This window comes from Candoia aspera, chromosome 2 (assembly GCF_035149785.1).
Source record: "Candoia aspera isolate rCanAsp1 chromosome 2, rCanAsp1.hap2, whole genome shotgun sequence".
NCBI lineage: Eukaryota > Metazoa > Chordata > Lepidosauria > Squamata > Boidae > Candoia > Candoia aspera.
The window spans coordinates 177325217-177613574 of record NC_086154.1 but is presented as its reverse complement, the minus strand read 5'-3'; the positions used below and the strand labels follow the sequence as shown (position 1 = coordinate 177613574).

Here is a 288358-nt window from a genome sequence, read left to right as displayed (position 1 = left end):
ATGAATTAAGAGATGGGAAAAGAACATCTCTCACAGCTTCCTCTGTGATTTAGCCATCTAAATGGGAATGACCACATCACTATAATATCAATAAAGTCTCTGTCTAGTTTAAATAGTATATACTTTTCTCAAATAATATCTGCAAAGATGAAGATATTTTTCCATTTGTGGAAAAAAAAAATTGGATACTATGAAAGAGAACCAAAAAAAGATTTCTACTTGAAATACACAGTAACAAAATAACAAAAATGGGGTGATTTTTGCCATTTAATATTTTCTCTGCATTCTAAATATTGTTGGGGTCTCCCATCTAAAATCCACTATGCTTTCTGCAACACATCTGCTACTGACTCAGTCATGAAAGTTAACAGTTACCTGCATTATTGTCTTATTTCATTCTATTCACGTTCTGGTTTTTTATGCCCCCAAATTTTGATTCTGCCATCCCCAAAATGGCAGAATCAAAACATCAGTGTTTCCAAGATTTCTATGGCTGTATTTGCACAACATATTATTAGTGTATTAGACAAGCAAGCCAACCACATTTTTCCCTAGCATGTAGTACCCAAAGCCTGGCCATGTAGTTAGCTGATGGTTCAGTGTGGCACACAAAGCCAGAAAATTAGGTTAATTGAAAAATCTGTGAGTCAATTAGCCATGGACAAGTATGTTGTGAATATAGCCAGTATATGAAAAACTGAAATTAATCCCTGCCTCTCCCCAGTTCTACAGGAGAATTGTTTGAGAATTTGGAAGGGATGCTTTTGTCTCTTCTATCTTACATGAGATGAGAAAACCCCACTGATGTTGGAACCTTGGAAGGTCTCAAGTTCAATGTTTTGTATCTCTACTATATAGATTCAGAAAGAATTCTGTCTCAAATACTGGAGCGTTACAGCCAATCAGTCAAAAGTTAACCAAAAACACCAGTGTTATGGTTTAATATAAGGCAGCTTTCTATGTTTCTAACTAGAAAAGAGGAAAGGAATTATTTTATGTGAACAATTAGGTAATTGCCAGAAGGAGATCTGTGATTGACCTGGGCATCTAAGAACCATATTTGTGGATTGCCAATGCAGCTGAAATAGGAACATAAAATGTTTTAAAACACAAATATTTTTACTATATATTTCTACATAATTCACACCACAAAGTCTGTTCTATAGCTCAACTACAAGAAGATATAAAACATAAAAACATTATGACCCCCCAAACACCCTGCCAAAGCCAATGTTGATAAAATTGAAGTGCAGCTGGAACTGACTAACAAGCCAGTTTTCCCAAAGAAATCTACAACTCATGATCAGAAAGTGGGTTTTACATGAGCTAATTCAAAAGATTATTTTATATAGATTGAACTGCTCATTAACATCATTGATTTCACACCCACAGAAAATATGAAGATACTGCCATAAAGACTGCTGTAAGTTTATGAAGTTCTGTGAAGGACAGAATTTATTCAGAAAGAACAGAAGCAACAGAAAAGGAGAAGTTTCACTGTAGGTGAAAAATATCAATTTCTGTTTAGAAATCCACATGAATGAACTTGGATTCATTCATTCCCTTGCCGAGAGCATCTGGATTAAAATAACTGGAGGAACAAATGAGATCAATACCTTTGGTGTCTGCTATCCACTGCCCAACCAAAAGGATGTGGATGCTGCCTTCCAAAAGCATACTGCAAATCTTTCAAAGAGGCATGAAGTTATAGTGATGGAAGATTTTAATTACCACACCAACTGTTCAGGAACACATTCATGATCCTTCCAGGAAATTCTTGACTTGTCTTGCTGACAATTTTCTTCTTTAAGGGATGAAGAAGGGCACGTGAGGATCAGATGAGGATCAGCTATCCTGTCAGCCCTTCAAGGTAGACCAGACTAGGAAACCGAAGTCACGCCTCTTTAGATATGTTCAAAATAAAGGTAAACTAAATACGCTGATCAGTATATGAGTTGCTCAGTGATGATGGCAAAAAAGGCAGCTTCTAGTATGGTTAGGAATAGCATGTATTCCACCAGGAAACTGAAAAAACAGGAGGACAAATCAGAGTTGAAACTTGAGATTGATAGAAACATGATCAGGAAATGCCTTTTCACTTAGAATGAGTTTAAATCTAGTAAATGATCTACGTATTCCACAGAAGGAAAGTCATCTCAATTCTTATTCTTTTTCTTGTGCAGTCAGTTCAGCTAACAGTTCATACCCTGATTCTCTATTACCCAGTTTATGGCAGGTGGGGAAGAGAACTAAATGTATGTCTAGTTAACATTGTGCTTCAATTAAGGACCAGGAGTAGTCTAACTGCATTTCATTTTGCAAGGTCTTGCCGTTTTGTGTAGATGGTAGTATCATTGTGACATGTTTGCCCACCCAGCTCTTTCCGAAAATATTAACTGAGATAAACCATAACACTATACCATTTGTGCAAAACAATTGAAGTGTAGGCCAAGTGATTTGCAAATTGTACAGCTAAATTCTGACTTATTTGTATCTAGGAAGCTTGTCAAGGAATTAAATTGAAGTCTCAAAGAACTTGGCTTGAGTCCAACTCTTGAGCTTAATTTTTTAAAACTGTGTATGGTGAACAAACGGACTTTCCAAGGTTTATATCCTGCTGCTGTCATAGGATTATTTCTTCCACATCTTTATTAGCTACATTGAGAGCCCCAGCTCTCCAGGATCTTAGAGAGATCTATTTCCATCATCTGTTCCTTTAGCTTTTCAGTTAGAGAATGAAACTAGAAACTCTACAGGCTAAACATATATTCCATCGTATTACCATATGAAGCTTCTCTGACACTACCAAAAGATAAATATCCAAAAAATTCCTGGGTTTCATATAAAAATCATTGTAATGAACATTGGCACCAGCTGTATCACTGAAATATCATAAAATATGGTGTGGGATGCAAAAGCAAGAAGTATATGTGGGAGGGAGATTCAGACTATCAATCCTTCTGGAAGGAGTTTCACTCCCCTAAAAGAATACGTTCATAAGTAGGGGGGTAAATCAATCTTTCTCATTAGAGGCACAAGTATTGTCAGTAGCATGTAATGTTCTTTATCAGGTTAGGTACACCAATTTCAGTCCCTTTTGCTGGTTCTCTTCCTTCCCAAGGGGCTGATAGCAGTCAGTGGAGAGATCCCACCTCAGCCCCGACTATGTGGGGTGCCTCAGGGTTCAGGGTTCTCTCCACTCCTGTTTAACATCTACATGAATCTGCTGGGTGAGATCATCTGTCACCATGGGGTGGGGTATCATCAGTATGCTGACGATACTCAATTATATCTATCTGTCCCTGGTGAAGGAAATAATGCTGTGGATGTCCTGCCCTGGTGCCTGGAGGCTGTGGAGGCCTGGATGGGGAACAACAGGCTACAACTGAACCCTGGCAAGGCTGAGTGGCTCTGAATTAACGCCCTTTGAATTTGGGACTTTACCATCTTTGGTACTGGATGGGGTGGCACTGCCCTAAACAGACCCAGTGTGCAATCTGGGGGTCTTTCTGGATTCACAATTCCTGTTTGAGGAGCAAGTGGCAGTGGCAGTCGTGGCCAGGAGGGCCTTTGCACAACTTTGCATTGTGCACCAGTTGCACCTATTCCTGGATTGTGTGGTGCTGCTCACAGTTACTCATGCCCTGGTCACCTCCTGAATGGACTACTGTAATACACTGTACATGGGGCTGCCCTTGAAGAGTATCTGGAAGCTTCAACTGGCTTCATCAGGTCTGGCAGGAATGGTGTGTTGCAGGTTCCCATCTGTGAGGGAATGTCATCTGATGGGACTTAGGAGGCAAGCCTTTTCTTTTGTGGCACCCACCTTCCGGAACATCATCCCTCCCGAGGTGAGGTTAGCCCCAACCCTCATGGCCTTGTGGAGAGCTTTTAAAGGCCTTGTGGAGAGCTTTTAAAACCTATTTTTCTCAGCAAGCTTGAGGATCCCATGGTAATAGGTAGCCTGCACACTGGCTATATTGTATGTAATATCTCCCCTCTTGTGATCTTGCTTTATTTAGTTTGCTTTTTTATGTTTATTGTTTTAACTGGTTTTATTGAATGTTTTAATTCTTGGTTTTATTGCATGCTGCCCAGAATCACTTTGCATGAGATGGGCGGTCATATAAATTTGACGAATGAATGAATGAACAAACAAACAAACAAACAAATAAATAAAATCTCAGTAGCCAAGATTATTGTCATGCATTGAATGAGGGGCTGGCCTTGAAGACAGTTCAGAGACTAACATTAGTGCAATATGTGCCAGCAATAGTGGACATTATGATCATATTGTGCTAATACTACATTTTGTTTCCAACCTCAATGCAAAGTGCTACTTTTAACTGCTGCAACTCTCTATAACTTAGGAACACAACATCCAAAGGATGTTTTTTCTGCAAGTTCCTGTTCAAACCTTGGATTCCTCTTCTGATGCCTTGCATCAGTTACTCTCACATGTTCACATGTAGCCAGGATTCACCTAGGAACTGGACTTTTTAGTGGTGACCTCCTCAGTTCTGCAATGTTCTTCCCACTGAGGCACACTTGATGCTGATTTTATTACCCTTTCAGCATCAGATCAAGACATTTTTATCCTTCCAAATCTTCTAATATGAAATACTTTACTATTTTAGCAATGGAGCTCTTCAAATTAATGCTGTTGTTCTGCTTGTACATACTGTTGCTGCTTTAGTTTTAATTGTGATTTTAGATCTGTGTGTGGGTTTTTTTGTATTCATTATAAATGTAACAATACAAAGTAAATAAATTCTTTGCTCTCTCCCCTTCCAACTTTCTCCCAATATTGGTGTCCTCTCAGTTCTATAAATACTATTCACCAATGTCAAGTCATCCACTAAGAAGGTACATGTCATCTCTGCTCTTATTCCAGAAAAGTCTGGTTGGTGTTACTGACATCTATTTGGACAAAGAAATATGTGTAAACTGGGACAGGAAGTGTCCAAAAGATTAAGTGGTATAAAGGGCAGGTGGGTGGTGGCCTTGATCCATCTTGATGGGTAGATAGGTTTATTCCATGGAAATAAATAATAAAATGTTTTAGGTGTCTTATTCAATAGTTCATCATTTTTTCATAGTTATTAGAAGAGTTGTAAATATAAAACCAGATATTATGAATAGTGTATATTATCAAGCCACTCCCCAATTGTCTTCCTTCTCAAGTTATTGATTTCAGAGCTACCTCAAGCTGAAGATGGCTATATATTACACAGTACCTCTCTAATCTAGCAAATCCGAGAGAAATCATATCTTAGTTTTCAAGGCTTTTGAGCATGTATTCAAAGAACAAAGATTAAATGAACTCCTCCAGCACTAGATGTAAGTAGGCTATCAACTTTAATGAAATGATCATTGCAAAAGCTGGATACAGACCTAGGATATTAGCCCATCAGATCTTTTTCCACCTACATCTGAACATCAAATTAAAGACAAAGGATCCTATACTGAACAATTTGATGTTATAACCTTGGGCTTTAAACTCTCCAGAGCACTGGCTTCATAGCTTTGTCACTGAAGCAGTTTAAATGGCTTGCTTAGTTCTTACTGCTCTGAAAGTAGCACATGCAAATGAATTATGATATTTTCTCTTTGAAAGTTAACTATGGTACATATTCGAAAAGGTTTTGATTTGATCATTTCACCATGCCAACTTCTTTATGTGTTCAGCTTAGCTTCTAACTAAACTGAAAAATAGTGCCTTATATTGTTTCAGAAAGCTTCTGTGTCGTTCCATGTGAAGTTGTGCTAGGAAAAATGGTGTGCCGCCTTCCCTTCCTTGATTCTTCAGTTCTACTTTTGAAGTTTTGTCCCATTGTTTTGAAATATAGTTGTCAAGTCTTTGAAGCAAGGCCTGTCAGCAAAACTCAACCATAAAAAAAGATGTTTTGGGAAGCTGAGGTTTGGTGCGTGCTTGGTTCAATTATAAGATAAAAAGATATGTAGACTCTTCTCTTCTACTGCTCTGAACCCCCAGTTACAGATGCTGTTACCCAAATAAGAAGTTATAGAAATATGAGAAGCACTGCATGAAACACAGTGAGAACATACCTGCTTCTTCCAGGCTCTGAAAAAAGGGTTTTGGAACAGATTACTCCTATTCTGTAAAAAAAAGTCTTAAACACTTTAATTCTGTGCTCATAAAATTCTCGAGTCTTCTTAACTGACTATGTCTCAATATACAATATTGTCAAGACACCACATCTATCTTCATAAAGAGTGTGTGCAAGAAAACCTTTATCCACCTTTGAGGATAAAGAAGGAATGCCCCTGGGTGTGTTAAGGGCTATATTAACATCTATGCATTGGTTACTTGGCAACCATATATATTTATTTTGCACTTTTGTTTTTAATTATTTTAATTGTTTTGTGATTTTTATGATTGTAAGCTGCCCAGAGTCACTTACTGAGATGGGTGGCTATAGAAATTAATTAATTAAATAAATAAAGAGCAACCTAAATGATGATGAGGATTTTTATCAATGTCACTGTCTGTTCTAAGTTTGCATCCATATGGTACTTGAAAAACTAGGTGGAGAAGTTTTCCCACCCTTAAAATCCCAACCCCCCAAATCTACCCTCCACAAAAGAGCTGAAATCTCCACCTCTTCCATTGATGATGCTGTGTTTTCCTCCTCCAGCCACCTGGAAGGTTGGGAATTTGAACTTTTGCTCAAGACTCTCTTGTTGTATAGGATAGATATGTGTGTGTGTGTTTGTGTGTGTGTGTGCATGGCTTCAGGTCAATATTGACTCCTGGCAACTGCCTGGACAAGTCCCTGCAGTTTCTTGGCAAGATTTCAACAGTGGTTTGCCATTTCCTTCTTCTTAGGGCTGAGAGAGAGGGTCTGGCCCAAGGTGACCCAGCTGACTTTGTGCCCAAGGTGGGAGTAGAGCTCACCATCTCCCAGGTTCTAGCCTGGTGCCTTAGCCACTACACCAAACTGGCTCTCTATAGGATGGATAGTTGTCTATCCTCTTCCGCTATTGGATAGGTTTACGCAGCTCTGTTTTTGAAATCTCTGGTTAGGTGCAGACAGAAATTGCTCTGTACCTGTGTTGTACTGGTAAATGCAAGGATTTCTTTTCCCTGTGCACTGATGCTGTCACAAATTTCTTATGCAATTTGATACTAATTCTCTCTCTCTCTTCTTCTCTCATTCTCAGTTGAGAGAACTGGTGGCCCTCAGAGAGAACTTTAATCACCTCATTGTGGCAGATGCAGCGACTGGCAGAATTGACAGTGGCAAATCTGTGGCCTGGGCAGTGTTGCTGGGTACAAGACCCAACAGCCCAGATCATTGGCCATACTGACGAGAGCACCTGGGGTTGTTTAGCAACATATGCTAGGCTAGAGGTTCCACATCCTTGCTACACAAAATGTAAACAAGAGCACTGTTCTGGGTAACAGAAACAAAACATATGGGATTTTGTAGGAGCTTCTATACAAGGACACTGCAGTCTAGACCTCTGTAATTCAGTGACACTGGCTGAATTCAGTGGTAGTGCCCATTTATTTCTGTAGTATTTCTTTTTGCAACAACATCACCTTCATAATACTATTTATTTATTTAAAAATACTGTAGGCTTAGAATAATCCAAAACACAATCTAATACTAATAATTTAAGATGCATCTGGACCAACTTGTGACTAATCTGTTAGCTTACAGAATAAATATTTGATGTGGATTTTATTAATAAACTTCTTGATCGACAATGTGATGGCAAATTCCTCACTTAAAATTTGAATGATTAATACTAAACTCCAATCTTTGAGGAATCTGGCCATAGTATATAATGAAGCAAAAATAGAAGCCCACCAATCTGTACTTCCTTGGCTCCTTGTAAGATTTAAATTTACCAGTTATTTTGGAAATCTCAGATGCTGAGATTTGAGTCTGAAATCTCTTTCAGAGAAGGAATTCTGTCTGAATTCTCCAGCATAAACATTATGGAAAACCCTTCACACACTGCCTTCAAGATATGAGTCTCCAAACAAAAAATGCAGTGTACTGAACGGGCAGGTGCTAGTCTCTGGAAGAAGGAAAGAAATAATTACACTGCAACTAGGAAATGATTGTGTTTCTCCTTTACAGTGCTTTCTCTAAAAAAACACAAAACTTTGTGATCTGCACTGCTTGCCACCGTTCTGGCATTGAAATACCATCTGCTATCACAAACATGGGAGGATAAGTCTTTTTTTCTCTTTTTTCAACATTTTAATTAATCATAGATATATATAGGCAAGCAAAAAAAAGAAAAGGAAAATCTTGATCAAATTATCTCTATAATTTGCTAGCCCTCCTGAAAAGTGATTTATTTGAAGCAGGTTCTGAGAAGACTGCAAGCAGGTTCATAAAAGACCGCAATGTTTGAACTGAACCTGAACCAATATGGCTACCTGTAGTGGTGGGGAGGAGTGCTGTCATGTGGTCTTAAGACTGCACGCTCCAGGGGTGTCAATAGTGAAGATGATTGGCAGCTTTAGAGGGACATATTAGCCTCCTATTGAGCTAACAAACTCTGATGCTGTTAATTTCTGCCTCTTTTCAAATATCACACTCCGATGTAGAATGCATAGTATTTGTGGGACAATATTTATTTTTTTATTAGATTTATTGATTTGTTTATTATATTTATATGCTGCTTTTCATGGTGCTCCTGCCCTCATTTTTCCCCACCCAAACAATCCAGTGAGGTAGGTTGGGCTAACAGAGGGCGACTGGCCAAAGTCACTCAGTGAGTTTCCATGACTGAGAGTGGACTTGAACTTGGGTCTCTCTACCTCAACCACTACATCACACTGACTCAAAACTGGAAGACTTCTTGTTACCTCTCAATAGTATTCCTTTTTATACTTCACTCTCAAAAAATGAAAGGAACTCAGAATGATACCAAAACATTAAATCCTCTTACTTCCTTGATGTAGGGTGCTGTCTGTTATACGTTGAATGAGTTTTGAATCTCGGACTTCTAAATTACATTTAATATAAAACCATGATTTTTAGTTATATAACTTTATTTATTAAAAGGAGGGGGTAAAATGGCTTAGCATACCACACTCTGAACTGACCCAGTTCACTCAGCTATCAGACAATTTTTCAAAACTATTCTTGTTCCATCTTCCTGGGAAAATTGCCTCCCTCTTCTCAATCTGTGCCACAATAATTGTTTTCCATTTCTGGAACAGTGGGGTTCTCTTGAAAATGACAGTATACAAGGCAAGGCAAAATAACAAATGCAGTTGTCACCAAAGGACAAGTAAAGTATATACAAGTATCAAGTGTGCCCTGAGGACAACCAGCATTTTCTGGAATGGCATTCATCTATTCCTCCACAGGACATGGAGATTGGATGTTGGACGTAACTAGTTGAAGGGGAAGCCTCACATGTAAGACCTGTTGTTAACCTTTAACAGCTCCCCTGGCTGTCATGAAGTTATTAAATTAAGTGGGAAGGAACTATTCATGGTCCTCAAAATATACAATTCACTGAGGGTGAAGTAGCTGCAGAAGACTATGATCTGAACAGAAATAAATCTGTGGCTGAAGGCTCAAGACTTCAAGATTGCCTTGAAAAGGAGAGTTTTGCTGGGGGTTCTGGAGAAAAGCTTATTAATGTTGGTAGGTTGATGTGTCTAATGACACTTGCTTGGAACAGAAACTCAGCTCACAGACCTTGGCAGAGGACATCTTGTTCATAAAATCACCTCATATGGGAAGGAGAGAACTTGCTACCATATACAGTAGTGCTTAAAAGTTTTTGAACCTTTTGAATTTTCAGTATTTCTGTCCTAACAGTCAGGAAACCACGCTGAGACGAGGAATAGGCCTCTAGTGTTTATTACTGCTACATTAGACAGAAAATCCTAACAAACTGAAGAAGCGTGGGGAAAACCCAGACAGATAAACCCCAAAAGTCAAGGCGGGTCTGTTCTGTGTCTCTTTGAATGGCTGCTCAACTCCTCACTACTCCGCATGCATTTCCCACCCTGGATAGGGACCCCCTCCTGCTCACCATCAGTGCTCATGACAATTTCTGCATAAATATGGCCTAAAATGTGATCTGTTCCCCCTCCTCTGTTTTGAGGGCTGATAGACCCAGCTGGAATTTTAAGATCATGTTGTGGGTACTCTCACAAGATGTCTGCAGGGTGGTTTGACTATATCTATGGTGCCACAGGGAACAAAACATTTGCAAAGCATGGATTTACAAGAAGGCTGCCTACCAGTTCCTCTAACTACTCTTTTCCACAGAATACTCTTTATATATCCTCTTCTTTGTACCTTTTCTGGGCAGAATGGCACACTGGTTTGCAGACACCCATCATTTTTATTTTCTAAGAAAGCTTATGGGACCCATCTATGATGCAGAGGCATTCTTGGAAATAAAGATGATGTTGGAGTCTGTTATTTTGTTTTGCATAATCTCAGTGGATTTTTTTCCCATAAAAATATTTTCAAAAGGAAAAAGACAGGAGTGGAGAATGTAGTATGTGACAAGAGAAATGCCCCAAAGGACATTAAAAATTCCATGTATGTCAAATTGGGAAACAAAATTAAAATTTTAGCTTACTACTGAACAGCTTGAGATCACCTAATTTTAGAAACAGATAGAAGTTACTGCAGGGGGTGTCTTTTTCTTCAGATTCTCAAAAATAACTTATGAGCACCAAGCTACATTTATCAGCTTGCCATGATAACATGGAATAGTGTTGCTGTTTTGATGGAGTGATGATGGAGGGAGGGATTTCTCTATCTTTTCTCTTACTTCCTCCCTTGAAGGCCATTGGTAGTTGATGAGTTGTTAATAGCACATGAGATACTAGGAAGCAGAATATTTCTAGGCATATAAAGTTATTACAGTAACATTATAAATCTGGGTTCATACATTACATTAATCCATAATGTGGTTTGTCTGATTTTGGGTTATCATGTATTAATCCAGTCCTCAGGTGAGGGTATCATGATTTATAGCTATTGTACTAGTAGTACTAACATTGCATTATTATTTATTTCATCTAAAAAAGTGGATTATGATCTAAGCAAAAGAGAAATAATTAATAGTGAGGATGGTGCAATCAGTAGATTATAATTTGGCCTATGATGATTCAGAGGCAACTTCATAGTCAGAATAAGTACAGGATGAGTTAGAATAAAAAAGTTCTAATTGAGGAGCAAAGGAGGAAATCTTGGCTGGATGTTCTCAGCATTTAGCCTGGTATGGCTTTAGAAACATGTCACTGAGAGATTATCTCAGATGTTGATGAGAATGCATAAATGAGAGCTTAAATTATGCACACCCTGCCCACTTGTTAAATTATGGTTCAGTGTCTTGGGCAAATCTCAGAAAATGACTTAGTTCAATGACCAACTTAACTCTGTTGTGCAAATCACATCTTTGTATATAATCAGGGTGCTTTTTATAACTGCAAGTTAAATATTTGAGTCTCTCTTTTTATAGAATCTGGAAATGACTAAATGCAAAATATTCTAAGTTTGTTTCTTTTTTTAAATATAATTTTTATTAAGAATTTTACTTACAGTAGTAAAAATTACTACAAACTAAACTTAGAGAAAGAAAATAGAATGGAAAGAAAGGATAGAAAGTGCAGGAAAAAAGAAAAAGAATGAAAGAAGAAAAAGAAAAGAAAGGACATAATAAAGAAAAAGAAAAGAAATATAGTGATTTCCAACCTTCATTGCAACAAGTATAAACAAATTTAGAAACTCTTCACCCCCTATAAGATTAAACAGGTATCTCTTCCTCCCATATCCCATCCCTTATCTATAAGCAAATCCATCAACTTTTCAGTCCTAGTATCATATCTTAACCTTGATTGAATAAACCAACTTTATATTCCTTCCTTTTACTTCTAACAGTCTTAATCTTTAATTCTATCAAATATTGCCATAGGATTTGATTTCTCTTCAATTCTTCTTTACCCCATTGCACAGATTTCTTCAAGGCTTTAACAAGCCTCTTTTGTAGATCCAGTAAGAAGACATTTTCCAGGCCATTTTCTTGGTTTATTTATCATTTGTATTTCCCTTTTAATTTGTAAAACTTCAGCCAGTTTCTTTTGTATATCCAGTAAAGCATCCTTTTCCAAATCATTCTCTTGGCCTGTAATTTGTAGTTCCACTTTCAGTACTTTATCTTATCAGATAAAATTTGCTCCACATCTGTCATTCCTTCATCATTTATGAAGATGTCATTCCTTCATTCCACATAATCTATCCATAAAAGCAGACATCATTACAGACAGTGTTGAAATTGTAGTCATTAACTTCTGGTTCCATTCTTCAAAGATCTCCTTTCATATTTCCAATATAATGTTTTGTGCCATTTTGTAAGTCCCAATATTAACTTACATCAAGAACAGGCTTGTATTTGTCCCTCTTCTGCTTAGAATCTTCAGTCCCCTCTAGTGTCCAGTTTCTACAATCATCACTTATCTTTTGTTATAAATTGCAATAACTAGGAGAGCCAAAATAAGTGTTTCCCACAAGAAGTTGTTTATTTTATATTGTCATGTTCATCGTTCCGATGGTCTGGATACATCGTAACGTTTCGCATGTCAGTTTCCTGATCCGTGTCTGTCATTTGCTGGGAGAGGAATTTCAGCCGTGCCAGGCTGTACTCTCCTTCATGTTACTGAGGAATGTGTGTTTGGGTTATGGCATGTGTTCAAGGTTACTTTCCCAGGCCGATCTGTGCGGTTACCAACACCTGGGAGGGGGTGGTTGCTATGGTGGGGCGAGGGGCAGGATCGGGTTTGAAGTGAGGGTTTTAGTTTGTATTTGGCGTGCTTTTGGTCATTCTCAGCTTTCTTTGTATTTGCACACTATTCTTTCAATAAATCAGTTTTCATTAAGAACCTGCTTGTGAGGCTGAGTATGTCAGAATAAGGCAACCATTACATATATAGTTAATTCCAAAATCTTAGAGTAAAGTTCAATGTTCCAAATTTATCTGGACTCTTAATCCATTTAAACTTTCTTAGATCAAAATCTTATTTAGCCTTTTGCTGTTTATTTCAAATTCTTTAAGTTGTTAAGCTCATAATTAATTTTTATTTTGTTCAAAGTTGAAGATAAGCTCACCCAATGAAGACTTTTCAAACTTGTTCTGAAGGTCTCTAATGGCTTTAAGATAGTTAATAGACAATTTCTGAAAGGGATTAGAAATTGAGGTTTGCAAACTTGGCTTATCCCTTCATCTCCGGCACTCAAACCCATGGAAAAACACTGTCCTGCAGTCTCCTCATGCTGTCTGGAGCACATGTGGGCAATCTCGTGTCCTCTCGTTATCTGGAGAGGCTCCAAGGAACTGGTCTACTCACTGGTTTCTCATTTGCCATACCTTCCCAGAAGTCCTAAGCTTGTTTCAAATACACCAGCTCAATACTTACAATTTTAGAATACATTCACAGTATTTTTATTTCCTTATTAAAATAACTCAGGCTTGTTCCTGACATCTTCAGTACAAGAAAAGATGGATATTTATTTCTGCTGTCCTCTACTGCATGATAAAATAGAATGGAGAAAGGGAACTTTGAAAAGAGGCCTTAAAAAACCTGTGTTTATTTCCTTAAACTGCTTGGCAGGTAAAGACAGATGTGCAGACAATTCAGCTATGGGTTATTTGACTGGGGAAGCAGGTTTCCAATATGTGTGTATTCCTGACCCAGATGAAAAAAAAAGTATTAATGATCCTAATTCAACATTAAGAACTGTGTGAATAGCCACCTCCTAAACTGTCTTGGAAGAGGAACAGAGACCTGAGTTCCTTTTCCTGTACTCCCTCTTCCTTAAAGAATGAACATTTGGCAGAATTTCAGGTGCATTAACAACTAATAATACCCTGTATTACCCTGACAATTCTGTATGCACACCCTCTTTTGGCAAAGCTAATTGTTCCCTTTCAGAGCTACTTTTCCTCTAAATTGTATGTTCAGACCTTCCAAAGTGCGTTTTAACTTGAGCCATCCTAATGTATGGAAAGTGTTATGTATGGTCATCTGAAGGAGCTACACTTATAAACATTTACTTATGTTTATGACCTGCTGGATCATACCAAAGACTTCTTGGGTCTAACATCCTGTGTTCTCCCAAATGGCCTGCTAGATGCCTGGGGAAACCACAAGCAGGATATAAGGGCAATAGTACCTTCCCGTTGTTACTCTCTAAACACTGGCATTCAGAGCTATGAACCTTGCAATCCCAGTGTACTTGGGATTTCATGAGAAATAGCTACTGATAGCCTCTACTGATACCCTTATCCTCCATAGGTTTATCTAGTCCCCTTTTAAAGCCTCCACATCTCATTCCTCCCCCTTTTAAAACCCTCTCTCCACGTTCTCCAGATGATGTACCATTTTATAAATGTCTGTCACGATTCCCCACCCCATTATTCACTGACTAGACTAACTAGACTAAAATGGTGGTGGGCAGTTTGTGAAGCAGCACATTGTAGGATCCTGTTCATTTGGTGCTATTATTAAATGTGGCAATGGAAATATAATGCCAAATGAGCATCTTATTCCTTTATTCTTTTATCTAGCAATTTCAGCTTTCAGCTTAAACAAAGACCATTTTGCATTAGATGTTCATCAGAAGATGTCATCTCATTGCCTATTGTTCAAGCACGTGGTTGCTATAACTCATTGCCTCTTTCAGAAATGCCTTCTCTCTCTCTGCATCTTCCTCAGAATGCAAAGAACAGTGAAAATGATTCAGAATTTTACCTTCACACAACTACAATCTTAAAACAGATATATGTTTTGTCATAATGTTTTCTATTTCTCATCCCACATTTGAATCTTTTCTCTTCTTGATTACATACAATATATGGCACAATCCCAGATCCTGACAACACTCCCATGAGGGAGGTAATGGTAAAACACAATAGGACCATTCCGTTCATTTACTGCTTAATTTAATGTATTCTTCAGAGATGAATATATAAATGAATCAGCTAGATTAATTCCAGTTCATTTTTGCTATATATACTATGCAGTAGGTCTTGCACTGAAGGGCATACAGAAAATTTCCAGTGATGTTTGTTTGTTTGTTTAGAAACGTTATATGCCATTGTACAGGGCAAGACTGGTTGGTTGCCATACATAAAACTTGATTGGATTTGACCCCAGCTGTGATTGTGTGACACCTGATTCATATTTTTAAATCTCTATAATTATAAATGATGTCATTTTTCTCATTTTAATTTGAAGATCTGGAAAGCATAAAAATGTTTATCCCCCTCTAGACCAAGCTAGAGGGCACTGGTCATTTCCAGACTAATGATTTACGGCAACTTATAGCATCATCCAGCCATTACTATGGCAATGCATCACTAAAGAAGGTAGGCTTTGTATTGCTTTAATAATGGCTGGGTAACTGTGGAACATGCTGCCCCCGGAGGTGAGACTGGCCCCATCTCTCCTGGCCTTTCGGAGGAGTCTGAAGACCTGGTTATGCCGCCTCGCTTGGGGCGGACAGGGGAATAGAGCTACATGGGGATGGTTGTTATAGACCACTCCTCCCACACTTGGACTGTTTTAGATTCTTGTGCCACTTGGACTCTTTATTTTTACTTTTATTTATATTATTTATTATTGTATTTTTATATTGTATATTTGTGATCGTTGTTTTAATTGATTTTTGTAAACCACCCAGAGTCCCCCAATGGGAGGAGAAGGGTGGGGAAAAATTGGATAAATAAACAAATAAACAAATAAATATTGTGTTTAAATTATCTGTACTATCAAGCGTTTCAAGTACATACAGGGCATGCTGCAGACCCTGTCTCTAAGACAACTTCATTTGGCGGGGTCCAGGAAGCGGGCCTTCTCTGCAGTGGTGCCCGCCCTGTGGAACATGCTGCCCCCAGAGGTGAGACTGGCCCCATCACTCCTGGCCTTTCAGAGGAGTCTGAAGACCTGGTTCTGCCACCTCGCTTGGGGCAGAGAGGGGAATAGATCTAGTGGGGATGGCTGCTATAGACCACTCCTCCCACACTTGGACTGCTTTAGCTTCTTGTGCCACTTGGACTTTTTTTTTTTTTTTTTTACTTTATTTATATTATTTATTGCTGTAATGTTATATTGTATATTTTATTCATTGTATGATTGTTGTTTTAACTGATTATTGTAAACCGCCCAGAGTCCCCCAAGGGGAGGAGATGGGCGGGGACAAAATGGATAAATAAATAAATTAAATAAATAATGCATCATGAGTACTGATGGTGAGCAGGAGGGGGCCCCTATCCAGGGGGGAAAATGCATGCGGAGTAGTGAGGAGTTGAGCAGCCATTCAAAGAGACACAGAACAGACCCACCTTGACTTTTGGGGTTTATCTGTCTGGGTTTTTCCCATGCTTCTTCAGTTTGTTAGGATTTTCTGTCTAATGTAGCAGTAATAAAACACTAGAGACCTATTCCTTGTCTCAGCATGGTTCCTGCCTGTTAGGACATAATGTGTGGGAACAAGTGTCTCAGACCTTCACTGAGCTTCATTACTGAACAGAAATTCACCTACAATCTTCTCAGTCATGATCTGACAGGAATTGCTACACTCACTCTGATTAATGAATCAAAGTTTTTTCCCAGGCATAAGAATATTTTTTTGGATAAGAATGGATATTGTGTTGTCTGTTTAGTAAATAAGATGTAATGGATGCCCATAATTATCCTTGAATTTATCTTCTTGTCTGACTTTGCATGTGCTATTAACACCATCTAAGCCTCAAAATTTAGAGATATTAACACAGATTATTCAGGATACATATCCTGTTTTGAGGCTTGTCTTTTGTTTTGTTTTAAATATGCTGTAAATTGTTAGGACAATCTCAGAAGAGTGATGCAGAAGAAAATCATCCTAGAAACTACCACTTTTACAGAATGCTATGGCGTCAAATTATTAAACAAGAGTTAGGTGAAGCTGTGTTTTATGGTGTGATATCAAATATTTTGTTGTTTCTTGCTCCCACATAGATTTGCCCAGTAATTAAGATCAATATCAGGGGACTTTTTCTCAGAACAATGAGTGAGCATGAATTGAAGGCCTTCTATATAGCAGACCTATCTGAGCCATATGCAATAAAGAACTTAGCTATCCATTTTGGATAGCTGAGGTGGCTTCAGCATGTTCTCCTTTTATATGTACTTCATAGGCCAATATTTAATTAATCATTCCTAGCTCATATCTGACAGATATTTATGAGCACATAATTCAAGATAGCACCATCTCTAAAATATTTTTGTGTCAACCACTTTATCATTGTATCTTTTCCTGAGATACATTTACATAGCAAGATGATAATCACAGTATCTAGAATATTTGTGAACTATCTTCTCTAATATTTTTTTCTGTCACTTCTAAAGGTCTGCCTTTCTAAGAATAAAACATGTAATTTATGACTTTAACATCTTTTATTGTATTGTCTTTCCTGCCTCTGAGTTCCATTGACACGGTGCCACCAGATATTAGATGTAAAGCTAGGATAAGAAATGTAGTTTGCTTTCTATCACATTAGCTGTTAGCATCTTCTTCCAAGAATCTGTTTCATTCAAATTCTTTTGCTTAGAAATCTTCAATATTTTATTTATTAATATTCTGGTCCAAATTAATATTGGATGAGATATTTCCTCTGCCATGATATATCTCTTCATATAATAATTGTGTTGATAAAAAAGGTAAAGGTTTCCCTTGACGTAAAGTCCAGTCGAGTCCGACTCTAGGGGGCGGTGCTCATCTCCGTTTCAAAGCCTTGGAGCCGGCGTTGTCCCTAGGGACACTTCCGGGTCATGTGGCCAGCATGACGACACGGAACGCCGTTACCTTCCCGCCGAAGCGGTACCAATTAATCTACTCACATTTGCATGTTTTCGAACTGCTTGGTGTGCAGGAGCTGGGACGAGCAACGGGAGCTCACCCCGCCGCGCGGTTTCGAACCGCCGACCTTCCGATCGACAGCTCAGTGGTTTAACCCGCAGCGCCACCGCGTCAATTGTGTTGATAAATCAATGCAAATCTCCATGTACTTGTGTTACAAGTACAATCTCCCCGCTTACAGCAGAATAACACAGAGCCAGGGTCCAAATTCAGGGTGCCAAAGGGATATTTTATCCAAGGCCAGAGGTCAGGGACTGGGACTTGATAAGTTTCATACTCATTCATATGGGCAAGGAACTGAAATAAAATCATCCTGGAGGATGTTTATACAAATCATTATCTACATAGTATATTCAGATTGTGAAGAATTTTGCATTATTTGCTGAATGATAGAGAAGCCAGCAACATTCTTAAGAGTGACGTGATAATCCACGCAGTTTATGTTTTCCTAAAGGACATGTTTCTCTAGAACTATTAAGTCCTGAATTCTTCAGTTCCAGCCAGTTATTTACTATGTAGATTAAGGAGGAGCCAGCATACGAACTAGGGTAACAGGCACTATCAATTGAAAATCAAGGAGAGAGAATGTCTGTGCCACAAATAGCATTTATAAGCTCCAGCAAATAATTTATAAAAAGGTTAGGCCAATGGTTCAATGGACCACTGGGAATTCATGGGGATACTAAAGATGAACCTGGAAAAGGTGAAAAAATAATGTTTAAAAAATGGCCCAAAGCTCTGGTCATCAAGAAAAATCTTGCAAAACGTTGGCTTTTTCAGCCAGAAGCTTGCAAGATTTCATATGAGAACCACAAAATCTGATGAGATTTGGCAATCGCATAAATTCATAGGAAATTAATAAACAAATATATTTTTATTTAATTCTGAACTCCAACAGATACAGTCTAGGGGCTTTCACATCTCTCATCATGCCCACAAATGCCATGCCACTAATCTATGGTGATTTTCTATAGCAAGGGGAAAGAAGAGAAAAGAAATCTTCTAACATTCTCATCCAGGAAGGCCTAGGTTAAGATAATGGACTGTACAACAGAATGGGGAAAAGAAGTTGGAATTGCTGGTTAGGGTTCTTGTATACAGAGCAGTGTAGGCACTAGAAAGATAAGAAGCCTACATGAAATGAACTAATCCAAGCAAAACGACAGCAATTTCCATCCCCAGTTTTTCAAACAAGGTCTTCTGTGGGGAAGAATAGGGGACAGGATAGGTTCTGCTTTCCATGAGGTGATCAGGGAATTAGGAAAATGCAGGGTTGCTCTTCTTCTTTTTCCCTGAAAGGGTATTATTAAGAGAGAGGTAGTTAACATTGGTTTAAAGTGTCAGAGACTTTGAATTCACAGAGACGTTCCTTCATGCACCAAACAAACTTTGGTTTAGTGACGAAGTGTTTTAATCCCATGTATCAGACACTGGATTATTGACAGAGAGTTAGGATTTCATATAGCAAATAGTGATTTAAATGCCAGAGGCCTGGGGTTTCATAGTAAAAACACTGGTTTCAGATGAAACCGGTGTTAGTGATTTCATAAAGAAAGCTTTGATTTAGTGACACAGACTTGCAATTTCATACAGAAAATCTTGATTTCGCACACAGAGACTTTTGATTCAGAAGCACTGTGTCAGGCTCCGTTAACTCTTAGCAGAAGTGCTAACAGAGCCTAAAGGAACCGTACTAAATATTCAATGTGTCATTCTGAGTTTCACTTTGTTAGAGCAGCAGAAGTAAATAAATATGTTTTGTGCATCTTGAGACATGTAGCGCTTTCTATAAATCCTCTCCAGGGCATCCTCTTTTTCCTAACCTGGAAAATGAGAAGTCTAAATATGTCGCAAGTAGCCACCTGTGTGAAGAAGGCCGATAGCAATGCTAACAGTGTCAGAAGAAGATTGCGGCTTACTTCCAGCTCTTGCACAAAGCACTGTCATTTTGCACAGGTAGATAACAGTTGCATTTCCAGGTGGTAATTGATTTTTCATCACCACTTCTGATCTTCTGACTTTCTATCCTTCTGGCACTCAAGGTGAATGCTTTCGGTAAAGAAGTCGACTCCTGACATCATCATCTTATGCTTTCAGATATCTAGTTGTCCTTGGTTATTCGTAACTAATGTCAAGTAGCCGACAGTTAACAATCTCAGGAGAATCAATCTTTGTAACTAATACCCATTGACTAGAACCTGTCAGAAGAATTTCCAGATTACCCTGTATTTCATTTGCAGGATGTCCATGTCAGAAGAAGATTTGCAGAATGTACCACTTATATCACTCCATAAAGGAATATGCCATGAATAGAAGACAATTTTCCCTTTATTAGTACTAACATTAATATTTATATCCTGTCTTTCACTACTAGGTTCCCCAGTTCAACTACTAATACAATTATTAGTATCAGTAATACTAGCAAAGCAACACAGATTTGCTTCAATGAAGCAATTCATAGAATCATGAGTTGGAAGGGACATAAAAAATTATCAAGTTCAACTCCCGGCACACTGCAGGATTCACTACACCACCCCCACTTGATGACTATCCAGCCTCTGTCTGAAAACCTCCCATGAAGGGGAAGAAACCATTCCATGCAGTAATCTATTTCACTGATTGACAGCTCTTGGTGTCAAGTTCTTCCAAATGTCTAATCTGTATCTACACCATTTAAGTTTCATCCCGCTAGTTCTAGTTTTGCCCTCTGGAACAAGTGAGGTAAGTCTGGACCCTGTACAATATGACAGCCCTTCAGATACTTAAAGATAGTCATGATGTCCCCTCTCAACCATCTCTTCTGCAAGCTAAACAAACCTACTGTAGGTCTTCTAGCCATTCCTCATAGGACTTGATTTCCAATCCTTTCACGCCCTTCTCTGGACTTGCTCCAGCTTATCAATGTCTTTTTTAAACTAGGGTGTGCAGAACTGAATGCAATGCTTCAAGTGATGCTGTGGAATTGATTCCATCTGCTAAAGAAGCCACCCAACCAGGTTCAACTAGGTCACTGAACCGAATCATCTGTTCAATGCAAAAATCTAAATTGCCATAGTTTGCTTTGCTCATTTTATATCTTTAAAGATGCAACAAGACTCTGTCTATCCATTTTGTAGTTTTGTCTTGACATCATGAAAGTAGACTTGTTCTGTAGATAGGTCTAGGTTTAGGCTGTTGGTGGGATGGTAGTTTTTGAGGTCTGAAGGTATTTGATGAGGGGTCCAGAAGATAAAAATATAATCAGTGAATCTCAAGTACCAGAGGGGTTTCAGGAGGTAAGAGTCAAGGAGGTATTGTTCTACATCTGTGTCCTATCTTAGAACAAAGAACCACGCTGAGACAGTAGCTTGAGTCTTTAGTGTTTACTGTTCTACTCTTGTTGCTGTTTATTCGTTCAGTCGCTTCCGACTCTTCGTGACTTCATGGACCAGCCCATGCCAGAGCTTCCTGTCGGTCGTCAACACCCCCAGCTCCCCCAGGGACGAATCCATCACTTCTAGAATATCATCCATCCATCTTGCCCTTGGTCGGCCTCTCTTCCTTTTGCCTTCCACTCTCCCTAGCATCAGCATCTTCTCCAGGGTGTCCTCTCTTCTCATTATGTGGCCAAAGTACTTCAGTTTGGCCTTTAATATCATTCCCTCAAGTGAGCAGTCTGGCTTTATTTCCTGGAGGATGGACTGGTTTGATCTTCTTGCAGTCCAAGGCACTCTCAGAATTTTCCTCCAACACCACAGTTCAAAAGCATCTATCTTCCTTCTCTCAGCCTTCCTTATGGTCCAGCTCTCGCAGCCATATGTTACTACAGGGAACACCATTGCTTTAACTATGCGGGCCTTTGTTGTCAGTGTGATGTCTCTGCTCTTAACTATTTTATCGAGATTTGTCATTGCTCTTCTCCCAAGGATTAAGCGTCTTCTGATTTCCTGACTGCAGTCAGCATCTGCAGTAATCTTTGCACCTAGGAATACAAAGTCTTTCACTGCTTCTACATTTTCTCCCTCTATTTGCCAGTTATCAATCAAGCTGGTTGCCATAATCTTGGTTTTTTTGAGGTTTAGCTGCAAACCAGCTTTTGCACTTTCTTCTTTCACCTTCATCATAAGGCTCCTCAGTTCGTCTTCGCTTTCAGCCATCAAAGTGGTATCATCTGCATATCTGAGATTGTTAATGTTTCTTCCAGAGATTTTAACTCCAGCCTTGGATTCCTCAAGGCCAGCTTGTCGCATGATGTGTTCTGCATACAAGTTGAATAGGTAGGGTGAGAGTATACAGCCCTGCCGTACTCCTTTCCCAATCTTAAACCAGTCTGTTGTTCCGTGGTCTGTTCTTACTGTTGCTACTTGGTCGTTATACAGATTCTTCAGGAGGCATACAAGATGACTTGGTATCCCCATACCACTAAGAACGTGCCACAATTTGTTATGGTCCACACAGTCAAAGGCTTTAGAATAGTCAATAAAACAGAAATAGATGTTTTTCTGAAACTCCCTGGCTTTTTCCATTATCCAGCGGATATTGGCAATTTGGTCTCTAGTTCCTCTGCCTTTTCTAAACCCAGCTTGTACATCTGGCAATTCTCGCTCCATGAACTGCTGAAGTCTACCTTGCAGGATCTTGAGCATTACCTTACTGGCATGTGAAATGAGTGCCACTGTTCGATAGTTTGAACATTCTTTAGTGTTTCCCTTTTTTGGTATGGGGATATAAGTTGATTTTTTCCAGTCTGATGGCCATTCTTGTGTTTTCCAAATTTGCTGGCATATAGCATGCATTACCTTGACAGCATCATCTTGCAAGATTTTGAACAGTTCAGCTGGGATGCCGTCGTCTCCTGTTGCCTTGTTATTAGCAATGCTTCTTAAGGCCCACTCAACCTCACTCTTCAGGATGTCTGGCTCTAGCTCACCGACCACACTGTCAAAGCTATCCCCGATATTGTTATCCTTCCTATACAGGTCTTCTGTATATTCTTGCCACCTTTTCTTGATCTCTTCTTCTTCTGTTAGGTCCTTGCCATCTTTGTTTTTGATCATACCCATTTTGGCCTGGAATTTGCCTCCAATGTTTCTAATTTTCTGGAAGAGGTCTCTTGTCCTTCCTATTCTATTGTCTTCTTCCACTTCCATGCATTGCTTGTTTAAAAATAATTCCTTATCTCTTCTGGCTAACTTCTGGAATTTTGCATTTAATTGGGCATATCTCCCCCTATCACTGTTGCCTTTTGCTTTCCTTCTTTCTTGGGCTACTTCTCGTGTCTCAGCAGACAGCCATTTTGCCTTCTTGGTTTTCTCTTTCTTTGGGATGTATTTTGTTGCCGCCTCCTGAACAATGCTGCCAACTTCTGTCCAGAGTTCTTCCGGGACCCTATCTACTAAGTCCAGTCCCTTAAAGCGATTCTTCACCTCCACTGCATATTCCTTAGGAATCTTAGTGAGCTCATATCTAGCTGATCTGTGGGTCTTCCCTAATCTCTTTAGTCTGATCCTAAATTGTGCAAGAAGAAGTTCGTGATCTGAACTACAGTCAGCTCCAGGCCTTGTTTTTACCGACTGTACAGATGTCCGCCACCTTTGGCTGCAAAGGATGTAATCAATCTGATTTTGGTGTTGTCCATCTGGTGAAGTCCATGTATAAAGCCGTCTCTTAGGTTGTTGGAAGAGAGTGTTTGTTATGCAGAGTGAGTTGTCTTGGCAAAATTCTATCAGCCTGTGTCCTGCTTCGTTTTGTTCTCCCAGGCCATACTTACCTGTAATTCGAGGTGTCATTTGACTGCCCACCTTAGCATTCCAGTCTCCTGTGATGAAAATAACATCTCTTTTAGGCGTGTTGTCCAGTAGGTGCTGCAGATCCTCATAGAACTGCTCTACTTCAGCTTCTTCAGCATCTGTGGTTGGGGCGTATATTTGGATCACTGTGATGTTAGATGGCTTGCCCTGAATTCGAATTGAGATCATTCTGTCGTTTTTTGGGTTGTATCCAAGCACTGCTTTAGCCACTTTACTATTAATTATGAAGGCTACTCCATTTCTTCTGTGGTCCTCTTGTCCACAGTAGTAGATCTGGTGGTCATTTGATGTGAAGTGGCCCATTCCAGTCCATTTCAGTTCACTGACGCCCAGAATGTCTATCTTTAATCTTGACATCTCACCAATAACCACATCCAATTTGCCCTGGCTCATAGATCTTACATTCCAGGTTCCGATGGTGTGTTGATCCTTAGAACATCGGATTCGCCGTTCACCACCAGCACCGTCGGCCGCTAGCCGTCCTTTCGGCTTTGAGCTAGCTGCGTCATCACGTCTGGGGCTAGTTGAGCTCATCCTCTGTTCCTCCCCAGTAGCATTTTGACCATCTTCCGACCTGGGGGTCTCATCTTCCGATGGTATACCGACATATCTCTGGTTGTACTGATCCATTTAGTTTTCACGGCAAGAATACTGAGGTGGGTTGCCATTACCTTCCCCAGGGATCGCATTTAGTCTGACCTCTCTGTCATGACCTTCCCGTCTTGGGTGGCCCTTCACGGTTTAGCTCATGGCATCATTGAGGTGCTCAAGCTCCAGCACCACGACAAGGTAACGATCCTTTGCTGAAGGTGTTGATCCTTAGAACATCGGATTCGCCGTTCACCACCAGCACCGTCAGGTGCTAGCCATACTTTCAGCTTTGAGCTAGCTGCGTCATCACGTCTGGGGCTAGTTGAACTCCTCCTCTGTTCCTCCCCAGTAGCATTTTGACCATCTTCCAACCTGGGGGTCTCATCTTCCAATGGTATACCAACATATCTCTGGTTGTACTGATCCATTTAGTTTTCATGGCAAGAATACTGGGGTGGGTTGCCATTACCTTCCCCAGGGATCACATTTAGTCTGACCTCTCTGTCATGACCTTCCCGTCTTGGGTGGCCCTTCACAGTTTAGCTCATGGCATCATTGAGATGCTCAAGCTCCAGCACCACGACAAGGTAACAATCCTTTGCTGAAGCTGTTCTACTCTGCTAGACAGAAAATCCTGCCAAACTGAAAGGCCGTGGGAAAACCCTCACAAATTAAACCCAAAAATCAAGGCAGGTCTGCTCTGAGTTTCTTTGAAGGGAAATTCAAAGCTTCTAAACTACACATGCGTTTTTCCCCCTGGATAGGGGCCCCTCCTGCTCACCATCAGTACTCATGACAATTTGCCATGAAAACATTGGCATATTGTAGAGCTATACATGCACCCATAGCTGTGCCACTGATTTGTAGGTATACTGTATGTTGTTGGCAAAGGTAAAGTAAAGTTATGGGTGAGTATAAAGTCACAAAGTCTGCTAACAATGTGTGTTGTGTTGACATCAGTGATGATGCTTCTGGTGGCTTTATGTGTTTACGAGTGATGTTGGTATATAGTGTTTCAATATCCATGGCAGCTAAAATGGCATTGTCAAGGAGATTGCCAAAGGATTTCAGTTTTCTTAGGAAGTCTGTGGGGTCTCTTATGTAGCCAGTGCTGATGGTATAAGGTCTGAGTCCATAAAACCTGATGTTCCAGCTGTTATAGTTCCAGGCTTGAAACAATGGGATTATCTGAATTGCCTGATTTGTGTATTTTCAGAAGGAAGAAGTCCTGGAATAATTCCATATAGATATGGTCTTTTATGTCCTTTGGAATTTATTTCATAAGACTGTGTAGTTCTTTCTGATATATTGCTGTGGGATCTGAGAATAGAAGTTAGTAGAATTTAGCATTGGAAATGCAGCTTTTCAGCTTCTTTAACATAATCAATCTTATTCAGAATGACAATTCTCTCTCCTTTTACAGCTTGTTTGATATGATATTATTGTTCTTCAGGGCCTGAATTGCATCTTGTTCTGCCCTCCTGAGAATGTTGCCTAAGGGAAGTTTTTTATTGATAAATGTGGCTTGACTTTGTTGACAAAAGTTCAATGTAAAAACCCAGTTCAGTGTTACATCCATCTTGGGGTATCCATTAGGGTTTTGTTTTTTTTAATGCATTGGGGGTTTGGTGTGATCTCTATTTGTATGTTCTCCCAGGATGTGTTGGGATAGTGATGGCTGCATGTCTGTGTCCTGCTTCTTGTCTTAAGAGTATTCTTTAAGTCTCAAGTAACAAAAAATGTTTCAAGGTTCCTATCGGGTTGTATAATTCATGTGGGTTTCATGGTGTAATTGTACTATTTTCTGATTTAAAGTATTAAGTCTTTGCTTCAGTTCCAAAAATGGTTGGTTCATACACTAAAAATATATACGTTTTGGGGAAGAGTTTTTAAAGTAATAAGTAAGTTCACAAAACTTTGTCTGTTATTTCTCTTTCTGTATTACTTTCTCACCTGGCTTTGGAACAACATTTTCAGCCCAGGGACATCTGCAAAATGTGGGGGGTGAGGGGAGGACAATGACATCAAAATGTCAGCACAACCAGGCAATCAAAGCCCCATCTATTTTTGATGTGAGTCGCATGCATAATATAATCATAAAAAGGAGTGGGGCTTTGGTCACCTGGTCATACTCTCCATTTTGACCTTCCAGTCTCTGGAGGATTGTCCTGATCCCATTTCTGTAAAAATGGGATCTGGGCAACTTGTCTGCAGAGGGTTAGTGGCGGTAAAGGGCTTGTGCCTTGTGCAGAGGGACTGCTGATCCCTCTGCAGGGGCTGAGTAGCCATTTTGTCCTCCTCTCCATACTACTTTGGAAAAGGACAGTGTGACCCAGGAGGAGAGTCTTTTCTGCTGCACTACCGCCCTTTGGAACATCATCCCCCCTGAGGTTAGACTAGCCCTGACCTTGCTGGCCTTTCAGAAGGCTCTGAAGACGTGGTTTTGTCATTGTGCCTGGGGATCCTGTGGACACCCTTGTTTCAACCTTACTTGAGAAGCTCTTGGCCTTCTGAGGAAGGGGTAGAATCCTGTTTTCTCTGTAACTTTTGGACTCATAATTAATCAAGTGAGAAACACCATAAGACAGTAATTCAAACAGAAAGATATGGAGTACAACAGTCAGAATATCAGAAGACAGCCATTAGCTTGGGAGAGAACCAAGTTTGCAAATCAGTCTATTACTATACAACCAGAAGCCCCATATGCTATAAATTCTGATTGATTATTTTAACAACATGAGCTGACAAAGGAAGTTTTTCCAGCTGTTACCTCCAAATATGACCTATTGCACTACAGTATATCACACGTAGGGTGGTCATTGAATATTTTTCTGGTCTTAATAGTCTTTTATTTTGACAGATTAATGGGCATATCACTGTCCAGTAATGTGTTATTTCCCCCCTCATATTTCAATATGATACGTCTTTGCTAGGATTATTTACATCATGCATTAATTACTTTCTTGCCCATATGTAAAGGAAAATTACACCATGGACTGACAGAAGAATTAAAACATCTCACAGCACTGCCTTTCTGTTCATTGCTTGATGTAATATCATGGGAATGTCTTCATAGACATATTATGTAAATTACTTATACGTACATGTACTATTTACCACCCTCATTTCCATAACATTTCACACGCCACTTTTTTAAATTTATCGATACTCATAGTCTTGATCCTGTTGTAGTTTGAGCGCAAGTATACAAAACAGCTAAGGAGGGACATATATCATCGCATACAGATGTGGTATTGAGTTCAACATTGTGATGCAATGCCAAAAGAATAGGCATATTTGCATCAGCCTAAATTTGGTCTTGACAGCCAGTTTGGTCTAGTGGTTAAGGTTCTGGGCTAGAAACCAGGAGTCTGTGAGTTCTAGTCCCGCCTTAAACATGAAAGCTGACTGGGTGACTTTGGGCCAGTCCCTCTCTCTCAGCCCTAGGAAGGAGGCAATGGCAAAGCACTTCCGAAATCTTGCCAAGAAAACTGCAGGGATTTATCCAGGCAGTCGCTGAGGATCAGACACAATTGAAAGGCCAACCCCCCCCCAACCCTATATTAGTTTTGCTTGTAAGATTGTTTCATCAAACATCAACATTAAAGTGTGATTTTTTTAAAGAGGGGCATTTATTTTCATACACATTGCCTGTTGTACATGTCTTTGTATGCTACTTCTCCTAATATATTTATTTACATACTTCACTATACAACTTTCCCTAATATACAGTACACTTTATTGTACATAATAATTGAGCTGACAACTACATTGCAAAATTCAGAGAAATGCAAAAACCACCCAGAGTCCCTCTTTTGGGGGAGATTGGCAGTGATGACATTTGATAAATAAATAAATAAAAATAAAAAAGGCAAACAATTGTTATTTTCTTTGTGGAAATATGGTTGTCTGTTGAGTCTGTGGAGTCATGCAAATTAGGCTATTTTGCTTAAGAATGGAAGCCAGGTGAAATTATTGGACCTTTCTACATAAGAACTTGAGCAGGGACATTTGCATAATGGTCTGAAAGACCTGAAGACCTAAAGCTTTCAAAAAATTGGAAGAACAGTTTATCCCAAATATAAGCAGAACTACAGTATAGATAAATCTGTGTTGCAGCAATGACAAATACATAGATCACCCTTCCGAGATTAAAGAAAACATGCTTGCACAGAAAAGGCATCCTGTTTTGTTTTGTTTTACTTGTCCTTTCCTGTTGATTGCGAATTATTAAATCACTTCACAAAATAGATCCTTTCTTGTATTCTTCCTATATATCAAGCACTGGTTGCTCAGAGAGATATACGTACTTTCCTTGATATGTGACAAATGATACTATATATTGGCACTAATTATAAAGTCCAAATTGGGTTTATAAAACTAATGATATGTGCACACAGACTGCCAAATTGTGAAATAATAAATGTGGAGGAAGTGCTGTGATATATTACTAACTGGCAAATGGGGATGGCCTTGTCTAAATCAACAGCAAACTGTGCTTGCTAATATTTCTGGTTGCTGACTTGTTCTATTGTAATGAGATAAAGATCTGTTCTTCTATTCTTCATAGTACTTTGTCATTTCTTTATTAGTTCTTTATTTGAAAAAGCTAATCGTTGATATGTTTTCACATTCTTAAAACATGTATTCACACCACGAATGGATCCTTCCATTCTCTTTGAAAGGATCTCCTTTTTTGTTAGGAAAACTTTTCACTTAAAAAGAAAACGTATGTTTAACAGTTCTGCTTCACTACATTTAAGCCAGAGAAGCTAACTACTGGGTTTAATTTGATTGTGAGCCATCAAACCAGTGTTGACTCCTAGTGACCACATAGATACAGTACATCTTCTTCAGAATGATCTATTCCCAACCTTCAGGTCTTCCAATGAAGGTTCCATCAGTGCTGTAAGGTGACATCCAACTTGCTGCTGGTTGTCTCTTTCTTTTTTTTCCTTCCAAGATTCCCAGCATTATGGACTTCTCAAGGCAGCTGGGTCTTCTCATAATTTTCCAAAATTTGAGCCTGGTCATTTGTGCCTTGAGTGAAAACTATAGATTTATTTGTTTGTTTTCTTGGCTATCCACTGTAATCTCAGGAATCTTCTCCAAACCAAAGTTCAAAACCATCAATACTCTTTGTAACCTGCTTCTTCAAAGTCCAACTTTTGCTTCCGTAGAGTGCCTCAGGGAAAATCATTGCCTTCATGATTCTGATTTTTGTAGGTGTTTACACATCACAGTACCTGAAGATCTTTTCCAGAGCTTTCACTGCTATCCTACTAGTCTCTGGTGTATTTCTGGACTATTGATTTCTTCACTGTTGATAGTCAATCCTAAAAGGGAGAAGGTATCAATATCTTCATTGTTAGTGCAATCAGCAGAGCATGGGTTACTGATGTTTCTTCCTTCAGTTTTAAAACCATGCTCATCTTCTTCCCATCCAGCCTCCATCAATATAAAGTATCATATAGGTTGAATAAAGAAAGAGTATACAGCCTTGTCTCCCTCTTTTGCCAACCTGGAGCCAGTATATTTCACTATGTTCTGCCTGGACTGTGATTTTCTGTTCTTTGTATAAATTTCACATGAGAACAATGAGATGTTATGGGATTGCCATTTTTCCAAGGACTTTCCACAGCTTGATATAGTCAGCACAATCAAAGGCCTATAATTGACGAAGTACACATTGACTGCTTTTGGGTATTCCTTTACTTTCTCAATTATCCAGTGTGCATCAGCCATAATGTCTCTTGTTCTTCAGCTTTTTCTAAAGCTAGCTTTAACAACTGGCATTTCCCTTTCCATGTAAGGCTCTAATCTGCATTGGATGATCCTAAGCCTTATTTTGCTAGCACATGAAATTTAGGATACTGTATGATAGTTTGCACACCCTGTTAACTCCCCTGTTGTTAGTATTGATACATAGACTGATCTCTTCCAATCTGTTGGTCCAATGTGTCATTCTGTAGATTTACTGGCATAGTTTGGTTAAAAGAGTTACTTCTTCTTCTGTTGCTTGCCATAGTTCTGTAAATATTCCATCAGTTCCTGTAGCCTTTCAACTTTGCAATGACCCAAGTTTCACATTCTAGTAATAGGAGTTCTTGTAAATAGGGAATATCTTCTAAGGTACCTTGGGTGTTGACATCTCTATTGTACAGAATTTCAGTACTATCCTTTCATCTTTGTTTGATCTTCTTTGGATAAATTATTATCTGTCCATTAGCATCCTTTAGCATATCAGTTCAAAACTGAAACCTCTTTCTGAGTTTAGAGATATTTTAGAAGACTTCCCTAATTTTTCCATGTCTGTTTCCATCTTTGATGTCTTTCAAGAAGTTGTTGCAATGCTGCTTCTGGTATGTTCTAACAGCAGTCTGAAATGCTTTGTTAAGTTTCTTCCTGAGATCTTTGTCTTTCTTGGCTTTGGCTTCTCTACTCTGTTTAACAAGTTTCATCGTTCATTCCTCCGGATCCGTATCAATGAGATTCAGGATTTCAAAACAATTCCTGATGTTCTTGAAACTGATTGGTATATGCCCAAGATGGAATCATGGAAAGCACATTGTTGTTCTGCTTTAACTTCAGTTGGAACTTGCAGACAAGCAGCAGTTGGTGGTCTGTTCCACAATCAGCATCTGGCCACATCTTTGCTGTTATAATTGTGCTTTTCCAATAATGTAGACAATTTGATTTCTGTGTACTCCATCTTGTGATGTCCATGTATGTGGTATCATTTTGGTTGTTTGAAGATTGTGTTAGCAGTGAAAAAACTATTGGATTGGCACAAACTGACATGTAATTCTCTTGTTTTATTTTTATTTCCTAGACATACGCATTCTGTTTTATTTTGTACATTTGTTTATGCTTCTTATTTCTATTTCCTAAACATACATTTGTTTATGCTTCTTATGTTCCATGTTTCCACTGTTATTCTGTCTTAGCAGCTTTTGATTTTCTTTTCCTGCATGGCAACATCAGCAACTAGACATCCCAAAGGCTTTAATCTAGCTGCATCATAAACACTATTAGTACTCTGAAAAAAATCTGAGCTCTTCCTCAGTAGTTTGTTGAGTGCCATCCAACCTGAGGGACCCTTATCAAGCACTTAACGTCAATCACTATATTATGTTATAATGATTATATTATATATTAATATGTAATATATTGTAATATATTATAGTATACTATATCCATTAGTTTTCTTGATAAAAACAAAAGTGGCTTACAGTTGTCTTCTCCTGTGCAGTATGAAATTATGCTTTTGCCATTGTACTATAGTGATCATCCACCTCCAGCATTATCACTTCCTATATCGCTGCTGCCTTATAAAGGTGGCTGCTTGCTTTAGCTGAGCAGCTGGGATGACCTTCAAGTCTTGGTTACCTGCTGAGAGTATATACTCTTGGCACACCTGGCTCATCCCTTCTTGAAACACCCTTGCCCTCTGCCCTGCCACAATGAGGGAGCACAGCAGGACTTGAAGGGCCTGGGTTTAATTGCATGCCTTAAAAATAAAGTTTAATAATTGATTATATCATTACCCAGTCTTCTTATCATATAGTGTTATCAGTTCATATATATATTTATATGAAATTACACTCTTTTAAGCAAAACAAACAACCCCCCCTTCAAATGTATAAGTTATCTCATCATTACATCACTTATTATTAGGCTGACCATACGTCCCGTTTTCAATGGGACAGTCCCATTTTTTTAACATTTCCAGACCATCCTGTTGTTTTAATATAAATGTCCATTTTGTCCCGTTTTCTTAAAAACCTTACTTAAAAATTTGAAAGTTCCCACGAACCTGTCAGAATGCAGTCTGACTTTGAGTGGAAGGAGGGGGAGCTCAGCAGAAATGGCGGGGAAAAAGCCGCAGAGCTCAACCTGGCGGGAAACCTAAAAAGAAAAAAACAGGATCAGCTGATAGGTGGTGATCAAAGGGCAAACTGATTGGCTCCTGCCTTGAAATGGTGGGAAGAAAAGAACGTAAAAGCATAGCCAGAGGAGGAACGGCTTGTTGGGGACAACCGTTCACTAGACTCTCCAGCCCAGCCTTGCCTCTCACAAACAAAGGAATCCAAAGATTCCCAGCCCGAGAAAACTGGAGAACTTCTTGCCTGCCAATCCGCCCATTGCCCAGCCCTGCCCTGTTTTGCCATCCCAATGTCTCATTTTTAACCCCATCCCGTTTTCCCATCCCAATGTCCTGTTTTTGTCTCAAGGAGATATGGTCAGCCTAATTATTATGGGATGGAGACAGACTTGAGGCTTTTAACCTTTTTTGTTCAGCTCCTTTTTCTTTCTGTTCACTATGTTCAGGTCCCAGGAATAAGTAGATTTCTCCCCCTTTAATAGCAGATACTAATGAAAGTAAGCAATTTATTTATGTCTTGAAAAGTGTTCCTCTCTAAAATACACAGAGTGATATTTTCAAAAGAATACCCACATGCAGATGCTATTTCTTAAAAGACATGTCTAGCCATTAGACAATGGTCAATACATTCCTCATTTAATGGATTATTAAACATGACCAGTTTCCCAACTGGAGATAAACTCCCAATCTACTGTTCTGAGAGTTAAGTTCTAAGTTATTTATGAAGTTACTTTCAACCATATGAAGCCAACACAATGGGACAATGGGTACCCATCAGTCAAAGTATTTCACTTGAAAGGCCAACATTCTATCGAAAAATCTCCTTCTCCTTCTAGAAGTCTATTCCAATTGACATCTGCTATGTATTATCATCACAATCATTCAACTGGACCAAAGACTTAGTCTATTCAAATTTGCCTTGAATTAACAACTTATGAGGTGCTGCTATATTTGTAATATTACTGGATTTCACTTTATAATTTTTATTTTCTCGTATGCTAGCTGAAGACAAATTGTCTTTAAAAAGTAGCTGATAAACCTTTCAGATAGACAGATGTTTATCACACAATAGAAATCATTGAAGAAAAAGAAAAGCATACTGGATCCTGGAGTTGACTTAGCCAATTCATTTGCAGGAACCCATCATTATTGAATATTGTAATTTTCTTTTAACCGTTTACACTGCCACAGTATACATTATAAATTATACTTGTTTTTAAAAAAAGCTATTTCCTTTCCATATATTTCTAATGATGGGTTGAAGTTACTATAATCATAACTATTTCATGAGATATTAATATATAAAACACACACAATCATTAAACATTTCATGTGGATAAGTATTTCAGTGTGAGTCAGATCTAACAGATGCTTGAATTGAAAGCAAGGTATTCAAATATTGTACATGACTGTTTAAATTCATAGCATAACAAAATTCTGTCATACCCATTGCAAATTGTACCCCAGTCACATCATAGGCCTAACAGGCAGTTATTAAGTGGAAGATATAAGAAGATTTTGCCCTAATGATCCCCAATTTTGATCAACTTACTGCTAAAATAACAATAATTTTAGTATAGAACTTATTTCCCTTGCTCCCCTATGAGTAATTTCTGTGACACACTAATGGCTTTTAATTTTCCCACAATGACTTCCTGAGCTACAGAAGACCCTTTTCAAATTGTCTATTATAAATGTTGTAACCTAGTTCTGCTTGTCCTATTCACCACAAGGCAGAGGCATCAAATTGAACATACGGGAAGTCATAGATCTCCCCTTCGAGACACATTGCTCAAGGAGACCCAGACTAGTTAGAACTTTTAGTCTAACCCTACTGGCTGCAGCACAGAATCAATCCACTTAGTAAGTAATAAGTGGCTCGATTCTGTGCTGCATCCAGTAGGGTTAGACTAAAAGGCAATACACTAACATTATTTAATTGATTATGATCTATACTTTTGCTATTCTCTTGTATGATTTAATCTTATGGCATCATGGAAAAGTTTTATTTGTTTGGCATTTATTTGCAAGTTTGTGTATATTTTGGTGCTTTTAGGATTTATATTGTTGATGCACAAACTGTTATTGGGTATGCTTATTCATTTTATGAATGAATTTTATGGAATGCGTGGGAGAATTCACCTTTTTAGGATCACAAAATGGTGAATGCAGCCAAGAAATTAAACGCCAAATCATGCTGGGTCGCACAGCAATGATGAGTATGAATCAAATCTGGAAAAACAAGGATGTCAGCTTGACGACTAAGTGTAGACTAGTCCACACTATCGTGTTCCCTATAACTACATATGGCTGTGAAAGTTGGACAATGAAAAAGTTGGATAGAAGGAAAATGGATTTGTTTGAAATACGGTGTTGGAGGAGGCTCTTGCGCATCCCTTGGACTGCAAAGATAACAAATAAAGAAGTGTTGAAGCGCATTAAAAAGCATCATGTCACTAGAAGGAAAAATAACAAAACTTAGACTTAGTTACTTCGGTCATGTCTTGAGAAACATCGTTGGAGAAAGACGTTATGTTTGGAATGGTCAGTGGCAAAAGACGTCAAGAATGCCAAAGAACGCGCTGGTTGGATGTAATCAAAGCAGACACAGGTCAAAATATAAAGCAACTGAAAGAAACTGTACAAGATCGGATATCATGGAGAGAGCTGGCTTATGGAGTCGCCACGGGTCAGATACGACTGAATGGATAATTCGATTGGATTCATTTTATAATGTTGGTCTACCACCATAATAAACCTTAACTAACTAGCCACTGCTCAGAGGCCAATGCTTGGTGTCAGTTGAGACGTAACCTGGGTAGAACAAGAATATGTACAGCAAATAGTATATGAAACACAGTGCAACCAGATAATATTATGCAGTGAATCTGAACCTAGCAAGTACATCTTTGTGCTGCAGCAAGTAGATGATTAAATGTATGTAGAAGACTAACATATTAGAGTCAAGGAGTCTATTCTCTCCTAGATTTCTTTTTGACATCCAAATATTCTTCCAAGAGAGGTGTAGATATGTATGTATAGATGGAGGGGAGGGGGGGGGGGGAAGAAGAAGGATTGGATAAATCTTAATCAACAGCCTAAAGGCACAGGCTAATAGCCTTATTAAAATGCTACCTATCAGTACTTCAGCCAATGGAAAATTTTCTGCCCCTAATGTTGAGCACCATTCTGTCATAATAATAAGGCCAGCAACTAGTATTATCCTTTTGGGACAAGTTAAGGGATTGGCGAATTACCCAGCTTCATTTCCCCCCCATCAAGTGTCATCTGCTGGCAGAAAAACAGCAATCATTCTTCCTAATGTGAGGTAGGGTAGGATTGGTTAAGAGCTTCCACATTAGGAAGAGTGAGTGGTGGATATTTTCTCACTAGAAGGTGATCCTACTAGAAGCATGAACTGTAGGATGGGCTGTTTCTGAACGTGGATCTAGCATTCTTCTGAAAGAGTGCAAAGCCTACGTCCAAAAATATCCTGAGTGACAGGCGTGGTATGAGATTCAACAGAAGAGAGTGGCCAGTAAACAAGGGACCTCCATGTTCACCGAGTGCTGCAACAGCAAATCCAGTTCTTTCCTCATGGTTGGTAGCACCTAGAGGTAGCCCACGGACAGCAATGGAGCCAAAACAGAGTAGGCAAAATGGCACTGCTCCATTCCCCATCAAAGTTAAAACAAAAACTAGACCAAAAAGGAGTATGGTCACATAAAACCCTTTATTGGCAGAAGCAGTGGGAAAACTGTAATGCACCAATGGTGAGAGATTCAGCAGCACATACTGTACCTGGTAGAACCTGGCTCTTTTCTGGTACAAATCCATCTTTTGTAAAAGCATTAAGCCTGTGATAGCAAGGACCCAATGTAAGAAATAACCAATGCTTTGGAAAATGCCAGCCAGGCATTGCACATGGAGATTCCTCTATAGAAGCCAAGTGTCTGGTCTCTTCTGCAACCCAAGCCAAAATGGCCATCGAGGCCAGTAACCAAAGGGGAGGGACAATACCCACAATAGCTTGAAGTGGTCAACAGGAGCTGGGAAAATCATACCCTTAACTACATCAGCAGCCACAAATACAGAATGAGGAAAAGGTTGCCAAGTATAGGGCCGCAACTATGGGGGGGCAAGTGGGGCATGTGCCCCGCACACCGTGCTGGGGGGCGCCAAAATGAGCACTGGGAGGGCACCAAAATGGGCATGGAATCCATGTTTGCCTCGGGTGACACAGACCCCAGTTGCGGCCCTGGCCAAGTATTTCTTTGCAGTCATGCAGAACAGAAGATGTAAGCAGGTTGCCGCGCCATGTGTTAGTGAGTGAACAGCTGATAAGAATGACCTGTTTCAGTTTAAGCTGGACTGGGCTTTTCTGACTGAAGGAATATTCCACTTGAAAAAGTGGTAATGATGAGATTATCACTATGGTTCAGAGATCTGTCTGGGAGTGTATTTGTGTTTTTGTATGCAGTAAATGCTTATGAAGAACTACGGGGAAGAAATAATAGGTGAAACACTGTCTTAGCTTATAGCAGAAGTAGAAAGCCTACTTTGCTTTTTATTAGAACTGTGAAGTCACTACAGCCAGAGGCCAATCATGGCTAGGAAAAAGAGCGGAACCTGTTTTCTACTGTAGGCCATCTATTTGATCATCTCCTTCAGACACAAATTTCCATTTGGAATTTCCATGCAGTAGATTCATTGTGCTACCAGTCAAAGCAGATTACATTTTTCTTCCATGGTACAATGGAAACAAATGAAAGTGATAGCAAAAGATAGGAGCTTTACAAAATGATATCAAACAGGACTTTTGCAAAATACTTTGAATGGGACAGGATGATGGGAGAATAAAATTCTGATCTGGAGCACTTGGTTGTTTTCTTTGTTTTTACTTGCAGCTGTTTAATTATTGGAAGTCAGAGATGATACCAGATCCACCAAAATCATTTCGAGATCTGTCAGTAGATCTCAAGCTCTCTTCTGCCTTTCCTGGCCTATAGAACAAAGATAAATCTGTGGTGCTTCTTTTTGGCAAGAGAGAGAGAAAAAGAAAGAAAGAAATATGCTATGATTCTGTAAACAGCTGCTAAAGCAGTCATAGCACAACAGTGGAAATTAAGATTTATACTGTCAAAAGAAGCATGGGCAAGAAAAGTGTAACATACTAAAGAAATTATACTTACTAACCAATGCAAGTTATTCATACTGTTAGTTATTCAAACAGGTATTACCTTTGAATTAAGTAATTCAGTAACTGAACTATATAATACAGTAATAAAAAAACTGTCTGTGTTTTCCATAAAAGACAGCCCTTCCACAATTCCACAATTGGTAGTTTACACTCCAAATATGTCTGTTTTAGCACAGATCGCCCAATATGACTAATAGGCACAAGTCAATGCTTCGCTCTTCAATCAAGCCTCTGTATATTACATTATTCCACATCATATATACAACTAACAACCTCAGCAATATTTCATCCATTTAAGAGAATGTGGAAAGTTGCTGGCTCAATTTATCACCATCCTTCAACTAGGGAGAAATTTGATTTCAGATTAGAGGCACGCCCCACCTTTCCCAGTCTGTAATGGTACAAATCTTAAAAAGCTTAACTCAAAATTCAATGAAAGGAAGGTACAGTTGATTCTTTGACATTTTGTAGAGAAACAGTGTGACAAAAATGCATTTTCTAGCAAAGAAAGATGACAGGAACTGGATCGTTCAGGTTTACCTATTATTTCACACACCTATTCTTTCATATTTTCAGTAATATACCTATTATTTCATATTTTCAACTACTTCACATAAAATATATTGGTTACTCCCCGGCTGAGTTGTTTCAGGTGTATGAGGCGATGTGGGTCAGGTTCTTGGCACAGAAGAAACCACTGATGCAATAGTTTGTTGTATATTTAAATATAGTTTGTGGGGGGGCAGAGCAAGATTGCCACTGATTGACAGCTTTTTAGTGAGCTCCCAATCCTCTTATTTTATTTATCCCCTATATGTAGTTTTAAGTTAGTTTATTTTATTTAATATCAATCAGTGATCTTAGTAATTTTAGTTTTTCCTACTAGGATTAGCAATTTTAGGTTTTTAGATTCAGGATTAGATAGGATTAGGATTTTAGATTTTGGACTCTGGAACTCATCAGCTGCAGACACCTGTCAATGAGAGTAGGACTTACAATCCTGAATTACCACTCAAGGATGCAAAATCAGAAAGCAAGAATAAAAACAAAAAAGAACTTGAAAAGAAAGTTCAAAAGGAGTCACAAATTGGAGACACAGCTGAGAGGAAATCCAAAACAAGACAAGCCTGCAATGACTCTAAAGCAACCAAAGATAAAGGATTTATTTCAATCAATAGACACTGCAAGTAAGTCTCCTTTTCCTTTTTCCTCTCCCCTTGTAACCTCCGTCAACAATTCTTATTCCCTACTGGACTGGGATGTGGACAATTGTTTTTCCATTGAAAATGAGGTTTTAGCAGGAGATAGAGGGGAGGACATGGTTAATACTAAGAGCAATTTTAAAGGAGACTTGGACCTGGTTGCCAAGAACTGTCTTTTAACTGCTCGGACAGTCATTGCTATATATGATCGACTCTCAGAAGACAATAAAAAGATAGATGAACTAAAGACTCTAATGGGAAATTACATCTCCAAAATAGATAAGAAAGCAAACAGTAACTCCCATGCTCCAAAACCTACCCCTAATCCACGGACACCATGGGTGGCATGGGGGTTCTCAGAAGGAGAAGACATGGAGGAGAGGCTAGTCTTACAGAGACACAGGATTTTGCTCCAAGTTGCTGATACACCTCTGAATAAGGCTAGGTGACATAACAGAAGAGTAATACTGAACTCTCTTTCTCAACTTTTACATTGCAGGGTATATTCTAATGAATTAATAGAGATCTCTTGGCTCCCTAGTAGGCATGGATGTAAAAGAATATTGTTAACTTTTGGGCAGATTATTTATCTATCGATGCTCTTTAGGCTTGAAAATTCTTTAAGGAAATATCATATCTGGCCAATTTGTGTGTTTTATAATACACAAACTCAGTCCCTGCTAAAGTCTGGGCGGAGAGCCAAGTCAGCAAGGGAGGACGACATGAACCTTGAAAATCCTAAATGTAACTGTTCACTATCAGTAAAACAAAATACTCCTCTATTAACAAAGACAGAACAAGATAAGGTTAACGGAAAAAAGATCCCAGATTCACTTAAAGGGAAGATACAGTTTTTGGATGATGAGGATGAACTAAACAATCAGTTTGCCACCCTTCCCCCAGGAGAACAACAACTGATTATACATAACATTGAATTAGTAAGGTCAATGTTGAAATGGGTAACTAACGCGACAGAAACTCTTAACACCCTGCTCCCCTCCAGCAGCTCCTCTGTGGAAATGTTACTAAGTCCGGTTTCTGAAAGCATAAAATCTCCAATAAAAAAAAAAGAGAAAGTGTGCCAGCCCAAAGCAAAAACACACAAAGGAAAAGGACTCTCAGCAGGATAATATAGTACAAGTCCTAATTAACCATCCAGAGGATAAAACTGTAGCTGATGACCTAACATCACTGGCAGTAGAGAATCAGATAGAGCAATCTCAAGAGTCACTTTACCCAGCTGAACTCAGTGTGGACTCTAATTCTGATTCCGTTCAGCAAGGGGGTATTCCGCCTATATCCTGTCATTCTATATCAGTACAAGTTAATACCATCAAGGGAAATTCTGAATCGGAGCGATTTTCTGAAAACAGCCACCAACTTGACCCTAGTCACTTTCAAGTACAGCAATTAGAAAATGAGAGGGATGGATTGAGTCCTCTACCATTTGCAGAAATGCTAGCAGCAGACCAAAATCTGTGGAATATTGGCCCCCAAGACAAAGAAGAGCAGCAATTACAACCTATGATGAGAAAAGCTGAATCCTATAATAACTGCATCTACATGGGAAGTATTGACAACATAGTCCCAGCATCAGAACCAAATTGACTGTATCTATCCTCACTTGTTAGTCAACCACCCCATCTAGAATATTCTCTTTCTGGGAGACCTGTACAAGATAAATTTTCTTGCAACCATCATGAAGCAACTCAAGTTTCGACCATCTCCCAGGAGTCACCTTTAAAAACAGTCACATTTGGGAACTCAGATTGACATATGGACGCTCTTAAATCCCTATCTATCCTCTCATGGAATATTGCAGGTTGGAACGCCAAATCCAAAGACTGTGCTTTCATAAACTACATTGCTGAATTCGACCTACTCTTACTCCAAGAAACTTGGCTTGACAGCAACTTGTTTATAAATGGGTATACATCCCTCTCACTACCCGCAGCTCCTGGAGCAGGATGAGGCAGAATGTGTGGTTGGCTAAGTATAAAAATCTCAACCAAACGACGTACAAATATTATACAGTTAGACCCAATAGAGTGCTATGCAATGACTGTGCTGTTAAAATTTAATAATGCTTTATTATTATTGGTGAATGTCTATCTTCCACCTCTCCAGAATAGGTCCCATTTTAACAACGTATGGACTAAACTGGAAGTATATGTAAGTACTCTTATGCTAAATAATCCTTCAGTTTATGTAATAGTTTCTGGTGACCTAAATGCCAGGGTGGGGGTGAACGATAAGGCACTTTTTACTCAGTTCCACCAGTATCCCCCAGAACCAGTTATAATTCCCCCCACCTGTTAATCCAGCAATCTAAAGACTCAAAAGGGGACTATAAGGGGCTGTGTCTATTACTAACAATTAACAAATTAAATTTATATGTATTGAATGGATCTATCAGTAGTGATTTCCCTGGTGAATTCTCCCACTGGGTTGGCTCAAGACCTTCCCTGATTGACTATACTTTAATCTCACGGAATTTGATTACTTTTGTACAAAAAATTTATTTAGGAAATCGACCCGATAGTGATCATCTTCCAAGAATTACAGTTTTAAAAGCATTTGACAATTGCTTTCTGGAAACAGAACCCATCCCATTTCAGGATTCAGACTCAGAGCTGAGGTTGGTTCGTGTCAAATGGACTCAGCAATTTAGTGAGCAAATTGCTCAGCTGCTTCTATCCGAAGCAGCACTGCAACTCCGCTCCACCATAGTCAGAGAGAGGTCTGGGGATTCTCCCTTGCAGACATTTACACAACTGATTCAGTTGCTCCAGCCTGTGATTTCCACCCAGATATCAAGGAGGAGAGATAATCTAGGGGGCAAGATCTATCCTTCCCAGCCCTGGTTTGATGCAGAATGTTTTGAGGCCAAAGGTAAACTGATCAGGGGATTTAAGCTATATAAAGAGAACCCAGCTGAGCACCCCATCCAAGATTTTATGCTCCAGAAGAAACAATATAAACATCTTCTACAAAACAAGAAAAGAGAATTCACTAAGGTTTCCTGGCAGCAACTGATAACAGCTTCTCAAGCCAGAAACTCCACTCTGTTCTGGCACCTTATAGCTCTCCATTCAATTGACAGGCCCCTTTTACTCCCTCACCTCATACCAGCATCTGTGTGGGAAGACCACTTTGGAGCATTATACTCACAAGAAGAGGCCCATATAGTTGACTTATATCTTAATATTAACCTGCTCCCAAACTGGGCCCCTGTCACAAACTCTGAAATAAAGAGGCTCATAACACAGTTAAAGCCTGGTAAAGCTCCAGGCAATGACTTTATTACACCTGAAATATTACAAAACAACCTGGATTGGTGGACTCCTGTTCTTGCTTCCCTGTTCACCTATATTGACCGCACTGCACCAATTCCAGAGGACTGGGACCTAGCTATTATCATCCCTATTTATAAAAAGGGCACTCGAGACCTGCCTGCTAACAACAGGCCCGTTAGCTTGTTAAGTATAATAAGTAAGCTCTATGCCAGACACTTATACAATAAGCTAGATGACTGGACTGACTCAGAGCACATATTGGCAGATGAGCAAGCAGCTTTTAGGTCCGGACATTCTATTTCTGGACATGCCCTTATACTTCAACATCTGGCCGAAAAATATACATCTAAAACAGGCTCGACATTATATACCGCTTTTATTGATTTTAGGTCTGCATTTGATCTGGTTCCCAGAGCAAGGCTTTGGTCTAAGCTTATCCATACTACAATTGATAGAAGGCTACTGCTGCTCATGCATAATCTTTATAAGAACTCCAGAATCAAAGTTCGATGCAGTACGCAAGGCCATCGCACAAGTGAGATTCCAACTCACAGAGGAGTGAGGCAGGGTTGTATTTTAGCTCCTCTGCTGTTTAATCTGTATATAAATTCACTTGTGGCCAAAATGAATCAATTAGAATATCACCCTCCAAAATTGGCAGACAAGCATATCGTAACTTTGTTGTATGCAGATGACATAGTACTCCTATCACAAACACGAACTGGACTCAAACGAGCCATGAGCGCTCTGGCCAGTTACTGCTCTGAAGAAGCTTTTGAAATCAACTATAGCAAGACTAAAATTTTGGTCTTTGCAAAGAGACATAAACTGCACAACTGGAGGATAAACAGCCAGAACATTGAACAAGTTAAATCCTTTAAATATCTGGGCATGGTTTTTCATAGCTCCACTAAACGCAGTGCACACCAAAGCTAAGTTATACAAAATGCTCAAAAAACACTGGCAGCAATCCAATCCTTTCATTTTACCAAGGGAGCACAGCACATTCCGGCAGCACTGAAGTTATACTCAGCTCAGGCCGGCACACAATTACTCTTCAGTGCTCAGCTAGGACCCTATCCTTCTTTCACACCATTGGAAAGGGTTCAATCCAAATTCTTAAGGGCCATATTTCAGGTACCTCCCTGTACCCCAAATGTAGTATTAAGGAGGGAAGCTGGGTTGCCTAAAGTTGAAACAGGTGCATGGACTTGTATTATAGCACATTGGCTGAAACTACTGTTTTTCCCTACGGGTTTGGGTTCTTTCCTTTCTAAGGATAATTATAAATCAGTATGGTTCAGGACCATCTCACAAAAACTACAACATCTTGGCTTTTCTAGTGAGGCACTCCTAATGATGGGCTATGAGCGTGCACTTAGCGAATTCAAGCAGCGTATCAAAGACCTGGAAATCCAGCAGGACCAGTCAGCTTTGCCTAAGAGTGTTTTTTGGGGTGATCAAGCCTTTTCTTATAAGCCAGCGAGATACCTAAATCATATAACTGTCTCCAAATTTTGGAGGGCACTTTCTTTGGCACACTGTAATGTGCTTCCCACAGCAGTTTTGGAGGGCAGCTACAAAAAAGTCGAGTTGAGACTGTACCCCTGTGGACAAGGGGCTATTGAAACTATAGAACATGTCCTGCTATACTGTATTCTTTATAAGGATTCACGAACCCATTTCATAACCCCTCATTTGATAAAATATCCAGGAAATTCTGACCTCTTTTATGTTCAGTTGTTGCTATCTGATCAGAATGACTTAGTTTCCCTGAACGTAGCTAAACTTTGCTATACTGTCTGTAAATTAGGCAGACCTCAACTGCCCATTGATGACTCTGTTAATCTGTAAATATATTATCATGTTTTATTCATTTCAATTAATGTATTTTTAATGTATTTTAACGTATTTCAATTTATTTCTTTTTTTTTTTTAATTTGTAATTCTGGTCTGTTAAAGATTGATTGAATATAGTTTGTTTTATTTACACTTATGAAACCAGCCTGGAGCAGACATGATCACAAACAGGCGGAGCAACTCAGCATGAAAGCCAGATGGCCAGGTACCTTCATGAATTGGCCCTGTCTAAACAAGTAATAGGGAAATGTGTAACAGAGCTGAATTATCTGACAGTAAAAAGGGCCTATGCTCCATGACACCAGCTCTTGCACTGTATGACAATAAAGTTCAAAAACTGGTGTAATGATAAAAGGGTCAAAACTTCAACAGGCAAGAACTCCTTCAGGTTGCTGCACAGTCCTAGGCTGAACAAGAGTAACTTAGGACCATGTAGCAATTTGACTTGTCTGATTCAAGAAAGGACAATAATCTCCTTTATTAGTGACTGGAAACCCTTATGGACTTTTTCCTGAAGAAAGCAAAAAAAATGAACTTGTGATTTATGGGTTTGACGATTAGAAAGGATAGATTATGGAAAGAAGGAAATCATGATGTACAGTAATCTTAAAGAGGGCAAAATATAAATGTATATTTTCTTTTCTTTCTATTCTCTTCTTTTTCTGATTTTCTTTCTTACTCATTCACCATTCTTCTTTATTTTCCTTATTTTTTTCTCTAAAATTTGTATTGTTTTTATCTTGTTAAACATTTCTTTAATAAAAATTATTATATAAAAAAGATCATGTAGCAATTTGAAGGAAACCTCAATTGCTGAGGTTCTGATTCTTTTAAGTTTTCTCAAAGGATTGCTGGCAGAATAAATCAAGAGGGACTTGCAAGCTAATGTTTTTTTTCTGCATTTGTTAAGGTTCAACCAAATTGGAAAACTGTGGTTTAACAGCTGACCGGACATCAGAATATGAAACTGTGATTGGATCAGTGTTGTCTGAATTCAGCTTAACTCAATTGTCTGCAAGCATTCTTTCTTTGGAAAATGTTTTCTGTAGTAACTTAGCTGACTTGGAATCCTGATGCCACAGACACTTGGTTTAGTGAGATAAATGTCAGGGTGACGGCTTATTGTAGCTAGGTAATGGAACAGTGAGAATACTGAGAAACAAGAGCCGCAGGTAATGGCGTCTTTGAGGGAACCATGAATGGAATCTCAGTTAACATACAGACATTGCATATAACATAGTGCTGGTTTTTACTTATTTGTGTTTCATGGTCTTTTAGATCAGCATTAAAGGTTACTGAAGAAAGAAATATGCATAAAGTGCTGAACACATTATTGCCTATTTTTAAATGCACTGTAGTGGTAAATATTTTTGTATCTCAACATGTAGATGGAACTATTGTGTGTTTACCCTAAGAGAAAAGGAAATGATGGAAGGCTACAATTTACTTCTAAAGCTCATTTTATGCAGAATATGGCATTATTGCATACCAAATGTCAGCAGTTTTTTTGTCTCTCCTATCTTCTTGAACACTCTGTGGGATTAAAGATTTCACATCATTTAATGTCATACTGCTTTGTGCTCCCACTTCTCTGGAACACGATAACCAGCTTCAAGCATAGGGCAATAAGGATATCACCTAACGATGCAATTTTATTTGTTCCTTGATCCAATATCAGAGCCTCTGTCAAAGAATTTATTAACATTTGTTAACTGAGATTGGACTTTGGAGCTAAATTTTTTATGTTAGGATGCTCTCAAGAGTCAATTACATAGACTCCAAACCTAATCTGATATCAAACTAGATCCTTGCTATAATACAGTTTGTAATAGAAATGTTTAGAATGTCACAGAATTATACTTCAGGCATTTGCACAAGGATGAATGCATTTTTTTTTTAGTTTCAGACAACCTCTTATGTTTAAAAGTAATTCTTGTCAAATGTTTAAGGTGCTCACAAAATGAGGTACTATTTTGAGAGGGGAGGAAAAAATGGGGACAATTCCACATTTTTATGGATCCTGGTCCAGGAGAGATATACTTAATGAATCTTCCTTCATTTTTTTCTTTAGATGGTTTTTTTCATTGTTTTTTCCCAAAACAAGTCACAGCAGTCCTACTAGCATGTGAGCTAGTGCAATTGTTTGACAACTGAAGCATGCTTTATCATTATCCTCTTGGTAGGTTTCCCTTGACATTAAGTCCAGGTGTGTCCGACTCTAGGGGGCGGTGCTCATCTCCATTTCAAAGCCGAAGAGCCGGCATTTGTCCATAGACACTTCCCTGGTCATGTGGCCGGCATGACTAAACGGAACGCCGTTGCCTGCCCGCCGAAGCGGTACCTATTAATCTACTCACATTGGCATGTTTTCAAACTGCTAGGTTGGCAGGAGCTGGGACTAGCAACGGGAGCTCACCCCGTCACGTCACGGTTTAACCCGCAGTGCCACCGCATTCCTCTTGGTACTGGAATATAAATTTAATTTTTCCCCAATTCCTTGGTCACTGCTGTCTTTTCCATGCCTGATTGCAAATTGCAAGTAACACTTTAACTGAATCATCTTGAAAGATTTGCAACATTTTTGCTAGTACTTCATCAACTTAAGGAGCTTTGCTGTTAGCAGTATTTTCTAGGGCATGTTTAACTTCATTTGCTAGAACGTCTGGCTCCAGTTCAGTTATGAAACTTTTACACATGTTATCTATTTTGGAATTATTTTGTATAGTTCTTCCATATATTTGCACCATCTTTCTTTATCTTTTCATTGTCAGATAGACATTTGCCTTCCTTGTCAGCCCTTCTTTTCATAAATGACTGCCTTGATTTCTGCAAGATATATCTTATTCTACTCCATTATTATCCTCAATTTCTTTGCACTAGTTATTTAGACAGCCCTTTCTCTCTTCTTGCTCTTCTCTTGAGCAAAATTTCCCGTGTTTCCGCTGCCTTTTGCATGCTGCCTAGTTTCCACAGTTTTCAATGTATCAGTGAACAGCCATTTCACCTTCTTTGAATGATGTCACAATTTCCACTCCAGAGTTCTTCAGGCACTGTTTATCAAATCTCATATACTAATCTATTTTTGCCCTTCACTGTATAATCACATGAAATATTGCTGAGGTCATATCTTGATGGCCCAATTATTTTATTTGTGTTGTTTAGCTGAAGTTGTAATTTTGCAAGAAGAAGTTTATTATTGGAGCTGGGGTCAGCAACACATCTTGTTTTTGCTGACAAATAGTTTTCCATCTCTGCTTGCAAAGTGAGTAGTCAATTTTGCTGTTGTGCATTGGTGATGCTGATGTGTATAGCAACTTTTAGACTGTTAGAAGATGGTATTTCTGACAAACATTGAATTTTCTTGATAGATCTCTGTAAATCTATTTCCTGCATTACTCCAGATGCTTTTTAATCCCAAACTTTAGTGTTCCATTCTCCTGTACTTAGTATGATTAGTACAAAACAGCAAATCCCATCAATATTCTAGGATGCAGCTCATCTGTTATGGAGATTTGAACTTCGTCAAGTTCATTAGGTATTCCCTTGTCAAGTTCAAGGGTCAAGAATACTCCCCACCCCAACACAGAGTATTTAGGGCACAGAGTATTTTGTGGATTAGCCTCACAGCATGATAATTTACTTCATGTGAGAAGCTTGCTCTGGAGGTCTGATGAGCTGGCTCCTAATTTTTTTCAGAATGGGGATTATTCACTATTTCTATTTAAGAATGTCCATGAAACAAAGTTAATTAGAAAACAAAAGGGAACATTTACTTTTTCAGAGAGAATGTAACCAAAAGGATGAAAAACACTTCAAAAAAGAGATAGTACAAGAATTATTATATGAAGGTTTTGATACCTCATGCCAACCTATAAATCCTAAACCTTTAAACTTTGAGACTAATCCCACGCTAATATGCATTTAGGCATTACCTAAATGAGCACAGCTGTGGACCCTGAAGAGGGGGAGCCGTTACATTTTTGTGTGCTTCTCTCTTTCTGTGTCTCTCCTAGAGTGTGCACATGTGTGTGCACAGGAGTTCCTTTTGTCTTTTTGGAGTTTGACTGATGTGTCATTAGCAAGATCTGCACGTTGAGGTAATGAGGGGACGATGTCTTCTGGGCGGGTGTTTACCCATAATGGCTTCAGAGACATTCTGAAGGCTTCTGGAGGCTCAAGAAGCATGTAAGGGCACTCAGTTGTAAACAGGCATACTCAGAGGTGTAGTTTCTTCTAAGAAACTGTGACATCTCCATTATGGCTGATGCAACCAAGATGGCTTATGAGTATGGTGACCATATTTTCCTGGAAAAAATAAAGGGGCAAATCTGAAATAAGTTCATAAGGAAAAGAAAATGTAATTGTTCATGTTTATAACTTTGCTTAACAAAAGAAAATTCAAGAACAAAGCCACAAAAAACTTTACAAAAATGCGTATTCTAATAAAAATATCTAAAATTAAACAGTCTATGTAAATTTGTTTTAAAAACAAATTTTCAATTTCCATATTTTCCGCATGAATGTAAAGACTGTATGGTAAAAGTTAAATGACCAAAATAAAGGACAAAAGTGAGTTTTTGAAAAATGAATAAATCAAAAGGACAGCTTTTTGAAATAAAGGACTCGTCACTGTACTTATGGGCTGCCCTGTTAGTGTGCATCATGTGTGTTCAACTAAGGTGGACTGATCAATTGTCTTTTTCTAATATGTACTATATCTTGATACCCTATGTTTCTGCCAAACCTGAGCTGGAACCCCACTTTTTCTTGTTTTCCTGTTCTTAACTACCCAGTGGAATACATATTCTCTTCTCAAAGAAAACTGAAGCAAAACAGTTCAGGAGTTATAAATTGTCTCTATTAATTATCATTCTACCATCAATTTTACTGAGCAGCTGGTACACTACAGCCACTCGTTTAGTGACTACCTCAATTAGTGACCATTCACAAATACAACGGTAATAAACAGTAATAAAAAATCATTTTCTGACCAATGCATGCATTTATGACCAAATTTCATGTGTCTGGCAACAATGCATGCCACAATAAGAGTAACACTGGCATAGCTGTATAACAGAGCTTTATCTGAATGAGACAGCAGCAACCAGTGATCTTTGTAGCATCCATCTGTCTCTCTGTCATGTGTTCAGTTAGTGACCATTTTGCTTAATGACCTGGTCATTGAAATGGAACTCAGTCACTAAACAAGGAGTGGGTGTATTTCTTATACCCAGGCACTTTTTTAAATGCTTTCAAATTAGTCTTGACTCCTGGTGACTACATGGACAAATTCATGAAGTTTTCTTGGCATCATTTTTTGAAGTGGTTTGCAGTTGCCTACTTAGTAGGGCTAAAACAGAGTGACTGGCCCACATTTGCCTAGCTATCTTATTGCTTAAGACAGGACTAGAATTCATGGTCCTCCGGTTTCTAGTCTGGTATCTTTAACCACTACAGAAAACTGGCTCTCATACCCAAACTTAGTTTCTCTTAATAACAAGAATTCCAGGATCACTTTTTTTTCAAATTTCATATTATTTCCACTTGTCTGTTGGTTAGTATCAAATCAAGAATTGCTGATCCTCTTGTGCCTTCCTCTATCCTCTGATAGAGAAAGTCGACAGCAGTTAGATCAGGGGTTTTTCTAGAAGGAACATATTTAGCAGAGTCTGTCTTCCCACCAATGTCACTGTTACTCTTACTTCATGCTTCTTTGAAATATTTGCAATTTGCTTTTGGAAATATCACCCCATCTTTCTTTTACCTGAAGAGTTGATAAGAGGCAAGAATATACTGCTGTTATCCCTTCTTCCATTTATGCTATCTAAAATATTCTGAACAGCACCATCATGTTTTTTCCCTTGGATTTCTGTACAGATGTAGATATTTTAAAATTATCTAATGTTTCTGTTTCTTTTGAATAAATTATGTCTTTTAATTGCTATAGTGCAGTAATCAAAATAATCTCAACAGGTCTCAATTATACTAATTAAATAATTGATGCATTCCTGTCCTCAGTTTATTTCCCTTACCCTTACTTAGTATACAGGCAGTGAAGGTATGAGCATCAGTGAATAGACCCAATTATTGTTAACTCCCAAATTACTCCTGCAGTGCACATCCTTATTTAAACATACACTCACAGACATATAATTTTTATTGAAGATTTTTAAAAAGGAAGATAAAAATGAATACAAACTAATATAAAGTAAGAAAAAGAAAAGAAAAAGAAAGAAAGAAAGAAAGAAAGAAATCAAAGAGAAAGCTAAAAGTGCTAAAAAAGAAAAAAAAAGAAAAATAGAAAAGAAAGAAAAAAGATATGAAGAAGAAACTTCTGATCTTCACAGCAGTTACAAGTATAATTATAAATTTACCTCATACTCTGTGATTACAACATAACTCTCTTCAATCTATAAACTATCCTGTCTAATCATCAAAACCATAAATCATAAGTTTATTTTTTAAACTTTATTGCAAAAAGTCCATAAGGGGTTTCCAGTCAGCAATAAATGTAGGTGTTATCTTTTCTCTGATCAAAGAAGTCAATTTAGCCATCTCAGCAAGTTCCATCATCTTCACAAACCAATCATCCAAATCCTTCCATCTTTATGCATTCAATAATCTCACTGCAGTTATCATGTACAAAAACAAAGTTCCATGACTCTTTTCCAACTGTTTGTCCATCAATCCCAAAAGAAAAACCTCTGGTCTCAATTTTATATTAATCTTTAAAATCCTGTGAATCAGTGTGTGTATTTGAATCCAGACTTTTCTTGCTTTTTTACATGTCCACCAAATATGATAAAATGTCCCTTCCTCTTGTTCACATTTCCAACATAAATTTGAAGTGCCTTTATACATTCTAGACAATTTCTCTGGTGACATATACCAACAGTACATCATTTTACAAAAATTCTGTTTAAGATTATAACGTAGCGTAAATTTCAATCCTTTTAATCACATATTTTCCCATTGTTCCATCTGAATATTATAATCAAATTTTAGCCTACTTTATCATACATTCTTTCACTTGTTCTATTTCAAATTTCAATGAAAGTGTATATATTTTAGCAATTACATATTCATCATTTGTACACAATTCTATTTCAAACTCAGTCTTACAGTGTTCAAAACCATAAACTCTTTTGTCTACTTTAAATATTTCTAATAACTGTAAATAAGAGAACCATTAACAACTATATCCCTCTGCCACCAGTTCTTCTATTGATTTTATTTTATATTCCCCTTGACAAAATTCTAGTATCTCGTGATATGTTAGCCATTTGTGTTTGACTGTTATTTTTTGTCTATAAAATGCTTCTTGTGCTGAGAGCCACAAAGGTGTTTTCAGGCACAACCTGGGTTTATATCTATTCCATATTCTCAATATGGCATGTCTAACATACTGATTTTTAAAACCTACATATAAAACACTGGTGGGTGTTGCTGAGAAATAAAAATGTTAGAATAAGAAGAACACAACCTGAGATTTGATTGGCATAGGTTTCTATGGTACAACAAAGTTAAAATTAATGTAGATTTTAAAAATCATTATGTGAGAAGTGCCATACTAAGAATATGGAATAAATACAAACCCAGGTTGTGCCTGAAGATACCCTTATTGGTTTCAGCACAGGAAGCATTTTATAGAAAAGTAACAGCAGACATAGAGAAATAGTTAACATATCAAAATTTATTAATACAGGAAGATGGAAAACTTAAGATGAAGTCAAGAAAACTGTCCTAACAGTCAGAAATCACGCTGAGACGAGGAGTAGGTCTCTAGTGTTTATTACTGCTACATAAAACAGTATCCTAACAAACTAAAGAAGCGTGGGAAAAACCCAGACATATAAACCCCAAAGGTTGAGGCGGGTCTGATCTGTATCTCTTTGAATGGCTGCTTAATTCCTCAGTACTATGCATGCGTTTTCCACCCTGGATCGAGGCCCCCTCCTGCTCGCCATCAGTACTCATGACAAAAACAACTGACCACAGAGGTACACAGTTTTCAGTGGTTTCATATGCACAGTTAAGGGAAAGATTCAATATAGACAAAAAGGTAACTGGAATTGAGCAACGTAAGATGGAATTTGACAATGAGCTATGTATAACATGTCTAAACTTTTGTTAAGATTTGAAACTGAAGAGGAACAAGTTAAGGATTGCTTGATAAAATGGGCTATGAATTTTGGTTATAACACACAGATGCATAAATGGGAGAGAATGTGAGTAAATGGGATGAAATTCACATTAACACAATTTAAGAGAGAATATCTATAAAATGATGCACCGTTGGTATATGACACCAGAGAAATTATCAGAGAGGTATGAAGGTACCTCAAGCCAATACTGGAAATGTGAAAAACATGAAGAGACATGTTACCATGCATAGTGGGCTTGCAAAAAAGCTAGAAAGTTTTGGATCCAAATACATACAATGATACAAAGAATTTTAAAGTTTAATATTGAGAAAAAGCCAGAACTTTTTTACTAGGACTTATGGACAGTCAATTAGAAAAGACTCACGGAAGACTGATTTTATATATGATAACCACAGCAAGCTTACTATATGCACAACAATGGAGGAATACTGAGGTTCCCACAATGAAGGAATGGATTGTGAAGATGTCATAATTGGCAGAAATGGCAAAACTGATTTGCTTGGTAAGGGACAAAACAATAAGTACTTTTTTAAAGGACTGGAAACCTTTTACGGTTTGCTAAAAATAGAAAAAAGTGAAGTGATGATTTATAGATTTGATAATTGAAAAAAGATTGAACAAGGGGCTGAAGGGATTTCTGTAGTGCCAAAGAGGGAGGAGAGACAATGAGTTTGTTAATACCTATTGAAAAGAAGGTTGGAAGCCATTTAATTTTTCTTGATTTCTGTTTCTTTTGTTACATTTCTCTCTCTCTCTCTCTCTCTTTCTTTCTTTCTCATTTTTCTTTTAGATTAGCTTTTTACGTATGGAAAAATTTTCAATACTAATACTAATACTAATACTAATAACAAATGGATTCAGTTTAAAGCCCTCCGGATCAAGTTCAACATACTTAGCCAAATACAATCTTCCCAGTCTTTGTGCTTTATTAAACTTCAAAGCATAATTAAAGCATGGATCTTTCTGAGTGAAGAGTTACACTTAGCTTTGAGTTGCTTGCTAAAAGCCACAGCTCCAAAGGTAACGGTGGGGCAGCGGGCAGGCAGAATAAACTAGATTTGATTCTTAATCCTATATCAATTTTTATAATTTACATGTGAAAAGAGACACATTCTCCCTTTATATACCAAGGTATAGATCTGTCTGTGAGGAAATCTATATTTTCCCTCAGCAAAAGAAGTAGGGCAAGGAGAAGAAAACTGACATTTAAAAAAGCACTGACCAATGAATTGATTAATAGAAAGTAGGGGATAATCAAAACTAGCAATTACAGATTGAAGGTGACAAATCAGAAAGTCTAATAGCACCTTTTCCAACTAACAAGTTTTATTAAAAGGCATTAAACATGGTGAGCTATAGCTACAGTGACCATATGTCCTGTATTATAAAGGACAGTCCTTTATTTCAGAAAGCTGTCCTTAATTAGAATATGCATTTTTGTAAAGTTTTTCTTGGTTTTGCTCCTGAATTTTCCTTTGTAAAGTAAAGTTATAAACACAAACTTTTTTTTTTAATCCTTATGAACCTCTTTCAGATTTGCCCCCTTTTCAGGTCTGTTGTTTATTTTTTCCAAGAAAATATGGTCACCGTAGCTATAGCTCACTTCATTAAATACCTGGAGCGATTAAACTAAGATAGAATTGTAAAAGGGATGAGGTGGTGGCAGGTGGGAGAAAAGATGGTTATTCAGATGCAGATTACAAATACCTCATCAATTAGCTATCATAAAGTGTTAAAAAAAACTATACAGGTAGTCCTTGCTTAATGACAATTCATTTAACAATGGTCCAAAGTTACAATGGCCTCAGAAAAAGCGCTTTATGACTTGTACTCACAATTATGACTGTCACAAACCATTGCACCATCTCCCTTGTTACATGATTGCAATTCAGACACTTGGTAGCCAGCTTGCATTTATGACCAGTTGCAACATCCTGCGGTCACGTGATCACAATTTGTAACCTTTTTTGCCAGTTTCCAGCAAAAGATGTACATTGGGAAGCTGAATTTGCTTAATGACTGCAGTAATTTGCTTAATGACTGTCATAAAACTGGTCGTAAAATTGGGTCTGGTTACATGGTGACTCACATAATGACTGCACCACTTAACAACCAAATTTCCGGTCCCAGTTGTGGTCACTAAGTGAGGACTACATGTATGCGTTTTAAGGCCTTCTGAGATAGCTTGAAACCGTTTGATGTTCAGCAGGCTCCTGCTCTATAATGTTGGTGGAGTTTTGTTGTTCTCAATAAGCCACCTTGAAAACTGCAATCAAGTATGAAGTGTAATCAAGGAGGTTAAAATGCTCTAAGATTACTTTGTCCTGATGTCACACTTATGTCCATTAATTCTTTTGCACAAAATCTGAGCTGTTTGTCTGACATAGAATCCTGAAGAACATTGCTGGCAGAGGCCATATACAGGTAGTGCCCAGGTTACGACCCTAATTGGGACTAGAATTTGCATTGCTATGTGAAACTGTTGTTAGGCAAAATATCATGTGACTGCACCACTTAGCAATGGCAGTTCTGGTAGTCCCAGTTGTGGTAGTTAGGCGAGAACTGCACCCTTGTTAGGTGAGGACCTCACATTTCTCCTGCCCTGCTGCGCTTGCCTCCACTTCAACTCCCCCACCTGCCTATCTCGCCCCATCTCTGCCCTTGCAGCCGCCCTGCACTCTACTGCCACTGCCTATCCCCACCACCCCCTGCTGCCCCCAGCTGACCTTCACCATCTTTTTCCTCCCACTGCTGATGAGGTGTGCCTGGCCGAAGCAGCTGCTGGCCCTTCACAAGGGCTTGCAAGGCATCATGAAGGGCCTATAAGCCTTGCTGGTTCTTTCAGAGGTCTTTGATACCATCAACCACAATATTCTTTTGGACCATCTGTGAAAGATGTGACACAGGTGGTTCTACTTTCCAAGTGGACAATTCCAGTCTGCCCTCCCACCACATTTTCAACAAACGTCTCTAAGAAACAGAACGTTGAAGACAGGGAAAGAGAGTAGCCCACAGATGACAGAGATAATCTCTCCAAGGGTTCTGTCCATTTTCTCAGGATCAACAGATTTAAACCCTTTCCACATGACATAAATAACAGCCTATCAGAGAGATCAACGTTTTCCCTGTCTACATCATTTGCAAATCTTTGTTTATGTGGGTGTAGGTGTGTGAATTCTCATTTAAATTCCCAGTTTTTACTTGTAATGGGGAAAGGATGCCATATGATGCTTTTTATCAGATGGGCTAATCTTGGTCATATCATTTTTGTACTTGGGTTAAATAAAATAAAATAGGGCATACATTAAATAAAGTTCATATTATAAATTATGTTACCAATATGCCTAAGTCTCTGTGTCATGAGTGCCGTTGAGCTGAAGACATCAGCGCAATGGCACACATGACAGTAACGAGGAAGCAGGGGAAGGGGCTCAAGATAAGCAGCCATCAGCTCACAAAGAAGAAAGAAGAAGAGACAAAGGCTAAGCGGATCGCGAGGCACACCCAAGCTGTTAGCACCAGCGCAACGGAGATCGCCCAGCTGACAGCAATCACCGGCTGAATAAGGAAACCGATGATGGGCGATCCCGGGGCACCAGCGGGGCCTCGCAACCCTTCACCTACCGGCAAGACAGCATGCAGGACAAAGGGGGGATGACGTAACCCTGAGTGAGGGGGCGCTGACCGGCGCGGGGTATTTAAACCCCGCACCGGCACGCTCCTGTCACTCTCAGCTTTTTTCAGAACTGTTACTATGTAAAGAATAAAACTGAACCTGCTCTCGCACGAATCAGTGTCAGTGCTTTACTCTGCATAGACAGGGCATGACACTCTGTGTCTTCTGTGTGTCTCCTTTGACCTGGGTTTCTAATTAGAGACATTCACATATCTGTGGATTGCCTCATTATGAGTTCCAAAACAGTTCTTACTTTTCTGGCTCATCAAAAGTATCAATATAACTGAAGCATACATAGTAGCATACCGTAAGCATGTGTTTTTGAGAGCAAAGTGGACTGCATTTCCTTTTTCAGAAGAGAATAGGAAACCCAAGTTGCCTGGCAATCAATGCAACATTACAGTTAAACATTAGGCCAAGCCAATGAGGCTTTATTCACATACCAGATCTATTTAATGAAGGGTGGCCTAAAAGATATGAGTTCATCCTTCCACCTTCTGATCACTTATTTTCCTAACTGCCAGGCTTGGCGTGCCTTGCTTACACTTGGCAAGGTACATCTTTATGGGAATGACACAGATGGATGGCTTTACTTGGTTATTTTGTGTCTCATTCTCAATCTTAGTTTTAAAACCCTGGAAGTTACATCTTCCTAAAACATGATGCCAAGAAGAAACCAGCAATCTTAGAGTGCCAATCCTGGGTTTGTCACACCATAATTCTTGCCAGATAGTCCCAGAAGCAAACACCCTTTCCCAGCAAGTAGTGCCAAGGAACTGGCCTGCCCACAGGTGTCAGTGGTCTCAGAATCCCAACCCAGGGCTTGTCACATTGGCATTCTCTTTGCCGGATAATTGGAGGCTCTGTGTTCTTAGCTCATATAGACTTTATCTCTGTTGTGAAAGAGGCCAAATGCTTTCAAATGTCAAAGAAAGATAACTTTGGGGCATTTTTATACAAGGCTGATCAGAATGCACTCTTGTGTCAAATCATTTCCTGCTTGTCTGGGGCAGTTTTAAATCTCAATACTGAGTAAATGGCCCAAACATATCAATATGTCACAGACTGAACTATATATTGTTATTAGGGATAGGGAGTAAGGCTGTGGATGGCTTTTATCTCCAAATGTACTGCTTTGGTTTTGTTTGTTTTTTAAAAACTGTGTGAATAAGTCTTGATTTTCAAGTACATATTACTTTTAAGAAACAACCCTGCAAATAATGGGGGAGAGGCAAAGGTAACACTGGATTGGGCATGTTTCATGTTTTTAAGAACTTTTTGCCTAATTAATTTGCCATGAGGCATCACTCTGCAGGGCTCTACCTGTTGATACATTGAAGATCATCTAATCCAACAGCCTGCCAGTGTCAGAATCCACTACTAGATCATTACCAAAAAATGGCCATGTTCCTGATGTCCAACTGAAATTATTTTTCTTCTACTGTCTTCTACAACAACACTGAAAAAGTCTATCCCATCTTCTATATTACAGCCCTTCAGTTATTTAAAGACAGCTATCATGTTACCCCTGCCCCCGCCCCGCAGTCTTCTCTTTTCCAGATTAAACATATTCAGGGCTTCCAACTAGTCCTCATTGTTTTTTCCTTCTGGCCCTTTATTATCTTGGATGTTCTCATCTGAATATGCTCCCATTTTTCAATGCCCTTCCTAAAACAATTTCCCAAGACAGCCAGATACTTTCTGCATGTGCAGATTCCTAACAGGGTTCCTATCCTATACTCATGCCTTTAATTTTTCCTGTCCCAATGTACAAGTTTGCATTTGTCCCAAATTTGGAATTGTTGAAATCAGTCTTGCTGCTTACAGTCCATTGTTCCAGCTTGTCAAGTTCCTTCTAAATCCTGATATTGTCCTCTAAGATGTGTGCTATCCTCCCTATCTTTGTGTCATCAGCAGATCTGATAATCATATTTTCTAATCCTCATCCAAGTCATTTATAAATATGCTAAACAATACAGGGCTTAGCACTGAGCTCTGCAGCACACCATTTAACACTTTCTTACAGCTTGATATGGAGGTACTGAGATACCCTCACTGGATATGATTGTTCAACCAACTCTGTAACCAACTAATGCCAGCAGAGTCCAACTCCTATTTTGCCATATTGTTTACTAGAAGTTCATAGAAGACTTTGTGAAATACTTTGCTGAATTCAAGATAAACTAAATCCATTCCATTCCCATGATCAATTACTGGTTATTCTATTTTTTAAAAAAAGGAGATCAGGTTAGTTTGGCATGAGTTGTTGTTGATGAAGCCATGCTTCCTTCTTCATTATTTTTAAATGTTTGCATACTGACTGTTTAATTTTGCTCAGTATCGACGCTAAGCTCACCTGTTTGTAGTTACCCGAGTCTCTTTTTACCCCCCTTTTTGAAGAAAGGAACAACATTTCTCCATCTCTGTCCCTTTGCTTGTAGTTCATGATTTCTCCAAGATCATATAAAGGGCCTCCAAGATAATGTCTACAAGCTTTTAAAAATTCTCAGATGTAATTAGTCTGGTCCTAGAGACTTAAACTCAATCATGCCAAGTGTTCCTATCCATCTCTTTGTTCAGTCATCAACTTTTCAGTCCAGCTCTCAGCAAAAAGTCCATAAAGGGTTACCAGAGCTTTATAAAAACATGTCTTGGTTAAACAAACCAACTTTCTATTCCTTCTTTTTACTTCTGACAATCTTGATATTTAATTCATTCAGATGTTATCATAGGATTTGGTCTCTCTTCAATTTTTCTTTTTCCCATCCCCAAGGCTTCTTCAAGGCTTTAACAAATCTCTTTTGTAAATCCAGTAAAAAGTCATTATCTAGATCATTCTCTTGGTTTATCATTTGTATTTCCACTTTGATTTTCAAAGCTTTAACCAACTTCTTTTGTATGTCCAGCAGAAACTCCTTATCCAGGTCATTCTCCTGTCATTTGTGTTTCCACTTTACTTGCCTTCTCTGTCTTATAATCCACACTTTTTTTATTATTATTATCCAATATTTCTGGTGCTAATATTTCTGCATCAGGCAACATTTGTTTCACATCATTGACATTTTTTGGACATAGCCTATCCATAGAAGCAGACATCATTGCTGACATTGCTGACATTGTAGCTACTAATTTCTGGCCCCATTCTTCAAAAATCTCCTGGAGTATTTCAAATGTTGTAACATTTTGTATCATTTTGTAAGTCCCCATACTAACCAAAAACCAAAGGCAACTTTACACTTTTTCCCCCTTTTGCTTTTCTGTCTGGAGTCTTAATCCCTTCTGGTGTTCAATTTCTGAAATCATAAAGTTTCTAATCTCTGTTGTGATTTAAGATAGACAAAACAATTTGGTTCCCACAAAAAGCTGTTTATTTTATGATTATTTCCAAAATCTTATAGTAAAAGTTTCAATATTCAAAATTTATCTGGACCCTTAATTCATTTATAAATAAAACTTTCTTAGATCAAAGACTTATTTGGCTTTTTGCTGTTTATTTCCAATTCTTCAAATTTTTTAAACTTACGGTTAATTTTTCTTTTGTTCAATAATAAAGGTAAACTCACCAGGTGGCTTTTCAAATTTGTCATTCAGAAGGTCTCCAATAGCCTTAAGATAGTTAAATAGGCAATTACCAAAAGTAATTAGGAAATGAGGTTGGCAAACCCAGCATCCTTTAAAAGGCTCTGCTGCAGTTGTGAGCATGATAACTGATGCTTTTGTCTCCTGGCACTCAAACCCATGGGAGACCACTGTCCTGTGGTCTCACAAGGAGCAGCTGTCTGGAGCACATGTGGGCTATCTCCTGTCCTCTCCTTGTCCAGAGAAGTTCCAAAGAACCAGTCTACTCACCGGTTCTTTGGTCTTTGCCACAGTCACTGTCTCTACTTTTTTGGAGATGCTTAGTTTGCCATGCCTCCCCCAGAAGCTGTTCAACGAAAGCTGCAGAACTAGGTGATTCCTTAACTATACTCTGTTTGTATCTGACCCTATATTTAAAGAACCCTTGATGCTTTCTGAAGTCTGAAACTCCTGGATGGCTGCAAAATTTCAGAAACCATAGAAGAATCTGAATACAATCTTTCAGTTCATTATCCTTTGGCTGGGAAAACATAGAAGAGGATTCCTCCAACTCCAAGTTACATTACAACCCTGCTGGCTCCTGACCATAGGACACAATAATGTCATTGTTACACATTCTGTGCTATTCCTGCCAAGTTCTTTTCTCTGCCAACTACTTGTTTTTTCTGCCAGCTTGCCCAATTGTGCCAGCTGCTTTCCTGACAGCTGTACCCCTTGGCTTGGTCTCTCATCTCCACATGGCATTTACTTGCCAGCCTGCCCTCCTTGGTCAGCTCTGCCAACTTGCCTGACGCTTTTCTCTGTCTGGCACAGTCCTTCCACTGTGAAAGCTTCTGTAGTAACACACATCTGCAGTAATCCTAGCATCTATCTGCAGTATCATTGCTTATAGCTGGAGGGAAAGTCCTTTGAAAGACAGTCCTTAAAAGGGCTAATATTTGTGTGTCATCCTTGTCCTAGAGCATTCTAATCTTCTCTGCATCATGTGCTGCTGAAGCAAGCACAATGCTTATTATAGCTAGATTCATGTCATTAATCCGCAGGTTTGATCTGTATTAATTAATTATATGGCCTTCTATCTCATATAGTGATCCTTAAGGGCAGGCTAAACTTCAGTAGAATACTGTACTCAGCTAATCTAGCATGAGGGTATCATAGGGTCAGTGTAACGTGTCTGGCAGTTCAATAGGCAGATTTTCTGCATGTCTGTAATTCTTTTCTTTTCTGTCATAATGTGACTTATATAGCCATAGTGAATCTCTGAAGCTTTCGTAGTTACTGAATGTAGCGTTGAGTTTCCAGAGAGTCAATATTTATCACTCTGCCCAGCGAAGTCTGACAAAATTGAATATTAGAAAATAATAAAGGTGAAAAAACTTACCATGCATAGAAAAAAAGGGAAATGTATCCACATGAAGGATTAATGGAAGACTAAACATTCACTACATGAAATCTACACATATAAAAAACGTGCTTAAAATCAGTACTTCCAGATCTGCAGGAGTTAGAATCCTTGACACCACTCATGCACATGAATAAAATGATTGTTAGGGTGTGGTAGGGGGTTATTACTACAGTAGGCTCTCAGTTAACTGGAACTCAGGCAACCGGCACTCTCAAGCAACCGGCAAAAAAAATCGGTGTCTCTCTGCTGCCATCTAGTGGGTATTAGGGTTTAATAGTAACTCTCAAGCAACTGGAAACTACATTTATCCAGCATCTACCAATTCCCATGGGTGCCGGTTAACTGAGTCTACTGTACTACTACTACTACTACTACAACTAGGAAGGAAGGAAGGAAGGAAGGAAGCCCTAACCCTAACCTGACACACTCCAGGTCCCTTCCCTTAAATGTTGCCATCTGGTGGGACCTCAGAGATGTGATGTGCCTTTTCTGTGGCTTCTCCCATCCTTTGGAACAGCCTCTCCCCTGAGATTTGGAGGGCCTCCATCCTATTAGCCTTCCAAGGAGCTGTGAAGATCTGGCTCTTTGCCCAGGCATTGGGCAAGGGTACAAGTGAGCCTAGCAAATGCAAATGTACATGTAGAATTAGTGGGATGTTGTGGCACAGGGATTGGGGTATATGGAGTTGTTGTGGGGTTTGGTTTGTCATATTTATTCTGTTTTTACTGAATGTCATTGTAAGCTGCCTAGGATTATCATGTATAAAATAGGCAGCCATATAAGTTTTCTAAATAAATAAATACATTAGAAAGTAGATGTAAAACATTTGGCAGCTTGAAGCAGAAAGTGCAGCAAATGTTATACCCTCCAAAGATACATTAGTGACAACTTAAAGAAGACAGATCTTTTTTTTTTACTTTCAGAGGACTTAAAGGATCTCTAAATGCTATCAGATTGTATAATTACAAAGATGGGTGGAAATCTGAAAAAATATTGAATTTTCTATTCATGAGCCATATTTCTCACTGTGCAAAATGCATTTCTACAGTCTTGTACTCCATAGCGTAGTTTGGAAAGAATGTAACACAGGATTTAATCCCCCCCACACACACAAACACAATTACCTCAGTAGCATGCACTCTTTGCTCAAGTTTATTGTTCATGGCAAATCTGAAAAAATGTAATTATAAATTGCCAAAGTTTACCAGCTAAATGTAAAGGCGAGGATTGAATGCGATAAGCGGTCTGGACATCCAGCTGATAATCTTCTGGCAGAGCTAATATTTCACATATTAGAGCTTCCGTCAAGTGAACAGGCTGGTTCTTTTCTGCATAAATTGAACTAACATGGCTAAGATTTGAATGACATTGCTTTGGCATGAAGCGCTTATTAGCTTTCAATAGTTCAGTTATTCAGTTATATCCCACTGGGTTATGCTATTTTCAGCCACATTTAGTCTACTACTTATAGGGCTAACAGTAAAATTAATAACTTACTGTATATCCTCTGCATCTTCATAAGAATTAGACATAATGTCAGCCTTTTCAGCAACTGCCACCGCTGTCATTTTAGAGGAGGAAGGTGGTAACTGAGCTTTCTAGATTGTCCAATGCGACAATGTATCAGCCTGAATATTTTGCAAACTGTTGCCCAAGTATTCCCATCCAAACAAGATTTTCTTAAACTGAATTAGAATCAAGCCAGCATAAACACAGGGCTGGAGTAGATTAAACAGTAATTGTGGATATGCCCTTAGTTTACTGGGCAAGTCAGAGATAACAAAGTAATTATACATCTTCTGTTAAACCATGATTTACAGGATTTTGTGGTAAGATAAATGACTGGATTTAAAAATAAACATTATAGAAAACAAATTCTACCAGAAAATGTTTTCTCTTTATTAAAAGAGAAATGTCCTCATACGGCATCCTTTTTATGATGCCCCAAGATGTGCTCTGATCTCCCCAATTATTTCTAAATTTGTGGGTCATACTGATAGATTTTATGTTTATTTCTTTTAAAGGGATGGTGATCCTACACTCACACACCAGGTGGCCAAATATTTTCATCAAGTTACACAATTTATACAATTACGCAAAACTTTTAATTAGATATATTGTTTCACGGTTTTATTGTTTTCCTCTTTCCTGACAATGAAATGTTGAATTAAACCATTTTCTTTTATTGTAAAGGCTGGTCAAAGACCGTAATAAAGATTTTCTCCCTCCGTCCCTTCCTTCCTCTCTTCCTTCCTTTCTTTCTTTCTTTCTTTCTCTTTCTTTTTCTTTCTAGAGCTTTCCACTCTACCATCCCCAACACATATTTCCATTTTTCTTTTCTAGTTGTTACTATGTTCCATAGCAACTCAGCATGCTCAATTTTCAGTAGGCTGCTTTTCAGGAAAGGTAGAGGGACTCTCTTAGGTTTTTGGCTTTTAAGATTTAATTTTGCAAAGTTTGTGGCCTGTTGACTCCTCCCCTCTCTTACCTGGACTGTAATCTGTGAGTGCTCACCAGCTGAGTTTCCCATTATTCTAAATGTTAATTAGAACGACTCGATATCCAACCCTGAATGAATCAGATGATTATTAACCATCAATGAGTTAGTGTCATGCCTCCACATTTGCAGCACAGTATACATTCATTGTTACAATACTCTAACTAAGCTAAAGTAATATACTCCATCAGAGGTAAAGAGACCCTCCAAAAGGCATTTGCTAATAGATACCAGCTGAGAACACAACATGTGAATGTGTCATAAGAAAGGTTGATAATCTAATTTCAAGAGGGAAGCTCTGCTTAGAATAGTGATAGAATAGTGAAATGTTTCCACAATGCTAAATTCAAACAAAGGTTTCTTAACCCCTTTTTACAGTACTCACAGCTGTTGCCATGGCAACATCTTTGGGTGAAAAATTGGGAAAACCCAGCTGTAGGCTGAGACATGGAATGCAATCAATAATAGGAAAATAAATCAGAAAAGTAAGCTGGCTGATGTCCATTCTGAGGAGCCCCCTCCTCACCAAGGCGATTCAAGATATCCTATACTTGTAAAAAAGAGATTAGGAAAAGATATCCTTATGATAAACCATGAATCAGATCTGGAATAATTATTTTAAAGCGAACTTATATTAAATTTATATTAAATCAGAGAACTATGATCCTAAGAGTTACACGTAGACCAACTCAGCAGGAGGCCCAAACATAGCCAATGATATCGTCAACATTATATATTCACACCTGCAGATTGCCACAACTGCTGAAGCACAACGTTATTTACACAGCAAAATCCTAGTCCAGTTTACTCAAAAGGCTGGTGGCATCAGATAGGATTTATTTATATGTATTATTTGTTCCATCTATATCCTGCCTTTCCTCCATGCCCCATAATAATTTTGTAAAAGAGATTGGTCTGAAAAAAAGTGACTGGTCTAAAGACACATTTTATGAGCATTCTGTCTTATGATAGTTTTGAACCTAGAACTCCCTAGCTCTAGTTAAAAATCAGAAGGAGTCTGGCAGCACCTTTTTCCAACTAACAAATTTTATTAAAAGTCACAAGCGTTCATAAGCTGCAACTCACTTCATCAGATACTCAGAGTGGATAAACTGACATAGGATTTAAACTGGGGTGAGGCAGCAGAGAAGGGACGGAAAGACAGGCTGGTTATGCAGATGCAGGTTACATGTGAGACAAATTACAAGTACCTTCTTGATTAGCAATTGTAAAATGTTAAAAATCCATTGTGTTTTTTGAAATCTTCTGAGATTGCCTGAAACCTTTTGATGTCCATGAGTTCAGCAATCTCTGGCTCAGTGGTGGAGTTAAAGTCCCAATTTTCCAAAACAGTCCCTTTGAGGTCTATGGCAGACCCCTTGTGATTTTTTGCTACCATAGACTAACATAGAGTCATGTTTGTGAGATGGGTGTCTATGGTATATAAATATGAGGAATAAATAAACAAATAAACAAAACAGCTCTTCTCCGACAATGCCTAGCTCTAGTTAATAATGTTTATAACATATTAGTTCTTAAACGAGTGAGAGTATGTTTATAAGCTTAGGTTGCATGGCTAGGGGGTTCAAGATTTATTTCATGTGCCATGGCATGCATTTGCCAGCCCCTAGAGCAGTGTTTGTCAAACTTGGCCAATTTAAGATGGGTGGACTTCAACTCCCAGAATTCCTTGCTGACTGGGGAATTCTGGGAGTTGAAGTCCACCCATCTTAAACTGGCCAAGGTTGAGAAACACTGCCCTAACAGGATTACTGAGGTAGATTATATTACTCAGCATAAGATAGCTCTTTGGTTTAAATATTGATATTGTTTTTTATTTATAAGCTCCCCCCTCCTTTTTTCCCTCTATATCATAAAATTGTATGAAGCTTTTTCTTTCGGCAATCTTGGCTGAGTATTAATACTGCATGATGTTATTTTAAACTATGGACCATTGCGCACTCACAAAAAGGGAGTTTAAAATGTATTAAATACATAGTTTATACAGCTAAGTTATCTTTCATGACAAACTCACAGTTCCCAGAAATCTTTGTATTATTGTACCTCACCTAGTTAGTGAATTGGTTTGTAAACTGCCTGCCAAAAGAAAAGTTAATTTAAGAATATGTAGTAAATGCCTATTTACAGTTACATTTTTAGTCAAGAATAAATCATGAAACATTTTATTATATTCCATTTTCAAGTCAATAGTAGGAAATATGAGTTTCAAATAGGGACAAAAGGATGTGGGTTGCATTGCTATGGGTGCAGGGATTTAAACTCTGCGGCCTGTTTTCCATTACCTACCTTTTGGTTTAACTTGGAGAACAAGTGCATCCTGCTTTCAGGATTAAGACAGTTCTTTCCAGTACCTTCTGTCCTTTTTTTTTTAATGGCTTTTGCTGCACATGTACATTGGCTGATGTCCAGTAATGGCTTAACCAGTCTTCTGTATGGGAAGACAGGGTGGGTAGAAGGTAAAAGTGAGAGGGACAGCTGGGAGCAAAAAAATAGGTTGGTGAAGAAAAAAAGAGAACAGGTTCAGTTCTAAGTTCTAAAAAGGAATTTAGTCTAAGGATTTCATTCAGATAGTCAAATTAAGTTGTTCTCTTTCTTTAAAGAGAGCCAGTTTGGTGTAGTGCTTAAGGTACCAGGCTAGAAACCGGGAGACCATGTCTTCTAGTCCTGTCTTAGGCAGAAAGCCAGCTGGGTGACCTTGGGCCAGTTACTCTCTCTCAGCCCTAGGGAGCAGGCAATGGCAAGCCACTTCTGAAAAACCTTGCCAAGAAAACTGCAGGTACTTGTCCAGGCAGTTACCAGGAGTCAACAATAACTCAAAGACACAAAAAACAAAGACTTTCTTTAAAGTTATTTTCTTGATTTCCCATTTGATTTCCTTGAATTTTAGCCTATGAATGTTGTCTAACCAGCTCACTGCAGGCTAATCCTTATGGACCATAATCCAGTAAACACCATCTCTCCACTATGCCCACAAAACTCAAATTCTTTCCTGATTTATCTCCTCTCATCCCAAAACACAGGAAAAGATAGAGACCTCTTAGATACTGCTGGTTGGTTCCTGCCCAGGAAAATTTTTGAAATTGGCTGTGAACCAAGATAAAGAGGTGGAGATACAAACTTGAGGTCCAATGTCTTTAAACCCCCAATACCACATGATTACATAGGCACACTGATTAAAACAAAACAAAACAAAACAAAAAACACACTGTAGAACACACATCCCAATATGATGGAATCTGTTTCTGCTTTGGAATTTTAGTCATGCACATATATGGGGAAAAAGTGGTATATTGAAAACAGTTCATTGACAATTGTTTTAAACCAGGTCCAGCAAACAAAAAGCCAAAAAAAAGGACAACGAATCACAAACACAACGCTGCTATTTGCAGACAACACCAAATCATCCCAAACTACACAAGGAGAAATTCACATGGGAAGAGATTTGAAAGAATCCCTGTTACTTGTGGCTGAAGCTCATATAAAGAACAATTGGATAGGGTTTATGGAATATATATAATCCTGGCAAAAGACCATTGGCAGAGTATGGCAGATGGCTAACAGATAATAGAAAACTGCTGGAAGTGCTAGTCTTGAATCAAAGGACTTGGGACTGAGAGAGCATGACCTGAAAAGATGTTGCTTCAACAGTAATCTGCAATATAGTGATCAATTATGCATGATCAAACAAAAAGAAATTTATCATCAAGAAAGAGATGGCTCAAAAGTGCTGCCCACTTAGACATATATAAGCTATCTCACTAAAATAGGGCTGAATTTCCCCAGATGACTTGTGCAGTCTGCTGCTATCCAAGAACTATCAATAAGCTACTTCAAAGATCAGGCTGTCCCTGCTTGGGGTTCTTTGTCTTTCAAGAAGATCTGGACTGCACAGCCTTTCAGTATGCATGGCTAGCCTGTTTCTATAATATGCAATCCAATGGCATTTATTGCCACAGGGCTGATGCAGTGGTACATATGAATTCCCACTGGTCAGTGATTTTTCTTAGGAAAGAACAATCATTTCCAGAGGATTCTGGTAAGGAAACATTCAGAGAAAGCATCTATCAATGATTCTTCCATCCCTATAGTCAGGGTAAAGTCTGCCTACAGGAATGGTCTTCCTCAAACTGACACATTTAAGACATAAATCAAATTATTCAAATTATTCACAGCCATTGGAGGGCACTACAATTCCACATTCTCAGGACCTTGGCTGTCTGATTCAGGAGAACCTTAAATCTGCTGTCCAACTTTATTGAAAAGTCTTTGCATACTGCTTTTTAGTCCCACCACCAGCTCCACAGGCAATGAATGTTTCAAAGTAATTACACTAACCTTGTTAATGCAATAGAGAACACTGAAATATAATAAAGCATCTTTTATTTCAGGTATTTACTGGTAAAACTATGGATTAACATTTGTTGAGAACCACATTTAATCCTTATCTGTATAATTTCCAAGGAATTTCCAATTTGACAAGATCGGCTATTACTTAATCTGCAAAGACTAGTGAAAGTAGCCTTTGGCAACTTTATACATACCTAACCTGATGATCTATGTAGCAACGTTCCACAGAAGGAGGATCAAGAAACTGCTGAAGTTTCTTGCTGAACTCTTAAAGTAGGAGGTAAATTTATGAGATACAAAAAACGGTTTCTCTAGCACAAGTGAAAAAGAAAGGCTCCTAAATCTATAATGGACAGGATTTCATGTCACCAGACATTATAACTGTTCCATAATTATAATGTCAGTGTTGACCATGAGAATGCAAATTATATACATTGGATACAATAAAACAGTGTGAGCAATTTTTAGTACTGATAGGCTAAAAAGGAGGTCAGGAGAGGCAGGCAGGCATGCAAAGATTATTTTGGAGACATTTACCTTAGAACTGCCCTCCATCACAAGACTGATTGACACCAAGTGACCTGCAAAAAGGATCTGGGGGGATGCTTTATTTGGACTTTTTTATTGTGGTGTTATTTCCTAATCTGTGATGTTCTCTAACTTGAAAGGCATGAAAGTCTAATGAAAAAATAGAAGGAACTTTTAAAACAAAGGCATGACTGCAAAGGCAAGACTACAATATACCCACATAAAATTAACAAGTGGTGTGCTTACAGTCTGATGGAGTTTTTAAAGGTTAATAAAAGAACTCCAAGCAGCAAACAGCAATCTTGCAGAGTAGAAGCATGAACCAAAAAAAGAACTTGCACATTAAGCTTAATTACTTTCAGAAAAAAATTCAGTCTTCATACTGTAGTTAGATGAAGAAAAATAGAAATAGCTTACAGGTCGGTTCATAGTAGAAAGCATTTAATCATCACTGGGTCTTTGTAGACACTTCCTAAAGGGCAAGAGCTGCATCTTGCAGCAGCTCCTGCTTGCAGGTCTGCCAAAAGGGTAATGGAGATTGTTAATCCCCTAGCCCAAGAAGAAGGAGAAAGTGGAAATCAGGTGACCCATGTGACATCCCACAAGCACAGTAGAGATGCTTTTGCTAGAGAGACCCCCTTATGCTTATGAGACAATGCTGAGTTGACCCCTGATAATTCCAACACAGTCTTCATTAATACCTGGGAACCCTCCCATATATGAGAAATACCAGAGCCATTATATATTAGATTACACTCCCAATATTTTCTCATAGTAGCCAATAAGTAGGGATGCGGTGGCACTGCAGGTTAAACCGCTGAGCTGCTGAGCTTGCTGATCTGAAGGTTGGCAGTTCGAATCTGTGTGACAGGGTGAGCTCCCATTGCTAGTTCCAGCTCCTGCCAACCTAGCAGTTCTAAAACATGCAAATGTGAGTAGATTAATAGGTACCGCTTCGGCAGGCAGGTAATGGCGTTCCATTTAGTCATGCCGGCCACATGACCCTGGAAGTGTCTACGGACAAACGCCGGCTCTTCGGCTTTGAAACAGAGATGAGCACCAGCCTCTAGAGTCAGACACGGCTGGACTTAATGTCAAGGGAAACCTTTACCTTTACCTAGCCAATAAGTAGTCTACTAAAAAAGCTGATGTTTCATAGCCTTCAAATCATATTTATTATCACCTAATCCTTCATGAAGTCATTTTTAAAATGGGACCAAGAAACCTTGGAGTTTTCTGGAAGTTAAATGCATAGAGGTTTTTCAATAAAATGGTCACTAATTGTGGAGAAGTGTTTCATGAAAAATGGCTCACCCACTGCTGCTAATCTTCCCTTTCAGCTATAGGATAGGAGTGCTCTAATATGTACTGTTGACTAATGCTGAGTGCTGTCCAGGCCCAGTGAGCATCCTTGCTGAGACTCTGAAATTGGATCCTTTAATATCTAAGAATGAATCACAGGCTTAGGGAAATTGTACTAGCAATCCCATGTTATTTAATCCTCTGGATAACCCTCCCTCCCTCCCTCCCTCCCTCCCTCCTTCCTTCCTTCCTTCCTTCCTTCCTTCCTTCCTTCCTTCCTTCCTTCCTTCCTTCCCTTTCCTCATAAGCAAAGCAGAGAAGAGAATGAGACACTTAACAGTCTCATCATAGCCAATACATGAAGCCAGAATGCATCAGTTTTTTTAAAAAGTGAGGCTGTATCCATATTAAATCAATAACCATATACCCATCTCATTGCCCCTAACAAAAAGTCTGAGTTTAAGGATGTTGGGAGTGCCTGACAAGGTGATGAGTGGAGAAAACTTTGAAACCCACTCCTTTGAAGGCTTCCCGGAATACAGCATAATAGAAGTGATGCCAATCATTCTTGCCTCAAGAAGTAGGAGCTTCATTTTCATGTCTCAGTCCCATTTCCACAGCAATGGTAAGTACAAAGCAGAAATGGATCCTAGCTTCTACATATTTATTTTATTTCCAGTGTCAATGCCTTTGTACTGCAGCCAGGCACAATTTACATAAAGGCTGGAGGAAGAACATTCATCCAAATTAATTATGTTCACTTTCAGGTAGGAAAGGGCTCTGGCAGTGGAGAGCTTCTCCTTGTAAACTATTTATCCATCAACCTTCAGCTGTAACCTTGGCAATGGCTTTGATTTAGATGACAGGCTACCTCTGAGTGAATGCAGTAAGAATGCAAGGCCAGTATTCTATTTCAAAGTAATTGCATATAGGTGCCACTGAACTGAGTCAGTCTCCTGAGTAAACAAGTATACGATCAAGCTGTTTGACCCTACTTACTTGGAAGTAGAAGCTATTGAAGCCCATGAAACTTGTGCTCAAAGAGTTTGGGTTAGGCTTAAAGCCACTGAGGCTTGCGCTCAAAAAGTTTTGATTAGGATTAAGTCGAGTGCAAGTCAATTATGTTTATTTGGGTATTTTTTTGCAATGCATTTGTGGGATTTGGTATTGTCATGAGAAGAAACAAGAAGTTGAGCCTAGCTTGAGGGAATCTTTACTTACTTTACTAAATAATAAGTATTGTCTCCCATTCAGATTTATTTGCACAAAATTCTATACATGTGCGATCTATCCAGTTTTCAATAGTTAGCTTTCTCCTTCTAAATTGCCAATGGACGTATGTACCATTTTAACAGACCAGAAAAGCTTTATATTATGATTATATGCATGACCGAATCAGTATTTTTATGTACAGGTTTGTAACTGCACATTTATTTCCTGTATACAGTAATAAAACACTACAAATACTTGATGTGATTTAGATAAGACCTATCAAGAGCCTATCTGTGTGGTGTTTTAGCAATCCTGCCGTCATGAAATCTTAAATATACTGTTTTATCAATTTATTGAAGCAAGTATCAGTGATGTAGCGAGAAGAAATTGTATACTGTATGATAAGAATTAAAAGCTACAGATAATAATTCATCCTTCAGATCCAAAATAGAAAAATTCTCCACTGGAACCAGAACTGAGGAAGATGAAATGGAAAGAGAGTCAACCAGAAAAAAATGAAACAACAATATGGGGAAATCATGTCATCTTAGATTTTCTTTAAAAGCATGTCAGGAAATCATACTTATATGTCAAAAATCATCACATACTTCATTTTATGAAGAATCCTAGTATTAATGTTTTTTGAAAAAAAGGCCAGAAACTTTTAGGTAATAATATGTTATTTAAATATAATTTTTATTAAGAATTCTGATTAAAATAGTAAAAACTATTACAAACTAAATTTAGAGAAAGAGAAGAAAAGAGAAAAAAATGTATAAAAAGTGCAAGAAAAAAGAAAAAGAAGAAAAAGAAAAGAAAGAATATTATAAAGAAAAAGAAATATATAAAGAAGTGACTTCCAACCTTCATCAGAACAAGTATAAACAAATTTAGAAACTCTTTACCCCTTATAAGGTTAAACAAATATTTCTTCCTCCCATATCCCATCCCTTACCTATAAGCAAATCTATAAAACATCAACTTTTCAATCCTGGTGTCAGCAAAAAGTCCATAAAGGGTTGCCAGAACTTTGCAAATAATTGTCTTATTTTAATCTTGATCAAATAAAGCAACTTTATATTCCTTCCTCTTACTTCTAAAAGTCTTTAATTCAATCAAATATTGTTGTAGGATTTGATTTCTCTTCACTTCTTTATCTCATTGGACAGATTTCTTCAAGGACTTAAGAAGCCTCGTTTGTAGATCCAATAAGAAAATATTTTCCAGGTTATTCTCTTGGTTTATCATTTATATTTCCCTTTTAATTTGTAAAACTTCAGCCAGTTTCTTTTGTATATCCAATAAAGCGTCCTTTTCCAAATCATTCTCTTGGCCTGTCATTTGTAGTTCCACTTTCGGTACTTTCTCTGTCTTGTCAGATAAAATTTGTTCCACATCTGTCATTCTTTCATTAAGATCTTTTGGACATAGTCTATCCATAGAAGCAAACATCATTACTGACAGTGTTGATATTGTAGTTACTAACCTCTGGCTCCATTCTTCAAAGATCTCCTTTAATGTTCCAATATTATAATGTTTTGTGTCATTTTGTAAGTCCCAATATTAACTGACATCAAGAACAGGCTCGTATTTTTTTCCTTCTACTTAGAATCTTTATTCCCTTCTAGTGTCCAGTTTCTAAAATCATAAAGTAACTTATTTTTGTTATGACTTCCAGTAGCCAGGATAGCCAAAATATGTCTGTTTCCCATGAGAAGCTATGCATTTTTTATAGTTAGTTCCAAAATCTTATAGTAAAATCAATATTCCAAATTTATCTGGACCCTTAATCTGTTTATAATTTTCTTAGATCAAAATCTTATTTAGCCTTTTGCTGTTTATTTCAAATTCTTTTAAGTTATTAAGCTTATAACTAATATTTCTTTTGTTCAGAGTTGAAGATAAAACACACCAATGACTTTTCGAAGTTGTTGTTCCAAAGGTCTCTAATAGCTTTAAGATGGTTTCTGAAAGTGATTAGAAAGTGAGGCTTGCAAACCTGGTGTCCCTTTAAAAGTACTCTGCTGGAGTTGTGAGCAAGATGGCTGATCCCATTGTCTCCTGATGCTCAAACCACTTTCCTGAAGTTTCCTCATGAAGAAGAGCTGCCCAGAACAAATATGGGTGATCTCCTGACCTCTCCTTATCCGGAGATATTCCAAGAAACCAGTCTACTCACTGGTTCCTTGGTCTTTGCCATGATTGTTTGTTGCCCTTTTGCCATACCTCCCTGGAAGCCCTCTCAATAATACTGTATGTCATTTAAATCCTATATTCCAAATGTGACTCCTCCCATGCTTCCATTAACTATGTTAACAGGGCTTTTTCACTCTTCCCATAGATGCAGATGCTTTGTTCTACAATTCACCAGCCACCTTGAATTTTCAAATGAACACAGAATTAAGATTTTAATTGCAAAGTCTCTGCTACTACAGTAAATGATGAAACATCCTGAATAACTGAAACAACTGTTACTATGGACATACAGGCACTTTTATGCTGCCCCTGCTAATTGTGAGGATTTTTATTTAATTATGCAGTTCATCACTGCCTACAAGAGGTGAGAAGCACTCAGAGGCTGTCTCTCATCAGCTCCTTTGACATGCTCAATAATTGTTGTTGCATTATCTGCTTTATTTTATAGAATATCCCATTTGTAGAAATGAAAAGGTTTATATGGAATGTAATGGACTATTTTTTTCTTTCCTATTTGAGATACATTGATTGCAGATGAAAAATAGTCTTTCAATAAGTGGCTTTTATAGCACTAAGATATATTTGGACAATTCAGAACTTAGTCTTGTGTATAGAAACCACCCTTCAGCAAAGGATCGTTACCTTGTCGTGGTGCTGGAGCTTGAGCACCTTAATGATGCCATGAGCTAAACCGTGAAGGGCCGCCCAAGATGGGAAGGTCATGACAGAGAGGTCAGACTAAATGCGATCCCTGGGGAAGGTAATGGCAACCCACCCCAGTATTCTTGCCGTGAAAACTAAATGGATCAGTACAACCAGAGATATGTCGGTATGCCATTGGAAGATGAGACCCCCAGGTCGGAAGTTGGTCAAAATGCTACTGGGGAGGAACAGAGGAGGAGTTCAACTAGCCCCAGACGTGATGATGCAGCTAGCTCAAAGCCGAAAGGACGGCTAGCAGCCGACGGTGCTGGTGGTGAATGGCGAATCCGATGTTGTAAGGATCAACACACCATTGGAACCTGGAATGTAAGATCTATGAGCCAGGGCAAATTGGATGTGGTTATTGGTGAGATGCCAAGATTAAAGATAGACATTTTGGGCGTCAGGGAACTGAAATGGACTGGAATGGGCCACTTCACATCAAATGACCACCAGATCTACTTCTGTGGACAAGAGGACCACAGAAGAAATGGAGTAGCCTTCATAATTAATAGTAAAGTGGCTAAAGCAGTGCTTGAATACAATCCAAAAAATGATAGAATGATCTCAATTCGAATTCAGGGCAAGCCATCTAACATCACAGTGATCCAAATATACGCCCCAACCACAGATGCTGAAGAAGCTGAAGTAGAGCAGTTCTATGAGGATCTGCAGCACCTACTGGACAACAGGCCTAAAAGAGACGTTATTTTCATCACAGGAGACTGGAATGCTAAGGTGGGCAGTCAAATGACACCTGGAATTACAGGTAAGTATGGCCTGGGAGAACAAGACGAAGCAGGACATAGGCTGACAACTCACTCTGCATAACAAGCACTCTCTTCCAACAACTTAAGAGATGGCTTTATACATGGACTTCACCAGATGGACAACACCGAAATCAGATTGACTACATCCTTTGCAGCCAAAGGTGGCAGACATCTATACAGTCGGTAAAAACAAGACCTGGAGCTGACTGTAGTTCAGATCACAAACTTCTTCTTGCACAATTTAGAATCAGACTAAAGAGATTAGGGAAGACGCACAGATCAGCTAGATATCAGCTCACTAATATTCCTAAGGAATATGCAGTGGAGGTGAAGAATAGATTTAAGGGACTGGACTTAGTAGATAGGGTTCCGGAAGACTCTGGACAGAAGTTTGCAACATTGCTCAGGAGGCGGCAACAAAATACAACCCAAAGAAAGAGAAAACCAAGAAGGCAAAATAGCTGTCTGCTGAGACACTAGAAGTAGCCCAAGAAAGAAGGAAAGCAAAAGGCAACAGTGATAGGGGGAGATATGCCCAATTAAATGCAAAATTCCAGAGGTTAGCCAGAAGAGATAAGGAATTATTTTTAAACAAGCAATGCACGGAAGTGGAAGAAGACAATAGAATAGGAAAGACAAGAGACCTCTTCCAGAAAATTAGAAACATTGGAGGTAAATTCCAGGCAAAAATGGGCATGATCAAAAACAAAGATGGCAAGGACCTAACAGAAGAAGAAGAGATCAAGAAAAGGTGGCAAGAATATACAGAAGACCCGTATAGGAAGGATAACAATATCGGGGATAGCTTTGACGGTGTGGTCAGTGAGCTAGAGCCAGACATCCTGAACAGTGAGGTTGAATGGGCCTTGAGAAGCATTGCTAATAACAAGGCAGCAGGAGATGACGGCATCCCAGCTGAACTGTTCAAAATCTTGTAAGATGATGCTGTCAAGGTAATGCATGCTATATGCCAGCAAATTTGGAAAACACAAGAATGGCCATCAGACTGGAAAAAAATCAACTTATATCCCCATACCAAAAAAGGGAAACACTAAAGAATGTTCAAACTATCGAACAGTGGCACTCATTTCACATGCCAGTAAGGTAATGCTCAAGATCCTGCAAGGTAGACTTCAGCAATTCATGGAGCGAGAATTGCCAGATGCACAAGCTGGGTTTAGAAAAGGCAGAGGAACTAGGGACCAAATTGCCAATATCCGCTGGATAATGGAAAAAGCCAGGGAGTTTCAGAAAAACATCTATTTCTGTTTTATGGACTATTCTAAAGCCTTTGACTGTGTGGACCACAACAAATTGTGGCAAGTTCTTAGTGGTATGGGGATGCCAAGTCATCTTGTATGCCTCCTGAAGAATCTGTATAACAACCAAATAGCAACAGTAAGAACAGACCACGGAACAACGGACTGGTTTAAGATTGGGAAAGGAGTACGGCAGGGCTGTATCCTCTCACCCTACCTATTCAACTTGTACGCAGAACACATCATGCGACATGCTGGGCTTGAGGAATCCAAGGCTGGAGTTAAAATTGCTGGAGGAAACATTAACAATCTCAGATATGCAGATGATACCACTTTGATGGCTGAAAGCGAAGAGGAACTTAGGAGCCTTATGTTGAAGCTGAAAGAAGAAAGTGCAAAAGCTGGCTTGCAGCTAAACCTCAAAAAAACCAAGATTATGGCAACCAGCTTGATTGATAACTGGCAAATAGAGGGAGAAAATGTAGAAGCAGTGAAAGACTTTGTATTTCTAGGTGCGAAGATTACTGCAGATGCTGACTGCAGTCAAGAAATCAGAAGACGCTTAATCCTTGGGAGAAGAGCAATGACAAATCTTGATAAAATAGTTAAGAGCAGAGACATCACACTGACAACAAAGGTCTGCATAGTTAAAGCAATGGTGTTCTCCGTAGTAACATATGGCTGCGAGAGCTGGACCATAAGGAAGGCTGAGCGAAGGAAGATCGATGCTTTGGAACTGTGGTGTTGGAGGAAAATTCTGAGAGTGCTTTGGACTGCAAGAAGATCAAACCAGTCCATCCTCCAGGAAATAAAGCCAGACTGCTCACTTGAGGGAATGATATTAAAGCCAAAACTGAAATACTTTGGCCACATAATGAGAAGACAGGACACCCTGGAGAAGATGCTAATGCTAGGGAGAGTGGAAGGCAAAAGGAAGAGGGGTCGACCAAGGGCAAGGTGGATGGATGATATTCTAGAGGTGACGGACTCGTCCCTGGGGGAGCTGGGGGTGTTGATGACCGACAGGAAGCTCTGGCGTGGGCTGGTCCATGAAGTCATGAAGAGTTGGAAGCGACTAAACGAATAAACAACAACAAACAAAATAGAAATCACCATAGTTTTCTTTTATTTCATCTTGTTATCTGGATTTTAGTTCACTCATATTGTGTGAAATACAGTCTAATTGTATTTCAGTGCAAACAAGGTCACTTTGTTTTGAAAGACATGCCTACTCAATTTATACCTCATTCCCTATATTGTTAGTGGTGCTTGGACATTTTCTGCTCTGGAAATTCTTAGCATAGTCAATTTCTCAATTTAGAAAGTTCTGCATTGGGCATGAAGCTTCAGCAAGATTCCAGACCTCTCTTGATTCAGGCAGATACTTGCATGTACCTTTTGCTCCAAAATAGATTGAAACACAGTGGGCAGGTATATCTCCAGTGGCCCTATCATTCCTGCCTGCCATGTTGACTCCTCTGTTCCTAGAGCAAGGGTCAGGCAGAGAGCCAGTCAGAAGGGTAGATGGCTAACACTGAGTTGCCCAAAGGTTCCTCGGGATATTTGGACTGCAGGCATCTGCTAAAGGACCTATTGCTTATCCAAGAAGTTTCCACAATTGGGCTGGGCTGAATCCTGATGGAAATGGAACAAATAACAAGAGACACATTTCCTTTTATAACCAATATATGGTAAAACTAAAGCAAAGGAGACTCCCATTTACTTCATTTTCTGCAGCTCCCAAATGCCTTGGACAGCAATCTTGAGGGGGGAGAAGCCTGCCCAAGATAAAAGGCATCTCCACTGATGCCATTTCAGGGTGCTATTAATATAAATTGTTCTTGGAAAGCTAAAGGCTGTTTTGTAAGCTAGCCATCTGTCTACACAAAGCTATAGCCAGTTCACTCAGGTGCTTTTAGACTGGGGCTAAGGTTCTCCACTTTAACCATAACCCAATGCACATGTATCATGAAACAATATATGACTTAGCATGTTATGCAAATATTCTATGTTGCATTAAGCCATTGTTTATTTAATTCTGGCTATTTAAACCACAGTGGTTTGTGCTATTCCAAAACCAAACAAACCACATTATTACTTAGCACAATATGTGACTCAGTATTAAACTGCTTTCAGGATTGATGATTTGACTCTTAGACTTTTGTCTTATTCCCAATCAATATATTTCTTGTCCAAAGCTATTTTTCTGATTTCAACCATTTAAAACAGAAAGCTTCAAGTATCTATGAAAGGCATGAAGTTGGCTACTTTTAAACAATTTTCATTATGACAGCTGCAGCTTTGATAGGCATCAGAGCTGTTCCAACTATTTATCTAGGTCCCAAATCTTTGGCCCAAATCCTATATGGGGTGCAGATGGAAATTTATGCCAAAAGGATGAACTGGATCTGGTATAAATAAAAGTCTTGGAGCCATACTTACTGCCTCTAATGGGACAGCCAATGCCCAGGTTAGATTAGTGACAGCAATGCTTAAAATTCAGGTACAAGCTTCAAGATTGATGGCTACTTATTGGCTGAAAATAGTTTTTCCCAAAAGGCTTTCCACCTTTAGAGTTTGCTGATAACCTTCCCTCAGACTAGAAATTGGTGGTAGAGCAGAAGTTTGCATTATACAGATGTTAAGCACCATTTTTAATGTCATTAGGATACAATCAGACTAAGAAAATGCTAATCCAAAGAATGAATGATATGGGGCATCAGGATGAGTAAACAGGATGGCCCAGAGTAACAGAATTTAGGTTGTTAAGGATATATGGGAACCAGCAAATTATGTACACACTCTCACTTTTCCCAAACTGAGAAAAGCATTCTTTAAAGCTGAACATAACACCCTTCCCCCTGCATTGCTGCAAGGCAGATATGCCGAAATCCCATTAATTGAATGTATCTGGCCACGTGGTGCTAATGAAATAGAAACAATCAACCACTGTAAATTTCCAGACCAATATTATTTTATACAAACATGCTGGAAGATTGGACAAGCATCTTGTGAAGTTTCTTTTAGAAGACTTGAAACCATCTATTACTCGCTCAGTAGTTAAGGTTTGTGTTACCACGAAGGAAATGATGAAAAAGCTGGCACAGGGCTAATTTCACTGACTTTTTCCAGTGCTGTATTTGTATAGTTATACTGTTAAAATACTATCTTTTCGGTTTTAGGAACTGTCTTGTAATTGTTTTAGTTTCATTGTACTTTAGTCCTACAGATTATAGTTTTAATGTTAAAAATATTAACTTCTTGAGAATTATTCTGGTCTTAGAAATACACTTTGGTGTCACAGTAAACTATTACGCTACTTCCCTCTCCCTCTTTGAGATGTTTTGCGGCCAGAGTTGTCACTTTGTATTTTCTATTGGTCTGTCTCTCTGTTAGTTTGTGCTGGTCATTGACCAAATAAAGATTATTTGAACTTGATTCATCTGAGGTTTGCACAGAACAGTATTTTGTGCCTTGAAATGACTCAAGGGTCCTAAAAATTGCTGGATAAAAAGTCTCGTAGAATAGTCATTCCTCAGCAATGCCACCCTGGAAAGGTGAAAGAGAAAGGGAGACGTAACATGTAAATAGAATGGTAGATAAGGGTTAGCGTGGAATTAACCCTGGTTTCTCCAATTCTCATATTTTTCCTCACTACAACACAGCCCTGGAAAAAGTTGCTTAAAACTAACCAATCTGCAGCAGAAGTTGACTGTACACACATTACTTACTGGGTAACTTTCCATAACATTATGAAGAACTCTCCCTCCAGTCTTAGAGATAATTTTGTATACTGAATATTCTTTAAAGTATTGATGTATTAGAGTGTGCTGATATGATAGCTTGACTGCAGAAAGGAAGTGGTGGTAAGGAGCTAATAATATATCTAGATTGCTAGAATATATATCCTGCAAACCTGGGGCCACTCTGTGGCATTATACCATTGTGGCTGGATTCATACATCATGCCCAACCAATCCAAAGAAACAAAATTATAGCTTAACATTTAGGCTGAAATAAAAAAGAGGGGAGGGGAGGAATCAGTGGTTTTAACTTAGCCAATCAATTATTTGTTAGTCTAAGTCTTAAAAAAGAATGACTTCCCCAAAGCCAAATCTTTAATCTATGAATAAGGAAACTAATGAGTTGTCATTCATATGCAATTTTTAACAGCATTAGAACATATTCAAATGTTCAGAGGCTTCTTGTCCATCACAATTTCCATGTACTACTGTTGAAGCCATTATCTATGCTTATTGCTATGGTGGAGTGCATCCAAAATTCAGTTTATTCATTTGCTTGTATATTATCTATAATATATTCAATATATTCATTTGCTTATAACAGGTATTATTTATTAGAATGAGTTACAGAGCTCCTTCAGACATCTCTTCTATTCTGCTACTACCTATTTGCTGATTTGACAACACCAGAACTCTCAGATTTCTAATCCAATGTTTCTTCGGCTCAGGAAAAGTCTGTTTTTCCTTTGAAAAGTACAATATATCTATATTGAAGAAATTTCAACAGCATGTCTGCAATCCGTGAAGATGGGCCATTTTACATTTGAGGGATTTTGTCGTACCCTGTCTTTTACCTACTGAACTCAGTTTCAGAATCTATCATTAATCTAGACTTAATCTTTGTGCATGTATTTTATCAGCTGAACTTTCCCCTCCCATCCAGAAAGGCTTTGAATACAAATTTTCTGTTTAAGAGAGAGAGGGAGAGGGAGAGAGCGAGCTGCAATGTCCAGTGGCATTTGTATATGTTTTTCCAACTTTTGGTACACATATTTATAATTAGTTTTTCCTCCCTATTACCATTCAGTACCTCAGAATGACTCGGTGCTTGCATAGGGGACGTTTCACTCACGTCTGACAAATGTAGACAAATAAATGTGGAAAAATGTATGAATTGTTGGGAGGTTGGAGAATGCTATCAAGTTCCTTTTTTCTGTGTGCAGTGAGGGTGAAGGGATTTTTGTTAATTTATAACCTAATGTATGAAGAGGGGCAGGACCTTCAGTTGATCACAAGAATACTTGGTTACTGGCCATTGTGGAAACAGCAAGGCAAACACAGATTCATAGGTGTTGTCAATTCACAAAACAAATACATACTCCTGTTTATAAAAGTATGGATGTCAGCCTACTGTAGATCTCAAAAAAATAAAGACAACCCAAGTTGTTCTCATTTCATTTAAATATGCATCATCATAAAGTTTTGAGAAATGGATGACCTGGGTAGGATTGGTTCCCATAATGTTAAGAAAAGAGATAAGGAACAGTGTTCAATGAGAATCTGAATTACAGTCCTGAGCTTTGGGAGGAATGAAATTCTAATTGATTTGGCAGAAAATACATCAGTTTGCTAAAACTAATTCTAAAACTAATTCTGAATCAATCTAATTTCTAATCTTATGTTTATTTATGTAATACTTGCACATATTCACATATGGAAGTGCTGAACCAGTACTAAATATGTAGTAGTTGTTGGAATTATCAGGGGTCAACTCAGCATTGTCTCATAAGCATAAGGGGGTCTCTCTAGCAAATACATCTCTATTGTTCTTGTGGGATGTCACATGGGTCACCTGATTTCTACTTCCTCCTTCTTCTTGAGCTTGGGGATTAACAGTCTCCATTACCCTTCTGGCACACATGCAAGCAGGAGTTGCTGCAGGAATGCAGCCCTCCCCCAACCATCCTCTGCTACCAAGAACCAGTGATGATTAAGTGCTTTCTACTATGAACCTACCTGTATCTAAATTTACTGAATAAAAGTAAGTTATCTCTTTTTTTTTATCTGACTACAGTATAAAGACTGAATTTATTTCTGAACATAGTTAAGCTTAATGTGCAAGTTCCTTTTTTGGTTCACGCTTCTACTCTGCAAGATTGCTGTTAGCTGCTTGGAGTTCTTTTACTAACCTTTAAAAATTCCATCAGTAGTGAGGCTGAATGAGGGCCAATAAATTGGAGTGTAATACTGAAAAAGACAGAAGTGCTGTGCTTAGCTGGCTCTTCCCACAGGCATTAGGATAGGATAAGTCTGGAGCCCAGCCAGATGGTATGTTGATGTGTGGGAAGGTGTTGTTGTGGGGTGCCAGGAGTTTTTATTGTGATTGTTTGGGGGTTTTGCTGTTTTTGATGTCTTGTGAGTCACCCAGAATTGTGGTGCAATATGAGCGGCTATATAAATCTTTTAAATAAAATAAATAACATACATTTCATGACCTTTCTTTGAAATGCTAGGTACCATCACTCCTGAGCAGAGATAGTTTTGCAACAATAAGCTACCACAGCTAGGCTGCAAAAATCTGAATGATCTCTAGATGATAGCAAAGTGTTATCTCTTTGTTGCAATCTAGTGCATGTCTGAATGTTTGCACCCCAAATGTGATTAGCCCCATGAAACAAGTTAACTGGGCTCTAGTAATATTTCTTTCTCATTTGCTCCAATCTACTATATGAAGAACTTCCTTGGGAAACAGTCCAGAAGTGTCAGATAGGGAAATGGGGGGGGGGATTTTTTTCCAAAGGGTGCTTTCAAACAAACTCATGAAATACTCCAGATTTTGTTGTGCTTGATTTTTGATCCTCTCTTGTGTTTTCACCATTTTCCCCAGTAATTGTTATTATTGGATGGGGTGGGGGCATCCTTAAGAAAAACATGGACTTGCTCTACAATGTCTTTTCATTGTGTGGCACATAGGCAAAACTAAGACCTTACACTGCTGTCATGCGTCATACCTTATCCTAGTTCACTGACTCCCTAAATGTATTCAAAGTGCACTTGCTTTCGTTTCAAGCCCTGAACAGTACAGACCTAAAGAACTTGAACCAACTTGCTCATTCTCTAAATACTATTTTCATCAGAGGTGCTGCTCGGTACCAAAAGGAAAGTGGTTTTCACTAGTAATTCTTCCCCAAGAATGTATATCTTGCCATTTTTAAGAAAAAGGTTGGGTGTGGGGGACCTATACACATTTGATAAATAAATACATAATTTTTCTAACTTGCAAACCACCTTGAAATAATTAGAATATTGAATAAAAACAGGATATAAGCATTTAAAAATGTTGTGGTTTATATTATGTCTAAAACTCCTTGGAGACCTTGCATTTTTTCCAGCTTCTTCAGATCTGTTTTCACTTACATTTTTTCAGGTTACTACATATGTATAGCTAATAATTTCTTCAGAATCATCATATATATCACCCCCAGAAAAGCAATTCAGAGTGGAGTTGCTGGTGGTATGATGTATTGTCCCTGCACCAATGGCTTTCATGGCAACTTGGCAGACAGAAACTGGGCCAATTTTTCCCTCCACCCATCCCCATTCCATGGGAATATTTACCTGTTTTAATTTCTTTCTGTGTTCAGGTGGTATTAAAAAGGTATGAACAGCTGGGGTGTCTGCTGGGTGGGGGTGGGGGTGGGGGTCAAAAAATTTTAGATGGCAGCTACAACCATGCAGTCATGCACATTGAAAAGGGGCAGGGCACCTGCCTTCTGGAATCATCTCCTTCCAGAAAGTCATGCAGCTTCCACCCTAATGATGTTCCATCAATTACTCAATTTCATCAATTACTGCTTTTTTCCCCAGCCATGTTCCTTCTTTTTATAAGTACTTTTTTTTTTTAATTTGTAAGCCACCCAGAGTTGTAGAGGAGTCAGGCAGCCTCAAGATTTGGATGGATGGATGGATGGATGGATGGAAGGAAGGAAGGAAGGAAGGAAGGAAGGAAGGAGTGTCTTGGGTGAGCTCTGGAGTATGGTTGTGGGGGGTTTGTTTAGCTCCCGAATTTCTTTCTGAACAGCTATATAAAGATGGTGTTTCAGCATTTGCAGGAAGGAATAATTGATGAGTAGAGTCACTATTTAAACTAGGTTTGTGTGCTGTCCTTCTCATGAGAAAGATCTCAGCCTCTCTCCGTGTCTCTCCACTTCAGGAGAATGCTGACTACAGTGCATCACTATAAATAAAGCTGAGCTGGGTAGGGGTAACTATGGCAACCACCGAGTTTCAAAAACATGTGTGTACAAGGTTTTCTGAAGGCTGCCCTGGAGTTTACAATGGCACGCTATGTCCCCTTTGCAAATGACATCACATTGAGATTTTTATTTCTCACTTGACACAATCATTCTTTCTTCCAGGCCCTGGTGTCATGTAGTTCCCTCATCCCTGCACTGTTTCAGTCTTATGAGTATATTAAATACACAAGACATAGGTGAAAGAAAATGGACTGTATATCTTCTGTATTCTCCATTCATTTAATTATTTCTCCAGAGAAACTGGAAGAAGGGTTCAGTTCATCAAAACAACTATTTTTGAAAGCTCATTATAATTATTTCTTTTACTGGATTACCAGAAGATGGAAGTGTTTTGCCAGTTTCATTACTGTGCATTATTTTAAATGCAAATACAGATGCTATTTACTGAGGGGGGAAATCAATACAAATTAATTAGAAAAGGCATTGGAAGAAAATCCTAATCATAGTGTATAAATGCTAATAATCTCATGAGACTTGTACAGCATCATTTACTCAAGACTCTTTGTTATCTTCATTAAGATTCTGAGGGCCTATGAGAGCCTTTTGGTTTATTCACAGTCGCTTTCATAATGAAGATATTGGGATTTTTCTATACATCTCATGATAGCACACCGAAAGCCTTTTTGGATTAATTGGGAATTCTCTCATTAAAACCATGTCAGAACAGCATGGCTGTCCTCCATTCAAAACACCAAGAAAGAAGACTGCCTTTTTCATGTGGTGACCCATAACAGCAGCCAAAGACTTCTCTTTCTTTAGCGCAAATTCTCTGAAGTATAATGTCTGCAATGCTTTTTTACACATTGGTAAGGCAAGGGGGCCTCAACAGCCCCAATCAGTAAAAGAAAGAAAATCTACTTCGTTGCACAAATTCCAGCCAAGCAAACTCACCAGAGCATGTATTTGCACATTTGTAATCCTATCAACTTTGAAAAGGCTAATGATGTGAAGAAAGCTGTTTGTTTGCATATAAACAGCATCAGAATCTATATTTAATATGACACTTGTTTTCCCCAGGCCTCTTAAGGGAATTCACACTCAGAAAAGAAATACAAATAGATTCCTGTTACTTCTTGCTTTTACCAAACACATCTGTTCTTCCCTCCTTGAGGAAATTGTTTTGTGGACATCTAGGAACTTGAGAAAGGAACAAGAGGCATATGCATTTGTTCTGTAAAAAGCAATCCATGATTAGGGACTAATCATGTAACAGCAGTGTTAAGAAACAAGGAATCACATGTTAGATCAAGAGGTTACATGTGTCATCATTATTTGCCATGTTTTGAAAAGCAGTTCATACTCTGACTTCACAACATGCAATAGATTGAAATACACAGACTGTTGCTACGTTTGAAGTGCTCACAATTTAGGAGTAGTTTCTCTCCCCGCTTCCCCACCCCCTGAGTACCTTTCCACTTAAACTAGGAGTGAAGACATGGAGATAAGCACTGACATACAAAGGCTTGATTCATACAAAATAGTTGTATGTTTACTGAATTAATCCTCTTTTTGAATTCTCACAAAATGCGATAATGAATTAACCAAACCTATTAGGTTTGTATAACATGCTAAGCTGCACAGAAAGCCTAACCACATTTAAAATTAATAAAGATTAGTGTGCTGTGCAAATGCAGCAGCTACTATGCCTTTAACTGACCTGGTTAAGAGTGTTGCATAGATCCAGTCGAAGAGACTTCTGCTCTCAAAGTGGGACACGAGACATTACCCTCTTTCTTTGGAGATATCTCTGACCCAGCTTTCATAGGACCTGGCATAAATGTGGAGCTTCAGCTTAGAGAAAGCAGCACCACACTACTAAATCCACCTAGGTAGAGAAAGCCCCTTCTATGTGCTGCTAAAACTCTCATTGTGTATATTTGTTTGTACCAAGTTAGCTGAAACGGTGCATTATACCACAAGAATTTTTGAACCAAGGAACCTAAAATTCACTAACTTAAAGAATGCATAAAAAATCTGGGAGCATTACTTCTGTGGAATTGAAATTTCCACAACGTTCAGACCAGTTTTATTCACAAATTTGTTGGTGTCCCCATGGTCACGTGATCATGATTTCCGATGCTCCCTGCCAGCTTCCCGCAAGCAAAGTCACGGGGAAACTGGCCGGAAGTCGGAAGTTGCTCACAGTCCCACTGCTTTTTTGCCCAACTGTGGTCATTCTGTTTATCTGTTTAGGTAAGTATATATTGACTTGTTATTGAAGTTAGTGTGCCACGACAATTATTTTTCTATTTATGATATATATTCTTCTTAGATGATCATGGGACCATCCAGCATTGGGGTTAAAAAATATGGTCAGCCTAAAATTTAAAGTTCATTCTGGTCTCATCAGACTGCACTACCTTTTCTCAAAGGATGATGGGTCACAGGGTTGTCTAGTGTTAATAAAAAAATTAACCAGAATCATACTGGTAGAGTCAAAGTCCTTTCTCTCAGACTATTATATTTTGGTAGATTTAGCTAAATGTAACTATATCCAGTTCAAAAGATTATTATTATTCTTGATGGAAAGATGCCAAATGCCATGCATGATAATACTTCTCCTCTCCTTCAATTCCTCTCTTTTTTTTCTCTTTTTAACAAATCTACAAAAATAACAGATTTCTTGCCTTAAGCAGACTGGGTCGGTCAAAAACAAATATTGAGTTCTAATACAAAGTCTGTATTAGACATACCTAGTCAAAAACAAATTATTTAAAAAACGTTCTCAAACCTGTATCAAGGACAGGCAATAAACAAGAAAAGTGTTCTTATATCTATAGTCCTGGGTACAAAATATTAAAGAGGAGAATTTATATAAAAATTTACTGATACTGCTTTGTGAGCTGCACTGGTGGCCAGGTGCAATTCAAGGTGCTGAGTATCACCTATAAAGTCCTACATGGCATAGAGCCTGATTATTTGGGGGACTGCCTATCTCGCATGGTGTTTGCCCAGCTGAAATGTGCCAGCCGAATTGGCACACTCCAGCTTCCTTCAATTAAACAGTGACAATGACCTCTCTGTCGTGGCACCTGCCCTCTGTAATGAGATTCCCCCCTGAAATCTGTGTGGCTCCTACTCTGTTGGCAGAGGCCTTGTAAGGCCTTGAAGACCTGGTTGTTCTCCCAGGCCTTGTGTTAAGTGTTTTTGTTTATGTTTTTTTATTGAACAACCAGATCCCATCTTACTTTGTTTTTATTGCTTATTATATTGTGAGCTGCTCAGAGTTGGTTTGGAGTCAGGTAGCACCTAAATTGAAACAAACAAACAAACAAACAAGGGGTTGGGGGGAATCCTCCACACAACTTTTAACACAACCAAATTTCAGTGAAAAAGAATATGTACTCTAACATGATTGTTAGCCCTTAAAGTGTCTTCTCACCCTACTGCTGCTTTTCTATTACTAATGAGGAAGCAAGCATCTTTATCAACATGGTGGGGCGGAGGGCATGAAGTCAAAGCCTTCCTCCTATGCAATTCCTTCCATAATTCCTCAAAGCCTTCTGCAACCCCGAGTGCAGCCCCTGATCCCCATCACTGTTGGAAAGTCATGTGTACAGTAATTACAGTATATGCATCATATACAATTATAAATATTTTTAAAAATCAGTAAAGAATACTGACTAAAGATATATTTATAGATCTTCTTCATGATCTGGAAATAAAGATACTCCTTCCAGTAATCCCAGTGGTCGATATTGTTGAACCCTACAGGAGAGATCACAATACCATTTCCCCTTCTATGTATGGCCTTCCTGTATTCATTGTTCATTTGTGACCAGAACAAGTGGAGCGGGGGTTCTCCCATATGCACATTTCCAGGGCCTGGCCACTTCAGGTTCATGAAATGAAAGGAATTGGAAACAGCTTCTTCCTGACTTCAGAAGCTTTGAAAAACCTTGAGCATGCCAATGCTTTCAGGGTAAACTGTTCCACAAATATACATGAGTTCAGGCTGTTTACATGAATAAATGAAAAGAGGCAAATCCAAAGGAAAAACATGTAAAACCAATACAAAATAAATTTGAATAAAGCTTTAAGAAGTCCCTTCATTTGAGTTCTTCTTTGGTTTTATGTATTTAATTTCCACTCATCTTCACTGGATCTAGGTACTCAAATTCCAGACTGGAATATGCCCTGCAGGCCTGGCATACTAGTCTGATCCTCTGGTGTAAAAGTAAAGGCAGTCTGATGTTGAGCTTGTTTTTAAATGAGCGTGTAGTTTTCTTGCCATCAATATGAAAATGGTTGGCTGTTGCCTTCTTCCAAGAGTTTTTTTCCGTTTCCCAATGTAGCCTAGAGACCCTAAAGTTTCCTGAGATTTCCTACGCAACTACTAACCAGACCTAACCCTGTTTATTCCCTTTTGAGATTAGCTGAGATTAACTAGCTGCCATCATCTGCTTACATGCCTTTAGCATGCTCACCTATAATAGCCTCATTATTTTAATCATTCTTCTCTTCCCATCTTCTTGAGTAGAAATATATACCAGACAGCTTTTTATCTATCATGGCACTTACATGCACAATGAAATGGCTTTGATTTAGAAAGGCAGATGGAAAGAAAAAAATAAGAATAGAAATAAAAGGAGGGTAGGGACGAAGATGAATATTCAGGAAGGAGGGCAGGCAGATGGCAGACAAAATGTGTTGTTGTACAGTGGGAAAAAAAGACTCTCCAATTCTGAATGACATTTTCATCTTCCTCTTTCATTTGCCTCAGTTACATACAACCAGTTTGGTGCATCAATTTGCATAGATGAAGGTTTCCTTGTGATACGCAGGGATGTTTTCAGGAATTAACTCAGCTCTGTAGCCTTGAACTGAATTGCTTGTCAAGCAAAAGAAGCAAATAAAGCATGTGCTGCCAGGGAAAGCAAACAAAAGTTCCTCAGTATCACCATTGATTCTGGAAAAAAAAAATCCTGTTTCAGTCCTCTGTCTGATGATCAGTCAGACTGACCTTGTCTCTGAGGAATCATAAACCCATCTGTTGAAATATCCCAAGAAAATGTTATTGGCACATACTCACTGTAAATAGCTTCTCTCTAGCTGGAGCAGTTCCGAGGCCAATTTATACTTTTCCCTCTTCCCCACTTACCCAACTGACAGGAAGTTGGAGGATTATTTCTTTTGTGGACAAGGAGCTCATTCCAATGAGAAGAAAAAAATGGAAGACAGCATAAAAACTGTTCTGGATGCACAGGAAGCTTTTGAATAGCTGCCTTCAAGTATATGAAGGGCAGACATGTATTGTAAGACAAGATAGACGTGACAAGATACAATGGGTTTAAATTATGAAGAAGTAGGTTTTGATTGGACATCAGGAAGAATTTCCTAATGGTAAAAGGTGTTCAGCAAGGGAACAGACCAGCTTGAGAGATAGAGTACAGAGTATTTAAACAGATAGTAAACAGGCATTTAAACAGAGGTTGGATGGCCATCAATCAGGGACAATATTGTAGTCAATTCTTCTTGCACTAGACAGAGGATTGGAGTAAATGATTCCTTCCAACATTATATTCTATATTGCTATAAAACTTTATCAGTTTTTAATATTGATTTGATGATGTCTGGTGCCTGAAAAAGTTATTGACTCTTGCCCTAACCATTATACCTTTCCACACGGAATTGTCTCTTTTTCTCTTGTCAAATCAGTGATTCTGTTAAGGTTTAAGAAAGCTGCTTTGCTTTACTTCACAGTTTTAGAATGACTGCCATTGAATAAATTACTGTTATTAATACACTCATTATTCCTCATAATGTATGCCCCTTACTTCCAATACCAACATTCTAAAATGTGCCTTGAAAAAAACAAATCTAATCAAAATAAATGCCTTATTTTATGCACATTCACACTGGTTTCAAACAAGTGATTAAAGACAGTAAGTGCTCTTTTTATTAATTTGTTAATGCAAAATGGAAGTAAATACATTTTAGACGCGCTTTTCTGATAGTTCCACAGGCAAGAAGAATTTACACCAGGCCAACCCAGCTGAATTTTCTGCTTTAACGAAAACCAGATAATGAATCTAGCATTTAAGAACATAAGAAGAAAAATCCTTGTAGACCAGGTGATAGAACCATCTAATCTAGCATATGTGTCACACAAGGGTTAACTGGATGCTTTTGCAAAGTTGACACACTTATACTAGAGGGTGATGGCTCCTTCCTCTGTTGTTTCTAGGTATATTTGAAATGTGTTTCCTGTCCTGACTAAGCAAAGACCACACCAAGACGAGGAGAGAGTCTCTAGTGTTTTATTTACTGCTATTGTAAACAGAAAATCCTACCAAACTGAAGAAGCGTGGGAAAACCCAGACAGATAAACCCACAAACTCAAGGTGGGTCTGTTCTGGGTTTCTTTGAATGACAGCTCAAAGTCTCTAAACTGCGCATGCGTTTCCCCCCCTGGATAGGGGCCTCCTCCTGCTCACCATCAGTACTCATGACATTTCCTATCCTTCAAGAGACAGTAAGCAGTGATCGGTGTTAGAAGCCATTGATAGTCTCCATGAACCTTATCCATTACTATCAAGTCATCATAATTAGAATGAGATAACGAAGAGTTTTGTCACCTGTCAATTCCAGCTGCTCCAGTTCAGCTGCCTTTGCCTTAGGAGAACAAATATGCCCTCTGAGAACCAAGATCTCATTGCACCCATTGCACACTCATGTCTTCTGCCCAGCAGATAGATAGTCATACACTAGATAGCCCCCACACCCTTCTTGGCCTTCTGGCTATTTGAGATTAGGTGTTCAATACTCTATAGTAATATATTAAACCTGCTACATTTCAATGTGGTTGTAAAAGTCTTTTCTGCATGTGTGCTAATTATATTAAGATTTGATTGCTTTGCTGGCTGCTTTAATCAAAATCACCTTTAAAATTGTCTTGGAACCAATTGGTGGAATTAACACCCAAGTTAATGTTCGTGTGCCCATGTGTATTTCTTCTCAATATTCTTTACCTATAGATTCTCTTGGTATGCAATTAATTATGGCAATAAATCTACTATACTAGGTTGCTTGTCTGACTCTTAATGTCCATTGTATGAAGTATAAAGAGAGCTAGCAAGGTTGCTTATGCTGCAATTTTTAGAATTTATGGCAGTGAGAAAAGTGCAGGAAAATGAATGCCTTTGCAATTTTCAGAGGCAAGAATGGGAATCAGGACAAGTTCTATAATTCAGCAGTTGCTGCTGAAGAAATCCAGAGCAGGGATCAAGCATTGTAAGAAGCAAAAGGAGTATGGGTTTGGAAAGAGGCCCAGACCAAGAGACTGTGATGCAAAGACAGGAAAGTGAAGAATATGACGCATGGCCTTCCTAAGAAGAAAATGACTAGATAGCTGGGAGAACTTCACTTCAGTCCTGCTAATTGGCTAATGTTGTGTACTGTATTTGAGGGCAATAGGCAATGTGAGATGGCAGAATAGACCATATCATCTTGCAGAAAAGGGAAATGTTCCAGAGGCTGAGAAGGAAAAGCCAGGAAACTGACACTGCTCTCTTCCTTAATGACGCTGCCTGAGGCATTTTTTCCCCTCTGTCTCATGTAGTCCAGCCTATGCTCTACAGACTGCAAGCCATCTTCATAGCTGTTTTCATCCTCTCTAGTCAGATTCTCCTAAAACAACCTTTCCCAGTCTGGTGCACTTCAGATATTTTGGATCATGATTACTACCATGGCTTTGGCAGATGGGGGTTGATGGGAGATTGATCCAACCTATCTGGAGTGGAGTTCCAAGTTGGAAGGGACTGTCCTAGAAAGATAGATCTGTTTTATTTTGTACATTGCTGCCCTGATGCAACACTTCTCACAAACCTGTACTTTTATGCCTGAATCTGTTATTTACAGCAAACCATGACTGAGATGTTAGCTATCATTATATTTTAAGACAATCAGAAAAGGTACTAAGATTAAGATCAGACTCCTGCATGCAGTTATTACTTTTTTAAAAAGTACCTAAGAAACCCATTCTCTGTATCTAGCAAGAACTTACACTTAATTTGAAGAGACACCATGCAAGCAGTGTAATTAAGAAAAATAAGAGGAATTGAAATTTTAAACACAATTATATGTTAATTACCACCTTTGTTTAAAATCCCTTGTTCTCCATGATTGTTTTTGTTTGTCTTCTACATTATCTGAAACTTTATAATAGATGCCTTTCTTAACTTCTACTTGTTATGCCTACATTACTATGTTATATTATAAATACTTAAAAAGTGGGTTTGGAAACATTCAGTACAGACAGCTGCAAACACACGTATATACGCATGCTCTGAAAAACATTCTGGTTAATAGCAATTTTGCATTTATTACCAGAAATAAATACACACAGACACACAGACACACACGAACTTTTTGGTATTTAGATGTTCAAACGATGCAGTTAATAATCAAGGGATTGGGAAATCAAGACTGGCCCTGTCTTCGGCATGATCCCAGATTGGCATTCCCAACCTCTGGATGAGAGGATTGTCTCTAACAGTATAGATTTTTTCTATATTGTAAAAGGATTGTTCTGCATAATTACATACACCTACATGCATACAGTAATCTCTTTGATACAAGTACACCACTTTATATGTGGACAGTGGAGGCCTAGGGTAATGGAGCTCAGTGCAGGAAGTGCATACGCTGTCCCATTGATGTGGAATTAAATATTAATTCTATATTTAATATTAAATATTAATATTAGTGGAATTAAATATTAATTCCACTATTTGAACCCTCAAATAAGTTATAATTCATGACACGTCTTTTTTACTTTGGCTCTGAGAGTCTTGTATTGGTTCACTGAAATTAATCTACCCTAGGTACTGATTGGCTCAAATGTTGAAGCCTTATGGAATGTTTATGAACATTAACTGCTGCGAAGTTTTGTTTTTCTTTTTAACCAAAAAAATCTACACACTGATGGGCTGTGCAAAGAGTGGTAGTAGTACTAAGCTGTTGATCAGTTGCTAGAATGGATGTTTTAATACTATGTGTTTATGAGAGTTTTTACATGACTGAAAAGTGTGAATAATATGTGTAATTTTGTCTCTGTGTGCTTCTGGGTCAGTCCTGACTCCTGGCAACTGCCTAGACAAGTCTCTGCACTTTTCTTGGCAACATTTTCAGAAGTGGTTTGCCATTGCCTGCTTTCTAGAGCTGAAAGAGAGCAACTGGCCCAAGGGCACCCAATTGGCTTTGTGCCTAAGGCGGAACTAGAACTCACAGTCTCATAGTCTGGTGCCTTAACCATTACACAACACTGGCTTTCAGTGTGTGTTATGCAGCCAAAATATTGTTTATGAGTACTGTGAATGAGTGTGTGTGTGTGTGCACGTGTGTGCATATATAGTGTGTGTGTGTGTGTATATGTGTATATATATATGGATATGGATATATGGGTATGCATGTATATGGAGAAATATGATGTGTGAGAAAGTGAATAGGAATGGACTAATAGCAGGTGTTACATGGGTATCTGATTTTAATTAGAACTTGGCTTATTTGGTTTTATAAAATTTACATGATGAACATGTGCTGCTAAAGCATATGGAAGCTCTCCTTTTCATTTCCAGCAGGTGGTAGTAAAACAGGTGTTTTTCTGGTACTGAAATTAAAGTTGCCATCACATTTCACCCAAATCAGAGTTTTGTAGAATACTTACGGTATCACTGCATTTACTATGAAAATCACTAATTTAAATCTTATTGGATTATTTGTCTTTGCTAAAATAAATAGACTTCCTTATTTTAGGTTATTCCTATTTTGGAAATCATTACCTGAAACTGTGACCAGGTATATGTGCTAAATTAAAGGTGAAAAATATCAAATATTGGGATCAGGTTGAAATACTGTAATTCCGGCATCTCCAAATTCTGGTTGAGATTCTTGATACATTTTTCTGTTACTTAAAACTTTGTTAAATTGTGCACAAATGTTTAAGAGATACACATTAAAAAGCTAGCATTAATTACAGTTATTATAATTACATAGCATCAACTATTTTTTAAATCAAGCTTCTTCAATTGTTTAATTGATGGGAGTGTGATTTACATAATGTTAATGAAAAATTGCTACCAGAAGTTCCCCAAATTTATCATGGCACTTAATCCTTTGTTTCCTGCTAGTACAGGTAATCCTCATTTAGCAACTACCTCATTTAGTGACTATTCGCAGTTATGGTGGTGATGAAAAAGTAACTTTAAAACCCTTGCATCTATGACCTTTGCAACTCTGTAAAGCAAAGAAAAGCTGAAGTAAAATCATAAGCACAGTTGCAGTTTCACTTAGCGACTGCTTTGCTTAAGACTGAGTTGCCAGTTCCAATTGTAGTCATTAATAGAGGACTACCTGTGCAGTATGTATTTCCTATCAATAAAAAGCTCTTCTTTTACCTTCCAATACAATGCTATTTTGACTTTGTAATTACTAAAATTCTGAAAAAATGGAAAACAGTTCAGTAAATGTGCGTACAAGTCCAAGGACTTTTCTAATATCTTTGAGATTTCATAGAATATTTTGTATATGGACATGACCACATATGGACATGGACTTTCACCCATGCAGCATTTTGCAATCATTGCTATCCCATCCAATCTGGTACAGATGGCCTCTCAAAACTCCAGAGCAGAACTGGGGAGCTACTGGCAGATGGTTAGCACTGGATACAAATTAATTGTGTGTTCTGTTTGTTTTAAAAAATTGTCTCACCTAGTCTCCCTAAGGTTTTATATTCCCACATTTTAATACTATGTTAAATAAATATTATGCTATAAAATAGTATCTATTATATGCCATTATTCTACATTGTATACTATAATACTGCATATTATACTACTACTTTAATACTACATACTATACTAATACAATATTATTGTACTATTGCTATTATTACAAACCCATGGAATGCAGTTTCACTTCATCCTAATAAATGTGCATAGAATTTCAGCCTTACTCTTTCTTAGACTTAAATTATTGATAACACTGAGTGCATTCATGCACATTCAGGCTCCTTTCCAGTCTACTTCTCTTTTGCTGCCGTACAACACATTGTAAGGTACAATTGTCAAACTATATTGCAATTTCTAAAAATACATTTCATCTTATTAAAGTGCTTTCTATTGATTTCAGTAGTTGTCATCCAGTTGACTGCACTTACATACTCCTCTGTTTGGCTGAAATAGTTGGAGAGAAGCCAAGCTCTTGACTCAGTCTTGCCAGGAATGAGATGGAGAGAATATGTGCAACAGGAGTTGTCCTAAGACTTGACCTAAGCCCACATTATTTACTTTTGTTTCATTTTGGTTTTTAGCTTTGAAAATGTTCCATTTGAAAATTTCTTAATGTATTTTTTTAAAAAAAATTAAGGGTGAGCCGTAGCTCAATAGTAAAGCATGTGCTTTGCAAACATCTATATATAAACCCTGGTAAGACTGCAAAATTCCTACCTGAAAGTGTGGAGTCAATAATACTGGTCTAGATCGACCACTGATTTGACTTGGCAAAATAGGAAGTTGCCTTATATTACATTCATTGTTTGGCCAAATATATTGATGCTGTAAACAAAGTAAAACATAATAAATTGCCTTTCAACAATTCAGACCACTGATCCATCTGAGTTAGAATCGTCTGCACTGACCAGAACTGTTTCCCAGTTTTATCTGGTTATGATGGAAATTGAATGGGGGACCTTCTGCAACAGCTGGTACATTTTGAATATGGAGCATGTGCTTATCACTTCGATATTATTTTCCTTCAATGGAAACCACACCTTATGAAATGTTGAATATAAAGATAATGTATTTTCCATTTAAAAGTGGGAAGAGCTAGATTCTAGTTCTCCTTAGTCACAGAAACTAGTTGGGTTACTTTGGGCCAGTCGCACTCTCTGTCTCAGCAATAAACTGTGAAGTTGAAAAACATCTGTCCACAACCAATGTGCACTGAACCAGTGTGGCAGATTACAGTCAATAAATAATCTTCATTGCAGAGGTTAATAATTATTAACTGAATATATATATATATATATATATATACATACATACATACACACACACACACACACACACACAGAGAGAGAGAGAGAGACATGCATATGTATATAAGCAGCTTCTTTAAAATATCTTAAATCTTAAGAATTAGAAGGGATTTCCTTCCTTCCTTCCTTCCTTCCTTCCTTCCTTCCTTCCATTTATATAGCTGCCCATCTCTCATACATGATTCTTATACTGAAGATTTAGCTTCGTATTCTTAACTAAATGGATTCTCTACATTTAAATAATGGAATAATCACTGATCAGTTATTATTATTATTATTATTATTAATTAAATTTATATCACCGCCCATCTCCCCCAGTGGGGGACTCTGGGCGGTTTACAATAAATAGCATTAAAACATAGCCAGATAAAAATTACATTAAAATATACATAAAAGCAAACATGAAATCCAAATGGAGATGGATCACTAAGGGGTACTATGGCGCCAGCCATCCCCAGGTGGAGCTATCTCTCTCCCCCTCCCAAGCAAGGCAGCAGAACCAGGTCTTAAGTTTCTTCCGGAAGTCCGAGAGCGAGGAAATCTGTCTCAACTCCGGGGGCAAGATGTTCCAAAGGGCGGGCGCCACTGCAGAGAAGGCTCACCTCCTGGACCCCGCTAGATGAAATTCCTTTGCTGATGGGGTCCGTAGCATGCCCTCCCTGCCTGACTGGGTGGGATGGGTCGATGTTATGGGGACGAGACAGTCCCTCAGATACCCTGGTCCCATGCCATGTAGGGCTTTAAAGGTGATAACCAACACCTTGAATTGGACCCGGAAGCAAACTGGTACCCAATGCAGCTCGCGTAACAGTGGTGTCACATGGGCTGACATGTGACATGTTATTGGGATTTCAGAGTCCAAGTCTAACCAAGAAATGACAAATAAATAAATACACTGAAATTGACCCACTGCTAGCACCATTATTTACATTATAGCTGGGATTAGCTGGATCTAATCTCTGTTGTAGGAGGAAAGGACAAGGTTATAAAACATAGGAACAATGTGCCTTTTGCTAGAACCTTTGGTCCATTCAACCCAAAGGCTCTATCACTCAGTTACAACCTTTTCTTCTCATATGCTGATACAAACAGAGTCCACCATGAATGGGTATTCTTATTGTAGTGTGGTAGGTAAAACTCTTTTAGATTAAAATAAGATGCTTGGCAAGTATTCAAAACAGTGAAATAATGCTGAATATTGGAATTCTTCCTAACTTTTATCATCTCAGCTCCAGTTCCTTTCATTTTAGGAATGTTGCCAATGCACTTACCTTATTATTTTCTATATATAATTTGGCAAAGCAGCAGCTGTGCCTAAACCATTTAAATCGTTTACATAAATTCACTGCATTGATTACTTAACATGCCCCAGGGAGGACTTAGTTCCAATCCTGTCAGCATGAGGATTATAGGTTGGCATTTTCTAGCCCTTTCAGTTTTAGTGCCTCAACCTCGCCTGTGGCTTGAGACTGGTAAGAGAGAGATTGGCTTATATACAGTTTGGCAAAACATCTGGGCAAATAAGACATTCTGTATCAAAAATTGTAGTTTATACATTTTAATAAATAAATTTCAACATGTTAATAAAATTTATTAATCATTTAAAAATTATTATAAATAAAATTAAGATGGGTCTCTCTTTTTAATGACTCTGAAGCCCTGCCTTCTTTAGCTAGTTTATTACATCCATTTGATCTGCTTTCTACAAATAGTCCCTTCACCCAGAAAAACTGCAATGGTGGCCAAATGTAATTATTGCCAGGAATCCTTGTCTAGTCTGGAGAGGTTTATAGCCTTGTTTTGGCTTTTCTTCCTGAGACTAATTTTGGAACTAAGCCTTGAAAGTGAGCTCATGAAAACAAGATGCTTTATATCCAGGTTTTCATTCAGGCTGAAGGTTTCATTCAGGATTATTACATTAGGCAAGGAATCAGTTGAATTGGATGGAGGTTTGCAGCCAATGCAATATTCTGCAGTGCATTTAAGCAAGTGATCAGAATTAGAAACTATTTACATAGTTACCTTGAATATTCTCTTCCCTTTTCAATATTTTTCTGTTATTGTTTCACACATTCCTTTTCCTCTATACCCAAAACAGATTCCGGGATCAAAACTACGACACTAGCCCCAGTTGCATGTCTGTGATTTATCTTAGTTTATATGTGAGGTTTTCCACAGTGATCCAAAAAATTGATTTTAATCGCATTCCATGATATCACAGCACTTCACCCAGATTGGCTATGAGAAGACAATGGCCAGCAGACAAGTGACCAACAGCAGCAGCTAGTATGGAATTTATTTTATTGACATCAAATTCCCCTCTCTCTACCAGATAAGTGCAGCTATTCAAACAACCTATATTAAGGATGCATTGTCAAAATAAAATACGGTAACAAAAGAATGAATCCTCCTTTATCAGGAGGCTGAGGGGGCAGAGAATGCATAAAATACAGGATATTAGAGTTTTGAGCGGGACCTAGACTTATTTTAATTAGTGTAACCTGCTGATGCTATTGCCATGTGATAACAACAGCAAGGGTTCAATAGGTCTGCCATAACCAATTATGGAAAACATGCTACTTGGCATTTCCCCGATTCTTCTTAAAAAACCCATTCATTTGGTAATATTAGTCCACCACATCTGAGGACTGAGCTGCTACTGTTTTATCATAATATTCTGCAAGACAGAGAAAGGCATAATAAAAAGGAAAGTCTAAGAGGTCATGTTTTTATACTTTAGTATGATGAGATAATTTAATGGAGTGCTAATGGCTATAGCTCTCTCCCGCCTTCACTAAGCTGTTGTTTTAGTAGAGTGTATTGAGAGGAACGTGAAAGGCCAAAAAAATGACATTCTGTGTTGTCCAGCTTGAATACAATTGGTAGACCACCTATGATGTGTATGTGTGTGTGTGTGTGTATCAGAACTGCCAGTTCTCAAATGTCCTCCAGCTTCTGTACCAACATGCTTTGTGAGAGATGGGAGGAGGTTTCTCAGACTTTTTCTATATTGATCCTGCTTACCTCTATGGTTCTGTTAGGGGAAAAAAGAGACTTTGGATTGCAGCTTGGTAAAACTGCTATTTCCCCTTTTCATCAAAACTGGCCTTCTCTATCACTTAACAGAGAAAATTGTGTTAAGAAGTCAGACCAGCAACCTCAACTTTATCTACACAGACTGGCACCAGCATAAAGGTTTCCTAAAAGCATATTTCCACCTCTACTTAGAGATGTGGGGCTTGAACCAGGGATCTTTTGCAAACAACAAAGGAACTCCACAGTTCTTCCCTAACAGCACATGTGATACTTAAAAATTTAAATACAAGGAAGTTGGAGGATATCAGATCATGCATTTCAAAGCAGAGACAGATAGAAAAAGAATATCCGTTGTCCAGGTGGGCTGGAAAAGCACAGATACAAGCTATCATGCTGGATTAGTGGTATAAGAACTGACTGTTCCAAAGCAATGTGGCAATGTAGCAAATGTGGCAAGCAATATGTTGCTAAGAGACATTATCTTGATGAACCAAAATTAAAGCTCACACATCCTAGCGGGCTAAGATTAGGGGAAATGAGGAAAAGATAAAAACACGAAGTATTTGAACCTTGATAGTTATATTGGAGATAGAATTGGAAAAAGAGCAAAAGTATTGAAGATTGGGGCTGAAATAGTGAGAAAAGGAATATAAAAATCTTCTTTCTAGCTCCAACTACAATAATGATGCCATTAGGAATTTTATGACTTTGCCAGCAAACAGGTTTCTCACAGTGAGGATGATTTTTATATATTGCAAAGATTAAAAGCAGAACATGTGATTAGGCATATGGACTTGGGAAATATAAGCTCTCATTCTCTTTCTAAATTGCAACAGTTTCAATGACTTAATGTTCTTTCAAAGCAACATATCAAGCTGTTTAAATCTGACTTTAGGGCATAACTTACCTTAAAAAACATGATCAAATAGTTGATCACATTATTTCCAGGCCTAAACATTCATCTTAAGCACATTACATACATTCCTGATGCAGATATACAAACATAGGCTAGATTCACTGAGACATCAGGTTTGTCTGGTTTTAATTTAATGCAATTTGTGAATTCAGCCATTGTAATTAGTAAACAACGATTTGTGGCTTAGCACAGGGATGGACAACATTTCTGTTTCTTGGATTGCACATCTATCCTTCTTTGCTTCTCTCTCTCTCTCTTGATTGGTCTCCAGATTTGGGGTTTGGGAGTCAATGGGCATTAAATCTTGCCAACTGTTTAAGTCACCCAATTTGTACTCCTCTGGGAAAAATCCTGCTGATGAAAATCTGTAATTTTAACTACCAGATTTAGTCACAAAATCTGAGGATGCTCAGGGGCTGGAAAACATGAAGCTGAGGAGGGCTGTATTCAGTTTATGGACTCCAGTTGCATACCCTGGCTTTGTCATAGGGAAGCATTGTTTTATTACATGACAGACATGACATGGATTGCTTCCCTGCATTCGCATCGTGTCAGTGTGATTAGGTACATTGGCCTGCTTAATGAAATAACTGTGAGGTGTTTCTTATAGGTCATTTTTGCAGCTGGCCTTCCTTACAGGTGATCTTTGCATTCATGATATCTAGATTTCCAAGTGCTTTCTACATCCTTTCTGTAAGGGTATCAGTTAATGAAAGGCATTTTTCTTGTTTTGTTCAGTGAAGCATTTACATCATGTATGCTATTCTGAGACATCCAAACTCAACATGTTTTTTTTTTAAAGAAATATCCACTACGAGCAGCAAAACATGAAGCAAATCATCACAAATTTTGCAGACAGGCTTCAAATCCCACTTCTCCATTAACTTGGCTAATACTTGCACATAGTGAAATCTGTTGTTGGGTGCAAAATTAAAATAGGTCCATCCATGGTGTGAGCAAATCTGTACAAGCTGTCTTTTGCAAAAGTAGCTTTTGCCTGATTTCATTCAGCACTAGAATTTAAACGATTCTCTCCTTCCCTGTGGCTCTTATGGGGATTTAAATGTTTCCTTTGTTAGAAAAACATACATGCACAAACACACATATACACACACACACGTTGGAGCCAGAAGCAGATATAGTTCACCTCTTCTGTTAGTTTGAGGGCTAACAAAGGGACCTGCAACCACTGGGTTATGCTGCCATTTCAGCTCTCTGCTCTGCTACTCTGCCTCCTTGGTCTGAACAACAAAAGAAGGGAATACTGGATAGTGAATTTAAGCCTTCATCCTCTGAAAATAGGTTTGAAATATGAACTATGTCAGAGCTTGAATTTTGAACCTCTGAAAGGAAATCCTTATTATACCCATTCTGTATTGCTTTTTGGGGGTGAGCACTTCAGAAAGGCAAAAGTGTCGTTGGTGCCTCAAGATAGTTTGCCCCATGATGGTAGGGGGGAAGCAATTTCTCACTACAGCCCAAGCTGCTTGCCTCCCACGCTGCTCCCAGCTGTTTCTTAAACCAGCTTCAGAAGTCCCAGTCCAGATTGTGGTGGGTTGGCAACAAGGCATCCCTGGTGCTCAGTCTGGACTGTGGCCACCACAAGACCCGAACTGTCCTTCCCCTGTTTTTTGCCCTTTTCATCCCTGCACCGAAGGCAAGCCTCGTTGGCTGGCTTCTGTAAGGACTGCTCTACCAGTGCCTGCCTTTTCCTTTTAGGGATTGTTTTCTTTATTAGTATCCCCCACCTTTCTGTCACATGCCCAGATGTTTGCGCACATGAATGCCTTCACACCCCTTTCCCACATATCTCCTTTGACACCAGTACAGATCCTTTATTGTAGCCTCACTGCTCTGATGCTAAATTAATCAAAGTGATGGGGAGCAAGTTGCTCTTTCTCTCCTATGTTCCTCTGTAGGTCCATGGAACCTTTTAGCAATGAAGAACTGATAGTTCAGCTTCACAGAAACAAAGTAGCAATATTCCTAGCTTGCAAGTTTAAAAAGTTTTTTAAAATAAAGGAAAGGGAAGGGAAGGTTTACAGTTCACGTGGGATCTGCAGTGGGCAAAGCTGCACTTAGATGTGATAGAAAGGTGTTGTCAAATCACCTCTGTGAAAGCAATACAGGTAGTCTTCATTTAGCAACCACAATTAGGACTGGCAACTTGGCTGTTAAGCAAAGTGGTCACTAAGTGAAACTGTGACTGTAAGATTTACAATCTTACTTTAGCTTTCCTCTGCTGTACAGACCTGAGAAGGTTGTAAATGTGAGGTTTGGTAGGAAAGTTACTGTTTTGTCACCATCATAACTGCAAATGGTTGCTAAACAAGGCAGTCGCTAAATGAGGACTACCTGAACTGTATTGGCAGTCTATCTAGGGAATGAAAGGGATCCTAATCCTAACAGTTTGGGGTCAGCCCTGCCCACTCCTGCCAGAACTAAAGAGAGCATGGCATCCATAATAAAAAATATTGAGCCTTTGCTTCAAGCCATACATCATCTGCACTTTAATCCAGCCTTCACCAAATTAATATGTTGCCCGCGATAGCTGAGAATTGGGGAAACTGCAGCTTCAGCATATCTGGAAGGCATTAGATAGGGTAGAACTGCCTTAGTTCTTTACGTACAACTAACTGGGGTCCTAATGCTCTTTTTTTTTCCCCTCTCCATGTTAGTGCAGCCATAAAAGGTTCAGAGCTGCTCATCTTGTGTTATTTCTTAATTACAACTCTATAATCTACTACTGGGGAACAATGAAGGTTTTTTTTAATAACTGGTGGCTTGGTAGTGAGAAATATTTGAATATTTTCCCACACGTAGGAACACACATTGCTCTTGCTCAGTCTTGACTTAACATTAAGCAGGAAATGTGAAAGCCTGGCCTGGCAGCTGAATAAAATGTGAAGGCCTGCCACCACTTAGCAGCAAAGGAAAAAAGAAAGGGAAACTAAAAATGATGAGGCAAAATTCGGTGCCAGGGCAGTTTAGGCAGAGATTAGCATTAGGTTTCAATAAAAGCAAGCAGGTGTTTGCACACACAAATGGGCACATTTGCTTCCAAATGGCAAACATCCATGTGTAAGCCAGCATTCCTTCCTCTTGCCTTGCCCTGATATTTATGAACATCATCATCCTATTCATTACTTATTTATGGTTTGTTGTGTCTTCACTGCAAAGAAGTGTGGGAACCCTTGGAAATAACTATTGATGCAAACACCTGTCTCAGCCTGACAGATAGCTACAGGATCAGAAAAAGCACATATTACAGATATTCTCATATCAGGCCTGATTTCTAGGCCCTGTGTTAGGAAAGAATGATGACATTTCCTGGTGCCCAGAAATTCAGTGAATGATTGGATCTTAGAATTATCAATCAAAGCATAGTGACACTGGGTACCTCCTCCTGGATTATATTCTTGGGGGGAACAGACGTGAGGGATTTGGGAGCTGGGGATGGAAGGACAGGTCTGAGGAAAGCTTGGAGTCATAACTTTAGGAAAACCTCCAGGAGTTAACTGATAGTTTTATAAAAATATCTCTTTAGAGACAAGAAAGGCAAGGATTGTACAGATACATTGTGTTAATATGTTTTCTACTACAGATTAAGGTTACTATGGTAACTAATCATTTTGGCCAGGTGAAGAGGTTGAATTTAATTGTCCCCTGTTAATGGTTGCATTGCCTAAGGGGAAGAACTTGCCTGGACTTGGTTTAGTTTCAGTTTCCCTTCTGTGTAGGCTTGCAGAGAGTATGCAGCTGGGAGAAATCTCTCCTCTCAGCAAACAGCCTTTAAATATGTTTGTTTTCTGTAAATAAAATTATTTTTATAGAAATACCTGGTGTGTGACTTTTCTGATCTCTCCTGGGTCAAATGCTTTCTACCACTCTGTCAACAGGTTATGGGCCCAGTAAGCAGCCCAGTAAACCTAGTAAGCCCAGTAAAACCCGGAGAGAATAGAGAGATCAGCTCCACACCTCATGCAAAATTTAAAGGCAGGTAGCAAAGACCTCTTCAGCAAAGGATCGTTACCTTGTTGTGGTGCTGGAGCTTGAGCACCTCAATGATGCCATGAGCTAAACCGTGAAGGGCCACTCAAGACGGGAAGGTCATGACAGAGAGGTCAGAATAAATGCAATCCCTGGGGAAGGTAATGGCAACCCACCCCAGTATTCTTGCTGTGAAAACTAAATGGATCAGTACAAACAGAGATATGTCAGTATACCATTGGAAGATGAAACCCCCAGGTCGGAAGATGGTCAAAATGCTACTGGGGAGGAACAGAGGATGGTTGAACTAGCCCCAGACGTGATGACGCAGCTAGCTTAAAGCCGAAAGGACAGCAGGCAGCCGACGGTGCTGGTGGTGAACGGCGAATCCGATGTTCTAAGGATCAACACACCATTGGAACCTGGAATGTAAGATCTATGAGCCAGGGCAAATTGGATGTGGTTATTGGTGAGATGTCAAGATTAAAGATAGACATTTTGGGCGTCAGTGAACTGAAATGGACTGGAATGGGCCACTTCACATCAAATGACCACCAGATCTACTACTGTGGACAAGAGGACCACAGAAGAAATGGAGTAGCCTTCATAATTAATAGTAAAGTGGCTAAAGCAGTGCTTGGATACAATCCAAAAAACGATAGAATGATCTCAATTCGAATTCAGGGCAAGCCATCTAACATCACAGTGATCCAAATATACGCCCCAACCACAGATGCTGAGGAAGCTGAAGTAGAGCAGTTCTATGAGGATCTGCAGCACCTACTGGACAACAGGCCTAAAAGAGAAGTTATTTTCATCACAGGAGACTGGAATGCTAAGGTGAGCAGTCAAATGACACCTGAAATTACAGGTAAGCATGGCCTGGGAGAACAAAACAAAGCAGGACATAGGCTGATAGAATTTTGCCAAGACAACTCAATGTGCATAACAAACACTCTCTTCCAGCAACCTAAGAGACGGCTTTATACATGGACTTCCCCAGATGGACAACACCGAAACCAGATTGACTACATCCTTTGCAGCCACAGATAATGGACATCTATACAGTCGGTAAAAACAAGACCTGGAGCTGACTGTAGTTCAGATCACAAACTTCTTATTGCACAATTTAGGATCAGACTAAAGAGATTAGGGAAGACCCACAGATCAGCTAGATATGAGTTCACTAATAATCCTAAGGAATATGCAGTGTAGGTGAAGAATAGAGGGACTGGACTTAGTAGATAGGGTCCTGGAAGAACTATGGACAGAAGTCCGCAACATTGTTCAAGAGGCGGCAACAAAATACATCCCAAAGAAAGAGAAAACCAAGAAGGCAAAATGGCTGTCTGCTGAGACACTAGAAGTAGCCCAAGAAAGAAGGAAAGCAAAAGGCAACAGTGATAGGGGGAGATATGCCCAGTTAAATGCAAAACTCCAGTGGTTAGCCAGAAGAGATAAGGAATTATTTTTAAACAAGCAATGCGTGGAAGTGGAAGAAGACAATAGAATAGGAAGGACAAGAGACCTCTTCCAGAAAATTAAAAACATTGGAAGTAAATTCCGGCAAAAATGGGTATGATCAAAAACAAAGATGGCAAGGACCTAACAGAAGAAGAAGAGATCAAGAAAAGGTGGCAAGAATATACGGAAGACCTGTATAGGAAGGATAACAATATCGGGGATAGCTTTGACGGTGTGGTCAGTGAGCTAGAGCCAGACATCCTGAAGAGTGAGGTTGAATGGGCCTTAAGAAGCATTGCTAAGAACAAGGCAGAAGGAGACGATGGCATCCCAGCTGAACTGTTCAAAATCTTGCAAGATGATGCTGTTGAGGTAATGCATGCTATATGCCAGCAAATTTGGAAAACACAAGAATGGCCATCAGACTGGAAAAAATCAACTTATATCCCCATACCAAAAAAGGGAAACACTAAAGAATGTTCAAACTATCGAACAGTGGCACTCATTTCACATGCCAGGAAGGTAATGCTCAAGATCCTGCAAGGTAGACTTCAGCAATTCATGGAGCGAGAATTGCCAGATGTACAAGCTGGGTTTAGAACAGGCAGAGGAACTAGGGACCAAATTGCCAATATCCGCTGGATAATGGAAAAAGCCAGGGAGTTTCAGAAAAACATCTATTTCTGTTTCATTGACTATTCTAAAGCCTTTGACTGTGTGGATCATAACAAATTGGGGCAAGTTCTTAGTGGTATGGGGATACCAAGTCATCTTGTCTGCCTCCTGAAGACTCTGTATAACAACCAAGTAGCAACAGTAAGAACAGGCCACGGAACAACGGACTGGTTTAAGATTGGGAAAGGAGTACGGCAGGGCTGTATACTCTTACCCTACCTATTCAACTTGTATGCAGAACACATCATGCGACATGCTGGGCTTGAGGAATCCAAGGCTGGAGTTAAAATCGCTGGAAGAAACATTAACAATCTCAGATATGCAGATGATACCACTTTGATGGCTGAAAGCAAAGAGGAACTGAGGAGCCTTATGATGAAGGTGAAAGAAGAAAGTGCAAAAGCTGGCTTGCAGCTAAACCTGAAAAAAACCAAGATTATGGCAACCAGCTTGATTGATAACTGGCAATCAGGAAATCAGAAGACGCTTAATCCTTGGGAGAAGAGCAATGACAAAATCATTGCTCGATAAAATCGTGAAGAGCAGAGACATCACACTGACAACAAAGGTCCGCATAGTTAAAGCAATGGTACATAGTAACATATGGCTGCGAGAGCTGGACCATAAGGAAGGCTGAGAGAAGGAAGATAGATGCTTTGGAACTGTTGGAGGAAAATTCTGAGAGCGCCTTGGAATGCGAGAAGATCAAACCAGTCCATACTCCAGGAAATGAAGCCAGACTGCTCACTTGCAGGAATGATATTAAAGGCAAAACTAAAATCCTTTGGCCACATAATGAGAAGACAGGACACCCTGGAGAAGATGCTGATGCTAGGGAGAGTGGAAGGCAAACGGAAGAAGAGCCGACCAAGGGCAAGATGGATGGATGACATTCTAGAGGTGACGGACTCGTCCCTGGGGGAGCTGGGGGTGTTGACGACTGACAGGAAGCTCTGGTGTGGGCTGGTCCATGAAGTCTCGAAGAGTCGGAAGCGACTAAACGAATAAACAACAACAACAGCAAAGACCTATGAAGATTTTCTTTGGAGCCACCTGGAGATTTTTCAGCAACTGCCGGTCTACAGGACAAGGAAACCAGCTGAAGTGACTTGCAAAAGAAGGAAGAAGCCATGGCTACCTCCCAGCCCTCAGTGATGCCTCTGGAGCGCCTATCAGAGACCAACTATTTGAATTGGGCCCTGAAGATGGAGATGTATCTTCGCAGAGAGAATCTTTGGCTGCCAATTGGTGAGCAAACCCCCCAAAATCCCAGTGCTGAATGGCTGAGACAGGATGAGCAGGCTAGAGCCACCATTATCCTGGGAGCTGAGGACAATCAGCTAGTCCACATGCGAGGTATGCGGTCTGCAAAGCAACTTTGGGACGCTTTGAGAGACTTGTATGTAAAGGCAACAGCAGGGAGTAAAGTTACCCTGACAAAAAAGCTGTACAAAGCCTACCTTGCAGAAGGAGATAGCCTTCCTGAGCAGCTGCATTATATTCAGCAGCTGTTTGTTGAGTTGCAGGAGAGAGGAATGGAATTTACACCCCTCACAAAATCCTATATCTTCCTGTCCTCACTGAATGAAACGTGGGACACGCTGATTTGTACCCTGGAGGCTATGCCTGAAACAGACCTCACCCCATCGTATGTTACACAGCGCTTACTTGCTGAATGGCAGAAGAGAGATGAAAGATCCCTCCCATCTCTTCTGGAAAGCTGCAGTACCAGAAAACAAGGGAAAAGAAGGGAAAGGAAGCTGAGGCCACAGCACTAGCCAGCCAGCGATGCTTCACCTGTGGGTCAGCTGGACATTTGCAGAAAGACTGTGCCTTGAGACCCAAGAGTAGAAAGACAGAGAAGAAGAACACAAGGGCAACACAGAAGAAGGCTCTTCAGACAACCCAAATTGCACAGGTTGCTGAGAAGGGTAATTCTGATGTATGGGTGTTAGATTCTGGGGCCAATTGTCATTTATGTAATTGTAAAGCTTTTGTGTCACTGTCTAAAACTGAAAGACAAAGTGTATCTTTGGCTGATGGGTCTGTGACCAAAATTATGGGACAAGGTGACTTGTATTTATCCTGCTTGGGAGAAACTGTAAAAGGTGTGTTGTATGTGCCAAATTTACAATCAAACCTTTTATCTGTGGCACAATTGGCTGCAACAGGGTATGTCATAACATTTAAGAAAAATGGTTGTGAGATACGTAAAAATGGAAAATTGTGTGCTACTGGTATGTTAAAAGACTCCTTGTACATTGTGCAAAATGCAAGGAAGCCAAGCTGCAAGGCTGCAGTTGGCAACACGCCATATCATGACCAATGTGTACACCTGATGCACAGGAGATTTGGTCATGCTAATTTCAAGTATATAGCACAAATGCCACAGCTGTGTGCTGACCTAAAGATAAACACTCTGATAAATACTTAGACTGTGTAGTTTGCAAAGAATGCAAAACACTACAAGCTCCTGTGTGTAAGCACAGTGACAGAGTTACAACTAGACCTTTGGAAATTGTACACTCTGATTTTATTGGTCCTTTTGCTCCAAGTCTTGGACAAGCAAGGTATGCAATGACAATCATTGATGATTTCTCAGGATACACATTTATCTACATCTTAAAACATAAAGATGAGGCATTTGAGATTTTAAAAGTTTTGTGACATGGGCAAATGGAAAATTCCCTAGGCCTGTATCTGCACTCCAATGTGATAGAGGAGAAGAGTACCTTTCTCACAAATTCAAAAGGTTCCTAGTGGAAAAGGGGATAGAACAAATTCTTTCTAACCCTTACACCCCTCAGCAAAATGGTGTTGCTGAAAGAAAGGGCAGAACCTTGCAAAATGCATGCTTAAAGATTCACATTTATCGTTTAAGTATAGGGGAGAGGCAATATTTACTGCCTGTTATGTACAAAACAGATTGTATAACTCTGTGATTCAGGACACTCCATTCCATTTGTTTTATGGTGTGAAACCAAAGGTAAACCATCTTAGAGTGTTTGGTAGCACTGCTTGGGTTCATATTCCAAAACAACAGAGAAGGAAAGGAGGCCCCACAACAAAGAAAGCCATCTTTGTTGGCTATGAACAAAGCCAAAGGAGCTACAGGTTCATAATGGGAGAGAAATTGATAATTAGCAAAAGCACTTCTTTTGCTGAACAAAACTGGGGGAGATTAAACTCTAGCTCTCCAGTTGATCTGACCACCACAAGAGAACAGCAAGGACTTGCTGATGGTGATCTTTTTCCTGATGAAACCAGAAAAACAAACTGAAGATCTGTCTGATCAGACAGATGCTTCTCAGGAAAGTGATAGGAGTCAAAATTTAAGCCCTGTATTACCTCGCAGATCTCAGAGCAGTAATAAAGGCGTTCCTCCATCACGTTTTCAGGCTGAAACAGTAAAGGCTTTTCACATATTCACAGAACCTGAGTCTTTAGAACAAGTGAATGCTTTACCACCTGAGATTGCACAAAATTGGCATTCTGCCATGCAACAGGAGTTAGCATCCTTGAAAGAAAATAAAACATGGAAACTGGTAAATCTACCTCCCAATGAACACTGTCTAGGTTGTAGGTGGGTTTTCAAACTGAAAAGGGATGCTGATGGCAAAATCCAAAAATATAAAGCAAGGTTAGTTGCAAAAAGGTTCACTCAAAGGAAAGATTTAGACTTTGACAAGACTTTTGCACCAGTTATTAAAGGTGAATCAATTAGATTACTGTTAAAAATGGCTGCACTCAAAGGAATGTCAGTTCACCACTATGACATTCAAACTGCATTTCTCTATGGTGATTTAGACCACAAATTATACATGCAGCAACCCCCTGGCTATGAAAAAGGGGAGAATCTAGTCTGTGAACTGCAGAAGTCAATCTATGGGTTAAAACAAGCTGCTAGATCTTGGAACCAAAAAATTAGATGAAAAACTGCAGAATTTTGGTTTTGAAAAAGGAAAAGCAGATCCATGTGTATATATGAAGAAAGACAAACAAGGCTGTATGTATCTATGCATTTATGTTGATGATTTGCTGCTGTTCACATCAACAGAAAAACAAAGGCTTGATTTTGAAGCCTGCATGAAAAGCCATTTCACATTAAAAAGCCTTGGAACTGTAACAAATTACCTAGGTTTGGAAATACAGAGGGAGAAGGGTGGTAGCTTTCTGTTAAACCAACATAGTAAAGTTCAAAAGCTCTTAGAGGATTTTAATATGCAAGAATGTAAACCAGTCTCTACTCCGATGATAACAGATTTTCAGAAAGATATAGGAGAAACTCAATTAACTGAGGCAGAGAAATATAGATCTGCAATTGGAAGTTTACTGTACATTGCAAATCACTCTCACCCTGATATCTCAAATTCTGTGGCTATTTTAAGTAGACAGGTAGAGAAGCCTACATCTACTTGAAAAGCAGCATTGAAGAGGTTAATGAGGTATTTGCAAGGAACAAAGAATTATTGCCTGAACCTAAATGCCTCTGGAACAGAGAAATTGCAGGCTTTTGCCAATTCTGACTGGGGAGCAGATGTCAGTGACAGTAAATCCACTTCTGGGATTTTAATTCAATTTGCTGGGTCTAGCTTAGGCTGGCATTCTAGAAAGCAAACACTTGTTGCTCTTTCCACTGCAGAAGCAGAGTTTTATTCTCTAGCACAAACCTGTAACGAGGTTATATGCTTTAAACATTTGTTAACAGGCATAGGCATGGAAGTGAACCAGCCTATAACTGTTTATGACGATAATCAAGCTTCCATTGCTATGGCAAAATCTGAAGCCTGCAAAAATAAGACAAAACATATCGATATTAGATATCAATATATCAAAGATATGATAAGCAAAGGAGAAATAATGTTGAAATATTGTGAATCAAAAGACATGATTGCTGATATTTTAACCAAACCTCTTGCTGTACCAAGACACAAAGAGTTAACAAAGCAAATTGGTTTGCATCTCATTCTGTAGTATAAAAAGGGGAGTGTTAATATGTTTTCTACTACAGATTAAGGTTACTATGGTAACTAATCATTTTGGCCAGGTGAAGAGGTTGAATTTAATTGTCCCCTTTTCATGTGTTAATGGTTGCATTGCCTAAGGGGAAGAACTTGCCTGGACTTGTTTTAGTTTCAGTTTCCCTTTTGTGTAGGCTTGCAGAGAGTATGCAGCTGAGAGAAATCTCTCCTCTCAGCAAACAGCCTTTAAATATGTTTGTTTTCTGTAAATAAGTTTATTTTTATAGAAATGCCTGGCGTGTGACTTTTCTGATCTCTCCTGGGCCAAATGCTTTCTAGCACTCTGCCAACACATTGCACAATTGAGGAAACCTGTTTATAATCTTCTTTCAGTTTTTTAATGTGAATTTGATTCCCCATTTAAATGTTAATAGAGTTGCTGCTGTTCTATTTCTTCCCCACATTTTTCCTAGTCATGTTACCTCAGATATATGTCATAATTGGGGAGACAAACAAACAATTTCCAAACCAAGAAAAGGTTTGGTAGTGGCAGCAACAACAGTAGATCCTTTAGAGCAGCCTTTCTTAACCTTCTGACCCTGGAGGAACCCTTCAAATATTTTTCAGGCCTCAGGAAGCCCTGCGCATTCAGGCTCAAATATAGGCCACAAGTTACAAAATCATTATATTCATTTCATGTGTAGGCCTGTATACATGCATTAACAGTGTTCTTAAACTAAAAATAAAGAATGAAACTTACCTCTTTAATGTACAGTTGCCCAATTCTGAAATAGTTTTTTAAATAAATAGTGATCTCCCAGGGAACCCGGGTCGAGAAACCCTGCTTTAGAGATATCCCTGGGTTAATGGGATTATGCCTTAATTTTGAAGAAAAAGAACAATAAGAAAAGGGCCCTCTCAACAGAGGGACTATGTAACATCCCCCCACTGATTACTCATAATGTGGAGAAAAATTAGGAGTCCACTGGATTTGGATGGCCGATAAATTTAAATATAATAATAATAATAATAATATTACTTGAATATACTAAGTCCCCATGAAGCTTGTCAAGGAAGACTGTTTTCCTCCCTATATAGCTTTTCTCTTTTGCAAGAGCATATTCTGCATAATTTATATAGAGTAGAATACTGCTAGTAATAAAAATGCTGCATAGTAAAAGGACAGGCGACTTGGCTGAGGAGTGACTAGGGGAGACAGTCAAAATCCCATTACTATTTCCTTCCATACAGTACTGTATTTTGAAACATGCTGTACTTCTGAGAATGACATGATCACATCCATGTTATGGTAATCCATTGCCTTCTTCCAGTTGTTGTTATTATTGTTAAAACTATCCAGTTTACTCTATGGGTGTGAAATTTCCTGGTTTCCTGGTTTCCAGTCTAGGTACTGGAATATTTTGCTTCAACCTTCCTTTGGAATTTGTCTAATCACTTCACAACTCTGAAGCCTAATCTACCAAGGATAGAGTCTTAATGATAACTCAGCTTGTTCCTGTTCTTGGCATTTTATCTAAGTTAGATATTTTTATAAACTCATAGAGAGGACACAAGGACAGCATTTAAAAGATGGAAATAAATGAGAATTCTCCCATTGGAGGAAGAAAAAGGTTAGATCTATATGAAGCAATAGACGTTTTAAAAGTGAGCCTGCAAACTGGGATTTGAAAAGAAAAATAAGAATTTGTTCTGTGAAGCATGTGATTTAATATTTTACTGTATCTGAAGTACAAGTTGTGAAGCTGGTTATGCTGAAACAGGTGGTTTTTTTGTTTCTAATTTATGATATTTGGAAATTTAAAAATGAATATATTTGCTACTTGGAAGCCTACTCCTGAAGAAAGAAGATATGCCTCTATCTCCATTCATCAGGGCTGTGAATGCTTCAAAATTCATTCAGAAGGCATTCAAGTGCAGCATCTCTCTCCTAGTCATTAAAGAAGCCCAACTTTTTTCAAGCTTCTGTTTGAGCCTGAAGAAAGATGCTGCTTCTTTGAAGTCACATTAACGGTAATGAATGGCTTGTTTAAATACACATATGCAAAAAAACCATACCTGTAGATGCTATGGAGGAAACAAAGAGGTTAGAATTAAAATAATCTTCATAGGGGAAGCTTTTCAAGAAACAAGAAGACCATGAAGTAATTATACCTTATTAGGGAAAACCCTCATAGTAGTTACCTCTGCCAGAGCTATTAGAGAAAAGTGAACATGGTAAAAGTCTATGTATTGTCTAGGAAGCAAATGCCTGTATAATTTTTAGTTAGAAATGGTGGAAGAAGAAAGGAAGGATATACCATCTAACCTGAACTTACTTACTCACTATACATGCTGAGAATCTGATTAATATGGTATTTCCAAGTTATCTACAACTACCAGATCTGGGCTGCAAAAATCTGGCTGCCATCAAGTGGTTGTCCAGACTTTTCCAGCCCAGACTTGCTTGCACCAGTTACGTAGTTTTCCACCCAAAAATGAGTACTGTTAGCTACTAAACCATAAGAATTGTCCATCTTCTTCTGCATTGTTGTGCAACAAAGAACTCCTTTAAAAGAAACATGACAATGGTACTTCGTAGCATTTTTGTTTTCCTCATTATTTCAACAAACTCTGCTCTTGTATTATATTCCCCTGCTCACTTCACTACTTTTGCACAATATATTATATTGCCAGGTATTGAACACTTAGGTATGAGCACCGCTTTGAAATTGTAGCTTTACATTTGGTCAGCTTAGTGACAGTCTGCTCTGGATCCCAACTTTGAATAACACTTACTTCTTTGAGTTACTTCTTTGAACCTTACTAAGAACCTTACTTCTTTGAATTAAGCATAAAGATAACATTTCCATAAGACCAGATATTCTAGGGGGTGCATTGATTGATTGATTGATTATGCGCCACCATGTTGTTTTTAACTCCTAGCGCCACATAGATAGATTTTCTCCATGATTATCTATCCCTAACCTGGTCTTTCAGTCTTCCAACAATGTACTCATTGCCACTGCAACTGAGTCTGTTCACCTTGCTGCTGGTTATCCTCTTCTTTTTCCTTCCATCTTTCCCAGCATTAAAGCCTTTTTTCAGAGAGCTAGGTCTTCACATGAGGTGTCCAAAGTAGGATAATTTGAGCCTGGTTATTTGTGTCTTGAGTGATAATTTTGGGTTGATTATTTTGATGATCAATTGTTTGCTTTCTTGGGTGTCCACAGTACTCTCAGGTGTCTTCTTCAACACCAAAGTTAAAAGGCGTCAGCAGTCCTCCAACTCTGCTTCTTCAAAATCCAACTTTCACTTCCATAGAATATCCCAGGGAATACTGTGGCTTGCACAGTTCTGATCTTTGTACGTATGGACACATCACAGCATTTGAATACCTTTTCCAATGCCTTCACTGCTAGTCTGCGGTGTATTTCTTGACTGCTTGTTCCTTTATTGTTAATGGTTGATCCTAAAGGCAGAAGCTATCCACCAATATCTTCACTGCATTGTGGGTACATTTGATCTAGAGGATGCATTGGATAATCATGATCCATCACAAGGACAATTCTTGACAAGAAGCAAAAATTGAATGAAAACATTTCTTATGACAACCCAATCTGGTATTGTGACAAAAATAATTATACTCTCAAAAAATAGTAGCTGCTGCAGGGCCATGCCATTGTGCATTTTATAGTGCACAATGACAGTGACATGGCCAACCTCACCTCCAACATGAATCAATTTGTATTTATAAGAGCAAAGAAGAGCAAGGAACAAAAATGGATTTTTCCAAAATATTGCAGAACAAGAACAGATGGATATTTTTGTGGTATCGAGTAAGTGATTAGCATCCTCCCCAGTAAACTGAGACTCAGGAAGAGGAACAAAAGAAATAAGGAAGTTCTGTCTTAACTTAATCATTGACAAATAAGGATCAAGGTACATACCTGCCTTTCCAAGATTTCTATAATGTAACTTTTTTTCCCCCTTTCAATAAACCTACCTATTCTGAATCTATGAGAATCTTGCTTTCTTGGCTGTTAGCTGCCACCTATAGTGGGCCTTTATTATCCAGCTCTCATTTGCTTTATCTAGAACAGTATTTTATCCCCCCAAATAGCTTAGGTCTCCAGTTAAGGAAGTTTCTTTCCCAAAACCCTGCTTTATTTTTAAAATTTTACTGTTCTGCCATACCATATTGAGACAGAAATCCAAGCAAAAGCATTGGGAAATTATATTAAGTTTTTCATATTCTTCAGCAAGCAAGGGACTTGTTAAGCCTGCCAGAAAAGGAAGGTTTTTTTTTTCTTAAACATGGGCCTATGATTTGTCAATATCACATGATAAAGTTCATTATATAAAGGGACACATATTTGACCATATTGTCAAACCAGGGGTGCCCCGTTAAGATGGTAGCTGTAACCACATTATCAAAGGGCTGCCCCTCTTAAATGTGCATTGCATGTAAAAAGGTGTGGGACTTCAGTTGTAAGGTCATGGCCATCATCTTGATTTTTTTGAAGCCCCCACTCATCAAGAACACTTCAAATATAGGACAAATGAACTCTTGGTCCAATCTATACAACCAAGTGACAAAGCAGTAAATGTAGAACAGTTCTTCCAGATCCCCCCCCCCTTTTTTTTTGCTGCATCAGAAATTTGCCATTTATGTGAATGATGGTTTCCGTAAACTAGTAGGCAGAATGTTTCCAGTCAGTGAAATAGCTCAGAAATATCCATATGACTGCACAGAAGCGAGTCACCTTAGCTGCTGCATTAGAAAAGAGAGCACAGGTGCTGTTCAAAAGCAATTATTACAGAATACTGGTGCTTTAAAAGAAAGCAGCTTTCACTGAACACAGATCGCAGTTCCGAAAAGGATGGTAGGTTCTTCCCAATAGTTCTTACCTTTGAACATTTTTAATACTTAATTAGAATTCCTTCTGGATATACTCACTGTAAACCATGCAGATGCTGAAAATATTACAAAGAATATCAGTGAAAAAGTCTTTCTTATCAAGACTCAGTTCAGAGTAGCCAGTTAGCTCTCATTAATTGTTTGGACATCTTTCTTGGTTTGGGCTTAGGGGAAGACTGCTTCCTCTGTGACATGCACAGACTCAGACACAACAGGTTCTCACTCATTATTTAGATGTATTTCTTGACTACAGTTTAGTGCGACAGACTCAAATTGGAATATATCCCTTTAGAGCTTGAGGTATAGCATGTGTATTGGGAGGAGGATGGAACAGTGAGCAACCAAATAAATGGATAGCTTTTTCAATTGCGCTTAAATTTATCATCATCATCATCATCTCTTCTGAAGAATGCTCAGCAAATAACATAATAAATTTAGGGTCAATTCAAAATTTATTCCTAAACTAAGAATTGTCCAAATTCTTGTGTGTGTGTGTGTGTTCAAGCAAAGCTGGTTTTTTTAAAACCAAATGTTGTGAATTCAAATAATGCTATTTTTTCCAGTTGTTTTAACAATACTATTGTTATAGCTTCTAACATCCCAATAATTATGGGGAAAACCTTTGCTGTTTTATGTATATACCTCAGGTCCTCTACCAGAGGCCTGGGAGTTTGAGGGTTCTGTGCAGGATCTTAGCTGTTCTAGCACTGCACTCTTCTGGACAGAGAGCTCTGATGTTGCTCCTGGGATCTGTTGGAGCCACTCTCCCAGCCTGGGAGTCAGAGCCCCGAGTGCCCCTACCACCACTGGGACCACTTTGGCCTTCACTTTCTACATCCTCTCTAATTCCTCCTTCAGGCCCTGGTACTTCTTCAGCTTCTCATACTCCTTCTTGACAGAGCTTCATCAACATTCCAGCCCTAGTGCCTGGGGAAAGAGTCAGACCTTCACAGCATTCCAAAAGGCCTTCTCCTGTATCTCAGGGAGAAGGCTGTTCCACAGGACAGGTGACATATAGTAATCCTTCTATTTCCTTCTCTATGGATCCAATCTGAAGCCACTGCCAAGTATTATTACTATTCACCATACCTTCAATTTCTGCCAGCTATTGACCATGTAGACATTGAGTTTTCCAATTTATTTGCTGCTGTAACTGTTCATTTTTGTATTCTGCTTTTGATTCTGTCACATCCAAAATCAGACACTGCACATATTTATTAACATAAGAGTCCCCCTGTGTGGGGGAGATGGGCGGTGATAAAATTTGATAAATAAATAAATAAACATCCTCTCTCTTATTTGCTTGCTTTAATGCAACCATTTAGATCTCTGATTTCATTCTCCACAGTCTGCTCCACTTGTAACAAACCACGACCACCAATTTTCCTTGGTAAATACAAATGATCTATGTCACTTTTTGAGTGTAGCACATGATGCATTGTCATAAGTTTTCAGGTCTTACAATTTAAAGTATTTAGTTCATCTGGTGCCAGTCAACAATACCTGCTGTGTAACATATTACAGGGATATCCTAAGTATTAGCGGCTTTGATTTTATTTATTTATTTATTTATTTAACGAATTTAATCACCACCCATCTCCCCTCCAAAGGAGGGACTCTGGGCGGTTTGATTGTATTATTGCCATTCAGCTCAAATTTTAGAACTTGTTTTAGATGATGATGCCAGATTCAACAAAAATTACTCTTGGCAATTTGCAACACTAAACAAACTATACCCTATTTCTGAACATGTTATAATGGCAGGTGAGGAGAAGGAGAAGGAGAAGGAGAAGGAGGCAGAGTTTAGTACATTGTTAAGATCATAAAGTTGGTATCAGTTTGAGTTGACTCCACAGAACAAGAAATGCTGATCTCTTGCTTGCTGATGGATTTCTCCCTCCTTCAAGCACAATTTGTTTATCCAGAAGACCACCAAAGCTTATGGGTTTTATTTCTGTAAACTGTCTGGAGTCACCATGAGCGAGTTGGGTGGCCATATAAATTTCTTTAATAAATAAACAAAACTGACTTCTATATTTCTCTTCTGCATGAAACTGTTTAATGCAATATAACTTCTCTGTCTAATATCTTAGGTAAAAACTAGATTTGCATTAATAAATCTCTTTTTAGTTTTTAATTTATATAATAACCATAAGATTGAGAGACGATTTGGACTGAGACTGTATACCAGAGGCAAAATTGCTTTATTGTTGTTATTATTAGTGTTAGGTTTTCCCAGTAATATGTAACACTACTCTCTAACTGCATGTCGCCTTGATAATAAATCAGGGCACTTAATAGTTCCGCCCTGATACTAAAATCATGATTGCACACAAGTAAAAGCTACCATATTGCTTGTGATATGCTCATAATACATTTTGAAAGTTACGTGCAGATTGGGAGGGGGTGGTTTATTACATGCATAGGTAATGAAAAAATATAGTCATTGTCCAAAGATCATGGAATGGGGGGAAATGTGTGCAATCTACTGTACATCCAGTAACACATTCCTTACTACATGGAAAAGTAATCTACTTAGGAATCTAGCCATGTTTGAAATAAACTTGAGGCATAAAGCTAAGTGCTAAACATGCAAATAATACATCAGCACTAGCGTGGAAAGTCAAATTAAAATGCAAATATTAGAGCTGGCATTAGAGTCTCAGAATGGACATATTTTCTAAAACAATAGCAAACCCCAGGACCCTAGCAGCTAGAACAGTAGAAGCTGTAAGATTTGTGGTGAGCACAAGCATACATCAGGGAGATGACATGTGCATACAACCAGACAAAGCCTTTACTCCATTATTTGAATGTCACAGCTCACTGAGTGCCAGCTCCAAAAAACATTTGTGTATCAGCCATGGCCAGCTGCCCTTTTCATCTTTTTTCTGAAAGGTTGACCAAATGACCTGCCTTCCAATATTGGTCCCTAGTACTAACCTTGTGTGTGTGTTAGTGCTTTGACAGGTCCTTTGTGTTCTTCCCATCAACAAAAGTGAATGTTCACCATCTTTCTCTTCTTCTTTTCTTTTCCCAGTCTGGACTTCATTTTTACTGCTTCATTTTCTCATGCTCCGAGTGGGTTAATTTTGCTCCCAGGTGTATATTTATGCACCTGTTCTAACATGTCTTCCAGCAGCTGGTCTTTTCCATCTGACTGCATTAAAAAGGGGGGAAAAAACCAGCCAAGATACAAGAGCTTTTTATCATTTTGCTGCTGAGACCCCATCATTGATCTGAGTTTGTGTGATGCATTGCTCAGTCCTAGCTCTAATAAGACAGCAGGGGCATTGAATAATGCCTAAGTAAAGGTGCTTCGTGTATTCCACCGAATAATGTGGGTTGTTATTTTACACCAGACATAGAGAAGTGAGCTGTTTACTTGGCTCTTAAAAAAACAGGATGCCATAAGGATGAATTCTTATCAACAATATTTCAAATAACCTGCTGCTGACCAATAGATAGTTGTACTTTGCCAAATAACATTTATATCAGTTTAAGAAAAATAGGTTTTTTTTCTTTTTATTTATTCGAACTAATCTAATCAAACTAATCTACAAGGTGTTTTATATACAATATATACACACACAGACACACACATACAGTATATATATAATATACTCATATACATCATATTATATATATACAGTGTATATATATATATTATATATATATTATATGTATTATATGTTTAATATTATATATATATATATAGTATGTATGTGTGTGTATATATATATATATATACATACACACACACACACAGTATATATACTGTATATACATACACACATACATACATACATAATTAAACATATATAATACATATATGAGTATGCAAACAATTAACACTAAGGACTTTATCTCACAGCGGTTACCGACTGTTCTGGTGATCCCTGCTATATTTCTTTTTTATAATGGGACCCCATTTTAATTTCCCACAATGTCTTGATGTAGCATTATTCCAACTACTGTTATGAATTAAAGGGAACTGTTTTACAGAGCCACCATTTTAATTATCCACAATGCTGTGTTGAAGTTAGTGAGATGAAATGTCATTGGTACCCACCAATTTCCCACTGGGTATTGCTCAATATTGATCAGATTGTTACTGCCACTAATGCCTGCTGATAGGAAGGGGGGAAATGGTTAAAAGTCTCTACCCCTGCCAACCTGGAGTAAGTCTTGGGCTATACTATATCAGATCCTAAGTGCAAACATACATAACTGAATGATTAAGTTGATCTATGATTAACTTAGCCAATGTTTAATTTGTATCTATGAAAGAGCATTTAGTCATACAGACACCAGGTATACCTGGTGCTGTATTCACAACATACTGAGATACAACATAGCCAACCACTTCTTTCAACTAGCACGTTGTACAAACCTAGACCTTATGATTAGTTTATGGTTCAGTATGTCGTGCAAAGATAAAAAATTGGATAGCTAGGATGAGTAGAGAGAAGTGATTTTACCAGTTTACCTTTGGGTAGATGGAGCATTTTGGGCTACTCAGCATCATAGCCATTTTGTGAGAGGGCCAGGAAATTCCAGCAGATCATGGGAAACTTGAATTTTCTTTCACCCTAAATGTAAAAATTCTGTTGGAAAGGGGAAAGAATCAGATGTGAAAAATGACTCAAGAGGAAAGGGTTGTGAAGATTTTCTCCCTTCACCCTCCTTTTTGATTCAGTCTTCAAAAGCTGATTTTGTTAAGGTGGAAAAAGGGAGAAATCACTTAACACATTAGGCATGGGGGTGTTGATTTAGTACATAAGTGCTGAACATTTGCTGAGATTATCTGGAGAGATTTTTTCCAGTTGTCATTCTCAGAAGGTAGGAGCGGATCATAACTCCATTGGAAGTGGTTAATCTAGAGATTGTTCACCTTGTTACTTGCATTGAATATACCACATTTAATTGCATAATACACGTGATTGTAATTTAGAAAGAGAAGAAATTTGTTTCTGGTTACTTGTGGAATTTCCTTGAGAAGCTTGTCCAGCAAACTTTTGTAACTTCTTTATTACATAGACACAATCTACTCAAGTGAGCAATGTTGGCAACCTGCTATAAATAAAAGTTTTCCACAGATAGGCTTGATGGAATTACTGTTGTTGTTTATTTTATCTGACATAAACATAAGGTCTCAGACTAATTAGAAGATGCAGACAGGAAACTGTGGCTTCAAATAAATTGTCATGAAACTGATTTGTTGCCACTACTGAGGACTGTTTGTGAGTTGTGATTTTGCAAGATGTGCCATTGTATGCTATTGTTCCTGTATGCCCTTAATAGTCCTTTTGAAAATGGCACCCAGGTTCAGAGCAGTTCAGAGTGCTGAAAAGTCTAATAATTTGGTAGGGATAGGCCTCAAAATGTGAACAATTCCTAAAGCATCCAGTTGTTGTCAATGCTACAACAGCATTTCATCTAGTTACTGAGATGGCAGTAAGCCTGACATGCTTATCAACATATAGAAAAGGATTTCTCTTAAAACCAGTCTCCAGAGCGTGTTCTCACATTGGTGATACTAATCATAATAAATTATAGGTAATGTCTGTTCAAGACTGAGGAAAGCAATAAAAAAGGCTAAAAGGAATCCTCTCAGGAGGAAATGTGTAGTACTGTAGAACACTTAAGGCTGGTGGGCATAATAGCAGACAATATAATTCTTACGTTGCATCATTAATAAAATAAAATATGTACCTACATCCAACCTGGGGTTCCACACTTAATTTTAGAAAGTTCTTTTCCCAAAGAAATAATAGACATACTGTACAATATTAAATTGAAAGTAGCATCTATTAGCAACCTGTATTAAATCAACAAAACAATATGGAAGTTATTTTTTAAAAAAGTTGTGGAAAAAAGGGTTATATTGGTTTCCTTTGACAAAATTGGTTGTACCTTATGTTCTTTAATTAACTTTTGTTCCATCCTATATATTTTCAGGTGACAATATAAGCTTTTTTATCAATACTTCTATTGCTATTATCCAAAAAACAGGAACACTAATATTTTTAACAAATATGGTTTAATTATATTATTATTATTATTATTATTATTCAGATTTCTGCCTCCCCACTCCACCCAACTACCTGCAAACTGTACATCTGTAAGGGCTCACTAGAATGAAGTCCAATGCTTTCAGCTAAGAATTTAGGGGAAGGGACTTATGAACTTGGATTTGAGCAAGGCAACACCTGTTTCAGGTTCCTGCTCAATGAGTGATTGTCAGGTATAATTTTGCCATCTAATTCTGGCTGCAAACAGCTGAGGTGATACACAAGATGGTTCCCCTCTCACATACAGTAGCCAAGAAGAGAAGTTAAAACTTACACAATCACAAGTGATGGGATAATGTCCACAGGTTGTATATAGGGTGTCAGTTCCCATTACATATTTTATTTATTTATTTATTTATTTATTTATTTATTTATTTATTTATTAATTACTCAAATTTAGCCACTGCCCATCTCCCCCAGAAGAGGGACTCTGGGCAGTTTACAATAGAATCCCACATAAAACATAAACATTAAAATCACATAAAACAATTATGATAAAACACAATAAATAAATAAAATCCAAGAGAGATGTATGATACAGCTCTATCACCTAGTACTTCACAGCTGTTCCCCATGCATCAGCATTTACTGTCTGAAAGAGGCATCTATCTAGTAGCAGAGTCAACTATCACTACCAACCACTTCTGTAGGCATTGCCTCATAGCATTTTCTCAGCTTATTGTCCACTGGATCAATAGAAGTAACCAAAAAGATTCCCCTCTCCATTACATTTCCTCTTTGACACTATATCATATTTCTCTGACTGTTTAGATATTCTCAGGACTGTCATGACTTCTAATTCCTGCTCCTAGTCTCCATAATCATCCTCTGTCTTCCTCTCCCATGATGGACTAGAGAGCCACTTTGGTGTAGTGGGGTTAAGGTATCAGGCCAGAAATCAGGAGACGATGACTTCTAGTCCCTCCTTAGGCACAAAGCCACCTGGGTGACCTTGGGCTAGTCCCTCTCTCTCAGCCCTAGGAAGCAGGCAATGGCAAGCCACTTCTGAAATTTTACCATGAAAACTGCAGGGACTTGTTCAGGCAGTCACCAGGAGTCAAAAACTGACTCAAAGGCATAAAAAAAAAAAAAAACAGAGAGAGAGAGAGAGAGAGACCAACCATGTCAAGCTGAGGTGGTCTAGTAGACTACATGGCCTATCATTCTTTTACTTAAAAGACAGTTCAGGTATTTAGGAAATATAAGCTGTTAATGAAGATTTTCTTCTTTTTTAAAAGATAAATTTCCAGATATCTTTTTGTGAATTTCTCCATTATTTTTGTTTTTCTCTGCATGCATATTCTGCTACATAAAGCTATTCCTGCATGTAGGACATAATCTCTGCATAGACAGAGCAATGTGCGTGCATCTTACTGCATGTTTCTGAGTAATATCATCATAGCCCATTTAATGATCAATAGTTAACAAAGTATCTCTTTTCTATTTTTCATTAAATTATATTTAAACCCCCATCTTGAATTCTTTCTGAAATGAGAAAAACAGTACTCTTGGTTTGATTTAGCCATTTTCATACAACAGAACTTGGAAGAAGACAGCACAGGGTGATTATGATATTGAACACCAACAGCCATATGATTGCAATTATAAGGGGAAAAGCATCATTTGAATTAGAAATAGGCATGCAAATAGAGATGTAACTGAACCCAATTTCTATTTTTATTAGCAAAAATACAAAAAACAGCAACTGCCCCCTGAGGTCATAAAGCTTTGCCAAATATTGCCAGATAATGCTGTCAAGAGAATATATTGCATGTCAGAGCTTATATGAGTATGTACTACTTCTATACATATACACACCTCTATGTAAGGCATTTCTTATTCATGCCCATACAGGAGAGTAGTTTTGCAATTTTACTTTTAAGCATTTTACATTTATTATATATTTACAAATGGGCAACATCTTTCAGTTCTGTCTCCTGTTACTTTCCCACTTTGGGAATGAGTTTTTTTCCTTCTCATTTAAGAATATTATTTGGTTAAAATTTCTTGGGCTGCTTGGTTACCTTCAGTTAAAAATAGCCTCTCTGGCACTATTTCTTAAAAAGCAACATTAAGCCCACCTACACTCACAAGAAATCTGTTTTATTGCTTGGCATATTTGAAACAGCAAACAAGCAAGCAATCCCTACAAGTCTAGCTAGGATCTGAGAATCACATGTCATCTTCTTTATTCTTTTGTTTCACTTCTTCTATGCTTTTCCTTTGATAAAAATGACCCCCGAAAGAAGGTGATTAACACAAAGAAGTATAAAAGAAAGCTAGAGAAAGAAGCAAACAAAAGTAGGTCCCCAGATACAGTGCATCAAAGGGGTTGCCTGACAGTTCTTTAATTTGAAGAATAGCTTTATTATCCTGTACATGAAGCCAGGAGGTGAAATAAGAATAATTAGAGCCGAAGTGGAAACTGACTGCCAAGGCAGAAATGGGCACCATCTGATAGGTTCAAAGAGGCCAGTCCTATCATTAGGTCTAGTGAGGTAACCAACTTGTGTGGTTGATTTTTAGTGCTCTAATTTATTATTACTACATTTATACTGTTGGACACTGAGGAACTTGAGGGTTTTCACACCTCACAATGCAAGGTAGCTGAAAGGTAGGAGGGTGAATCATGGCTGATTCTACCTCAGACAACAAAATGTCAAGGACCAGATTTGCTCTTGGATAGTGTAGCCTGGCTGAGTCTAAATGATGCTGACTTTTCTGATCAAATTTTAGGAGGACCAAATTCTAGGAGGGCTTGGGAAGGCCTGTTTCTTTTACAAATATCCCATGGCCCTTTCAGGAATTAAGGTACTCCAGTCAGGGGAATGGCATAAGCATGTATATGGATGTGAAGTTATAAATGACTAATACTACTCATAGAGAATATTCTGGTATTCTCAGTTTAGTTCCAGAGTTTGGATCTCCAGGCAAAATCATTCAGCCATTTATTTTGATGTCTTGATGGCTCTCACAATGGAATAGCAAGATTTATTGTGGGTTGTAGACCAATAGAAGTTTGGCATGAAAAAGGCACACATCCACATACACACAGCAATTATCTTGCATATTTTCTGAGGCTGTATGTAAACTATTTATGAGAGAAATGCTGGTGCAGAACCAAATCCTGGCCTATTTTGGGTATATGGAAACTTTTTCTTCATTAACAATGAGGCAAATCTGTCTATTTGGAGGTAGCAGCTTGCAAGAAGAAAGGAATCTTGAAAGAAAAGCATTTGTAAAATATTATATTGATAAAATGTAGGATTCATAGAAATAATGGGAACCTGGGAAGATCTATACCAACTCAGGCCATCAGTTAATCTATTTCATTATTATTTAAATGTAAACACTAATGCACTGGACTGGAACAAGATATTTTGTTGCTTAAAACAACAAATGATACTCCATCCAGAGTAATCTCATCATATCTAACAGTCAGCTTACTTTAATACAAAAGGCAGAAAATACTACCTTATTTTAGGACAAGTGTGATTCTCTAAGAATCTAACCCAGTCTCTAGGCTTCTAGGCTAGAAGTAAAAAATTTCTAGGCTAGAAGTGAAAATAAAATGACAATAAAGTAAATGACTGCACAAACAGTTGCCCTTTCATGACATCAAAAACCTATTGCCTAAAGCAGCTGCTTCATTTTGCCTAAGAGCAGAGCAGGCCCTGCTAACAAACAACACTCTGGATTTTCAGATACAGACTCTTTCTCAGCCCTACCTGTAGAGGACATGGGGAATGGCCTTGAAGGACAGGAGGAAGAGCCGCTACCAAGGCAATGATCAGACAAGTGAGGCTTGAGCCTGGGCCAAGAAAATTTGTAAAGATCTGGCTGAACCTAGCCATCAACCATGTATGGCAATGAGCAATTCACTAGAAGCTTGATAGAAGTTCCTAATGTTACTGCCAGATCTCTTAGTCTATATATGGCAAAGGCTAGAGAGCATAAACAACAATATGACGTTTCTAAGTGGAGGACATAGTACAGCTTACACTTCTAGCACATCCTACATGTTAACTTCCAAACACAAGATTCAACATGGAACAGGTTTTACTCAATAATCAGTGTTGTTACTTTGCATATGGTTTCTTTTAATTTTTTGTATTAAATCGACTGTTTTCCCCCCATCCCCTCAGGAGAAATTCAAATGTGGTAAGCATCAAAGAAACATGTTATATTGTTTGCCAATGAAGATTAACCTCCAAAGATTTCTAGATACAGGATGGATTAATGAGGCCCCATGCTTCATAATCTTGATATATGAATTGTGTTCTTTTGCTGGGCTCATGAAGTCTTGGTTGATCATTTATTTGGAATTTCATCTTCCACTAAAGATGGAGGTGAGGAAAGAGTTGCTGCTGGGAAGCAGTCATCTGAACCATTTGTTAGAAAATTTCTATTTATTTTGAGAAGGTTCCTATTTTGTGGTCCCTGCCCTACGGAACAGCCTCCTCTCTGAGGTTTGGATAATCCTGACCCTGTTGACTTTCTGAGGACCTGGCTTTTCCCTCAGGCACTGGGGCCAGGATATTAGCAGAGCTTGGTATAGATGGCTTTTTTGTGTGTTAGTTGTGAGGTGCTTTGATCATTTTTCAAATTGGTGTTCTTTTATGGTTTTTTAATATTGTCATTTTATCTGCATTTTTTGTTAACTGCCTAGAGCAGGGTTTCTCAACCATGGTTCCGTTAGAGGTCACTAGGGGTTCCCTGGGAGATCACGATTTGTTTAAAACATTATTTCAAAGTTGGGCAACTTCACATTGAAGAGGAAAGTTTCATTCTTTGTTTTTATTATAAGAACACTGTTAATGTCTGTAATACAGGCCTACCCATGAAACGAATATAATGATTCTGTAACTTGTGGCCTGTATTTGAGCCTGAATGTTCAAGGGTTCCCTAAGGCCTGAAAAATATTTCAAGGGTTCCTCTAGGGTCAAAAACGTGAGAAAGCCTGGCCTAGAATAAAGAGGGGCATCCATATACACTTGCTAAATAAATAAATAAAGTTGCTCATTGAAGGTGTTTGAAAACCATTGTTTTCATTTAGCTACCAGTACACCATTCAGTGGGTAGGATAATAAACAATCATACAACATTGTATACAATAAAACGATGAAAACATACCTATTAATATATACCCTATTTTTAGGCATATTGTCATTACCGTGCTATTAGGGATAGCGTGAATTTCTGACCAAATACAACTGTATTTGATTGGAAGTTCACCCTATCCCTAATAGCAGTATTATGACAATATTCCAAGTTCCTTTGTCCCTAGCTTTGTCCGATTTTTCTCTTACACTGTTGTAAGGGACACAGTGAATTAGTATTCAGTTATCATATGGATGGAAACCTGACACCTTCCAGAAGTTCCTCAACTATATACTTCCAGCAGCATCAACCAGTATGTTCAGTGGTAAGGGGCAGAATTTTGTTCAGCAACATCAGGAACATCTGTCCTTAGGTAAAAGCAACATTATGATTGCAGGTACATAAACCCACAGTAGATCTGTCATATCAGCATAAACCTTGTATTCTAACAGGGCAAGGAATATTACAGAACAATACCCAAGTTACAGTGGCTAATGGGCTATAATTTAATGCAAGTCATGCTTCGTTGCTGCTAAAATACATGCACTAGCAAAACATGTAAGATACACAAATGGGGCAGCTAAATGGCAGGGAAGGTGTATTATGTCTTAGACGTGACATGAAGAAATTCTATGCGCGCTGACTTCACTGAAACTGTAAACAAAAATTCTACCTCATGTGAATGGCAAAGTAGCACATCTTGCTTTGATATTATCTTCTCAGCAACCAATTATTCATTGGTGCCACCCTTCAAATTGAAGAAGTTTTGATTCAAGTTTACTAAGAAGTAAGTGTATAAGAGAACCAAGAAAGTTCATTCTTCTTCCTGTGTTGTATCTCAGAAACTCAGCAACAGAGTTTGCTTTAGATTGGGTGTAGACTATGCACCATCTATTATTTTCTAAAGCTCCGTAGCACTTCAGTATCAATTCAAAAAAGATCTGGAGATGTCAAATATTGAACTTGGTACACTTTGCATGTAAAGATACTCTACCATTCCTAAAACTGGCACATCTGCAATTTGAATTCATGTCTTTCTTCAGTACCACAACAGGTTTCTATGCATTGACAGCTAACAATATATGCGTTTATTATAGTGGTGCAGAAAGCAGTCCAGATATAAATGTGCAGTTTGAAATTTCTTCAAGTTGTGATTGAAACAATGTGTATAGGTGCTCCTGTACATCATACTAACTTGTAAGAAAATAAAAAATGTAGACTGTAAAGTGCTGTAAAGAACAGGCACATAGTGGCCTAAATACATTCAGAGAAAGATCTGCAACTAAGTTACTACTAAGGATCTTGGAAAAACATTTTCTCCATATATGGGGAGAAATTCAAGGGGGAATAAGTCACACACACATTCTCCTTGTTTTAGTTCAGCTGATGTTTCTGCTTGGGAACATGTGTGGAAAGAAGTGGTAAATAATCATTTGCTATATCTTGGCTTGGAAGAAAGCAAAACTGCGAAAGAGAGCCCTGTCATAAAACTGTGACACAACTGCTACAAGTTACGAAATTCAATTTTATCACTTTGTTTTAAAGACATGAAGGATGATCCGCATTATAATCTGTACATCTACAGACAATCTACAAACTGCATTTGCATACAGCTCTGTAATTCAACCACTCTAACCAACCTTCCCTGGAGAGATTAGCGCAGTCCCTAGACTGGCAATTTCTCCCCAAGCAAATGGTGGCCTTTCAGCGATTGCAGTTGGAACGTTTAGAAAAGGGCGCCAGATTTCACCTTCGTCAGGGAAGTTCCCCAGGAGCAACTGGAAGCAACCTTGAGTTCGTTTCTCTCTCACACACACCCCTCCATGCATTCCCACTGCACTTCACTTTCCCTCCCCTTTTTTGTCCCCTCCTAGGAAGCCCTCCTATGGCAAGGACTAAATGCCGATGTAAGAGCTGATGCTGTAGAACGGCTTATATTAAGCCATTAAGTGTGCGCCTATAAACCGCAGGGGCGAAGAACACCCTCTCCTCCCTCACGAACACACAGCCCGCCACTCCGCCCCACCTCTCTCCCACTCTCCCTCAGCAAGCGCTCTAAGCAAAACCCGGGTGGAAAGGGTGCCCACGTTGTAAACGGGATGGGGCAAGGGAGGGCAGGCCCTGGAGGTCGGTGAGGCGAAGCAGCACTTTGCTTTCCAGAAGAGAGAGGCGGCGAGACACCTAGACGCGAGGCGACGCTAAGCTAAGCTAAAGGGAGGTCCACGAGAAACCGAGGCTGCGCACGGACAGGGAAAAGACCCTCTGGCCGCCGCGCATGGCGCCACGCCCCCTTCCCCTATACGGTAACTTGTTCCTGCTTCCAGGACACAGGAGGTGGGAAGCACGAGGGGGCTGCTGTGCACGCTTAGTGTCCTCTGTCCTGCGCCTGCGCAAGCCTGTTCTCGCTCGCCGGCGTTCTCCCTCCAATTCCCACCTCCCCACAGCACCAGCATCGCTCGTCTTTCCTGCCCTGGCCGTTTCTTCTGTTAAGCAAATAGGAGACCCCCGCTCCCCCCTCGGGACCTTGTAAACGAGGAGGATCCGGATCTGAAGCAGCGGGTCCTCAACCGAAGCCGCGCACGACAGCCTCTCGCGTACATGCATCGATACGCGCGGAGATCACTATCATGCATTGGATGGAGACGGTGTCTCTTGGCAGCCCCCTGAGTGGATATTGCTACTCCTAGCTTGGAAAGCGGCCGCGGGGCTAGAGAAAGGCAGGGGAAACGGAGAGCCGGAGAAGCGCCCGGAGGTGAGGCAAGGGACAGAGAGCGGAGCTGCGGAGGACTGACTCCGAAATGAAAAGGGGGGGGCGGCGGTGGCGGTCTGGAGGCAGATCGCTGGAGCAGGTCCTCTTGGCTGTGGGTTGTTGTTGTTGTTTTTTAATCTCACCGGAAAACTTTCCTTTCCCTCTCCGCTTTTTAGTTCATGAAAGGGGTGGCGAGGGGACGCAAGCAGTACTTGCTTGGATCTGCGGAGAAATTACGGGAATTTTAAAAGAAGACCCAGGGTAATGAAGGCGCACCTTGGGATTGTATGGGGGGGGGGGGTGTAGAACACTCGGGACGCCTAGAAATATTTGCTACGCGTTGCCTGGCGTAGAGGATTTATCTGGCTTCCCGGATGCCTTTCAAAAAGTGTGTGTGTGTGAGTGTATGTATAAGTGTGTGCGCGCGCGCGCAAAAGAACGTGCCGCTGCCTGCGTTTTTCTTTGTACGAGAGGGTCGTACAGCTCAGATACCTGATTGCTGCGTAGGTGACTTTCTGCCTGCCGGTGCGTGGAGAATTGAGGCTGCCTATTTGGATGCTTGGGGTGGGGGCGTCGAGGGGGTGCTTAGGATGTCTTTGTATGTACAGTCGGATTTCCCACCCGTAATCATGCCAAGGGGAAAAATGCACCCGAAACTTGGATGTGGGAGCATTAAAGCTCCCCAACATTAAAAAGCCTCTTTTTGATAGAAGGGTTTGGACTAGAGAGATCTATATAAGTAAAGTTTTGCGGCGCGTCTTGATTTCTGGAGTTGCATTTATGCGGAGCTGCCTGCTGCTAAGCAAAGCTTGGCCTCGCTGTTCTTCTAAGGGGGTGTGTTGCTTTCCGTTTCAATGGCATTTAGCCATATTCTGCTGGGAGGCTCAGGAGCAACTACGGTAAGAGGTCCCCCCCGCCGCCCCCCTCTTTTGTTACTGTTGATCTGCTGCAGTTGAAGAGACTCCACCTGTGCCACTGGCAGTTGAAAAGTGATTTATGTGTGCCTAGGCCAGGAAAAAAACCTGCGATTTATTGTTGCCATTTGGATGCAACTAGATGCACGTTTCAGGGCGACAAGGCAAAGTTCGTGACATTAATGGATATTGAAAATGAGTTAATTGCAAACGTGTGGGATGTTTTGAGTGGACTTAAAAGTACTCAGTATGTGGAAGCCAAGGAAGGCAGTCTAGTGTCATCCATTTTGGACTGCATCTACTGGAATCCCTGACTGTTACCCATAGTGGATGGAGTTTATGGGAGTTCTAATCAAAACGTACTAAATTGCCTATATCTAATATAGTGGATTATGTGTGATGGCTTGATAAATTTTAGAGGGTATTTCCTGCTGATTTTACCCCTTTGCAGTACATGCCAGTGGGAATACCATGTTGCTAAGTATTTCCTCTCTACTGTTCCCATGGAGTGAAAATTTCACTCTCTGCAGATTATCAATTTTCAGAATTCCTGGCCACAGTTGGAAGGCACCAAGTTGAGGAAGTTTGACAACATTGTGCTGAGCCATAGTTGGTTGTTGAATAAGTCACAGTTGGTTGGGTTCCTATATAATGCACAACATGAGATTCACATTACAGATTAATCCAAACTAAACAAACCACATTACAGATGAATATATTGTGTTTAAATTATGGCTACAAGATCTGGAGTGCAACATTTTGGATGACCACTAGATAGCAGGAAAGAGATACAGAAAAGTCGGCGTGTTTGTTGCCTTCTAGTGGTCTACTCAGATTTTGCAGTCCTGATCTGATACCCCTAATATAACGTAATTGAATGAAATAAAATCTCTATCCAGAGAATCAATATCATCTATTTACTGGCAACAAACATACTCTTGAGGCAGTAAAGAGGGAAAATGCTCTTGTGTGTGTTTTTTACTTTCAGCAAAAAGGAATAGCAAATAAAAATGAAAAAAATAGCACAGTCTGTGAGGTCTGTCTCAAAGGATAAAAGATAGCCCAAAAACTCTTGGGAATTTCTTCAGCTACAGGGTAAGAAATAGTCTGACAGAACAGGGCCTCCTTCATGAGTACACCAACATTATAGAATACTTTTCCCCCTGAGATATGGATTTTCTTTTCTCGCTCTCTCTCTCTTTGAGTGTCTTTTGTTTATGAGGACGTACCTATTGTGGTAGTTTTTCTCCCTCACAGTATTGGTTTCATTTAAAGGGCTTATCTTTTTTTACTGTATTTTAAAACCATCCATTTTTATAATGTATTGTGTGGCTTTAAATTGTGAGCTGTCCCCAGTGGAGGAGTAGCATAAGAAATGTAGGAAATCAATTTCTAAATAGGTATAATCTAAATCCTAGGGTAGAACAAGGCAATCTGATTGAAAAGTCCTCCTTCCAGGTCTGCCTTAGAAATTTCCTTTTCCCTCAACCCAATAGATACCCAGATTCCAGAAGCCTTAGAAAAAACAAACAGATCAGCATGAGGGAAAAAAATGGTCTCATACTAGGCTAGAAATTACATACCTTAATTTCTCAGTAAAGTTTTCACTCAAAGTACATACTGATAAGAATTGCTCATGAAGATGTGTGAGTGTGTGTATGGAATGCAGCTGTCTTGTGAATCATGTCAGTAGTAGAGACAGTTTTCTCTTGGAGGTGCCAGATTTCACAAATTATGTTTTGATTGAGCTTGGCTCACTAATGAATTTGTCAGATTAGTGCTGTTCATAGGTGGCGGCATTATAGATATAAACCAGCTCCCACATGTTTTAAAACATCCCACAATAGAGCAATATGTATCTTAATAATACAGTGGAATCTACATTCCAGCTGCAAGCTACTTGGACTGGAAAAAATTAGGACCTAGCCTTGTTATTTTAACCAGTGGTTAGTAGTCACTGTTGGGGAAGAAAATACCAGTAGAATGTCTATGTTTTGTTTTTTCCTCCCAGAATTAGACTCTGTTATTGATACTGTTTCTTCATTGACCCGTTGCAAACCTTTATACCAACAGCAAATTTAGGTGGTGAATTATGACAGCCACATAGCTCGTTTTGTTGAGGAGGGAATGGGGTGGGGTGTTTTGAAATAAGACCTGGCTGCCTGGCAAACCAAATGTGAGCATTCCCTTTTGCAATACTTGGTTTAGGCCACGCTTAAACTCAGGTTTGTTTACAGCTATTTACTGTTTTGCACACATTAATTCATGCTACTCTAAGTATTTTTTAGTTTTCTGGAGTATCCTGGTATGAAAGTAGACCAAGCGTGCTTGCTTGCTTCTAAAACATTTCCTGCCGTTTGGATGGTGATTTTGGAAAGCTGGAGCCACGGCAGGGAATTTAGCTGGAGGAAAACAAACATACACTAGGCATTGCACAGAGCAGGATTACTTCAGTGTTGTGGGAGATTGGTAGCAGCACTTCATACATTCATCCTGCACAAATCTCTAGCGAATGTCAGACCGTTATGACTGCAAACATTGGGTTGAAAATGTGTGGGCAGTGTCTGGTAAAAGCTTTTGAAGCCATGCAGTGCCTCCTGACAATTTCCTGTGACCAGAGGTTGAATCTGAGTTGTCAAAAGGATCCTTGCTTAAAGAATGAGCAGATTATTATAGCAGCTTTTTCTAGCCTAGCCCAGAAACTCCAGAGGAGGTTTGACAAAATTCCTGGCTAGAATGGCATCATATCTGAGATCCCTTGCTTACAGAAGCAGTTATTTAACATAATAGATCTGGAGAAGAAACATTTCATTGTATTTTAAGGCAATGGACTAGAAATCAGGAGAATGAGAGTTCTACTCCCGCCTTAGGCGTGAAAGCCAGCTGGGTGATCTTGGGCCAGTCCCTCTCTCTCATTCCAACTCACCTCACAGGGTTGTTGTTGTGGGGAAAATAGGAGGAGGAAGGAGTATTTGGTATGTTTGCCGCCTTGAGTTATTTATAAAAATAATAAAGATGGGATATTAAATAAATAAATAAATGATTTTGGACAGACTAATTGACTAATTATTGTTAGATAAGCTTTGTTAAATGCTGTAGATTGGGCCTAACCACTTCTGGGCTACTAAAATCCACTAGGTGGCAGTAAAGAAACACAGAAAACCCTAACTCTTTGCTGCCATCTAATGGCCATTCAAATTTATGCAGCCCGGATCTGGTTGTCCTACTGAAGACAAATATGTAACTTGAAAAGCAGCCTAATTGGTTATTATTCAGAACATAGATACAATTCTGACAAAGAATGTATAGTGAACTATAGGGGCTGAGGGTTATTAAAGGGGTAAAGGATTTTGAACAGGCTGTTAAATCAGTGAAGCTTTGATCACACACTTTTTTCAAGCACCTTGATGAAGCGACATAGCCACTTCTTCCAAATGTCAGAGTAGAGTGACAGTCCGCTCTTTGCTCTGACTTTTGTTGAAAAAGCCAAAATCGGCTTTTGTGCATTAAAAACAGTCCCACTCTTTGAGATGAAGGGGTCAGTTGAAGCAGATGGGCCTTGCTGAAGGCGTATTACTTGCTGAAAGAGAGCAAGGCTGCTTTGCATGTAACTTATAATTCCATTATTTGATGTTAAGACATACTATGGCTTGTTTGATTTAGGCTTACTACATTATATGAACCCATCCATTTGTAAATGGGATTTGTGGGAACTGTGTATAATCTAAGGCCTTAGGGACCACATGCAAACCCTAGAAACCTTGTGAGTGCCCCTCCCCAGATCTCTCAAAGTTGTTTCTTATAATGTTTAACACGACACAAGGGGATATAATTAAATAAATGGTTCAAATTACAGTATCAAGGACATTTAATTATATATAACTGCAATGAGAATAAAGTTAATTTTTATTCCTAATTCACCAGTACACTACTCAAAAGCTGTCAATCCACCAAAGTTGTGCACTCTTGTGTATAATTCAGCACTGTATAGGAACTCAGCCAATTGCTGTTTATTCAAAAATATGATTAAAACAAATCTCCTTAGATCGATGTACACTTATTTCCCTTTCTTTCTCCCTTTCTTGGTTAGTTTTCATTTTGCCTGGAAGAGCTGCAGACAGGTGCTATGTATGCTGTGAAGCACCTTTTCCAAATTATTTTCAAACCACAGCACAGCCCTATTAATTAGTAATTAGTGAATGAATGATTTCCTGATATCACAGCTCGAGAATTTCAGTTGGAAAACAGAAAGTGTGTGCAATCTCTCTCTCTCTCTCTCTCTTTCTCTCAGCTTTCTTAACTGTTCTTTAATTTAAACAGAAAAAGCATATTATCTTGGAAACAGAGTTCTGGGTCTCTCACCTATCTTACTATGACTGACTTGAGAATCATAGTAGAGTTCCCCAAAGAATTTGATAAAGCTTCAGAAGGATGATTAAGTCTTGGGTTTTCCCCCTTCTTGTTGTAATAGCTTTTTAAAGCATTTCTCCAGAGGTCAGCTGCCATAAAATTGACAATCTTAAGTCTTTCTCCTCCAGGAAGAATTCTGTTTGTTTGCTTTTTATGTGCTAAGGAATAATCCTGGAATTTTGGAAGTTTGGCGGGACAAATTACTGTCTTATTTATTTCCTGCTTAGAGGAACATGGAGAGGGACCCTGAGAGACCCAGTAGTAAAATTAGTGGCAGCCTACAGTATATACAGGCACAGTGAATTGGGGAATGGCAACTTGTCAAAATAGACATCACATTTCCCATGTAATCCTTAGAAACAACAACGATGGGATTCCAGTTCATTGAATTTAAAAGAAGTTTGGATTTTGCCAAGTTGTTATGACAATATTTGAAAGGAAGCATATAAGAAAGGATGTGCAGAAGCTCAGTTTGAAATCCTCTGTTAAAATCCTCTGTTGAGGTATAGAGGGAAAGTCTCTACCAATCCACTCAAATTTTAACCAGTTATGTTGGAGGAATTTGCCAGTCTGGGGATAATTATATCTGTCAATGGAATAATCAACCATTCAGTAATTGAGAGACAAGTTTTGCAGTTGATATTTTTGCTTCTCAACTTCAAACGTCAAACAGTTGCAGAAGGCTTGACTCTTTATGAAGCTGGATCACAGATGGGTTTATAATTTGGTTTGCATGAAAGAGAATCATAAATATTTAACTGCCTTCGTCACCCCAAGGAAGTTGAATATATGGTAATGCCATTTGGACTGAGGAACAGTTCATCAGCCTTTCAGAGATTTAAGAATAATATTTTCTCTGATTTCTTGTTGTTGATCATACTACTGACTTGAAAGGGAGCTCCCTTTATTTGGGATTCCAAAGCCCCAAGGGACTTTCTTCAACTCAAAGCCATTCCTTCCTAACCTATTCTCCATCGTCCTGATCCTGCTCACCTCTTTGTTGTACAGGCTGATTTCTCTGATTTCAGTTGGGACCTGTCATCTGCAATCAGCTCCAAAGTTTCAGCGTTCTTACTTCATTAGCTGCTGCTAGTTGAACAAAACTATGTATTTCTATTTTTAACAAGGACCCATCAAAGAAGCCGTTCAGAATTGGTTCCATCTGCTGTGGAGTTTATGCTACCCTGTAGAAGTTTGAATGGACAGCACAAATGTAGAACATCTAGCAATTTCTCACAAGCTTATCCAATGCCAGGTCAGGTAGACACATTTTTTTTCTCACTTTGACTTTTGAATCTCTCACGTTCTAAACTTATAGAAGGAATAGGCTAATGTGTTACATAAACCAGAATATTTCTAGTTCTATGATTCTTCCCAGTCTCCGTTGTTCCCCTAGAGTTCCTGCAATACCATGTCCATTTTAGGGGAACAGGAATGGATTCAGCAAGAGCAGGACTCTGATGCACAGGCTAGGACATATGACCAGTTTGCCACAGTGGCAGCCTATGCATCTTTCTGCCTTAAGTGAGGACGGTTCTAGAGTTTGGAAATGACAGACAGCTGGACATTTTGGAATATTTAAAATTATCCATCTTCTTTTCATTGACTTTTGGTGGCCTCATATCAGCAGGTATCAAGATGAAATGTAACCTGTTACTGTGCCAAGTTTCAGTATTCTGTTGTAGATCTTCCCCACACCAGAAGAACCTTGGGATTCAGCTTCTTTGGATTATATAATGGATCTACCATGTGTTGAAGATTTGGGTGCCATTTTGATAGCAGTTGTGATTTTGTCTCTGCCCTGAGATAGCTTGTCTATTAATTCAACAAGTTACCAATCATCTGACAAGGGCCCCAGAATTCATGGCACATTTTTTGAAAAGCCCAATTTCAGCTGTTGAATGTGGAGTTCTGTCTATCCTCTGCCCGTCATCTACAGTTAGATGGATAATCTGAGAGAATAAATGCCATGCTAGAACAATACCTTCGTTGTTCCATTAATCATCAGCATAATTATTGACCAGAACATTTACCCATAGTGGTGTTCACTTATAATATCTCAGTTCATGACTCTACTCAGTTGTCACCAATTTATGCCATGTATGGCTACCATCCTTGCTTTTTGCTAAATATCTTCTGGCCTCTGCCTCATAATTTCTCCAGGAACTTCAGGAGCATAGTTCTCCTTAAAAATAGCATGATTGCACCAAAGTGTCACATGAGTATTCTGCTGACTGTCTTCATTAGAAAGCCCCTTTTATCACAGCCTCTTTTTGATTTCCATTTGCAGTACCTTGACAAACTCAAACCACCTAACTGGCAATACACTGAAGCTTCTTCAGCCGCCATTTTGACTCTAAGTGGGAGAGGGACTTGTGGTGAAATGAAGTTTGTATGACCAAGGAGAGCAGTACAGAAGTTATCTATCACATTGTCTTTTTACTCCCCAAACTGGAAAGGATTGTATCACCTGAAAAAGAAAGACAGTTCTGAAATAGTTGGATCTCATCAGCTTTGGTCAAAGAAGAAATAGAGATGCAGCAAGGGGGAGAAACACCCTCTCTTCCTACTGTTCACGTTCAGAAGGGAGAAGTGGTGTGGTCAGGTCTCTTAAAACATATAATAGACGAATTGAGAAGATGAAGTTACGAGAGTTAAGCTGAGAACTGAGTGGTTCTCAAGGCAGAGATGTCAGGTATGTCAGCAACTAACTGCTGCTCAATTTCAAGGCCATAAAGTGGAGAGCAATGACTCCACTGAAAGGTGGGGGAGGTAGGAAATATTTGCACCTTCACAGTGATGATGGCAGTCAACTGTTTCATATGGTTTCATTTATGGGTGTCTGCAGGATCTTGCTGATTTCATCAACTAACGAAAACAGCACTGAGCCACAAGCTCCATCCCTTTCATACATTACCCGACCTGATTGGGCACAGAGCGGGGTGTTCTCTCTCAGGAATGTGCCCTCCTGGATTTCAAGTGTGCACCAGCCATGACTCTATCATTATTCAGGAGTCTTTAGGGGTGCTGCTCTGGACATGGCGAGATGCAAGGCTTTCGTTGTGAAGTTGGGGTGCAGGGATCAGTTGGGCTTGCTGCTTGCCTACCTTCCTCCCTGCAGGGTGGCAGTGGCCCTGCTTAAGCTCCTGAACTCCATGGTGGAGTTGGCACTGGAATTCCCCAGCTTATGTTTCTAGGAGACTTCAACCTACCTTCTCTGGACCTGGAGTCAGAGGTGGCCTGGGAGTTCATGGCCACCATGGAAGCTTATTGATGGCCCAACTCACAGATGGTGTCATACATTGGATCTGGTCTTTGTCTTGGGACAGTGGCAAGGTGATCTGGGGTTAGGGCACATTAACATCTGTCCCTTGCCATGGATAGATCACTCCCTCTTGGTCCTGGAGTTCTCTGCAGCTGCCCCCACCACAGGGTGGTTGGGCCTATTTGATTGGTCCACCCCAGGCAACTGATAGACCCAATAGGGTTTTAGAGGGAGCTTGGGGTTTTCCTGAGGATCTGGTGCATGATTTGGCTGAGGCCTTAGTTGCAGCCTGGAATGAGCATGTGGCAAGGGCCTTGGATCAGATTGCACCTCTGCGGACTCTCTGTGATCACAGATCCTGTAAGGCCTCTTAGTTTACAGCTGGGCTCAGGGAAATGAAATGACACAGATGCCAAGAGTGCTGCTGAAGGAATATGAGGGATGAAGCTGACCAAGCACAGGTATGAGTATTTATTAGGACTTACCTTGTGGTGATAAGAGCAGCAAAGCATGCTTGCTTCTCTGCATCTGGAGTTGGCTGGCCAGTGGCCCTGGGTAAAGGGGGCTGGGTAAGCCCTTGCAGGGTAAGGGGCTGGGTCAGCCCTCCTGTGTAAGAGGGACTGGGTAAGCCCTTGCAGGGTCATTGTAAGGACTATTCTGGGCATCTGTTGGATAGAGTTGCTCAGTTTCATTCAGAGTTGGACTGTGGCTGGGCAGATCCAGTGGAAGTGACTGAGGCACATCCTAGCTTGGTTATCTGGGAAGAGTTTGAGCCAGTCAATCCTGAGGAAGTGGACAGGGTCCTTATTACTGTGGGCTCTGCCACCTGTAGTCTGGACCCATGCTCCTCCTGGTTGGTAAAGGGCTCCCGGGAGATGGCATGTAGTTGGATCAAGGCGGTGTGAACGCCTCCTTGTGGGAGGGGGTGGTTCCACCAGCCTTGAAAGAGGCAGTGGTTTGCCCCCTCCTCAAGAGGCCATCCTTGGACCCTGCAGTTTTGGATAACTCCTATCCAGTCTCCAACCTTTCCTTTTTAGGGAAGGTTGTTGAAAAGGTAGTGAGCTCCCAGCTATGGAGTGCCTTAGATGAAGGGGATTATCTGGACCCTTTTCAGTCAGGCCAGGCTATAGTACCGAGACAGCATTGGTTGCCCTTGTGGATGACCTTTGGAGGGCTCAGGATAGGCTGGTGAGTCCACCCTGGCCCTTCTGGATCTCTCAGCGGCTTTTGATACCAACAACTGTGGTGTCTTGCTGGACCGGCTCCAAGGGCTGGGAATGGGGGGCACTGTTTTGCAGTGGTTCTCCTCCTTTTTCCATGGCTGGTACCAGTCAGTACTGGTGGAAGAGGAGGGGTTCAGCCCTAGGCGCCTATTATATGGGGTGTTTCAGGATTTAAGTCTCTTTCCCCTCCTATATAACATCTATATGAAGCTGCTGGGAGAGGTCATCCTCATGAGGTTGGGTATCATGGGGTATCCTGGCATGGGGTTGGGTATCAGTATGCTGATGATACCAAATTATACATTTTTTACCCCATGCTGGACAAGCGATGCTGTTCAGGTGCTGGCTGCAAAGGATGTAGTCAATCTGATTTCAGTGTTGTCCATCTGGGGAAGTCTATGTATAAAGCCATCTCTTAGGTTGTTGGAGGAGAGTGTTTGTTATGCAGAGTGAGTTGTCTTGACAAAATTCTATCAGCCTATATCCTGCTTCGTTTTGTTCTCCCAGGCCATGCTTACCTGTAATTCCAGGCGTCATTTGACTGCCCACCTTAGCATTCCAGTCTCCTGTGATGAAAATAACATCTCTTTTAGGCCTGTTGTCCAGTAGGTGCTGCAGATCGTCATAGAACTGCTCTATTTCAGCTTCCTCAGCATCTGTGGTTGGGGCGTATATTTGGATCACTGTGATGTTAGACGGCTTGCCCTGAATTGGAATTGAGATCATTGTCGTTTTTTGGATTGTATCCGAGCACTGCTTTAGCCACTTTACTATTAATTATGAAGGCTCCATTTCTTCTGTGGTCCTCTTGTCCACAGTAGTAGATCTGGTGGTCCTTTGATGTGAAGTGGCCCATTCCAGTCCATTTCAGTTCAGTGACGCCCAAAATGTCTATCTTTAATCTTGACATCTCACCAATAACCACATCCAATTTGCCCTGGCTCATAGATCTTACATTCCAGGTTCCAATGGTGTGTTGATCCTTAGAACATCGGATTCGCCGTTCACCACCAGCACCGTCAGCCGCTAGCCGTCCTTTCGGCTTTGAGCTAGCTGCGTCATCACGTCTGGGGCTAGTTGAACTCATCCTCTGTTCCTCCCCAGTAGCTTTTTGACCATCTTCCGACCTGGGGGTCTCATCTTCCGATGGTATACCGACATATCTCTGTTTGAACTGATCCATTTAGTTTTCATGGCAAGAATACTGGGGTGGGTTGCCGTTACCTTCCCCAGGGATTGCATTTAGTCTGACCTCTCTGTCATGACCTTCCCGTCTTGGGTGGCCCTTCATGGTTTAGCTCATGGCATCATTGAGGTGCTCAAGCTCCGGCACCACAACAAGGTAACAATCCTTTTCTGAAGGTGCTCCAGGTCCCCTCCCTTAAACATTGCCATTTGATGGGACCTCAGAGGCATGCCTTCTCAGTGGATGCCCTAGTCCTTTGAAACAGCCTCCCACTGGAGATCAGAGAGACCCCTACCATTTTCGCTTTAGCCCACAGAGGGCTGTGAAGACCTGGCTCTTCCCTCAAGCATTGGGCTAGGATGGAGGGTTGAGCTGTGAGGATGTTTGGTCTGGCGCCTTGAGGAAAGGAAATGTTTTAAACTATGTTTTATGGCTTGTTGTGACTCACGTAGAGTCATTGTGTGAGGTAGACAACTGTATAAGTCCTGTAAACAAACAAACAAATGTGATGTGCGCTTATAAAAGGGACATGACTTGCATCACAGTCGCACTGTGTTGCTTTGACTATTCTTCCCTCTCTCCAACAAGGATGCTGTTCGCTTTGTTCTAGTTTTTACGTAGTTGCCATATTCTGAGCCTCTTTGAGATTTCTACTGAAACTGAGCCTACCAAACTAGTTAAGTGGAGATTTACTGAATCTTGGGTAGGAAAACCTGACAGCCTGGGTAAACTGCTCCTATTTGGAAGCTGCTATAAAAATGTCTCCTGTTCAATACCACACACCTGACTTTCTGTCCCTCATTCTTGCTGCACAGTAATATACTTTACTGTATAAGGCTTTAGTTGGGGAACTTATAAGAGTGTGTACAAAGCACCTCTCTTCACTTAATTAAAGCAGCTGCATATTTTTCAAGGGTCACATGGCTGCTTCAGAAGCTGCTCCTTGCTGTCTCTGGTTGCGTGAGTCTGGGAAAAGACACAGCTGCTTTAATGGACATCCAAAAAGTTTTCAGGGTTGGAACAGCTCATTGGGGGGAAAGGTGGTGGTGAAACATTTTGCATACCTAAACAAACTCACTTTTTGTGGCCATGTGTCCTCCTGAACTCAAGTGTTTTCTTTTCATCTGTCCTCTTGGCAATATGCTTAATTACTGTATTTCATTCTGAAAAAGAAAACATAGATTAATTTAATATGCTGCCAATATATATGCTTTCATTTTGCCATCTCTCCAGGTCAGGGAAGGAGAAGTACCTCTTATCATCCCAAGTTCTTTTCAGCGTGTAGAAGGATTTCCACAGTTATGAGGCTGGAGGAGCAAGACAAAGATCATAGCCAAGGCTTGGAAAGATGCAGTTGGGGGGGGTCTTCTTTACTAGCAGGAAATGGAGCACTCATTAACTCAAAATGTTTTGTATGATGGCATTTCCTTTTTTCTGCATGATAAACTGCACCTATCTTTTTATTGCTTGATTGTGCCAGATTGTTATCTTGGTGGATCTGCTATCATAGATCATTTCCTTTTATCATGTCAACTTGCCACCAAATAAAAGCAGGCAGGCTGCGATGTGATAAGAAAGAGCAATCCATGATAATGTATTTAGGATAATAGTCTTACAGAGTCCCTCTTTTGGGGGAGATGGGCAGTAATTAAATTTGAATAATAAATTAATAAATAAAGAAGCAATCCGTTGATAGTTGTTGTCGTGTGATTAAAATTACCACATACATTGGCCTGAAACAAACCCACAAGTAGTAACAGTGAAACCATATTTACCTGTAAGGTTCAAATGGTAGCAGCTTTTGCTTTTTCAGCCTTTTTAAAGCAGATGTGGAGTGGCAGATGCATGCTTAGTGCTGAAAATGCAGTGCTAAACATTTAGCACGTAGCTTAAACAGGAGATGGGCGAGAATTAGAAGTTTGGTGACTAATTTTAATAGAAGTTTGAGTAATGCACAGAAGAGGCTAAATGGGATAGAGCATGAAGTGGGGTATGTCTGAGGAAGAGATGATCTTTATATTTCCTTCAGGCTGCTTGTCTATGTACTCTGGTGGTGCTGTAGCTTCACTAGGCAGCTTCAGGTATGGAGAGCTTTGGTCCTTCAGTTATCGCTGGTGGGTGTGTGCAGTGGGGCAAAGGAAGGTGAATGAAGAATCATGAATCATGATGACACAATTGCATAAACACATCATCATTTGTGCAATTATCATTTTGTCATTGTCATGGCTTGTTTTGGATACTATTTCTAGACTCCCATTATCTCTGACCACAAGTCATACTGGATGGGCTGATGGGAACTAGTGGTTTCCAACTATATTTAGAGGGTACGGTCACAAGTTCCATAACCCAACAGTAGCTGGGTTTTTGTTTTTGTTTTACATAGAAGAGACAGGGTTTTTGTGCAAAGTATATATTTGACCTATGACTTATATTCCATCCATTCGGAAGCTTGTATGTGAAATACATTTTATGGATGTAGCTTGATTTGCCAGATGTGTAGATTTTATATCTTCTATCTTCTTTATGAAGATCTGATACATAAGGAAAGTAACGTTTCCTATATTGCATATAGCTGCATGTTGTTTCTGTATATTTAGCCTTGCTGACATTGATTGGAAACTGTATTAAGAGGTCCATCGGCATTCTCCCCCTACTCATAGCGGTAGCCCCAGCCATTCCTTTCCATATGGAAAGCATGATTGGGATTCTAGTTGTAATATTTCTGATGCTTTCATTTTAAGATGATCGTTCAGCAAGTGAGTAGATGATGTGACCCTTGTTTTCACAAGCAGTATGTTGACCCCCCCCCCCCGCTGGAAAAGAGACAAAACAAATTAGGCCCACAGTTATTTAGCAACTGCTCAAAATACATCTTATAATTGTTTAAAAAAGATCCTCTTCTTGACAATGGGAAATAATATCAAAACTCCTTTCATCCACACATTAATCAAGTTTGCATTCTTTCCACCAGCCAACAAGAGCTGGGATGACTTGATCAGTCATCTGTGTGCCATTTTTATTTCTTTTTTCTTTTCTCTCCCAGTTGGTGCAAAGTAGCCTGAGACACTTTTACTTCCTTCCCAGCTTTCTATTTTTTTTTTCTACTGGCGCATTTTTTCAAAACATTCACAGTGATAAGATCAAGGGCAGCACCACCATTGACAGGATCAGAAGGGCCCTACTTACCCCCCATTTCTGTCCTTTTTTTCAACTTGGTTGTGCAGCTATGAAGAATGAGGATGGAAAACTGGAATGGTCACAGAGGGGAAATGCCTTGAGAGATCCTGTTTTTTCAGAGCTTCTCTAGGGTTTTTATCTCTGTCATAAAAGGCAGAGGAGCCAGCTCTTTCTTCTGGTCTGCCATTCAGATGACTTAGCTGACTTGGGGGAGTTACTTCAGCCCCAAAGAAATCTGGGGCTTTTTAGAATTAACAGTAATCTCCTTAAAGTCATTTGATCATGGTTCATGTTCAAGTTCACTGAACATTCTGCAGATAAGTATATCATACAAACAGGGCAATTAAGTTCCATTTTTATGTAGAATCTTGCAAATTTTCTTGCTCTGGAATTCTTAAATAAAGGATATTGTAGATAGTGCCTTTTGTCATTCTGTGACAGACATGCAGTCTAAAATTGAAAGTAACGTTCAGGGATTCCTTTTCTCCTCCCTACACAAAAGACTGTTTCACTGCTGCCTCTTAAAGAAAAAAACAACTTAGCCATCCTCAACTGGATGTTTTCTAGGCATATTGATCTTAACTTCCAGATGGATTTGGAGAGTTGGACTAATATACTGTATCTGGAGGTCACCCAACTGGGTAAGCTGGCACAGGTAACTCCATATTCAAGAGAAGAACGCTATTTGGTTTTTGAATGAACCTAATTCTGGAGGTTTAGAGAGTCTTGTGTGTCTCCAGATGATAAAAGACTAGACACAGGAAAGCAAACTAAAGTTGAATTTGGATAAGATGGAGTTGTGGCTGATTTCAGGGGCTAGATGCCAGAGTTTGAGTGATACAACTGGATTAGTGCCATGTGTTTTATATGGGGTTGCCCTTTAAGATGTACTAGAAATTGTAGCTGATTCAGACTATGGCAGGATAGGTGGCAAGTGGCACCTCTACAAGATGCTAGATGGCTGCCATGCTGAAACAGCCCCCCCCTATATATGGTGGTACCATCCTGAGGTGTAAGTTGATTCTGAAGTTTAGGCAGTCCCACTATTTATTATAGTTTATGATGGGCTTAAAACTTATGTTTTTACTTGGGTCTTGAAATCTTTAGCATTTACTTTTAACAATGCCATAGTCTTAGAATTTTTAAATGGTTTAAATTTTTTTCCCTAGGTTTTCATGGCATTGAGCTATGTACATGTGCTAGGTTCACACAGCATGTAAGGCTAAAATATGACTGGCTAGTTCATGGTTCAGTGTGTCATATGAATTCAAACTGGTGTGGTGAATTCAGTCCTTTGAGAACATTTTTGTATAAAAGGTACTTTTGGTTAATCTGCTCTCCTCTCTCGAACACTGATTGGAGGCTTCAAATATCCCTCTGGAAATTGTCCAATCAGCACCTGCAATTTCTCCCGCTCTGCTGAGTCACTTCCTGATTGATTCTTCAAGTTCTTCCTGAAATGTTTCGTTTTCCCCTTCTGACTCTGTATAAGTTTCGTTTTTGGAGTCAGAAGCAGGCTCAAACCTCACGCTAGGGGCCTTGAACTTGATCTCTCCTCTCCTGTCAACACCAATTGGACCTAACCAAAGAGAAAGGAAGAGAACCACCACAACACTGTGCCCACCACTCCTAATCCCTGCAGGCAGGCCAGAGTGATATCATTGATGATAATGAAAGCTACTGAGATAGCAAGGAAAACCAGGACAGTTGCACTACCTCAGCCTGCCTCTGCGGAGGTCATCAACAAATCTGAGCAATGTTGTTGCAGCACTGAAAGGGGTCTGGATAATTAATTTCCTCCACAGGTCTCTGTAGCTGCAACCCAATCACTTTCTCAACAACTTCCCTAAAAGGGAAAGTTGGAAACTGGATTAAAATTGTCCAATACAGTTGGGTTCAATGAAAGCACCACTGCCTTCCTCAATGAAGCAGATACTATGGACCCAGCCACATGTCACCTCCTGATCAGCCTTCACCAACCAGGAGGAACATGGATGTAATAAACAGGTGGTTGGGTTAGCAGATCCAAGGATCTTGTTCATCTTGTCAGGAGTTACAGGTTCAAATTCATCCCAGCTACTCACACAAGATCTTGCTTCCATCATCTCAATAAGACTTGCCTAGTCAGAGTCGAACTCTGGGTGAGCTCAAGCAACTTCTTCTTTCAGATGCCTAGAATATTCCTCACAACAAACCTGCAGAGGGTCCTCTGATTTGTCTCTCCCAAGACGAGTACAAGTCACTTTAAAAAGGGCCACTGGACAGCTATCTGCAGACCTGATAAGCATGAAAAATATCTGTGTTTTGCCACTCTCAACACTACAGTGTGTTCCCTGATATGAGCTCTTACTTGTGCTTGGTCAGATTCATTCTTTGTCTTCCTCCAGCAGTGCTCTAGCCATCTCTTCTGATGTTTCATCTACCAGAATTCCTTGGAGAACCAAGGGGCACATCGGGATCAACTCACAGTGAGAGGCTGTATAGGAGCAATCTGGTTCAGATCCCATTTCACATATCCCTTCCAAGCAGTGACCAAGGCCTTAGCTGAACTGCCCATCAGATCCACAGGAAAAGCTCCAAGCTGTCTTTGGAACCTAACAGGATCCATTAATTATCTAGGGCAGTCTAACCTAATAGGTCCTCCTCCCTGAAGGAGGGGACGTCACTAGTAAGTCAAAAAGCAATCAGAGAGTGATCTGTCCATAACAACAGACTGATGGTAATGTCCCCCACTCTGAGATCATGTCACAGTTGCCTTGAGATAAAAAGCAGATCTAACATACGACCTCCAGTGTGTACTAATCTATTGAGCTATGTCTTGCCTCACAGGCTTTCAAGATTTATGTCAGCCCTTTGAGGTAGGATAGGTGAAGACATAGCGACTGCAGGGATTCCAGGATGTTGTAAGGTATTATAACAGAATCTTGAAAGCTTGTCAAGAGTTTCTCTCCGTTCCATCTTATACCAGACAAAATCAAGGTGGAATTATTTTGGGTTTCTGATGCTCTCTGCTTTCTTAGGACTGAGTTGCCATTTATCCTCCGCTAACAGTTCCTTCCTTTCCCAAGGTCATCTCTACATTCCTTACAGTTGTATTGCAGAGCAATTGATTTAACTGTGTATGGCTATTGTGTTTAATTTGTCTGCATTGTTAATATTTGTTTACTGGTTTGGCTAGGTAAGTTATGAACTAATTTTGTTGAATGGAATATTGTAATTACTGTGACCTTCTCATTTGTATTGCACCTTGATAAAGACATTAATAAATAATAACAAATGTCCCTGGTAAGTTTGGATCACAGTTCCCAGAATTCCCAATTAGCCAGACATTCTGGAAGTTATGACTGCTACATATACGTGCACTAAATCAGGGAAAGCTAGTGTGACTCATTTATATCATCTCTTTAGAACTTTATGCATATCAGGAGCAACTAATGGTATTGCACGGAGTGGGGAATAATGTAATAGGAATAGGGTGATGTTGGGAGAACATAGGTAAATTAGGTAAACCTAGGTATACATAGGTACTGGACATTTCAGAAAGGAAAATGGAAACAGATATTGTTTATCACCATCTTGATGCCTATATAGGCATTAAAGTTCTGAAAGAATATTTTCTTTTAGTCATGACCATGCAAGGTATGGTACTTTGTCTTATAGTTCTCAATAGCTCCTTCCAATGTGTTTTTTCATAACCGGTGTAACAATGAAAAGACAACAGCATGCATATACTTGATTTCTCTACCTTCATAATGAATGGCTTGCTCATGGTGCCTCTTGTCAACAATAACAATGAAGCTTGCAAACATGATTCCTCTAGGAAAAGAAATTATTCAGATCCACGTGATTGTCTTAAGCAGGCATATGACTTTTCACAAATGCACACCATATATTTATACTGTCTTCAGGGCTTCTCCCTGGAGAGAAAAGGTAATTTTGTTTGCTCCAGTGGTGCTTTTGGTGAGAGCTAGCACATTTATATTGAAAAGTCTGATGTGTGCTACCTTATTATGATTTTTTATTTGCCCTCTGCAGCTGAGATCCAGCCTGTTATGCTAAAAACAGTACATAGTAAAAGACTGAAGCTATAATTACTTTGGAAAGAGAATGACACATAGACTGTTGGAGGTTTAATCAGTTCCCTTGTAAGCACAATGCTCCATCATTATTCTTATCATCAAACTAATAGGTGAAAGTTATACAGTAGTAATCAATTTAAAGAATTCTCCCCTGGGATGGAAACAAAAATGCAAAATGCTGTTTTCCGTGCTGGTTTTTTAAAATGTTTCTTGAAACTATCCTTTTAAATAGGATGGCCCCTTCCAGGGGGCTGATTGAAATATTTCTGAGGGACTAGGAGATGTTGCTTTAAATTGCCCCTCCTAGTTCCTATGTAATCTTGCTAAAATCCACCCAATAAAAGATCTCATCTGGAAGTGGGGATGGCTAAAGGCTAGGAAGCAAGACGAAAAATAGAAGCTCAAGAACCCTCAGGAATTTATCAGTTATGTGTCCTTTTTAAAAATGGGCAGTCTATAGATCTGCGGTTCCCAAACTCTGTGCTGCAGTGTCCTGTGGTGCTACAGCAAAATCATAGGGGTTCTGTGAGATATTTTAAATTTGGACCTAACTCCATAATAAACGGAACTGTTAGGTATTTCTTTTTGTTTAGGGGTGCAGTGAAAAAATTACTGAGATGCTAAGAATACCATGAACCAAGAAAGTTTGGGATCCTCTGGCATAGATCATTGTTTTTCATGGAATTGAAAACTGTAATTAGGCAGGTGTCACTCTTAGCCTCCCCCCACCTTTTCCCCCCTGCTGCAGTTGGTCATTAAATGAATGCTGCAGAATTTGAAAGCACTATAATAATTTTGTCTGATGAGAAATATGCAGGCAGGTTAATTAAATTTTATGTACTGTATTTTGCGTTTTGTTTGATCAGCATTCATGAGTTTCTAGTACAGGTTCCTCTAATACAAGGCAGCTGCTGCAGAAAGTTAACTTTATTAGGTAAATGTTGAAATAAATCAATATTAGCAGAGCACAAAGGGAATGGGATGCCAAGAAGTTAATTTACAGGTTATAGTAGTTCTTTTGCATGGCCTTCAAATATCTACAGATCTCCTTGTACCCCACAGAACTCCTGGATCTGCTTTTAGTTTCCTTTTTGTGTGCAGTAAATTGTGAATCTGAACCTAGTCTGTTAAAGTGGCTTGGGTGGTGCTTAGACCTCCCACTGCTTTCAGAAAAGGTGGAGGTGAGATATCAGCTCTTACAACTGGGTGGTGAGAGCCAGTTTGTCTAGTGCTTAAGGCACCAGGCTAGAAACCGGGAGACCGTGAGTTCTAGCCCTGCCTTAGCTGGCACAAAGCCAGCTGGGTGACCTTGGGCCAGTCGCGTGCACTCAGCCCTAGGAAGGAGGGAATGGCAAACCACTTCTGAAAAACCTTGCCAAGAAAACTGCAGGGACTTGTCCAGACAGTCGCCAGGAGTCAACACTGACTCGAAGGCACAAAAAACCAAACCAAACAACCTGGGTGGTAATTTTAAGCTGAGTCAGCCCAAAGAGTTTATGCCTGAATCAAATGGTGTGAGGTATTGGACTGGGATCGGGGAGATCCAGGGTGAAGTTCATCTTCAGTCACAGGAGCTCACTGGGTGACTTTGGGCCAGTCATTCTCTCTCAGCCCAACCCATCTCACATGGTAGTCACTGTGAGGAAAATCAGAAGAAGATATATGCTGCCTTGAACTCCTGAAAGAAAAGCAGGATATAAACCTAACCAACCAACAAATAAATACATCCCCAGCCTCAAATAGGTGTACAGAAACCAAGTAATTGAACCCCATTTCCAGAGGGAAACAGGACAGTGTTCTTCACTGTAAATAGGGGAAATAGGGTAACCTAAGGGATCCAGGGCCAGCCATGTCACAATCTCAACTCTCTGTGTGCTTCTCAGCTGTCACATTTGCTGCCTGAGACGGCTGCCTCATCAGCCATGCCCTGTTTGAAATCCCTGGATCGCAAAGGTGTCTCCAGGAAGGGTCGGAAAAGTTAAGATGGCAGTCAGAGCTGTGCAACTGAAACCCTGCAAAGAAGAGGTGGGGCTTCAGGCGGGCGGTTGTGGCCGCCATCTTGACTTTTTGACCCCATTCCCCCTGCGGAGCCACTGCTGGATTTCCTGGCCAATCGCACAGCGCATTCTGTTTCCCCTGCAAAGGCTGCTAACTTGACAGACTCTGCTCCAGAGAATGCATCCTCTGGGTCTGTGCTCAACAGTGCATGGCTGTTGTTTGACAGATGAATAAAAACAGAGGAGGGCAAAGTGCCAGAATGTATGCCAAGCTGCCCTTACTTTTGATTTCACTGCATATTTGGTCATCTATGCTTGTGAAATACGTACGGATGAAGAATATTAGATAAATTGCAACTGATTTTTTTTCCTTCCCCACTTTCATACTCTCTCAAGCATGAGAGGCTTCTGTGCCAGCCAGTGTTTATCAGAATGGGAGCTGGCATCATTTATATTATACTAAGTGATGAAGTAGCTCATTACAGTTAGCTGGCAACCAGATGGCACGACCAAGCTGCTGCTTTAAGGATCAGTGACCAGCTTTTTGTTTCAGTTAAAGAATCCATAAAACCTCAGAATGGTCCATTTCCTTGGTGAATACATTACAATATTACTGGAGATCCACCCTGCAACATGCAGTGAAACCTCATTTTAATAGATTAATTTGCAGGAGCGGGTGTCCTTTACTCATCAATGTCCATTAAACACAAAAGCAGGTCCTTGTGGCAGTTCACATCATTTGTGTGATGACGTCATTATGCAAACAGTGTAAATTACATTTTCTGCGTCATTAGTGTAGTGACATAAATTGCTGCAAAGTTACCCAATCTACATAATTTGCATAACATTGTAAATACAAATGATGAAAATTTCATTAGTTGCATAATAATAGTTATGCAAATGACATAAAGTGCATGCAAAGCCCATTCTTTGAAGGTCCGCTAAATCAAGGTTTCCCTGTATTTCTTTAGCACCTCTTCATATGCAAATTGGTTAGATCAAGTATAAAAGTAAAAGCCATAGAATATTTCAGCCAGATTCTCTGAGAAAATGCTGTAATATTTTATATATGTTTAAAGCAAACTAACTGAAAAGGACTGAGCATGCACAGAATTCTGGTTGAGTGGGAGGGGAAAAAGCTGAAACGTTTTAGAGATTAAATGGTATATCCTGCCTGGCAAAGAACATAGCAGACAGGAATCCTGAACCGAAGAACTGCATGCAGCAACTTTTTGTTGCAGTTGCCATTTATAACTTTCTAACTCTACCTTTCTAATTATTTGATATTCTACATGAGTAAACAGAGGACATAAATGCCCTGTGTTGAATCGTATCATGATTCTTCCTCATGACCAACAATCTGTGTTTTCTTAGCTTTTCTTAGCTTTCTCAAGTGAAAAAAACAGTGCCAAGGGAAACCCAAACTTAAGATTGATATTAATTATGTAAATTAATCAAATGTGCAGCTTGCATATTCTGGAATATATTTTGTATACTGTTTTGCTGTTACTGACTGTGCGGTTTCAGACATAACAGTATTTTTGCAATCCAAGGGCTAGAAACTTGGATTTTTTTTTCCTAAATAAAACTTGGGATTCATAGGATTTTGACCTGAGTGTTGTTTCCACACACAATACAAAACTGCCTGAGTACATTCCTAGGATTCAGTGAACCAGCTATCTGGTAACTGTGGGCAAGCTGTCATAGCCATCTCTTGTTTATGGTGGCATAGTATGCCAAAATACAAACCTTAGAAGTTGCAACAAGTGTGCAGTACCAGCTTGCCTTAGGCTAGGAGCCAATACAAAGCAGGCATTCTAATCTCTTACTATGGCTGTTGTGAATATCAAACTAATTAGTCCATATCTGCTTGTAATCACATCCATCCAAAAGTGAATTGTTCAAATACAGACAGACAGACAGACATATGTGCAGGGTAACAGTTTCCATAGCAGAATTCTAATCCGCATGCATTTACTCCGGAGAGTACAGACTACCCTTGGGTAAGCCATCAGATTTCAACCTGCAGAAATTTCACAAGCTTGCATCACACTGTGAGCTACACATTCTACTATCCCAAGAGGGCAATTGTGAAGATGAATGATGAACTGTAGCCTTAACTTTGGATTTTTAACACACACAGTTTTCTAAAGCAAAAACATAATACTAAATGATCACTTTCACAAAGTATCTAATTCTTAAAGGAATAAACAGGAGAATATCTCATGTTCGTTCCATCTGTAAATTAGACCTTCCTTCCTTCCTTCCTTCCTTCCTTCCTTCCTTCCTTCCTTCCTTCCTTCCTTCCTTCCTTCCTTCCTCATTTACATTGTTACACATACAGGCTATTTCCAGACAAGAGCTAGCAAGTTATACCTGATTTACAGTAGGTGGCAGCTTCAGTACTTGCCCTCCATTGACACTGTCCCTCTCTCAAGAGGATGGGGAGGGATCTTGATTGTTATTTATGGTAGGTTATAGAGTCATAGTGAGGAAGAGAGGGTCTCTCCTCACAATGTACAAAAACTGGGTTAGGGAAAGTATGGCTCCCTAGATGTAGCTGAACTACAAATGCCAGCATCCCCCATCCCCCCAAGTTTGCTGTTTAGGTGCTGGTTTAACAAAATCTTGAGAACCACAGATTCCCTCTTAATCTAAATCTATAGCATCTTTTTTTCAGAAGCAGTATAGACAGTATCTTTGAAAGAACACAACAGAGCTACTACAAGATTACCTAATCAATTTCTTGCAAGACCCCTCTCAGTAATTGCTTTCTATCCAAAAGTCCTGAAGGCATTTAAAACAACTTTCAGGGAAATTAATTAAACTGCCTATTTTGCTACCTGTCAAATGACTGGTTCTTTGTATTTTTCATCAGTTTATTTCAAGTTACTGTTAGACAGTAGAAGCCTCATGTATGTACATCTTTTGACAAAGTCTTTTGGGGCATATTTTTTGACCTTACCTTGGATTTTGGATTTTAGATTACAGCCAATTAGATTACAGCCAAAGGGGTATATCAGATATTCTCTCTGAAGTATATCTGACCATACGTCCCGTTTTGAACGGGACAGTCCCGTTTTTTTAACATTTCCAGACTGTCCCGTCATTTTAATATAAATGTCCATTTTGTCCCGTTTTCTTAAAACCCTTACTTAAAAATTTTCAAGGTCCCATGAACCTGTCAGAATGCAGTCTGACTTTGAGTGGAAGGAGGAGGAGCTCAGCAGAAACGGCAGGAAAAAAGCCACAGAGCTCAACCCAGTGGGAAACCTAAAAAGAAAAAAACAGGATCAGCTGATAGGTGGTGATCAAAGGGCGAGCGATTGGCTCCTGCCTTGAAATGGTGGGAAGAAAAGAACATAAAAGCACAGCCAGAGGAGGAACAGCTTGTCGGGGACAACCGTTCACTAGACTCTCCAGCCCAGCCTTACCTCTTGCAAACGAAGGAAACCGAAGATTCCCAGCCTGAGAAAACCGGAGAAGTTCCTGCTTGCTGATCCAGCCCGTCGTCCAGCCCTGCCCTGTTTTGCCATCCCAGTGTCCCGTTTTTGTCTCAAGGAAATATGGTCAGCCTACTCTGAAGCGGAAAGTGGAAGACAAAAGCTTAGAAACAGCATGTTTTTATTGGATGCTTTGTGTACTTAGTGAAAAGATTAATCTTTTTATTAGTATTTCAGCACTAAGAATTATGTCCACTGCCCTTAAAATGTCTTCAGGATAATTCATGGCCTATTGAACAAACCAAGCTTTACCTTGTAGGATATTAAATGTATAGAATATGTTAAGGCATTAAATGACTATTTAAAACACATAGGTTGGTCTGATGTTTCCAGTTGACAAATGTGGATTTTTGTTTGCTGGCTGCTGTGAAGTAAGCAGCTTTTTCTTTTGTAGACATTCCCATGTTTAGCGTTTACTGCAAGTGGATTCAGTAACCTCATGTTTGATAATGGATGCTTTCATAATATTTGTTTGCATTATTAATGTTTTCTGCCACTCAGTAGAGATGTTTTATTTGTCTCCATACTTCAGCCTCCCTGCTTATATATAATAGAGTCTTCTGTCAAATAATCACTGCCACTGAGGTCCTCAGAGATGACTTCATCTCATCTAAGGGCTACTATTCTATGTTATAGCTATTTTTGATGAGAAAGCACCCACCAGTCATTCACATGGGGAAGGGGGATTATATCATGCACACACACAATTTATGATCCATCAATCTGAATGCAGACCACTTGCTACTAAGCGTGGTTTGCCAGGTGACTCTCAGTTGCCCCTGCCAGGCAGACAGCAAAACTAGGAGTTTTAGTGGTTCCTGAGGGGGTGAATTAAAGACATAGATTTGGGAGTATTCCTAGCAGTGAACCTATTGGCATAGACTTAATATAATGCAGGCTAAGTTAGTTTAAAAGGGTAGCAACTGAAGTGTATTACAGTGTTGTTAAAACACTGTGTTCTTCAGCAAAGGATCGTTACCTTGTCGTGGTGCTGGAGCTTGAGCACTTCAATGATGCCATGAGCTAAACCGTGAAGGCCACCCAAGATGGGAAGGTCATGACAGAGAGGTCAGACTAAATGCGATCCCTGGGGAAGGTAATGGCAACCCACCCCAGTATTCTTGCCGTGAAAACTAAATGGATCAGTACAACCAAAGATATGTCAGTATACCATTGGAAGATGAGACCCCCAGGTCGGAAGATGGTCAAAATGCTACTGGGAAGGAACAGAGGATGAGTTCAACTAGCCCCAGACGTGATGACGCAGCTAGCTTCACAGTGATCCAAAAATACGCCCCAACCACAGATGCTGAAGAAGTTGAAGTAGAGCAGTTCTATGAGGATCTGCAGCACCTACTGGACAGCACGCCTAAAAGAGATGTTATTTTCATCACAGGAGACTGGAATGCTAAGGTGGGCAGTCAAATGACACCTGAAATTACAGGTAAGCATGGCCTGGGAGAACAAAACGAAGCAGGACATAGGCTGATAGAATTTTGCCAAGACAACTCACTCTGCATAACAAACACTCTCTTCCAACAACCTAAGAGATGGCTTTATACATGGACATCCCCAGATGGACAACACCAAAATCAGATTGACTACATCCTTTGCAGCCAAAGGTGGCGGACATCTATACAGTCGGTAAAAACAAGACCTGGAGCTGACTGTAGTTCAGATCACAAACTTCTTATTGCACAATTTAGGATCAGACTAAAGAGATTAGGGAAGACCCACAGATCAGCTAGATATCAGCTCACTAATATCCCTAAGGAATATGCAGTGGAGGTGAAGAATAGATTTAAGGGACTGGACTTAGTAGATAGGATCCCGGAAGAAGTTCTCAACATTGTTCAGGAGGCGGCAATAAAATACATCCCAAAGAAAGAGAAAACCAAGAAGGCAAAATGGCTGTCTGCTGAGACACTAGAAGTAGCCCAAGAAAGAAGGAAAGCAAAAGGCAACAGTGATAGGGGGAGATATGCCCAATTAAATGCAAAATTCCAGAGGTTAGCCAGAAGAGACAAGGAATTATTTTTAAACAAGCAATGCGCGGAAGTGGAAGGAGACAATAGAATAGGAAGGACAAGAGTCCTCTTCCAGAAAATTAGAAACATTGGAGGTAAATTCCAGGCAAAGATGGATATGATCAAAAACAAAGATGGCAAGGACCTAACAGAAGAAGAAGAGATCAAGAAAAGGTGGCAAGAATATACGGAAGACCTGTATAGGAAGGATAAAACTATCGGGGATAGCTTTGACGGTGTGGTCAGTGAGCTAGAGCCAGACATCCTGAAGAGCGAGGTTGAATGGGCCTTAAGAAGCATTGCTAATAACAAGGCAGCAGGAGACGACGGCATCCCAGCTGAACTGTTCAAAATCTTGCGAGATGATGCTGTCGAGGTAATGCATGCTATATGCCAGCAAATTTGGAAAACACAAGAATGGCCATCAGACTGGAAAAAATCAACTTATATCCCCATACCAAAAAAGGGAAACACTAAAGAATGTTCAAACTATTGAACAGTGGCACTCATTTCACATGCCAGTAAGGTAATGCTCAAGATCCTGCAAGGTAGACTTCAGCAATTCCTGGAGCGAGAATTGCCAGATGTACAAGCTGGGTTTAGAACAGGCAGAGGAACTAGAGACCAAATTGCCAATATCTGCTGGATAATGGAAAAAGCCAGGGAGTTTCAGAAAAACATCTATTTCTGTTTTATGGACTATTCTAAAGCCTTTGACTGTGTGGACCATAACAAATTGTGGCAAGTTCTTAGTGGTATGGGGATACCAAGTCATCTTGTATGCCTCCTGAAGAATCTGTATAACGACCAAGTAGCAACAGTAAGAACAGACCACGGAACAACGGACTGGTTTAAGATTGGGAAAGGAGTACGGCAGGGCTGTATACTCTCACCCTACCTATTCAACTTGTATGCAGAACACATCATGCGACATCCTGGGCTTGAGGAATCCAAGGCTGGAGTTAAAATCGCTGGAAGAAACATTAACAATCTCAGATATGCAGATGATACCACTTTGATGGCTGAAAGCGAAGAGGAACTGAGGAGCCTTATGATGAAGGTGAAAGAAGAAAGTGCAAAAGCTGGCTTGCAGTTAAACCTCAAAAAAACCAAGATTATGGCAACCAGCTTGATTGATAACTGGCAAATAGAGGGAGAAAATGTAGAAGCAGTGAAAGACTTTGTATTTCTAGGTGTGAAGATTACTGCAGATGCTGACTGATATTAAAGGCAAAACTGAAATACTTTGGCCACATAATGAGAAGACAGGACACCCTGGAGAAGATGCTAATGCTAGGGAGAGTGGAAGGCAAAAGGAAGAAGGGCCGACCAAGGGCAAGATGGACGGATGACATTCTAGAGGTGACGGACTCATCCCTGGGGGAGCTGGGGGTGTTGACGACCGACAGGAAGCTCTGGCGTGGGCTGGTCCATGAAGTCACAAAGAGTCGGAAGCGACTAAATGAATAAACAACAACACTGTATTACCCAATTCAGTACATTCAGTATGATCCTGGTACTTAATTGGTGTGCATGGTGTTATACTTAAAATCTGAGCATCTCACATTGTTTCTTATTGTGTTATGTACTGTATTTTCCTGGGAAAAGAAAACCCAGACCCAAATCTGGAATATAGCAAAGTTATTGTCTAAAAGGTTACTTTAATTAGTACTGTGGTAGAGATGGCATGACTGACTCACTGGGGATCTTGCAGAAGAGCTACTGAAATTGTATTGCACCATTCCTAAGGTTATAACTGCAATCCACTGCATGCTTGGCATCCCGGGGTCACTGACATTCAAACCCCTGTATGTCAAATGCTGTGTGGAGCCCCATCCAAAATCAGTACCATGCATTTTCTCCCCAGTAATGTGAGCAGATCTGCAATTGGAGCAAAGGTTTTTTGTTTGTTTGTTTAACTGCCAGGTTGAACTGTGATGAATGTGGAAATATCCACATAGCTGGTTTAATGTAATTTCCTCCAGTGTGTGAGGTAGCACAAAGTTTGCTAACATAATTTGTTTTGTCCCAGCATATGATTTCTATCCTGCCTCAGTAAGAAAGCTGATCAGTGATCAGTGATGCTGTCCTGTTCTGACAACTTCAATGTGGGACAAGCTAAGGAAAGCAGTTAGTAGATTTCCTGCCAATGGGGGGAAAAAGTCTACCATTTGTTCTCAGTAGGGCTGTGGGAAAGTTGAACTGCCAGGTGTGGCCATCTGTCAGCACCTGATTCTTGGGGCCTCTGGATCTGCATTAGCAGGAGGCCCCACCCACCCTGTGCATCAGAAGCTGCAGCTCCTTCTAACCTGCAGATAATCTGTGGGTTATTTCTTTCACTCAGTCTCTTGCTCTTTCTTACTGTGTCTCTCTTGCCCATCACGTTTGCTCAGTCTTTCTTTCTTGCTAGTCTTTCTCTTATTACTCTTTCTTACTCATCTTTCTCTGTCGCTCATTCCATTGCCCACTCCACTGACCTTGCTCACTCCATTACTTACTCCATCATCTGTGCTCACTCTGTTGGTCACTCCATCACCCCTGCCTTCTTCCTTGTTCATTGTATAATTCTCTCTGTGATCTGCCCCATTGCTTGCTCCATTTCCCACTTCATCAGCTGCTCCAACACTCTCTCTTGCTCTATCATGGCTTTGTTTCTAGCTCAGTTGTCTACTCCATTCCGATCACTCTGTCACTTGAACCACTGCCGCTTCCTTGTCTTCTCTCACTACATTGTTTGCTCTTTCACACACTCCATTTTCTGCTCCATCACCCTCTTTCAATTTATTACCTCCTCCAATGTCCACTTCATCTTCTGCTCTATCACCTGCTCTATCATCCTCTCTCGCTTTAGTTGATGGCTCCATTACTGGCTTTATCACTTGGTGCCTGTTTCAGACTCTGTCGCTCTTGCTCTACTGCCGTGGTTCATTGTTCTCTCTTGTTCAACTCTCTCATGCTATTGCTCTCAACTTTTTCTCTCCCGTGCTCTCTCTTGCCTGTGTTTCTCTCAGTCTTGTACATCTGTTGATCACCTTTCTCTCCCCCTCATCCTTCTCTGCTTTTTCTTTCTCCCTCACTTTCTCCCTCTATCTAAAAGCTGCTGCTTGGGTGAGTTGGGGGTGGATTCTCCTTCCCACCCTGTGCTGCACACCTGTGCAGGTTTCCAGTCAGTTGGGGTATTTATCTACCTGTGTAGCCAGTGTAATGCCTGACCAGTGCTTTGCATCACTGCTGCTCAAGCCAAAATGACCTCATAGGGAAGCTGGCAATGATCAGAGGTGAGGGAACGCATCTGAAGGAGCCAAAGTTGCCAATAGGCGTTGAGCAGATCATAACCCCTGATGCAGCATCACAAGCATTGCTGCTAAAGTATAATAAAATAGGCATATAGCAAGGCTTATGTCGGAAGAAGATGAAAAACACCACTTTAACATTGGATCAGATAAATACAAAGTTAGGTGACCTCAGCTGTGGTTTGGGGTTAAGATAAAGGCTGCATCACAAAGACATACCCTTAAAAATGGTCAGTTAGTTACCTTTGAGCCATAGTTAAGGGTATGTGCGGATAAGCCTTACAAGGTGCAGTTGGTGACCCCCATCAGGCTGGTCTGTTTTCATTAGTGGACCCATTGCTATTCCCAGCTTTGTTTTTTTATGTATGTCCAGGAGCCTTGGTGCTCTGAGCCCGTATTTTACTGCATTGCAACACTGCCCATAGTAAGGAAAACTTGCACTAGGTGTAATTACATTATAAATGTTTCTTGTTTATTTTTGGAATTTGTTAAATTATGTGAAGGAATGTGTGCCTTATGAAAAGCAGCTAATTACAGTGAGGACTTTAAAGAAAATTTGGAAACAGTTGGAGGTTGTGTGTTTTCTCATTTACTGAGAAACTGATAAAAATACAGAAAAGTGATGTGGCAGCAATTAGATTCCAGCAGAGAAGTTAAAATTAAAAGCAGTGGAAATAAGATACTATAAGCTAGGAATAGAAGCTCCTTTTTGCTTATGCTCTGCTCTGCTCTGCTTTAACTTGTTTTTAAGACAAACTATTGTGACATTTTGGTACTGTAAATAATATATATCTGTAACAAACACATAGAGGAACCATTTAACATTGAGTTTTTGATAGAATAATGGACAAATTAGACTGCTTCTGTTTCTCACCAGTTTCATATTTATTCCTGTCAGTTCCATCCAGCTTTTTTCATTAGTATGCAATTTTAAAAATCTTGCAGAAAATTTGCATGTAATAGTTTTTACTGATCTCTGTATTTCTCTGTGCAACCTTTGAGCTGAGAACTTTATTGCAAAATTTAAAGAGCACACTCTAAAGAACAACTGCATCCAAGTGTGTTAGATGCTGCGTGGAGCCTCAGATTTGTCTAGACAATGTAAACAGTGAAAGTAAGCCTATTTTTCCCAATTGTTAACTAAAGTGTCTGTCATTCAGATTTCTTGTAGATTTAGTCATCCACCCATATCTGCTGCTCTTACTATCTATCTTCCCTGTGCTCTCTAAGCAGTTTTAGTATTTTCTGCAAGCCCTGTGCAATCATACCTGTGCTGGAAGAGATTGTCATGAGAACCAGCATATAAATTGGAAGGATGACAGAAAAAACGCTACAGAAAAGTGTATTATGTTCCAATAGAACAAAACTTAAACTGTTGAATTTTCCACCACTGGGAATATGTTCCACCTTTTCCTCCTTTCTTTTTTTAACCCTTAGGCCATATAAGTCCACCATAGTCATCAGTTCTTAGTGCTAATTTATCCCCACGACAGGGATAAATTTTAAAAAATAATTATAAAACATTGTGACAACCCATTTTTAAACTGGGGGCCCAGACACAATACTCTTGGCAATTACTGTAATGTTTTAAGGTGTTTACTGCTGACTGGTTTTTGTAAAACAAAGTCAAGCTTCCTTTAAGCTGAGCCCAGCTTCTTGTGACTTCATGAACATATCCATGTTGTTTCCTTGACAGCAAAGAGAAGTGGTTTGCCTTTGCCTTTGCCGGGATGCTTTTTTCAAGCATTTAGCACACTCTAACTCCAGTATAATTGCAAACGTTGGTATTCCCTAGAGTTCTCCCATCCGAGAATTTATCAGACCTGACCTTGTTTAACTTCTGAACACGAGAGAAGGTCAGCTGGTGCTATCACCTGCTGAAATCTGATATTGGCAAAATCACCAATCCAATGACACATTTAATTTGATATAAAGATTTTCTGAGCTAAAGAACTTGAGCACAATTCATTGACTTTAAATTGTTTTGTTTGTTGGTTTCTGTTTCAATTCTCTATACAATCTTTCCAAAATTTCCATTTCTCCTCTTTCCCCTGGTGGGAAAAAAAGAGGAAATTTTGCATCTGCCTGCCAAAGCTTAGTTATAGCACTTGTGCCATTATATTTAAGGACAAATGACAAGGCATCTGGTTAGGATTTTCCTGTTACTTATCACTAGCTTTTTGATGATTAATTGTGCTTGGCTTCTGGATTAGTTTTGATACAGATTTCTGCAGAGTCAGTCAAAGGGGTGCAATTGAGTGTTGAAAACCTCTAACGACATTTAGTTCCAATTAGCATTTGAATTATCTCCTTTTTCAAGTTATTAGTGCCTGTCTTTTGCTGACAGTGAAGATTTTTATTCACCTCCCATTGGTGGTGAAAGCACAGCTAAGTGGGATATAGGAGGAATATTGCTTTGTGATGATGCCCAAATTTTGGAAGTCCTTACTTTAAAATAAACCTTTGGTGCTCCTTGGTTTGTTCTTATGACACCTAGTCACTCTTTTGTTCAGGCAGACGTTTGGCTTGCTGGATGGATTTTTCTGCACCCCCTTCCCTTATTAACAATTATTTTTCAAATAATTGTTACTAGTCGCTCTGAGTTTTATCACTGTTAGAGAATAGCAGAATATAAATCTACTTAAATTTTTTAAAAAACAGGGAAATAACTCGGTATGAGTCAAATGATGTAATAAAAGTTTTGGGTAGTGATCCAGGCTAGAGTTCTCACTTAATCATGACATTCACGGAGTTGAGCATAATAATCCTACATATACTATCTTGTTCTCCATATTGTAAAATAGAAGTGCAATGTATATTGCAAGGGGAATTTTAAATACAACTTGTATTAGGAATGCATCAGTTGAAATATAATCGGCAACATTATAATCTTTAGCATTGGTATACTTTTAAAGACTTTAACATACATGAACCCTGACATTTTGTCTTACCTTTCCAATATTTTACATTACACAGAAAATGTGTAACAGAAACCTTATTTTATTTTTCATGTATGAGGAAAGCTTATTCCTTGAAATATTGCTGTTTTTAAAAAATTCTGGTAGGCTGAATAAAGAATAGGAACGAAATCACTTACATTTATCTTTAGATGTAGGTGTTCTCATACCCACATTGACGTTGATGTAGCTATCTCTGTAGAAATACAACTTTATTTTTTCATGAATAGTTCAGAAAGCTGAACAATGAATTTCTGCACTCCACAATTGCATCTAATTCCATTTCACGGTGAATTCTCTCCTCTCCCAACCTTATCTAACTGAAATCTCATTTAAACCCAGTATGTATAGTCCTTTTTCTAGCAGAGGAACACTCTGAGCCAAGTCACTTTGAGATTGTAACTTAATCCCTATATTTTAGGCCTTTGTCTGATTACAACTTAAATCTACAAGCATGTCAAAGGACAAGATACTATTGTGCTAACATGAAACTCAAACACTTTCTTTTTTCATGTTTGCAGTAAATCAGTATGGTTTCATTTGTCTCCAAATAATTTTCCAGAAGAGGTCCTTATCTTTAAAGAGTGCTTTAACATGCTCTCCGCATCCTTATGGAGGAGAAATTTAAGAAAATTCCTTATGGAGCTAGATTTTGCCATTGAAACCACAGGGCACGTTGTTTTATTTTGTCAATTTTACAGGGCAAATTTTGCCTCATAATTCCTTTAATAACCTTCTTAAGACACTCGGATTTATTCTCCAGCAGAAATACACTTTTTTCTCTAATCGTTGCAAAATTTTGTCTTACAGTATGTAAAATTTGGCAAGGGCTAATTAGCTAATGTCAAAGTACATGTGTGTATGTGTCTATCCTATGGGCTTTGCTGTTTTATGTTGGTTGGTCAGTGAGCACATTAAAGAATCTCTCTCATGAAGATACTACATGTACTGGGGCATTAAGTTTTTTAATAGCCTTATAAAATACTGTTGTCATGACACTGACCACCAGAAAGAGCCACTGTAGTGTAGCCAGTAGATTTATTCTGGGAAGATAATTATTCATCTTACAAGGATGTTATTGTCAGAATAATAGAAACCAGAGAAAATTAGTCTATTTTCTCAAGCTCCTTATGCTGCAAAATATGTGTGCACTTGAGAAAGAGAGAACATCTACTAATGTATAACACACTTGATATTACCCTTTCTGGGCTATGAATGCAGCAGGGCGAATTTTCTGAAAAAAAAAATGATACCTGTTTTACAGAACCTCTACCCTATTCTTTACAAAGCCCTTATCTAGTTGAAAGTAAGATTTTCATTCACTATACATTTGACCTTTTGAAGAGTAAGCATTCTCAGAAGTCACCATTTCACCATTTATATTCAATTGCCTTAGAATATATTATTTCCTACTAAAGGTTTTGCATTTACTCAACTCAAAATGAACAAGAATTTCTGGTTTTACGGAGAGCAAAGTAAACGTTAGTTTTTGAAATTATGTGCAGTGTTCAGTTTTCATACTCTAGCATTTGTTCGCTATTCCCAGTAAAGGAAATTCCCTGCCCTCCATTCAAATCTTATGCACATGCAATCCTTTCTCCATTACTATTATATTTGCTTTGCAATGTTCATTTGATATATGGCTTCACATCTAACTTCATGTGAACTCTAGGGTTCAACTCAAGGCATTTATTTCTGTCCCTATCACAGATATTGTATATCACGTTGTGAAATATATATCATATCTGTGAGACCTTGTTTTAATGGCCTAGTTGGCAGAAGAAGGGTCCTTTATTTACAAGTGTTCATTAAATACATAACTGCAGCAATTTACATCATTTGAATAATGATAGTGTTATACAAATGAATGAAATTACATCATTTGTGTAAATGTATGTCATTTGCATGATGTCATCTTGCAAAGGAAACAATAATTTGTGTTAGTTTACATTATTTGCATGATGCAAATGAGGTATATTGCTATGCAAATTTGGCCCTTCACTTGCAAAGTCTGTTGTATTGAGGTTTCACTTGTATTTTGACATTAAGCTTATATAGGGATAACAACAATGACTTACTGCACAGGTTTATTCTAAGGTTTTCTAATATATGGAAAACACTTTGAGAATGCAAATATGATACCTTTTGCATTTTCAAAGTGTTCTATGTATATTAGTAAAATTTTAAATGAACCTGTGATGGGAGTCACTTGTTATCCCTATATTGCAGATGGGAGAAATTGGCTTGATTGAAGCCATTCTGTGGATCCACTGTGAAGATTTTCTAGTTCCCAACTTAGTCACTGACCAAGAGCTCCACCTAAGCTGGCAAATAAAAGTTTATGAAATTAAATTCTACTCCAGTTCACTAGTCAAAAATACATACTATATTTCTGTAGCCCCAGGCCATGACTGACAATTCTATGTGCTACTGCCTCTATATGGGAATGTTTAACCTTGGAAAAAGGTGGATCCAGTTTTCTTCACTCTACATGCTTAATGAGCTCTGACAAAAAAAGACGATCAGATGTCATGCATTAAAAACTGAAACAAATTAGAACTTAAATGTGTTTGCAGATACATGTTCTGCAAAGAGGTTATTTCAGTTTAAGGGAGGAGAGAGGTAAAATCCCTTCAGCACATCCTATAACTATTTAACCTGTTCTTTTTAGTTGCTAGGTAACAATGTCTCCTCCCTTGTAGAAACCAGAGAGTCTTATACGGGTGGTTAACCCCTTTTATGGTGAACACAGCACAGGAGTAATTATCTGCTGGCATTTCTCCAACTTGCCTTATAAGTGGCACTTGCTTTTTAAGTGATAGCTTACATTAATTCATCAAATTATTTTCTACAGAATCAAGTGAATTTTAAAAAGTAGTTGGGACTGGTCTTCAGGACCACTGGCAATTCAGGGCTATCAGCCAGATATCTGTTCAAGTGATATGATGTTAAGTAAGAACTCTCAACAAAGACTGGCAGACTAAAATAGCTAGTATTGGTTGGGTTCATAGCACACACCAAGCTAAAATGTGAGTGGCTGATTTGTGACTCAGTGGCTGGGTACACATCAAACATTTTACTTGGTTACTAAATTGTACATTTGGGGGGTTATATAAATTGGATTATACATTAAACCTATTGTTGGAACTTCAGTATTGGTCAGTAGTGTTACTAGTATGAAGTCCAGACAGATTAACTCCTATAGCTCTCTAGTCTGAGAGTGTAAATGAAAAAGAAAGATGTATAATTCATACCTTCTACAGACTTCCCTGGCCAAAGATAGCTCTAAAAGCTAAATTGTAGTCATCAATGTGCAAGGCCTGTAAGTTCCAATTTTAGTAAAGCATTGAACTATATTTACTTATTTATACATTCATTCAATCAATCAATCAATTTGTATAGCTGTCCATCTCACCACGTGACTCTGGGCAGTGAACAAAATTAAAATAAAGTAAAAACAATTGCAACAATACAAAAATTAAAATACATAGCAGCCAAGAAATATATTCCATAATCACTAATACAACCAAGAAATGGGCCCCTGCACATACTCAGGGCCCCAGGTTTGGGCATGGTCTTATGAAAGGCCAGCAGGATCAGGGCCACCCTGATCTCTGGAGGGAGAATGTTCCATAAGGTGTCTGCTACGGCAAAAAAGGCACGTCTTGTAGGTCCCACCAACCATTCCTTAGTGGATGGGACACAAAGCATGCCCATACTGCCTGACTGGATTGGACAGGTAGAAACAACTGGGAAGAGATGATCCCTCAAGTAACCTGGTGCCAAGCTGTGAAGGGCTTTGAAGGTGACAATGAGCACTTTGGATTGAAGCACATTGGCAATCAATGCAGCTCGCGGAGTAGTAGTGTTGCATGTGCCAAATAACTGGTACTGTTTACTACCTGTGTTGCCACATTTTGTCCCAGTTGAAGCTTCCGAATGCTCTTTAAAGGCAGCCCTATATAGAACGTATTGCAGTAGGCCAGACAGGAGGGCATGAATGACAGTGAGCAGGGCCTCCCTTATGTAATGTATAAGACCTAACACATGAGGGTTACCTATGCCTGGTGGGTTTCAACAAGAATGAAACTGGTTCTATAGTGCCTCCTAGTGGTCAGTAATGAATGTAACCACTGTAAAAGTTACGTAAGTCCTCCTCGACATCTTGATGCTTCTAGATTGAGGCCCAGACAAATTACCTCTTACAGTTATCTAGTCTAAAATTGCAAAGAGTAAGAGAGTAAGATGTATCATTTATAGCACTCATTCATAGAAACAGCTGCTCCAACTTCCATATGTGTTTCTATTTTAAATCCACATAGCTCTTAGAAGCAAGAGCAGATAGCTGGTAGAACCTTCACACCAGTTCTCGACTTGCCACGCTATTTCCTGGCAGAAAGTGTTAAAACACGTGAAACAAGATAATAATTTTGGAACTGAGGCAATTGCTTTTCTTCTGTATGAATGAATATCATGTGCTTAGAGTCCATGTTGAAAAACAGCTGTAACATTCCTGAATCAATTGGATAAAAATAGCATCTTTTAAAAGGAAAGGAAAATCTGTTTTCCAAGGTCAACTTCAAATCTCATGGCCTGTTTAGCCCAGCCCCCACACTCTATTTGTCTGGTTTTCTAGAAGCTTATTCATGCCCTGTCTGATCTTTTTCACTGGAAAACAAGATTCTTCATGGCAGAAAATAAAAGTGGAGAAAGGACATTATAGGTGTTTTTTCAGACATACTGTGGTGCATTGGGCAATTTGTGATGCTGAAAGAGATGATCCTTAAGGATCTGTTTTGTTGGAGATTCTCTCTCTTTCTCTCCCCCCCCCTCTCCTTCTCTCTCTCTCTCTCTCTCTCAAACAGACACACAGACTTTGGAGTAAGCTGAGATTCAAATGTGTCCTAGTAAATTACCGTGCTTATGAAATATATTGAGTTGACAGCAAGGAAAGAGATTTAAATCCTCATGCCTTAGAAAAGGAGCCAGCCTCTAGCATCCCATTTTTCCCTTAGGCATTCAGATAATCTTTTAAAATGCCCATGTAATTTTTCTACACTGGACCAAGTTTACCTTAGAGGCAAAGGAGAGAGAGAACAAAGATACTAGAGAGCATAAAATGTCTTCTGTTTTTGAGAGAGGGAATCTCAGGTGACTTAAACATCTCATATAATAATAATATGATTAACTATTATTAAAAAAACCCCAAACTCTAAATCAGAGGCATCCACAGGATTTAATACTTTCATCAAGATGCAAGACCAGCATAATTTTGCAGGCTGCTCCCCTTTTGTATCTGCATGCAATGTCATGATGTGTACAAGCAGAATGTACATGGCATTTCTTTTATTATAAGGTTTCCTGGAACAGTTCCAATTTGTACAGGCATTTAAGAATGAAGAATTTGAGGCCTGGTAAATTATATTTGGTTCTTAAACACAGATCCTATATTTTTTGTTGATCAGGGACATACTTAATTTCTCCCAGTGACTGTCAACAACACTTTTTTTTTTAAAAAAAGGAAACACAAATAAAGTCTTAGTTGAGAACATAGATTTTCTAGTGACCCCCTACAAGCAGGATTTGACACGTTACACACCTGTTCAACCTGTGGTCTGTGTTGGAGGGCATTGCCAGCAAGTTCATTGCCAAGATAGCACCTTCCTCCAGTGTGCCATTGGTCTTTCACAGTTAGGGTTACCAGATAGCTGAACAGGCAAAAGAAGACACAAACAATGGGGAAGGAGGTCAAATAGGGGAAAAGGAGGACATGCTAACCATTTAACTTTCTAGGTATCTGCGACAAAAATTACAGCAAAAAACTGCCAAAAAAATGTACTTAGGCCTACGTATATATGACATTCCTTTTTCTAGCATTAGAAAGACTGGTTTTTCAACTGCAAGATTTTTCCAACAAATCTTTATTTTCAAGAACAAATCCTAGTGATACTGTCCTGACTAAGCAAGAACCAAGCTGAGACGAGGAAGAAGTCTCTAGTGTTTTATTACTGCTATTATAGACAGAAAATCCTACCAAACTGAAGAAGCATGGGAAAACCCAGACAGATAAACCCCCAAAAGTCAAGGCGGGTCTGTTCTGTGTCTCTTTGAGTGACAGCTCAAAATCTCTAAACTACGCATGCATTTTTGCCCCTGGATAGGGGCCCCCTCCTGTTCACCATCAGTACTCATGGCAGATACTATAGAATCCATGACTGTAGAAACGTATGATGAGTTGTGTGATCTCCAGGCTCCAGTGATCATAGATTTGAAGGGGCTGGATTGAAGCCGATTGCTGGAATTGGGAAATAAATTAAATAATGTAAATCTAGGCTATTGAGTCGCTTGAGAGATGAGGGAAAATAAAGAAGCAGATAATTTACAAGGTGACAATACATGAAAGTTTGAATGACTACTGTTGTGAAAACAGTCCAAAATAAAAAACTAAGACACTCAAAGAGCTGGACAATATTTGCTTTTAAGTCTATGCCTGCAGGACAGAGGACATGAGGACAAAAAGGATGGCACGTCCTCCTTTTGCTAGACGTCTGGTAACCCTATCCAGAGTGGTATTTGTGGTGCGCTGTAGTTTCCTCAGAGAAATAATTTTAATAATTTTATTCTAGGGGCTTATTCTACATCACTGCTTTTCAATGGCTTTAGTCACACAACATGATTAATCAGGTCAATTAAAACCTAGCAGTGGAGTAGCATTCACGCAACCTATTTTGCTTGGTTAGTTTTAATGTTGGTTATTTTTTTAAAGCATGGGCAAAGCCGGCCTATTGGGTTAGTATATGATTCAATAAATTGTCAAAGCCAGAAAATAGAATAACTAATTAGGAAACCTAGGTAATCTGCTGATTTGTTCCTAAAAATAAGTGAGGAAGGTGTTAGAGTTTTGATACTTTCATGCACCTTTAAAAAATTTTTTTTAATAATACCCAAATGGGGAAGAGTAAAACTCCACCTTGTGGTCCCACCCCTTCAGATCCATTAAGGCTTGGCCATTCTGGCTGGAAATAATGGTAGTTGGAATTCAGCACAAACTTGCTTATGGCAAATGGCCTTAAGAGATACTGGGATGATGTTGCAAGTCCTTGTATTGTTTAACTCACGGTCAGCCTGAGAATTTTGCCACCTGCAACCATTGTCTTCTTGGCTGAATCTGGTGGTTGCCTGATTAAAGGATCCTTGCACTAGTATAGGTAGTCCTCGACTTATGATCACAATTGGGACCAGAACTTCCATTGCTAAGTGAGGCAGTCATTAAGTGAGTCACACCCAATTTTATGACCTTTTTTGCTGCATTCATTAAACGAATTACAGCAATCCTTAAGTGAATTATGTGGTCATTAAGCAAATCCAGCTTCCCCTATTGACTTTGCTTGCCAGAAAGTGGCTGGGAAGGTTGCAAATGGTGATCATGTGACCCCGGATGGTGCAATCATTGTAAATATATGCCAAGTGCCTAATTTTGATCATGTGACTGCAGGATTGCTGCAGTGGTTATAAGTGTGAGGATTGGTCACAAGTCCCTTTCCCAGTGCCATTGTAACTTCAAATGGTTGCTAAACAAATGGTTGTAAGCTGAGGACTACCTGTAATCAGTACACATTGTTGCCATTTTTAACAAATCATGGCTATGTGTTTTCTTGTACCCACATTTTGACTCTACTATATGCTGTGGAAAAAGCCCATTTTGCATAGAGGTGTCATCCTCTCCAGTACTACACAGCAGAGTTCTCCATTGGCTTTCCTGCGCTGACAGATGTTACAGGTAAACAGATTAACTGGTGACCTCTAAAATTACGTTTTTCTTCCAAGGTTTCCACAGTTCTGATATATGTTGGAAGGACATCTCAGCATTTTTTTTAATTCTTCATCTGTTCACATGTCATATATTCCCTTTTATCTCTGCATCTCTTGCTCTTTGACCTTCCTTTCCTCAAAAGTCTCATGAGGGTTAGCCTTATGAATGCTGTTTTGTGCTGACAGACAGTTTCCTTCCTCTACAAAGAGAATTACATTCAGTGAGGCACAGAACTGCATTTTTTCCCTCTTGCTCACGGCTCCTACACATTGTAAATAACATATCAAGGAGCCAACTGTGCTTCACTGCATTTGGTGCTAGATTTTTGTAACAGAAGTATCTTTTTTTCTCTTTTGGGGCATCGTTCTTTACTGAATATGGTGTCGGCTGCTTGATTCACTGTTTTCTGTCTCTCTTTCATTTCTTTGGTTCCACTTCCCAAATTAACTAATCATTTTTTAACATTAGGCAGGTAGACATTCTTTGCATGTGGCTTGCAGGCAGTATCACTGCCAGGAGAGACTATCCTGGGGAAGATGCTACACCTACAACTACATTTCAAGGTGTTTTGTCCCCCAATATTTCACCATCTCCTGGTTTCATTCCCTTCCCTCCTTTGTTTCAGACTTCATGTAATTTTTGTTAAGAGTCACTGACACGACAAGTAGTCAGTGCCACTTTTAAACATTTACTCCTGAACAAATGCCCAAACTGATCTATGGCCTTTGTGTGCAATTTACACCCCACCCTCATGCACAAAGAAAACTACAGCACCATTGTTTGCTTGGGTCCTTCTACTCCATATGTGAAATTGTTAATGCACAATAGAGGTTGCATTAAATCCCTCTGTACATGTTCAGAAATTGTGAAGATGGAAGGTGGAGGTGCTTTCATACCCACCTTCCCTGTGTTTCTTCCAGAAAATCTGGACTGGAAGTTCTAACTGTATTGCTTAGTGTGTCAGATGCTCAAAATATACTGAACAGAGTATGGGAGCTGGTTCTCACAAGGTCAGAAGAAAACAGAGTGAAACCAAACTAGTCCATTGCCAAAAGAAAGTGGCTTCAAATCAGTTAACTGCCCAAATGGAGAAAGAGGTACCACAATTTAAAGTAGATTTCACTATGAGTAGGGCTTGCATTTAAGATATAGCAGTTCCTTGATTTTTTTTCATAATGACTTTGTTAGTTTTTCTACAGTAAATCTATTTATCAGAAGCTTCTTGTATCCTTGATTGTCTGTTATATGCTTCCATTCCAACTTGCTGAGAGAAGCCTAACATATATTATATTTGGACAGCAGATTTTCTGGATAAACACAGGGAGGTTGGGATTGGAGGATTCAGTCACATTGTCCTCATTGCTTACAAAATACAGGTAATCTTTGTTTAGCAAAGGCCTCATTTAGCAACCTTTCGTAGTTATGACAGTGATGAAAAAGTAACTTTATGACCAATCCTTGCATTTATGACCTTCACAGGTCTGTAAAGCAAAGAAAAGCTAAAGTAAGTTCATAAGCACAGTTGTTTCACTTAGCAACCACTTTGCGTAACAACCAAGTTGCCAGTCCCAATTGTGGTCACTAAACCAGGACTACCTATATTGGGTACCTGTGTGAAATGTCTCTTTACCTGATCATCTTCCAAAAGGCTAGGTTTATTATACCTGATGTCACTGTTTGGTTTTCTGTGTTCTGTTTGCCCAAGAAGTGACAAAACTATGCTATTTATTTATTTGTATATTTATTTGAGTTTTTAATAACTCTTTTTTTCACATAGATAATGGTTACAACATCCTACATAAACTATTTTGAACATTTTATAGGGATTAAATCTAAATGTCTCATTTCACACTGCAACTCTGAAAAGCATGATAAAACTGTTTCCACAATGTTCTTTAAGATTTTTATTAACTCCGCTTTGAAATAGAAACTGTACAGTATCTTTTGGACTGTTGGAACTGGATCTTCTTTACTATATTTCTGTGTTAAGGCTTTCAGTTAAGAACATCTATCTCTATATAATAAAATTTGAGGAGACTAAAATAAATTCTGTGCATACCTATGAAAAAGTTATGATAAAAATCAGTTAATGATATATAGATATCAGCTTTTTTTCATTTTGCAGTTTGCTCCTTTCAGTTTCTTTTCAGCAGCTACTAATATAATCCCTTCAAAAGAGAATTCTGCTTTTTCTTCTGAAACAGATCAGATCCTACTGACTGAATATAAATGGAATTGCATATTAATATGATGCAGCTACATATTTTTTGTGCTGTCACAGTTAGGGGTTTTATGTCTAAACTGTTTAATTTTTGATTCAGGATGCATTCCTGTTTCTAGTTAGGAATAAATCTGATTAATTTCAGTGGCCTTTATTTCTGAGTAGACATTTATAGTTTTAACCATTATTTTCCCTAGCTACCACTGGATATATATGACACAGATCCAAAGCATCTGTAATTCTGTGCTGGTATATTTATTAACCTTGCCATAAAGATGCCTCCAAATGAATGAATGAATGAAAATAAAATAAAAAAATCCCTTCTCACCCGTATGGGTGGTATGTGTCTTCCTCAACCTCAGGACCTCTACCAGAGGCCTGGGAGGTTGAGGGTTCTGTGCAGGATCTTAGCTGTTCCTAGCACTGCACTCTTCTGGACAGAGAGCTCTGGTGTTGCTCCTGGGATCTGTTGGAGCCACTCTCCCAGCTTGGGAGTCACAGCCCCAAGTGCCTCTACCACCACAGGGACCACTTTGGCCTTCACTTTCCACATCCTCTCTGGTTCCTCCTTCAGGCCCTGATACTTCTCCAGCTTCTCATACTCCTTCTTCCTGATGTTGCTGTCTCTTGGCGCCGCTACATCTATCACCACTGCTGTCTTCTGGTCCTTGTCTAAGAGACAAGAGAGGATACACACACACATGCTTTCATCTGATTGGGGACCATATTTTATTCTTCCCAGCTATTTATTTATTTATTTTTGCTTCAAAAGGCTGGAGAGGGCATGGCAGTGACATAGTGTTCTGTCCAAAATGAGCAGGGCTGAAGTTCTTAGTTCTTCTTTCTTTAAAGACAGCAGTTCTCTGTGTTGGCTTTTTTCTTACTCAAAATTTATGCTGAGACAGTCATCACTGTCTACTTTAAATATGTGTATGTGGAGGGGACCTGAAAAGAAATCACACCACCCCAAATTACCATTTTGCTGTTGACTTCTGGCAGTTAAATTGGGAGTTGTTCTGGAGGCAAAAGAAATGGAGCGGGGCCCACATACAGGTTGCCTATACTTTTCCATCCTGGGTTTTCTACCCTTTTCCTTAGGAAGGACATGAAGAACACCAATTCACATTTTGATGGGAGTCTGATTTATAATTCCTGTCAGTGCATGCAGTGGCAATGGTAAAGGACTATGAGAATTAGTAGTCTAAAATATCTAGCATTTACTTATTCTTGCTATGTGCTTAGCTTGGCAGTAAGACTCAGTGACCTAAACTTTTGGGTATTGTAAGGAATGCTTGTACTGATGATAGAAATATGGTGGTTGAGGACGTGCGTACTTTTGTGCACAGATGATACTGTTGGTTGAGAACTGAAATTGTTTGCAATGAATGCTAGATACATTGTACAATCAAACGTGGAGTATGATCTGAAAATTAATGCAGCAAACACCAAACTATATTTGATCAGGAAAATGGAAGAACTAGTTGCAAATGGTACATAAATGGTGAAAAACTAAAGCAAGTAGGAGTATGTATGTATCTTGGAAGAATATTTAGTAATAATAGAGAAATGGAAGGAAAGATTTTAAAATGTACAAATGCTAATAGAAAGGAAGGGGGCGGTATTTGGCTTGTTGGGAAGTATGAATGTTTGTCAAAATAAGCAAAAATGGCTTTGTTACAGAGGTAAAAGTTGTGTTTGTCAAGAGAAATATGCATAAAAGCAAATTGGATGCAGTGGGAGTGAGTTATTTAAAATCTGTATATGGTAAAACAAGGAGCAATAGGGCACAGAATGCATGGATGCTGAATGAACTTGGAGGAGGTGGGACATCCTTTCTCCAATAACTTCTACCTACTCCATAGGGTCAAATAGGGCTGGTCTGTGGATTTCCTTGCTCAGGGTATGCCATTGTCAGCCCTGTAAGATAGACCAGGTCAAGAAACAGATGCTGCCTCATAGGCCTAAAATTACTCTTATTAGAATGGCTGTAGTAACAGAACCTTGCAAGTCTGAATGTACTTCTCCTCCCTCTTTTATCTTCACGTGAATTAGGAGGGTGCTTGTTTTAGGCGTTTTTTGTAAACATCTTCATGTGGCTCAAGCCACATTCATCTGTTTGTTGCCTTGGTAACAGATCTTCCCTCTCTCCATCAAACCATCCTCTATACTCCCTGTAGCAATCTACAGAAGCTCCAAAAGCATGCCTACCCTATCACTGCCCCACTTCTTTGAAACAGCGTTTCCCCAGACATTCAGATGGATCCTTTCATGTGGGCGTTTAGAAAGTCTATAAGGGTTCGGCTGTTGTTTGAACAAACCCTGGGTGGTTGAATGATACGTTTGTCCTTCTGCTAACAGAAGTGGTTTTAACTGGGAAAGGGGGGGGAAATGCAACTATTCCTGGGGTCTTATATTGTGATTTTATTTTCTTATAGGTTAATATTTTATTTCTTTTAATATGAATTATGGAGGGAGAATTGTATGCTGCTCAAGATCAGTATGATTGGAATAGACTGTATGTCCTGTAAAACAAACAAACATGAGGGACCAATATGAAATAAGTTTGTTGAAGTGGTTTGGACATGTAGAAAGAATGACAATCAGATTGCAAAACAAATATATGAAGGAACAATGAATGGGTTATATAATATTGAGTCAAATAAAACAAATTAATCATTTTTTCTTCAGCAAAGGATCGTTACCTTATCGTGGTGCTGGAGCTTGAGCACCTCAATGATGCCATGAGCTAAACCGTGAAGGGCCACCCAAGACGGGAAGGTCATGACAGAGAGGTCAGACTAAATGCGATCCCTGGGGAAGGTAATGGCAACCCACCCCAGTATTCGTGCCGTGAAAACTAAATGGATCAGTACAACCAGAGATATGTCGGTATACCATCGGAAGATGAGACTCCCAGGTTGGAAAATGGTCAAAATGCTACTGGGGAGGAACAGAGGATGAGTTCAACTAGCCCCAGACGTGATGATGCAGCTAGCTCAAAGCCAGAAGGACGGCTAGCAGCCGACGGTGCTGGTGGTGAACGGCGAATCCAATGTTGTAAGGATCAACACACCATTGGAACCTAGAGTGTAAGATCTATGAGCCAGGGCAAATTGGATGTGGTTGTTGGTGAGATGTCAAGATTAAAGATAGACATTTTGGGCGTCAGGGAACTGAAATGGATGGAATGGGCCACTTCACATCAAATGACCACCAGATCTACTTCTGTGGACAAGAGGACCACAGAAGAAATGAAGTAGCCTTCATAATTAATAGTAAAGTGACTAAAGCAGTGCTCGGATACAATCCAAAAAACGATAGAATGATCTCAATTCGAATTCAGGGCAAGCCATCTAACATCACAGTGATCCAAATATACGCCCCAACCACAGATGCTGAGGAAGCTGAAGTAGAGCAGTTCTATGAGGATCTGCAGCACCTACTGGACAACACGCCTAAAAGAGACGTTATTTTCATCACAGGAGACTAGGATGCTATGGTGGGCAGTCAAATGACACCTGGAATTGCAGGTAAGTATGGCCTGGGAGAACAAAACGAAGCAGGACATAGGCTGATAGAATTTGGCCAAGACAACTCACTCTGCATAACAAACACTCTCTTCCAACAACCTAAGAGATGGCTTTATACATGGACTTCCCCAGATGGACAACACCAAAACCAGATTGACTACATCCTTTGCAGCCAAAGGTGGCGGACATCTATACAGTCGGTAAAAACAAGACCTGGAGCTGACTGTAGTTCAGATCACAAACTTCTTATTGCACAATTTAGGATCAGACTAAAGAGATTAGGGAAGACCCACAGATCAGCTAGATATCAGCTCACTAATATTCCTAAGGAATATGCAGTGGAGGTGAAGAATAGATTTAAGGGACTGGACTTAGTAGATAGGGTCCTGGAAGAACTCTGGACAGAAGTTCACAACATTGTTCAGGCGGTGGCAATAAAATACATCCCAAAGAAAGAGAAAACCAAGAAGGCAAAATGGCTGTCTGCTGAGACACGAGAAGTAGCCCAAGAAAGAAGGAAAGCAAAAGGCAACAGTGATAGGGGGAGATATGCCCAATTACATGCAAAATTCCAGAGGTTAGCCAGAAGAGACAAGGAATTATTTTTAAACAAGCAATGTGCGGAAGTGGAAGAAGACAATAGAATAGGAAGGACAAGAGACCTCTTCCAGAAAATTAGAAACATTGGAGGTAAATTCCAGGCAAAAATGGGCATGATCAAAAACAAAGATGGCAAGGACCTAATGTCATGAGCGCCATTGGGCTGCTGGCGTCAGCCCAATGGCACTCATAACAATAAAAGGAAACGAGACAAGAAATACACATCTATGAGATTACTACAGGCGAGAGACTCTGGCAACAAAGTATTGGCTTCAGCCGGAGAAGCCCATCAACAGACACAAAGAATCAACAAGCCTAACAAAGAGTCAACAAGCCAAAGGGACACATCTCCAGAGGAAGAAGATTTCACAGACGCCTGGGATAATAGCAGGGGTCCCCGCACCCCTCCAAAACTGGCACATGGGACATTTAAAATTACTCAACGAATGAGGGGGAGCGCTGACCGGTGCGGGCTATTTAAATCCTGTAACGGCGCGCTCCCTCCACTCTCAGCTTTTCATTTGGCATGCTCTATATTAGAATAAAGCTAGAACCTAGTTTCCAGAAAATTGGCGTCTGAGTTTTATTTAATAGTAGGCAGAGCCTGACATAAAGCTGAGAGTCCTAAAACCCAACCTCGCCGAGCCCCACCGGACGGAGACGAGCCGCGGGAGGAACCAGAAGGCGAGAAGAAGAAAACCCGACGGATGGAGCCGACCGCCTGCAACCAGGACGGGCGAGACGAACAGCAAGCAGAGGAGGTGACACCACGACAGGCAGGTGCAACAGGTCCGCCGGGAGCCACAGCAACCCTCCCTGCCCAACCCGGTCTTCGGCACAACGCACCACAAGCGGCGGAGGCGACCCGACCGCAACGGGGGACTGCGTGGCCCACTGGAGCCACAGAAACCCTCCCTGCACAACCCACACTCCAGCCCCAAACCCGGCAAGAAACAGATACGAACCTGCAATGGCTGGAACCGACACATCCCAGAGGAGCCTGGGGGACCCTCTCGTCCCACATCGCACCCCAGTTCCGGGAATGGAGCCTCAGCCCAGCTGACGGAAGCGCGACGGGAGCTGACCAACGGATCGAGGAGCCCTACCTTGACTGGAAGCTCTCCTACCCCGAAACGCCGACCGGCCCGATTCCAGCTGTAGTGCGACCATCGGAACGCGACACACAAGCTAGGCTCACTATCATCGAAACACAACTGCGGGACCTAGGTGCTATGCTACAGTCCCTGATGATCAACGCATCCTACACGGCAACGCCTACACAGGTACCCACCCCTAACCAGACCCCGAGCGGGACAGGGCAAGCCCATCTGCCTATGCCACCCACGGGGGCACCCTCGCCGGGTGGCACCATGTGGCCAAATACAAGGGGGGGTGACCCACAGCACCCAAGGGCCCTGAAGGACTTCCCTATCACCTTTGACGGGAGCCCCACGAAGCTGTCCTTCTTCGTCACCAACGCCAGAGAGTTCATGAGTCGGCATGGACATTCCTTTATTTCTGAGGCAGATAAAATCGCCGCGGTGGCCATTAAATTACAAGACAGGGCGGCGGACTGGTATGTCCAACTGTACGAGTCCAAGTCCCCAGCCCTCTCAAACTTTCACACGTTCATCAATGAAACGAAGCACTATTTCGAGGACCCTCTAGCAAAGGAGAGGGCAAAGTGCTCCCTCCAAACCCTCAAACAGGGCAAAAGAACTGTAGCGGATTATGCCCTGGAGTTCAAAGCTCTTGCAGGGAAAATCACCGAGTGGTCAGAGGCTACTCTGAGATGTTTAAAAGGGGCCTCAGCCACGATGTGCTTCAATGGGTGCTCTACCGGGACGATCCGCCCTCCCTACTGGGTTGGATCTGTCTAGCCGGCAAAGCGGAGCACGCACATCGCACGTTCCTAATGACAACCACAGAGGACAGAACTCCGCCCAGCCCGAAAAGCACCCCCCCACATTCAGGCCAGCTAGGACACGGGACCCAGCGACGAAAGTTCGCCCGTGGACCGTGCGCAAAGTGTAGGAAAATGGGGCATAATGCAGCAGACTGCTTTGCCAACAAAACACCTACGGGAGCGCCCAAACCCGCAACGAAAATTATCCCCAAAACCGAAATCCCCCCCCCCCCTGGCGGCTGACAGGAGCAGTGGCGGTCCCACACGAGGATGCGGATGCCTAACTTGCGGGGGATGACGACAGAGCCCCAGAAAAACCGGCAGGAAATGGGCCCCACCTGCTTTAAGCTGCGCCGCGGGGCAGGCGGTAGAAACGGGGCGCGATGATCACAGGGAGACCGACGAAAGCTCCGTCATAACAGGGACAATCAGTCTCAACCATGGCCCCAGAGCCGCAACGGTCGAGGCGCTAGTAGACTGGTTGCTCAAAAAATCTAATTCACCCTGACATCGTGGCGAAGCTCGCTCTCCCTTGCCTCCCCCTCCCCACACTGCTCGCTTTCCAACAACTGGATGGCTCAACAGCGGGAGGGATTCCAGCCACAAAGCGAACCGGACATGCCACCCTAACAATGGGCACACACACCGAACAAATATCCTTTGTGGTGACCCAAATAGGGAGACCCATCATTGTGCTGGGCATTCCGTGGCTCGCGACCAACAACCCATGCATAGACTGGAAGAAATGCACCTTCCATTTCAGCGATGGGACATACCGAGCCCTAGCATCAATGAACATGCCCACCCCGACAGTAGGTAGGGCAGAGGCTGTCGCACAAAATCCTACAACAACCCCTGAGGACCTACCAGAACAGTATGCTGACTTCGCAGAGGTCTTCGGGGAAGAGGAAGCGGATCAACTACCCCCCCACCACAAGACGGACTGCAAAATAGAGCTACTCCCCAACGTTCCCTTACCCAGACAGACACTGAAGGAAATGGCAACCCTCCGGGAGTTCATTGACAAAAACCTGGCTAGGGGCTTTATAGAACCAGCCAGCTCCCCGGTCGGAGCTCCCGTCCTCTTTCGAGAAAAAAAAGACGGCACCCTAAGACTCTGTACCGACTACCGGGGACTCAACGCCGCGTCCCTCTCCAATAAGTACCCTTTGCCCCTCGTTAAAGAAATGCTTGCCCACTTGTCAACGGGGTGAGTATTTCCAAGCTTGACCTTCGGGAAGCATATTACAGAGTCCGGATCAGGGAGGGGGACGAGTGGAAAACAGCCTTCAACTGCCCCCTCGGAGCCTTCCAATACAAGGTACTGCCATTTGGGTTGGCGGGGGCCCCAGGGGTTTTCATGCAACTTATTAACGAGGTGCTACACGAGCACCTGTTTCGAGGGGTCCTAGTCTACATCGACGATGTCCTCATCTACACAAAAACGCATGAGGAACAAGTAGACCTAGTCAGACAAGTCCTAGAAAAACTAAGGGGGGCTAAACTCTATGCCAAACCATCCAAGTGCGAGTTCCATAAAGAACGCTTGGACTACCTAGGGTACCAGATCTCCGGAAAGGGAATAGAAATGGACCCAGCAAAAGTTGAGGCTGTGCTGAAGTGGGAATGCCCACGCAACAGGCGCCAACTTCAAAGTTTCCTCGGCTTCGCGAACTTTTACAGGTCCTTCACAAGGGGGTTCGCGAGATAGCCCTCCCCCTCACGGACCTCTTAAAAACTAAAGGGGTGGGGGAGACACGCAGAGTCAAACACCCGGGGGCTGCGCTCAATTGGACTCCCGCATGTCAAGCAGCGTTTGACAAGCTGAAGGCGCTCTTCACAACAGAACCGATCCTCGCACACCCAGACCCTGAAAAACCATTCGTGGTCCAAGCCGACACGTCGGATTTCTCACTGGGGGCCATACTGCTACAAAAAGACCCCGCTGGGACCCTCAAGCCGTGCACCTACCTGTCGAAGAAATTCTCTGAGACCGAGAGACGCTGGCACATATGGGAAAAGGAGGCGTTCGCAGTAAAAACAGCACTGGAATCGTGGCGCCACCTACTAGAAGGGCCACCCACCCGTTTGAAGTCTGGACCGACCACCGCAACCGCGAGGCCCTTTGGACACCCAGACGCCTCAGCCCTAAACAGGTCAGATGGGCTCAGTTCTTCAGACGGTTCAACTTTCAACTGAAATTCATACCGGGCAAAAAGAACTTCCTGGCAGACGCACTGTCCCACCTACCGCAGGACGAAGAGCCCAGCCCAGATGTGGTGGGGACGATACTGTCCGCCTCGCAACTAGGAATGGCAGCAACCACCAGGAGCCGCACGCAGAGACAACCCGCCCCAGTGGCACAAATACAAGCCAGCCAACCCCGCCGCAGACAGCGACGACCACGACTGCCAGGGGGAATACAGGCAGACCTCATCGCTGCGCTACAATCTGACCCCTGGCTCTTAGCCAACCTGGGCAAGGTGAAAATGGAAGGGGGCCTAGCTTGGGGGGAGGGCAGACTATACGTTCCTGACTCACAACGAAAAGCGATCCTCACCAGATCGCATGATAGCAAGCAGGCGGGGCATTTTGGATTTCTCAAAACCCTGCACCTCACGAGAAGGCAGTTCTGGTGGCCCTCCCTACGAAAGGACGTGAAGGCGTACGTAGCATCCTGCCCAGCATGCGCTATGGCCAAACGACTACCGGGAAAGCCCCAGGGACTGCTGCATGCCGTGGCGGAGCCCGCCCAGCCCTGGGAGGAGATCTCCATGGACTTTATAGTCGATCTACCACCCAGCCAAAAGAAAACAGTCATTTGGGTGGTGAAAGACTACTTCTCTAAACAGGCACACTTCATACCCTGTGCATCAATCCCATCCGCCCAGCAACTGGCAAAGCTCTTTCTTGTACACGTGTACAGGTTACACGGATGTCCCGTACGCGTGGTGACCGACAGGGACACACAATTTACTTCAAAATTTTGGCGGGCTTTTCTAAAACTTATGGGGACCCAACAAGCGCTATCCATTGCTTGGCATCCCCAGACGGATGGGGCCATGGAGATTCTTAATGCTATGCTAGAACAATTCCTACGTTCATACATCAACTACCACCAAGACGATTGGGTTGATCTCCTCCCATTCGCAGAGGTTGACTACAACAACGCCATTCACACAAGCACGGGGAAAACCCCATTCCAAGTGGTGTCAGGTCATGAGTTTGTGCCTATCTCGGAACTGCCGCAACCCCCAGGCCCCCCAATGGGAGCAGGAGACTGGGGACAAAAGATAGCGGACTCCTGGCCAATTATCACAGAAGCGCTGAAAGAGGCACAAGCCACCTACAAAAAACATGCTGACAAGCATCGGCGCCAGCAACCGACATACCAGGTAGGAGATATGGTATATCTCTCCACTAAGTTTATCAAATCCCCCCAACCCTCTAAGAAATTAGGTCCCAAGTATATCGGGCCGTTCCGGGTAACACAACTGGTTAACCCGGTTACAGTGCGGCTCGATCTACTACCTAACTTAAAGAGACTTCACCCGGTATTTCACTGTAGCCTAGTGAAACCGGCAAATGACTCACACTGGCACCCGAGCAACAACCCGCCCCCCCCCCCCCAATGATGGTCGATGGGCAGCAGCACTTCGAGGTGAAGGAAGTGCTGGACGCACGCAAACGGGGAACTCTACACTACCTGGTGAAATGGAAACATTTCCCTCACCCAGAATGGGTAGCCGCCAGACACGTCAAAGCACCAGCCCTAACCCGCGCATTCCACAGGGCTTACCCCGACAAACCGGGGGGGGGGGGAACATGCAGCATCCTCAAACCAGCCGGACAGCAACTGCAATAGCATCCGCAAGAACCAACCCCAACACCTATCATGGTCGACGACCAATGACGAAAGCGCAAGTACAGAGGCACCCCCCCCACAACCCCAACGCCCATCATGGTCGATGCCCAACGACGAAAGCACAAGTACGGGGGCACCCCTCCACTATTTGATAAAATGGCAACGGTTTCCCCAACCTGATTGGGTTGCGGCTCGCAATGTGCGAGCCCAGGACTTGGTTCGCAGGTTACGCGAGCCATACCCAGGCAAACCGGCCCCAGAAAAACTTTTCCCCCTTGGGACTTCACCCCCTCACTCCCTCATCACCCACGGGGGAAGGGCCCCCCAAGTCGGTAACTTGGAAAGGCCTCCACCCCCCTGAGCCTCATGCCCCCCCCACCCTCACCTTGTCCGCTGGGGAGGGGCAGTAGGTCATGGGTGCCTCGCCAGGGGCTAAAAAGCCATGGCGCCGCACACATGATAACGAAGGACTTAAGTTAAGAGTACTTTAGCAAACAAAAGAAAGCAATAAAAAGTTCCTACCTGCAGAAGATCCGGCACCCGACCATTCACGCCTCCTCCTGATGAACTGGGCGGAAACGAGCAGGGTGTGGCTGAGGCATGCGCAGTCAGGCACACCCAAATAAGGAAATCCGGAGGAGGGCGGAGCAAGGGGAGGGGGGAAGAGCTCTGGCGGGAAAGACAAAAACAGAACCTAAATATGCACAATCACTGACAGCTCGCTTTACAAACAGGGGGGGGGGTTTACATTCGGAAGGGGGGCAGTATGTCATGAGCGCCATTGGGCTGCTGGCGTCAGCCCAATGGCACTCATAACAATAAAAGGAAACGAGACAAGAAATACACATCTATGAGATTACTACAGGCGAGAGACTCTGGCAACAAAGTATTGGCTTCAGCCGGAGAAGCCCATCAACAGACACAAAGAATCAACAAGCCTAACAAAGAGTCAACAAGCCAAAGGGACACATCTCCAGAGGAAGAAGATTTCACAGACGCCTGGGATAATAGCAGGGGTCCCCGCACCCCTCCAAAACTGGCACATGGGACATTTAAAATTACTCAACGAATGAGGGGGAGCGCTGACCGGCGCGGGCTATTTAAATCCTGTAACGGCGCGCTCCCTCCACTCTCAGCTTTTCATTTGGCATGCTCTATATTAGAATAAAGCTAGAACCTAGTTTCCAGAAAATTGGCGTCTGAGTTTTATTTAATAGTAGGCAGAGCCTGACACGTAACAGAAGAAGAAGAGATCAAGAAAAGGTGGCAAGAATATACAGAAGACCTGTATAGGAAGGATAACAATATCGGGGATAGCTTTGACGGTGTGGTCAGTGAGCTAGAGCCAGACATCCTGAAGAGTGAGGTTGAGTGGGCCTTAAGAAGCATTGCTAATAACAAGGCAGCAGGAGACGACGGCATCCCAGCTGAACTGTTCAAAATCTTGCGAGATGATGCTGTCGAGGTAATGCATGCTATATGCCAGCAAATTTGGAAAACACAAGAATGGCCATCAGACTGGAAAAAATCAACTTATATCCCCATACCAAAAAAGGGGAACACTAAAGAATGTTCAAACTATCGAACAGTGGCACTCATTTCACATGCCAGTAAGGTAATGCTCAAGATCCTGCAAGGTAGACTTCAGCAATTCCTGGAGCGAGAATTGCCAGATGTACAAGCTGGGTTTAGAACAGGCAGAGGAACTAGGGACCAAATTGCCAATCTCTGCTGGATAATGGAAAAAGCCAGGGAGTTTCAGAAAAACATCTATTTCTGTTTCATTGACTATTCTAAAGCCTTTGACTGTGTAGACCATAACAAATTGTGGCAAGTTCTTAGTGGTATGGGGATACCAAGTCATCTTGTCTGCCTCCTGAAGAATCTGTATAATGACCAAGTAGCAACAGTAAGAACAGACCACGGAACAACGGACTGGTTTAAGATCGGGAAAGGAGTATGGCAAGGCTGTATCCTCTCACCCTACCTATTCAACTTGTATGCAGAACACATCATGCTACATGCTGGGCTTGAGAAATCCAAGGCTGGAGTTAAAATCGCTGGAAGAAACTTTAACAATCTCAGATATGCAGATGATACCACTTTGATGGCTGAAAGCGAAGAGGAACTGAGGAGCCTTATGATGAAGGTGAAAGAAGAAAGTGCAAAAGCTGGCTTGCAGCTAAACCTAAAAAAAACCAAGATTATGGCAACCAGCTTGATTGATAACTGGCAAATAGAGGGAGAAAATGTAGAAGCAGTGAAAGACTTTATATTTCTAGGTGCGAAGATTACTGCAGATGCTGACTGCAGTCAGGAAATCAGAAGACGTTTAATCCTTGGGAGAAGAGCAATGACAAATCTCGATAAAATAGTTAAGAGCAGAGACATCACACTGACAACAAAGGTCCGCATAGTTAAACCAGTGGTACTCCCTGTAGCAACATATGGCTGCGAGAGCTGGACCATAAGGAAGGCTGAGAGAAGGAAGATAGATGCTTTGGAACTGTGGTGTTGGAGGAAAATTCTGAGAGTGCCTTGGACTGCAAGAAGATCAAACTAGTCCATACTCCAGGAAATAAAGCCAGACTGCTCACTTGAGGGAATGATATTAAAGGCAAAACTGAAATATTTTGGCCACACAATGAGAAGACAGGACACCCTGGAGAAGATGCTGATGCTAGGGAGAGTGGAGGGCAAAAGGAAGAGGGGCCGACCAAGGGCAAGATGGACGGATGACATTCTAGAGGTGACGGACTTGTCCCTGGGGGAGCTGTGGTTGTTGGCGACCGACAGGAAGCTCTGGCGTGAGCTGGTCCATGAAGTCACGAAGAGTCGGAAGTGACTGAACGAATAAACACTCCCACTTTTTATGTAACATAGCTCTTCCTAAGATTATGCATGTTCAGATTGCTTGTTTAAATGTACCTTTATCTCTCCAAGAAACTATAGATAGCATGAAGTCTATGACAATTGAAAAACTTCTGGTCTGGAATATATCCCATTGAGTGGTATAAGACTTTTATCATGTTCTGTATTCTGTTTTATTAGATGTTTATAATGATGGCTTTTTAAATCAAGTTTTTCCAGCCTCCTTTGGTGAGGTCTAAGTAACTGTGATTTTGAAAGCTTATAAAGTTCCTGCTGACTATGCAAAGTATTGTCCAGTTTCTTTGTTAAATGTAGATGTAAAAATATTGTCAGCAATCCTGATACATACAAATGATACTAGCTTCAATTCACCATCCTGCACAATCTAGTTTTATAAAAGGTTACCAAATGTCTGAAAATATTAATGATTAACATTCTGATTTTAAATTCAGAAAAATTGAAACTTGCAGTATGTGGGAATGACCTTGGGAGACTTGGCCCAGAGAGCTGCCTAGGGAATGGTCAGATAAGAGACAGCATAGTCTGCAGCTGGATGTGGGGGGAGAAGAGGTTCAAAAGAGACCCTCCCTAATTCCTTGGGGTAAAGGAGACAGCAGGAGAATTCTACTTTCAGAATTGCAAGATTCTGTTAATGTAGCTTCATAATGAAGTAGAATTAGCTCATCTGGTCATGCTTCCTGTCTGGTCTACCTGGGGCGGCTGACATGTGATCACCATTTGCAACCTTCTTTGCCAGCTTCCAACAAAGCCAATGGGGAAGTCAGCAGGAGGTCACAAATGGTGACCACGTGATGTCCTTGCTTAACTACCCATGGTGATTCAATTAATGACAGCAACCAGGAGCACTGGAATTACTGCCACTAAGTGGTGTGGTCATGTGACATTGCACTTTATGACTGCGTCGTTCAGCGATGGCAATTCTGGTCCCAATTGCTGTCGTTAACTGAGGACTACCTGTAATTGGATTGATATGTAAGAGCCAGTTTGGTATAGTGGTAAGAGTGCTGGAATAGAAACTAGGAAACCATGAATTCTAACCTTCCCTTGGGTGCAAAAAACAGCTGGGTGACTTTGGACTGGTCACTTTCACTCCAGTCCATCTCATACGATTGTTTTTTTAATAATAATTTTAATAGAGTTTATAAATACAAAATTAATAGACTAATACAAACTAAGGAAAATATAAAATGTAAAGAAAAGAAAAAGAATTGCAAAAAGATAGAAAAGGAGAAAAGAAAAAGAAGATATATAAAAGATGACTCCCCCCTCCCCTCCAGACAAGTATAAACAATTTTAGTAACTTAACACCTTCTCTAGTATTTCAATTAAAAAAAATTCTCGTCTTCCCAAATCTCATCTCTTATCAATAATCAAATTGTAAAAACTCATCATTCAATCCTAATCAGCAAAAGTCTATTAAGAGCTACCAGAAATAGTAACATATGTATTTTAACCTTAATAAAAAAAAAATCTGTTTTGTAATCCAATTTTTCTAAGAAGTAAAGCAAAAGAATTCTCTCCCAATTTATAAACAGATCCTTAAAACCTCATCATTCAGTTCTGGTCAAAAAGAAATCCCATTAATAGCTGCCAGAAACCACAACATATATTTTAACCCTGGTCAAATAAGTTAACTTCGTAAACCTTTTGTTTACTTTTTAAAAGCTTGATCTTTAACCCTGTCAAACAATGTCCCACAAGTTGATTTCTTATCTTTTCTTTCTCTCCTTTCAGGAACAGCTTCAGTAGTTTCTCTTTGCTTCTGAGAGGAGCCATTAGTTTAACTCGTTCCCTTTGTAAACCCAAGATAAGAAGGCTTTCCAAGTCACTTTTCTGATTTATTATTGTCCCCTTTAATTATTATGACATCAGCTGGTTTCATTTGTAAATCCATTCTGGCATCTTTTTCCATATCACTCTTATACTCTGGCATTTTTAAATCCATTTTCAGATTCACAGCATCTCTTTCCATATCACTTTTATAATCCAGCTTTTTTTTAAAAAACTCCAAATCCACATTCAGATCATCCTCAGTCTCTGTTTTATCCAGTAAAATCTGTTGTTCTTCTGTATCCTCTGTTATAGTATCAGACAATCTTGTAAGTAATTTCTGAGTACATTGTTCCCAAACAGCCTTAATTTCTTCTGTACTCAAATAGTATTGCTCCACTGTATTAATGGGTCTCTTCTCCTTTAATTGTAATAGTTCTCTGAGGTTCCCGCTAGACAACCTTCAAGTTCCCTTGGTTTATTTTCCAGTCAACAAAACTTTCCCATGGGAGGATTTCTTACAATTAATTTCAAATCTTCATATGTCCTTTTATAAAATTTTAAACAACCCACAGGAAATGTTCTTTCAAGTCCATCTAGCCCCTTAACTTTCCAAAACCCACATTTGAGTCTCCCTTTTGCTGTTTTCCAAAAAGTAAATCTTTTCTTTTTAATCCTTATACTTACACGGAGCTTCTTTCATCCAGGGTAGGAGATTTTCCCAGCATAATAAAACTTGCCCTTTGGAAGGTTCTTAACTTCTACGAAATCAGTAAAAAGCAGCTTCCTAAAGTAATTAATATAATTAATATGACTATAATATATTAATATAGTAACATATGGCTGCGAGAGCTGGACCATAAGGAAGGCTGAGAGAAGGAAGATCGATGCTTTGGAACTGTGGTGTTGGAGGAAAATTCTGAGAGTGCCTTGGACTGCAAGAAGATCAAATCAGTCCATACTCCAGGAAATAATGCCAGACTGCTCACTTGAGGGAATGATATTAAAGGCCAAACTGAAATACTTTGGCCACATAATGAGAAGACAGGACACCCTGGAGAAGATGCTGATGCTAGGGAGAGTGGAGGGCAAAAGGAAGAGGGGCCAACCAAGGGCAAGGTGGATGGATGATATTCTAGAGGTGACGGACTCGTCCCTGGGGGAGCTGGGGTTGTTGACGACCGACAGGAAGCTCTGGCGTGGGCTGGTCCATGAAGTCACAAAGAGTCGGAAGCGACTGAACGAATAAACAAAAAAACCAAAAGTAATTAAGAGAGGAAATAGGCGAACCCAGTGTCTCTTTGAAAGGTGCCGAACCGTGGCTTAGGCAGGATGTTTTTTCCTCGGCTTCCAGAACTCTCTAACCTGCTGGAGATGACTATTTTACAATCTCCTTGCAGGGAGATTCTGTATGGAGCAAATTTGTGGGTAATCCTTATCCTCTCCTTGATCCGGAGAATAGTCCTGAGGGGCTGATCCATTCGCCGGTTCCTCTTTTCACCATGGTTGTCAGTCTGCCATTGCTGTCCCCGGAAGTCCAGAACCCATCTCATAAGGTTGCTATTGTGGGGAAAATAGGAGGTGGGAGCATTAGGTATGCCCGCTTGAGTTGTACAAATTAAGTCAGGATATAAATCTAATAATGTGGTACTCTACTCTTTTTGCTAGGGTTACTACAAATGGAATTATATTAAGATGTCTGATGAAGCTTGAAAAGAAGTCCTTTCCCTCCTCTGTTAATCTTAGATTGGAACAGTTGCCCTGCCTTATTAAAATAACAGAAGATATTTTGTGTGTAATAGTAGCTGGAATTGAACACAAATTGTCATTATATGCCTATGACATATTATGCCTTATTAATAATTACAAATTTTTGGTATCAAACTTTACTGATATTGTACAACAGTTTTGTAATTTAACAGGTTATTTAATTGATTAGAGTATGTCATATATGCTTCCCATAGGTTGTAATGTTTCTATGGAGAATTGTTAAAAGTTGCTTGAGTTCTTTGTCACGGAATAATGGTTCCAAGGAGACGTTCCTTCATTTCTGGGTGTAAATATATCATTTTTGTTACCTCATAAAAAGTAATAGATGGTTAGTAAATTCTGTTGTGTCTATGGAGAAAAGTGAATGTTGTAAAAATGAATGTTACTTAAGGATTGATGTATTTACTTACAAGTATTCCTATGTATATCCCTTTAAGTTATTTTAAGGAGATTGAGCAGTTACTAAGAATTTTTCTATAGGAGAAACAAACCCCTAGATTTCCATTACGGCTATCATAATGATGTGGGGGATTTTAACTTACCTGACTTCCAGCTTTATCATTAGACATATATTTTGACTTCTGTTTTTCTATGGAACACATGTGATCAAGTCAAAAAATCAACGTGGGCACAATTCTGTGTGACCCTTTTGACATGGCAGGGGCTCATCTCCATTTTTAGCAATACCTCTATTGTATTTCCTGCATTAAAGACTGTGAGACACATTTGAAAACCATTGTTCTGTAAAGTGTACTTTCCATTCTTATTCACGTGACAAATCTATAATCTGGGACAACCCTAATTTGAAAATTACAGGTAAATATTTTTTTAATGTTATGAGCAAGCAGGAGATTAATACTTTAGATCAGTTTATTGCCAATGAAATTTTTAAACCATTTGGGGCATTGCAAGGGGATTTTGGATTGCTTAAAATTGCAAAATAGTAGCCTATTCAATTAAAACTTCTAGATTTTACTATTGGTCCATCAGAAGCATATAAAACTCCTAAATTATTTTCAGTCCTTGAATGTTTTGGGGATAAATCTGCATGTACAATATTTTTTTAAATAAAGAGCATAATTAATGTTGATACTAATTTTACCAGAACTCTGGAGTAAAGAGTTGTAACATCCCATATTCACAAATAAATGACTAAAGTCTTAAAGAATTGCAAATATGATTCTTGCAGTCTTAAGATGAAACTATTTGAACAAAAGATTTTCTAGATATCCGAGATAGTGTTTATAAAGGGCTGGATGACAAATTTACTGTGCAGAAAATATGGATGAGAGGATGCTTATTCAAAGGATATGTACTTGTCCCTCTCATAGGTTTTGGGCTTGTTTCACTGTCCCATTTTGGTTTATTATCCATCAATTTGTTAATATAGTATTATTAAAATCAGTGTTTTAAAGGTGTAAATGTACTTTTGAATTATTTATATATTTACAAAATTATAGCCTGCTTTTATCTACAAGAACTTTGGGCAGAGTACAATGAGCCATATTTATAAAAGGACAGAGAAAATGCAATGTAAATGCTAATTGGATTGGGGCTATCAGTACCATGTTCTAAAGAATTATATACAACCCCCCTGGAACTTACAATCATGTCAAGAGTTATGAACTTACTGAGCATGGGGGGAGCAGCAAAAAAAGATTATTCTTCAATGCTGGATAGACAGTATGACCTCAGATTCATAGTCTTGGATTGGGGACATTTGTTTACTTTCTGTTTATGAACTGGCTATTTATTGATATAATGGAAAGACTGATAATATTATTTCATGTTTCAGTTATTCCATATTCCATTTAATTATGGAATAATGGAATAACTGAATAATGCTTTTTACGTGTAATATAATAGCTTTTCTTTTCTTTTCATTTTTTTCAGTTTGCCTTTTAAAAATTTCTCTTTTTCCCTCTTTTTTGCATATTAAATAAATAATAATATTTTTGCACAATATAAGTACATTTAAAAGTGTGAAGAGAGAACTAAATATTTCCCTCTGCCTCCCTCTGTCAGATAAAAAAGTACCGTTGGTGCCTGGAAGCTGAATTGATAGGAATCAGAAGGTCATTTTTTTCATCCACACCTTTCCAAATTTGAAATTCCACATTTAAATGTGCAGTCACTATATTAACTGATTGATTGTACTGATGAATTGGTTAATGGAGTCAGTCTCAGCAATACATAGGCCAGATTGGCTTCCTTAAAGTACAAAGAGGTTTATGTAATTAATGACAGTCTATCATAAACTGAGACTGCAGACTTGAGCAAAGACGTAGTAGAGCTTTGTGCCTCAACAGATTTGGAGTTGAGTGTCTGGGCAGTGAATGTCAATCTCTTTTACTTTGTTCATTTTAAGTGATGTTGGCTATTAGCTGAATGTATTAGAATTAAATATGGAAGAAAGATCCTTGGCTGCCTTCAGCACAGAAGGCCCACTGGTTACCTGCATTTCTCCAGATGCTCTTATATGGTCCACAGAACAATCTGTGTTGCAATTACTACAGGTAGTCCTTGTTTAGCGACCACAATTGGGACCAACAGCTCTGTCGTTAAGTGAAGCAGCTGCTAAGTGGGAAATCATGTGATCGCAACTGTGCTTTCCTTTTCCCAATTCTCCCGCCCTTTGGAATGCTCACCCCAGCACTGGGAAAATTAACAAGAAGGGAATTAATGTCTGGATTTGCATTCATTGGAGAGGAAGGGATTATGAGAGAGGAAGCAGGCACACAGTGGGGAATACACTGGCTGTTTGTGTAGCATGCTTGGGCTGCCAGTGCCACTGCATTCCTTTCTATGTGTGTTCCCCATTGTGTGTCTGCTTACTCTCTTGCAATCCCCTTGTCTCCAATCTCTCAGCTCTGCAAGGGGTGGGGGAAACAACAGGTCAGACACAGGCAACACATACTGACTGTAATGGTGCTCATGTGACTGAAGGACACTGTGAAGATCGTAAATATGGGCATCGGTCATAAAGTTATTTTTTCAGCACTGCTATAAGTTCAAACTATGAGACAGTTGGTAAGTGAGGTCTGCCTGTATTGAATTTCAGCAGCACAATTGAACTCCAAACTTTTATGGCATCAAGAACGCCAAACCCTTAATGCTTTAAGCTCAGCATATCCACTTCCCCACTTAAGGGAGAAACTTTTGGTAAGATCCTGTCTGCAAATGCTAATCCTGCCCACTTCAGATCCTGCTTGCTTTCCTGATTGTACTCACCTCCTCAACTTTTTTGAGTAAAGCCCTTGTTAGATGGCACAAAAACAAAACACCAATGCAGGAACAGCAGCATTTTCCCTCCCTCCCTCCCTCTTTTCCTTCCCTTCCCTTCCCTTCCCTTCCCTGCTTTCTTGCTTTCTTTCTTTCTTGTCTCAGGGACAGAGAAATGGAATGGAAAGACAGAATAACCATATTTGGTGCCTGCCCCTCCAGTCTTTACTGGTAGCTTTTCTTCCATGTGGGCATAGGTAACAAACTGGAGACCAAACAGTCACTTGGTGACTTCTCTTATCCCTATCTTCTTCAAGAATGACTGTTTATTTCAAAAATTTAATTGTTTAATCATTATTTTTGCATCTGCAATTCCTATGAAATGTTAAGCATGTCTGTTTTTGACTTTTGGCATCTTTTCCATCCTTCTAAGACAAGTGACTTTCCTGTTGTTGTCATCGTTGTTGTTGTTCTATTAGGAAAACCCCACTTCTTCCCCATCCGCTTCTAGCTTCATTGCCTATTTCTAGAAATGGTTTTCAACCACCTCTACAGCGTCCTTATTTATTCAAGGTAATGTCTTCTTTTGCTCAGGCTTCTGGAGCAAGGTGTCCTTTGAAAGTGAGAATAACAAGGTTTATTGAAAGGGGAATTCACTGTTACTTTTTTGGTGTTTCATTGGGGGGCTATTTTATTGTTTACTGTTGTTTTGAGAGCACTAGAACTGTTCTCGACTAACTGCAAATGCAGATAGTTGTGTGTCTATAAATGGAGCCAAAATAATAATAATAATAATAATAACACTGAAAAGCAAGCATGTAGAATAAGCAGCAGGTTTGCAGGAAGTAACAAAATAATGGAAAACCTAAGGTGACAATGCCACTCTTGTAAAAACAAACAAACAAAAATAAAACAACTCAGCCCAAAGAAGATGGAGCATGTTTAGTAAGCCACAGAATGTTGAACATTAGTTGTTAAAAATGAGGAATGAACAATGGCCTGTTTGGATGGAGTAGTTGGCCACTTAAACTAAAGGAATGTAGTCATGAGGGACGGTAGGTTGTAACATTTTTTTAAAGACAGCCCTTGATTATTTCAATGTTTTGCTGCTGTTCTTAGCTAGGTGGCAGTATCTAGTTGATTTCTGGTAGATCTCAAAAAGCTAAATAGCATCAGGTCTAGTTAGTATTTCAATAGGACACCACTAGAAAATCCCAGAGCTTTAGAGTAGGTCAGTAATTTGGGGAAGGGGGGGGGATAGAATCCTGAAAAAAGGCAGTAACAAATCATTTCCATCTTACAGTTATGAAGAAAACTACATGGATAAAATAAGCAGCAGTTGATTGAGCTTGACTCGAAGGAGATTTCCATTACTAGTACTATTAATTTCTTGACTTTATTAACCCATATGATGACATCTATTCATCTTTTAAAAAGCTCTTTTGAGTTCAGTGAAGTGGAATATAGATTTACAAAATAAATACATGCTTTCACCCGAAGTAAATGGTTTAGAATCAACAAAGAATCATTTCCAGTGCACTAAATACAGGAAAAATGTCAAGGTGATATTTCTTTTCTCAGTATCTAATCAACAGAAACTAGCATTTCTTTTAGGTCCTTTTTTATTTTGTTATATTTAGAAATAGAGACAGTATAGAGTATTTAAATAATGTTATATTCCCACACCTTTAGAGCTGGAATCACTTCCTCTCCATTTCTGCTAAGCTTTTGCTTATATTTCTGTTCCTGAGCTGAAAATATTACACTATTTTAAATTAAATGAGCAAAAGAGAAGGTTACATAATAATGATTTCTGCTCTGTTATGATCATTTTCTTTTGAGAATCCTAATTTATTTTTTAAAAATTGTATCTTGATTTATCTATTTGTCTAAAAGGTAAGTGTTTTCAGGGGGATCAGGAGTGCAAGTGACAAAACATGTGTCAGGATATCACAGTGCAAATACCTTGATTATGTGCTTACATCCAGCATCAGAATGCCAGTACAAAAGGCTGGCGCTTGCGTTGCGATGTTGCTGCGCTCCTGTCCTCATTCTTTTATCATTGTACCTTGCTGTGGATGTTCATGTATCCAAGGCAGGTAGAAAACCGAAGTCAGTACTTCTCTGTAGCTCATATTGTATTTTGGTTTTCAGGGTAGTTTGTTGGAAAACCCATAAATGGCAAGGGAAATTGAACTAAATCTGACATATGACAAGTTGAAAGTAACATGTTTGTAAGCTCGCACAGTATTTCTGACATTCACTTGCAGCTACCACCTGTGCTTTGAGTGAAAATACATTATTACCTTTTGAGATGACAAAGTTATATTGTGAACTGATAGTTTCATTTCTGCTAAAAACAAAAACCTTGTTAAATTCAGAATCTTATGTAAAATGTTCATATTCATTCCTCTCTCCTCCCCAATTTATTTCTGCCTGCATTATTGGAAGAACAAAACAAATAGAAAGAAGTTCTATTCATGCATAAGAGACAGTTGATTATTTTCTCTGTCCCCCCCCCCCCCCCCGCAACATCCCTTACTTGTGGGCCTTTGAGACAATCATGATCTGCAAGTGTTAATAATTACCTGGGTGCTGTGAAAGCTTCACCCCTAATTCTGCACTGAAAGACCCAAGAATAGGTGAGGATCTTTTCCCCCCACCCCATCTTCTGCTCTATATGTGGCCAACCCAGTTCCTTTATTTACTTATTTATCAATCACATTTATATGGCTGCCCATCTATCCAAAGAAACCTGGGTGTGAATAAGATAAAACTTACCAATCTATTAAAAAACAAGGACAAATTGGGTTGAGGTCCTTTGAAAAAGTTCAATTGCCCCATACCAGATACCCAAACACACCAGCACTCCAGTGAATCTTAGCCCCAATGCCTTCCTGGCTTTTCAAAAGTGTGGTAGAGTTGGGGCCATACATATATCCATTGGGAGGCTTTCCGTAGGGCAGGTGCCACTGCAGAGAAGATGTGCTTCCTTGGACCTACCAGGTGACACTACTACGCCAAGGGGACCCAGAGCAAGCCCATTCTATCAGATCTGGTGGGACAGGTAGAAAGTATCAAAAATAGGATAGACAGTGTTTACACTCTCTAGCTCAAGATGCTAATTCATACAGATGGTGACTCCATCACTGTTGTATAGCACATTCAAGATTGTAGGTTCAGTTCTGAATAGGTTCAGTTTGAAGAGACCAGATTGCAAGTAGTATGAAAGATGTAAGCTTGAGATCTAGAAGGAAACTGTCACGGTAAGAGAGAGAGAACTGAGCTAGATCAACTCTCCTGAACCTCTTCAGCACCCTCCAGGTATAAGAAGTTCAACTCCCAGAATCCCCTAGCCAGCATGGCCATTGAGGGGACTCCTGGGAGTGAAGTCTACTGATGTGAAGGACACCCAAGTTTGGGAAGGCTGGCCTTAAGTCATGGGTGGGCAACCTATACATTCTAAATATTTTGAAATATAACTTCCACAACCCTTTTCCAATCTGCAAATGAAGAAAATATGAAGTAGCTGTGCAGTATTTTCTGATTGGTAGTACAAAAAAAAAAACATTGGCTGGAAGCTTCTTATTGCCAAGTCCCTTATGCTTCTGTCTGCCCACTCTGCCTTTCTTGCATGCTGAAACAAGCAGGACTGCATTTGTGCTTGACAACACTGATGCTGCTGTAACCAATTGGGAAATAGTGGCTCAGCTCTTTTTTGTGCCCTTAGCAGTGCTTAAAGATGCAGAAATCATCAGGCAGAGTTTTTTATGGCATGCAGAGAAGCATCAGGACATACAAATGACTGTTGATCAAATTGCCCTTAAATGTGTCCCAGTGGGGCCAGCTGAAAGGGAAGGAAGACTCAAGGGCCGAGGAGAGAACTGACGAAAGGAAGCATGGAAAGGAAGCCATGCCTTTCTTATTTCTGTGTTCTTTGGGGGTGCAGATTATTAATGTGTACCTTAGCAGCTCAATTACATTCCTACTCCTATGCATTCTGTTATATTCACAGGTTTCCAAAAGGTATTTGCACTACCACGTGAGTGATTTTTAGGTCAGCAGATGATCTACCCATTTTTACAGTGTTCTGATAAAACAATCAGGAAGCCTTCTCTATCTTGTATCCTATCTGTTGGGACACAGAATTCTGAAGCAGGATTTCTGAGTTTTAGTCCCAACTTGTTTGGAGGATAAGGGGTTACTTTGTTTCATTTTATAGACAGTGAATTGCGTTATAGATAGCTTGACAGTATGCAACAGTGAGCATGTTATCTATGATATTGCAGTGTCCTTAAATACATTCTTCATTAAGTCCTTTTAATGATATCTGTTCGTCACTAAATGCAAAGTATTTATTCTCATTAAAAGTTAATCTAAAAACAATATAATCCAGATGCATTCTATTTTAACCAAGGTTATCTTGCTTAAGTACAGCAACTAATTCATGAAGTTGGGCTAAGCTATTTTATCTGATTATATAAGGAATACTGATGAGGAATATTTTTGATAGGATACATGACTTAACTGCAGTGTTAAGTCATTGCAGTTGTTACTCTTTATTTGACATGAAGGAAAGATATATTGTTTTTCAGTTCTTTGCGAAGCCAGACATTTGGTTTGATTGTTTCATATAGTTTGAATCAATAGAAAAGCAAGACTACATGGAGAGAAAACAAGTAGCAGAAGAGGATTAATGTCTTACTTTGCAACCTAAATCTTCAATTTTACATATATTTGCGTAAGAGTAAATCTGCTGAGTTCTCATGACACATTTACCCATGATTAACATTTATCCATGGTTAACTGTAAACTGTAGTCTGAGTTTACACTAGGCTAAAATATGGTTGGCAGTACTATAGTGAATTCCCATTCATTGTATCAGTCCATGTGCAAACGTGTGTAAATCAGCCTTAAGAGTGAAGCTTTGAGACAGATTTATGCTTTTGGAACTATCCTTTTAAGAAAGTAAACTCTGAGTTTAGTGGGAAACTGATGTGGAAAAAAATGAATAGAGAGTTCACTCATCTTTGTTTTAGGTTAGAGCAGTGTTTCTCAACCTTGGCAACTTTAAGATATGTGGACTTCAACACTCAGAATTCCCCAGCCAGCATGCTGGCTGGGGAATTCTGGAAGTTGAAGTCCACATATCTTAAAGTAACTAAGGTTGAGAAAAATTGGGTTAGAGGTTGGAAACCTGTGACCTTGTAGATATTGTTGAAGTACAGCTCCCTGCATCTCTAACTGTAGGCCATACTGGTTGGAATTGCCAGGAAATCGCTGGCAACAATGTCTGGATAGTCACCCCAATCTAGATTACTGAAAAAACAATGGAATATAATAAATTCGTTTTATTACTAGGTCATATATGATGGGTAGGGAATTGTGGGATTTGCAGTTCTAACACATCTCGAAGGCATCCGATTGGAGAAGGCTAAGCTAGCCCATTACTGTGTCACTGGTAGTACAGCTCCAGATTTTCAGAAATAGGCTTTTTGGTCTAAGTTGCTACATTTCTTTTTAATTGACAGTCTCAGGGACTGAACCTGGAACCACTTGCATACAGAGCATGTGTTCTACTGCTAAGCTGTTCACCATTCCTCAAAAACTTGTGTTCCAGGTAAGCCTGTTTTTTATTGTTGAATAAGTACCACATACTAACAAAGATTGCTGCTCGAATGAGACACAGTGGTGTGAATATATGTTTAAGAATCATGGCAAAACTAAAAATTATGGGCTGTAGTGGCATGGCTAATCCTATAGGGGGAAAGGCTGGAATCTCAAATCCCCTGTTCCAGAAGCTGTCTGGGTCTTCACACTGTGGCTTCACCTACTGCCTTGAGTTAGCAGCTTGGTACTTCCCACGTGCTTTCATTTAATTTCTAGCTGGTGACTTACTTGGCATCCTCCCCCTAACCACAGTGGTGCTCACAACCTGTGCTACCTTCATGGTGATTAGAAGTTTTTAAAAAGTAAAAAAGTGAAATAATTTCCTTAGTGCCGTTTTCTGGTCTTACACCATAGAGACATATTCCTAGGAGGTTCAGCCTTTTCTTGGGAAACAGACCAATCCCACAAGATAAACAAAATCAGACATTAGTGAAAGGAAAAAAAGTCAAATATAAGACCTGTTTTTAAACATTATAATGCAACCATATGCATTATGTGTATGCATTTTGTTGATGTTTTCAGGCAGCCACCTTTCTCAATTGGTTGAGTAGGTTCTGCTTATGCAGGTGGCCCTTGTGAAGTAAGTAAGACTACATAGACAGATAAGGAAGGAAAGTAATGGATATCTATTCCCTTGAAATAGACAGACATCACACAAGGGGAAGAGGGAGTAAGCAATAGTCACAATAAAGAGTGAGCATGTAGCCTAATATGAGTATGTATGGATGGTCTGTTCTCTCAGTGCTAGCATTCAGTAGATAATCATTTATATGGAGAGAGGAAGAAAAGGAATCTCCCCCTTCTGTCCCCAAGACAGGACTGAATACTGAAATATGTCCCTATGGCACCTGAGATTTAAATATACTTGGAGAATGAGAATAACATTGATCTCCAAGGAAAAATACTTCCCCAAGATCTCATATCCAACACAATGCTCCTTTCTCTGACTTCCATTTCAGCAGTTTTATCACTCTCAGTCTTCTTACTAAATGGATCTAGTCTACTTCCTATTTGGAGCACACAGTCCCATTGAAATTGTGGTGATTTCTGTTGATGGAAAATGTACTGTGGTAATTGGCCAACACCCATAAGTCTGATATGCTAGATTTGTCATGATTTTCTAATGAACATCCAAGGAAGAGAGAGATGCTAGGTGAAAATAATTACTTAATCTTTTCTTTTCTTGTGGATAATTCTGTATGTTTATCAACTTAAATATCTGTTAATTTTCTAGAAGGTAAGTCTCCTCTGAATCACTCCTGAAACAGTTCCTGGTGGTTTTATGGGTCCATGTAATTTTCTTGGCAGCAAATAAGAATTGCTTTATTATTGCCTTCTTCCAGAATAGCCATCTAGAGAGCACCAGATTGGGAAAAGCGTGTCTGTGATAAAGTAGATCAATGACATTTAATGAAATGTTGACATGGTGGTCTGGTGGGAATGCTGATAATTATACTGAAGTGGCTGCCATTGCAGCCAATGTTGGGCCTCTAAATTAAAAAAAAATCATCTTGCATAATTAACATTTACCGTATTTTGAAAAAGTCCTGTTACACATTATGTTAATATTGCATATGTGTGTATATGCGTAGCCCACATTATTAATATTACTACTACAAATCTATCAAGCCATTTAGCATGACTGAGGAGCCAGCCTTCCTGTTGGGTTCTCAGATAGCTAGAAACCAGTAATTCACTTGCTTTACTGCAGCTTCATCTACCACAGATCTCCATCAGAATGTTATTTTCCAAGGCTGTGACAGAGCAAGAGTTCAAGACAATAGCTTTCCTTTCTCAACATTACTGGCTTTTGGTACATAGCTAATCAGATTGGCAAAAGAGCACAGAAAGCATTAAAAGAAGTCTTCAGGGATGAGAAAGGCAAATGCAATCATTTGATCTTCTCTATTTTTGATTCCATCACAATCAGATCTTCCCAGTGACATGCTGAATTTAAACAATAACTGCATTATAAGTAGAGATTGTAATTTTCTTACTGCATTTATCATTTTGAAAGAAAATAATATTGACTAAATAAAGATAATCCATTTTTTCAGCCATTGAGTTTCAGTTGAACGTTTAATTTCCCAAGGAGTCTTATAACCTGAGCCCTCAAATAATAACATAGAAGCAGCTCTGCAATCATATGAACTTATTATGGAGATTACTAAGTTCATGTTTATTCATAAACAATCATACACTACAATGTTCATTGTAGATCTGGCTCACAGTTGCTAGGCTACAAGAACAGTCAGGATTTACATTTGATGGCCTTCACAGAATTTCTAGAATGCTTTCTGGGTTTGGTGCTGGGTTCACACTTCGCATCAAGCCATAATGTGGCTTTGGCTGAGTATATGAAAACTCAGGTATTGTGGTTTACAAATCATGTTTTATGGTACATGTGATGTGTGAATCAAGTAGAAACACAAACATATTGTGTCCAGCTTCTTCTGGCATTCAAAATAGCAGGGGATTAAGGCAGCCATTGTTTTGTTTTATAGATGTCCTGGGAAGCTGAAACTTGCTAAGTTTAATTTCAGCCTTAGAAATACCAGCCAAGACAAGAAAGTGATGTGGAGGAGCCAGTGAGGCTGCCAGCAGGTTTCCTTGCATTTACAAATGTACAGTATGTACTGTCCAAGTCCCTGGTGAGTTAGGATAGAGGGCTCTGCCACTGTGTAATGAGTGCAATATCTTGGTGGCCATTGCCAGATTCAGAATTTATACCAGTGTCTATTAGCTCTATGTAACTGAGGCTTGTGACTTTAGTTTTTATCCTACTAGCACTACTTTGTGCCTCATTTGATTTAACAATAATATTTGGCACACAAAGAAGTTTGGTTTTTCATTTTTTCGTTTCTTTTGTTAAGGGCAATTATTTTTCATTCCTAGCACAGTTCATCTTATTCTCTAGTTTTCTTCTTAAGCTCTCTTAGACTGAAGTATTTTTCAGTTCATTGCAGCTGGTAAAGTGCATAGCTCTCTACATTACTTTAAAGAAGAGGGTTGAACTGAAATCCTAAAAAGGGAACAAGATTATTTTCTCACTCCCTCAGCATACTGAAATGTATTCCTCAAACTTTTCATTGAGGGATGTATTGTGGAATACAGTGGTGCTTAAAAGTTTGTAAACCCTTTTGAAGTTTCAATATTTCTGCATAAATATGACCTAAAACATGATCTGTTCTCTACACAAGTCCTAAAATACAGAAATATTTAGCTTTGGATCACTTTCCTCAATAAATCGATGAACAAGTATAATTTCTTGACCATTTGTTTAATTGGGTTCTCTTTATCAAGTTTCAGGACTTGTGTGGAGAACAGATCACATTTTAGGTCATATTTATGCAGAAATACTGAAACTCCAAAAGGGTTCACAAACACCACTGTATATGGAGGAAGGGAGTTTGTCTTAAAAAGGGGATTTATTATCAAGGGTAAGCAGCAGTTCTTTTAAGAATCTTCTGCAATATGTTTGATACAAGTAAAGCATTTTGGAACATTCCTGAGGGCAAGTCTTTTTGCTGTGCCATTTTTTCACCTTTATCTGACAAAGTGGTTTATAAAACCTGGATGATCCTTAAGAAGGAGGCTATGAACTTTCAAGTCAAATCCATGGTTCAGTTAAGGAATCTCAGCACCAGCAAGACTTAGCTTCTTACCTGTTCAACAGAGATGACTCCAGGCATCACAAGTTAATTTGTGGATGTACTTTCTACTCTGAGTTCAGATAAAATCACCTATATATGTGGCCTGGTTCTGAGGCAAGGTTTGTTCAAGACTGGAATATTTTTTCAATTGTGCAAATCGAGAGCCATGCCTTTCCTCTTAGATATCTTTAATGTGATCCTTGTGTTGCAGCATGTTACATTCTTGATTGATTGATTGCTTATATGCCTTCAAGTCAGTTTTGACTTTAATTGACCACATAGATAGACCATATCCAGGATGATCTATCCTCCTCCTGGCCTTCAAGTCTTCCAACAGTGCATCCATCACCACTGTAATTGAATCATGCTTCTGGTCATCCTCTTCTTTTCTTTCTTTCTACTTTTCCCAGTGTTAGAGCCTTCTCCAGCGAAGTCTTCACATAATATGGCTGTAGTAGAATAATCTGAGCCTGGTCATTTGTACCTCGAGTGAGAACTCTGGGTTGATTTATTCAATGATCTATTTGTTTTCTTGGGTGTTCATGATATTCTCAGGAGTCTTTTCTAGCACCAGAGTTGAAAAGTATCAACACTCTTTCTATCCAGCTTCTTCAGAGTCCAACTTTTGCTTCCATAAATGTCAAAGGGAATACCATTGACTGCGCTATTCTGATATTTGTAGATATAGACACATCACAGTATCTAAATATCTTTTCCAAAGGCTTCATGACTACTCTATCAAGTATAAGTGTGTGGTATATTTCTTGAATGCTTGTTCCTTTACTGCTGATGATTGATCCTAAAAGCTATCTAACACTTCAATATCTTTATTGTCATTTCTCGTTTGGTCTTTTTTATATTTAATCTTAGTCCCACTTTTTTGTTGTTGTTCTCCTTGATTTTTATTACTGGAGCTTGCAGATCCTTTGCATTTTTGGCTATCAGAGCAGTGTCAGCATGGCACAGGTTATTGATGTTTTCTCCTCCAGTTTTAAAAGCATACTCATCTTCTTCCAATCTAGCTTCCCTTAATATACAGGTAGTCCTTGTTTAATGACTTGTTTAGTGACCATTCAAACTTACAATGGCACTGAACCAGTCATAGTTATGACCAGACCTCATACTTAAGGCCATTACAGTGTCCCCACAATCACGTGACTGCAGTTTGTGACCTTTCCTCCTGGCTTCCCACAAGCAAAGTCAGTGGGGATTCTGGCAGGAAGTAGGAAGTCATGATCACATGAGGTCCTCGCTTAATGACCTATATATGAGGTCCTCACTTAAGCACAGCAACTGGGACTACCAGAACTGCCATCGCTAAGCAGTGTGGTCACATGGTTTTTTGACTTACGACCGTGTTGCTTAATGAGTTTCCAATCACAGTTAGCATTGTTAAAAGAGGACTACCTGTACTGTATATTCAGCAGATAGTTTCAATAAATACGGGGAGATTATAGAGCCTTGTCTCACTTCTTTGCGTACCTAGAGCCAGTCTGTTTTGCCATGTTCTGTCCATACTGTGGCTTCCTGGCCCGTATATAGATTTCGCATGAGGACACTGAGATATTCTGAAGATTCTCATTTTTCTGCAGCTTGACATGATCAATGCAATCTAAGGACTTTCTATAACCGATGAAGCACATACTGTCTTCTTTTTGGAATTCTTTGGCTTTCTCAATTATCCAGCATGCATCAGCAATAATGTCTTGGTTACATTCTCAGGAGAAATGAATTGATGACACTGCTTAATATTACTTTGTACTTCTATCAGTGCAGTTTCCTAATGCCATGTGTTGGCAGCCTTGTGATCAGAGCAGTTCAGAAGTTTTGAATTTCGGTTCCTCCGTTAATAATTGTAGGCAATATATGGCCCTATTTTATCCCAGTTAATAGTGTACTAGCTGAAGGAAAGACTAGGGTTCTTTTCTCCAGATAATTTACATTTAGCATGTAAAGTCAGCTGGGAATATGGTAATGGAAGTAGACAAGCAAAACTTTCTTCCTGTTGACATTAATGTAAATCCAGAATAACTCTACGTTCTCTGACTTGCTCTTTTGTATAGATATAAGTAAGAGCTTTCAGTAGTCCTGAGCATCTAGCTTATGTAAGGATTATAAGAAAGAATTAACTCAGTATTCTTGGTTTTTAATACATTTTATGTGGTCTAAATGGGAAGGTGAAAATAGAGCAAGTTTTATGTTCCCTGAGATTTGGAGTATGTCTGAAAAGGAAAACGTATTTGGAGTGGTTATAGGATTAAAACAGTGTTTAGGCTATCTGCTGGGTCTTGAGTGTGAACTCCTCCACACTCACATTTATGTGACAGTTCCACCCAGGGAGTTAAATCTGTAGTTTTCCAAATAGTAGAGCAGATGTCACAGGCTCTTCAATAGATCATCAGACAAGCAGTGGTGAGTTCATGAAGGCAGCATGGAATCATGAGGAGCTGATGAATGTCTGACGTGTGCCTGGAAGTGTGACAGACAAATGGGTAAATACTGGATTTATGGGTGAATCCTTTCTGTGTACAGGGCTAGGGAAAGCAAATAGTTTAATATATCAGTGTCTCTATTGCCAAATAACATCTGTTTTACAGGTCAACCTAACCTGTTTTCTGATAAGCCTTGTTGATGTCTCAGGGGTCAGTAAACACCATCAACTCTGCAGTTGCCATCTATGCTTGTTTATTGGTAATTCTTCCCTTGGTTTATCAGATTTTCTAGGTCAGGAGTGGACAACAAGCATATTGAGATCTGCCAGTCTGCCAACAGTCAGCTACCTTAAAACCTGAAATAATTTTAACTATCACTTATCTCATTTTTATTCTGACCTACAGTTACTCCTGGAAGTAGGCTAAATTTAAAAATAGTGCCCAGTTTAAAGTCAGACAATCTCTGTTTTACTTGATTATTCTGTTGAAATATTTACGCCCTGCCTTTTCATTCATTAGTATGATCAAAAGGACTTAGCAACAATAATAATGCGAGACTAGAACACACACACACACACACACACACCATGGGGTAGAGGGTTAACTGATTAAATATTGTTTCCTGAAGTTTTGTCAAGTTCCTGCCTGTTTTAAACCATGCTCATGAGGGAATTATGTAAGACTCTTCCAGAATGGGGGAATTCAGAGCAGAAACACAGAAAATCTAAATGAGTCAATGGATTTGTATGGGAGGGGTAGGCAGATTTGTAGGCCTAAGATTATTTTGAACTAATTAAGGTCCTAAAATTAGGTCTTTGAATTTAGTCCATAAAGCTATTAGGACCTAATGTAAAAATAATAAAGGTGGGATAGTAAGTAAATAAATAAATGAATAAATAAATAAATATTGGAGTAATACTTTCAGGGTGCTACAGTATAGGCCATTTGTAATTTCTGAACATTTTTCAGTATTTTTAAAATGAAGCTCTGGGAAGGGCAGAGATTTATTTATTTATTTATCTATCTGTTTGTTTGTTTGTTTGTTTGTCACATTTATATGGCTGCCCATCTCAAAAAATGCGATTCTGGGCGGCGTACAACAAATTTAAAGATGTATCAAGAGTAGAGAGACAACCTTTGAGAAGTCTTTTCTCTGATAGCTCTCTGCTTCACCTTGAATGGCACTTTCTTTCAGGTAGCCATCTATAGGATTATGCTGCAAATTAAGAAGCCGTTTCTTTCATCTCTTTTCCAGTACCCATCTTATTATCTTCTTAGAAATAAGAACAGTGTAGTTCATTAGAAATACTCCTAGGTAGATTAAGTATACCAGCAGGTGAAGAAGAGAGATTTGGAGAAAAGCTGCTTTATTCTGGACACTGGTGGGACAGAAAGAGAGTAAAAGTGGTCCTTTCTCCCCCACATTATATGTCTCCCCTCCCAAAGTTTCCCTAAGCATGGCAGTGAACTCCAGCAGAATGCCAGAGGGAACTTGGTCATTGTTATGTTCACTGATTCAATGTAGTTTATACATCGTAACGTTTCACATGCCATGGCGCTGACGCGCGTTTCTGTTTGGGAGGGAGCTGCTGTGAGACCTTGTACCAAGCTCTGTATGTGAAATCAGTACAATGGAATGTGTTTGGGTTATGTTCTCTGTTCAAGGACTTTCCCCGCAGACCATCAGAAACCGTTAGGAGCACCTGGGATTGTGAACTTGAGAAGATTCTATGGGGGGAGGGATTTCAAAAACCGAGGGTTTTTAGTTTGAATTTGGCGCGCTTTCATCATTCTCAGCTTTCTCTGTGATCCTGCATACTATTCTTTAATAAATCAGATATCTTTGAATTCATACTCATGAGTCTGATGGTGTTTTAGAATAGGCAACCATTACATAAAGCTGAGAATCCCCAAAGTTGTACCGTTAGCTCCTACCAAGATCAGTCTCTTGTGAGGGAAAATAGTTAACGATGGCTGAGTCAAAATCCACGACTGGGGGACTCGAGGAGACGGCTAGCTTGATGCCCGAGTCAACGGTCAAGAGTGGAGAACTGAATCTCACCACAGAACCTTCAGAATCCCGAGACCTGTCAAGGGATGAATCGAATTCCAATTCTGATGCAGAGGAATCTGACAACGGGGAAGAGCCAAAGCAACCGGCACCCAGCGAATTGCTCGCAGAGTTGATCACCTTGGATGAAGTGGGGGAACCCCAACCAGGGACGTCGGGGACATCCTGGAAGTATCGTTTCCTGCTAACCCCAGACAAAGAATCTACTATGGTGTCAACTGAGAGGAAACCAGGAGGAGGCGACTCTCGAACCCCTGAGAGACTAAGAGTGGTGGAAGCCAAAATAGAATCAATGGAGTACATGTTGAAAAACCTGTCTTTGTCACTGGAGGGAAAGGGGAGACGTGGAGGAGATCCCAGCTTCCTGCAACCATCCCCCATCCTCCCATCCAGACCGCCGGTGGAGCGGGGCCGGAGACGGCTCCGGGATGAATCTCCACCTCGCAGAGCCTGGCCATCAGTATCCCCACCCCAAAAAGGGAAAGCTACTGTAACCTGGGGCCCAAACACTCAAGCACCAGCTGGTTCCACTCCAACCGGAGGCGGAGTGAGAGACTTTTCTGTCAAATTTGATGGGGATCCAACCAAGTTATCTTTCTTTTTAACTAATGCTAAAAGTTATATGAGGCAGTTTGGGGCATGCTTCCCTTCCGAAGAGGCTAAAATAACTGCCATTGCCACCAAGTTGAAGGGTCAAGAGGCTGACTGGTATGTTCAATTAAGTGATGCTGACTCCCCTGCACTTGATTATTTCAATGATTTCATGTGGGCATTAAAGCTGCATTTTGAAGATCCTCTGGCCAAGGCAAGAGCTAAGAAGGCGCTGAAGGATCTTACCCAGGGCCAAATGTCAGTAGCTGATTACGCCCTAGAGTTTAAAGCTCTGGCTGGGAAAATCACTGACTGGTCTGAGTCAACTCTAATAGAGCGTTTTAAAGAGGGACTCAACCGGGACGTCCTGCGTTGGGCGTTGTGTAGAGATGACCCCGAGTCATTGTATGACTGGATCTGTCTGGCAGGAAAGGCTGAGCATGCTCAGCATACCTTCATGCAAACTAGAAAACCTGAAAAACCACCCGCCACCATGAGAGGACCCCGAAGTGCTGCAACTGCTGCCCGGCCAAGCTATAGAGCCTGGGATGAGGAGAGAGATTGGCGCTCCGCGAGGGGTCAGTATCTCCGATGCAGAAAGGAGGGCCATCAAGCAGCTGATTGCCCAAAAGCCAAGGCTGGAGATCGAGCGGGGAAGCCGCCAGCCAAATCGCCCCCCACTCGCGGCGAATGACAGCAGCCAAAGGGACAGCCGACGCTGAAGAAGTAATCTTCTCAGGAGAGGCTGAAGACGACTCTAAGGAGCCGACAGGAAATGCCAGCCACCTGCCATGAAGGGCGCCAGCGGGCAGGTGGAAGAGGATGGGCGCGAAGATGCTATGGTGAGTGCTGACTGTCCCACTTTAGCAGTAAAAGTGAAATTGGGTTCCCGCACAAAAACTAGAGGTATGGGCTTTAGTTGACTCTGGGTGTTCCAGGTGTTTAATTCACCCTGATCTGGTTGCTGCTTTGGAACTGCCTAGTTTCCCCCTCCAGCATCCTTTGATCTTCACACAGTTGGATGGTTCAACAGTGGAGAGGGGGGCGGCAACCCATTTCACTGGAACTGTGGCAGTGCAAATGGGCAGCCACTGTGAGACTTTGAAATTCGTTGTAGCACCTGTTGGCAATCCCTTGGTAATCCTGGGGATCCCCTGGTTGACCTATCAAAGCCCCTATATAAACTGGGAGCACAGGACTGTGACTTTTAAAGATGGATTTTGCAAGCTCCTACAGCGGAGATAGTTGCACGTGCGGGGGTTGGAAGGGCAGCGATCACCATGCCACGCCCTGACTTGCCACATCTAGAAGGCTTGCCTGCACGATACCAAGAATTTGCAGACATATTTGGGGAGATGGAAGCAGATCAGTTACCCCCCCACCGGAAAACTGACTGTGCAATAGAGTTGGTACCCAATGCTCGATTGCCCAAGCCAAAAATCCATCCGATGACTCAGAAGGAGCTCGAGGTGCTACGGGACTTCATTGACAAAAATCTGTCAAGGGGGTTTATTGAACCTGCTAATTCCCCAGTTGGGGCTCCTGTATTATTCCGAGAAAAGAAAGATGGCACGCTTTGACTCTGTACGGACTATTGAGGGTTAAATTCCATCTCTATTGTCAACAGGTACCCTCTGCACCTCATGAAGGACATGTTAGCTCATTTGTCAAAGGGCAAGATTTACTCCAAGCTCAATCTTTGCGAAGCCTATTTCCGCATTTGCTGCTGTGAGACCTTGTACCAAGCTCTGTATGTGAAATAAGTACAATGGAATGTGTTTGGGTTATGTTCTCTGTTCAAGGACTTTCCCCGCAGACCATCAGAAACTGTTAGGAGCACCTGGGATTGTGAACTTGCGAAGATTCTATGGGGGGAGGGATTTCATTTGCACCGAGGGTTTTTAGTTTGAATTTGGCGCACTTTCATCATTCTCAGCTTTCTCTGTGATCCTGCATACTATTCTTTAATAAATCAGATATCTTTGAATTCATACTCATGAGTCTGATGGTGTTTTAGAATAGGCAACCATTACTGTCCTAACAACCATGACAATTACAGTCATAATCAACCACATTTAGAACACCTGCTTTTTTGTTGTTGCTCTAGCGTCAGAGTAAGTTTGTGATGTGTGTTCTCCCTCTCCAATGACAAGTCTTCATCTTATTTTATTTTTATTTTTTTTGTGTGGGGGAGGGTGTAATTTGAAAGATCCTATGACTCTGGTATGGCTCCTCTGGGTCCAGGAATATATAAATAGTGAAGGCTGGGAGGCAATTACCACAAGGGTTGCTGGGCTTCCTCTTGCCCTACTCCTTTACAGAATCTGGTTACACAAGTGGGGGCCCAATAGTAGTAGCAGAGGAGCAGGGCAGAAGGAAGGAGGGAGGGACTGAGTGAGGGGAGAGCCAGCACTGCTGATCCACCACTTCCCACTCATGCTCCTGAGTGAACAACACCTGCCAGCTTTCCCTAATGAGTTGGGTCACCTGGAATCAGGGCAAGGAAGGAGAATTCTTGGAGGCCCTGGCAGCTTCCCCAGAACTCAGGCTTGGCCCCTCTCTTCCCTTGAGCTTCTCATAGAGGTCTGGTGTTGTGGCAGAGATGAAGAAAAAATCTGGTAGGTGTGATGGGATGTTGGTCTGTCTAAGAGAAAGGGAAGGAGAATGCTGAGCCATTACAGAAAAGATATTTGAGTCCTGGGAAAGTAAAAGCACAAGAACGAAGCTCTAAACAACTGGGCCTTGATTATGTTGAAGTAGAGTGGGGCTTTGATCGCCTTTCGAGATCCATCTACAATACTACATTAAAATACATTCCAAGACTCCTAGCAATTCCTGTTTTCTGACCTTACCTATCTCAAAGAGCTAACAGTATATGACAGTCCTCCCTGCCTGCCTCAGTTGCTGCAGCCGGGGAGGGCTGAGTGCCTGAGTTCTCTTACCATGTGGAGTGGGCAACAGAGAGATTCACTCTGGGGCCCAGAGAGTTCTACTTAGACCCTGTTTGGTTCCACTAAAAGGCAAGCTAAATATTGTATGTTCAACAGGAGTTTCTTACAGAACAAAGGAGGGAACAACAAATCACTGGGTTCCCTTCCTTTTGCTTGCTTGTGTGTCATTGGCATTGTGCCAGTATGACAAATTAAGGTAGTTGTATCCCAGAAGAAGCTAATCAGATTCTCTTTTGAAAATAAATTAGAAAAGCCCTTGCTGATGACTGGTTATTCCCTGGACCAAAAGCTCCCTGGCCTTCCCTTTTTCTTCCTAGTGCATTTATCTAACAGGGCAAAGGTAGATGGAGAAATGAGCCTCAGTGTTCATAACTACATGGCCCTTCATTCAGAGGGAGAGAAAGCCTTTTTCTTACTATAATAATTACTGGTTGGAGGGGCTATTTTTCCCCAGGAGGGAAGTTCTACCAGCACTCCTTCTTCCTATCTGGTTTTGTAAATTTTCTTCTCCTGAAGAGCAATTGCTGCTAAAATAATTGAGGAGAAGAAGTGAACTGTTCAATATCCTTGGAAATCTTTTAAAACTTTGTAATCTTCCTCAGTTAGCTTCTCTCCAGATGTGCTGTTATCCCCAGCTAGCAAGGATCAGGAATAAGGATTTATGGTCCTTTATGGCATAAGCAGATGTACTGCATTTGCTATACAGTGTAGCAGATTCATCAGATAATGCAGATGCATGGACATCTAAATCCATGGGCAGACCTCCAGTGCTGTAGGAGTCCTGCTGGCTGAGGATGATAGAAGTTGTAATCCTACACCTCTGGAAGGCAGAGAAATAGAGATGGCTAATTTAAACATAAGCTTAAACAAAAGAGAATAGTGCAGGTTAAGGTAGGAAATGTTGCTCATGAAATTTTTATGTTGTTTGCCAGTGGATTTTTTTCACTGAAAAGTGTATTTTGATTCCTAACTCAAAGCACACAAAACACACTGTTGCATGTATGGCTATTTGGGATAGCCAAAGGGGCAGAGATGACCTGCTGCATACAAAGGTTGGCAACTCCTCCATCTTGTCTAAACATATCCAATACCACAAATGGGACCTCAACATCAGCCAGACCACCCAGAAGACGACAGTAAATTATAGGTTACTCTTTGGCATAGAACTGGTTTAACATTTCTTTGGATTAAATTTTGAACAGCCCTCCCTTGTACAAGTGATAAAATTAAATGACCTGAGGAGAAAATTACCTGGTTTCACCTAGCAGTTTTTATTTAGCCACCATCCTATTCTTTACCTTCTGAGCAGTGTATCATAAAAATGATTTTGCTGAAATGCTTATGTTTGGAAAGGGCTGGGGACTGCGGGATTCAGTGAAATTTCAGTTGAACCACCTCATCAAAAGCATACTTGTGAATTGATGGAAGATTCTCCTCAGAACTCCAGGTGGAATCAGGAGGCCTTGAGCTGCTTTATAGCCTTCTGAAGTGCTTTGCAAATTCAGCAGCTTCTGGGATTCTAGCAGGCACTTTCCTTCCATATATGGAAAACTCAGTGATGGGGTTTGAGTGCTGTGGTAGATTCTTGGACAGCGATATGAGTAGTTGGCCAATTAGTTTTATCACCCTATTAAATTCTACTATCTGAGCTCTTTGAGAGTGGAAGCATTCAAGTTTTTCTGAATAGAAGCAGACATCTATTTCCTTGAGTATTGTGGGTTTATCCATGGTATTAGAAGGTGATTGAAAGTGGCACACCCACATTGCAGCAGGAATATAGCAGACCCACCACAGAGTGGTCAAACCTGGGAGCCAAGCTCTTCTCCCTAAATAATTCTATTACTTCCTGCCAGATAGCCTCTGTCCAGTATACTTTTTAGATTTCAGAAGAGATTTGTAGCTTCTTTTCATTTTCCAAAGCTCTTATAGGGAATGGGGGATAAGGGACAGTGGATTGGCCTTAAAGGTGGACTGTGGTTAGTATTAGGCTTTGCTTCACAATTTTGCTTTACTCTTTCTGGAAATAACAGGCTGGTAACAAACCTTACAATTTCTTTGGTTTGTCTAGGACAGGTATAAAATTAAATCTCAATGCTAATCAAATGGGTTGATCCCAAATGTGTATTGTTGCTGATTAGAAGGTCAGAGTACAATGTGTGAATGACCTCACTTTCTAATATTAATACTTTGCATCTTTTCCATTAGAGAAAAGGCAATGTTGCTTGGGTCTCCAAATGTGCTAACTTCAGGGCAGGGATGTAATAACAGATCTTGCCAAGTGTGTATAGCTTTTAAGAAGACTGTTTCAGGAATAGAGGGCTAAAGCTAAAATTAGATCAGCCCCCACCCCAAGGTTTGGTTTATTGCTTCTGGGATCAGGGACTTGGAGGGTATGTCATTGCCTTCACTTGTGCCAATTTGTCCACCTCTGCTTGCCAAAATTGCTCCATTTTGGCACATACCCGAACTCTGATAGACTGACACCTTCACTCTCAGTGCCAGGCGCTTTGCCAAAGGCTGCTCGCCTATGAGAAAACCTGTCATAGATCTTCCATAAGGTTACTAGGGGGCAAACTTCTCTTGAAATCACTAACAAAGAATATTGGCAGCAAATCACAACCTTGGGAGTTTATGCTAAGCTGTGTTTACAGTATACTGAGATTTATAATTGGACATTTTTCTGGGTCAAGCTATGCCTGCCAAAATTTTAAAAAGGCATGTGTAGTCTGGCAACATAAAATGCAAATGGTTAGAATATGAAAGGTAGTGTTTTATTAGCTTTAAGATCTTGGTTTTGGAAGCCCTGAGGAGTGTATCTTCCCAAGGAGTCATGCTAAACTTTTTGCCTGCTCATACAAATAATTTGTCAACCAGGGCTTGTTACTTTGGCCCAGGACAGTTTAAAACTCAAGTCAATATTGACTGGATGGGCAGGCACACATTCCTAATGGTAGGCTTTTCCAAAGTAAATAGAGTAGTTAGGAATCAGGTATATGAATAAGTAGCTGTTTCCAAAGGAAATCATTGCTGTTTATTAATTGTTTTATTGATTAGCAGTCTTGTCCCCTATTTGCAAGCCTGTAAATAGAGTGGCAGCAAGGCTAATGTGGCTTTGGGCTTCATCCACTTTCTCAACTCTCATTTTCATGTGGCCTGCCATAATTGCTCTCTCTTTTGTGAATGGAATGCTATGTTTCTTCTGCTGGTCCTGCCAGTGCTCCTGGGAATTCCGTTTAGTTTTCATGCTACTAGTCCAGTATGTAACCTTGACTGAACCTTATTTTACATTCTACTCAATTCAGTCTCTCCACAGTGAGTGAATGGATGCCAGACTAATACTGATGAGTTGGTCCAAACATTTACTGCTTTCAAGAATAATGAATTAACATTAATTAAATGTTTAAAAGAATGATTAAATAATTAATTAAAATTAAAAGAGAATATTAAAAGAATGGTTAAACAATTAATTAATTGAAATAATAAATAAATGTATTAAGAATACTGAGGGTCTACCTGTCTCTCTGTGGCATTGTTTCTCACTATACCAGTGTGTTTCTGCTCCGTCTGCTGTCTAAGTAACATGGAGCATTGTGAGCATGCACAATGCCGATAGAACCTACAGACCTGCCTCCTATCAGCATTGAGAAGGGAGGGACTAAACTTTCTGTCATCTCCCAAAATCTAGTACACAGAAGTGCAAAGCAAGGGCAAAAAAAAAAAGAGATCATTCTTAGAGGTTTGCAAAATAAGTGGAAAAGTAAGAGCTTACATTCTAAAGTGGCTGAACATTTTTATTCTAAAGTTGGAGAATGACACTTTCCACATTACTCCAGCCAATTTCTCATAGGGGATTTATTACTCAGAGGCTGTTATTCTTCTCTCAGCCCTGCTTTCTGTACCATAAAAGACGCAGAGGGAAGTTTGATCACTGACCATAATAATGGAAACTGAAAACGACTACATGCAGGGAAAATATTTTTTAGAAAATGGTGATAAAACCTTTGAAAGGTATCCAGCTAAAACATGGCATGATTAATGTCTCCAAAAGGGTCTCCCAGCTCCACTGTTTTCATCCCATCGTGCCAAAAAATCCAACAGCTTCAAGCATTTTGATATTTCCCCATTATTGCTTATGGGTGGATTTTTTTTAAAATTAAATCTCAAGTTAAATCTGTTTGCCCTCAAATCTTGAATTCCAGACATCAGTCAAATCATGTCTGTTGAGATGTCCAGTTCAGATTGGATTGTGGCTGGTTCATGTAGGCCTAGAAAGCTAATATTTACCTATTTTCCTGAGCAAAGGAGAGGTATAGGAGAATCTTGATGGTTTACTTTCTTCTAGATATGAGAGAGCATTAACAACTTGAATTCTTTTTTTAATTAGTAGTTGTTTTATGTACCAATTGACCACACTTAGTGGAGGCAAATATTGCTTCAGTGGATGGAGTATCTGCTAAACCTGTGAGGATGCCACATCTGATCAATGCTTCACTTAATTCACAACTGCCCCCCCTTTTTTAATCTAATTTTTTTTTAAATTGGCCCCAAACTGCAGATGAGCTACTATCTGATTGCATGGTTTCATTTCTTAGTTTGCTTTTTTACTTTACTTTGTTCACTCTTAATTTTCATATCTTAGTGCAGCTTTTTTTATCATTTATTATATATTCTTCTAACATGGATGGCTTTGAAGAATTGAACAATGTCCCTAAAGCATGCTTGTTAAAAATGTATAATTTAGCTTCAGTGTGCATAATGTTGCCTAGCAATGCACTTCTAAGAGAACAACCAGGATTGTATTCACAAATGATCCTGATAGTTCTCAATCCCTTATGGTACAGGTATATTCTGTGCATAAGGTTGCTGCCAGAAAGTCTCCTCCGTGAAAACTCCTTGCTTCCCCTATCTCCTAACATGTAGAACCACTTACTGTTACTTTCATCCCGCTGTGGATTTCTTCACTTAAAAGCAGCATTTCATTGTGTGCCAGATAGGTGAGTGAGAGGGGATGTCACAACTTTGGATAAGTGCTCTTTCGTATATACAGGGAAATCCTAAAATCAGGGGGCACAGACTTTTTTCAGTTGAAGCCTCTATTTCTTATGAAATGTTCTCTTCCAGGCTCAATGGCAGTGCTGAGAAAGCAGAATCTGGAAAGGGAGAGCTATATTCTCCCCCCCCCCTTTTTTTTTCCCCCTGACAGACCTTTCATTCTTTCCTTTTCTGACACCTTTGGTCTCTTTATGTCCCCACCCTCCCAAGAAAAAAAACAGATTGCTCCTATCACAGATATGAACAAAAGCCATTTGCAAAAGACTTTTGAAAGTAGACCAAGGACTACAGGTTGCTTATCCTAGCAATAGGATGCAGATTTTTGTGAAAAAAATTTTTTAAACAAATCTCCATAAAAATGTGCATACATATGAGGCATTTCTTTCAATATACACATTATTTTTTGCAAGAAGGTTTCCCTACGATAATGCATGTCCTACGTAGTTTTCAAGAGTATGCGTTTTTATGGGTGTTTTCTCATTAAGATTTCCATTATTTGTATGCTTATTTAAAAAAAAAAACACCTGAAGAACTGCTTTGCAAAATTCAGAATATCAACATATAACTGTATTGGCTTAGGGAAACATGAAGTTTGCATTGAAATGTGAATTTCTTCCCCATTCCTAATGAAGGTAATTAAAGTAGATTTTAGATACTACAGTAGTCTTTCTGAACCTGGTGCCCACCAGAGGTGTTGGGGCTATAGTTTCTCAAGTTTCTTATAGCTGTTGGCTGTGGATTATGGTAGTTGTGGTCAGAACAAATCTGGAAACAACATATTGGGAAAGCTTGATTATAGTATGTTGCCAATTAAGACATGGACATGTGTATATGTCCTTATTCATGTTCTGTAGAAGCCTGCATTCTGCAATTTTTAACAAGGTGGAAGAAAAATTAAAAAGTAATTGTCATGTTCGCCGTTTCAATGTCTTTGATACATCGTAACGTTTCGCATGTCATTAGCTGGATGCGTGTTTCATCTTTCTCGGGAGGATGGGAGTAGTTATCTTTTGGCTTTGCTTTGGAATGTATTTACATTATCTACTGCGCTCAAGGTTACTTTCCCAGGCTAGCAACTCTGACGATTGCTAGCACCTGTGCCGGGCGGGGCTGTTACGAGGGAGGCGGGATACGTTTGCACCAAGGGTTTAAGTTTGTATTTGGCGCGCTTTTGCTCATTCTCAGCTTTCTCTGTATTTGCCTTTAGTTCCTTAATAAATCAGATTTCATAAAGCAGCCTCTTGTGAGTCTGAGTATGTGGGCTAGGGCAATCATTACATAAAGCTGAGAATTCTAAGATCCTAACTCCGCTGGCCCCTGTCCAGGAAAAGACAAGTTGTCTAACCCTGTGAGGGAGAGCGCCAGCGATGACCGAACCCGACATCGTGAGGATGGAAGAAGGGGAACCGGACTCGACCGTGAGGCGGCCTGACCGAACGTCCCAGGGCGGGGAGCTGTCCGCCATCCTGGAAGAGGCGAGCTCCGAGTCGGAGGGTGAAGCCGAGGGTCTGAAAACCGCCCCGGAGACTACCGTAAATTCTCCGGGCGAGCTGGTCACCTGGGATGAGACCCAAGGGGATGCCACGGTGGCGGGGGGCCCATCCTGGAGGCAGAGAGATCCATTATCCCCCAACGTGGTGCAGGTGCAGCCATCGGAGGGCTCTCCCACCCCGGATCGGATCCGAGTGCTGTAGTCAAAAATGGACTCGTTAGAAGCTATACTGAAACAGCTGAGCTTAGATGTGACCTCATTACAGTAATCATTTGGATCATTAATTTGTAGTTTTTATTATGAACTTTCCTTTACACTTCCTGAATTTGTATACAAACCAGAATTCATCTGTATACTGAAATCTACACTTTTCAGATTATGGAGATGCAGATTGTAACTCCAAAGCTGCACCAAATGGTAATATTAAGGAAAAGTATGAGCACAGCATAGAGTTTTAGGGAAAATTACTTGATAAAATGTAAGCACTGAAGAAAGAATATACAAAAATATGTACATTAGGAAAAGTGTTCATAAAAAGACGTGTGAATTTTGGTGATGCTTTTTTAAAGTGTACATTTTGTTTCAGGGACCTCAAATGAACTTTCAGTCAGGAAAAGGGGTCTGAAACAGAACAAATTAACCCATCCCTGTCCTTCAATCAAATGTGACAATTGAATTATATAAATCTATTTCATATGAGATAATTTGTATATTTTTATATATCTGATAGCAGCCTGCATACATTTTGCTGAACTTTTTGAACTCCACTTCCCCCTTCCAGCTCTCACAGGCCAAATTTGGGGATCACAAACCTCACCAGACCCACTGTCTGTCACTGGTAAAGGCCAGGAAAATGTCATGTTACTGTCACCGTCTCCTGTGTTGTCCCCCCCACTGCTGCAGCCACAAACATTGCCACAGGCACAAACGCCGAGACACAGACACCAAACAATCCTGGAAGACAGAGCACCCCTCTCACCAGTCCTATGTTCTAGCTTCCAACAACAGCTTCTGGCATCACCACGGCATCCCCCCAACCAAAAACCAGCTCTGTGCCGGTCCAGCAAGCCTCCTCATCCATTAGAACAACTCTGGAAAATCTCCCACTGCCGATGTAAGTCTGTGGGACCAGCATACACACATGCCTCTGCTCCCCTGCAGAGCACAGCCCAAGGAGTACGAGGCACATGGTCCAGCTGATCCAGCCTGGGAGCCAGTTCGAGTTCACTGATTGAAAAATGGGTCAAAAAACAGGTCAAAAAGGGGCAAGTGAGTGCAGAAACTCACCCACTAGTCACAGTCCACTCTCTCACTCTCTCTGTTGCTCTCAAACCCTCTGCTACATACAAAATGCTCTAAAAAAAAAAAGTCCCTCAAACAGGGCCCACAACACACATCTGCCACTCTCGCCACCATCTTGAATAACAGTAATCTAATACATTTATTTTTTAAAAAGTTGTATGCTGCCCTTTAAAACCAGGGTTTCCCATCATATTGAAATCACACAAAACTCTAAAGTGATTAAAACATAGAACAAAACACAATAACTAAAGCACAATAGTTAAACATATAGAATAAAATATAATAGTTTTATGTCGATGAAGATTCTCAGTCAGCCAGGTGGAATTGTCTGACTGCCACATTAAAAAAAGACTCCCCAGACGGAAGAAGCTGCTTGGACAAGCAGCAAAACATTTCTACCGAAAAGAAAGAAATCCAGTTGCCGTGACTCGAGCTACAGAGATAATAGTTTTATGTTTTGTAAAAACCAGAAAATAATAAAAACAGCAGTTGAAAGAAAAAAATCTAAATAGTAATGTGTTAAAAGCCACCTACTAATTGCTATAAATGCCTGTGGGAATAAATATGTATCTCCCTAACTCAAATAAAAAAGGTTGGCTTCAGGCGCACCACACTGGAAAAGGTATTCCAGAGAACGGACTGCCACCCAGAAGGCTAGATCCTGGCTAACTGTTGGCTGCATCTCAGCATGGAAGGGCATCCAGAGGAAGGCCTTCAAAGATGACCTCAAAGTATGGGTGTGCAGAGCCTCTAACATGCCTTGCCCTAACTTGGTGTTCTTCAAAAGTTACCAGGCTGCTTAGGGCTATGAGGCCCCTGATCCAGAGCTCCCGGCAGAGGAACAGTTGTTTTAGAGCATATTGTCTTCTGAAATTCTACAAATGAATGTTGCATTTGTTGTGCTGTAGAAATATAAAAAACCTGCCCATGCAAGTGGAAATGCTTGTTGGTATTACAGCCAATCATTCTGGAAAATGATTAACCTGCAGCTTATCATCCATTGGTACCTCTTGAGCAGTGGTTGTTGAGGTCAGATTGTCTATGCTCTTTTTCCTCTTAGGTCCTTCCCTTTGAATTACTAGACCAAAAAAACAATTTAGCTGGTGCTCCATGCCACTGACCTGTTAGAAGAAAGATTAGTCTTGGCATTCTGGAGAATCATCTTTTCCCCGAGGCAGCCCCGTCTGTTCCAGAGAAAACACTGCCAAATATTTGGTTTGGATAATGAATCTGCAAATGTCTCTTTGAAGATAGTTTTTTTCTGTGTGTGCTGAGAGGTTTTTGTATTCTGTGGTTATCAACCTGTTGCTAAGAGTTTGCCCTGAGAATTATGTATCAGTGAGGCCTATTTCATAGCAATGGAAGGAAATAAAGGGCCTTCATTTCCACGACTGAAAGCGAAGGGAGAAAGATCGGAGAGCTGCTTACTTCCACTGTCTTGTGGTTTATGGGAGAGGCAAGAATAGCAAAGGGTAAAGCAAAGGAGATGCCAATGGTCCGTTCAAAGGTAATAGGAACCACAGACTTAGTCTAAAATGTACTGGATCTGATCAAGGGAGAACACCTTGTCCAGTCAAAAAAAGACACCTTGTCTTTTTTTGTTCTTTACAGTTAGGCTCACAATCTGCAAACCAGGGAGGAAAACTCTTTTACTTTCTCCTCTCAAGCTTTTCCAAACTGAAAGAATGCCTGCTGTGTTGGGTGAAAGAGCAACTTTCATATATGAAATGAAGTAACTGTGGGTGTACAAGAGCCAGTCTTGATTCCATGGAACAACGAATTACAATTTTCTTAAAACTTTTTACCCATCAAGGACTTTTCATCTGGGAAAACCAGTGGAGCAAATTTAGCATAATAAAAAGTGATTTGGACCAACAGTTTGTCGAATTATATAAAATTGAGGATGAATTCTGCTGCAGTTTGCAGCAGGGCATATTGAAAGAACATCAGGAGCCCAGTTTTATAGTTGAAATAAATTGGTATGTTCCTGTTTGGATTATTCAGGTGTCAGAAAAACTTCTTACTGTATCATTCAGAACCCAGAACCCTTTATACATGCATCAGAGATTCGATTGCTCAGTTTTGTTTTATTTTTAAAATACTCCTCAAATCACCAAAATACTTGTTTAGAGAATAATCAGCATAATTGTTATAAGTTATGGTTAGGATTAAGGTTCAGTCACTGTTCTTTCACACCCATGACAAGGGAAGTTTTTACTCTTTCAGTTACCAAACTTACAAGATGATTGCATATTTACAGTATGGTTTAGAAGTGATACGTAGCTGCAGCTTGATTTTAACTTGTTCTGAATAATTTAAATTAACCACCTTTTTTAAATTTAAGATACCCTGGAAAAGCCTGCTTTCTTGAAAACGAAAGTGAAATCTTTTGCCCTGAGAAAGATATATGAGCATGGAACAGGGACTTGTTTTCATTTCAGAAAATGATGGCTTCTTGTTATGCCAAACCAAATCCCTGTCATTTTTTACACCTTGTGGATTCAAACATGCATGTTTCTCATAGAGTGCATATACAGAGAAAATAGCAATTGGATGCTTCACAGCTCGGGCATGGTATTTAGCTTGTTAGGTAAAGGTAAAGGTTTCCCTTGACATTAAGTCCAGTCGTGTCTGACTCTAGGGGGCGGTGCTCATCTCCGTTTCAAAGCCGAAGAGCCGGTGTTTGTCCATAGACACTTCCGTGGTCATGTGGCCGGCATGACTACACGGAACGCCGTTACCTGCCCGCCGAAGCAGTGCCTATTTATCTGCTCACATTTGCATGTTTTTGAACTGCTAGGTTGGCAGGAGCTGCGACTAGCAACGGGAGCTCACCCCATCAGCATATCTGATAAAATAGTAGATGCAGAAGAGAGCTTGCACATTCTTGGGGTTTTATGCTGTCTGTGAATTCCCATCCCTTGGCTTTAATTGTGCCCGTGCTCAGGCAGTTTCAGAGTTATTCCAAAGCATTTCCTTGGATTTGTACCTTTCATATGATCTCAGAAGCTTTGATTTGTATGCAGTTTTTAAATGGCTGTAGAGGAGCAGGATTTATCCAGTAATGGCATCTTCCATATGAAATGGAATTCTTTGTTTAGGGATAATTCACAGATCATTTCCTGGTTTAGTTTTTAACTCTTATTCTACTGAGACCAACTGAATAACATGTTTGCTGCTGTTAGCTATTTTGTTAATTGTGCTATCATTGTTTTAATCATTCTTAATGTTAATTGACTTGTCTTGCTGATGGTACAATAAACAATCCATTTATTGTAAATTTTTATGAACTACCTTATGGGCCTTTTTAAAAAGACTAAATTGATGGATTTTCCCCTCATTTGTCATACCTCTTTTCTGACTGCTAATTTTATTATTATAAACCCTTTGTTTTACTTTCTAAATATGCTATTAGCCATTCAGGGTAATAAGGAGAGACATTTAGTTGCTGGTAGTCTATAAAAAGCCGAGCAATTCAGTTACACCAGTTCTTATCATTACATTCCCCCAAAGAGATGCTCCATGCCTTGGAGGTTCTCCTAGACTCACAGCTCCTTCTTAAAGTGCAGATGGATGATGTGGCCAGAGGAGCCTTTACCCATTTCCAACAGGTGTACCAGTTATAGCCTTATCTGGGCAAAGACGCCATGTAGCTGGACTACTGTAACACACTCTTTGGAAATGTTTTGGAAGGCTATGTTTGGAGATGACTCAGAAGCTGCAATTGTTGCGGAATGTGGTGGCCAGCCTGCTTACAATCAAAACTGATTCTGCAGGATAACACTGCTTTTAAGTTGCTGCACTGACTATTAGTAGGCTTTCATGTCCAGTTCAAAGAGCTGGTTATTGTCTTTAAAGCCAAACACAGTGCAGCACTGGAATATGGTATATCAGGAACTATATTGCCAAAATTTAATCTGCCCACCTGCTCTTAAAAGCTAGAGACAGGGCCGCAACTGGGGGGTGGGGGTGTGCAACCAGGGCACGTGCCTCGGGCGCCGTGCTGGAGGGGCACCCAAATGAGCACTGGGGGGGGGGCAAAATGGGTGTGGAATCCATGTTTGCTCCAGGTGACACAGACCCTAGTTGCGGGCCTGGCTAAAGAGGGCCTGTGCTCTAGCTTTTTCCCATGAGAATACATGGAACCTGGATTGTGCAGCAGGTCCTTTTAGCAGTTGTCACCACACTATGAAATATGGCAGCCCCATACACCTTTGTAGTTCACAAGACTGTGAAGGGCTACCAAGATGCCTTTTGGCCCTGATTGAGAGTGGGGGAGTCTTGAACTCAGGAATTATTGTTATTGTTATGATGATGATGATGATTTTCATTTTGTTGTTTTTTTATGGTAGGTCCCTAATCAACCAGGGCATTGGTTGATTGGGGGCAATCCATAAAAACTGTAAAATCCTTAACCAGTGATCTTAGGAGTCCAGGAGTGGGGGCTAATGGACCTCGAGATCCCGGGGGTTGTAGGGTGGGGCAGGTGATTGAGGTGGTGACGGGTAGGGGACGATGTGACGGGAGCCAGAGGGTGGGTCATCATAGAGGAAGACACCCCTGGTGCTTGTTACCTGTGGTGTGTTCTGGCCCTCTGTGCTCGAACCTGGGTCCTGGACAGCAGACTCATGGTTTTCCTGGCTTTCGGCTGCTGTTCTGTAACGCCAGGCCAATAAACAACAAGGCCCCCCTCATATGTGACTTGATCACAGAAGAGGGGGCAGACCTGGCGTGTATTACTGAAACCTGGCTGGGCGTGGAAGGAGGTGTTGCTCTTTCGGAAATATGCCTGGCTGGGTTTCGAGTCTGGCATCAGCCGCGACCTCAGGGCAGGTGAGGAGGGGTGGCTGTTGTCATCCAAGAATCCCTAGTGGCTGTCAGGGGTCCTGCTCCACAAGTGGCTGGGTGTGAGACCCTGATCTTCAAGCTGGGTTCCCGAGAACAGTTGGGAGTGTTGCTACTGTACCAGCCTCCCTGCTGCGTAGCAACCTCCCTGCCTGAGCTGCTGGAGGCAGTCTCAGGTTTGGCAGTGGAGTTCCCCAGGCTCATGGTTCTGGGGGACTTCAATCTGCCTTCCCTGGGGTGAGCCTCGGAAGCAGCCCAGGAGTTCATGGCTACCATGGCAGCCATGGGCCTGTTCCAGATTATTCAGGACCCGACTAGAGACCAGACCTAGTTTTCTTGTCATAGCAGCGGCAAGATGATCTGAGGGGAGAATTACATCTGTCCCCTTTGTCATGGTCAGATCATGCCCTGGTGGCCTTGAGATTCTCTCATGCCGCCCCCCTCTGCAGGGAGGCAGGACCCATTCAATTGGTCCGCCCCTGGTGACTGGTGGACCCGGCTGGGTTTCAGAGGGAGCTAGGGGTAATACCTGAGTCTCTCCTGCATGGTCCAGTGGAGGCCCTGGCTGGAATAGGGAGGCAGCCAGAGCCTTGGACAGGATCGCGTCTGTGTGGCCTCTCTTGCCCATCCAAACCCGGCACTCCCCATGGTTTATGGAGGAGCTGAGGGTTTTGAAGAGGGTTAAGAGACACCTAGAGCGCCGCTGGAGGAAGACAAAAACCAAACCCGACCGAACACAAGATAGAGCCTCGATTAAGGCCTACCTTGTGGCGGTAAGAGTGGCGAAGTGCCAATACTTCTCCACTCTTATTGTGTCCACAGAATGCCGCCCAGCGGCCCTGTTTAAGATTACCCGATCCCTTTTAGGGAAAGGGGAGTCAGAAATCTATATACAGGGCTGTGCGGAGGAATTTTCGGGGCACCTGCAGGATAAAATCACTCGGATCCAGACCGAGTTGGACTCCAAGCGTGAGACAGAGTTGGAGGAGATACCCAGGAAACGTACTTACTAGGTTATCTGGGACCAGTTCGATCCTGTTGAACCCGAGGAAGTGGACAGGATCCTTCAGACTGTAAACATGTGCCAATTAGACCCATGCCCCTCCTGGCTGGTGAAAGCAGCGCAGGAGGTGACATGTGGCTGGGTCCAGGCAATGGTAAACACATCCTTGAGAGAGGGGGTGTTCCCAGCAGCATTTAAGGAAGTGCTGGTGCACCCTCTCCTCAAGAAACAATTGCTGGACCCTACTATACTGGACAATTTTCGCCCAGTCTACCACCTCCCCTTTTTGGGGAAGGTGGTTGAGAAAGTGGTGGCTTTGCAGCTCCAGAGGATTCTGGATGAAATGGATTATCTAGACCCCTTTCAGTCAGGTTTCAGGCCCAGTTATGGGATGGAAACGGCATTGGTTGCACTTATGGATGACCTCTGGAGGGAGCGAGATGGAGGCAGTGCATCAATCCTTGCTCTTCTTGACCTCTCAGCGGCTTTCAATACCATTGACCATGGTATCCTTCTGGACCGACTTAGGGAGTTGGGGGTGGGCGGCGTGGTTCTGCACTGGTTCACCTCCTTCCTCCAGGGTCAGTCCAATCAGTGTTGATAGGGAGCAAGAGATCCGGCCCACGGCCCCTCCTTTGTGGGGTGCTGCAGGATTTGGTACTCTCTCCGCTCCTTTTTAACATCTACATGAAACCACTGGGCGAGATCATCCGTCACTACGGGGTGAGGTATCATCAATATGCAGATGATACCCAATTATACATCTCCATCCCAGGTGAAGTAAGTGATGCTATGGCCACCCTTTCTGAGTGCCTGGGGGCTGTGGGGGCCCAGAAGGGGGACAACAGGTTGCGGCTGAACCTAGGGAAGACAGGGTGACTGTGGATTAATGGCTCCTCGATTTCTGGGAAATTGTCATCTTTAGTTCTGGATGGGGTTGCACTGCCCCAGACAGACCTGGTGCATAACTTGGGGGTCCTCCTGGACTCACGGCTCCTGCTCAAAGAGCAGGTGGTAACTGTGGCTAGGAGGGCCTTTGTGCAACTTCGTGTTGTGCGCCAGTTACGCCCCTTCCTGGAGCAAGAGGCCCTTCGAACGATCACTCATGCCCTGGTTATCTCCCTTGTAGACTACTGCAATGCGCTCTACATGGGGCTACCCTTGAAAAGTATCCAGAAGCTACAGCTTGTGCAAAATGCAGCCGTGCCAGCGATCTTGGGTTTCCCAAGATCAGCACACCTCACCCCTTTGCTCCGTGAGTTGCATTGGTTGCTAGTATGCTTCCGGGTCCAATTCAAGGTGTTGGTTATCACCTTTAAAGCCCTACATGGCACGGGTCCAGGTTACCTAAGGGACCATCTCCTCCCCATCACATCAACCCATCCCACTCGGTCATGCAGAAAGGGCATGCTATGGACCCCATCTGCAAGAGAACTCCATCTGGCGGGGTCCAGGAGGTGGGCCTTCTCTGCAACAGCCCCTGCCCTTTGGAGTATCCTTCCCCCGGAAGTGAGATTTGCTCCCTCCCTCCTGGACTTTAGGAAACAGCTAAAGACCTGGTTCTGTAATTATGCCTGGGGCGGGAGAGAGAGTAGCCATTCCTGGGGATGGTTAGTTTCTTAGAAGGACCCAGCTCTGCCTGCAAATCATAAAGAACTTCCAGCCATAGAGGTTTTTATTGTATTTATTGTATTATGTATTATAGTGTTTTACAGTTTTATATTTTTATTTATGTTTTATTGTAAAGCGCCCAGAGTCCCTTTTGGGAGATGGGTGGTTATAAATTTGATAAATAAATAAATAAATAAAATAAAAAATATGATTACTACTAAAGAATAATATGAATATGTATTTGTATTGTGTATTAACCACCAGGAGATATTTTTGAAATACAGTGGTATATAAGACCAATAAATAAATTATTTTTAAAACTCAATTTATTAAATAGGTACATTATTTGAAAAGTTCCATAATGATCCTTAGCATGGGGGCTCAGCTCTTAAAAACTATAAGAGTTTTAGGTACTGGACCTGGAAAGGCGACTATCAGACCCATTAGCTTACCTTCTGCAACTTGGGGCTTTCACGATGTGTAATTTCAAGCCAAGATGCTCATGGCTAAGAATTCTGACCCTGTGAGTAATTGTTCAAGAATAGGTCCCGATGAGTTTAGGTTTATAATAGGCTGTAATTCTAAAGGCAGTTATCTGGAGGAAGCTCTTTTTCTGCTGTAAGCATCAGGGGAAATGCATTCTGGTGGCTGTGGCAAAAATAGAATAGGACTTAGGCCTGAGAAAAGAATCCACTACAAATGCAAAATGTGTGATTTACATAAGCTAAGGAATGGGGAAGCATTTCTTTTATATACATAATTTTGTTGTGATTTTTAAAGGAAATTGTTGAAAAAATTAAATTTGTATAGTAAAGATTTCATCCAATAAAGGTTTGCGACTTAGCTATTAATTTATACACTGTGATAGAAAGAATATATAATAAATCAGTAGTCTTCTCTTAAAAATCAGTCCTATAAAATCCTGTAACTTAGAATGTGTGTGTGTGAATCTTTTTTTTCTTTCTTTCTTTAAAGAACAAGAACAGTTTAAGGGTGGAATTCGATAAAGAGAAATCATGATTCTATTAGTAAAACCTGAACCCTGATCTGGAAATGTTTCTTCCAATTTGGCATTGTCTAGAGGAGGGTTTCTCAGCCAGGGTTCTGTGGAACCCTAGGGTTCCGCGAGAGGTCACTGGGAGATCACGGTTTATTTTAAAAATTATTTCAAATTTGGGCAACTTCACATTGAAGAGGTAAGTTTCATTCTTTATTTTTAGTTTAAGAACACTGTTCATGCATGTATACAGGCCTACCCATGAAATGAATGTAATAATTTTGTAACTTGTGGCCTATATTTGAGCCTGAATGTGCAGGGGGTCCCCGAGGCCTGAAAATATTTCAAGGTTTCCTCCAGGGTCAAAAGGTTGAGAAAGGCTGGTCTAGAGGTATCTGTTGGGAATTCTGGGGGTTGCAGTCCCAACACAACGGCACCAGAATTTGGTCTCTGGGAAGAACCATTGTTTTTTTCAGGATCAGGTACACATGTTTATGTTCTGCCTTCTTTCTGGTCCTCTTCACTGGTTGCTGCTTGGTGAGTGCAGGGGAAAAGCGGGTAGAAAAACTGGAGTCACGCGCTTTCCTTACTTTTACTATTATGCACTTTTAGATGGAGGAGGTGTGAGTGAAGTGTCGGTTTTTGCCACAGCCACCAGAATGCATTTCCCCTGATGCTTACAGCAGAAAAGAAATTTGCTGGACTTTAACCTTCTACCTGTCTCAGCTTATTAGAATTTCCCTTTTCTTTTGACTTGGTAACCTCTTGTGCTCGTGTTCCCCCCCTCTAAGGAAATGAAAGATTTTCAGACTGAGAAGTTGGCCTCCACCAACCTTTCTGGAGGTGCACCCAGAGTAAGTAAATGAGGCAAGATGGGAGCTTGGATAATGAAGTTGTGATGAAATTTTCTATCTGCACTGGCTTATTTAAAGATCCAAAGTACCTCACCACTAAAATCATGCTGTTTGTTTCTTAATGCAATGATACCATGGTCTTTGTATGGCCGACCACGCTAAACCCGTGCAGATCACTAGATGTGGGACACAAAAATAGGCTGGCTTTACATACTGTGCTCAGCCGTGGTTTGCTCAGGGAAAAACAAAAACTAGGGCATTGGAAAAACAAATGATTGTGTGTGTGATATTAAGACAGTTTACCAAAAATGTAATACAAGATTATCATTTTTCAAGAAACTTTACTCTCTCTCTCTCTCTCTCTCTCTCTCTCGCTTTCCCCCTTTTTACGTATTAGGTTCCAGTGTCTTACCACTTTAGTGAACTAGTTTTTTTTTTTCCCTTTCTTTTTATCAGCCTTGAACAACTTTGGACACTAACCTTGAAGGGTGTGATGAGAAATGGCTTTGGGAAACAATACACAACGAAGTTACTCTATCATCCCATGTTTCATCTTCATTGAGGTGAGCTTTTTGACAACTCGTATAGGAAACTAAGACTCAGTAGTCAACAGGCATACAGTTTTTCTTTTTACTATTGATGTAAGAAACCTGAGGTGAATTTCATCATGATGGATTGGTTCTGAAGAGAAAATATCACTAGGGCTGCAATGCTAAACATGTTAACTTGTATGGTATTTTGGTTTTCAATGATTGCTTTTTCTGCATTTTGTAGTATATTACTCTATTTTGTAAACCGCCTAGAACCATAACTGATTGAGGTGGCCTATAAATTTCACAAATAATAAATAACCTTATGTGAACATTATTAAAAAAGAGAAGAGAAGAAACACAATTGGCTCAAGCATTCTCTTTGTGTGTGTCTTGTCTTCCTGGCATTGGAACCCATAAAATAAATATTTAAATATAAAATTTAAATAAATTTAAAATATTTATTTACTTATGCATTTATTAAGTATATTTCTACTCTGATATAAGCCACTCTGTAAGGTAGTGGTTGTGAGAAAATTAGATTCATAATATACGATTGACTTCTATCCATTTGTCTGAAATGACTAAAATAGATAAGATTGCATGACATCTAGAAGATGGCTGATTCTTTTTTCTTTTTCTTTTTGGAAGGGGAAATCTATTGGGGCTGCAGAAATGTCTGCAAGGGGGCATACAGGCCTGTTGTTAAAAAATACTAAAAAAGCCTTTGCTGCATAAGCAGATTACGGTTCCCTCACTCATGTTTCTTTAGAACAGCCAACCTTGGGATTTCACGTTTTCACTCATCCCCGTATAGGTCTATCCAGCATACACATTCTTCCTGGGTGATGCAAGCTCAAGTTGCAAAACGTTATGAGTGAAGACAGACAATGTGAAGAAAATAGAAGTTACGCTCAGTTCTTGTCCTCCAGTATGATCCCAGCTTACCATACCCCCACTTTTGCAGTATTATGAACATCTGTTCCAACCCACACAATGTTGGTTCAGTCAATAGTTTTGTTCCTTTACCCATTCGTCAAACAAGTCAACCTTTTTTTCTTTTTAAGTCCTGCAAGTATTTAAAAATGCTTAAATGGACACTTAAAAGTATCCATTCATTTTCCTTCCTGTTACATGGCTGTGATACGTTGAAGTGTAAGCAATTTAAATAGGTTGTGATAAACACTCTGGGGGTGTATGTGACCTGTTAGGCACTAGTAAATCAGTGGCTTTCTGATATGAAGGTGGTAAAGCCACCTATAAATATCAAATCTGTCTTTTCCATTTCAAGCAAGCATGTAAGTAGGAATCCAGTTCTTGCCTGCCCAAAGCCTCTCCTAGTACATTTAATAATTTCAGCTTCACCCAAGTTTTCTATAATGCTCCAAGGAAACAGCAACTTTGAATACAAAATTAAGGTTGTTTGTTCAAGTCAGAGCAATTTCCAATCTCTCTTTCTGGCAGAAGAATGCTCCTGCTACTGTTGTCCCCAGAGGCACCCTGCTCTGCTTCCTCTTTCATGCTGCTGGTTGGTTTCATTTCTGATGAAACAGCTGTTGTCTCCTTTTGTCCTATAAGGTTTCTTTTCCTCCCCTTAACCTTCTGTTGATTCTAGAACTAGTATTACAAAATAAATAGCTAGTTATCAGAATCTGTGGTGGGGCTGTATTCTTTCAGACTGCAAGCAAGCATTCTAATGTCTCTGATTTTGCCACCATATTAAATAAACCTTGCATATACCAAAGATGTTTTTCTTAATTTTGCACTGTGTAAAGGCATTTAAATATTGCATTTCTCCAACTAGGACCTGGAAATGGTATGGCTTACAACTTGCATTATATGACAAGCTTTATCATTTGTTTCCATTCTAAATGTGATTTTGCCCACTGCTTTCTTCCGCGATTTTGTTCCTCCGAAAGAATTCAGAGTCGTCTTGCAGTCTCAGGTCAGCACTGAAAGAGGCACTCAAAGTACAATTATAGGCAAAGTCCTAGTCATAGTCAGGTCCAAAGTTCAAGTTATACAACATTCTATACTAACAGTCAATAAGACTGCCAGATCCAGGCAAATACCATGGCTTTCACATAGTAAGGCAATATATCTGGACAGACTGTCTTGAACATTCTTCATCTTGTCTCAGTTTCTCTTCCTCCTTCCCTTTTCTGCCCACTCATTTGCCCCTTCTGAAAAGGTAGCAGTGATAGAAGAGTGATTTTGCATGTTTGTGTTCTTGATCTCTCTAAAGTTGAGTGTGCGCTGCATCCATAAGAAGGCACATGAATGGTTAGATACAAACATGGTGAGAGGAGGAGAAGGCCCGATTTCATCTTTTTCTTTTTTCCTTTGGGGAAAAACTTTAGAGCAGGAGTGGGCAATATTTTGGTGGCCAAGGACTTCACAACAGCTGAGGGGAGTCTAAGGGCTGCAAACAGTGGAAGAATGAATATGATAGGGGGAATTGAGAAGTTCATTGTTTTTTAACTGCAATACAACCATTTTAGGGCTTACATTATAATTTTAATTTGTTCCCCATATTGAAATGGCAAGAAATTGTTCCATCAGTCTTCAGACATCATGGCTAGAAGAAATTCTGTGAGCCACTGAAATGTGATTTGAGGGCTAATCCTAACCCTGACGTCAAGGAATGCTGATGTGCAAACTTCAGGTGGATGCCAGTGTGTCCAGTGGTGTGGAGTGGGCAATCTGTTCTCTACCCTCTTTTGAAAAGGATGAGGACTGTGTGAAATGTTCCTGTGTGATCTCACAGTATTGTTCCTCCTTCATGAATAGGAAGCTTTCCATGGTTTTGCATCAAAAAAGAGCATAAACTCTGGCAAAAGAAATGCAAAGTGACAGTGTGGGAGGCAATAAGACAATTTGAGGAGCATGTTGCTAAAACTGTGAAGACAGGTAATAAAGGATTTTTCAAATAAATTAGAAGCAGGAAGCCAGGCAGGGAGGCCATTGGTTCCTTGGATGAAGAAGGAGTCAAAATTGTGCTAAGAGGAGAAAATGAAATTGCAGAAAAGCTGAACGAATTCTTTGCTTCCGTCTTCACAGGAGAAGAATTGGGGGAGATCCCAGAGCCTCAGCTTCTGTTTTCAGGAAGGGAATCAGATGAACTGAGTCATATATTGGTGGCAAGAGAAGACATGCTAGGTGTTATTGACAAATTGGACATCAACAAATCACCAGGTCCTGATGGCATCCACCCAAGGGTTATTAAGGAGCTTAAAATTGAGATTGTGGACCTCCTAACTAAAATATAAAATAAAACGCTGGATAAAAAGGCAAAGAATACCAAAAAAGAAGTCAGTATGTGCTTCATCAATTATAGAAAAGCCTTTGATTTTGTTGATCATGTCAAGCTGTGGAATGTGCTCAGAAAAATGGGAATCCCAGAACATCTCATTGTCCTCATGAGAAACTTATATACAGGTCAGCAAACTACAGTATGGACAGAACGTGGTGAAACAGACTGGCTCCAGTTTAGCAAAAGAGTGCGACAAGGCTGCGTACTCTCCCTTTATTTATTCAACCTATATGTGGAATATATATTAAGGGAAACTATATTGGAAGAAATGGGTATGGTTTTAAAATTGAGGGAAGAAACATCAATAACCTGCACTATGCTGATGACACTACCTTGATAGCCAAAAATGCAAAGGATCTGCAGGCCCTAGTACTAAAAGTCAAAGAGCACAGTGAAAAAAATGGGGCTAAAATTAAATATAAAGAAGACCAAATTAATGACAACAGGTAGAACAACCAGCCTTAGAATTGACAGCGAGGATATTGGATAGCTTCTGCCTTTTAGGATCAATCCTTAACAGCAAAGGAACAAGCAGTCAGGAAATACGCCACAGACTAGCACTCAGTAGAGGAGCCATGAAGGCCTTGGAAAAGATATTCAAATGCTGTGATGTGTCTATACCTACAAAGATCAGAATTGTGCAAGCCATGGTATTCCCTGTGACACTCTATGGAAGTGAAACATGGACTTTAAAGAAGCAGGATAGGAGGCATATTGATGCTTTTGAACTTTGGTGTTGAAGAAGACTCTTGAGAATATCATGGACAGCCAAGAAAACAAACCAATGGATCATTGAACAAATCAACTCAGAGTTCTCACTCAAGGCACAAATTACCAGGCTCAAATTATCCTACTTTGGACACATTATGCGAAAACCCAGCTCTCTGGAAAAGGCTCTAATGCTAGGAAAGGTAGAAGGGAAGAGAAGAAGGGGACAACCAGCAACAAGGTAGATGGACTCAGTTACAGAGGCGATGAGTGCACCAGAGGGAGACATGAAAGAACAGATTAGGTATAGATCATCTTGGAGAGAATGTATATGGTTGCTAGGAGTTGAAAATGACTTGATGGCGTATAATCAAATCAAACTAAAATATGCAGCTTGTCTCTATACTCGGCCTCTGTAGCTGAGAACTTAAAGATAACCAACGTAACTGCAATATTTAAGAAGGGCTCACAGGGAGAGCTAGGAAATTATAGATCTGTCAGCTTAACATCTATTCCCAGGAAGATAATGGAAACTATTTCCAACTTCTATTATCTTCCAACATCTGGAAACCCAGGACTTGCTCAAGGATACCCAATATGGCTAAGAAAAGATCCTGTTTAACTAATCTTCTAACTTTTTTCAGGATGTTAATAAACATGTGGATAAGGGTGAGCCAGTAGACATAATCTATTTAGGTTTTTTTTTAAAAAAAACACTTTGATAAAGTCTCTTATCAAAGACTTCTCAATAAACTTAACAGCTGTGGAATAAAAGGGCAAGTCCTCTTGTAGATAAGCAAGTGGCTAAAGAATAGAAAACAAGGAGTAGGAGTAAATGGACATTTCCCACATTAGAGGAATCTAACTGATGAGGTATCCCAGGATTCTGTCCTAGGACCAGTGCTCCTTAACATATTTATAAATGATCTGGAATCTAGTGTGATTAATGGAATAATCAAGTTTGCTAATGGCACTAAATTGTTCAGAGTGGTAAAAACGATAAGGGATTGTGAAGAGCTCCAAAGGGATCTCTATACATTAGAGGAATAGGCATCAAAATGACAGATGTCTTTCAACTTGCACAAGTGTAAAGTGATGCACCTTGGTGCCAAAAATCCTAACTCCTCATACAAACAAATGGGACCAGGGATAGCAGTGACTGATGAGGAAAGAGATCTTGGCATAATAGTAAACAGTTTAATGAAGGTGTTGACAAAGTGTGCATCAATGGTGTGACCGCATCTGGAATATTGTGTGCATTTCTGATTGCTGCACCTCAAAAAAGATACAGTGAAGCTAGAGGATGTCCAGAGGAGGGAAGCTAAGATGATTAAGGGGCTGGATCAGCTTCTCTATGAGGAAAAGTTATGACATTTGAAGCTTTTTAGTATAGAAAGGATGGGAGTGAGAGAGGACATGATCAAGGTGTAGAAAATTATGCTTGGAGTAGATAAAGTGGACAAGCAGAGTTGTTTTCCCCTTCCCAAAATACTAGAACCAGAGGTCACCCGATGAAATTGAATCTTGGAAGAATCAGGACAGGCAAAAGGATTTTTTTTAAACACATGTAAGGGTTGGGGGAATTTATAGAAGTCATGGGAATCAATGGCTATTAGTCTTGATGGCAGTGTGACTGAAGGCCATCTGTTGGGAGACTAGTTGGCTTCCTAGTACAGTTGGTTGGCCACTGTGAAAACAGACTGCTAGACTAGATGGGCCAGCGGTCTAATCTAGCAAGGCACTGCTTATGTTCTTACTCATCTATGAATTGTATGAATCCTCTCAGAAGTTGCATCCCAGCAAGCCCAAATGTGCATGGAGATGGGTTCAATGGATCACACATGGGTCTGATTGTTTATGAATTGGAAGAAATATCTAGTTGTGTGAGGACAACAACATTGCAAATAGTGATCACATGACTGCGAGATGCTGCAACCATCGTAATTGTGAGCTGGTTGCCAAATCATGATCACAGATGACTGTGGGGATGCTGCAGCAGCCGCAACTTTGAGGGCCAGTTGTAAGTACCCCTCGTTCAGCACCATCATAATTTTGAATGGTCGCTGAACATGTGTTCAAAACCCAAGGATTACCTGTACATTCTCACCCCATGGCTTTTTAAAGGAAGTCCAGGGAACAAGTCAGTGTAGAACTCAATCAATCAATCATTCTATCACCTTTTTTTTTTTTTTTTTGAGGAATGGAAGAGCAGTACAAGTCTTCAGAAGAAATACCTTTTCATTTATAGGCAGATGCAACCATCTGTGAGTGGGTTTTTTTTTTTAGTGCTCTCTAATGTGTGAATGATGAAGCTCTCTGAAAGTGCAGGTGAGAGTTATAAATTGACCTTATGTAGTCAAGGCTGATGTGGATATAAAAATAAATCAAGTAATAGTCTTGGGAACCATGTCCAGGTTGCTTGTTGTCCTATCTATCTGTCTGTCTATATTGCATGAAGCCTGCCCTGATGATACCAGCAGAATGAATGTGCATGTTGTTATAAAAACTAAACATAGATATCAACAAGTACTTTTTAACATTACAAAAAAAAATACAGAGAAAAGCACACATACCTGTTTTCATTCATTCATTCATTCATTCCATAGATTTATATAGCTGCCCATCTCAAATACATGACTCTGGGCAGCTTACAACATTAAAATAATAAATACTTATAAAAACACAAAACCATAGCAGCTGAGAATTATAGACAACAAACAACAATCAACATAAGCAGGAGATGGACTCCCTCATGCATGCAGGGCCCCAGGCTCAAGCACAGAACCACATCTTTAGGGCCTTGTGAAAGGCCAACAGGGGTGGGGCTAATCTGATCTCTGGAGGGATGATATTCCAGATGGTGGGTACCACAACACTTTTATATACTTTTATGAAAATTGTATCCAGTGACTACCATAATGCTCATTGATTCTGGTTCTTCTGTCCCCTTATTTTGTGCTGTGTTGCCAGGTATTTCTGCAAAGCCCTGTTTCCCATTGAGCAAACAGATTGAACTCTCTGCCCCAACCAACCAGATGGAGATGCATCTTAAACCTTTGAGTTTCAGTGAAGCCTTTCCACTTTGACTGCATTTGCATGATGCATTAAGCTAGCTGTTTCAGGATGCTGGTTTATCCTGGATGAGCTGTATTTGTTTAGCATATCATTCAAAACAGAACTGCTAGTTTGTTCCTCCTGGGTAAAACAATTAACTAGCTTCCCTAGTTTGGGTGACATGCTAAAAATGTGATTCTTCTTTTCTTTTCAGTGATTGTGCTAGAACACAGAAGCAAAGTAGAATCAAGGTGTTATTTATTTATTGGAGACAGACAATCCCTCAGATAGCCAGGCTCTAGGCCATGAAGGGAGTTATAGGTGATAGCCAACACCTTGAATTTCACCCAGAATCCAACTGATAACCCATGCAGTTTACATATATTGTGGCATGCCCCTAACTGCCCACGCTACTGCATTCTGCACCATCTGCAGCTTCCAGGTGGTCTTTACAATTCTAGTATTAGAGAAGAAGCATGAGATATCTAATCTATAACAGCAGAAAGGTTACACCAGCATTTTAATCCTTAATTAGAGTAGCTGCTTCCTATTAACATGGAACAAAGAGGTGAAGCAGAGGTCTAATTAAAACAGTACCCAGGCATTGATCAAACTGATTGCTGAAAAGCTCAGAAACTGGAGTTGTTTCAGAAATCTGTGATAGAATGTTATTTAACTAGAAATTCCCTCCTGGGATCAGGCTAAAGGTCTATCTACTCAAACATTCACTTTCTTACATAATCAGAGAGAAATAAGCACAATCTGAGAGTAACCACTATTTCCTGTCCTCAGGAGCTATTAATCAGAGATACACTGCATTTAAACATAGAGATTGCATTTTAAATTTTGTGGTTCAAAGGTACTGGTAAATCTTATAGTTATCACAAATGTAGACTGGTTAATATCTATAGATAATATAGATTATATTTGAATAAAGAAAGCACCAATGCTTGGCTATTTCATTAGATTTTGAGACAATATAGTAATTACGTATCACATAATACATTCTTTTTGTTTAACAATAGCTTACTAGTAATTAGCCTAGCCTTTAATTTTTTAGCAACCTAAGTTCTAATGTATATAGAGTGCTAGAATAATCATTAGCTTGATCTTTTTTAATTTTGGGGTCATAAAATGCACTGAAGCGCAACATTTCTTACTTTTGCCTGATTAGAGAAACAGGCAGGCAAAATGTTAAGGCAGAAAACAAGAGAAGTCATTGTTCTTCTCTATGTTCTGCATCAGTGAGACCACACCTAGGATATTTCTTCCAGTTCTGGACACCACATTTTAGGAAAGACACGGACAAACCAGAGAATGTCCAGAGGAGAGCAACCAATATGATAAACGGATTGAAGGACAACTGTACAAGGAATGGTAGAAGGCACTGGGGATGTTTGTGTGTGCATGCCTTTGAGTCAGTGTTGACTCCTGGTGACTCCTGGACAAGTCCCTGCAGTTTTCTTGGTAAGAATTTCAGAAGTGGTTTGCCTTTGCCTTCTTCCTAGGCTGAGAGAGCATGACTGGCCCTAGGTCACCCAGCTGGTTTTGTGCCTTAGGGGGGACTAGAACTCACTGTCTCCCAGTTTTTAGCCTGGTGCCTTAACCACTACACCAAACAGTCTCTCCAGGATGTCTAACTTGGAGAAAAGAAAACTGCTGGGTGACGTGATACTCTTCAAGTATCTAAAATGCTGACATGTAGCAGATGGGGGAGAATTGTTTCCAGTAGACAAGGCAAGAAAGAAGGCGTTTCAGTGACAAGGTAGTAGATTTCAGTTGGACACCAGGAAGTATTTCCTAACAGTAAGGGTAGAACAGACTGCCTTGGGAGGTGTGGACTGCTAGAGTTTAAGAGAGTTTACTAGCTTGTAAATCCATGTCTCCTACTCATAAATCCACTAATGGGACCACACACATTATTCAAGATAATGTGCATTGTCATTGATGATGGAAAAACAAGAGAGAAATGGGGGGGGGGGGCGATTGCCAAAGCTTAAAAGCTCACCCATGTTGCAACTCCGCAATTCAAAAGAGCCTACCTCATCATGCTAGCTAGCTCTTTTTGACATGCATATATATTTCCTGAAGAAGTGTTCTGCGAGCAGGAAAGAAATAGTTCTTGACAGCTCAATTTATAGCACACTTGAGAAAAACTAGGCAATTTGGAAGGATAATTAAAACTAGAGTGGCATACTAGAAAGTGCATTGAAGTATTATGATGTTGTCAAATAGGGTGTCTGAAGCAGTCACACAAGATTGTCTGTATGTGAATTAATCCAGCAGGGGATTTTACTCAAAGAAACCTGTCTGAACAGGTTGGATTTGTTTTTCTGAACAGACTAAATGATGACCTTCTGCATCTTCTAAATCAAGAGGGCCTCCCTCAGTAAGGTTCTTCCTTAGACAGTGAATTTGTAGAATATTTGCTGAGAGGATTGTATGCTCCTACCTTGATAGACACAGCACCTTAGGTCCACCCAGCACACATACAAACACAATCTCAAATACCCCTCTCCATTGCCTCACAGATCTGCCCCTTATATATCTTCACCAAAAGGGAGGCCTGCCTGCTCACAAGTGTCTTTCTTAGGTAGGAAACCTTTGGGTGAATTAGCAAGTAGCCAGAAATTCTAACTGTGAGACTGATTTGCAACATTTGTGTCCAACAGATATCTCCCCCTGCTGCAGCATAATGAATTCTACTTACTATAGAATTTGCATTAGCAGCAGAGGGTTGGCAGGGGAGTTGGGAGGGTTCACACCATTGGAATGCAAGCTCTGCCTTTTTTGTACATGTAACATGCAGGCATCAACAAAGGGGATGGAGTTTATGGCATAACACTGCTTTCATCATTTTGACAAAAGCATCAGATCCTGTGGGCACTGGCAGTTAGCACAGCTCTTCTTTAAGATGTGTAAATGATTAAAAATGCTGGAAAAAGAAGAGCAACTGTTTTGTTTTGTGGGAGTTGCTATCTTTTGGCATTTTGCAGGGTCAAGGGTTGGGTAGGCATCTTAAATTTCTTCACTGATTTCAGTTGGCTGTTCTCACTTCATCTCTGGGGATATATAAAGTATCTCAGTGTGAAGTAGAAAGTGAACTATCCAGCCAGTGTGAGGGTTTCCTTTATCCTTTATATATCTGTACTACTTCTGCCCTTTTGTGCAATTTCAAAGGAAGCTAGAGAGGAAGGACAAAGGCTAATGGAGAAAGGGAAAGGGCTAGTTTACATATGCAAAGCCATGGTTTAACCAGTTTATTGAATAAACCACAATTGGCTGGCTCATGTAATATGTTAAGGTAAAATCAAGCCAACCAATTTATGACTTAATGAGATGGGCTGTTCTCATCACAGAGAGATGGGGGAGTTGGCCACATGTAGTCTTTGTATCTCTAATCTCAGCTTCTGAGCATTCTGAGTCTTTACTGGCTGTTTTGGGGGATTGGGTAGGAATTAAGTTTCCAAGGTTTTCCTTTCTATGTGTGCCCACCAGGGGATCCTTTTGAGCATACTGATCTCTCCCTTTTGTTTCTTGGCACTTCTCTGTGTCTCTAGAGCTGCCGGTGCTTCAGACTTTGCGCAGCGTTAGCAATAGTGAGAGGGATCAGAATTAGAATTGTGTTTCAACCCTTTCAGAGTTTTACGGCTGCCACAAGAGATGAATACATTCTCTGACATCTTCTGGTGAGTCACGACAGGCATAGTGAGATTTCATAGGAGTGGGGAAGAATTTCTTTAAAGGTCAGCAACAAAATGCTTATCTTTTCCCAGAGAAAAGTTAGCTGGAATACCAGGTAGAGATGGCAGCAATGTTTTCCCATGGCTTTTGTTTTGCAGAGTTTCTAGGCCATTATGACAGTCCAAGGAGATTCCTGTATGTACTCGTGGAATGTGTTCTCCACAGTGGCTGAAATACATGCAGGATATTTAGGAAATTTGACCTTTCCATGTTTCTCTCTGGACTGTGAAATCACAGACTACCTGATCCCTCCTCCCCCACAGTGGCAATGACAGATTAAGAATGAGAATTAAGAAAAACATTTTTCTGTTTTTAATTTTTTCAGACCAGTGGTTATCCCCCACCCCCACCCCCAATTTTTGGCTTTCTTTACAGCAGTCTTTTCTGGGGTGATCCGACTATAATTCCAACCATCCCCTCTGGAACATCCATAGTGGGGAAAGATAGGAGCTATAGTGCAGTTCTCTAAAGAAAGCATACAGTATTTGGGGATATTGGTACAGAGTACCAATATCCAGGACCAAATAGAATACAAAGAGGAATATTGTTATGATTACAATCCTGGTGGGATTTGAAGTGGTTTATTACGTATTGCAAAACAGAAGTGAAGTAGATCCCAATCTAGTATTGTAATTGCATGTCTATTTCCTTTTTATGCTCAATTGCATGAAACCTACATATAGATTGGAGTGTGCTGATAGTCTATTTTAGGGGGAGAATTTGAGATGAAACTGTATATGCATAAGTTTTGCAATTAAGTCATAAAGTTCATTGGAACCAATTAATCTGTCTCTCAGCTTTGCCTACATCAAAGGGATGTGGGGATAAAATGGAGAAAGGTATATCTTGATTTCAGCAAAGCATTTGACAAAATGCTCCATGGCACGTTGATTAGCAAACTAGGTAAGAATGGGATGGATTGCTTAAAGATAGCTCAACGATATTTGTTCATCAAATTGGAGAGAGAGGTATTTGAGTGCCTTAAGGATTAATCCTTGGTCCTCTACTCTTAGTATTTTTATTAATGACATGAATGAAGAGATGGAGAGAATGCTTATCAAATCTGTATGTGATACAAAATTAGGTGGAAATGCTAATACCACAGAAGACAAATATAACATTCAAAACAAACTTGATAGATTAGAGAAATGAGCTGCAAGTAACACTGAGATTTAACAGCCAACAAAGTTCTTCATGTAGGAAAAATATTCAGATGCACAATTACAGGATGGGAAATACGTGGCTTGGTAATAGTATGTGCAAAAAAGATCTTGGAATAGTAGCTAATTACAATTGAATATGAAACTGCAGTATAGTGTGTAGCATAGTTGTGGTTTCACAGTTGCGCTTCACTTAGCAACCAAGGTGCTGGTCCCAGTTGTAGTCGCTAAACAAGGAGTACCTGTACTGTATGTCCTGGTATTAAAAGGAAGGCATCAATGGAAATCTCTGAAACACTTTCATTTTACCTGGTTGTCAAAGAGTTTCCTTTGGGTTCAACTCCTCAATCGTTTCTCTTTTTTGGATTGTTAAATTCCAAAAACTTTATTCTTTTTTTAAAACAGAACAAAACAAAGTATGTTTTGTCCTGGATTTCCTCCTCATATTTAACTCTATATATTTTGCAATTTAGGTTATGGGCTAATGGTGTCTGTGTCTGTGTGCCTTTGAGTCCATGTTGACTCCTGGCAACTGCCTGGACTAGTCCCTGCAGTTTTCTTGACAAGATTTTGGAAGTGGTTTGCTACTCCTTCCTTCCTAGGTCTGAGAGAGAGTAGTTGGCTGTGGGCCTAAGGCGGGACTCACAGTCTCCCAGTTTCTAGCCTGGTGCTTTAACCACTGTACCAAATTGGCTCTCAAGGGTTTTTTTTAAAGAAGGTCTTTTAGTTCACCAATTGCAATTAAAACATACAAAGCAAAAGAATGCATGTGGGCTTCTTTGGAAACTTCTTGCAAAAATATATAGCTTTAATTTTAAGAAGATAAGCAGAAAAATATTTCTCTTTTCGCCTATGTCTTTGTTATGAAAAAATGATAAATGGATTCTCATTTAGAGGGAAAACCTATGGAGGTAGAGCATACATGTTTTTTTTCCTCTTGCTCTGTCCATAGCCATGTCAAGATGCTCTTAAAGTTGCCACCTTCTCAAATAGGATTTAAATCAGATTTGCATTACTTTTTTTCAATTGTTACTATGGCTCTGTGTTAGAAATCATTTCCAGCCATTGTCAGAAGCTTGAACTGGAGATCCTAGAGATTCAACTTAATGTGTGTTGAGCTTTGAAATCAGTGCCAGTGACCTATCTGTCAATCCTCCATGGTAGAATGGACTTCAAGATGCCCATTATTTCAATAATATTGCCACCACCACTTGCATGATAACTTTTGCCTGGATATGCAGGAATCCAGGGCTCCTGAGATTGGTGCATCTTACTGGATTTTAGTTGTATCCTGTGATGATGCAGAAATCTTGTTAGATTTCTGCCATTCTCATGTTGGATTCTGGGGTAGGATTGCTGAAATTTCATAAGATTTAAGTCTTGTGAGATTTGATTTGAATTTGGGGAGAGGTGACTGAGCTATCATCAGGTGGCACCCAGGGAAATGAAATATAGCTACATCCTGTTCTAAGAGGGTAGAAAAAAGACTGAACTTATCCCTAGGGCTTTCTAGATTTTGTAGCCTTGTTCTCAAAAATATATTGCATTCTAAATACAGTCAGTCTTACAATACTATAGGCACAGGAAAACATGAATGAAAGCAAAGAGTGTTCTTATTGCTTTGGTTTGAGTTTTGCTCTTATGATGGTTAAAAAAGTTATGTTTTTGTTTCTGATACTGAATTCAATCAGCTTGGAAACTATATGGATTAAAGTTCTACATATGGGTTTCTACCACATCTGAAGTTTGGGTCTCTCTTAACATAAGGTTTAAGCTAAACTTTTGTTTAGTAAAGGTAAAGGTTTCCCTTGACATTAAGTCCAGTCGTGTCCGACTCTAGGGGGCGATGCTCATCTCCATTTCAAAGCCGAAGAGCCGGCGTTTGTCCGTAGACACTTCCATGGTCATGCGGTCGGCATGACAGTCACAGAACGCCGTTACCTGCCCGCCGAAGCGGTACCTATTAATCTACTCACATTTGCATGTTTTCGAACTGCTAGGTTGGCAGGAGCTGGGACTAGCAACGGGAGCTCACCCCGTCACGCGGATTCGAACCGCCGACCTTCTGATTGGCAAGTTCAGCAGCTCAGCGATAGAATTCTTAGATCCAACAGAAATCTTTGTAATTCTTCATTTTGATGCACGATTAATACTATACTGGCTGTTATAGTTAATTATTATCTGTTGACTTGATTTTAATAATGTTCCAAAGGCCTAACTTGATTAATTATACTTTGATAGCACCACTAATCTAATGTTACTTTGAAATTTTATTCGCTCTTAAAATGCTTGTAAATCTTTTCTATATTTTTTGTTTTTTCTTTCCTTTCTGTTTTGTTCTTCACCATGTTTTTATTTTTATTTTTATTTTAAATTGCAGTACGAGCCTGGCATTCTCACAGTACTCATGGCACGCACAATCTTCTGTCTTTAGATTTGCCATCCCAGAGATAGATTCACGTAATGCTTTCTGTTTAAACAAGTAAACATTTCTGCCATTTAAGTCTAGGGGAAAAAATTGAATAAAGAATCAGAGCCTTCCAACATATGACTGATTAACCACAAAAGGAGCCACTTATTTCTTTTTATTTGTTTTTGATTTACATTACCCTCTGCTGATGCTGCATTCTTAATAGAATCATATTAACAACAGATATAATGGTACTCTGGAAATGGAATGTAGATTTTGCTAGTCTCTAGCTAATTTATAGGTTCAATTATAATAGAGTGGAATAATCTTTCAAATAGATTGGATAAAGGATTATGTTTTTATTATTGTAGCAATATAACTCACTTTGATTTGGTGCCAGTTAGCATTGGAAGTCAGAAGAAATAAGTGATCTGGCCATCAGCATGAATATAAATCTGTGCATCCCCTTAACATCTACAGGCAGATCCTGAGATAAATGGAATAATTTCATTTTACAGCTGTTAATCAGCTGATTCTGGAAACCTGCCCCACTTCCTTCACAAAAGCATTTTTGGTGAAGAGCAGTTGTCCATTTTCCACCCGTTATACTGCACAGATATTTTCAGGATTAATAGGGATTAAACAAATTTATAGACCAGGATCCAAAGCATTACTTTAGGTAAACTTGATCCATTGAGTGTTGGGGGGTGGGTGTTTTTCTTATTTCATCCTGTCAGCACAAGTACACTTAGGGCAGCTATCAAGTTCAGAAGTTGTTTTACCTCCTAAACTATCCTCCAAGGTAGGCAAAAGTCACCTTGTGAGTTTCTCTGGCTGAAAGTAGACTCAGACCTGGGTTTCTACAGTTTCTACTCCAACAGAAAACACCAAGCTGTGTGGCATGGCCTCAGCCATTTTGTAACATCTCTGTATATACTGCAAGCGTCACTCCCACCTCCCCTCACAAAAAATCTCCAGCCACCCAAAAATTACCTACTTCTGCTCTAGAGGTAGAGTTGACATTCTCAATATTTGTATCTGGAGAATTATTTGCAATGCTAAAAATCAGTTTTTGCTAAGGAACTAACTAAACCTATGAAATAGCCTACCTTGAAAGCTAACTTACTAATATAGTATTTTCCTCAGTATATAGTGAAATAGAAAGCCTTGATGGTTGGCTATTAAAGAAGGATTAAAATATTCATATACCGCGTGTGTGGGGGGGGGTTGTGTGTGTGTATCTCTCTCAGACGAAAAATAAACATATTGGAATATGATTTTTTTTCATATTCTACCTTTAATTTCATATTTTCACCCAGCAGGATATTAAAAAAGGAGAGAAAATGAAGTTGCTGCAGAACTCAGTGGTGAGATGAGAATATGAACGCAGCTTTCACAGCAATTGACAATATAATTAAGAACTTTTATAAGACAGTGAGAAGCAAAGTAGGGCTCTTTCCCTCTCTTTCTAATCAGGCTGTATTTGTAATTTGGAAGTAGACTATTCCTCGGGCCTGTGCAACATGCAGCCTGCCCAGCAGCCTTCTGTGGCCCACTGGCATTTTTTGAAAAATGACCAATCCGCTGCTGCCAAACATTGCAGCCCGCCATGAAGGGCCCGCCCCTGCCTAGGTTTCCACAGCCACACCCACCCCAAAAAACATTCTGCCGAGCATCTGCAACACCTCCAGGCCTCACAACACTGCCGCCGCACCACTAGTTACCAAACAGCTGATCAGCTATTCCTTTGTGGCCCGCAGTTATTTTTAAATAATCTGGCCTGCTATTTGTCACTGTTTTAACAGGAGTATTTAGTTCTGTAGTATGTAAAATCAACTCTTAAAGTATAGTAGAAAATCACAGGAAAAAAATCAGCTCGCATTCCTGGGTACAGTTTCCAAAATATAGAATCATCAATAGAAGCAGTATCAGCTTATGTTGTCAGTAGAAACTAATCGAAAGAAGTGTTGTCCTGAATGGACCTCTATTATAATCCCTACAGAAAGAGGAATTAAACTTCTTGGAAATGACCTCAACTTCAAAATGGTCTTTTCTGTGACAACCTTTTCCTATTATGGTTTTCTTGTAAGATTTTGCCTTATACATTAACGAACTAACTCAATTCCCTTTTACATCCATCTCCCAATGCGTGTTGTTGTGGGAAACAGGAGAGTGGAGCAATATGTGTGCCCCTGTGAGCTCCTGAAGGCAAGGTGGCATATTAATCTAATATACAGTCTCATATGCTCAGCACATTCCATGCACACATGAAAATAACACAGCAGTATTCTCTAAATAGCATGAAGTCAGTTTTGCCAAACCTGGCAGCAAGTGTTTGAAATGCTATCAAAATATCAAAATGCTAAACCAGAGACTTCTTTCTGACAAACAACTTCATGTGAGAAAAGGATTTTCCCCCAACAGTTCCATGTAAAATGAAAATAGTCATTTTCATTGTATAAAATGCCTTGAGAGCAGAATACAGATTTAATAGGGTTTGTGTGTGTGTGTTTGTGTGAGAGCCATTTATACAGTAAAATGCCATCTGTCAACTCACTAAAACTCTCGGGCCTATTCCTTTTTATTTTCAAAAAGGTTTAATTTTTATATTATTGTGTCAAATCTCCAATGGTTATTCCACTACACTAAGTAAAAGCTAAATAAATAGTAGTTCTGAAAATTCAAAATGTGTTTTCCTACTGTATATCAGGAAAAGGAGCTGAGCTGTGGTGAGTTATGCAAATGAAAATTCGCAAAACTAAACTAAGCAAATCAATTAATGCAATCTATCATTCAACCCTTCAGCAAAGGATCGTTACCTTGTCATGGTGCTGGAGCTTGAGCACCTCAATGATGCCATGAGCTAAACCGTGAAGGGCCACCCAAGACGGGAAGGTCATGACAGAGAGGTCAGACTAAACGCGATCCCTGGGGAAGGTAATGGCAACCCACCCCAGTATTCTTGCCGTGAAAACTAAATGCATCAGTACAACCAGAGACATGTCGGTATACCATCGGAAGATGAGACCCCCAGGTCGGAATATGGTCAAAATGCTACTGGGGAGGAACAGAGGATGAGTTCAAGACGTGATGATGCAGCTAGCTCAAAGCCGAAAGGACGGCTAGCGGCCGATGGTGCTGGTGGTGAACGGCGAATCCGATGTTCTAAGGATCAACACACCATTGGAACCTGTAATGTAAGATCTATGAGCCAGGGCAAATTGGATGTGGTTATTGGTGAGATGTCAAGATTAAAGATAGACATTTTGGGCGTCAGGGAACTGAAATGGACTGGAATGGGCCACTTCACATCAAATGACCACCAGATCTACTACTGTGGACAAGAGGACCACAGAAGGAATGGAGTAGCCTTCATAATTAATAGTAAAGTGGCTAAAGCAGTGCTTGAATACAATCCAAAAAACAATAGAATGATCTCAATTCGAATTCAGGGCAAGCCATCTAACATCACAGTGATCCAAATATACGCCCCAACCACAGATGCTGAAGAAGCTGAAGTAGAGCAGTTCTATGAGGATCTGCAGCACCTACTGGACGACACGCCTAAAAGAGATGTTATTTTCATCACGGGAGACTGGAATGCTAAGGTGGGCAGTCAAATGACACCTGGAATTACAGGTAAGCATGGCCTGGGAGAACAAAACGAAGCAGGACACAGGCTGATAGAATTTTGCCAAGACAACTCAATGTGCATAACAAACACCCTCTTCCAGCAACCTAAGAGACGGCTTTATACATGGACTTCACCAGATGGACAACACCGAAATCAGATTGACTACATCCTTTGCAGCCAAAGGTGGCGGACATCTATACAGTCAGTAAAAACAAGACCTGGAGCTGACTGTAGTTCCGATCACGAACTTCTTCTTGCACAATTTAGGATCAGACTAAAGAGATTAGGGAAGACCCACAGATCAGCTAGATATGAGCTCACTAATATTCCTAAGGAATATGCAGTGGAGGTGAAGAATAGATTTAAGGGACTGGACTTAGTAGATAGGGTCCCGGAAGAATTATGGACAGAAGTCCGCAACATTGTTCAGGAGGCGGCAACAAAATACATCCCAAGGAAAGAGAAAACCAAGAAGGCAAAATGGCTGTCTGCTGAGACACTAGAAGTAGCCCAAGAAAGAAGGAAAGCAAAAGGCAACAGTGATAGGGGGAGATATGCCCAATTAAATGCAAAATTCCAGAGGTTAGCCAGAAGAGATAAGGAATTATTTTTAAACAAGCAATGCGCGGAAGTGGAAGAAGACAATAGAATAGGAAGGACAAGAGACCTCTTCCAGAAAATTAGAAACATTGGAGGTAAATTCCAGGCCAAAATGGGTATGATCAAAAACAAAGATGGCAAGGACCTAACAGAAGAAGAAGAGATCAAGAAAAGGTGGCAAGAATATACAGAAGACCTGTATAGGAAGGATAACAATATCGGGGATAGCTTTGATGTTGTGGTCAGTGAGCTAGAGCCAGACATCCTGAAGAGTGAGGTTGAATGGGCCTTAAGAAGCATTGCTAATAACAAGGCAGCAGGAGACGACGGCCTCCCAGCTGAACTGTTCAAAATTTTGCGAGATGATGCTGTCAAGGTAATGCATGCTATATGCCAGCAAATTTGGAAAACACAAGAATGGCCATCAGATTGGAAAAAATCAACTTATATCCCCATACCAAAAAACGGAAACACTAAAGAATGTTCAAATTATCAAACAATGGCACTCATTTCACATGCCAGTAAGGTAATGCTCAAGATCCTGCAAGGTAGACTTCAGCAATTCATGGAGCGAGAATTGCCAGATGTACAAGCTAGGTTTAGAAAAGGCAGAGGAACTAGGGACCAAATTGCCAATATCCAATGGATAATGGAAAAGGCCAGGGAGTTTCAGAAAAACATCTATTTCTGTTTTATTGACTATTCTAAAGCCTTTGACTGTGTGGACCATAACAAATTGTGGCAAGTTCTTAGTGGTATGGGGATACCAAGTCATCTTGTCTGCCTCCTGAAGAATCTGTATAACGACCAAGCAGCAACAGTAAGAACAGACCATGGAACAACAGACTGGTTTAAGATTGGGAAAGGAATACGGCAGGGCTGTATACACTCACCCTACCTATTCAACTTGTATGCAGAACACATCATGCGACATGCTGGGCTTGAGAAATCCAAGGCTGGAGTTAAAATCTCTGGAAGAAACATTAACAATCTCAGATATGCAGATGATACCACTTTGATGGCTGAAAGCAAAGAGGAACTGAGGAGCCTTATGATGAAGGTGAAAGAAGAAAGAGCAAAAGCTGGCTTGCAGCTAAACCTGAAAAAAACCAAGATTATGGCAACCAGCTTGATTGATAACTGGCAAATAGAGGGAGAAAATGTAGAAGCAGTGAAAGACTTTGTATTTCTAGGTGCGAAGATTACTGCAGATGCTGACTGCAGTCAGGAAATCAGAAGATGCTTAATCCTTGGGAGAAGAGCAATGACAAATCTCGATAAAATAGTGAAGAGCAGAGACATCACACTGACAACCAAGGTCCGCATAGTTAAAGCAATGGTGTTCCCCGTAGTAACATATGGCTGTGAGAGCTGGACCATAAGGAAGGCTGAGAGAAGGAAGGTCGATGCTTTGGAACTGTGGTGTTGGAGGAAAATTTTGAGAGTGCCTTGGACTGCAAGAAGATCAAACCAGTCCATCCTCCAGGAAATTAAGCCAGACTGCTCACTTGAGGGAATGATATTAAAGGCAAAACTGAAATACTTTGGCCACATAATGAGAAGACAGGATGGCCTGGAGAAGGTGCTGATGCTAGGGAGAGTGGAGGGCAAAAGGAAGAGGGGCCGACCAAGGGCAAAGTGGATGGATGATATTCTAGAGGTGATGGACTCGTCCCTGGGGGAGCTGGGGGTGTTGACGACTGACAGGAAGCTCTGGCGTGGGCTGGTCCATGAAGTCACAAAGAGTCGGAAGCGACTGAACGAATAAACAACAACATCATTCAACCTATCAAGGAAGGTGCTATGTTTTTTACAGAGTGACAGCTGCTTCAGGTGGCAGATGTTGAATGTAAGTAAGGAAGTGCAATGTGATGGTGAAACTGTGTAGTTAACACAGCTTGCCCTGCTGTACCCTATAAATCAGCTTTCTCTCTTTATGTGGGATGAAGAACCCTATCCTGATGCCTTTGTTACATGAAGTTTTATTGCTATTCCATTTAGCTTCTGGAGATGGAGTAGGGGTGGGGCTAACTTGTTTCTAGGCTGCAAAATATTGGAGACAAGCTTGAAGATAGTACTAGTATTAGTATTTTATCCTGCCTTTTAAAAATATACTTGGTCAACTCAAAGCTGCAAACATACCTAATACTCCTGCTTCCTGCTTTCCCCACAACAACAACCCTATGAGATGGATTAGGCTGAGAGAGACTGACTTACTCAGTCACCCAGCCAGCTTTCATGCTTAAGTAGAGCTCACAGTCTCCTGGTTTCTAGGCCAGCACCTTAACCATTACACCAGCTGAGTCTCTATGAAGGATATGAAGGACCAGGAAAAAAAAATCCTGTTGTTGAAAATTTGGAAGGAATCCTTTGTTATTCCTTTTGTTCCCAACCTTTTGTTGGTTTTTCTATTTTTTTTTCCTCCCTCTTTTTGGCACAATCAATTCACAAAGACATTAGATGTAATCAGTAAAGAGGAAGAGAGAAACATCAAGAAGCTATATGTCGATTAAGATTCTCAGTCATCCAGGTGGAATTGTCTGTAGGTCGAGTCATGGCAACTGGATTTCTTTCTTTTTGGTTGAAACGTTTCACTGCTTGTCCAAGCAGCTCCTTCAGTCTGGGCAAAGGTTGGTAAGGGGACCCCATATATGTCTTCCAGGGTGGCTGCATTGTCCCTACATCTGAATGGCTTGTTAATTGTGCCATGGAGGTATGGATTGTCTTTGGGATGTCTTACTCCTAAATCTCTCTCTCATCCCCAAGTGGATCGTTTAACGGTGGCCTTCCAGGTGAACTTGTGAAGTGGTCTTCATCTTCCTGGGGACTAATAAAAGAGCAGCATGAAAAATGGGGGACAAGTTGTGTCTGAGGCCTCTGCCTCTATTGAAGGAAAGATTTTCCACTGTAGGATGAATGGATTCCTTAACCCCTCTCTCAAACCACCTATCTTCTCTGTCCATAATGTGAACGTTATTGTCCTCAAATCAGTGTCCTTTTAATTTTAGATGAAGGTAAACTGCTGATTCTGGTCCTGTGGTGTTGCTTCTCCTGTGTTGGGCCATCCTCCTCCTCCTGTGTTGGGCCATTCTGGTTCTGAGCAACACCACAGGACCAGAATCAGCAGTTTACTTTCATCTAAAAGAAAAAGGACACTCATTTGAGGACAATAATGTTCACAATTTGGACAGAGGAGATAGGTGGTTTGAGAGAGACAGTCCACACCTCCATGGCACAATTAACAAGCCATTCAGGTATAGGGACAATACAGCCACCCTGGAAGACATATATGGAGTCCCCTTGCCAACCTTGCCCAGACTGAAGAAGCTGCTTGGACAAGCAGCGAAACGTTTCAACCAAAAAAAAAAATCCAGTTGCCATGACTCAACCTACAGACATCAAGAAGCTATATTTTCTTTGTTACAAGGAAAGTTCCTCTGCCGCCCTTGTGTCAAAAGTCTTCTGGGTCAAGGGGATACATTTGATATTTTACAGCAATCACTGCAGTGGAGAACTGTAACACTGGGGAATGCTCAGATTTTTGTTAGCAGAATCTTGAAAGCTAGCATAAAAATAAAAGTCTCTAGAAAATGTCCAGAATGTATCCCACTCCAGGAAGTTCCTATGTCATTCGTTCCAGATTTAGGATGCTGTTCTCCCACCCAACAGGCAACGGAGAGGTCAGCACTGCGTTGAAGGTTTTCATTTTTCCCCATCACCTTGATTACTACCATGGTCAGCTCCCATTTGGACTGCTGTAATGAAGTGTGCCCTGCATGGTTCTGTTCTTGCAGCCAGTGCAGAGTAGGGCAGTGAGGTTACTACCTGGGACACTTTTCAGAAATGACTTGACATTGATTCTCAAATAACTGCATGGGCAGTGTATAGATTACCAGCTGGCAATTTTAATGATCTTTCTAAAGTTGTTAGCAGTCTTGAGGTATTTCCCCAAATGTTAAGATCTGCAGGGTTGCTTGCTGAATATCTTCTGGCTGAATATCTTCTATGCAGGGAGGTAGGAGAGAGTCTTCCCTCTTAGGGCTGCGTGGCTTTGGAATGCCCCTTCCTTAAAGGTCAGACAGGCTCTGACATTACTTGCCTTTGATACCAGGGGAAAACCTGGCTTTGTACTCTTGCATGTGGGATCTATTTATTTAGTTTGTAGTTTCATTTTATTTTGGTTTTGTGGATTGCAAACTACCACAAGATTCTATAGAACATGACAGGCAGCAAGTTTGAATGAATGAATGACGGTTCTTTTTTATAATCTGAATCAGAGTCCATGAAGGGCACCATTTTCAAATTATTGGTAACCGAAATAGGTTTTGGCTGCTTTTTATAATATTTTTGGCATTAGGAAACTAAACAACTGCCAAATATAGAACTCAGAATCAAAGAGTTGGAAGGGACCTCAGAAGTCATTTAGTCCAACCCTGCCCCTGCTCAAGTATCTCTGAAAGATGACTATCCAGCTTCTTTCTTAAATTACAACCATACATATCTAGTAGTAGCTTTTTTAAAAAGAACTCACGTGTGTGTGATTGAGACTGGTAGGCTTAAGCTCTCATAAGCCATGTATGTCTACTTCCTCCCTGCCAAACAGTTCTGATAAAAGTACTTATAATTCTTTTTCCACTTTCTCAGCTGACCAGAGCAGGTGTGCTTTAAGAATAGCTTAATGGCACAGATCTTAGCAGATGACAAATTTCAAAGCCAAGGCTTGATGCATAAATCACAATTGGTCAGCCCACACTTTTATACTAAGCCATAAACTGTGGTTATTTAAGCACAGATGCTGAGATCACATATTTTGCTAAGCTTCAAACAAGCACAATGTGGCTTAGTGTGATTTCAGAACTCAGTCAGTATATATATATATATATATGTATATGTATATTTTCTATCCTGCCTTTATTATTTTTATAAATAATTCAAGGTGGGAAACATACCTAATACTCCTTCCTCCTCCTATTTTGCCCAGACCAACAACCCTGTGAGGTGAGTTGGGCTGAGATAGGGTGACTGGCCCAAGGTCACCCAGCCGGCTTCCATGCCTGAGGCAGGACTAGAACTCACTGTCTCCTGGTTTCTAGCCTGTTGCCTTAACCACTAGACCAAACTGGCTATACTATGAAAAGTGGCTCCTATTAACTTCTGTAAATCATCTACCGGTAGTCCTTGCTTAACGACCATTCATTTATTGACCATCTGGAGTTACAACAGTGCTGGAAAAAATGACTTGTGACTGTTCCTCACACTTAACTGTCATAGCATCCTCGCAGTCGGGTGATCGCAATTCAGGCACTTGGCAACCATTGCACATTTACAATGGTTGCAGCGTCCCACGGTCGCATGATTGCCACTTTCGATCTTCCCAGGTGGCTTCCAATAAGCAAAATCAATAGGGAACTGCATGATTTGCTTAATAACCACATGGTTTGCTTAGCAACTATATGATTTGCTTAATGACTGCAGTGATTTATTTAACAACCACCCCAAAAATGGTAAAATCGGGTCCAGATTCACTTAACGACCACATCACTTAGCAACCTGAATTCCGGTCCCAGCTATGGTTGTTAAGCAAGGACTACCTGTATTGCAAAAAACAAAAACAAAGGCACATTAATGCCATTTTCTGTAGATAATTTAAGCATTCTTAGTGCAACATCATGCAAATTACATTGCTGTAAAACTAGGTCCCCCATCACATGAAAATGTAATATTATACTGGCTGAATGTTGACAGCCAGATTGAGACTTTTGCTCAGATATAAATGCCCTTGGGCTTGTAACTTTCTTCTTACTGAACAAGGGAATTATTCTGTTCTTAACATCTTGTAGGAGGAGAGGAAAAAAAAGGATACAACATTCTAGAAAGAGGTAGGTTGCTGAGGGTAAAACTGAATATTACATTATAAATATAACATGCAGTAGACTTTTTTTCCAATAATGTAAGGCCATGGGATTTTGAACTGAATCATTGTTACTATATAAAGGTTGGTGAAACTAAAACCCTAACTCTTGCTTCATTTCAGAATCCCCGTCAAGCAAAACAAAGAAAAGTAAAGGCAGCTCCGTGTTAGCAATAAGCTTTCCAAATGAAGTATTTTAGCTTGCTAGAAGCATCCCTAGCAAATAATATTTACAATTTGTGCAATAATTTTGGATTCAAATTACATTTGGGGACTGCTAATTTGTTAAGATCTAGTTTGATTAAATCTACCTATGAAGTCCCTAACTGACAACAAAGGTCCGCATAGTTAAAGCAATGGTGTTCCCCGTAGTAACATATGGCTGTGAGAGCTGGACCCTAAGGAAGGCTGAGAGAAGGAAGGTCGATGCTTTGGAACTGTGGTGTTGGAGGAAAATTCTGAGAGTGCCTTGGACTACAAGAAGATCAAACCAGTCCATCCTCCAGGAAATTAAGCCAGACTGCTCACTTGAGGGAATGATATTAAAGGCCAAACTGAAATACTTTGGCCACATAATAAGAAGACAGGACACCCTGGAGAAGGTACTGATGCTAGGGAGAGTGGAAGGCAAAAGGAAGAGGGGCCGACCAAGGGCAAGGTGGATGGATGATATTCTAGAGGTGACAGACTCATCCCTGGGGGAGCTGGGGGTGTTGACGACCGACAGGAAGCTCTGGCGTGGGCTGGTCCATGAAGTCACAAAGAGTCGGAAGCGACTAAACAAATAAACAACATGAAGTCCCTAAGAATCAACACTAAGTTGATAGCACATAACCAATCAGTTTGGTAAGATAAAGAAGGTTGTAGTTCAAATGGCTTATTTGGGTAGTAATACTGTATATGCCGGCATAGGCTTTCACAGTCAGTATTTGTTAGACAGTGTTGAGCCTCAGGGTTTAGTGACAGTGGTCTAGAGAAAGATTTCCTAACATTTTGCCAGCAACTGTGGTTGGCCTCTTCAGAGGCAAAGGCAACTGAGCAGGGACTGCCTGGGCTCCTGTCTTTATAGCAAGGTGTCCTGACTTCTGACTGGCCTTTAGCCAAGCTGGTTTCTGATCGGTGCAGGTTGGTTGGTGATTGGTTCCTGATTGGTTGTTTTGGTGGTGTTGCTCCTGCTTGGTCCTTTGTTCATGCCAGGTTCTAACTGGTCAGTTTTGGAGTGCTGATTCCTGATAGGTTCTTGGTTTGTGCTGGGTTCTGGTTGGTTAATTTGAGCAGCTGAGTCCTGATTGGGTCCTTGTCCAGGCAAGTTTTTGATTTGCCCATTTTTGGGAACTGATTCCTGGTTGGTCTTGCTTTTGGGCAAGATCTTGCTGTGGTGCAGGGCAGGTAACCAAGCTTTGTTAACTTCCAGATTTTCTTTTTTCTTGTTGAAGCTGTTGGGTTATGTATGGATCTCAGTAGCCTCTCTGTGTAGGCATACGTAATAGTTCAATGTAGTCGACAGCACTTGTGTGTCCTTGAATTTTATGATCATTGTGTGCATGTTCAGCTACTGATTATTTTTTCAGGCCACACAGTCACAGAACCCTGAAGCCAAGCACCACCCAATGCTGTATATATTTTAGAGGAAGCTTAGAATCAGCCTCACAGAGATGTTGTAAAATTCAAATTTTAAAATAAATATAAAAGAGTGGTAATGTATCACAGTTAACCGTGACATAAACTGAAACTCTAAAATAATTTAGGGCACAAGAAGCTGCTATATTCTTGAGTGAACAAGGAAGAAGACTAGTGAGGCAAAACACTGAGAAATTAATGAAATTAATGAATATTTTCATCACACAAATGTTGTAAATTATGTAATTGGCATCACTTGTGTGACTTACATTGATTTATAATTAATTCATTTGTGTGGTGACAACATTACATGGGCATCAAATTGAGACTTCTAAGGCTGTAGTCGTGTGGACCTTTAAATGTGGTTGGGCCTCTGTAGCAATTTTAAAAGTATCCCCATTGGATCATCATTCTTTCATCATCATAATCATCCCAGGATTTATACTCCTTTTGCCCTTTTTGTTTTGTAATAGAAATAATCCATCTAGAAAGAAAAGCTCATGTCTTTGACACTGTGCATATTCTACAGAATTTCAGTTCCAGAGATTCTCTTTGGAAAGGGGATATTGTTATCATCCCTTCCTCCTCTTCCACATTAATTCCCTGGTGCATGTTAGTTAATTGATAAGAGCATGTTGGCAGCTAACTCACATATCTACATGCTGTTTTTATTTCTTACTCCCTGCCTTTAGGCCACAATTCATGAATTTCAATTTAAACTGTTTAAAACTGCTGCTTTGCATTCACTGTTTCTGTTTAGCTCACCATTTTGTAAAAATACATGGAGTGTCATTTTTTTCGTTTTATTTGGTAAGTATAATGAGGCATCCTTTTTTTAAAAAATGGCACAGAATATCACAATAATTAGTCCATGCTTATTTACAGTTTTTCTTCATGTAATTGCAAGGGCAAGATTGGTTGATGCTGATCAGAAGGGGATAAAGTTTAAGCCTCGCCTCTTGTCCCTTTAATTGGATTTTTAAAAGTTCTCCATATTTGGATGGATTTTGCCCCCCATAAAAGGAAGGATCAGAAGAAATGCAGTAGTTACTATCCCATCAGAATAGTTAGGCTTTTTTGAAGTATAAAACAGAACAGCACTAAATTGTAAATAATAAACCGTGGACATTATCAAAACATGGAAATTATCCCTGAAAAATTTCAACAGCTGACATATGTGCACACTTCAACTGATTTAATATTTAATACTGTTCTAGAAATTCTTGGGAACTGCATATTGAAATTAGAAGATGGGAATCACTAATAGAAAATTCTTATCATTCTCACCAAACTTTAATTTCCAAGTGTGTGATTTATTGCATTCAGCCATAATGTGATTTATTTGGGATTGGATTATGTTGTGAAAATCTGCTATTAAGTTTGACTGGTTTATCAGTCAGTCGACTAATAAAACATGCTTAAACTCATATTTAAAACAATCTGTGGCTTAGCTTAATGTGTGAACCTGGTTTTTATGGGAGAGAACCAGAAGCATGACAGTAAAAATGAGAATGTTGTTCTGTACATGAAAGCATGACCATAAAACAATAAATAGGAATCAACCCCATATTAGTTTAATTTTAATCTACAGAAGCTGACACATATCCTCAGCTCTTACTTTCATTTTAAAGCAATTCAAATTTATCAAGGCAAAAAAAAAAAAACAGCTTTACTGCTTGTTGCAGACAATTTCTGTGTCACTGTTAGATTTGGATAGAATGCCCCCTGCTGATAGGTTTCCTGCCATTTATTTTGCTAAAATAAGAAAAATAGGCTTGAACAATTTTGTTGCAGCAAATATAACAGCAAGCTGCCAGGTAGAGTCTTCACAACCATTCCATCACAATGTTCTCAGCTGATGTGTTTTTCTGAACATGGAAGTTGCTTAATTGACATTCAAAGTATGGTTGATAGGTCACAATCAAGATTAATGGCCATTATTAAATCTGCTACTTGGGAGATTAAACAGCTGCATGCTCTTCCTTGCTTTTTCTCCTCTCACAAACATTGATCTCCATCTTCAGGATTTCAAGTGTATTATCCAACAGACAAATGAAAAATCCAGGAGAATCCTGTATACTGCACAGGCTGGTCTTCATGCATAAATGATTGACTGATTATGTGCATCAAATCAGTGTCAACTCTTAGCAACCACATAGATAGACTTTCCCCGTGACAGTCTGTCCCTAACCTGGTCCTTCAGATGTTCCGATGGTGCACCCATCCACCTTGCTGCTGGTGTCCTCTTATTTATTCTCTTTCCTTCCACCTTTCCCAGCATTGGAGACTTTTCCATACACAATTCCTCATACATCATGACAAGCCTTAATGTAGCTGTCAGGATAGGAATCCTGCCAATGTATATGTGGGAATTGTAGTAGGTAGATTGCAAACTTGCTTAGATAGCAAATAGGAATGCAAGTGAAATAGCTTAGTGAGGCAGTGCTTGAGCTTCAGGGCCAAAGGAGTTATGTTATCAGCAGCCAAAACGCATTGCAAGCTTGCAGGAATTTGGGAGGGGCAAGGAGCTTTTGTATCTATTGGCGGGCTTCTGGGCAGACTGGTCTTTGAACTGCAACTGGTTACTATGCTTTAATAAAATCTTTCTTTCATGTGCTACAATGCCCTGTGTCTAAGAAATTCTGAATTATCAGCAAGAATCAGGGGCATCACAGTAGCTTCTTTGATTTGGTTTAACATATTGTATGAGCCTAGCCATAATGGTTGGCAAAGTATTGTTTACAGATTAAACAAATCCACACAGTGGAAGAAGTGTATGTACACTTTGGGGGATGCTTCTCACTAAAAATGCATGCAGTAATCCAGACATGGGAACTCATACTTCAAAAACTTTGAAAAAAATTTTGCAATTTATTGTCGTAGAACTGCATCACAAAATTTGGGAAAGTATATCATTGAGTTATTTTATGATAATGGCGCTACACTGGTATATAAAAGAAGTGTGAACCAAATAAATCTTTCTCTAGCCATACCTTTCAGAAAACCTTTCTATATATTTGAGCTGTCTTTTATTGAATAGTCTTATAAACACTGTAAATTTTTAAATTTAATATTCACTTGAATTTGAGTCAGTGTTTTCCTATGCATAATCTACCTGTCTACTTGCCTGACTGCATATAGGTAAAGAAGAGGTGACTAGCCACATCTAAAATATCACAGAGCACTTTGCTATATCAAAACCCTTTTTACACTTAGGAAAATGCTTGCTTGGCAGCAGTAATGCAAAACATGCTTGCAGACCCTTGCAGGGAACTTTAGATAATCCGTGTACCATAGTACATATTTAAATTATAAATCAAATTGATCTTTATTCCATGGCAAGTATAAAGGCCTTAAAAGTAGAACTTATATAAGAACGTCCATAGATAGCATTCTCCAGTGGTTTTCCTAGAAATGTGGTGATATAATAAGGTAATGAATAATAAGATAAGGTTTATTGAGCCAGTCATAACCTTAGCCTTAAAGAATATCACATGTGGTATAAAATACACCATATAGCATGCAAATGAGGGGTTTGCTCCTGAGCTCTGTTTCTTAGAAGGCTTGTTTGGATTATAAGATGCAAAGGGTATTTTGTCCCTGACTTTGTGTTTATTTTATTTGCCATTCTAAGCGTTACTTTCAAATAATCAGCAAGTGTTGTTTCATGAGAAACCATAAGCAGTTGCTGTTATGTAACATTATGTTTTAAGTAAGTGTGTGTGGGAGTTTTGTTTAATACTGTAAGTTTATTTTTATTTTCATTTGGGATTCTGCCATTTCATGCAAAGGGCAGATGCCACACCAATCTAATTACGTATCTTGTCATCTCTGAGAAAGTAGCTGTGGAAGAAAAATACCCATTATCCCAACTGTCACTCTCACTTTCAGGAGGTTGTAATCCATGGGTTGGATAATGGTTTGGAGCGGGGTCATGATGGGAAGTCAGCTTCCAAATTAAACAGCAGAGGGTGGGAATGTGAGTGCATATTCATACCAGAGTAGAGGGATATGATTACAGAAAGAGGAGGAGACCAAAATCATCATCATCTGCTATAGGTCATCCCTGGTTTGTTGTCACTGGTATTCAATCAACAGGGTGTGTATATCAGTATAGAGGGAAAGTGTTCCCCATGTATGGTAAACCTCAGTAGCTCTGAACTTTATTCATAGCATGCACTGGTTTGAATGGTAACCCTATAAACACTCCCTCGAAATAAGAAATAATCCCGTGAAATTTAGTTCTAAATTGACATACATAAGATTGCACAATTAGGCTCTCTTTGCTTCTATTTCCAAATGTCACGTTTAATCTTCCATTTTCAACAGCAAAGGACATAGTGTGGGAATCCCTCAGTTGCCATGCACAAGAGTCAGATTACCCACTGTGAGAAAATTAAACGAAAGTCTAGCCCTTCTTTGGGATATTAAATGATTTTGATGTAGAAAAATGCATGACATTCTTCAAAAAGCATTGTCTGCAAAAAATCTGACAAAGCATTAATGCCCCCTGCTGCATAAGCTTCTGAAGTTCTGCAGAAGCTTATGCAGATTTAAATAGAAACATGGATCAGTGGAGCTCAAGGGCTAGCTAATACTCCAGACTTAAACTCTAGGGTTTCTTTTCTTTTTTCTTTTAATTAAACTGAGGGGAAAAGAACTCTGCAGTGAGAGTTAAAGGATACATTTTAAGGGAATTGTTACAGGAAATCTGGAGCCTTGCTTAAAGTTAAAAAAAATCAATTTGATTTTATGCTAAAATCTGAAGAACAAATCTTTGCTTGCTTGTTTCTACTCCTCAGCATATTTTGGGAGAATTCTTGCTGGAACTAAATCCTACCTCTGCAGTGAACTGGACCCAATTTAAATATGTGCACACAAGTACTTTTCTCTGATGAAACATTCTTGAAAATTGTTTTGTAAACCTTGAATTAGCTTAGTAAAACTGTATAGCTATGGCTTAGCGTCATGTATGGAACTAGCCAGTGACAGCCTATTCAGCAGATGGTTACAACATTTTCAGTTTAGTGTAATGTTTATACACAAGTTTGTGGGTGACAAAATGGGTGGTCCCACAGAAGCAAATCATCACATTTTTGGCTCAAGTTCAGCTATAGCTGAAGTCATTCTGCTTCTTTTTCAGTTCAGGCCTATAAAGGTCAAATAACCACATCAGCACATATGATCAGCTGGCTCAGTTCAGCTTCTATGAGAATAGGCGTATTTTTTAATCAAGCTCAGTTAGGCAACACAGTGCAGTGAAACAGCTAGTAAGTCTAAAATAATTACAACTAAAAGCCCTGTGTGAGCAGTTGTCTGCATGCATGGACAGTTGAAATGGGGAGATGAACCATGTAAGCCCTGCCTCATCTTGACTTCCTCCCTTTCCGGTTTCATGAAGGCCTGAAAAGGATTATGGAAGTGAAGTTTGGCCAAATGCAAATTGAGTTCTCATGTGATTGTGTCATTTGACAAACATCTCATTCACAGGATTGGTGTATACCTTCAGAAGAATGAGCTAATGCTATATTTCTGTTTTCTTTTTTATCAAAATCCAAGGAAGTTCTAAATCGGACTTTGATGTCTATATTGATTGAAGGAAGCCAAACAAATTGGAGTTTCATTCACACAAGAAAATTGCTTTTGATAAGTTGATAAACATATGAGGAAAAATGATTCCGTTGTGCTGGATGGGATTACGCTCTCTCTGATTCTTCTAGATCCATCTATGACTTCTGATGCTTATTGAAAATTCAGCTCACTCTCACTGGCTTATCACCTTCACATGGCAGCTGGTCATCCTTTCCTTTAGGGCATGGCTGTCTTTGGCTTTTCATAATCCTTTGTACAGGCCTTGGGCTGATTCTTGGTGTGGGGTCTAGAATGGGCGTGCTGGACAACCAGCCTGGAATCTTTTCCCCACTCAGCATCTGAATACTTAGTTAGGGTTAGGGTTAGGGCAATTACTACTACTCTTTCTGATGGCTGAGCTCAAACAATATGCTGTGCCACATTTGGGCTTACTGTGTTGTTCAGTTAAACCATGGTTAAACAAACACTGCATGAATCCAGATTTTCTGTCTTCATGCAGTTGCCTTTAGTTTTTCTTCCCTAAGGATCAGGACCTTACCTTTCTTTCTAGGTGTAACACTGCCTTCTCTGGCTAAAATGTGTATCCCTGGAGATAGTAAGACCAGACAGCCAACTGTCTGGTTCGGCACTGCTCCCAGCTTGGCCTAGCAGAGAAGAGAAAGGAAAGTGAGGTTGCAGTAGACATTCAAGTGAAAAAGTGTTCTTCAAGCTTTTTTTTTTTTTTTTTTTCACAAGGAGGCAGTGTGGTTCTTTTCATCATTTCTGTTTTACTGTATTCCTGAGAGCTGCTGCTATACAGTGTTGTGGTTTTGGTTTGGTTTTATGTGACACTGCCTTTATAGTGGCAGGAGGTAGGAATCTATATCATTTCCATTTAATGTTGGCATTGTCAATGCATAACTCCCATTGTGAAGGAGCAAAGATACATCTTGTCTGCTTCTATTTTACATGGCATATATCGATTTTAAAATGTGATAGCAAAGTAATACTGGCTTGAGATAATGAAAGGAGGGGAAAACATCTGATTTTAGGTTGTCTCCTCCTTGAACTGAAATGAACACCCACTTGGCCACCATTCATTATTTCATATTGAATGGATGGTTGTGATTCCCATCTACTACCTTTTGTTATGAACTTTCGGGGAATCTGAAGGAGTTTGAGTAATGTGAAGAAAGAAAGGGCAGAGATTGCTTTGATTGATTGCTTTGGTCTATAGCATATTTTAATTAGAAACTCAGGATACACACCAGCGTACACACACAAACACAAATGTTGTGACTTGTTCTTATCACTTTGTCAGCATGTTGATCATCTTCAGAAATTTTCATGCATAGAGATGTCCTTTTGCAGATCTCTGTGGTTGATGTCTCAGAGAACTTGACATTGTGATAAGCCAGAAATTTCAGCCTCCTTTCCTGCTCCATGTATTAGCTTTAAACCTGAAGGCTATCCACAGGTAGAACAGTTCTTACTGCTTCAAAGGCATGAACTTTCTTAATTGAAAATAATTGCATTGAAACTTTACACAAATGGATTCTTATTTATTTCTGAAATATGTATCCCATATTTATTGTACTTTAAATTATAAACAAATATGAATATACTTAGCTTAAAATATTTAAAATAGCAGAATATTTAGGATCAGGATGAGATACTCCAAACATATCAGAACAGCATGGGCATTCTTTGGGATGTATTGTTATATGGATGAAGGTGGGTCTTTTTTCATAATATATATTTTTATCTAATTGTAAATTTTAGAAGCAGAATTACTTTAAGCCAAGGGAATATAGTGTGGAACAGTCTATTGGCTCTCATAAATAACATTATTGCAATAGAAAAAGACTTAGGTAGCAGAACTGAGATCTATTTGGGATATGAAAAGAGACAAATCTCTAATTACTGTTAGGGCATAAACTATTTAATGTAGTTAAATGCCAGAATTCTAGATATTAAATGACGAAGGCCTGTGGAACAGAATGCATTCTGGTGACCTTGTTCCCATGTGCTCAATAGATGAGCATCGTGCTATCTGAACAAATTCCTGGTGTACTGTATGGCTGTCTCACAGAGTTGGAGCCAAGATTACAAAAATCTAGACCAGGGTTTCTCAACCAGGGTTCCGTGGGACTCTGGAGTTCCACGAGAGGTCACTAGGGGTTCCCTGGGAGATCAAGATTTATTTAAAAAATTATTTCAAATTTGGGCAACTTCACATTAAAGGGGTAAGTCTCATTCTTTATTTTTAGTTTAAGAACACTGTTAATGCCTGTAATACATGAAATGAATATAATAATTTTGTAACTTGTGGCCTATATTTGAGCCTGAATGTGCAGGGGTTCCCTGAGGCCTGAAAAATATTTCAAGGGTTCCTCCAGGGTCAAAAGGTTGAGAAAGGCTGATCTAGACAAACACTGGATGGCAGCAAGAAGAAGAAAAACTCTGCCTCTCTTTGCTGCCATCAAGTGGTTATCTGGATTTTTGCAGACCAGATCTAGTAACCCTAGCAAAAGAGGCCAGGTGTAGCCTCTTAGAATTAGAGTATTGGAAGAAGCCATTTAGATATTGAGTCCCAACTCAATGCACAAATTCAATTGAAGCATCCTGGACAGATGGTTTTCTAGCTTCTGCCTGAATACATCCGATGAAGGAGAGACCACCACCACTCTGCATACTTAGTTTCACTGTCAAACTTCTTTTACTACTATGAAGGTTTTTTTAAAGAATTCCATTACCATCTGCCGTCCTGTAATTTAAATCCATTGCTTCATGTCTTGCTCTCTGGTGAGAGAGAATACACATTAACCTTCTTCTAAGTGAGATCCTTTCACTTTCTGGTGTTTAAAGCTGTTATCCTCCCCCCCTCATCTGTCTTTTCTCAAACATACCCAGCTCCATCAGTCTTTCTTCATGAGGCTTTCTAGTCTTCTGATCATTTTCATTGCCCTTCCCTGAAATACCAGTTTCTCTGAATCCATCTTAAAATGTAGTGCCTAGTTGAACTGAGCACTCAAAGTGGAAGCTGATTAATGCTGAATCGAATGAAAGGGGCTCTGGTTTGGACTCTAGTTCTGTCAAGAGTAAGGAAGGTGACCTTGACAGAGATGCACATCGCCGGCCCTCTTCCCATTTCCTGCATGTTACCTTTTTTTGTTTTCAGCCCTTGCCTAAGCTTTTTGTTTCTTTCCTAAGTATTTGTTTCTTTTGCTGTCCTCCATGTTTCATCCTCTTTAGAACTGTTCACAGTTTGGCTTTTAATACCTTTCTTTAGGAACCCCACTCATATCAAATTTCTTTTTGCATCAGTTTTTCTGCTACAGGATCCTACCTACCATTATTCTGAGTTCATTAAAATCTGCTGTTTTGAAAGTACATGTTTGGCAACACTCAAACATTCCATCCTTTTGCATGGCCATTCTTCCCCAGTGCTCTGGTTTCCACTTCTCAACTAAGTCTTCCGCATTGGTTAGTATGTCACACCAAAGAAAGCTGTTCCTCTTATACTTTCTCCTGCTGTCTGAAGGGAAGAGGTGTCAGTAAGACAAGTTAGGAAATTCCTGGAATAATTACGCCTGGCAGAGTTGTCTCCAAACAGATGTCAGGGTACTTAATATTTCCCGTCAGTATGACTTCACATCCCTTTGAGAAATCTGCATTTTACTATTGGAAGACATCATCCATATCTTCTCCTTGGTTGGGAAGACAATAATAGACATCAGCAATAGTACTGTGTCCTTTGTGCCTCCATTAGGTTAACCCTGAGCCTCTCAATAGCATTGCCAGATTCATTCATTTGGATTTCTGAGCAACTCCTCCCTTCCTGTTGCTTCCTTTCGTCCATTGCTATATTGACTGCTGTATTCCAGTCATGAGAATCAAGACACCAGATCTCCTTTACACCTGTTAAATCTTGTTTTCTATACTAAGAGGTTAAGTTCATGCTGATTTTTTGTTTACTAAATGTATGTCTCACCTTTCCTCTAAGAGCTCAAGGAAGCATACATAGACTCATTCCCCCATTTCCAAACACAATAACAACCCTGTAAAGGAGAGTGGGCTGAGAGAGAGCGTCAAACCCAGAGCCACCCAGTGAGTTTCCCTAACTGAGGGCCAGATGGCCTTGAATCTGGGTCTTCCCAGTGTCAGACCAGCATTTTAACCACTACACCACATTGTTTTTTTCCCCTATACTCTGAGCATTACTGAAGTCCATGAACTTTATGAGCCAGAATTCTTTCTGGTAGTTCAAGAAGTCCCATTTCAGCAATACACCCATTTTCTACATTGCAAAAATCTTTTATTTTCCATTCTCTGCAGAATTTGGTTTAAAGCTTTCCTAATGAACTTCACTGTGCTTTGACTAACCAGAATTTTTACCCGTCCTCATGAGTTGCAGCACATCTCATGCCAGCAGTCCATCATCTAGATCAGGCCTGCACAACATATGGTTCGCAGGCCACATGCGGCCCACCAAGCAGCCTTGTGTGGCCCGCCAGCACTTTTAAAAAGTCAATAAATTTGCTGTTGCCACCCCAATAGAAGCTGCTGAGTACCTCCACTGCCTCCAGGTCTTACTGATGCTGTCAGCTCCAACATTGCTGCCACTCCTTTAACTACCAAACAGCTGATCAGCACACCAGGTATTCCTTTGCAACCCACAATTACTTTTAATTTATCAATGTGACCCTTTCCCTTCTATAAGTTGTGCAAGCCTGATTTAGATAGCTCTGACCCCTGTCCTAGAAACAAATCTCTCAAGTCTCAGTTGTTGACCTGCAGTATTCTTTCCCTTTCTGGTCCTCTTTCATGGATTGGGAGAGTGGATGGGAATTCCATTTGAGCACCCAAAATCTTGAGCTTCCTTTTTACGTTTTCAAAGTGTGACAATGCAGTTGTTCTTTGCAGCATCATTTATCCTGCATATATAGGCAAGGAGTATTTGTCAGTGGAACTTATTCCTGATTTTTTTTTTTTTTTGAATCAGGTTGACTTTGAGCCTTGTATTATTAATATTGCCTTCCAGCAGCTTTCTAGAGATTGGATAAGGAGAAAAGAAATTCTGGGGTGCCAAGTGGGATTAAATTCAACACTTTCAGCCTGATATTTTGAACTGTTTTAAGGATTATTTCACTAATTATGTATGCATGTTAATGATTTATTTATTATATTGTTAATTTGATCATCCTCCCTGGATGGAAAGGGAGGACATAAATCAAATACATTAAATAATTAAACAAAATTTTTATCTGGAAATAAGGCATAATACTTTCCATTTTGGGGGTGGGAAGGAATAGCTTGGCTGATTTCCAAACTAAACTTGCTGAAATATCTCAAATGTCCTTCTTAGGCCTGTTTCAATAGAATTATAAAGTTATGGAATACTGAATACAACAGTAAGATGCATCAGCCAAAAAAGAATACAGACACTGGAATGTGGAATATTCTGATGGAAGCTAGAGAGCTAAAAATAGGAAGTGGGTGGAGAGAGAACAGCAGAGGACTGTCAGTGTCACCGTTTTGCATCTCTTCTTTGTGAAACTCCTTGGCTATGTTACTACGCCTCCTCCAGAGTAAATCTCACTTGATTTTTTCCTAAGGCTTCTTTTCCATCTGTATGTTGCTTTCCTTGGCCTTGGGGGGTGGGGAGTGTTTATTCCAGCCCAGCTTTCTTGACTGATAGGATGTATGCCCTGTTCAGGGCTGCCCCATTCCATTTGCATTGATCCATGCTGCCAGTGACAACTACATGCCTTTGGACTAAGTCAGGGCTGTACCTCCTGTCCTTTTGTGAGGCGCTCTGTAATCCCAGTTTGTTTGAAAACTTTCCCTGGGAGTAGAAGGGGGAGTTACCTTGAGATTTATGTTAAGAATTGTTCTAGAGGGCAGACATTCATCTGAGCACATTCCTGCGCTGATGTGGGCATTGCTGTTGGAATGGTGGCAGTGATAATGGAGGGTGGCAGTTGTCAGAGGTGTAAGTGCTGAGCAGCTGCTAATGTCTCGGTGTCACCATGCTGTATTTTCAGCTTGTCATTATGGCTGGGACCGTCTTGCTCGCCTACTACTTTGAGTGCACAGACACTTTCCAGGTGCATATTCAAGGCTTCTTCTGCCAAGACAGCAATTTGATGAAACCGTATCCAGGAACAGAGGATGAAAGCTTCATTTCCCCTCTTGTCCTCTACTGTGTACTGGCTGCAACCCCAACAGCAATTGTAAGTAGATTAAATATATATATGTATATATATATTTAAAAAATTCTTTGATTTTTGAATGTTGATTGCTGACTTGCCAGAGAAGAGATTTGATTTCCCTTTCCACCCCCATAATTTTTACCTAACTCTAACTCTGTAAATGTCAGTATAGTCACGAGGAGTCCAGCACAACTTCAAGGCATCTTTAGTTTTTTTTTTAACTGACAAGCATTTGTCAGACATTGGCAGATTATTAAAATCCTTTCTGGTATTAATTATCCCACTAATTAATTATCTGCATGTGATTTCACAGGAAGACACAACACCATGTTACATATTACTCAATGAAGCTCAGTGGCTAAATGTTCCTTACTGGACAGTTTCACACGTTTGGACCAACCACAATACTTTGATATAAATGATTGGTGCTGGAATTCATCACCATGAGTTCTCTGGGAGTTTAGTAAATAAATAAATTGCTTTTAATAAAAGCAAATTGAGAATCTTGCAAGGTATATGAGATTTCACATGCTGAAGGCAAAACTGACTGCTTTGAAAAGAATTTATCACAGCTGAGTAGTGCTTATGAACGGATAGAAAGATTTGCCCTTTGCAAACCAAATGTCAGTTTTCCCTACTCTTTCCAATATAATTCCCATGCAAAATAATTAAAGGCTGCCATAAGCCCAAGAAAGCCATTGATTAGGAGATAAATACCAAAAGTGTCTTGATTGCTTTCTTTTCATGGCAGACTTTGGCTTCTTTGTGCTACAAAGCAAACAGATTCGGCCACCAGTTTAATTTAAAACGCTACTTCAAATGAGCTTCTGAGACATGTTTGTCTAGTTTTCTTTTGTTCAGCTGGACTGGTTTTTCCTTCCCACCAGAATATGTTTTACAGCTGCTTTCAATTTATTTCCTTAAGTTCACTGCAAATGAGATTCCACAGAAGGATAATGAACAACATATATTAAGCACATCCAACTAGACGAACATGTCTGTATAGGGGAGAGTCCGGGGGCATATCATTTAGCTTCTTATTCAAATTCACAAGTCTTAACCCAGCATCCTTACAGGATGTGCACAGCTATGCGCCGTATGAATGGCTGATAGTAGCGGGTGTCACAAACATACTGTATTCCACCCACATTTCCAGAAAAGTTTTTTAATGGCATCTCCTTTTTGCAAAGAAATGATTCAGAATAAAGGTTTTTAAGAAGTATTGAACTATTAGGCAGGTCAGATATTCAGGCTGCACTTTTTAGAATGTTAAAAAGTATAAGATTTCAGGGAAGGAATGGCTTTGATAAGCATATATGCTGAATGTATGGCAAAAGAGATTGAAACTAGAGGGGGAAAGGTACTGTGAGTTTTTAAAGATGCATTTGCAGACACAAGTACACATGCTTCTAGAAAGAGAGGCCTTTTTAAAGGAAAAAATATGGAAAGATATTTGAGGGGCGTTCACCTACCATCTGTGCACCCAATACCATCTGTATTCACCCTAGCATGAACTGGAATAGAGGGTTGACCCTCTATTCCAGTTCATGCTAGGCAGACCCTAACAGCTACAGAAAAAGAGTAAATGCATATTATTGTACATCTCTAGGATTCTTCCACATGCAATAAAACTGTCTAATTAAGGTTCCCCATCCAATATAAATATATTGGGATATATGTAGGATCCCTTGACACTGATGCTAAACACACAGCCCCAGGTACTATTTCCTTATCATTTTTTGTGCATAAATGCAGTGCATGGGATTATTAAGCTGAGTCCTCCTTTGTCAAGCTACACTTCATGTACCCAAAGTGTAAAAATGAGGGAATTTCCATGTAGTGTGGAATCACTGTATAGCAGATGCAGAATGATCAAAGTCCCCATTCCAGGGATTTCTTATTTGCAGTCCACATTTCTTCAGAGGAGCTTAGATCACCACATTAATGCTTTGCATGTTAATCCATTCACCCCATCGTTTGGAATATTTATTTGCAGTTCTTTGATTCAATAGAAATATGCTTCCTTTACCTGCTAATTTTCTGCCCAGTGGTTGAAGCCAAGTTAATGATAGAGCAGGAGCTGATGGTCACGTGGTTGATGATGAAAGCCAAAGTGTGCTTCTCTTCTGCTCTGCAATCCAGGACTGCTGATAGTGGGAACTTATTATTGTATATGGCAGGCACAGTCAAAGCAGGTTATGCATACCTGTTACTTCTTTTGGCTGAGGGATGGACCATGTTAGTCTTCCCTGGTGTGACCCAATGGTGCTTTAGTCCTCTGTCTAGCCACAGAGGACAGAATTTCCTTTACTTTAACACAGCATTGCCTGATCCCTTAAAGTCCAGGGCAGTGTGTTATCTATTGTACTACATATGCCCACAACACCTTACTTGATCATCTTGAGAGGAGTTAGAACCATTTTTAAGTTTCCTTATACAGAATGATTTACTTTTTCCGTATAAATGCATGGGGCAATTCATGTAGGTATGTGTATCTTAGAGTGTAGCCAAGGCTTTGTCTGCGAATGCATGTTTGCAAATCTAAAGATCACAAAAGGAGAGCTCCAATGTTGACAGAAACTATAATAACAGAGAGGGAAATATCATTTTTTTTCCATGTTGGCATTTTGCTAGATTAGTGGCAGAAAGAGGTATGTCACTTTCTCTTCTTGTTCCAAGATAAGGGCAGATCACTGAGATGGTTGGTTGGTTAGATATATACTCCACCCGCAGAAGCTCAAGGCAATGCACATAGCACTCCTTCCTCCTGTTCTTCTCCGCTTTGTGGTAGGTTGGGCTGTGAGAGAGTGACTGGCCCAAAATTACCCAGTGAGTTTCTGTGGCTGGAGGTGGACTAGGATATCTCCTGGATAACCTTACTTATAAACAGAAATTCTTAATGCCACTGCTACAATCTAACTGGTAGATTATTATATTTCCATCCATGCCAGCAGTAGTTGTGCTTCTTGAAAATATTATGTAGCCAAATTGATTGAGCTGCAGAGATTCGAGGGATGAAGAAAGGATCAGGTAAGGGATATGTCCTGCTTGCCAGCTAATAGTTTGTATATAATTATGAAAGCTAATGTGGTGTAGTGGTTAAAATGTTGGACTAGGAAGTGGGACCAGTCTACCCTTGGCCATGGAAGCTCACTGGCTGACTTTGCTAGTTCTCTCAGCCCAGCAGGTTTGTTGTGGGGAAGAACAGAGAGAGAGAGAGAGAGAGAGAGAGAGGTGGAGAGACAGCTGTGTACATGCATGAATCTCATGAATGAAAGGCAAGATATAATTAAATAAATAAACAGTAAAATAAATACATAGGAGCCTAGTCTGAGAAAACAACAGTTAAGAATTGATGGTGCACCTGATTAGAAGGGGGAGAGGTTACTAGAAGAGAAGATAAAGCACAGACAAGGTAGAGAAATAGACCATTCACTAAAATCAGAAACTAGTGAAATGTAACCATTCCTATATATGTTTACTTGGAAGTTGGGGTTCTTTGAGACTTCCTCTTGTACATCTGTTGGAAACTTTAGCAATAAACTACCAACAGCATCACTACATCTGGAAATCATGTAAAAGTCAGTTGGGCGGTATCTTTTTCAGGCCTCCAACTGCAGGTAGCACAGATGGGAGAATTGTGTTTCTGTGTCTGCCGTTACGGTACTTTAACTGCAGTAATGTTCCTTCCCAGATGGAAAAAAAATCAGTGATCATTATGAAAATTCAAGTCCTGTTGTGTGTCTGCACTATGGCTCCACTGATGTGCACTCAGATGAATAATAATAATGGTAAAGATCCTGAGGAGAATGAGACAAGTAGGGAACAGAGTTTTTTTTTTAAAAAAAACTGAGAAAACAAGGAGAGGCAGGGATACAAGAAACCCTACTGATAGAAATGTAACCAAGAGGGGGAAGTAGCAATAAAAACAGAAATATAAACTCTCTTCAAAAGAGAGTGCCATAAGGATTAATTTTTTGTCCACAATGTATATTTATTCCATCATAAATTTGATAGCCTTTATGGTCCCACAAGGCTTATTTATTGTCATTTTTGCTCCTAGTACAGCTGCTCCGTATTCCCTATCCTACCTATCCTATTCTGTAGTTCTTCCTGGGATCCAACTGAGATCTGGCACCACACAAATTAAAAAAGGAAATATTCCAGTGGATTACTTATAAAAAAAAATGAAAAGTGTAACATTAATTTTCCCCTTATCACTTTGTTCTTGGGTTCTGTTGATATACTGATTGCACTATTAACAAAAAAATAAATACATCTTTTAAAGAATAAAACTGTGTTACTCCCAACTGGGGATGATTAGTAAAATATAGATAAATTTAGTTGCTGTGAGTGGAGAATCATCGGACATATACCTCCCCTTACTTTAGCAAGTGGGTGTTGGAGAACTCACCTTTGTTTTGGTTGCATTTCTTTACTTGTTTCTTTTTAAGTTTGAGCTTTTAGACATTTAATAACCTTTGGAGAATTAAGGACTCAGTCTGTTACTTCAAATGTAAACCAGTGAATTGTAGTAACTGTTAAGTACTTGATTAATCTCTTCATCTGGAGATGATCATCTAGGATTGAGTGAAAATTCAATTCTAACCAACCTCCCTACTGCTGCCACCGGTTGTCCCCTATCAGTGGTTATGGGTTTTTATACCTATACAAAATACCTATACAAAATATAGGTCAAGAAATGGAGGGATGGGATGGATTAACATCCCTTTCCAGAGAGTGGATTCCAGTCACCAAGAGGAGTTTGGCAACCAACATATTTGTCTTTGTGACTCTCAACATTCCCCCTTTCCCTTCCTTTTGCAGATTTTTATTGGGGAGATATCTATGTATTTCATCAAGTCCACCAGAGAAAGCTTAATTATCCAAGAGAAAACCATTCTGACAGGAGAGTGCTGTTACCTGAATCCATTACTTCGGAGAATTATTCGATTTATAGGTAAGCTGTAATTAACACATTGCAAAATAAAATAAAACATTCTCATATGTTTGTATGCATAGATCTCCCACATAAGTGTCCCAGGGGTGTGTGAGAGGAGAATTTACTAGCTCCAATGTCTTGTAAGTCTTTTTCTTAGAGAGGAAGCTTTTTCGGCATTTTTCTGGGGCAATATTTCACACCTAACCATCACACTTCATAAAGCTTAGTGGTACAGAAGGCCTTGTACAGTTTGATTGATAGCCCGAGACAGATTCTCTCAAAGGGGAGACTTCAGTGACAAAAGAAGGGCAAAACTGCTTTCTTCTTTTTCATTTCAGAGGTAAGAAGCAAAGTTCATCATGGGAGGGCCAACTACTAACCTGCCATTCTGATGCCTCCTTTTGGCTGGCAACCATCACTTTTATTTTCCATTAGTATCCTGTAGCAGCCATGATTTTCAATGGCTTTTGAGGTGGAAATCCCAGCTAGAGGCAGCCTCTAAAAATGGGTTACAAAAATATAATGGTGGTTTTCTTTTCTCCCAGCAGTAGCATAAACAGATGAAATGTTAGAGCAGTTGGTACAGCTGCATGCTCTGCTCTTGCTAGGGAACAGGGGCAGGGCTCTGGGAGAGAAGGAAGAGCCAGTGGGTGCCCTGCTTCCTTGCTGTTCCAGTGAAAATACGTTCTGATCCAGCTGAAGCACTAATTCCGTGGAAGGATTTGGAGAAAGTTGGATCTAGGCAGCTATCAAGTTCTGTTGATATTTTAATGGAACTCTGACTCCTGTCAGTCCATTGTGATTATTCCTGTGCTCTTATAAGCAAAACAAAATAATTATGTACTTTCCCTTCCAGCTGATCTACATCCAAGAAATCAGGCTTAGCTCATTTCAAGCATTCCATGTTTCACATGCATTATCTTAATCATACCAGCAGCCTAGTAGTGTTATCCCCATCTTGCAGGAGGGAACTGAGTTGAGGAATTAGTGACTTATGTAAGGCTTCCTTGGGTGTCCCTTTTAAATGAAAATAGAACTTGAGACTTCCTGGCTCACAGTGTAGCTGTTACTTCTTTCCTGAATAAGGTAATCCAAGTGAAAGCTAAGACACTGCTTAGGAAAAGATAGCTTGTTTAGGCGATTTCTCCGTTCTGCAGTGGGGTGGGGAAAAAACCGAGTCAGGCACAGGACAACGCATACTGACTGACTGTAATAGCGAACACGTGACTGTTATCATATACCCCTGAGTAAAACTCTGCGAAGGTCATAAACGTGGGCATAAAACTGGATGGACATGTCCTTGAAGTCATCAGAGGGTCAAACAGGATTCAAGGGAGCCCTATTTGTTTGTTTGTTTGTTTATTTAAGTGTTCCTTGTCTAGATGGGATATTTCTGCAATCTCTCAATTGTGGCAAAGTATCTATTAACTGGGATTGTTGCTAATACTGACAAAAAGGTTTCACTGAGAAAACATTGAAAGTGTTTTCTGATTTTCCAATAAAGAAATGGAGTTTGTATAAACTTTCCAACCCAACACACTTGTCCATGCATCATTTAATCATAGCTTATTCAATTAACCTAATGTTCTGTATTTGCATTAAATCCTAACTGCTCCCCTGCCCTCATTAGTAAAATTCTGAATTGATTACTTGCAGAAGACTTGCTCCATCTCTCTTTTCATTTCCTCCTATATACATTCCCATATTATGTTTCAGAGCATTAATAAAAGATGGGTTCTCGTTCTTCATATGTGCTAGGCAGTTGGTGCACTTAACTTGAACCAAAGCCATACCCTGAACATGGCCAGTGCTAGCCTAAAATAGCAATGGACAACTTTGAAGGGCTCAAGTACATCTGAATCTCCCCATATCTGTATAAACTTTTTTAAATTTGCAGCCTCTGCACCTGTTTTAATTACATTTATCCTTATTTTTAATTTCAAGAGATTTCATTGCAGATCTTCATCATATGTACTTTGGACTTCAGCTTCACTTTTTTTCTTCCTAGTCCTGTTTCAAATTTTTCTTTCCCCTTTTTTTTCAGGTGAGGGAAAAGAAGCCGCTTATCATGCTTTCTTCCATGTCCATCATGTTTCAGTTCATAATAGTAATTCCACTTTTCTTGTTCCTTTACCTTTTTCTTTTCCCAGGAGTATTTGCATTTGGTCTTTTTGCCACCAACATATTTGTAAATGCTGGCCAGGTAGTGACGGGAAACCTGGCACCCTATTTCTTGACTGTCTGTAAACCCAACTACACTGGGAGTGACTGCCGAGCTCATCACCCATTTGTTAACAATGGGAATATCTGCACTGGTGACCAAGATGTGATTGAGAAGGCAAGGAGATCTTTTCCATCAAAACATGCTGCTTTAAGCATTTATTCAGCCTTATATGCTACAGTAAGTACATAAAGAGGGTCTACTTTTACCTGTTCTGTTCTTCATTTATCACTTCGGACTGCTTTAAGGCCATCTCATTTCTCTTGGGACTTATGCAGAATCACAGAGATCTGCCATGCCACTCTTGCTGGGCTGAATCGTATCACAATCAAATGACCATTGTCTTCTCAATGTACTCATGTTTATTTCTAGAAAGTGCTTGGTCCTTTGGGAAATATTCTAAAATGTAATCCATGTATGCAGGCTAGAAGTGATAGAGTCCAGTAAAACAAAAAAATCTGATTTTGCTGGTTGTAAAATATAGGCAAAGTTACTCCTAGAGGGACGCGGTGGCGCTGCGGGTTAAACCGCTGAGCTGTCGATCGGAAGGTCGGCGGTTCGAAACCGCGCAGCGGGGTGAGCTCCCGTTGCTCGTCCCAGCTTCTGCACACCAAGCAGTTCGAAAACATGCAAATGTGAGTAGATTAATTGGTACCGCTTCGGCGGGAAGGTAACGGCGTTCCGTGAGTCATGCTGGCCACATGACCCGGAAGTGTCTATGACAACGCCGGCTCCAAGGCTTTGAAACGGAGATGAGCACCGCCCCCTAGAGTCGGACACGACTGGACTTTACGTCGAGGGAAACCTTTACCTTTACCTACTCCTAGATTATAATGGTCCATTATATCTTCAAAAAGATTTTCAAGACCTCCAAAGCAAATAGGAAGACAGCAGCTCCCCTATATTGCTGACCCGTAGCTTCAGGTATTCACAAAAATCAAACACTTGGGGAAAAAAACCTTACGGGACATCTAGTCCAACCCCTTGCTTAATGTAGGATTTGTTAAAGCATATTGGATCAATGGCTATCCAGATTCTGTTTGAAAATCTCCTGTGAAGGTGACAATACCATTGTATTTAACAGCTGTCAACCAGTGGAATAGATTTCACGAGGCAATTTATTCCACTGGTTGGCAGCAGTTAAATCAGGAAATTCCTCTTAATAACTAGTCTAAATCTACTCCTGGTAGTAACCTAGTAGTTCTGGCCCTGTCCTGCATCACAGAATACACCCTCTCGCTTCTCTATATGTTAAACTTTTAAAAAACTGAAGGCTGCTATCATATACCCCTCAGTCTTCTCTTCTGCAAGCTAAACATACCATTTTTCACAGGACTTGGTTTCCAGTCTCCTCACCATCTTAGTAGCCAGCCCTCCTCTGATCTTGCTCTCTTCTCCAGACTGTGGAGCCCAATACGGGATACAGAATTCCAGGAAGGGTCAGACAAAGACAGAATAGAGTGGGACGATTACTTCCTGTGGTCTGTACTCCTTGCTCCTATTAATGCATCTTAAAATAGCATTTACCTTGTTAGCAGCTGCATAACACTGTTCGTTTGTTCATTTTCAGTTTGTGATCACCCAGATCCCTTCTACATGTACTATTGCCAAGCCAGGTCTTTTCCACCTTATATTTGTGCCTTTAATTTTGTTTTCTCAGATACAGGACTTTGCATTTTTCCCTGTTCAAGTTCATCCTATTCATTTTGGCCTGCGGTTCACACCTATCTAGAGGCCCATCTTTTAAAATCCTTTATTTTCTAAAGTATTGGGCACTCCTCGTTGCTGACTGGAAGCCCCTTATGGACGTTTTGCGTAAAACAGAAAAAAAATGAACTTATGATCTATGGTTTTGAAAATTAGATAGGATAGATTATAGAAAGAAGAGAGTCATGATGTAACTTTAGAGAAAGAGGTAAATCTACAATTGTACTTATAACTGCTGTAAAGAAGATCAGAAGCTGCTACTTCTTTATATCTTTTTTCTTTTCTATTTTTCTTCTACCTTTTTTCTTTTTTTTCTTTTTGCACTTTAGTTTTCTCTTTTATTTCTTCCTTTTTATTTTTTCCTTCTTACTCTATTTTAGTTTGTATTAATTTTTACTCTTGTTTTTAAAACTTTCAGTAAAATTATACTGAAAATAATAATAAAGTGTTAGCCACTCCTTCTACTTATGTGTCATCTGAAAATTTAGTAATTATTCCCTCAATCTGTTGATCTAGATCATTAATAAAAATGCTGAACAGCACAGGGCCAGGGTAGAGCTCTGTGGCAGTTCATGCAATACCATTCTCCAAACTGATGTGAGGTCTCCCTGGGTGCAGTCATTTAACCAGTTAGGATTTCATTACTGATTATATCATGAATGACTCTACCAAATACTTTGCTGAGGTCAAGGTACACTCCTGTCCAGGGCACTTCTCCAATCTGTTAAACAAGTAACTATTTCAAAAAAGAAGATAAGGCTAATTTTGCATCACTACTACTGTGTGTTTGGGACAAATGCATACTGGCTCTTGTTAATTGTTGCATTGTTAATTAAGTATTCATAGTCTCATTTGCAGTTGGAGCAGGCTGTAAGCCCAGTAGAATGAATGAATGAATGAATCAATCTGCTTTTTAATACTCTCAAGCTTATAGGCCTGTTATTTCTCTCTTTTCAAGAAAGGGACAGCATTTGTTTTTCTCTAGTCTTCGGGGACTCACCAGATCTCCAGGAACTCTCAAAGATGCCCGTTAGTAATTTTGCAGTTTGCAAGTTCCATCAATACCCAGGATGGGTACAGTTTATCTGGCCCGGGAGACCTGAAGTCATTTAAATTAGCCAAGTCTTCTTTTACCTGGTTCTTGTCCATCCTAAACTGCAGCTCCTGTCTTCCACTGGTGGCACAGTGATAGCCAGCTGGGGCTTCATTTTCCACCTGTGTGGAGATAAATTTAAAATACGAGTTAAGACATTCTCCCTTCTCACCATCAGCCATTACTAATTTACCCTTTTCTCCTCACAGAAGACCTACAGCCACTTTGTTTCTGACACACCTAAGAAGTAGTAATAGTAGTAGTTCTAGGCTTTTTTTCACAAAACCCAGCTCATTCTCTGTATCAGCCTTTCTGACACAATTCCTATAGTTTTTGCCTACTGCCTCGTATCCTTCTTTTGTTCTACAGCTCCTCTTCCATTTCTTATACATGTCTCTTTTTGTGGAGTCCTTGGTGCTCTCTGAGCCTCTTTTCTTGTCAACATTTTAGAAAGCTCTGTGGGTATGTATGCTGGCCTCTCCCCCCGCTTTTTTTTTTCCTAATAGGAATTGTTTGCAATTATGGTTACAGTATTTCTTTTTGCAGGATTTCCCAATTTTCTCAGACACTTCCTCTGCAGGATTCCAAACCATTTGATCTTACCTCCCTTCATTCGTCAGAGTCCTCCCTTCTGAAATCTACTATACAAGTCTGAAGCTATTCTATTCCTCTTCCCCTTAATATCACAAATGGAAGGATAACATGGTCACTTTCTCCCAAAGCCCCAGTCACTCTCACCTTTTCAAACAATCCCTCCCTGTTAGGAAGACTTGGGTCTGGAATAGCATGCCTCCTTGTTATTTCATACATCTTCTGACAAATGCAGAGTTAGATTTCCACCAAATGTCAGGGAGGCCAAAATCTCCCATTGTTTTCTTTCTTCTTTTAGATTTTTAAATCCCGCCTTTATTATTTTTATGAATAACTGAAGGTAGCGAACATATTTAATACTCCCCCCCTAAGGCAGGACTAGAACTCACAGTCTCCTGGTTTCCAGCCTGGTGGCTTAACCACTAGAGCAAACTGGCTGTCGTCGTTACTATCATGTGTCTCTGAAAATTGTGTTTTCTGACACAGAAGACCTCATCCATATTTTCTGCCTGTCTATACACAAGACTTTATACACAAGTCCCACAATGATATCACTGTTGTTTCTCTCTTCTTTTATTCTTACCCAGTTGCTCTCGGCGGGATTTCTGTGCTCCTATTTGTGAATTTCTGTGCAGGCATATGCTTTCTTTACAGAGTGCGACACCCGCTTCCTTCCTGTTGAGTCTGCTCGTTTTATATAAGCTGTAACCTTCCAAGGCTATGTTCCAGTCATGCATGCCATCCCACCAAATGTCAGTGACGCCTGTTACATCATATATGTCCCCCTGTGCTAGTGTATCAAGTTCCCCCTGTTGGATTCCATATTCTGTGCACTGGTGTAGCGACATCTGAGACTCAGTGGCGTAGTGCCTTGCAGTATTGTATCTGGCTGCCATTGCAAAAAGCTATTGGTAAATCTATGCTATATAAATTTGATTCTTTGGGGAAACAAAAGATGTCTAAGCTGTTGATTGTTGGTACATCTTGTGTCTTGTAGTCCTATAAATTTATTTGACTGTTTAAGTATTATTTCAGCTGTGTTGCTTAGTTTGCCTACCGCTGGGCATTGCTAGTAATAACACTAGCAACAGTTCCATGGCAAACTAAACCATAGATTATAAGATGTTGCTCACATTTTTGTGTCCTGTGTGTACTTGCTGGTTCCTCCCACAAGCTGCCAGTTCCTCCTAATAGTTACATGCATCTTGCTGCTCAAATGTGCAGAATTCATTTCTGTGTTTCTTGAGTTTAATTCGGTTCTTCGCAGAGCACCTCTGAGTTCACAAACCTCACCGCCTTTCCTTCACTTTCATATATTGACTTGCCAAGGAGCAGTTTTGTCCTTTCTCCTTTTTTCCTATCTCCTTTTTGATCCATGTTGCAAACATCTCAAGAACCGCTGGATGGCAGTAAAAAGTTACGGTGTTTTGTATTTATTTTCTGCCATCTAGTAGTCATCTAGATTCTTGCAGCCCAGCCCTGGTAGTCTGGTACCTGATCATTTTCCCAAGAAAAAGAAGTAAGTCCCATGATGCCGAAAGAGCAGTTGGTTTGGCAGGAGTAACAGTGCTGTGTGTGCAAACAGATGAGTTTTATGGGACTACTGGGAACATTAAACTGTTCCAGCAGAGTAGGAGAGTAAAACATTCTTATCTAATTTTACATTCTGACTCCCCTGTTGAGTGATTTAATTTGTTTCTCAGAGGAAAGATAAGAATATTAGGGGAGAGGAGAGTGAGAAAAACTAATATAAATACAAGTATGCCTTTCTAACCTTTTTCAATCTCATTTTTAAAGGGATGGAATGAGATTACTTGGAAAAGCCCATTATCTTTAAATATTTCAAACCATTCACGGAAAAGAAACCATTGATACTTTATGCATAGCTCACCAAAGCTGTTGACTATCTTTTACTATGAGCTATATGCCATCCATGATTATATTTTGTGATTTGAGATAGATTAGATATATATAGATATAGATATAGAATATGTGTGTGAGAGAGGGACTGCTGTGTTTACTCAGCCTTGAAATGTGAAGATGTATAATTAACAGGGGGGGTGCATTTGAGAAGTAATTACTGTTACTATCCCCTCCAGAGCAGTGTATACGCACAATAAAATCACATTGCTCATAGTTATCTGTCACCTAGCAGATGGTGAAAATCTGTATTTCTAAACTGTTCACTGTATGCACTGTAAACTAGTTCATTTTCTGAAATCAGTATGAATTCTATTTTAAAAAATATACTTAGTTTAAATGTGCCTTGGGTATTCATGGATTGGCTGTAGTAAGCAAAAGAAAGTAATGATTTCCATGTATAAAAGTTCCTACTACTCCATTTTGAAGAAACTCTAATTTCTACACAGTGGTAAAGATGCAGAACAAATTTTCCTATGCAGAATTTATACAGAATGTTTGTTCCCCCATCAATGGTTTGTTGGTTGGTTGGTTGGTTGGTTTGAGCAAAAGTGTGTCTCAGCTGTGCTATACAATGTTCACAAGATATTTGAATAGATCTGTGATTCCATTCTATCTGATGAATTCAATGCAGCTCAATCTTTATTACCGTCAATGACCAGCATAAGGAGGGTGGGGTACAGTCAGTAACAAGCAAAGCATATACATTAAAATCTAATATAAAAAGATACACACACACACACACACACACACGCACAGTATATATAACATGGAAGTTTAAAAGAAAAGGAAACAAATCTAAGAGGAGGGGTAGGAGCATTAGATGGGTGTAGGGGACCATAAAGGTTAGTATATCTGTTGGTACAGTATTCTAGTGTGATGAATTAGGTGCTCATTAAATTTACTTTATAACACCTGTCATCATCTGATGAATTTTAAGCACTGTTGTGCAGAACCTGGCAACATTATATGTTGTAGCAGGTTTGGTATCTGACAGCAGCAGGGAGGTGTAAAGTTGTCCTGAGTGCTCTGGGTATTTACACAGTAATGGTAAAATGAGGCTAGTACGAATGTCTCTATAATACAGGCACTGGAGGAGCACATGCTCTGTTGTTTCTGTGTGACCAGAGTCACAGGGGCATTGTCTCTCTGGGTCAGGAATCTTCCTGTATTGGCCTTCAAGGACAGCTGGGGCAGGAGGAGGGGGCATGACACTGTGCCAGAGTAAAGGCCCTCCAATGGGTAGGTACCTCGAGTTTAGTTAAATATGTCATAGGGGAGGCAGAATATCTGCTGGATTCACTGGCAATAAAGATTGGGGACCTGGCTAAATCCAATTTTATTTATTTTATGTATTATTCACATTTCTATTGGCATTCTGTCTGCTACATGCTATTTAATGGCCTGATCATATCCCATGCTTTGGCCTGATCATATCCCATGCTGAGTAGAAGACCTGGAGAGAAGCCCAGGGATGAGATTTTAGTTGCCACGGCCTGTTTCCATATGGACTGAAAGTCATCCCTCATAGTTAATGGGGCAAGGCCAAGGAGGAGAAGGGATAATCTGAGCCAATAGTTGAGTATGACCATCCACACCCTAGCCCCCGCTTTCATGAGGTCTGTCTCTAGCCTCAGGGTGGCATTAGAGACACATTTTGGGACTTGAAGGGCCTGTCTTAGAAATTTGGATTGCACAAGTTCCAATGGTGCAAAACTGGAGACGGGGCCAACCTGGGCCCCATACAGGAATTGTGCTGTTGGCTTGGCTTTGAATAATTTGAGTGCTGCAGGTTTATTTCCTCTTGACTTGAGGAATTTAAGAATGGCAGATGAGCTCCTCTGTGCAATTTTAGCAAGGTGGTCCCCACCCTAATGCTGGCAGAATGAAGCACTACTCCCAGGAATTTGAAACATGAGACCTACTCAATTTTGTGGCTATCTATGCTCCAGGAGTGGTTCTTGGTCCTTTTGGCAAATGCCATGATTTTAGTTTTCTGATAATTGAGTTCTTGCTGGTCTTCCTTGCAGTACTGTGTTAGTGCTCTCAGTGCTCTTTTAAGGCCAATAGGTGTTCTTGAGAGTATTGCTGCATTGTCTGCATAGAGTAGAACAGAGATGTGTCTTCCAGCAAGTTTTGGGGAGTGAAAGTTCACGTTGTGGAGATGGTCTACCATAGAGTTGATATAGAAATTGAATAGGAGAGGGGCCAGTATGCAGCCTTGCTTGACACCTTTCTCAGTTCCAGTGGCACTGGTGAGATGGCTCTGGGGGTTTCATCTTACTTTGAGTGAAGTCTCTTCATGAAGCATTTGTATTAAATAAATGTCGGTCAGTTGAGGAGGCCTCCAGTTTTTCCCATAGTTTGGGTCAGGATATGGAATCAAAAGCTGCTTTGAAGTCTGTGAAGGTGGCATAAAGGGAGGTTATGTCATGGGAGGAGTGTTTTTCAATAGGATGTTGGAGTATTAGGCACTGATCAATGGTGGATCAGCCTTCCCTAAAGCCGGCTTGCTCCTCTGCAAGTTACGTTTTCTTGTTCCAACCAGTCCTGGAATTTCCATTGTAGGTGTCTTGCATAGAGTTTGCTGATTGTATTGAGGAGGCTGATTGGTCTGTAATTTTCAGGATCATCCTTTTTCCCCCTTTTCTTTTTTTTTTTAATGGCTTCCTGAGTGATTAGGTCTTCTCCTGGGGCCTTCCCTAGTCTTAATTGAGCAAAAAGATTCTTGACCTCTGTCACTGGTGCTCACATTGGCAGATTTGTTATAGTTTGGCTAGGACATCCACTTCCAACAGAGGTGCCCATGTAGAGTTCCTGAAAGTATGTCTTCCAGTTCACTGGGGGGATGTGATAGTCCACCATGAATGGACCATTGCTTTGGGAGCTTGATGTGATATGCCAGAAAGTGGCTGAGTCATTGGATTTGACTGCTTGAATAAGCAGTGTCCAGTTGTTTCATGACTTCCTTTTTTTAAGCGCCAGCAGTTGCTTGTAGTATATCTTCTGCTGGAGGAGGTCCTGTGCAGCTGTCAATGTAGTTGTTATAGTGTTGGATACGTAACCCTGGTAAGTGATAGCAAGTTTTTTTTTTTTAGCATTAACACCGTCCTTCTCAAACCATGGCTTGGAATGGTGCTGCTGTTGCTTCAAGGTTGCAGTGTTACTATGGGTTGGATGCTGATGGTGCTCTTGGGTAAGGGGCAGTGCAACTCCGTTTTCAGAGATTACACTAAATCTCAGTGGGATTTCTGTGGACTCAGCCATTGGCACTTGGACACCATGGTTTATAGCTTAGTGCATTATGGAAACCAGGCCACTGTGATTTATTCAACAAGCTACAGTTACAACAGAGCAATTAATTATCCCCCAATTTTTTCAGTTTTATTTTTTTAAATTTGTATCCCCATGAAATTGATCTACCCTAACTTGGCCTAACCTTAGTTTGTGTCTCATTGTGCCACATATGGCACTTGGAGAGCATCTGTTACTGACGATGCTATTTTGGGAAGTGAGGTCTTAACGAAGCCAGGCTGTGTTTTGGGAAGCATAAATTGCTGGAGAAATTTCTGTTGTGTTTGCTGATTTAGCCCATCACTTCTATTTTAGTGCTACAGTACCTTCCTACTCAAGTCACCCTTGTAATTACAGTCTCAAAAATTAGCGTAACTTTGTCCTCAATGCTGCTGATTTTTTTTTTATCATGGCTTTGCTGTTTTACTGAAGGAATAGTTGTGAACACAAAGCAATCTTGCATCCTATAATTACACATTGTCTTTCATGATAGTTTGCCTTTTTTTAAAAAAAAAAAAACCCTGCATGCATTCTTCATTTTCTGTCATTTATTAATTGCACTAAAAATTATAATGGCAGTTTTTTAAAAGATGGAAATGGGCTAAAATAGGAGAGAATATCCATCCATTAGGTGGAAGAATGAGCTGTTATTTATTTATACCCTTCTGGGCCACACTTTATTTTAGAATGATGATCAGATAAAAGACATGTTTCAAGGTTTAAGGCCATTTGCTACATCATCCTCAGAAATGCAGGAACAATATCTATGATTACGTTGATGACTTTTAGATGCTGTCTCTATTCACATTTCATGAGAAGCCATGGTTTGAGGAATAGGCACTAACTGAAGCATGTGTGAATAGGTTCACACATCATACTAAGCCATAAGTCATGGGTGGGCAATCTATAACCCATGGCCCCTTTCAACAATGAGCAAAGTAGAAATGTCAAACCTCTGCTAGATCTAATATAACCACTTTTAGGGAATGGGAATGTTTCAAACATGATTCAGAAGAAGCACTGTGGACCTTGCACAAGTGTAACCCCTTTTATTCCAATACTGAAAGCAGCCATGTCTTTTTTCAGGCTTCCACACAAGCCTGAAGAAAAGTTGTGGCTGCTTTAAGAGTTATATTAACTTTAATGAGTCACCTCTTCAAGGCATCAATCTATTTTCTCGGACTCTTACCGAAGCCTGAAGAAATAACACACAAGCTTTAAGGAATAGCAGTGCAATGTTGCGCTCATACTGTGCAAGAGTCAAATCACTTCTTCTGAATCATATCTGAAGCATGCCCAGCCATATCTATTTTACCTTTTAAAAAAAAATTCTAAGAAATCTGAAAAGGGGCCAAAATTCCAAGCTTGTACCCTGCAGTGACATCACCAACACAAGCATACAACTGTTGGAAGCCTTTTTTTTTTTTTACTACATTCTCCAGCTGCACAAAGATTGTACAAATGTTAAATTGTAGTTCTCAGACCATAGTGACTGGTTTTAGCCAACATGCTAAGCTATGATATATGGTTTGTCCTGGTAGGTTCTTCTTTTAATTGTTTTGTATTTTTAAGTATCTGCCTCCCAGAGTCATTCTACAATCAGGCAGCCTCTAACTTTTAATAAGAACAACACAGCAAGAACAAACCAAACACATCTTTGCGTATTGTAAACTCTACTACTTAGATGGTTTTCAATCTATCTGATTAGCTCTCCAAATAAACCAGTTCATATCCTGAGTTCTTTGCAGTGAATGGCTGGAATGAAGCCCATTTTTATTATATAAACCTCCACAGAATATATCAATTCAGTGCCTCTAATAAATTCTGTCTATGAAACCAGAAGTATTTGGCAAAGGAAGCATCATCCTGTTTCAGGATCATGTAGCAGGAGAAGTATTTCAAAGGCGGTCTTTCAGTGACTCTCTTGTTGCAAGATTTAACAAAAGTGTTCAGATTGCTTCCAATGTCAGTTTCCCATAAAGCTGAATGGAACACCAGTTCAAACTCTGTACACAGATGAATAACATAAGAGGGTGATTGGTGCTGATGACGCATGAATCATAGGGGACTAGGTTATCTCTTGAGTGACTAAGGTTGATCTGTTTGGATGATATTTCAGATGTACATCACTAGCACAATCAAGACAAAGAGCAGTCGGCTTGCCAAGCCAGTGTTGTGCCTGGGGACACTTTGTGCTGCCTTCCTTACAGGGCTCAACCGAGTTTCCGAGTATCGAAACCACTGTTCAGATGTCATTGCGGGCTTCATCTTGGGAAGCGCAGTAGCACTCTTCCTGGTAGGTGAATGATTTTTACTATCCTTTTCATATGGAAAATTCCCCTGCCAGTGTCCAAACTAGTTCCAGTTGTTTGTCTGGGCCAGCTATCTGTTCATGCAGGGCTGAAGGAAGCAGAAAAGTCATTTTCAAAATCAATTTGTATCTAAAGGACATGATATCTCCTGCTTCCATTACGTGTACAGAAATTCATCAGACTTTAATAACAGTAGCGGTCTGTCAGTGGTGCTTGACTTCAGCTGTACTTGTGGCAAACTCTGCCTTCCAACATCTCTGGTTTACTTCTTGCCACAGCATCTGTCCTGTGAGATAGCTGTGTCTTCTTATAAGCTTGTGCACTGTGGTCTCAGGCACTAATTAGGAGCTATGTGGTACGATCATGGATTACTGCAATATAAATCTGCTTTGAAAGGTTTTAGCAGATGTCTTAGGAAGAGTGTTAGTGATCCTGAGGGTCACTAAACACCTTTGCTAAATGTTGCTCAGCATGAGCCAAAATTATACAGCAGACATGGAATGTTTTGAGAGCACGTGAGAGGACTGTTTTTTTTAATTCGTTACTGAGTATGAGCAAGATAAAATTGGTAGCTTATGTCAATCTAGAAGAATTTCATTCAGTGATAGAAACTAAGTCCATTCCACAGAATGTCTGCAAATGTCTTCTGGGTTTTAGTAATCAGTGATTGCTCCAGGAATCCTCTTTACTCTTTCCCGTCCCTCAGGGCATCTGTGTGGTTCATAATTTCAAGGGAGCACATGGAACACCTTCAAAAGCAAAACTGGATGAACAACGAGGTGTGCCTCTGATGGCATTTCCAAGAGTGGAAAGTCCTTTGGAAACATTGAGTGCCCAGGTACCATCTAACCTTCTTTGTTTTGAGCTTTTATCCATTTTCTCTTTTTGACTAACTCTTTTTCAGTAGTTCAGTTCTTTATGTTCCAAATAACCACAGCAGGCAGTTTTCTGCTACGGTTTTAGCATTTTTGGTGTGATAAATAACAGCATGAAAAGAGGACAACCATTTAGTAGCACCATTATCTAATTAGAGCATCCTTCCATCCTAAAGTTTTGTATTCCATCATTACCTATTTTTTCCATTCTGGATTAAAAGTAATTCATTTATCTGGGGCAGTTTGCTCAGCAACAAATAGCCTCCCAAGTATTCACTCTTGGCAATTATATTTGAACCTCTGAGCTATTTCAGATATTATGTTCTGCACAAGTGTCTTTAAAGCAGGATGGGGAACTGTGTTGTAATCCAGTTCCCATCAACTCCAACTAACAGGGTAGAACTACAGATAGTCCTCACTTAACAATGCTAATTGGGACTGGAAACTCTGTTGTTAAGCGACATGGTTGTAAGTTGAAAAACCATGTGACCACACTGTTTAGCAACAGCAGTTCTGGCAGTCCCAGTTGCCATTGTTAAGCAAGGACCACACAGGTCATTAAGCAAGGACCTCATGACCATGACTTGCAACTTCCTGCTGGCTTCGTTAATTTTGCTGGTCAGAAGCTGGCAGAGGTTGCAGATTGTGATCATGTGACCACAGGACGCTGTGATGGTCAGAAGTGCAGGCTGGTTGCCAAGCACTGGAAATGTGATCACATGACTGGGGGGGCGCTGCAACAGCCACAACTTCGAGGACTTTGAGGAACATAAACTTCGAGGAACATAAAAGTACCACTTGTTCAGTACCATTGTAATTTGAATGATTGCTGAATGAGTGGTCATTAAATGAGGACCACCTGTATTATTAAGGGGTTGGACATCCAGTATGAACAATGGTCAAGAGTTGTAGTATAGCAACATCAGGATGGCCTTAGAGTCTCATCTATCAGTTTTTGTGCATTCCCAGAGAACTTTGCTACTGAATCATTTTAAAATCTGATAGTAGATTAATAGACAGACAGAGATAGATAGATATATTAAATAATGTTCCAGCTTTCCCATTCCACTTCTGTGCAATTTCATGCAGTGTATAATTCCATACGTTGACCCTATCTAGAACCCAAGTGTGGGCTCGGGTCCCAGCTTCTGCTATTATCTCTACTCCTGCTAGTATCCACCAAATCTAGGCTCATAATTTCTGCAGGTTTTGTTTATTGCTCTCTCAAAGTGAGTCCTAAAATCTAGTTGCTAGCACAGACATAGAAGTAGGGCCATTAAAAACTATAAATTCTTTATGGATAAAAATTCCCCCAGTGAATTGCTAGGGACAGGAAGGCAGTGTCTCAAAATGTTAATGGGTCCTCCATTAAGTCCTCTTCCCTCTTCCTTCCTGGTTATGTGACCGGGGGTAGAAGTGTTATGAAAAGGTTGAAAAGAATTCCAGATACCATGCGCTGTGTGCTTTCCCTGCCTTGTTTCTTCTTTGTCCTAAGGTCAGCAGTTGTGATTACATCATTGCATCCTAAAACACGTTCTGTGTTTCGTGTCTTCTCTCTTTGTTCTGCAGAATCATTCTGCCTCTATGACTGAAGTAACCTGATCTGAACAACTTCAAGAGAAACTTTTTTATTGCCCTCTGCTACAATACTCCCACAACAATACACAGTTATACTAATTGTCAAACTGTGATGACCAGTATTATGTTATGTCTAGTTAGAAACTAATGTTTTGTACATTTTTGTATGAGGAAGTGATGTAGCTTGCCCTGGAATTCCCACCCACTTTTATTTCTTGTTGTCAGCTTTAATATATTTATGCCAGAATTTAAGACAAATGAAAACAAAACAAGAAACAAGAAAAAAAAATGAGAGCTCTTTTTTTATTGAAATGTGTTCTGAGGCACTACACCTTTGGGAATTGTTGATGTTTTGTGATCTATGTACACACAAACTTTGTTTTGTTTTATACACAATAAATTAAATGATAATTATCATACTAACTCATTTTTACCTTTTTATTACCAGAGATGGTGCTTCCAGTAGGTGGAGAGTTCAGATTCAGTACTGTTAGTGTAATTCTGCAGAATTCGTATTCATTTTCTAGAAGTTACTGCGGAATTGCCTCAGCATGACTGCTATCTGGCCCTTTAGGTTATGGATAATGAGAAATACGTATTTTGAGTGCTGATTCAGCATAGCAAGACTAAGAACTCGTCTGTTTGCAAACTTTGATTCCTCTTATACAAGCCCCATGACTGTGACTGTGACTAGGGCAGGAAATACCTGGACTTTCTTTCAAGGAGTCCTGTGTCTTTCTATAGAGCTTGCTCAGGAAATTGTCCCAAGGAGTGATGCTCATGATATATAATCTTTGGGTTGTTGACTCAAGACTGGTTTCCTTAGGCCCAGGGTCTTCAATGAATGTGCATAATTCACACAGCTTTCTTTGCAGCTTTCTTTTTGTTGTCTTCTAGAATCAAGCAAAGCTTCTTCATATAAAGCAACTAACAAATCTCTTTAAAATGCACACAAAATGACATCCTTTTTGTTGGCATGATGGAAATTATAGAGAAAGCGTGCGTGTGAATGCACACATCTTGTGCACTGTCTTTAAGATTTTTGCCTTGAACTGCAAGAACAAATGACTGCAGCTTATAGTTAATGTCAGACTCCAGTTTAGCACTAATAGTTTAGCAGATTAGATCAAGAGAGTCACTGTGTTAGTCAAAAGACAGTATCATTAGCCTTTTAGTAGATTTGGGGAGCAGAAAAACAAGTTGGGAAATTCAGGAGAAGAAAGTATTATTGCAGTCCCAGGCCAAAGAACAATGGTCTACACTAAGCTGAAGTCCAGCTCAGAGTGGTACTTTTAAATTTCTTAAGACCTGCCTCTTCCTAAGAAGCATGAAAATCATGTAGGAAAATTTGTAGCCATGGTCATTGAATCATTTACCAGAATTCTACCAAATGAGCATTTTTTGCTGTAAAATAGACATATACTGTATGTATCGCTTTCTTGTGACATATGCATGCATTTTTAAGCCATGAATAGCTTTGGAAGTAGCACTTAACCTTGGAACAAATATATTTATCCCTTTAGATCCACACAAAATCCTGTATGTCATAAAATGCTTCGCAGAAGGCTCCAATTTGATCTTGAAAATTTGAAACCATCACTGTGGTACCAACTGGTGTTTTGTAATAGATGTAAATGTGTCATTGCTACATGTGAACATCATTTCACAACTCAGAAAGAAGCCTTAGGGCAATAAATTTGTGATTCAGTTCCACTGGTGCTAATATATTGTAATACCTTTAATGTTGACACAAATAGAAAATTAGATCCAGACTATGTGTCACATGTGAACCATGTGAAAAGTATCTTCGCTATACCTCCTCAGAAATGTCCCTCCCCATTAATAAGGAAATGCAAAAGGACTTTAGAACATAGGCTTAAGGAGGAAGACTGGCCAAATTTTGTCCTTCTCTTGGTACCTCTTGCAGCTAATCTCTGCTTTTCTTTTTACCAACTGCCTGGGAAGATCAGCTGTCAGGGAGTTAAATGGAAATACAGGTTGTCCTCAACTTACAACTACAATTGGGCTGGAACTTCTGTTGCTAAGCAGGGCAGTTGTTAAGTGAGTCACACCCAATTTTACCACCTTTTTGTCATCATTAAGCAAATTACCACGGTCATTAAGTGAATTTGGCTTCCCCCATTGACTCTGCTTGTTGGAAGCAGGCTGGAAAGGTTGCAAATGGTGACCTTTGCAGAATGCTGTAACTGTTGTAAGTGCAAGCACCTGAATTTTGATCATGTGACCGCAGGGATGCTGCAACGGTCATAAGGGAGAGGACCGGTCGCAAGTCACTTTTTTCAGTGCCATCATAACTTTGACAAGTCACTGAACGAACAGTTGTAAGTTGAGGACTACCAATACCAGCAAGAAAAAAGGCAGCCATCAAGGGCTTTGAGCTTCAGCAGTTTTCCTTGTTTTCAGGGAGGGACGCTTCTGAAGAGATAGAACTTAGCATCTGTTAAAATGAAATGCAATGCCTAGACCAGCTCTTGAATCCCTCAAAATGTGGGTATTCATTTCTCCTACTAGTGCCTGCCTAATTATCACGTGAGGAGGCAGTTTATATTTTGTGAATCAAAATGTAATGCATTTGTATTCAAGACTGATTTTCACTTTGCACGATATTGTTAACAAATCAAAGGAAATGAAAGGACCAGTTTGCTGGTCTCATTCTCTCCCTGCGACCCCCACTCCCTGGTCCTAGAACTTTTCTGCTGCATCCCATTTTTCTAGCATGATCATAATCAATAGTGTTTCCTTTGAGAAATGGAGCTTCTCTCTGTATTTTTGCTGGAATGCCTACCATGTTGATTCCTGGGTTTTTGTATATAATTTTTCCAAAAGAGATAAAAAAAAAGTTATCACAAAACTATTTGCATCAGGGCTTTGTCATTTTTCTAGGAATTGGGAGGGATATATGAGAGCTGTCTTGTTTTATAATTATGTGCCTCAGCTTTTCAGGAATAAACCTCCAATCATAGGTTTCCTTTAAAATAGTCATCCTGTTAATACCCTGTACATACTTCAGATACTGGAGGTAATTCAGAATCCTGTCAAGTCAGCTAGTAATTCTGGAAATTGTTTTCCAACATACTTGGAAGGTACAGATTAGAGAAGACTGGGATTATTTGTGGCTATAATAATTGTGTTTCCCTGTTTCATGTGATACAAAAACATCATTAGTCCCAAAGTTCCTTACAAGGCTACTCTGTTGAACCCACAATATATCTGAGTCAATTGGAGTCACCAACTTGCTCATCTTATTGGGGAAAGACATTAAAATACCAGCACTGGGTGTTGTGACAGTGTGACTAGACTAATATTGACAACCCCAGCCATAACCTAAAATTGGACGAAATACATACACAGAGAGGACAAAACCAGGAATCTTGTCAAAGACACCTTAAGAAAATAGCTAAGAAAGAATAAATTGATTAAGAGCCAAAGGATATGTAACAGAAATGTCATCAGAAAACAGATAAAAGAGGCTGGGCATGGACTGCAAGGAAACCTGAATCCCATCAACATTTGCTGAATTTTACAGGTCAATAAAGCAAGGACTTTGGGTGATAAAAGGGATCTTGAACACACCAGCTGTTAGTTGTTTTGGGTTTGGACTTGGTGAGTTCTGTTCCTCTAGCTAGTGCTTGGCCAACCTAGATGAATAGGATTTGGGTAGGTGGGGGTGTGCAGAAGAGTGAGTGAGTGTAAGAGCAACAACATACAATACTTACAATCAGTAAAGCGTTGCTGTGGCTTTAAATTTGGTGAGACTCCATGTATTCGCTTGGACACTTGAGTGTCTCAGCATTTAGTTGAAGGTAATTTGT

At 39.9% G+C, this 288358-nt stretch overlaps 1 protein-coding gene across 2 annotated transcripts; it reads left to right on the top strand.

The window, feature by feature from the left end:
- The first annotated feature begins 129127 nt into the window (after positions 1–129127).
- PLPPR1 (phospholipid phosphatase related 1) lies at positions 129128–284934 on the top strand. 2 transcript variants are annotated; one of them, XM_063294953.1, is made up of 8 exons: positions 129128–129381; positions 225979–226085; positions 263825–264013; positions 268820–268952; positions 271085–271335; positions 281880–282056; positions 282779–282910; positions 284517–284930. In XM_063294953.1, exons 2-8 carry the CDS (start codon positions 226023–226025, stop codon positions 284547–284549), a joined length of 978 nt encoding a protein of 325 aa, XP_063151023.1. In that variant the 5' UTR covers positions 129128–129381; positions 225979–226022; the 3' UTR covers positions 284550–284930. The 2 variants fall into 2 exon arrangements, with proteins under 2 accessions (XP_063151023.1, XP_063151024.1); XM_063294954.1 differs by lacking the exon at positions 281880–282056 and having other exon boundaries at positions 284517–284934.
- Positions 284935–288358: the final 3424 nt, after the last annotated feature.

Bases quoted from the DNA above. Each gene is read 5' to 3' on its own strand.
- PLPPR1 (XM_063294953.1), top strand. From the start codon at position 226,023: ATGGCTTTGGGAAACAATACACAACGAAGTTACTCTATCATCCCATGT. The intron at 226,086-263,824 runs GTGAGCTTTTTG...CTGTATTTTCAG, and splicing joins CATGTTTCATCTTCATTGAG to CTTGTCATTATGGCTGGGAC. The intron at 268,953-271,084 runs GTAAGCTGTAAT...TTCTTTTCCCAG, and splicing joins GAGAATTATTCGATTTATAG to GAGTATTTGCATTTGGTCTT.